Source organism: Mesoplodon mirus (genome assembly GCF_964341445.2).
Source record: "Mesoplodon mirus genome assembly, chromosome: 7".
In the NCBI taxonomy this organism is placed as follows: domain Eukaryota; kingdom Metazoa; phylum Chordata; class Mammalia; order Artiodactyla; family Ziphiidae; genus Mesoplodon; species Mesoplodon mirus.
Genome location: NC_138983.1, coordinates 36184032 through 36472389, shown reverse-complemented (window position 1 = coordinate 36472389; position 288358 = coordinate 36184032). Strand labels below are relative to the sequence as shown.

At 37.5% G+C, this 288358-nt stretch overlaps 3 protein-coding genes across 11 annotated transcripts; 1 reads left to right on the top strand and 2 right to left on the bottom strand.

The window, feature by feature from the left end:
- Positions 1-89699: 89699 nt before the first annotated feature.
- FAM76B (family with sequence similarity 76 member B) lies at positions 89700-109621 on the bottom strand. Of its 2 annotated transcripts, none has more exons than XM_082626286.1 (10): positions 109373-109621; positions 108479-108543; positions 107558-107612; positions 106339-106494; positions 104338-104537; positions 101122-101169; positions 100852-100932; positions 100074-100206; positions 97241-97342; positions 89700-92320 (listed from the first exon to the last, which is right to left on the bottom strand). In XM_082626286.1, the coding sequence occupies exons 1-10, from the start codon at positions 109457-109459 to the stop codon at positions 92231-92233; spliced, it is 1017 nt and encodes a 338-aa protein (XP_082482412.1). In that variant the 5' UTR covers positions 109460-109621; the 3' UTR covers positions 89700-92230. The 2 variants fall into 2 exon arrangements, with proteins under 2 accessions (XP_082482412.1, XP_082482411.1); XM_082626285.1 differs by having other exon boundaries at positions 100074-100209; positions 109373-109619.
- A 649-nt stretch (positions 109622-110270) lies between these two features.
- Positions 110271-158202, top strand: CEP57 (centrosomal protein 57). Its single transcript, XM_082627331.1, has 11 exons — positions 110271-110724; positions 125140-125296; positions 137774-137944; positions 138301-138422; positions 142282-142398; positions 143532-143609; positions 149343-149447; positions 149999-150076; positions 154415-154653; positions 155487-155631; positions 157348-158202. Exons 1-11 carry the CDS (start codon positions 110683-110685, stop codon positions 157579-157581), a joined length of 1488 nt encoding a protein of 495 aa, XP_082483457.1. The 5' UTR covers positions 110271-110682; the 3' UTR covers positions 157582-158202.
- A 13032-nt stretch (positions 158203-171234) lies between these two features.
- Positions 171235-283114, bottom strand: MTMR2 (myotubularin related protein 2). Of its 8 annotated transcripts, none has more exons than XM_082627325.1 (17): positions 282794-282882; positions 274292-274362; positions 260434-260506; positions 246219-246324; positions 223569-223644; positions 217406-217500; positions 217140-217250; positions 214399-214500; positions 213240-213323; positions 205224-205373; positions 204276-204464; positions 186743-186928; positions 183849-184055; positions 179464-179556; positions 175671-175784; positions 173367-173543; positions 171235-172648 (listed from the first exon to the last, which is right to left on the bottom strand). In XM_082627325.1, the coding sequence occupies exons 3-17, from the start codon at positions 260451-260453 to the stop codon at positions 172487-172489; spliced, it is 1872 nt and encodes a 623-aa protein (XP_082483451.1). In that variant the 5' UTR covers positions 260454-260506; positions 274292-274362; positions 282794-282882; the 3' UTR covers positions 171235-172486. The 8 variants fall into 8 exon arrangements, with proteins under 8 accessions (XP_082483451.1, XP_082483450.1, XP_082483456.1 ...); XM_082627324.1 differs by lacking the exon at positions 282794-282882 and adding an exon at positions 281574-281652; XM_082627330.1 differs by lacking the exons at positions 260434-260506; positions 274292-274362 and adding an exon at positions 281574-281650 and having other exon boundaries at positions 282794-282962.
- Positions 283115-288358: the final 5244 nt, after the last annotated feature.

Here is a 288358-nt window from a genome sequence, read left to right as displayed (position 1 = left end):
ACAATGGTAAATTTTATATTATGTGTAATTTGTCACAATTAAGAATTTTTAAAAATTTAAGCTAGCAGGTAAAAAAAGAGATTTGAAGCATGAAAAGGATTCAACTTGCTGTCGCTTTAAAGATGGAGGAGACCACATAATGAGGAATTCAGGTGGCCTCTAGAGGATGGACTCAGCCAGAAAATAGGAACCTCAGTCCTATGACCATAAGAAACTGAATTCTGCCAACAACTTGAAAGAACTTGAAAGTGGATTCTTCCCCAGATCCTCCTTATAAGAGCCAGCCCGACCAACACTTTGATTTCAGTCTTTGGAGACCCCAAAGAGAGAACTCTGTTGAGTCATGCCAGATTTCTCATATACAAATCTGGGAGATAGTGAATGACTGATTTAAGCTGCTAAAAAAAAATTACTTTCTTAACCTCAAGCCCCCCTTTCCATAAGCTCCTATCCCATCTCTTCTTTCCTTTACAGACATATGATTTGACATTCAATGTCTACTTCAGCTTTTCCATTGACTCTACTTTCCCCCAAAATACCAGTCACTTCCCTTAGTTCCCAGTTTCAATGAACATTTCAAAAGTTTTCTCTTACTTGACCTTTGTGGTGTTTGATGCTCCTGACTACTTTTTCTTTTATGAAACCATTTCCTCCCAGTTCTCTCCTGGTTTCCCTCTTATTGCTTCTTTCCAATCTCCTTTGTAGAATCTACGGTCTCTAATTAAATCTTATATTTATTGTTCCCTGGGGTTCTATTATTATGCTAGCTTTTCTACTGTATGTACTCTCCTTGAGAATATCACCTCTTACTTATGTATGTATCATTGACTCCACACATATTTTTTGGCTTGTACCTCTTGTTTAAACTTGAGATCTGTATATCCAACTGCTTATGGGACAGCTATCCTTTGAAACCCCAAAGGTCTTCAAATTCATTATGCCTAGTCATTCTTTCCTTACGAAATCTGTACCTTTTCTTACAGTTGCCATCTAGATAAATCTCACCCAAAGTAGAATAAAATAGGTGTTGCCTATACTTTTTTTCCTCTCTCATCAACACTTCCACAATCCAAGCACTTGCCCAATCCTAGTACAGTCAACCTCCTAAATATCTCTTGAATCTGCCCCAAACACACCTTTTTCTATACCTACTGTCATTTCTTAGTTTGTACTCTAACCACTTCATACTTGCTTATAGCAGTAGCTTCCTAACAGTTTTCCTATCCTAACTGGTCATGCTGTTTTCAGTTTGTCCCACTACAAGTCATTCTCCACCCCAGAGTGATCTTCTTAAAGTGCAATACTGATATTGTTTCCCTTGATTACACTCCTTTAACAGCTCTTCATTTTTTCATGATAAAGCTCAAATTCCTTTTCTTAGCATGCAACACCCTACAAGATCTGGCACCTGCTTATCTCAACTCCCCAACTAACTCATCCTCTTTCTGTGTACCTTTTGCTTGGGTCATACTAAATTACTACAAATTCAGTAATATGTCAAGCTGTTTCTCATATCCATTCCTTTTGGACATGTTGTTCCTTTTGTCCACAATTCTCCAACTCATTCTTCAAATCTTAGCTCACTTCCAACCCTCTTGAAAACCTATTCTAACGCCACACTTGCATTTAAGTGTCTTCCTTTTATCCATTAACATCACACCCTGTGTAAATCAGTAGCACTACCTTTTCCACAGCTCCTACTGAGAGTGGTCATCGGCCTTCTCTGGCTCCACCATAAGAAAGTACACTCCTTGAGGATGGAAGATGACCCTTACTGACATTGTATACCTAGTATCCACCACAGTGTCTGGCACCCATCAGTACCACAAGTATATTTTAATATATATATGTATACATGAATGAATTGTCCTTTATTCATTGCTTATTAAGAGCTGACCATATTTGAAAAATGATACCAATACAAAAATATTATTTTTGCCAGCTGGTAATAATAATAATAGCTAACATTTACTATGTGCAGGGTACTATGCCACTTTACCTTTGTGATTTCATTTGCTCCTAGAACATCTTTAAGAGATGTAAATACCATAGTCATCTTATATTTTAGGTGAGGAAACTGAGGCATAGGGAATTCAAGTAATTTGCTCAAAATATATGAAACCAGGATTCAAAACCAGACCTTTCTGACCCTACTACACTAAACTGCCAACCATATAATGAGCTGTATAAATGGCCTAGATTTTGAAATACTCTTTCCCATTGTCAGACAATGTACCAAATTCAAATTTTAGTTCAGAAAATTCAGTCACTGTATCTGTATATGGTGAATATATGAAAATGAAACCATAATAAAAAATGAAGTCAATATTTTTTCTACCTTTTTCCCCCCCAAAATTGATGTGCACACCTGGTCAAGTAAGCAAGTATCTATCCTCATAGCTATTCTAACACGTGTGTGTTCAAATAACTCACCATAAAGTAAGTTTCAGACTGACTATATGTATTTTGAAAAGTAGTCATTTCTTTTAATCACATTTGGACTTATAAAATTTTTTTAACTTTTTATTTTATGTTGGAGTATAGTTGATTAACAATGTTGTGATAGTTTCAGGGGTACAGCAACGTGATTCAGTTATACATATACATGTATCTATTCTTTTTCAAATTCTTTTCCCATTGAGGTTGTTATATAATATTGAGCAGAGTTCCCTGTGCTATACAGTAGTGGACTTCTTATAAAATTTTATAGCAGAATGTAACAAAACTCCTGATACATAGAAGGGGCAGGATGAATTTGTCAAATGCTCTACAGAGCCCCATCTGTTCCTCAGTGATGCAATGCAGGTGAAAGGAGGGGGTGTGGGAGGGATGCTGAAGATTGATTAGCATTTAAGACTGAGATAATGCAAACTTTGCAGCTTCACTTTCATTTATCTTGCTTAATAGACTTGTAAGACTTTATTTGGAAAAAAACTTTTTACTTTAAATAAAGTTTGAAAAACATTCAGTTTATGAAAGTAAATTTTCTGTGACTCTGTGTTAGCGAATTTTCCCAGGAAATTTTCCTTTTGGAGAATTTCCTTTTGGATGCTGTTTGCACATCTTCTACTTGAAACAAATATTCCTCCTTTCAGTCAACAGATTCCCCTCTATCTTTGTTGAAGACTATAAGCCTGAAATATAAAATAGACTTATTCAGTTGATTGTAATACAACAGTTTGAATTTAGGCACAAAAGTTACATTTGAATTGTACAAATAAGAGTCTCAGGTGTAATTCTCAGTTGCACTCCCTGGGTTCACATCCTAGATCTTCTGCTTTCTAATTACATGACCTTAGACAAATCACTGGACTTCCCTGCACACCCATCTCCTTATCTGTAAAATGAAGTTAATAATAGAAGCTACTTCATAGTGCTGTGGTAAGGAATAAATGAGTTAACATATGTAAAGCTCCTCAAAGAGCCTGGTATATAGTATGAGGTCAATAATTGAACATTGTTATACTATTCTTATTATTTGAACTTGAGTATCTCAGTCCTTGAATACCCCATCATTTCCCATAAGGGCCAGCACGAATCTTGGCCAGATCCATAAAAATAAGGGTACTATGCTTTTCTCTTCAAGGCAGCCTAAAACTACACAGCATCTATCTAGTTTTTTCCCCTATGAAGATCCATTGACAAGATTACAAATTCTCACCTGGCCAACCAATCAATATAGGACCCAATTGCTTAGGAACCCAGAAGCTTCCAGAATGATGCTCATTCATCTTCTCCACCATATGTGTGATACTCCCTGCTTGGGGGTATGAAATTGTAATACTTTATTTTCCTGTGAGATCCTCCCTGTCTTCCCCAGTGAACCAGGGATGACTTGGAGATGTTCCTAAGCCTTGCTTTTGTTTTATTTATATTAGAGTGCAAAGTTGAATAAGACATATCCCCATGGTAGACTTTTAGTGTCAAAGAAAAGACAGACCAGTGAACTTGTGATTACAGTACAATATAGGTGTTTGTGTAGCAGTAGATAATATTTCTGTAATATACTGATGGTTTCCTCTTTCACTCTTCCTTGCATGAGACTGTCCTCTACTAAATCAGATGCATAGTTACCTCTGGGAGGATTTTTTGTTATAACTAGAATGCAGAGAAAGGGCCACTGTTCAGCTTTTTGATTTGCAAGAGAGGATCTTGAAGTCCATGGCAAAATTGTAGTAATATAAGCCAGAAATTGCTGAAAAATAAAGGTATTTCTAAAGTTCAATAGCTTGCCTTTTTGTAACAGGAACAAAATTAGAAATGTTAAATATATAATTGTATTATAAGCTCTACATAAATATAAATTTAGGGTTATAACATAAGAGAAGTTACCATCCACCTAAGGAGTAGGAAGAGAAAAGAAAGAACGCCTGACTTGAGGGACAGAGGTCACAGGGAGATATAAAGGAGGTCAGAGGACAGAGAGGATGATCATGGGTCCCGGAGTCTATCCCTGGAACAGGGGCTACATATGCATGGAGACAGGAGGATTTTGTGTCAGTAGAGTTTGCCACAAAAACCCTAGACATGTTGAGGGAGAAATTAAGAGCATCCATGCTAGTGCTCTGTTTTCCCAGGCTGTCCAAGTTGGCCTTGGAGCAGCAAAGCAACAAAGAGTGGAGGAGGTGTTTGCAGAGATGGGCCTGGTATGGCACACCTGACTCTCCCTTGGTGCTTATAGGATGTGGAAGGAATCCAGAAGCTCCTGGATGCCTCATGGAATGTGAACCATGCATGCTGGCTGTAACCTTGCTAGAGGCAAAGATAGGCCAAGCAGGATATGAGATCGAGTCACTGGGAATCTGAAGCACCATGTGGTACCTGATCAGCAGGAGGTGATGGCTGAGCTCTTTGGGAGCAATCACCACTCATTGCCCATCTTGGAAGACAGACCCTGAGTTCAAACAGTCAGATGCTTGGTAGCAGCTTTAATGTGCGTGGAGGCTGCCTCCCAAATACCAGGTGAGATGAGCTTAATAGAGGATCAGAAGGAAGCAAAGAAGGACAACATAGAAATCATTCACCTCTTCCTGGACACATCAGTCCAAGCAAACATTCCCCTACTCAGATTCCAACTCCCTTGAGAAGGTGGTTAGAACATTTGCAGTGTCTGATTATCCAAAAGAGACAGAGTTACTTTGCAATGAGCAAATTTAAAGATTCTGACATTCCAGAAATGAGAACTCTTGAGCAAGATAAAGTCAGTTACCACAAAATTAAAAAGTGTACACTTTGGCCCATCTGAGTTGTGGGTCATCACTTCTGACCCCTCTGTACTATGATTGAGTATGCATCGTGCTATGGAAACCTAGGAGGTCAATGTTTTCAGACTGTGAAATTAAAAAACGATTCCCAGAAGAATAACATTTAAGGTGAATTTTGAAGGGCAAGCAGGAATTATCCAGCTATGAGGAGGCAGAAGTATATTTCAGGAAATGAAAAAAACATGAGTCAGGATACTTTGGTCAAACTAAGTACAGCATGTTCAAGGAAAGCAAAGTTGTCTGAGCTCAGGAGCAAAGGGAAATCAGGTTGAACAGGTAAACCGCCAGGCGGTTCTGTCAATGGTTGTGGAGGTTGTGACCTGCAAGGACCTTGGAGAGGTTGGGGTTGAAAAACAGCGTGTGCTCTACTCTCCAAGTTCACCGTGTACCCTACACAAGAGGGCATGCTCCCCGAGGATGTGACCACCCTTCATCCAGTGTCCACACAAAGGCTTGCTTCTCTCTGTAAGTCCTGTATCACCAGGCTTTCTGTGCCTCCAGGGGGCGCCTTCTCAATTTTGCACAAAGGCATCATGTAAATGAGCAGGGATCCTTTAAATGTGGTCAGATTATGGAAGACCATGCAAGCTACTTTAAAGAATTTGGATTTTAAGGAAGAACAGTGAGGAGCCTCTGAAGGTTTTTGGACAGCGGTGTGATATGACAAAAAATTTATTCCACAGCAGCTGCATGCAGGGTAGATTGGAGCCAAGAGACTCAGGAAGTTACTGTAGTTGTCCAGGCATGAAGCAAAAAGGGAGATTCGATGGTATCCATGGTAACAGAAAGGGAAAGATATGGAAATTACTTTGAAGGCAGGAACAACAGGACTTGATTACTGATTGGATATGAGTGTATGAGAGAGGCAGCAATAATAAATGACTCAGGGATTTTGAGCTAAGGGAGCTATGAGAATAAATCTGCAATGGAGATGCTAATCAGGAGGGCTGCTTTGAGAGGGAAGACAGAGAGTTTGGGTTAAGGTGTGTTCATGATGGAATGTGTAAGTGGAAATGCTCTCCATAGATTTAAAAGGGCGAGACTAGGGCATACTTCCTTTTCTTTTCCCCTTCTTCCTCTTTCCCTTCCCCTTCTTCTTCTTCTTTTTCATCATCTTCTCCTCCTCCTCCTCCTCCTCCTCCTTCTTCTTCTTCTTCCTCTTCCTCTTCCTCTTCCTCTTCCTCTTCCTCTTCTTCTTCTTCTTCTTCTTCTTCTTCTTCTTCCTGTTTTTGTTCAGTCTCCATGATTCTAAGTGTATCTGAGGCTCGTTTTTCCAAAGACTTTTGGGAATAAATTTACCACTTCCTTTACTTTTAGTAAACTGTGAAGAAGTTTGTCATCATTATCATCATCAACTTTGTCTTCAAGTTAACACAAAGTGTTATTCAACACCTATTGTGTTTGTCACTTTTGTAGACACAATTCACAATAACAGATTCCATGCCCTTGAGACATTTCCACTCTATGACAGCCAATATTGATAGGATCAATACATAGAGAACACACAGGGTAGAATAATAATCACTGAACAATACCTACGTAAGATTAAAAGTAGTATTGTATTTATGCTCCTCAGGAGGAAATAAGGGAAGAGGAAGGGCACTGAGTTAGATAAAACCAGGTGGGAAACTGGTGGGGAGGTAAAAAAGAAAACCGGGGCTTCCCTGGTGGCGCAGTGGTTGAGAGTCCGCCTGCCGATGCAGGGGACGTGGGTTCGTGCCCCGGTCCGGGAAGATCCCACATGCTGTGGAGCGGCTGGGCCCGTGAGCCATGGCCGCTGACCCTGCGCGTGCGGAGCCTGTGCTCCACAACGGGAGAGGCCACAGCAGTGAGAGGCCCTAGTACCGCAAGAAAAAAAAAAAAAAAACGGCTAGAATTTATTTTCTGGACAAGGCTAATATAAGTCATCATCTCCTCAGGGAATGAAGATGGATTTAGGATGCTGCTTTAGATGACACTTTAGATGATAATAATCATTATTTTCATTAATGCTTTGTACCCATTATTTCCTCCTCTCCATGGATTCCAGGGCTTGTGCAAGACCAGCTCTTCCACAGGAAGCTGGGTCTCAAACGCAACAAGTTTCCAGCCCAGCAGGTTGAACCACTTTAAGGATGATGAGAAAGACCACAGTATTTCATGAGGAAATTCAGCTATTTTCTAAAAATATCAGAATGTAAGAACCCAAAAACATTGTTGTTAAGGGCAGGTCTTTTGGCAAGCTCTCCTTCTCTGCCTTTTACAGACTGAGGCCCTTCTGCATGAAAGGTTCCGAGAGTTGGCTGCTCGTCTCTGGACCATTGGACCAGCACATCCCCTTCACTCAGACATCTCTGTTTGCCTCTGCTGCTATTCCTTGCCTGGAGCAGCTCCCTGCCATATTTTCTCCACTATCTTTGACAGGAGGATCAACTTTAAACAAAAAGAAAGAGAAAGAAATTACATGTTTTCTCCCTTGTTTTTCTATTTTATTAGTTTCCATTACAGTTTAACACTGTGGGTCAAAATCTGGGCTTGGAGACAGGTGACTCGGTTCATGTTTTTGGTCCACTGATGGGCAAGTTATTTAACCTTTGTGCCAGTGTTTCTTCTGCTGTTAAAGAGATTTAGCAAAGCCATGGATGGCTGTTGAGAAGATTAAGAAGCTCAGTCAAAATGGTACCTTACAGACATAGGCACCCTTCAAAATCAAAGTCTGTTGGTGCTGGTGGAGTCCACATTCCCACCTTTAGAGAACTCTGGATTAATTTAAGTTTCTCTGTAAGTTATAACCATCAAATATTCACCTTTAACTTACATAACATGTTTTCTTCAAGTTTCCCTTAGATTTTTCACTCTACCAAAGAGAGGGACTTTCTAAAAAAGTATCTTTATCTTTCGCAGCAAGTTCAATATATGAAAGCTTGATTTCTTTGCTACCCACACAGTTTCCTCTGGGGCCTTAGCCGGTAAGGCTAAGTCATCATTCTATGACTCACAGCTTTACTTTTCATAAATAGACGCTAAATACTGTCCCTGATTCTATTGGAAATGGCAGATAAAAATACTCAAGGAAAAAGCTTAATTAATGCAGTTAGATTTGAAGTACACAACAGACCCCCTCCCTCTCTTCTCTTTCCTCTCCTTCTCTTTCTCTTGTGTTTGTGCTCACCAGCCTGCTTGTCATAAACAGTGGTTTTCAATCTCTGTCAGATAATTCTACTCTCTTTATTTCTCATTCCTCAAAATTCATAACCCTTTTATTGGGATGGGGTGGGGGGAGTCTTTAGTCCTCCTCCTTCTTTCTCTCTTATCCTTCATTTGTCCCTTCTCCCCCTCACTGTGTTTTCTCCTCTCCTATTCATTTTCTTCTCCTTCCCCATGCCTAGGCCAAGCAGGTGTCAGCACTGGTCCCAGAAGAAGTTCCTTCCTCCTGCCAGAGACCTAGTTGATTTGTCATCTTTTTTGATTGCAAAGATCCCTGGGAAACCTCAAGTGTTCAGAGTCAGCGAAAATAAAAATACCCAGCATACTTCCAAGCCCAGTTTGACAGCAGAAACTGGAGACAGTGAGAACCACTACATTCTGGGTAAGATGGTGGCCTAAAGATAGCAGTGGAAAAGGGATGGAGAGCCCACAATGGGCATAGACACCACGTTTTTTCAAGACAGTTTCTGAACTGGACTCTCATTTTTCTGCACATCTCATGAGCAGAGGCACCGAATTCCTTTGTTTTGGAGTAGCTTTTCAAGGATGCTTGAATGAAAAGCAGCCATGGAAGATAAAGCATTTCCCTCCGGAGCAAAGGGCAGGCCTACTCATTGATCATTGTAATGGATTTGGGTTCCCCAGCTGAGGGTTGAGCTCCTGTCATGCAATCCACTGCATGTGCAGGTGTCACCTGGACCTCTTTGCATCACCCTTTGGGAGTTAGGACTCAAGGCATTGCCACAAGAAAATTCTGAGACCCTGTCTACTGCCATGTCTCTGAGTAATAAAGCCTTTTGTCTCTGACCCAGGAGTCTTGTGTCTTCTGCCAGTATCTATGAAACTGTAGCAGACTCATGTTTTAAATTACAGGTAGGGTAAAACCTCAACCCTTTATAGTTCTTAATAATCTTCAGACTTTATATGATATTTTAGGCTGTCGGTAAGAATAGAAAGCAGGTAAAAATTTAGATGTTAATTTTTTCTCTATCAATGTCTTGAAATAGTTAAATATACTTCCCCTCCCCCTTCGGCTCCCACCTCCATCTAGTCTAATGTACCTTCTTAACGTTGATAATGATGGGCTTTAATGGACCATTTATTCAGTAGAGTGGATTTCTAAAAGCCATTTCCAGATTACAGTTCGTGTGCCAGTATTACATTTGTTTTCATTAATAGAGAGAGGAGTCGAGCAGCAGATTAGAGTTGACTTTACAATCACTTAATCAACAAATGCATCCTGAGTACCTTCTTACTACTGTGTTGAGAGCTGCATAAAGCAGCCTCAGTTCTCAAAGCATGTTAACTTCCTTCACTCCTATAAAGAAACACTTCCCCATAAAAAGAATCCAAATGTTTAAGCCACTCATTCAACCAGGAGAAGCATTTTTATAAGAGGGCTTTTAAAAGTATTCTCCCTTGTCTATCCTGCTCCCAAACAGAAAAGCAATTAGAGGACTCAGGATCCATACCCTTCTGATGTTGAAGAACCTCTGACCTTCAAGGAACTCAGACTAAAGAGTCCAGATCTATTAAGCCAACATTTTTCTGGTACTACTGATTTATAGTAATCATAAAATCAAACATTGTTATCTGTCATTTCCAGTTAATTCAATCCATAATGATGATTATTTGTTGGGGGAAAGAAAGCAGTGAGTCATGGTAAGGCTTTAAAAGTTGGGAAAGGATCCATGTGAATACACACACACACACGCACACACACAATTTTCAACTTTCACATCAGCTTAAGTCGTAGCATTTTCTAAACACTGGTGCTCAAATTATAAATGCATGTTACAGTTCAACAAAAACTTAAAGTCTATCCATTGAGAACAGACATGTGATTGCCCAGGTAGAGGGGAGGTGGGGGAGGAATGAAGTGGGAGTCTGGGATTAGTAGCTACAAACTATTATATATGGGGAATGGATAAAGAAGAGGGTCCCACTGTACAGCACAGGGAACTATATTCAGTATCCTGTGATAAAACATAATTGAAAAGAATATGAAAATATGTATAATTGAATCATTTTGGTATACAGCAGAAATTAACACAACTATACTTCAATAAAATAAATTTTTAAAAAACTTAAAGTCTATTGCCTGTCCTCAATCCTTTTCAGTCTCTGTGATCCCCAATTCAGTCCAGAATTTAACCTCCAAACCGTACAGTACTGATCACTTAGGTTTCTGCCACTGTCTTGAGAGAGAGAACACAGGAAACCTGGGTGCAGCTTGGCTACTGAAAGCTCACCAGGTTCTACAATCAGGGCACCCAACAACCAGCCATTAAGGTAGTGAAATGTTTAAAAGGATAGGAGAGCCTTAGGACTTGCATTTTTTTTCTGTGGGAGTGAAGGAACCCCAAAGCTGTCCTCCTTCCTATGACCTGCCCCACCATTCACAGCTTGTTGCTTTTAGTAACATGGCCTGTTTTCTTTGTATTGGTTTCCCTGTGGAAGAAGGCTGCAGACATTCAGCAAAGTGTGCCACAGGCTGCACTGCTTGCTGTCTTGGCCTCAAGACAAGGATGAGGATGAGAACCTAAGTACCAAAAAAGATCCTTTCTAGGTTTTCATAACTGAATGGGCAAAAAAATGGTTAAAGACTTCCATATGTACCAAATTGATGGGGGAAGCAGCCTAAAGTTAATGACACTTTTATAATAGTCAAGACTTTTAGGTAGTAGCTGGCTTGGAAGCTGTTCTCTTTTCAATTAAAAGCCAGTTATTTCTACAACTACTCACACCTCCTTCACTAGATAAGAGGGCTGGAAAAAACAAAAAGTGAGGCATAGGAGAGAGTTAAGTCATATCCAGGTGACTAGCACAGTACGTTGTTGGGGAAAAAAAGGAAAATCTCAAGAAGTTCCAGCATTACACAGACCCAGGCAGTAGTACTTTGGAAGAGGAGTCATTAGATCTCAAGAAACACAGCAGATAGAAACTCAAAGTGTAGATTATGAGCAGTTGCAGACAGAGAGCCTCAGAATTCTATAGTAGTATAAGGGCTCTGATTCAAGAAATAATCACTCCAACACAGACGTATGAGGGATAAGGAATAACATGGCACATAGCAGATAACAAAATCACATCCTAGAATTAGATGAAAATGGGGAGGGGAGGTGAAGACCTATACATGGACTGGGCATAGACATTTCCCTTAGGCATTCCTGACCAAACCTTTTACCAGTTCTCTAATGAGTTAAGATGGGAAATCTTGTGATTGCTTGAATGTATAAGATTGGTAGTCTCATGTGTACATGTTGTGTATGTATATTTGCTTGTTAACTACTTAGTAAGTTGGACCTAGTATATTCTTGGGTATGGGTTTAATTATCCTTATTTAATTATAAGACCCAATGTGGAACTCCCCAGCAAATATCATGATGAATAATTACCTGGACTGGATATGCCCAATGGACAATCATAATCAGATTCTGGGATTAGTGTAAGCAAACATTAGCAACAACCCTTCCAAAACATTGCTCCAGCAGGATTATTCCTATCTGGATATGCCACACCACATACTGGCAAGGCACAAGGCTGCAGAAGAAGGGTCCCAAGTGATTTGGTTATGATATATAACTCTTCTCATAGAGGATCTGATTTGACAGAACTTAATGACCTGCCTACCCCCAAACCATCTCCTTCTTCAGCCTGACATGTGCCTGAAATTCTTCACTCCCTTTGTTAAAGCAAGCATGATGTTAACATGCAGTTGAGGGAAAGGGGTGATTGACATGCTTAGCTTCTACTCAGGCATTACTAAGGCCATTTCTTCAGATTAACTAGCAAGGGGTCTCGAATACAGTAAACATATTTTACAAATCTAAAACTGGGTCAAGTGGTTGCAAAAGTAAAAATGTAATTAAGAACTTTAAACATTTTTGAAATCACAGCAGTACTAGAAGAACTGAGCTATTAAGTTATCACAGGCATGAAACAGGGTCATTTTAATCTAGGGAGAGGACAGGGCAGTAGAGCCAGGTGGAATGGAAGAGTGTGGGACCATCAGTGTCAGAGAGCATCACAGCATACACAAGAGGAATGGGAAGACAGTAAAAGAATGAGAATTAGCTGGTTCTGAAAAACAAAATGTCACAAGGCTGCCCTGGGTGGTCCTAATGTTTTCACTTAGCCCTCAAGTTTTTTGCTGTAGTCTTCAGGAAAAGAAGTAAAAGAAAAGTGGACAAAGATAAGATATCCTACTTTCTTGAACATAAAGTATGGATAGAGTGAGGGCTCAATTCACTGTTTCCCAAGTCCCTACTCTATGCCAAGCCCTGATCCCAGCTCTCCTTCCACTGGGCCAAGGACTGGGCGGTAGAGTGCCTGTTCCCATAGCGACACGCCAGCAAAGACACCTCATGCCCCACTTATATTGAGCTTTCTATTCTAAATATTTCCAAGGTTTATCTCAAGCAGAAATAGACTTTTCTTCACGCTTCTGAGAAAGGGCTGTAATGATTGATTATTTCTTTATTGCCATAAAGCTTAACAATAATGTGCAAAAATTAAGCACAAGGAAAGAAACAAAATAGACCCTCAGTGGGCAAGCAAGTTGTTTTAGTTTAAAAGATCATCATCTACCCGACATCTGGGCAGAATACCAACAGCCCTTAATGCAGCTCTCAATTCCAGTTGCCAAAATGAGCTTTAATAATGTCTTTAAGAGATAAATTTCCCTGCCCCCCACACCTCAAAATATCATGAAAGAGCTAAATAGTTAAAACTAAAGTGATGAGGGATACACTAAGCAAGGAATGGTAATTCATTTACTGAGTAGGACAGCGACTCATTTCAGATTTAGGGGAGGGTAGAGCCTCAGTCAGACTTTGGCTAGTCAGTGTGGGCTCTTCCTGCCTTGGTTGGAGAGCACCACCTAGTGTATCTGCCCCACTACACTTCTCACAAAGTTTCTTGGTCAGCTCCACGCATCCCAAATGTCCAAGGCTTTGAAAACTCAGGGCCAACACTAATATTTATAAGCATCAATTGGACATACATGTCTTGGACTGTGGGATAAAGAAAGAGGAAGGTAAAGGCCAGCTCTAAAGCTTGGAAAAAGGAGGAGCTTTGGAAGGAGGATTTTAGATTTCTTCTTAGCACCCAGACACCTGGTCTTACCCACTCGACACGAGCCCACTTTCTCGGCCTTATCTGCCACCAGTCCTTTGATCCAAGTCTACACCAAACTGGACTCCTCACCATCTCTTATATTGTTTCTCATGATTTTGTTCATTCCGTTCCCATTGCCTCAGCCTCACCACTGAGTCAAAACCTCCATATCTTTCAATTATTAGTGAAGAATTTTTTTTTTATTTCATGCAAGCTTTCTTTCCAGCCTTCATGAGTCTTCATACCACACACAGTCAAGAACAATTATTTAACAATTAAACTGCATAGTGACATCTCTTGGAGGTTTTGTTATTTAATTTTTGCCCAGTTCTCTATGTATTCACGTGCTTTAGGGTAACATCTTGACAGGTTTTTAAGCTCCTGGAAGGCAGAGGTGTTGTGAGATATTAATTCATATCACACAGCACCCAGAACAGGGCCTTGGACATGACAGGCCCTTCCTTTTGATCTCATCACTTCTTCTTCAGAACATCTTTCATTGTGCTCTGAGTAATTCCTCACAGGAGCTTATCTCTGTGAGAGAGCTCTGAATTCAGTTGTTAACCATGTACGCTGTACTCTCTTATCTTCACAACACAGTAGGCAAAAGGATGGGGTAAGGATGGGCAAAAGTGGAAAGTACCAGGAAAGCTGAAGAGTGAATAATTTTTCTTTGCTTCTAAGGGATCCTCACAACCCAATAAGTCAAGGGGCTTAATGTTAATTACCCAGCCATGCTATGGAGATTCTTGAAATCCTTGTTTTCATTAATATTTAGAAACAGGTTAATGCATATAGCCTGCTATAAAGCATAGTAGCTAAGATCATAAATTTTAGAAAAAGACACTAAACTGAGTTCAATTTCTAACTCTATCCATTGTATCCTATGTAGCCTTGGACATATTTCCTAATACCATTGAACTTGCTCTCCCCATATGTAAAAGAAGATAACATTCACCTAATGGGATTTTTATGAGAATTAAATGAGCAATATGCATAAACCACTTATTGCAGTGTCTAATAGTAAGTGGTGGTGGTGGTGTTTATATTCACAAGGCCTAGCAAGAGCCTGGCCCACAGGAAGTACTCAACACACCATACACACACACACACATACACGTGTTAAAGTAAAATAGAGTAGAGAAGAGTAGATTCATTCTATTCCAGATGCTGTGAACAGATCTAGCCTGATCAAGCACTGGGTGGTACAAATCTGTAAAGATTCACTCTCAGCCCCATTATCAGCATCCAACACTTGTTCAAGCAGTTAATTACAGTCTTCTCTTTCTGCTCTCATCTTCTGTGAATCTCTGAACTCTTCTCCCAATTTCTACTTCTGGCCCCTTCTGTGCTGATGACCCAGTGGGACATCCCCCTGTAATATGACCCATGTGCTCTTAGACCCAGTTGAACAGCATAGTCTGGGTCCACATACCCTCTACTCAGTAAAGGTTGTTTCTGCTTCCATCCTTCCAGGGAATCCCTTCTGATCTCATCAAGGGAGGGAGATGTGCCACAATTATCCAAATGAATAACTAACAAAAGCAAAAATATCAGTCATCTACTTGAAAGATGAATACACTCTCAATTTTTTGATCATATTTTGACTGGTTGCAGGAAAATAACATATTCCACATTTTAACATTGTACATTAGCCTGTCCACTGTTAGAGACTAATGCTTACCATTGTTAATTTTTACAATAACCTATAAATATGTGTCCTGTAAATGTGATGTGCCAAAACCTCTTGCAGTAGGATGATTATTACACACAGGTGGAGGACCAAAAATGTGTGAACTTGACAAACTTTGTCCTTGGTTTGTTTTAGCACCATTTCCTGGCAAACTGTGAGATTCACTGTTTTTCCTGTTATTTTGCTTTTGGCTAGTTGTCAATGAGTATCCCTCAGGTGTAGCCCGACATTGCCTTAAGGTGTTTTAAGTGCAAAAATGTATAAGGCTTAAAAAACAATACCTCACAATGGTATTTACGCTTTTATATGGAACTCTTGAAGAGAGTCCCAAAAGAATGTCTCTCTCACTGTAAGATTTCAGATATCTTGACAAAGGTTGAAAATTACATCTGTTCCTGAAATTACATCATTTGTAGGCTCAGTCACTCCATCGTCCACTAATGTTAGAGCCCAGACAGAGCATACAGTAAGCAATAAAAAAGGTAGAGATGAATATGCAAAATATAAGGCTCTCTTCTTTCATTTGATTTCTGAGGTTAGAAGCAGTCATCGGCTCACAGCTGCTCCAAGAAGAGTTTTAGAACTATCACGCTCAGCTGTGAAAAATCCTCTCCTGGTTGGGCTCCTGACAGACAGCAGCTTTTCTATGAAAAGTAACAACTCCTTTCCCTCAGGTAAAACCTGAAATGGCTGTGCTCTCTGTGAAATCCAAAGATTTTGAAAGAATATCATCTTGATACTGAAACCACCAACATGGAGAGAAAGTAGAAATGCTCTTTTTAGCAGGCATTATGAGTCATAAAGACTGAAGATAATGCTGTAGAATTCAACCTACTTGACATTACTTCCAGAGAGCTTGGGACACCTAAATTCAATGAGCTCCATGGCCCCAACCCTCTAATGTATTGTCCCTATGTCCAGTTCAACATCACAAAACTCCCCACTTTATTTTGCTAATAAATTGAAAAAAAAATTAATGTCTGGAGGAAAGTGTGAAGAAAGCCCAAGGCAACCAGTAAAAAAACACAACAGAATATTAAGTATGGATGTAACTTGGCCAACATAGCAGAGTACCATAGAGGAAGGGAGGGGATTGTGTGCGATGCAGTGCATGGCTGGGATCGAGAACCTCAAGGGAGCCTAGAGAAAGAAAGGGCCCTGTGGGTAGGGGGATAGTGAAAGGAATTAAACCCCAATCCTGGAAGCATGTTAGGGAACATTTGAGCCGTGAGCATCAGAGTGAGCTTAGATGGAATGATTCCTCTTACATTAAGGCATCATAGGCAAGGTCAAAGACTCACACTAGATGAGAAATATACAGATGTGACAAAGCAGAGATTTCCAGCTTCATATAGTAACCTCTGAATTGATGGGCTTTTTTCCTAATTAAAACTTAATATAACTGTATGTTAAGAGTTTCTTGCCCCATATATTCCAATATATACTTCTGGGAGAAGGAAATATGTTAACCCAGAAGTATTCCATGAAACTTATTGCCTGGTAAATTTGTGCGAAGAAAAATTAATACAGGGTTACTAAACAAGAGGTCTGGAAGAGGTTCTATTCTAAAGTCAATAGACTAAAATCAAATCATTATGGTATAGAGCATGAAACAATGCAGAGAGTGTCAATCGAGGTGTGTGGTGGGGAAGTAGAATTATCTCTGGCATCTTTTCCAAACTACACACATCTACCCACACATAGATTCTGATGGGATCTGAAGGGAAAACTCTTACCTTCCCAGCCCATAGAGCAAAACTGCTATTGATGGACAGGAATCATCAGGTTTGTTGACTGAGAAAAGGTTGGGAGTCATCAGCAAAATGAGGAAACCACTGGTCTAGAGTCAGATGGAACAAGAATTGAATTTGGGTTCCCACACATACTAAATACTTGTTTGGGTACTTATTATTTAACTTCTCCCTGCATCTGTTTCCTTGTCTTCAAAAAGGGTGTTGGGGGATAGTAAGAGCTACCTTACCAGTTTAATGTAAACATTAAATAAGATAATATATGTGATAATGATATTAAATAAATATTAGTGGACTCTGAATTATATCATGCCATTCATAACTATCTATGATAGTTTATCAAATAAATATGTCAGATTCTACCCACTGTTTTCATTTTACCTTATTTTCATTTATATCAATTTTCCCCAGTTTGTACTAAAAGGATTTCCTGGATTGTATATTTTTAATCAGTTTGTGGGAAAGGAAGTTCTCAAAGGAAAGACTCTTTGCTCTATATCCGATGAAATCACTGGCATAGTATTTAGAAAGTTAAGAAAAAATAACTTGTTTACAATTATTTGATTCAACATGGAAATTTCCTTAAGTTTGGATATCTTTTTGTTGATATCATTGGCATAAATTCAAATTGCTGAATATGAAGATATGAATCTAGTGTTTATGGAACAAAGCTGTGAAATGCTATCAACTAACCTAAATTTTATTCTCATTGGTGTTATCAATTAATGTGAAGTTGGACAAATAATGTTCCCAGATTGCAAGTTAGTCTATCCAAAATCTAAGGAATGCCACCCACTTATTGAAATAAAGAAATAAATATGACATAATTCCATTGTAGAATACCACTACATAACTAGGCTTCTGTAAGTCTACACACTTAAGGATAAAGTCTTATTTACCTGTTTCTATTTACATATCACTAATATTTATGTATTACTAATATGTATCTCAGTCAACATTGGTGTATATACTGGTAACTCCATAAGATTTGCAGTTTGGTGGATCAGATGAGAAGATTATGCTAAGGCTGACATGCTCCTTTCTCCACCTAATGGTTTATCCACTTAACTGAAGGATACTAAACTCGTTGGGAATCTGTAAGTGTTCTTGGTGAAACTGACAAAATAATTCATTTTCTTAGAATTTTGTGATGTAGTTAATATTCATGTTGGAACCTTCAGCATTCCAGAAAAGAGTCAAGTGTAGAAAGGAACTTCAAAAAGAGTATTTAAGAAGTTATGAAGAGGAATTTTCCCCTTCCTCCCCATCACAAACCTCTAACCTCAATCCACCTAAAATTCTGAGAAATCAATAAAGTTAAATGAATATGTGTGAGTTTATTATTGTCTCTCTAAAAAGAATTGGGCCCAGGCTTTACAAGCTGCATTTCTGTAGCTTCCGTGCTGTCATAAACTGCAATTTCATTTAGCTGAAGTTGAGAATATTGGGCAAAGTCAAGGTGAACGTCTAGCAAACAGATTTGGAAACACTCCAGGGAGAAAGCTGAAGCCATTTGTCACCGGAACAACAAATAAAGTGGATTGTTCTACAGTTCGCTCCTTCACCTACTTCCCCCACCTCCACTTTCACTTTGGTAGCCAGTATTAAATACTGGTTCTACACTGTTCATGAAATAATACCAAAGGGAACAGAAACTCAACATTCACCTCCTTTCATCCGAAATCTAATCAAGAAAATATGACAAAGTTTCTAACACTTCCCCTAAAAGATGTTTTAAAATGTAGCTAAATAAGATATATGAGAGTTTCTAAAAATCAGATTAGCAATAAAAAAAATCATTCTTAGGCTCAGAAATTTTGCCTAAACAGCTTCCTTCTCTGGAGTTCTGATAAAGCAGAATAAACGCTTGTCATAAATATTCAATTGCAAAGGGTCATTTATAAAGCAACCATTTTACAAATGAAGAAACTAAGAGTCAGGAAGTGCAAATGATTTGTCCTGTCATGGACCTAATTAATAGAAGAGCTAGGTGTTTCCTACACTTACTATCTTACTTTTCTGTTCATTATTTATGCAGAATTCCTGAGTATCTATTATATCTACAACTGCTGTATAAGTGCTGTGCAGGATACAAACCCAAACAAGTCATGCTTCCTACTTCCAAATATATTATAATTAAATACTTGACACAGAGCAAAATGGTAACCACTATTTATCAAATATTCATCATGTGAGAGAAACTAGGTCAACCTCAGGGTCACAGATATTTCTTTCTTTATTTCTTTCTTTCTTTCTTTCTTTCTTTCTTTCTTTCTTTCTTCTTTCTTTCTTACTTTCTTTCTTTCTCTCTTTCTTTTTTTCTTTCTTTCTTTTCATTATCTTCTTGATCTGAGTATTATTTTCTTCAGTTTACAGCCGGGAAAACCAGGATACAAAATGGTCATGTAATTGTCTCAAATCACACAATTCATCTGAAGTAGAGGTCATATTTAAGCTAAGATCTGCCTGATTCCAAGACCTTAGCTCTTAACTACATCATAAGCTATGCTACCACTGAAACTTAACACTTATCCTCAGAGGCAATAGGAGATACTTGAGCTAAATGTAAAAGGCATTTTTTTAAACATCTTTATTGGAGTATAATTGCTTTACAATGGTGTGTTAGCTTCTGCTGTATAACAAAATGAATCAACTATACATATACATATATCCCCATATCTCCTCCCTCTTGTGTCTCCCTCCCACCCTCCCTATCCCACCCCTCTAGGTGGACCCAAAGCACCGAGCTGATCTCAAAAGGCATTTTTTAAAACAAGTTTATTTAATCTGGAATAATATACCAAAGGAAACTACAGAATTTCATCCTCTCTAAGTGACGTGAAAATGAGACGTTTCATTTAAAAGTGGGCCTATGTGATTGCCTAATAGGAGATGAAACCAAATGACATCTCAGGCTTTCTTCCATCCTCTGACTCTAAAGGAAAACAATGACAATCAGAAAACAAAAACATCTACAAACAATAATGTCTTTCTCCTGCATTTTCCCTTGTGTTCACATGAGCTGAAAAGTGATAAATATATTGCAAATAAAGTAGTTGTGCAGTGCTCCTGGGAAAAGAAGCATGGACTATGAAGCTTTAAGATGTTTTCAAGGAGATTTTGCATAGCCTGTCATAGTAAAGCCTGGTACTGAAGTTTGGGCAAAAGTGTGTGTCTGTGTGCCGTGATGAAGCCTATGTGTGGAGGAGGCAAATGTTGCAGATGGCTGAAAAAGATGCTAATGCTGGAAGGCCAGTGTGATGTCTGGCATCCTGAAAGAGAGATAGATGTTTCCTCAAAAGAAGAATTTTAGAACAAGTGGCTTGGGGTCCTATTCAGGCTTGGTTCTTTAGTTCTGTCTCAGGGTCATATACACATTGGAACAACTATGCTCCTCCCTCTGTATCCCAAGAAAAAGCAGAACACCAGGAGAGAGACAGCTAGTTAATCACAAGGACTTGGATAATAGTACCTTTCATTTGAAATGCTTTTTTTAGTTTTCAAGATATTTTCATGTTCTCTAACACTTGCTTTATAAACTTTGCCTTTGTTCACATACTGTGACCCCCTGCAGTGCTCCCATAACACTCTGTACCTTCTTCTTCACAAAAACCAGCCCTCTAGTATTCACTTTTTAATACAATTTCTCTTCTCTGCTAAGCTATATGCTCATTTTATGGCAAGGGGCATGACTGCCTATTAACCATAAAATCCCAAGGACCTAACACAATGCCAGACACATAGTAGGCGCTCAAAAACGTTTTTTGTCGGCACTCCTGAGAATATCTAAAGATATTCTCAGATATTCCAGAGAGGCAGAAGCTGGATTGGCTCTTTCATTAGGCTGCTTGGGCAAGATCATTCATTCATTCGTTTATACAACAAATATTTTCGAGTTCATTCTATGTGTCAGGCACTGTGCTGAGTGACTGGGTTTCTACAATGAAAAGAAGAAAAGAGACAAAAACTTTGTCCCCATGGAACTCGCATGTCAACATAACTACATTTGAGGAAAAAATTTAAAAATCCAGCTATTTGACTACAAAATCCTTTAGTTTTCAGATTGCATATATGGCAAAGGATCTCACAAATTTTCTGTCTTGATCAGGTGGGGATATATCTCCATAAAACCAGTAGAGTTTTAACTTGAGAAACATAACTTAAATGTGTAGAAATCTATTGTAATGGACATATCAAAGCCAGTCACGACCACCCTTCCATATGTAACATTAGAAGTGGCTTTAGCACGAATACACATGTCCTATTGTTTCCTGCCACCTATCAGGGTTCTAAGTAAAGGGCTCTAGGTTCTGATGGGAATAGAAACTTGTGGAGTGTGGGAATATTTGTCCAGAAAAGGAAGTTGAAACTAACATGTACCAAGCTGTTTGCAGGGGTTAAGTTATGATCGACATTTCACATACTGCATTATCTCATTTAATCTGGACAATAAACAAACAATAAATTAAATCATATGGGCTCCTTTTTATTTCCTATCAAATGAGGAAATAGGGTCAAAAGTGGAGCTGTGACTTTACGTATCAATAGAGAGATTATAGATTTTGCAATGGCCAGAGCTCCTAAATCACTTATTAACTTCCCAACTAACAGATTTATAGACTTGCCTAAAGAGTGAATAAATCAATGGTCTCACCAGATACTAAGAAAATGTGTTGTTCATGACTCTGTGCCAAAAAAGAAATTGGAAATCATCAGACCAGAGAGAATGGCCATCTACTCTCTATTCAGCCAGGCAAGATTTTGTAGAAAAGATGGAAACTGGCTACAGTTGATGCTATTTAAAGAAATCCTGACTTTTAAAATTCTCCACTCCCTTTCTTTTTCTTTTTTTTTTTTTGTCCACTCCCTTTCTTAATGACATTTTTTTTCCTGTCCTTAAGGTCACAGGCTTTTCTCCAGCTGAAAACACAGCTGTCTCACAGAAACACTGCATAAGAAAATTAATAACAATAAAACCCAGAGGAATCAGAGAAGTAGTGATAAGGCTGCTTGATGCTTTTCCTTTATTCAACTGGGAACTTCATTTGGGCCTCACTTGCTGAGTGCTAAGAGGCCAGGGGAGAATTCTGGGCACATGGAGAGAGAAAGGAGAGGGGGGAGGACCAAAGAGACGAGGGAGCAGAGGGAGTTTTACAGAGGAGAAAATTCTCCAGCTGGGACTGGTCCAAGGAAAAATCGAAGGTCAGCAGAGGAGCTTTAACACAATCCTCTCTCTCTCTCTCTCTCTCTCTCTCTCTCTCTCTCTCTCTCTGTTCTCTGCCCTGTTCTGATCGCCTTCCGTTCCCATTCCCTTCCCAGCTGCTCTGCTTTCCATCCCCTCAACCACCTGAAACAACAAATGCTCCAAATCAGGAGTTAGCTTTGTGTGTGCAGCGGAGCCTCATATTGTCTAAATTTAACTTCTATTCTGGCTTTAGAACCTAGACTTGCAACTAATTATTTTTAATCTTCAACCACAACAAACCTATTAGCATGTATTAAGGTTATAGTGGCTCAATAGTAAAAACCAAAATGGAATATACCCTGCAGTCAAGCTTTAGGCTTGACACTTATCTCCTATTCTCCTCCAGAGAGTTAATAGGTACTTCAGAGGCAGAATGTTGTGAAGGGTCAGATATCAGAATATGTGTATTCTTTTTATTCCATCCTTAGTCTAGATCAATGGTAAGTGAATTTCAATATGCATAAAAATTACTGAAAATCAAAATACCTCAAAACCATTTATACCATACGTCATAGATTAGTTCACGGCTTTTCAAGCAAAATTTTGTCTCTAGTTTGGACTTTTGAACATGCTCAGCTGCAAAAGTCACTTCCACTGTATGTACTTTTTTCTGGGGAGAAGGTCTATAGAGCTTGAAATACTCTCTATGGAATCCAAAACCACCTAAGGTGAGAATCACTGCTCTTCCCATATCAACTCTCACCTGTCTCACATCCTATTCCCTCAGGAATATCCTGTTCCCTTACTAAATTACTATGGCTTAACTGATAAGTTAAATCGAGTTAAATTTTTCATGGTTCCTGCACCTACATAGCACCTGTACTTTACAAAAGACTCTAGCACCCAAACCCAGGGAATTAGATGATTTGGGAAAATTCCAAGAACTCTGGCAGAATCAGAAAGGGAAATGCTTGAGCAAAGGAGTCAAAAAGCGTTTTTAGAGCCTCTGAAACCACACCTTATAGGTAAGCACTTCCTCCTCCTTCCGGAACTTTCTTCTTGGCACTCTCTACCAACCCTACTTCACCTCTCACACCACTGCTGGTGTGTGGCAGTATCAATGTGACCCTAAATTGCCTGGGTCTGAAGATCTCTAGGGAGATAAAAGAGAAAAGGAAGCTAAAGAGAAAGGACCTGGGAATCTTGAAGCAGAGTGAGGTTTTTAGAGGCGAGACTCTTGAGGCTCCTACTACTTCAATCCTCCATCTGTTGAAAGAGAATAGAATAAAATCAGAAAATCTTGTGGCCAAGCTTCTGAGATCCATCTCATGTCTTCAGGTCAGACAAGTACATAGAAATTACAGATCCCAAAGTGATTCAACACAGTTGGCATACTTTGCCTCTAAGAAGTGTCACCCTTAAGAGGAGGCTGGCACACAGGGCCACCCCCCCCAGCCAGTTCTGGGTAGAGAGAAATGACACTGGGAACCCCCTTTCCAACTGCCACACCAGGAAATTACTAATGTCCACTTGGTCACTCTAAAGAATCCACAAATTCTCTGCCTTTGGGGAGCATTTCAGGTCATCCCTACTTGAGCAGCAGCTCTCTTTCCCTCCACAAAGCAAAAATCCATACCTTGGTCATCACAACAGCACAGATCAGAACATGCATGTGCAGAGCAATATGGAAAGCTGAATCCAGTATCTTGCAGAGCTTTGATTGTAGCTAAGCAACTACATGAAAAAGATGCCTAGAGATAATAAACGCCTTTGCACTCCAAACACTGCATCTGAACTTGGGGCAATTGCAAATAGAAATACAGAAAATTCTGTGCAATTAGATGTAAAACCCATGACGAAAGTAATCTATCTGCACATAGAGTCTGGGATATGAGTATGAGGCACAGCAGAATATCAAGGTAGGCCCTGGATAATGAACTAAGACAGAAATGTTTTCCTTGGTCATGTCTGGCAGAGGGTTTCACCAGTTCCTTGGGAGGAAGGAACCAGAATTACTGCCAGAACAGGATTTTTAGTTTGTGATATATTATTATTTTGCTCATATTAACTGTATAGTAAAGTTCATAATTTTCATTTCATAATATAGACTCAATAACCATGCATTAATTCTTTTATTTTCTTAATAAAATTTAAGATAAAGAATTTCTTCAAATATTGTTATGTCAATATTTCTGGACTGGAATTAAACTTCACTGAATTTTGCATTCAAGATTCTCATATCCAGGGCTTCCCTGGTGGCGCAGTGGTTGAGAGTCCGTCTGCCGATGCAGGGGACACGGGTTCGTGCCCTGGTCCGGGAAGATCCCACATGCCACGGAGTGGCTGGGCCCGTGAGCCATGGCCGCTGAGCCTGCACGTCCAGAGCCTGTGCTCCGCAACGGGAGAGGCCACAACTGTGAGAGGCCTGCGTACAGCAAATAAAAAAATTAATTAATTAATTTTTAAAAAAGGGAATGGGACTAGAAAAACTGAGTATTTATCCAACTTCTCATAGCTAGAAGGCAGACAAATAAAGTATCCTTGTCTCTAGTCTGCTCTGATGGCACTGTGTTCTTCACCTCAGTGCGCCTCCTGTCCAGTAAAACAATGGGAAGTATATTTAAAAAAAAAAAAAAAGATTCTCATATCCACACAAAAATTCTAGGTAAGCAGCATATGTTCTTATTCCATCTTTTTGTTTTACAAACAGCAAATATAAGGGATGGCAGTATATATTTCCCCTTCCAGTGTCGCATAGGTTTGCTCTAATCCTTGTAGGTTTTTAAAAAGATGCAGTCTCAGAGTCAGGAAGTAGAATTGTTCTTAGCTCAAAGCTAAAATGATTAGATATTCAATGACTTTCCACCTCAGCCTCAGAAAATGGCTCCATATCATCTGAGCTCCCATAATGTCTGGTACCAGGGATCTGCTCATGCTCACAGGTCCTTTGTCTGTTTCTGAAGTCTCATAATTTCCTTATAAACATCTCTTGCCATTGTGACTTCTCCAAATTCTACCCAACAAACCTAGATCTGTTATTGTAAAAGAGCAATGGTGTCTTTTGGGGGTTTTTTTGTTTTATTTTGTTTGTTTTTTGAAAATGGTCCCACTAATGACCTTGTTGTGATTTCTGTTCTACCAAATGCCACTGAGACTTTGCAAAGTAACTGGTCCTCAATTTGCTGAGTTGTAAAACAAGGGTTTGGTCCAGAAGATAATCTGTAAATTGTACATGTACAGGAAACATGAGTGAATGGTACCCTTTCCTGTGAAAAATCCATCAATTTAACAGCAAAGAGATACAACTACACATCTATTCAAATGGCTAAAATCCAACATACTGACAATATTAAGTGCAGACAAGTACATGAAGCAATAGGAACTCTCATTCATTGTTGGTGAGAATGCAAAATGGTACATCCACTTTGGAAGACAGTTGTTTATAAAACTAATAGTCTTACCAGCAGTTGTGCTCGCAGGTGTTTACCCAACTGAATTGAAAATATATGTTCACACAAAAACCTGCACACAAATGTTTATAGCAGCTCTATTCATAACTGCCAAAAACTGGAAGCAAGCAAAATACCCTTCAATAGACCAATGGGTAAACAAACCTTGCTACATTCACACAATGAAATATCATTTAGTGGTTAAAAAAATTACTGTGTACTTCCAATTATGTGACATTCTAGAAAAGGCAAAAATCTGGAGATGGTAAACAGATCAGTGGTTGCCAGATGTTCAGGTGGGAGGTGAGTAGGTAGGGTTGAATAGGTGAAGTGCAGGAGACTTTTAGGGTGATGAAACTATTCTGTATGATACTGTAATAGTGGATACATGACACTACACATTTGTCAAGGCCCACAGAACATTGCAACACAAAGTGAAATCTTAATGTATGCAAATATTTAAAAAATCATTTTGGAGGTCAGAGGATCTCAGGATTGAATTCAGAATGTGACAAAGGAATACAAATATATTACAGATGTATGAAACAATCACAATGAATGGGGTAGGGAATTAGGGTGTTGACCCAAATAACTTTGGAAATCAGTGGAGTCTGTCAGTCTAAAGGCAAAAGGGACTCTGCATGTTCTCTAGTTGATAAAGTTGTTTCCCATGAATTATGGGTTAACAATTCTAAAACCACTAATGGATATTGGAATTGAACCAGTAAGTAAATGGATAGCAGATGGTAGAAACCAGGTTTCTCACTATTGGAATGGGAGGTTACAGATAAGCAATGGGAAGAGTCTAGAATGATCCATGCAGTAACGAGTTAAAGTTGGAGGCATCAGTATAAACTAATGTTTAGCTTAATATAGATACAGATGGTTGCATATAGAAGTGTTTATAGATATGTGTATAAATACTGGTAAAAATACACACATATATCTCCTTGCTTTGTCATCTGAAAGGACTTAGAAGCAATGGCACACTGGTAACAATGAGCATATCTAGTGCCAAGATCTTGGTTTCTAATACCATTCTCCAATAAAAGGAACTAGAACTCCTTGGAGAAATAGTTGATTCTAGGACTTGGACATAAAATATACAAAATGAGCTTGGAGCATCTTGTAGTGCCAGAAAATAAGAAAGTGCTCAAAACAAAACAAAACCCTGCACTGATAGGGGGTAGCCTACTGAAGAGTTCCCAATGGTAAAATTTGAAATAATTATAGAAAACAAAATGATGTAGCATTGGATTCTAACCCAAAGCATGAAGTTCCATGAGTTCACTCTGATGTAAATGATTGAATAAATAAATAAATGGAGAAGAAGAAACAAATTCCCTGTGCAGAAGAGTTCCAAATAATTTATGTAGATACTCCACCTTAAATAAGATGGAGCATAATCCCCACTACTTAAGTGTGGGCTGCACACAGTGACTTTCTTCCAAAGAGTACAATGGAAGGGGAGGAAAAAAGAGTAACTTTAGAGTGGAGAAATCTGACAAACACTACCTCAAGCCAGGTGATCAACAGTGATTAGTTATATTGATAGTATGTACTCTTGATATGATGTAGTGAGAATGACACTCTACCTCTGTGGTCATCCTCCCCAAAACACATTATCCAGTCTAATCATGAGAAAAAAAATAAGACAAATCCCAACTGAGGGACATTCAACAAAATATATGGCTAGTGCTCCACAAAACTGTCAGGTCCTCAAAACAAGGATGCCTGAGAAATTTTCACAACCAAAAAGAGACATGACTACTAAGTGTAATGTTGTATCCTAGATGGGATTCTGGAAATGAAAAATGACATTAGATAAAAAACTAAAGAATTCACAGGATATCTGAATAAATTATGGAGTTTAGTTAATAATAAGGTACCAATATTGGTTCACTGATTGTGACAAATATTCCACACTAATGTAAGACATTAATAATAGGGGAAACTGAATGTGGAGTATTTGGGAAGGCTGTACCACCTTCACAATAATTCTGTACATCTGAAACTGTTCTAAAAAGAAAGTTTATTTTTAAAATTATCCATAATTGGATAATTTTAAATTTATCCAAATGTTGCTATGTTCCTGCATTGTACTGGGCTGCACTGCCTATAAAGCTGTGAGCAAAACAAACCTGCTCCACACCCTCAGGAACTTATGGTTTAATTTGAGGCAATGACATTCAGCAAATACTCAAATAGAGAGAGAGAGCGAGACTATGCTGTGAAGATTTTGTAAAGTCTAATGACTATAGTTCTGTAAAGATGTCCTGAGACTGATCCCAAAGGGGGAAGCATCATACTCTGGCCCCACAGCCACAGGCTGACTTTGAGCCCAGCCACCAAGCTCTTTCAGTTGATGACAAAGAAGACTCTATGGAAGGTGGGGGTAGGCAGGATATGAATGGATCCATTAGAATCAGAAGACCTGGAATCAAATTCCTCATCCTGTCCCTTACCAGTCATTTCAATTCCCTGAGCTACAATTTCTTCACCAACAAAATTTAGATAATAATACCTACATTTCAGAGTTGGTATGAAGATTAAATGTGATTGTAAATGCAGCCAGGCACACTTAATGTCTACTTTCAGGGGCTCAGCTAAAACCTCACACAAGTCTGCTCCCTTAGTCCAGACCATGTTCTGTCCCAACTTGCTATCTTCCCTTCTCTCACAAACCACAGGCTTGCAAGGAGTGGTTTCCCCTTTCTCCCAAATATGCCTCTTTCTCCTTGAGAACTCTTGTTCCTCCACACCTGACTACCTTATCTATAAAAGCCTGCTGTGCAATGACACTATAACTCAACAGAGCTGCCCAAAATGGAAAAAAAATTATTTTTCTAGTTGCTTTGCTTTCACACAAGGAAACAATTTATCTTGCAGAGAGCGAAAGGAAGCTTCATCCAATTTATTTCTAGAAGCAGGGAATATGTTACAGAGAAAGAGAAAAAACTAGAAATACAATTGCACTTAAAGTCTAGGAGAAGTTATCTCATTAATTTATATGCCACTAATTCAGAATTTTTGATAATTAAAAGAATCCATGTGTTTCTATTGAATAAAAATAAAGGCTAGCAGCTACAGGGCAATATGTTTAGTAGTATATTCTATTTAAATTAATTGACTTGATAGAAACAAACCCATGTTAAATTATATTAATGGTATAGGAGCACACTTTTTTAGTAATTTTTTTATGTATTAGATAATTTAGTCACAATCATTATGGATATGTGATGTTGCATTTTGTTAGTAATTCCAAGGATGCTGAAACTGAACCTCAAGAAACATACAATAGCTGTGTGTAAAATAATGCTGAAAAGGGTGTTGTTAGGGAGTGAAAGAAGAAAGCAATAGATGGAACTTCAAATAAGAGGATATTCTTGGGTGAACAATCATCAGAAGTCCCAAATCCATTGCCTGGCTAATATTCATTTTTAATCTAATTCAGGGGATGATGTCCAGCACCTACTGAGGAAGTGGGTACATTTATATCTTCATTAGCCCTGAAGCAAACACAGGATTAAACTTTATCCCTGCCTCCCTTTTCCCCATCCTAAAATCTGACTGAGTTAGCAACTGTTTAGGTAGGTTCATTATAATACATCTAGAGAAGAAGATACCACCTATATCAAACACTAAAAAGACTACAAAAAGCTTCTGACAGAAATACATATTTTTATCTCCATCTAATGAATTCATAAATATACATTGAGTACTGCCAAAAATATTTATTTTTTCAAATACATCATCATTATTTCTCTACAAATTTTAGCTTGAATTTTATTTGAAATATTTTTCTTTTAGTACTTCCAAAAGTATTATGAAAAACATTCAAATAGGAAAAGTTGTACACATCTACAAAATAACTGAGAAACCACTCTCAATGTCTTTTGTTTACTATTTCTATTATTAATACACTACACTTTGCCTTTTCACAACAATGTCCTTTTCATAACATCTGTCATCTGTCTGTTTTAAAGATGATGAAATAATTTCAGGGATACTAAATGCCTGAATTAAAGTCATATAGCAAGTAAATGATGGACCCAGGACCAAATTACAGGTCTCCCAGCTTATAGCCAAGACTTTACAATACCTTCATAAGTTTATACAATTTTCAATACTGCTGCACTGAGAGTTTTTTATCAAAAGAACATTTTCCAATTTAACTGTTTGCAAAACATAAATATATTAATGAGGTTGAGAACGTTAAACTTTGTAATATCAGAGGAAAATGAAATTACCCAACAATCTGTTCTGTTCATGGATACTGACAACAAATCACATCAGAAAAATGAGTGAAGCCCTCAACATTAATTAATCTGAGAGAGCCTCACCTTGTAGGATATAACTAGTAATGGAGAGTTTGGGGATAATCTTGGGAATTCTGAAGAACTGGAAGGATTCAAAACAGAAAAAGTAACCATGTTCAGAGACAAACAGACCACACCTTCCTTCCACACTTGTTTCAGTTGAGATTCTTTTTGTTGAAAGTAAGAGACATTAACTTAATCCTGCTTAACCAAAACATGGACATTTTTTTTCTTTAAACATGGACGTTTTTATTACAAGGACATGGTGCTGCATCAGAATCCAAGATCATGTGTCTGGGGCTCATGATTCCCAAGGCTCTATTTTTAAGCATTCTTTGCATGGAGGGAAGAGACTGGAGTATAGAAAATCAAGTCTAGAGAGGACCCAGTGGGTAGAAACATCTGAGCAGACTTGTTTCTGTGTGTACATAGATGTTCTCGGATTCCCACACTTAAGAGACTCAGGCACAGGTGGGGACTAGTAAGTTACTGCAGTTTAATAAATGAGGGCAAAGGAGCAAACACATTCTGGACATTATGTTAATGTAGCTTTATTTCTACCCACAGAGGAGAAGCCTGAGGACATGAGTTACACACATACCAGGAGTGTGACACAGAAGAGGGAGAGAGGGATTCTCCACAGACCAGTGGAGAAAACAACATGAGATTTCTGCACCGAAGCTCTCCCCATCAGTGGCTTTGGCACAATGAAATAGCTTCAGTACTGAAAAAAGTGGGGGGCAGGAGGTAGGAGGGAGCCAAGGCAAGAACCCTTGGCAGTGGCATCTGCTCTTTGGCCCTTGGATATTGGCAGCAGACCCTACCCTAGGCAGCAAAACTGTGGCTGGAAAAAAGTAAAATGATTGGGCTTGAGCCTGTCTGCTATGGTGAAACACTCTCTAAGGATGACTCAGAAGTAATCAGTAACAGTTTCAAAGGAGTCGAGTGAATGAGGCAGAGCCAAAGAAATAATATACTTGTACTGTTATCATGATCCTCTTATTTTTACCTCTTACTTAGTGTGGCTTGGGAAACATGGTGTATAATACGTCACTAGAAATATGTGACTCTATCACTCTATATCTATAGAAATCTCTCATTATTACCTTGGAACCATACTACTTCAAGGGACTTGATGGTAGAAAAGTTGTTTTGTACATTTGTCTGCCCTTGCCTGAACACTATCTGACACACTGTAGGGACTTAATAAACCACTGCTGTTTATGACAATCCTGATGCCTCAAATATATGGGCTAATTTCAGTGTCACTTCTATTCTCTGAAAAGGATTCTACCCATGATATTAGCCAAGATGTCAGGAAATAAAACATATGGAATATGGCAACAAAGTTTTTTTTAAAACCCAGAACGTATCTACTACATTCATTTTAAAGGACATGTCTCATAATGTGTAATACTTACATTCCTGAAAACCCTTTGCAGTGAATTGCATATGAAAGCAAATGGTGTAGATAGCCTCATCCACCAGGGGGAAGACAGCAGAATAACTAAGAACCACAATCCTGCAGCCTGTGGAACAAAAACCACATTCACAGAAAAATAGACAAGATGAAAAGGCAGAGTGCTATGTACCAGATGAAGTAATAAGATAAAACCCTACAAAAACAACTAAATGACGTGGAGATAGGAAACCTTCCAGAGAAATAATTCAGAATAATGATAGTGAAGATGATCCAGGACCTCGGAAAAAGAATGGAAGCAAAGATCGAGAAGATACAAGAAATTTTTAAGAAAGACCAAGAAGAATAAAAGAACAAACACCTAGAATAATTAAAGAACAAAAAAACAGAGATGAACAATACAATAACTGAAATGAAAAATACACTAGAAGGATTCAATAGCAGAATAACTGAGGCAGAAGAATGGATAAGTGACCTGGAAGACAGAATGGTGGAATTCACAGCCATGGAACAGAATAAAGAAAAAAGAATGAAAAGAAATGAAGACAGCCTAAGAGACCTCTGGGACAACATTAAATGCAAAAACATTCACATACAGGGGTCCCAGAAGGAGAAGAGAGAGAGAAGAACCCTAGAAAATATCTGAAGAGATTATAGTTGAAAACTTCCCTAACATGGGAAAGGAAATAGCCAATCAATCCCAGGAAACGCAGAGAGTCCCATACAGGATAAACCCAAGGAGGAACACGCCAAGACACATAGTAATCAAACTGGCAAAACTTAAAGACAAAGAAAAATTTTTGAAAGCAGCAAGGGGAAAATGACAAATAACATACAAGGGAACTCACATAAGGTTAACAGCTGATTTTTCAGCAGAAACTCTACAAGCCAGAAGGTAGTGGCATGATATAGTTAAAGTGATGAAAGGGAAGAACCTACAACCAAGATTACTCTACCCATCAAGGATCTCATTCAGATTCGACAGAGAAATCAAAAACTTTACAGACAAGCAAAAGCTAAGAGAATTCAGCACCACCAAACCAGCTCTACAACAAATGCTAAAGGAACTTCTCTAAGTAGGAAACACAAGAGAAGAAAATGACCTACAAAAACAAAACCATAACAATTAAGAAAATGGTAATAGGAACATACATATCGATAATTACCTTAAATGTGAATGGATTAAATGCTCCAACCAAAACACACAGGCTTGCTGAATGGATACAAAAACAAGACCCATATATATGCTGTCTACAAGAGACCCACTTCAGATCTAGGGACACATACAGACTGAAAGTGAGGGGATAGAAAAAGATATTCCATGTAAATGGAAATCGAAAGAAAGCTAGAGTAGCAATTCTCATATCAGAAAAAATAAACTTTAAAATAAAGACTATTACAAGAGACAAGGAAGGATGTTACATAATGATCAAGGGATCAATCCAAGAAGAAGATATAACAATTATAAATATATATGCACCCAACATAGGAGCACCTCAATACATAAGGCAACTGCTAACAGCTATAAAAGAGGAAATCACAGTAACACAGTAATAGTGGGGGATTTTAACACCTCACTTACACCAATGGACAGATCATCCAAGCAGAAAATTAGTAAGGAAACTCAAGCTTTAAATGACACAATAGACCAGATAGATTTAATTGATATTTATAGGACATTCCATCCAAAAACAGCAGATTACACTTTCTTCTCAAGTGCACATGGAACATTCTCCAGGATAGATCACATCTTGGGTCACAAATCAAGCCTCAGTAAATTTACAAAAATTGAAATCATATCAAGCATCTTTTCTAACAACAATGCTATGAGATTAGAAATCAATTACAGGGAAAAAAATGTAAAAAACACAAACACATGCAGGCTAAACAATACATTACTAAATAACAAAGAGATCACTGAAGAAATCAAAGAGGAAATGAAAAAATACGTAGAGACAAATTAAAACGAAAACACAACGATCCAAAACCTATGGGATGCAGCAAAAGCAGTTATAAGAGGGAAGTTTATAGCAATACAAGCCCACCACAAGAAACAAGAAAAATCTCAAATAAACAAACTAACCTTACACCTAAAGGAACTAGAGAAAGAAGAACAAACAAAACCCAAGGTTAGTAGAAGGAAAGAAGTCAAAAAGATCAGAGCAGAAATAAATGAAATAAAAACAAAGAAAACAATAGCAAAGATCAATAAAACTAATATCTGGTTCTTTGAAAAGATAAACAAAATTGATAACCCACTAGCCAGACTCATCAAGAAAAAGAGGAAGACTCAAATCAATAAAAATAATATGAAAAAGGAGAAGTTACAACAGACACTGCAGAAATACAAGGCATCCTAAGAGACTACAACAAGCAACTCTATGCTAATAAAATGGACAACCTGGAAAAAATTGACAAATTATTAGAAAGGTGTAACATTCAAAAAATGAACCAGGAAGAAATAGAAAATATGAGCAGACTAACCACAAGTAATGAAATTGAAACTGTGGTTAAAAATCTTCCAACAAACAAAACTCCAGGACCAGATGGGTACACAGGTGAATTTTATCAAACATTTAGAGAAGAGCTAACACCCATCCTTCTCAAACTCTTCCAAAAAATTGCAGAGGAAGGAACGTTCCCAAACTCATTCTATGAGGCCACCATCACCCTGATACCAAAACCAGACAAAGATACGACAAAAAAAGAAAATTACAGACCAATATCACTAATGATATAGATGCAAAAATCCTAAACAAAATACTAGCAAACAGAATCCAACAACACATTAAAAGGATCATACACCATGATCAAGTGGGATTTATCCCAGGGACACAAGGATTCTTCAGTATACGCAAATCAATGAATGTGATACACCATATTAACAAATTGAAGAATAAAAACCATATGATCAACTCAATAGATGCAGAAAAAGCTTGTGACAAAATTCAACACCTAGTTATGACAAAAACTCTAAAGAAGGTGAGGATAGAGGGAACCTACCTCAACATAATAAAGGCCATATATGACAAACCCACAGCCAACATCATTCTCAATGGTGAAAAACTGAAAGCACTTCCTCTAAGATCAGGAACAAGACAAGGATGTCCACTCTCACCACTGTTATTCAACATAGTTTTGGAAGTCCTAGCCACAGCAATCAGAGAACAAAAAGAAATAAAAGAAATACAAATTGGAAAAGAAGAAGTAAAACTGTCACTGTTTGCAGAGGACATGATACTATACTTAGACAATCCTAAGGATGCCATCAGAAAACTACTAGAGCTAATGAATGAATTTAGTAAAGTTTCAGGATACAAAATTAATGCACAGAAGTCTCTTGCATTCCTATACACTAAGGATGAAAAATCTGAAAGAGAAATTAAGGAAACACTCCCATTTACCACTGCAACAAAAAGAATAAAATACCTAGGAATAAACCTACCTAGGGAGATAAAAGACCTGTATGCAGAAAACTATAAGACACTGATGAAAGAAGTTAAAGATGATATAAACAGATGGAGAGACATACCATGTTCTTGGATTGGAAGAATCAATATTGTGAAAATGACTGTACTACTCAAAGCAATCTACAGATTCAATGCAATCCCTATCAAATAACCAATGACATTTTCTGCAGAACTAGAACAAAAAAGTCTTAAAATTTGTGTAAAGACAAAAAAGACCCTGAATAGCCAAAGCAATCTTGAGGGAAAAAAACGGAGCTGGAGGAATCAGACTCCTTGACTTCAGACTCTATTACAAAGCTACAGTAGTCAAGACAGTATGGTACTGGCACAAAAACAGAAATATAGATCAGTGGAACAGAATAGAAAGGCCAGAGATAAACCCATGTACCTATGGTCAACTTATCTATGACAAAGAAGGCAATATATACAATGAAGAAAAGACAGCCTCTTCAGTAAGTGGTGCTGGGAAAAGTGGACAGCTACATGTAAAAGAATGAAATTAGAACACTCCCTAACACCATGCACAAAAATAAACTCAAAATGGATTAGAGATCCAAATGTAAGACTGGACACTCTAAAACCCTTAGAGGAAAACATAGGAAGAGCACTCTTTGACATAAATCACAGAAAGATCCTTTTTGATCCACCTCCTAGAGTAATGGAAATAAAAACAAAAATAAACAAATGGGACCTAATGAAACTTAAAAGCACTTGAAAAACAAAGGAAACCATAAACAAGATGAAAAGATAACCCTCAGAATGGGAGAAAATATTTACAAATGGATCAACAAACAAATGATTCATCTCCAAAATATATAAACAGATCGTGCAGCTCAATATTAAAAAAACAAACTACCCAATCAAAAAAAATGAGACCTAACTAGACATTTCTCCAAAGGAGACATAAAGGTGGCCAAGAAGGACATAAAAAGCTGCCCAACATTACTAATTATTAGAGAAATGCAAATCAAAACTACAATGAGGTATCACCTCACACCAGTTAGAATGGGCATCATCAGAAAATCTACAAACAACAAATGTTGGAGAGGGTGTGTAGAAAAGGGAACCTTGTTGCACTGTTGGCGGGAACGTAAATTGATATAGCCACTATGGAGAAGGTATGGCGGTTCCTTAAAAAACTAAAAATAGGGCTTTCCTGGTGGCGCAGTGGCCTGCCGATGCAGGAGACACAGGTTCGTGCCTCGGTCCGGGAGGATCCCACATGCCGCGGAGCGGCTAGGCCCGTGGGCCATGGCCACTGAGCCTGCGTTTCCGGAGCCTGTCCTCCACAATGAGAGCGGCCACAACAGTGAGAGGCCCGCATACCACACACACAAAAAAAAACTAAAATTAGAATTACCATATGACCCAGCAATCCCACTACTGGGCATATACCCCAGAAAACCATAATTCAAAAAGACACATGCACTCAGATGTTCATTGCAGCACTATTTACAATAGCCAGGTCATGGAAGTAACCTAAATGCCCATCAACAGATGAATGGATAAAGAAGATGCGGTATATATATATACAATGCAATATTACTCAGTTATAAAAAGGAACAAAACTGTGTCATTTGTAGAGATGTGGATGGATCTATAGACTGTCATACAGAGTGAAGTAAGTAGGAAAGAGAAAAACAGATATCGTATATTAATGGATATATGTGGAACCTAGAAAAATGGTAGAGATGAACCGGTTTGCAGGGCAGAAATAGAGACACAGATGTAGAGAACAAACATATGGACACCAAGGGGAAAACATGGTGGGGGGATGTTATGAATTGGGAGATTGGGATTGACATGTATACACTAATATGTATAAAATGGATAACTAATATGAACCTGCTATATAAAAAAATAACTTAAATTAAATTTAAAAATGCAGTGGTTTGTTATCAATCATAAATTTTTCTGGTTATTAGGAATCAATGTTTGAAACAGTTTATATCATAATATGATAGTTTTACTGTGTAGTAGTTTTTTGGGTTTTTTTTCTTTCTTTTTTTTTTTTTTTTTTTTGTGGTACTCAGGTCTCTCACTGTTGTGGCCTCTCCCGTTGCGGAGCACAGGCTCCAGACGTGCAGGCTCAGTGGCCATGGCTCATGGGCCTAGCTGCTCTGTGGCATGTGGTATCTTCCGGGACCGGGACACGAACCCGCGTCCCCTGCATTGGCAGGTGGACTCTTAACCACTGTGCCACCAGGGAAGCCCTGTGTAGTAGTTTTATTTTAGGAAATTGGTTGAGGGTTTTTGGTAAAGTATATTGCACTATAATTTTTTCCCTTTTAAAGAACTGGAAATATTGCAGTTATTTCCAATATTGCAGTTAAATATTCTTGGTTAGGTCTTTTGCACAGAATATGTGATTTTCAGGTATGGATTAATGATGTTAAATAGAAGGTGACTGTATCTCTTCAATGTCATACTCCTATACATATCCAAATGTAACAATTTTGGGAAATTCAGTTCTTTTGTATTCATTGTCTGAATAACGTGTCAATGTAACATATTCTGATAATTGTTTCTTTTAAAATATACTTAAGATCTGGTACCCTTTGTTTCCAACCTTTTTTTTCTTTTAGTTTTGTAATTTATCCTTATAAATGAATTGCTTTTTGAAATAAAGAAAAAAAATCTAGTTATTAAAAAAAAAGCAAATGGTATTTTAAACACTGATCATTGAAAAAAAATCTAGAGTGAATTCATTTGTAAAGGAAATAATCACCTCACATTCATTTCTTTTGTAGATTTGTCTTGCCTCCATAGTAGTATTGCAGAAAGGGGATGGCACAGCAGAGTGAAAGGAGCATGAGATTAAAATCAAATAGGCCAAAAATCAATCTTTATCTGCCATTAACTAGTTGCATGACCATAAACAAGTTTCTAAGATGTGTTGAGCCTCAATTTTCTCATCTGTAAGTAAAGCTATTATTAATCTCACAACTTACTGTGAGGAACCATGTAAGGAACTTGTTCATAGTAGATGATCATATAGTTATATGTGGCATGTTTTATATCTCTCTCTCTCTCTCCATATATATATATATATATATATATATATATATATATACACACACACACACACACATATACATGTATATACATATATAAAAATCTATACATATATAATACATATCTATACATATATAATATATATAATACCCATATTTTTGTTTCCAAAGAAAATAGCATTTCTAGAATTTTTAAAGTATATTTACAGTAATAAAAGTTTAAAAACTATGCAAGACAGGCAAGCCATCACAACTCCCCAATATTCTGCATAATTAAATTTATAATTTTTAACCATTTCTAATTTTACTGAAATTAGCATCTTAGCCTACTTTTTATTATTACTTAGATAAAATTGAAATTTTCACCTCAGTTCCTACTAAATGAAAAAATTAATGATTGAGATGCACTTTTCCTTCATTGGACCTCTCCATCTCTATGAACATCTCAATCAAGTGATCAGTCCATACCTGAGAAGGACACAAGACTGTACTGAGCATATCAGATCAGATATTAATTAAGCACCTTTTTTCCCACTGAAATGATACACCTAGCTTCCCCAAAATCTTATTTTTGGTAATTTTATCTATCCTCTAAATTTTAGGAAAAAGTTTGCTCAAAATAGCAATGAATCCAAGAGTAAATTTCAGATGGCTTTTCTTCTTTTATAACATAGTCACCCAGATGTCATGTTTTATATGTTTTATAATACAGTCACTCAGATACCATGACCATTAGTTGCTGCTCGTTTCAATATTTGTATATTTGCAGTTGCAAAATGGGTTTCAAATATGCTCAAAAACCAATGTGTTTCAATTGCAAGGCTTTTCCCAAGAGGAAAATTAGAATAAATTTTATATGGTAAAATCACTGATTTGCATTCTATGACCTTAGCTGATTTCTACATTAATGTGGTAGAATTACAGGAATCATTTCTGGAACACATCTGTCATTAACTTTGCTAGAAGATAGCTGTTTGTGGGCTTAAAGAGGCCAAAACATGAGTTGTAAGAGTATGTTCCTCTATGTTGGGAACACTTTGTGTCAAACAAATCTGTCAGTGTGTTTACCTCCACAAAGGACATTAGTTCTTATTTTTAGATTCTTATTAAACCCAGAAAAGCAAGTGCCTGCGTAAACTGAAATTTCATTGATACGCTTGCTATGCATATGGATAGAAATTACATTGCTCCTTATTATTGGTAATGTTCGCCTTAAAAGCAGAATCTTAAGAGTATTTTAGTAACTGGATTGAAAAACTCTTTAGTTTCATTCTTACTTGAGTGGTCAAATCCTGTTATCACAAACGTAGTTTCAAAGAAAAAAAATCACTGTTAGCAAAATATTGGTTTCACACTAGTCAATGTGCTACCACTGACCTCAGGTGCTTCAAATCAAAGGATAGAATTTGAGATTTGGAAATGACCTTGGAGATTATCATATTTTCCAACCTACTTCTTTTATAGGTGAGTGAATTAAAACCCATCACTCTCTCTCTTGTAGATCTCATAGCATCAGACACTGACATGCCCCAGTTTTGTGAGTAGTCAGTCTCTCACAGGTTGTGAACATTAAAAGGTGTTTTCCCCAATAAGTGGCACTAGCTATGTTCTCACCCTGTAACTGAGCAGGACCCCATGGGAACTTCCCATAACAGACACCCCCCCCCCAGTGTTCTCCACCTGCCTCTTGGCTGTAGAAAAACTTTACCCTCCTAGGCCTTCCCCGAGTTCCAAAGAGTAAATTTAATCAGAGAAGAGAGAAAATGCAAAAAGAAAGGAAAACAGTCAAGCAAGACAAGATAATAATAGTTTAGCCATTAAAAAAGCCAAGGATATTTAGTTCTTCCTTGAAGGCTATAGATAATATTATGAGCCATATCCTTCAAGCTGTTTTGCAGACACTGAAAACCCCACCAGGTGAAAGAAGTTAACTGTATGCTGCCCACAAGTACATGGACCCCAGAAGGTTGATGATGTTGATTCCCGATTAGCTCACCACCAACCGATCAGAAGACTATCCACGAGATGATCACACACCCCACACACCCCTTCCCTCACCCTGTCTTTAAAAACCTTACCCTGAAAGCCTTCAGGGAGTTCAGGCCTTTTAAGCACTAGCTACCTGGACTCCTTGCTTTGCACCCTGAAATAAATGCTGCACTTTACTTCCCCACAAGCCGGTGTCAGTAGATTAACTTTACTGCATGAAGGCAAGTGGACCCAAATTTGGTTTGGCCATAGCCCCACACCATTTTCCAGGCTGGGGAGCAGGCTCCCTTCAGGTATCTCATTCTGGTTACATAACTTTGTAGCCATTTTCAGTTATTAAAACCGTCACATTTTGGATCTTTAAAATCAAATGCTGCTCATTTGACTTTAATCTCAAATTTGATTCTAGGTCCTCTTTCTCTCTGCCCTGCACAGACTAAACTCATGACTCTAGAAACTTGGAGGAGAATGAGGAGCACATTAGTTGACTTCTCCCCTTTTCACCCCTCGTCTTCCTGCTTCCTGTCCTCCTCCGAAACTGAGGTAGGGAGGAGGGAAAGGGACAAGAGACCAAGCCTCCTATTCTGATCCTGCTCATCAAGAGGTTTCCATCTTCTTCCTGTTGGTGGATTCTCCTTTTCTGCCTTACATGGGCAGGGCAGAAATCCATTCAGTATGGCTAACATTCAAATACCCTTGGACTTCCCCTTTTATTTATTCACACTTGTTTCATTGGTGATCTCACCCAGTCTGGTAGATTTTAAGAACTTCTATAAACTAAAAACTCCCAACATCCAACTGCCTGATCCTCATCTCTACTTGGATGCTCAGTAGGCATCTCGAACTGAACATGCCCACAAAGCCTGCTCCACCTGCCATCTCCCCATCTCAGTGCACAGCAACTCCATCTTTCTAGTTGCACAAGCCAAAATTTGGAGTCACTTTTTTTTTTCTTTTTTTTTTTTTTTTGCGGTATGCGGGCCTCTCACTGTTGTGGCCTCCCCCGTTGCGGAGCACAGGCTCCGGATGCTCAGGCCCAGCGGCCATGGCTCACGGGCCCAGCCGCTCCGCGGCATATGGGATCCTCCCAGACCGGGGCACGAACCCGTATCCCCTGCATCGGCAGGCGGACTCTCAACCACTGCGCCACCAGGGAGGCCCCCAGAGTCACTTTTATTCCTTTCTTCTTCTCTTACGCCACATTCAATCTTTCCACAAATTCCATCATCTCTCCTTCAAAATTATACCCAGAATCCAAACTCCTCTTACCACCTTCCATGCTGCCATCCTCATCCCAGTCATCACTGGCTCTCACCCAGATTATTGCAATTGACTTTTAATGTATCTGCCTTGCTTTCCACAGTCTTTCTCAACAGCAACCAGAGCAATCTTGTTAAAACGTATATCAGATCATATCACATATGTGGAATATTAAATATGACACAAATGAACATATCTATGAAACAGAAACAGACTCACAGACATAGAGAAGAGACTTGTGGTTGCCAAGGGGGGCTGGTGGAAGGATTGGGAGTTTGGGATTAGCAGATGCAAACTAGTATATATAGGATGGATAAACAACAAGGTCCTACTGTATAGCACAGGGAACTATATTCAATATCCTGTGATAAACCATAATGGAAAAGAATATGAAAAAGAATATATATATGTATATATAAATATATATTTATATATATACATATGTATAAATCTGTGACTCAAAATGATCTGAGTCACTTTGCAGTACAGCAGAAATTAACACAGCATTGTAAATCAACTACACTTAAATAAAAAAAAAATTTTTAAGTATATCAAATCATTTCACACCTCTGCTCAAAATCCTGCAAAGAGTCCCTATTTCATCCAGAATAAAAGCCAGAGGCTTTACGACAGCCTACCCTGCCTTCCATGATTCACTTCATCCCCTATTATGCCTTTGGACTCATATTCAGCCACATTCCTCCTTGCTCACTGCACACCTGCTTGTCTTCAACAAACACTCCAGGCACATAATTTTTTCTTAATTGAATGTATGAATGAATAGAGAAGATGTGGTATCTGGAAAAGATGAAAACTCTAATTTGAAAAGATACATGCACCCCAATGTTCATTGCTGCACTATTTACAATAGCCAAGACATGGAAACAACCCAAGTGCCCATCAGCAGATGAATGGATAAAGATGTGGTATACATATACAATGGAATATTACTCAGCCATAAAAAAAATAAGATATTGCCATTTGCAGCAGCATGGATGGGCTTAGAGAATAGCATACTAACTGAAGTAAGTCAGACAAAGACAAATATTATATTGTATCACTTATATGTGGAATCTAAAAAATAGTATAAATGAATCTATATACAAAACAGAAACAGACTCACAGACATAGGAAACAAACTTGTGGCTGCAAAAGGGAAAGGAAGGAAGGAACGGAGGGATAAATTAGGAGTATGGGATTAATAGATATAAATTTCTATACATAAAATAGATAAGCAACAAGCATTTACTGTATAGCACAGGGAACTATATTCAAATATCTTATAATAACTATAATGGAAAATAATCTGAAATATATATACACATATATATATTTATACATTTATATGTGTATATATATATATATATATATATATCACTGAATCACTTTGTTGTATCCCTGAAACTAACACAATATGATAAATCAACTATACTTCAGTTAAAAGAAAAAAAGATGCGGTATATATATATATGCAATGGAATACTACTCAACCCTATATAAGAATGCAACCTTGACATTTGTGATAACATGGATGGACCTTGAGGGTATTATGCTAACTGAAATAAGTCATACAGAGAAAGACAAATACCATATGATTTTACTCATATGTGGAATCTTAAAAATGTAATAATAAAAAGTTAAAACGAATGAACAAATAAAATAAAACAAAAACAAACTCATAGATACCAAGAAAAGATACATGGTTACCAGAGGGGAAGGAGGATGGGGGTGAGCAAGATAAGTAAAAAGGATCGATCTTATGGTGATGGATGGTAACTAGATTTTGGTGGTAGTGTACACAGATGCCAAATTATATTGTTGTACACCTGAAACTTATATAATGTTCTCTATCAATTTTACCTCCATAAAAATAATAACATAGAAGCATGCTTCTGAACTGCAAATTGTAAATGCTGAATTTTTTAAATGACTTTTTTGTTATATTTATTGACTGTTTTCTTTTGAAGGCAGGGTGGGGCGGTGTTGTCTGTTTTATTTATTAATGTATCACCACTGCCTAGAATAGTGCCTAACACTTAAGTAGACACTTATAACTAATTGTTAAATGGAAGCAAGGAAAGAAGGAAGATGTCAGAAGCAAGAGGACAATGTCTAAGGTGTCTCTCAAAATACCAAGTCATCTCTATTCTATGTGACTCCCCAGGTTCCCCAAGCTGCTGATGCAGCGCCCCATTGTCCCCAGGGAATTTCGGTCATGGGACTCTGTCCCATCTGCCCTCTTCAGGGACTTCCCAATCTTTCTCTTCAGCACATGCCAGGTGTTCACTTATGCAAAAAGCCTCTACATCTTGAGATGGAGTTGCTAAAATGTTTTACTCATCAGGCGTTAACCTGCTTGGCTTCCCCCTTGCTGTGTCTTGATGTATCTATGCATTCTCCGTCCTCGCCCCCCACCCCCCAGCATACCTCACCTAATTGTGAGGGGAGTCTCCGACTTCTTTCCCTTCTTCCATAAGCAGCACCCAAGCTCAGCACCACCCCCTCCTCCATTTCCTCCAACCCAGAAGGCACTCATACACTCCACGCCCAGAATGTCTTCAGCTGAAGAGACTCCTGGCTTGTATTTCTCTTCAGAGCACTCATACATACAAGTAGCTATTATCTGCTACATTACCTGGTGGGAAATTCTAGAAAGCTACATTTGTTTTGCCCTCTCAGTATCAGTCCTCACAAATAGAACATCAGGACTAGGATTACTCTTCATTTATTACATCTTCTTCATTTGAGAAAATAAAAAATGAAATGATGGGCATGTATGGGGATGGGGGTTATGGGAACTCACTGTACTTTCTGCTCAACTTCACTGTGAACCTAAAACTTCTCAAAAAATTAAGCTTATTAATTAAAAATAAAAGTATAGCTCTGCCTTACAAATAACAGTGGATTTATGTAAAAATCACTGCCCATTCATCTTCCTGTTAGTTCAGTAAAGTTAATGTGAACTCATTCAGACTTTAAGCAAATTCCCTCAATGTTTATTAATATTATTATTCATTATTTTTATTTAATGTTTATTATTTATTAATATTACAATATAACAAAGTTGTTTGTCTCAGTAATCTTAAAGTGATTATCAATGCCTATTTTGGTCAGGGTGCAACCAGAAAAACACAATTCACTTAAAGTATTTACAACAGAAGATACATAATGTTGAAAGTTGGTTCCACAGATAATGAAAAAACCGAGAAGCCCAGTGAAATGGCGAGAGGGAATCTAGATATTAGCAACATCAGGGAACCACTACTATCCCTAGGCTGGAAAGACAAAGGGAGGAAGCAAAGTTACCAGAACCCAGGTGCCAGGGTCACTCAGCAGAGGCTGGCTTCATGGCAAGCCTGGCAGACAGGAGCTAGTGCCAAGGACAATATATAGCCCTGCCTGAGACACCCACCAGAAAGAGACGAAGAGAAATACCCTTGTTACCGAATGCAAGTTCGTGTGCCTGACGCACAGTGTGGCCAAACAAACCGAAACATGAGTTTGGAGCAGAGAAAAGTTTATTGCAAGTCCATGCAGGGAAATGGCTAGCTCATGCCCGAAAGACCCCAAACTCCTTTTAAAGCACTTTTAAAGGCAAGATGAGGGAGGGGCAAAGTTGGTTGCTGCAAACTTCTTGGTGTCAGAATCCTTTGTTCTTGCAGCTGTCCACGTACATCAGGTCATGATGTTCCTGTAAACCTCCAACAAGACAAATGTTATTCCCTGTTCCACAAATTTTATCTCTATATAAATGGACTCTTAAAGGGCAGAGCCTTGAGAATAGGTTATCTTGAATATTTCAGGCTATAGGCCACATTCTTTTACAAACGGGTACAGAACCAGCATGACTGAGCACAGGCAACAGAGCACAAAGGTAAAAGTAAAATGAACAGATCTAATGTGAAGTTAGATTTGTTCTTCCCTATTACACCCCGACATCTCCATTTTTCTCACCCTCCCATTTCCTGCAGGGCTTCCCATCTACCACACTGAGCCAGAAGCCAGGTGACACATGAACCTGGGAAACAGCCTAGAGGGATCAGTCCACTCAAGCAGGGGCAGGGCAAAGATTAGATCTGAGGGCAACCATCAGCACTGCACCAAAGCTAGAATAAATACATACAGCAGGGCTTCCCTGGTGGCGCAGTGGTTGAGGGTCCGCCTGTCGATGCAGGGGACGAGGGTTCGTGCTCCGGTCCGGGAGGATCCCACATGCCGCGGAGCGGCTGGGCCCGTGAGCTGTGGCCGCTGAGCCTGCGCGTCCAGAGCCTGTGCCCCGCAACGGGAGAGGCCACAGCAGTGAGAGGCCCGCGTACCGCAAAAATAAATAAATAAATACATACATACATACATATAGCATAATTTGAAAAATGTTCAATAATTTCTATCGGAGTAGATGCTAGTTAAGAACATTTCAAAATGCATGTTTTAACATAAGAGTAAATGGTTTATGCTCCCTTAGTTTCAAAAAAAAAAAAAAAAAAAAAAGAAAGAAAGAAAGGAAGGAAGGAAGGAAAGAAAGAAAAACTACCTAATGGTAAAACATTATTAGAATAGGGACTTCCCTGGTGGCGCAATGGTTAAGAATCCTCCTGCCAATGCAGGAGACACTGGTTGGGGACACGGGTTCGAGCTCTGGTCTGGGCTCCACATGCCGTGGAGAAACTAAGCCCATGTGCCACAACTACTGTGTCTGCGCCGTAGACCCCACTCGCCACAACTAGTGAAAGCCCGCATGCAGCAACAAATACCCAATGCAGCCAAAAATAAATAAATAAATGTTTTTTTAAAAGCATTATTAGAATAGATAAATACTCAAGCAAAGCTTGAAAATGGGTTCCTGTTGGATTCCAGCACACAATAATCCTATTCTCTTGGTCTTTATGGCATAAGAGAAGGTTAGAAGTTTCCATGTTATTTCTGGCTACTCCAGTTTCAGCATAGAAAAAAAAAAAAAAAGTAGTGGTTCAGATCTTATCTTGATATTAACCTCAAAGGTTTGTATTTTTAGAGAAGTGAAACTAGTAAATAATATTTGAAGATTTAAGTTCCTTTTTCTTCTTCTTGGCGTTGTAAAGTTATTTCAATGATTAAAAAAATATTTGTCTGAAAAAAGATTGTGCCATAAAGTTCAAGGGTCCATAAGCTATAATTTGCCAGGCAGAATGTTATGAGAAGACTAACAATCAGGCCATTATTGCATGAAGACTATGATAACTTAGTTATGTAGAGAATGCCCAGGGATTTGAGTTCCAACACATGGGTCTGAGTGTCACCTGGAGTACCTTCCTAGCTGTGTATTTTTAGACAAAGAACTTGACAACTCTGAGCCTTGGGTCATTGCAAATAATAGTACACTCATGGCGCCACTTAGGGTCATGGTGATGATTTAAAGAAATAAAGTTGCTGACCATTATTGCACAAATGTTGGCTACTGTTGTTTTCCTTTTTATTTCAGGGACCCACGAATAAGCCTTCCTTTTACCGCATGAAAAAACATGGAACACAAACATTATGTAGTCAGAAGCAACCTAAAATAGCCACTATATAATTAACCTAGTCTCCAGAAGAGAAAACAATTACAGGATTAGAGAAGGAAAAACACAGACAATTTTCTATGCCTTCTCCACTGCAGCAGCTAAATGAAGACCTTCAAGCTCACTGATGGCCCCCATCTATTTTACTGAATCTTTACAACCCTAAATAGTCCAGATGTGCAGGGCTCGCCTGGGTCTGGTAAGCCATGAAACAAGTTAACCAATGATTTCCCACAAAACGGTGGACTAAGTAATCAGAAGAAGAAATGAAGATCACCCGGACATCTTTGTCTTAAAATAACTGACACGTAGTAGGAAAAATTTTCTTTTGTAAGTCCAAGTATCTTGCAGCAATTTTCTTATTTAAATACCTCCTGGGAAGCAGTTTGTCTAACCAAATCACCAAATTGGTTTCCACTTCATTGCTTTGTCTTCCTCTCTAGTTCAGACCCTGAGAATGATCTATTATCACCCACTCACTCTTCTTTTCAAACGATCTTTTTTTTTTCATAAAAGTACTTTTTCTTTTTTTTTCATAAAATTACCTCCAGTTTAATCCCTTGGAGAAATTTGGCAAAGAATTCATCATACAACAAATAGTTAAAGACCTACAGTTGCCATGCACTCATCTAGGCTCTTGGGATACATTAAGGAATAAACAAAGGTCCATGCCCTTGTAGAGCTTATATTCTAGTACGGTAGACAGACAATAAGAAATATAATAAAGAAGTAAGCTGTACAATGTGTTAGGTGATAACACATTAGGTGATAAGTGTTATGAAGGGTAGAGCAAAGTCAGCAGGATCAAAACTGCTGAGCTGGGTTTGGGGAGAGGGGCAGAAAGTTATCTCCTGTCCTCTCAACCGTTAGCATTTAAAGAGTGAGGATTCCATAAAGACACACAGCCTTTCTTCTGGAACAGCGTTTCATACTGGCAAGTAATAGCTTTGTTCCCTTTCAGTTCAAGCAAGTAATGGAAATTTCACATAGTTGTTTTCACTCTTTTAATTGCCACATCTGATTTTTATGGAATGACATATTAGGATACCCTATTTTCTACATCCATTATATTTCATTAGGGCTAATTTAGCTTCTCCATCTCCAAGTCCTCAACTTTCCATCTTCCCTTCACAAATAGAATAATTACCAGTTCACATCTTTTGAGGTCAGAATAGTCCAATCAGTCAGTGTTTTACCAATTCAATTCTAAGCCTTTCCTGGGACCTCATTTGAACTTCCATGGGTACAAGCCCATCTTAATAAAAGACATACTTTTATTATGCGGCAAAATTGTGGAGCAAGTGGAAACTGAAAGGGAGACCCTCCACAACTCATTTCTGAGGCTCTTCACCCATTTATTACTGTACTTCCCTTCTCCCCCTCCCTTCCAAAGTATAGTGCTCTGATGGCAGCCCCACCCTGCACTACAAATCTCACCCACCACGCACCCAAGTTTACCCCCTTTGTGGCACTTCCCTGAGGACTTTCCACTTAACCTGTACACCAGTGGTTGGTAATAAGTTAATTCAGACTTACTTAATCCAAGTAAAGTAAAAATTGTTTTGAAGTGGGGAGGGGTTTTTGGCCTCATCTTATTCAGCCTTGTATCTCCAGGGCTCAATGCATGTTAGTACTCAATGTATGTTTGATGAATGAATGAATGAATGATTAACACCAATACATGAAAATGTAATCCTGTCAGAGGGAAGGAACAATGTGAATTTTGTTTAAGTGGTTGAAATCAGGACCACATCTCTCCTATAATCTTCTGCTTTATCCCCTACTCATACATACTTTTATTTCATAATGCTTCACTTGCTTGTTTGTCTGCCTGTCTCTTCCACTTTACTCTGAGCTCCTTGAGAGATTCTACGTGTTTAGCTGTTTTATCTCCTGTCAGCAACATCCAGGATGGAAGAACACTTCTTTCCCCACTACTGGTTTCCAGCCAGAGAGGAGCAGGAATGTCTGTCTTCCTTCTCAGAAGAGAAAAATACAAAGGGATCTTCTAATGTCTCTCCCAGCCCTCCCTCACTCCTGTCCAGGCTGCTCACTTCATCAGGAAATGGAGGGGAAGAAATCACACTTGCTCGACTCAGCCCCATCTATCTCCCCTTTTGGGTTGACCTGCCCTCAGAACATCCATATTCTCTGTCATGGCCATGGAGTAACATATGGGGTAGGCTGGAGAGTGAGGGGGTGGTACTGTTCTTCCAGGCCTGGGTGAGTAAGCTGGCTTAATCCAGGAGTTAAGTCTTAGGTGGCCAACTGGGGATGCCATTTCTAAACCATGGTCTCTATAGCCTTACCAACAAAGACAGTTTTATATCTCTGTTAAATTCCCGCAGCTATGCCTGAATCCTCTGAATACCACAGCTGACACTGGGCCTGGCTCATCATATGCACTCAAAAATCAGAGAGTTTAATGAAATAATATTGTCGGGGTCTTTGTGATGCTTGTCTAGAAATGTGAAGGATGAGCTAGGTAAGCACAAGGCAACTCCAATGCTCAGGAAAATGGAGAGTCAGCTCTGATTCCAAAGTCCAGGACTCATTCATTTATTTGGTACTTAGAGGAATAGGAGCAGGCTAGGGTGAGGTAAAAAATGTCTAACCTTGGGCTTCCCTGGTGGTGCAGTGGTTGAGAGTCTGCCTGCCGATGCAGGGAACACGGGTTCGTGCCCCGGTCCGGGAAGATCCCACATGCCGCGGAGCGGCTGGGCCTGTGAGCCATGGCCGCTGAGCCTGTGCGTTCAGAGCCTGTGCTGCGCAACGGCTTGGCTCTGTGTTTCCTTATTATTATATCATTAATGTCTTGAGTCTGAGCTGGGGCAGGTCCCAGCAATACCTGGTGTCTTTACCCTGGGAATGCCCTTCTAAAAGTGTGTTCTGTGGGATTCTGCTTGAGCAAGATACTCTTTGGAAAAATAAAAAAGGAAGAAAATAGAGTATTGTGGTCAAGACTGTGGGTTCTGCTGCCAAACGCTTGGGTTCAAATCGCAACAAAACCACTCGCTCATAGTGTCCTAGGCAGTTATTGAAGCATTCCAGGCCTCAGGACCATCATTCCAAAAACTAAGGACATGTCATACAATAGTTATATGGATTAAATGAGGTAACCTATGAAAAGCATTTAATGTGGTAAACAGTACAGAGGTGTTCAGTAAATGCTGGCTTCCTTGCATACATTTGATAAATTTATTACCTCCCTCTGTTAGAGATTCACAATTGGCAGAAGTACACTCAGGGCTCTGAAATGCCCTGCAATATGCCTTGACTTCCTAAGTGTATTTCACCATGAACTCTTTTTGTGTGGCTTTAAATTTTTTTCTTAACATCCATGCAAAAACTTTATGCAACACTGCCATAGGATGTGAATATAGCTAAGGGCCACAAACACCCCTAGTGGCCATCAAGCCCTAAAAAAATTCAGACATATACCCCCATTTGGCTGCTGAGGCATCTCTGAGGTCAAACAGCGTGCAGCTTCCCTCACCATCTGCCTTTTCATGACCAGTGCTATGCACAGGCCTTAGTTAATTGAACATGCAAAGTGCCGCCCGCAGGCAAGGATCTCAGTGTCTATTTTGACTCATCATCCCACGAAATCAGAGATGAAAGCAACATCTAATGGCTGAGGATACATAAATAGCCATTTCCATTCACTTTCAATTACCCTGCAGAGGAATCTGGTCACAGATGAGCTCAGTAAATTCACAATATGTTAGCCTCAATAGCCATGCTGAGCAAAATCACCCAATTTGTTAGAACATTAATCCTCTAAAAGCGTGCCAACCCTAATCGTTTTATGGCTTCAGATTGCTTAATGGTAAAGCTGAGACGACCCCCCAGGGACACCCAGGTGTGACCTTCAGTTAGTCAAGTGCAGACAGTCTCCTGATAATGCGGATGCAAGTCTTGCGGCCTCCATACCTGCTTTACACTAGGGTGGCAGGTGTTCCAAACTGTCATTTGCACTGTATGTCTTTCACCAACTCATCTTGGAGGAACACCCAGTCCTTTGAAAGCAAGGATTACATATTATTTATTTCTGAATCGCCAGTGGTGGGCATAGTATCAGGCACATAGAGGTCACACGAAATACATTTGTTAAATGAAAACTCAAATAAGTGACAGTCATTTACCCTTAGAAAAGAGGAGGGGAAAGAAAAAAAGAAGAAAGGGAAGGGAGGGGAAGGAAAGGAAGGGGAAGGAAAGGAAAGGGGAGGGGAGGGGATGGGAGGAGAGGAGAGGAAAAGAAAGGAAAGGAAAGAAAAGGAAAGGAAAGGAAGGGAAGGAAGGGGAAGGAATTAGGAAGGAAGAAACGAAGGAAGGAGTGAGGGAAGAGAGAATGGCTTTTTTTTTTTACACTTCTCTGTCTGAAGGCAGAGGTGAAGGCTCTCTTTGCTTGATTCTACCTGTGAATCTGAAATTCTGTACTGATAACTTCAGAGTAAAACTGGTAGAATAATGTAACAACTAAAAGTGGGCTACACCATACTATGTGGGTTAAATTTTTTGGATGTCTCTTAGTAGCTGTGTGACTTTGGGGGAGTTATTTAGCCTCTCTTTGTCTTAGTTTCTAAACTCTCAGATAGGGATGATAACATGAGGAGTAAATATAGTTTATATAATATCTATATCTACCTATCTGCCTATCTATATTGTAGAATGTCTGGTACGTGGTAAACACTATGTAAGCCTGAAGGACTAGGAATAGAGCAGTAATGAGTTTATGGACCCTTGTTCCCATGTCAAGTGCTCTCTCTTAACACGCTGTTCCCTTTTCTGCATCTCTCAGAATTCACTTCTCACAAGGTGGAGTCAGCATCAGGGGCCAAGAACCTAGCAAGGAACAGCATGTATATATTTGTCTGGCCTTGCCCTTTAGTCAGATGTCTCTAGTAGAAGTGACATCTAATCAAGGACACTATCTACCACATGGTAGACTTGTGCCCTTTGGCCTTCCCTTTTCTCTATCCTGGGGGTCTCTCATTCACACCTTCTACCCCCAGAGACCATAATAAATTCTAGCCATGAAAAACTCCCAGTCTCACCAGAAAAACTGTATTCACATCCTAGCTTGGATATTGAGTCAGTGTTACATGAATTCATACAACCAGTAGGATGACTGTTGCTGGCTGACCAGCGGTCATCTCAGGGACCCATGCTTCATAGTCACCTTCCTTTTTCTCAATGAAAAGTGCTTTTTTAAAAATCAACTTAATTGAGGTATAAATTATATGTAATAAAATGTGCCCATTTTTTTTTTTTTTCTTTTTTTTCTGTACGCGGGCCTCTCACTGCTGTGGCCTCTCCCGTTGCGGAGCACAGGCTCCGGACACACAGGCTCCGCGGCCATGGCTCGCGGGCCCAGCCGCTCCGCGGCATGTGGGATCTTCCGGGATCGGGGCACGAACCCGTGTCCCCCGCATCGGCAGGCGGACTCTCAACCACTGCGCCACCAGGGAAGCCCAATGTGCCCATTTTAAGTGTTCAGTTTAATGAGATTTGATAAATATATACACCTGTGTAACTACTACCATCATCGATACATTTCTCTCCCCCTCCCCAAATTTCCCTTGTACCACTTGGTAGTCAACTATCCCCACACCAATCCCCAAGCAACCACTCACTTACCACTACTGATGAGTTTTGCCTTTGCTAGAATTTCATATAAATTCACTTTTGTGTATTCTTTTATTCAACATGTTTTTGAGAGTTATTCATGTTGTTACATATTTCAGTAGCTTGCTTCTTTTTATTGCTAAGTAGTATTCCAGTGTATGGATATATTATAATTTGTTTTATTCACCTGTTGATGGATATTTGAATTATGTGCAGTTTTTGACTGTTACAAATAAAGCTTTTATGAACATTCATGTACAATTTTTGGTGTGGCATACACTTTTATTTCTCTTGTGTAGATCCCTAGGTGTGATTGCCTGATTGCTAGTCCTATGGTAGTTGTATGTTTAACTTTATAAGAATCTGCCAGATTGTTTTCCAAAGTGTTTTACCATTTTATGTTCCCATAAGTAGTTTACAAGTGTTACAGTTACTCCACATTCTTGTCAATTCTTGATATTATCAACCTTTTTAATTTTTAGTAATTCTAGTAGATATGCGATTATATCTTATTGAGTTTTAATTTTCATTCCCTAATGATTAGTGATGTTTGGCATCGTGCTTACTGGCCATTTGTATATCTTCTTTGGTAGAGTATCTGTTCAACTCTTTTACCCATTTTCTACTTGGATTTCTTTTGTCTTCTTATTACTGAAATCTAAGAGTTCTTTATATGTTCAGGATATAAGTGTTTTGCCAGATATATATTTTGAAATACTTTTTCCTATGTTTACTTTTTCATTTTCTTAATGGTGTCTTATGAATATCAGAAAATTTTAACTATGGTAAAGTTAAAATTTTCAATTTTTTTCTTCACATTTCATGCTTTTTGTGTTCCTAAGAAATCTTTATGCCAACACAAGTTCGCAAAGATTTTCTTATATTTTTCCTTTAACAATTTAATAGTTTTGGCATTTACATTTAGGTCTATGAATCATTTCAGGGTACTACATGAGAATGATGTGAAGTAAAGTACAATGTTCATTTCTTTCTAAGTGGACACCCAGTTGTTCCAGCATCATTTGTGAAAAAGATTTGCTGCAAAGTGAATTCAGTACACACACACACACACACACACACTATCTTCTGTTCTGTTGATCAGTGTGTCTATCCTTACATCAGTACCATGTTATCTTGATTATCGTCATTTTTGTTAATCTTGAAAGCAGGTAGTGTAAGTTCTCCACTCTTGTTCTTCAAAATTGTTTTGACCTTCTAAGTCCTTTGTACTTACATATAAATTGTAGAATCAACTAGATAATTTCTCCCCCCTCCCCCACAAAAAAAAAAGTCATGCTATGATTGAGGTAAAATTCTATGCAAGGAGAATTGATATCTTAACAATAAGGAGTCTTCCAATTCATAAACATGTTATATCTTACCATTTATTTAGGTGTTCCTTCATTTCTCTCAGCAAGGTTTTATAGTTTTCAACTCTCATAGTGTACAGTCTTAATATCTCTTGTTAAATTTATCCTTCATTATTTTATGTACTTTATTCTGTTCTAAATGGAATCACTTTTTTGTTGAACGCTCCAGTGGTTCATTGCTAGTATATAAAAATGCAATTGTTTTTTGTGTGCTAACTTTTATCTTATGACTTGCTAAATCCACTTGTTAATTGTAGTAGCTTTCTTGTAGATTCTTTAGGGCTTTTATAAATATAAGATCATGACATATGTGAATAAAGGCAGCTTTACTTCTTCCATTCTAATTTATATGCTTTTTTTTTTTTTGGTCTGGCTTTATTGCACAGAGTAGGACCATATACAAGGACAAATTCAGTGTTGAATTGATAAAAACAGACCTCCTTTTTATGCTCCCAATTTTACATTGAGTCTTTCACCATTAAGTATGATGTTAGCTGTGATTTTGTTGTTGTTGTTTTTTATAGATATTCTTTATCAGATTGGAAAGTTTCCTTCTATTCCTAATTTGCTGAGATATTTTACCATGAATATGTGTTGAATTTTGTCCAGTGCTTTTTCTGCATCTAATGATGCTTATATTGTTTTTCTTCTTTATTCTGTTGACATGGTGATTGATATTGATTCTTTTAATATAAACCAACTTTGCATTCCTCAGATAAATGTTATTTGTTAATTTTGTATTATTTCTTTCATGTATTGCTGGATTCCATTTGCTGATAATTTGTAGAGTAATTTTTTTTCAGTATTCATGAGGGACATGGGTCAACAGTTTTCTTGTAATGTCTTAGTCTGGTTTTGTTTCAGGGTAAGGCTGGCCTCATGAAACAAGTTTGGATGTATTTCTTCTTCCTCTGTTTTTCAAAAAAGTTTGTGTAGGATTTGTTATTTCTTCCATAAATGTCTGATGGAATTCACCAATGAAGCAATCTAGCAAATCTAGCAAATCTGTAGGGTTTTTTTTTTGTAGGAAATCTTTTCATTTTGAATGCAATACCTTCTATAGATATAGGACTATATAGATATTCTATTTTTACCTATGTCGGTTTTGATAATTTGTGCTTTTCAAGAAATGTTTATTTCATCTTAGTTGTCAATTTTGTGACATAAATTTGTTCATAATATTTCCTTATTTTCCTTTTAATGCTGCAGGATCTATAGTGATAAATCTTTTTATTCTTGATATTTGTAAGTTGTAGCTTTTTTTTTCCCTGATCAGTCTGGCTAAAGGCTTATTTATTTTATTGATTTCTTTCAAAGCATCACCTTTTGGTTTTATTTATTTTCTCAGTTAGCCCACATTCTATATAATTACTTTTGCTCTTGTCTTTATTATTCCCTTCCTTCTGCTTATTTTGGGTTTCATTTCCTCCATAGTGTACAATATGCATCTTCTTAAAGTGGAAGCCTAGATTATAATGCCTTTCTTTATCCTGATAATATTCCTTGCTCTGAGTCTACTTTATCTACTATTAATACAGCCATTCTTTCTTCTGATTAGTTTCTCCTTGGTTTTTTTTCCTTCTTTTACTTTTTTTTTTTTTTTTTTTTTTTCTTTTTGCGGTACACGGGCCTCTCACTGTTGTGGCCTCTCCCGTTGCGGAGCACAGGCTCCGAACGCGCAGGCTCAGCGGCCATGGCTCACGGGCCCAGCCGCTCTGCGGCATGTGGGATCTTCCCAGACCGGGGCACGAACCCGTGTCCCCTGCATCGGCAGGCGGACTCGCAACCACTGCGCCACCAGGGAAGCCCCCTTCTTTTACTTTTAACCTAGGTTTTGATATTTAAAAATAGGCTTCTTACAGGTATCATAGAGTTGAGTATTGCTTTTGTTAATCCAATTTCACAATCTTGGTCTTTTATTTAGGGCCTTTAGTCCATTTACATTTCATGAATTATTGATATAGTTGAGTTTAAATCCATAATCTTGCCATGTGCTGTTTATGTTTGTCTGAATAAATCTTTCTCTCATTTATTTCTGAAGCATATTTTTGCTTAATATAGAATTTTAGGTTAACAGGGTGTTTTTTGTTTGGTTTTTTTTTTTTTTTTACTTTTTTCAGTACTTTAAATCTGTTTTTCCATTATGTATTGGCTTGTACTGTTTCTGACAGGAAATCTGACATCATTGTTATCTTTGTTCTCTTTTATATAATATGATATTCTCATATCCTCTGGTTGTTTTTTTTAAATATTTATTTATTTGGCTGCATCAGGTCAGTTGCAGCACGCGGGATCTTTGTTGCGGCATGCGGGATTTTTCGTTGTGGCACACAGGCTCTAGAGCTCGTGGGCTCAGTAGTTGCAGCACGCGGGCTTAGTTGCCCTGCAGCATGTGGGATCTTAGTTCCCCAACCAGGGACTGAACCCATGTCCCCTGCATTGGAAGGTGGATTCTTAACCACTGGGCCACCTGGGAAGTCCCCCTTTGGCTGTTTTAAGATCTTCTCTTTATCAATGATATTCAGCAATTTGATTAAGATATGCCTTGATGGGTTTTTTTGTTTGTTTATGTGATTGTTCATTTTGGTTGGAGTTTGTTGAATTTCTTGAGTGTAAAATTTTATGGTTTCTATCAAATTTGGAAATTTTCTACTTTTTCTACCCCTTTCTTCTTGGATTCCAATTATATGTATATAGAGTACTTGAAATTCTTGCAAAGATCACTGAGGCACCATTCATTTATTTTAGTCTTTTTTCTTTCTCTGCTTCCATTTGGATAGTTTCTATTCCTACATCTTCAACTTAACTGATCTGTTCTTCTACACCATCTAATCTTCTGTTATGTCCATCCTGTAACATGTTTATGTTAGATATTGATTTTTTTTCCCTAGAAGTTCCATTTGCTTTTTTTGAAATATAGTTCTCTCCTCACTGACTTCATGTTTCTCTTTAAATCCTTGAGCATATTTGTCATAGCAATTTTAAAGCTGTTATATGTTAATTCCATCTTCTTTGTCATTTCTAGGTTTACTGATTTACTTTTTCCTGGTTATGGGTCACATTTTCCGGCTTCTTTACACAGCTAGTAATTTTTATTGGATCCTGGGAATTGTGATTGTTATACTTTGAATGCCTAGATTTTGTTGTTTTCCATTAAAGTGTGTTTAAGTTTGTTTTGACAGGCAATTAAATTATTTGTGATCAGCTTGATCTTTTTGAGGTTTGTTTTCAAGTTTTTAGGAATGTCTAGAGTAGCCTTTACTCTAGGCTTAGTCTAGATCTAGTACTAAAGTGTGAACCTTCTGGGGTCCCCATTTATCATTCATTGAGGTCTCACTATTTTGGCTAGTTGGAACTCAAATATCTTCAGTCAAGTAAGATCTCTGGAAATTGCTTATTTTACACCTCCCTAATTATTCCTTGGTTGGCTTTGAGGAGTTTTCATCCTCTGCTTGCATAGCTTACAATTCATCAACAGACTCAAGTGGACCTCTGTGCAGGTTTCTGGTGCTCTTTCTCTGCATGGTTCCCTATTGTCCAATTCCCTGACCTACAAACTGCGTCTTCCTCAGCCTTCTCAACCACTGGTTTCTGTGTCCTCAATGCAGTAGGACCACTGCATTCTGCTTAGGCTCTCACTCTACAAGTGGGGTCATTGAAAGAATGACCCCACACTGCCTTTTTTATCATCTCTTAAGGGTCAGAGTCCTGCACTGCCAGTTGTCCAAAGTCTGAAGGCAGTTATTTAGTGTATTTTTGTCTAATTTTCTAGTGTTTTTGGTGGGAGAGCAAGCCCAATCTCTTACATCATCATATCTGGAAGTGGAAGTCAAATGCTGTGTTTTGATTGCTGTTATACTTTAGGCAAAAATGGTTTTCTGATTTAAGTAAAGTTCATGTTAATCTACAAAAGACTTAACCTTCCCCATCAAAGATCACAGTAATCCCTTTTCATCATCGACAAAATTTGAGGAAGAGAAAAGAACAAATGGTCAAAGAAATCCTAAAATGGTTATGTTGTCAGGATTTCCATTTAAAAAGGGTATGTACCCGTGCTTCCGGGTAAGATGGCGGAAGAGTAAGACGCGGAGATCACCTTCCTCCCCACGGATACGCCAGAAATACAGCTACACATGGAACAACTCCTACAGAACACCTACTGAACGCTGGCAGAAGATCCCAGACCTCCCAAAAGGCAAGAAACTCCCCACATACCTGGGTAGGGCAAAGCGGAGAGATCCCCACACAGAGGATCGGGGCCGAGCGGCACTCACCAGCCCGAGAGGCTTGTCTGCTCGCCCGCCGGGGCGCGCAGCGCTGGAAGCTGAGGCTCGGGCTTCGGTCAGAGCGCAGGGAGAGGACTGGGGCTGGCGGCGAGAACTCAGCCTGAAGGGGGCTAATGTGCCACAACTAGCCGGGAGGGAGTCCGGGAAAACTCTGGAGCCGCCGAAGAGGCAAGAGACTTTTTCTTCCCTCTTGGTTTCCTGGTGAGCGAGGAGAGGGGATTAAGAGCGCTGCTTAAAGGGGCTCCACAGACAGGCGCGAGTCACGACTGAAAGCGCGGAGCCCAGTGACGGGCGTGGGACGCTGGGGCTGCTGCTGCCGCCGCCAAGAAGCCTGTGTGCGAGCGCAGGTCACTGTCCAAACCGCCCTTCCGGGAGCCTGTGCAGCCCGCCACTACCGGGGTCCCGGGATCCAGGAGCGGCTTCCCTGGGAGAACGCACGGCGCGCCTCGGGCTGGTGCAACGTCACGCCAGCCTCTGCCGCTGCAGGCTCGCCCCACACTCCGTGCCCCTCCCTCCCGCCCGGCCTGAGTGAGCCAGAGTCCCCGAAGAGGCTGCTCCTTTAACCCTGTCCTATCTGAGCAAAGAACAGACGCCCTCCGGCGACCTACACGCAGAGGCGGGGCCAAATCCAAAGCTGAGACCCAGGAGCTGTGAGAACAAAGAAGAGAAAGGGAAACCTCTCCCAGCAGCCTCAGAAGCAGTGGATTAAAGCTCCACAATCAACTTGATGTACCCTGCATCTGTGGAATACATGAATAGACAACACATCATCCCAAATTGAGGAGCCCGGAGTCAGTGCTGTGCCTCTGAGGTGGGAGAGCCAACTTCAGGACACTGGTCCACAAGAGACCTCCCAGCTCCACATAATATCAAACAGCGAAAATCTTCCAGAGATCTCCATCTCAACACCAGCACCCAGCTTCACTCAACGACCAGCAAGCTACAGTGCTGGACACCCTAAGCCAAACAACTAGCAAGACAGGAACAACGCCACCCATTAGCAGAGAGGTGGCCTAAAATTATAAAAAGTCCGCAGACACCCCAAAACACACCACCAGACGTGGACCTGCCCACCAGAAAGACAAGATCCAGCCTCATCCACCAGAACACAGGCACTAGTCCCCTCCACCAGGAGGCCTACACAACCCACTAAACCAACCTTAGCCACTGGGGACAGACACCAAAAACAACGGGAACTATGAACCTGCAGCCTGCAAAAAGGAGACCCCAAACACAGTAACATAAGCAAAATGAGAAGACAGAAAAACACACAGCAGGAGAAGGAGCAAGATAAAAACCCACCAGATCTAACAAATGAAGAGGTAATAGGCAGTCTACCTGAAAAAGAATTCAGAATAATGATGGTAAAGATGATCCAAGATTCTATTTCCCAGATCCAAAATCTTGGAAATAGAATAGACAAAATGCAAGAAACAGTTAACAAGGACCTAGAAGAACTAAAGATGAATCAAGCATCGATTAAAAACACAATACATAAAATAAAAAATACTCTAGATGGGATCAATAGCAGAATAACTGAGGCAGAAGAACGGATAAGTGAGGTGGAAGATAAAATAGTGGAAATAACTGCTGCAGAGCAAAATAAAGAAAAAAGAATGAAAAGAACAGAGGACAGTCTCAGAGACCTCGAGAACAACATTAAACGCACCAACATTCGAATTATAGGGGTTCCAGAAGAAGAAGAGAAAAAAAGGGACTGAGAAAATATTTGAAGAGATTATAGTTGAAAACTTCCCTAATATGGGAAAGGAAATAGTTAATCAAGTCCAGGAGGCACAGAGTCCCATACAGGATAAATCCAAGGAGAAATACGCCAAGACACATATTAATCAAACTGTCAAAAATTAAACACAAAGAAATCATATTAAAAGCAGCAAGGGAAAAACAACAAATAACACACAAGGGAATCCCCATAAGGTTAACAGCTGATCTTTCAGCAGAAACTCTGCAAGCCAGAAGGAACTGGCAGGACATGATTAAAGTGATGAAGGAGAGAAACCTGCAACCAAGATTACTCTACCCAGCAAGGATCTCATTCAGATTTGATGGAGAAATTAAAACGTTTACAGACAAGCAAAAGCTGAAAGAGTTCAGCACCACCAAACCAGCTTTACAACAAATGCTAAAGGAACTTCTCTAGGCAAGAAACACAACAGAAGTAAAAGACCTACAATAACGAACCCAAAACAATTAAGAAAATGGGAATAGGAACATACATATCGATAATTACCTTAAATGTAAATGGACTAAATGCTCCCACCAACAGATACAGATTGGCTGAATGGATACAAAAACAAGACCCATATATATGCTGTCTACAAGAGACCCACTTCAGACCTAGAGACACATACAGACTGAAAGTAAGGGGATGGAAAAAGATATTCCATGCAAATGGAAACCAAAAGAAAGCTGGAGTAGCAATTCTCATATCAGACAAAATAGACTTTAAAATAAAGACTACTAGAAGAGACAAAGAAGGACACTACATAATGATCAAGGGATCGATCCAAGAAGAAGATATAACAATTGTAAATATTTATGCACCCAACATAGGAGCACCTCAATACATAAGGCAAATACTAACAGCCATAAAAGGAGAAATCGACAGTAACACACTCATAGTAGGGGACTTTAACACCCCACTTTCACCAATGGACAGATCATCCAAAATGAAAATAAATAAGGAAACACAAGCTTTAAATGATACATTAAACAAGATGGACTTAATTGATATTTATAGGACATTCCATCCAAAAACAACAGAATACACATTTTTCTCAAGTGCTCATGGAACATTCTCCAGGATAGGTCATATCTTGGGTCACAAATCAAGCCTTGGTAAATTTAAGAAAATTGAAATTGTATCAAGTATCTTTTCTGACCACAATGCTATGAGACTAGATATCAATTACAGGAAAAGAGCTGTAAAAAATACAAACACATGGAGGCTAAACAATACACTACGTAATAACGAAGTGATCACTGATGAAATCGAAGAGGAAATTAAAAAATACCTAGAAACAAATGACAATGGAGACACGACGACCCAAAACCTATGGGATGCAGCAAAAGCAGTTCTAAGAGGGAAGTTTATAGCAATACAATCCCACCTTAAGAAACAGGAAACATCTCGAATAAACAACCTAACCTTGCACCTAAAGCAATTAGAGAAAGAAGAACAAAAACATCCCAAAGTTAGCAGAAGGAAAGAAATCATAAAAATCAGATCAGAAATAAATGAAAAAGAAATGAAGGAAACGATAGCAAAGATCAATAAAACTAAACGCTGGTTCTTTGAGAAGATAAACAAAATTGATAAACCATTAGCCAGACTCATCAAGAAAAAAAGGGAGAAGACTCAAATCAATAGAATTAGAAATGAAAAAGGAGAAGTAACAACTGACACTGCAGAAATACAAAAGATCATGAGAGATTACTATAAGCAACTCTATGCCAATAAAATGGACAACCTGGAAGAAATGGACAAATTCTCAGAAATGCACAACCTGCCAAGACTGAATCAGGAAGAAATAGAAAATATGAACAGACCAATCACAAGCACTGAAATTGAAACTGTGATAAAACGTCTTCCAACAAACAAAAGCCCAGGACCAGATGGCTTCACAGGCAAAGTCTATCAAGCATTTAGAGAAGAGCTAACACCTATCCTTCTGAAACTCTTCCAAAATATAGCAGAGGGAGGAACACTCCCAAACTCATTCTACGAGGCCACCATCACCTTGATACCAAAACCAGACAAGGATTTCACAAAGAAAGAAAACTACAGGCCAATATCACTGATGAACATAGATGCAAAAATCCTCAACAAAATACTAGCAAACAGAATCCAACAGCACATTAAAAGGATCACACACCATGATCAAGTGGGGTTTATTCCAGGAATGCAAGGATTCTTCAATATACGCAAATCAGTCAACGTGATACACCATATTAACAAATTGAAGGAGAAAAACCATATGATCATCTCAATAGATGCAGAGAAAGCTTTCGACAAAGTTCAACACCCATTTATGATAAAAACCCTGCAGAAAGTAGGCATAGAGGGAACTTTCCTCAACATAATAAAGGCCATATATGACAAACCCACAGCCAGCATCGTCCTCAATGGTGAAAAACTGAAAGCATTTCCACTAAGATCAGGAACAAGACAAGGTTGCCCACTCTCACCACTCTTATTCAACCTAGTTTTGGAAGTTTTAGCCACAGCAATCAGAGAAGAAAAGGAAATAAAAGGAATCCAAATTGGAAAAGAAGAAGTAAAGCTGTCACTGTTTGCAGATGACATGATACTATACATAGAGAATCCTAAAGATGCTACCAGAAAACTACTAGAGTTAATCAATGAATTTGGTCAAGTTGCAGGATACAAAATTAATGCACAGAAATCTCTGGCATTCCTATATACTAATGATGAAAAATCTGAAAGTGAAATCAAGGAAACACTCCCATTTACCATTGCAACAAAAAGAATAAAATATCTAGGAATAAACCTACCTAAGGAGACAAAAGACCTGTATGCAGAAAATTATAAGACACTGATGAAAGAAATTAAAGATGATACAAAGAGATGGAGAGATGTACCATGTTCTTGGATTGGAAGAATCAACATTGTGAAAATGACTCTACTACCCAAAGCAATCTACAGATTCAATGCAATCCCTATCAAACTACCACTGGCATTTTTCACAGAACTAGAACAAAAACTTTCACAATTTGTATGGAAACACAAAAGACCCCGAATAGCCAAAGCAATCTTCAGAACGAAAAATGGAGCTGGAGGAATCAGGCTCCCTGACTTCAGACTATACTACAAAGCTACAGTAATCAAGACAGTATGGTACTGGCACAAAAACAGAAAGATAGATCAATGGAACAGGATAGAAAGCCCAGAGATAAACCCACGGACATATGGTCACCTTATCTTTGATAAAGGAGGCAGGAATGTACAGTGGAGAAACGACAGTCTCTTCAATAAGTGGTGCTGGGAAAACTGGATAGGGACATGTAAAAGTATGAGATTAGATCACTCCCTAACACCATACACAAAAATAAGCTCAAAATGGATTAAAGACCTAAATGTAAGGCCAGACACTATCAAACTCTTAGAGGAAAACATAGGCAGAACACTATGACATAAATCACAGCAAGATCCTTTTGGACCCACCTCCTAGAGAAATGGAAATAAAGACAAAAATAAACACATGGGACCTAATGAAACTTAAAAGCTTTTGCACAGCAAAGGAAACCATAAACAAGACCAAAAGACAACCCTCAGAATGGGAGAAAATATTTGCAAATGAAGCAACTGACAAAGGATTAATCTCCAAAATTTATAAGCAGCTCAGGCAGCTCAATAACAAAAAAACAAACAACCCAATCCAAAAATGGGCAGAAGACCTAAACAGACATTTCTCCACAGAAGATATACAGACTGCCAACAAACACATGAAAGGATGCTCAACATCTTTACTCATTAGAGAAATGCAAATCAAAACTACAATGAGATATCATCTCACACCAGTCAGAATGGCCATCATCAAAAAATCTAGAAACAATAAATGCTGGAGAGGGTGTGGAGAAAAGGGAACACTCTTGCACTGCTGGTGGGAATGTGAATTGGTACAGCCGCTATGGAGAACGGTATGGAGGTTCCTTAAAAAACTACAAATAGAACTACCATATGACCCAGCAATCCCACTACTGGGCATATACCCTGAGAAAACCATAATTCAAAAAGAGACATGCACCAAAATGTTCATAGCAGCCCTATTTACAATAGCCCGGAGATGGAAACAACCTAAGCGTCCATCATCGGATGAATGGATAAAGAAGATGTGGCACATATATACATACAATGGAATATTACTCAGCCATAAAAAGAAGCGAAATTGAGCTATTTGTAATGAGGTGGATAGACCTAGAGTCTGTCATGCAGAGTGAAGTAAGTCAGAAAGAGAAAGACAAATACTGTGTGCTAACACATATATATGGAATTTAAGAAAAAAAAATGTCATGAAGAACATAGGGGTAAGACAGGAATAAAGACACAGACCTACTTGAGAATGGACTTGAGGATATGGGGAGGGGGAAGGGTAAGCTGTGACAAAGTGAAAGAGCAGCATGGACATATATACACTACCAAACGTAAGGTAGATAGCTAGTGGGAAGCAGCCGCATAGCACAGGGAGATCAGCTCGGTGCTTTGTGACCGCCTGGAGGGGTGGGATAGGGAGGGTGGGAGGGAGATGCAAAAGGGAGGGGATATGGAAACATATGTATATGTATAACTGATTAAATTTGTTATAAAGAAAAAAAAAAGGGTATGTACCCACTTCACTTAGCAACAAACCTCTGCCTCACCACTTTTCTTCATTTACATTCTTGGTTCTGGATGCCCCATGTAGTACACCATGCTCCTCACTTTTTTCAAAATGTCTCTCAACAGAATTTTCTGCCTAATTATCCATCTGCTCAGAGTCCAGCTCCCCATACAGGGATCATACATGTGGGCCACACTTCAGTGGTGGTGGGAGACTAACTCAGGGTTTATTGCCTTTGACCAAGGTAATATCTGTTATTATCAGCAGACCGCTTCTGGAGAAACAGTTCTGCCTTTGTTGTTTAACCCAAAAGAGTACATTTAATCAATCCAGGAAGAACAAAGACCTCTTGGCCAGTCATTGGAAGTGAACATTTTAATTAGATCAGGTATTTAAATGTCTCCAGGTGGGCAGTTAATAAAACAAGAGAACTTTCAATGACGTTTAACCAAAATATATTCCTCTCCTTCCAGTATGCAGAAGAGCAATCAAAGGAAGCATTCAAAATGATTCCTCCTTAATTGATCTCCAATGAATGATACAATTATACCCGGCAAGTATTTACAGGCCAGGTGTTTGTTGTTTTGTTTTTGCTCTTTAAAGTAATTTGTTAAATGGTCTTTTTATTTATTTATTAATTCAGAAACATTTACTTCACTCTTACTATGTGTCATGCTTTGTCCTAGCCATTCCCTAGTGGTGGCTGGAGATGGTGGCTCTTCCCAAGATTCTCAGAGTCTCCTCAAGATGTGTAACTGGATCATTATAATATAGTGAACTCATTTTATGGAGATATGCTCAGAGAGCTAGAGGAGCACAGAAAAAGGAGTAATTCTCCATGCCTGGGAAGAGCAACCCAGAGGGGGTATCATTTCAGTAGTAGATTATGGTCAATATATCTGAACCTTTCAGAATTGAGGCAGTTTTGAACTGGGTACATTGTAAGAAATGCAAGGGAAAGTACACAAAAGGAGACAAAACTGTATAGTAACCGCCCATGTACTAGTATCCATAATTATCAATAGATAGCCAATCTTGTTTCACCTATTCCCCCTTTTCTCACTGCACTATTAAAAACAAAATGACATTACCATTTTTAACATAGCAGCAATATCATTATTACACCCCCAAAATGACAGTAAATACTCAGTACCATCAGTGTACAAATTTCCCTGAGTAAGAGTCCAAAGTCCACCCTGAGCCTTTGGGTTGAGAGGGCTCCAGGAGTTTACTCCATACTGACCTGTCCAAACCCTCCTATTTGGAGTTCTCAGTTTCCTTCCCCTGCATCTCCTGAGCCCGAGCTGATCAGGCCAGCGTTGCTGCAGCAGTGTTAACCACCAGCAGGTGGATCGGGAAATTATCTTTCTTGCCATAGCATTTATCAACTATTGTTGAGCCTAATTTTCCTTTGTGCTTCTGCTTTATTCCCCTGATAAGTTTCTGACCATTTGACTACTGCACTCATGACTATCTGTGGTGGTTTTAAAATCTGGCTACAAATTCTTTGACACCCCTTCTACTGAGAAGTGATGTCTATGCCCCAGTTGAACTGGAATGAGTTTTTTGGTTTTTGTTTTTTGTTTTTGTGGTATGTGGGCCTCTCACCGTTGTGACCTCTCCCGTTGTGGATCACAGGCTCTGGACATGCAGGCTCAGCGGCCATGGCTCACGGGCCTAGCCGCTCCGCATCATGTGGGATCTTCCCGGACCGGGGCATGAACCTGTCTCCCCTGCATCAGCTGGCAGACTCTCAACCACTGCGCTACCAGGGAAGCCCTGGGATGAGTTTTAACTGCTTTGATCAACAGAGTATAGCAAAAGTGATACAGTGTGACTTACAAGGCTGAGTCATAAATGGCCAGGGAGCTCCTGTCTTTTTTGCTGCACCAGTTCACCATACTGTGAGGAAACACAACCCACATGGAGACATCACATGTGGGCCTTCCAGTTGAGAATCCCAACTGAACCCAGTCTTTTCACCACCCCACCAGACACTATACCTGTGGTTGAAGAAGTTTCTAGCTGATTTCAGTCCATTATTATTTGAGTCATTCTAAACGTCTGAATCTTCCCAACTGAGACTTGAGGTATTATAAAGCAGAGGCATGCCATCGCCACTTAAGTTTTATTAGAGACTGACCCATCTGAAATCCTTACCCACAGAATAATGGATTCAGCATAATAAAATGGCTAATGTTTTTGCCACTAAATTTCGTGGTAATTTGTTACATACAATATTAATAACCACCCTAGTTCCTGCGTGTCTGTTTCCTTGGAGCACTAAATCCCTCCAAACTTCTGCCTCAGTTCAATCCACTGAATTGCCATGATTTGGGAGACCAGCTAAAGAAATGGACTAAGAAATCTTACCATTTACTCTGCAGAATTTAATGTAATCCCCATTTCTAGTAAAGTGACTCACTCTGACCCCAGGCTGTATCTGTCATCGTTAAGTCCAGAGTGTGCTGGTTCCATTTTTCTGGAGAATAAATATCCAGATGCCTGGCTTTATGGTTGTGGGAGAAGGGTTTAAATACTCTGAATTTCAATCAGTCTTCCTACATTAAGCCCATCCTCAACCTGCCTCCAATCCTTCCGTCTTTCCTGGGTCTTGCAGAGTCAAGCTTCACTGTTGGCATCTTCTCCAGAGGCACTTACATTTCCGCTGTTTTCACTTGGCTAAGTTGGACTCCACCAGCATTCTCTCTTCTACAGTATTTGTTGGCATAACACATCTGCTGTGGTTTCCCACCCTCTTTTCTCTGTCCTTGTGTATTTGTATCTTGTTTTATTCATCCTCAGGCTTCTGATCTCCTAGAATCAGATCAGGGAAAGTGGCTGGAGGGCTGGCCATGTTTTCTGGATGTGGACTCTTACTCAGTCCCTGCTTTCTGGCCTGTCTCTCACCCTAGCCAAACACGATGCCCAATACTGCTGAGTTCTAAGCTCAAGCTTTCTTCTGTGTGTTGCAGACTCTCAAACAATCTTCTTATTCTCAGTCCTGTGCCTTGTCCCCAAATTCCACAGTACCTGACATCTCCAAGTTCTGAGCCTCGTATGGTCTCTGTGGAGTGGACAAGCTCACCACTTGTAAGTTTCCCCCTTTTCAGATGCTACTATGTCAGTCATCACTTCTCTGTCACTTTCTGTCTCTCAAAAATATATCATTCCCCCCTGAAGTACCATTTTCTTCCTGGGTCTATAGCTTTTAAATTTCTTTTGGTCTTAGAAGGAAGAGGATATAAACCTATGTGGCCAATATACTAAGTTTAATAAATTGAAAATTGTCAATATTTACTTAGAAAGTCACCAATGAATAATGAAGGTTTGCTCAGACAAAAATCAGAAATCATATAGTAGTTGCTATTTTATATCATACTCACTGTCTAATGCACTTCCTTCTTTTTATTGGGTTGCAGAATATTGAGAGACTTCTATTTCATAGAGAAAAGTAGTTGCAAACAATAATGTTTTTACCAGGGCCTCCCTGGTGGCGCAGTGGTTGAGAGTCCGCCTGCCGATGCAGGGGATACGGGTTCGTGCCCCGGTCTGGGAGGATCCCATATGCCGCGGAGCGGCTGGGCCCGTGAGCCATGGCCGCTGGGCCTGCGCATCCGGAGCCTGTGCTCCGCAACGGGAGAGGCCACAACAGTGAGAGGCCCGCATACCGCAAAAAGAAAAAAAAAAAAAAAAAAAAAAAAAAAAAAAAATAATGTTTTTACCAGATTGCCCAGAAGTCTTCTGATACTCAATATAACTGATCCAAAAGCTTGAAAGAGGAGCTGCAAGATATGTTTTATCTACAAACAATAAATGCTGGAGAAGGTGTGGAGAAAAGGGAACACTCCTACACCGTTGGTGGGAATATAAATTGGTATAGCCACCATGGAGAACAGTATGGAGGTTCCTTAAAAAACTAAAAGTAGAACTACCATATGACCCAGCAATCCCACTCCTGGGCATATACCCAGAGAAAACCATAATTTGAAAAGATACATGCACCCCAAGTTCATTGCAGAACTATTTACAATAGCCAGAACATGGAAACAACCTAAATGTCCATTGACAGAGGAATGGATAAAGAAGATGTGGTACATATATACAATGGAATATTACTCAGCCATAAAAAATAATAATGCCATTTGCAGCAACATGGATGGACCTAGAGATTGTCATACTGAGTGAAGTAAGTCAGACACAGAAAGACAAATATCATATAATATTGCTTATATGTGGAATCTTTAAAAAAAAAGGGTACAAATGAACTTATTTACAAAACAGAAGTAGAGTCACGGATGTAGAAAACAAACTTATGGTTACCAGGGGATAAGGGAAGGAGGGGTAAAGTAGGAGATCGGGATTGACATATACACACTACTATATATAAAATAGATAACTAATAAGAACCTGCTATATAGCACAGGGAACTCTACTCAATACTCTGTAATGACCTATATGGGAGAAGAATCTAAAAAAAAAAAAAGTGGATATATGTATAGTATAACTGATTCATTTTGCTATATACCTGAAACTAACACAACATTGTAAATTAACTACATTCCAATAAAATTTTTTTTAAAAAAGATATCTTTTTTTAAAGTTGATGCACTAACAATACCTCACATTTTTCACATTTTGTCATCGGTGAGTATTCAGTTTGGAGTGCGTTGGTGGGACAATTTTTTGAACAGCACGTAATTGGGAACATAATGAGATATCCAATAATGTCTTTAAAAATCTCAGAAAGATTTCTGTTCAAGGTTGTAAATGAAGCACACACCTCCCTCCCCTTGTTCTTGAAAACCAACTGGAGTGAAAATAAGCAAAGAAGAGGAGAAATTCCTATAAGAGCTGGAATTGCAAAGGGGGATATCAATGTAATCTACCAAAAGGCATTGGTAAATTTCCATAAGACAGAATCTAGGTGATGTGATTCCCATGGAGGAGCAAAAGTAGATGGCACTCCAGCTCTGAGCATGTCCCAATGTGGCTGAGGCAGAGGGCTGGTCAACTTTAGTAGTGATACACACCAGAGTCAGGAGTTGATAATTATCATAGCTGAGTTTCGTTGAGCACTTACTACATGCCAAACAATGTTTTTTGTTTTTGTTTTTGTTTTTGCGGTATGCGGGCCTCTCACTGTTGTGGCCTCTCCTGCTGCAGAGCACAGACTGGATGCGCAGGCTCAGTGGCCATGGCTCACGGGCCCAGCCGCTCCGCGGCATGTGGGATCTTCCCGGACCAGGGCACGAACCCGTGTCCCCTGCATCAGCAGGTGGACTCTCAACTACTGCGCCACCAGGAAAGCCCCAAACAATGTATTTTTAAGCACCTTACTAGGTATTGTCCCATTTAATCCTGGCAACAACCTTATTAAATCTGTACTATATCCAGATGAAGAAACTGCAGCACAGAAAAGTTAATATATGCCCAAGGGTCCTCAGCTAATAAGTGGTAAACTACATGTGGGACTCGGGCAGTTAACTCCAGAATCTTGTAACTGCTTTGCCAGACAGAGGCTGTTTCCAAACGGTTATATTCATTTTGTTTTGCATGTAGAATTCAAACTTTAAGGTTCACTTTTATTGATGATATTTCATCTGTATTTGCTTAAGCTAGAAAATACTGAGAGACTGCACTGTAATATTGAGCTTATTCAATTTATTAAAAGTCAGACAGAAAGCACCAAAAACTCACAAATGCTAAAGCTGTCATATAATTGGATCACAAATTACCCATTCACATATCTTTTAAAACCAGCTGTTTCTCCATGAAAATGCCATGCATCCAATGGAAGCATTTAAGTGTTGCCAAAGATTTAATTGAGCACAGCATACAGTAGCTCGTTATAATGTACTTTTCTATACAACTTTGTGAGGAGGCACATACAGCAAGCTGAATGCAAAAAAACACTGGGGTAGGATGACAAATCTCCTATAGAATGCATTTTTTAAAGTACAAGTACAAAAGCTGTCAGAAAAATTTTATTCCAAAGTTTGCACAAAAGCTAGTTAAACTAGGTATCACAAGTCAACACGTAATTTGTGGCGCATATAGTAGACTTTGCAGAGGTGTCCTAGGGTCAGCACACACAGGAAGAGGCTCCTGGCAACCGTATTTATACTGCATGATTCTGTTGCCTTGGCCATGGTTGATTGGCTCTACAGTTGATACCTGGGTCAAGTTAGCCAGCTGGATCCTCTCTCATAAGCATTTGGAATTGGTACTGCAAATTGAGTCAGTTTCTGCAGATACACAGATGCAGAGGGTGTGTAGTGGCGATATTTTTGGCTACAAGGCCTGAGGAGCACAGGAAGCATGTCTTGAGAGAAAAGAATGAAGAAACACACAGAGATGAGAAACAGCCCTCTTGACCTCTGGTACCTGGCTTAGGTTCCTTTGTGAGACCTGGCTGCCTTCCAAACCTTGGTCTAGGACAAAGTCCTGAGTCCTTCAAGTAAAATACTCCATTTTGGCTTGAGCTAGTTAGGGTTGGGTTATATTACTTTAAATCATAATCCTAACTTATAGGATTAAAATTTAGTATCATGGGGCTTCCCTGGTGGTGCAGTGGTTGAGAGTCCACCTGCCGATGCAGGGGACACAGGTTCGTGTGAGAGGCCCGCGTACCGCAAAAAAAAAAAAATTTAGTATCATGGGTTAAAATTTAGTATCAGCCCATGGGTATGCTTTTTACTTTTTATGGGTTTTTGAAGTATTCAAAATGTCTTAAATGAATTTTCCCTATGTTTGCAACTCCTGCTACTTCTGTGGCATGCACAGCATGGAAACCTCTCATCTAAAGCTGCTGAACAATCTGCAACCAGAATGAAGACTTTGGCCAGCTGGAAGTGCAAACATCACACCACTGGCAAGATGTAAAAACTAAGCTGCCTCTCGATCAGATTAGTAAGAAGTCTAGTCTTGCTGAAGATGCTTTCTTGTATCTGTTGGGTTATCTCTTGTTGCTTTGGGCCCAGTGGAAAACAAACAGGAGCCCTGGAGATTCAAAGGCCCTCCCTGCTGCCTGAGGCTGTAGCCTTTGCACTTATTGTTGCTGCTCTTCCTGCCTCTGCCGTGGGAAAGCAGTTATTTGTTTGCACTGGTCTCTCCTTACTTGTTCTTGTTGCCGGTGCAGCTCATTCTCTCTCCTCAGAGACAAGGCTCAGCTTGAAACAGAGTAGGACTCTATGGGGCCTTCCCAGGACAGACCCCACTCTGTGTCCTCCACCTGCCTTTTTTCTGTAGAAAAACTTTAGCCAAAGAATAAGTTTAATCAAAGAAGTGAGAAAGGGGGCTTCCCTGGTGGCGCAGTGGTTGAGAGTCCGCCTGCCGATGCAGGGGACACAGGTTCGTGCCCCGGTCCGGGAAGATCCCACATGCTGCGGAACGGCTGGGCCCGTGAGACATGGCCGCTGAGCCTGCGCGTTGGGGCCTGTGCTCCACAACGGGAGAGGCCACAACAGTGAGAGGCCCACACACTGTAAAAAAAAAAAAAAAGAAGTGAGAAAATGCAGAAGCAAAGGAAAGCAATCAAACAAGACAAAATAATAATAGTTTAGCCATTAAACAAAGCCAAGGACCGTTAGTTCCTTCTCAAGGGCTATAGATAATATTCTGAGCCATATCCTGTGAGCTGTTTTGCAGATACTGAAACCCCACCAGGTGGAAGAAGTTAACCACATGACGACCAGACTGTAGCCATGACATAAGCTGCCACAATTCCGAGAACTGGCCTCAAAGAAATGGGAACAAACTGACCCTGGAACTGAAGATTAACTGTACTTAAAACAATCAAGATGATGATGATCAAACAACCACATGACCAACTTCAAGATGACTGTCAGAGCTGACTGTGCTGTTTCTGCATGTAGCCCCCTCCCTCTCCCTAGACACCCCTGAGACTCCCCTTTAAAAGCTCTTGCCCACTGATTGTCAGTGGGGAATCAGCCTTTGGCTGCCGGCCTCCAAAATGAAGCAAACTTTCCTTTCCACCAAACTTGCCTCTCAAGTACTGGGTTTTGAGGGACTAGCAGCTGGACCCTACTTTCAGTAACAAACTGACACAGAGCACCAGAGAGGAGTCAAAGCCCTTCCCCCCTAGACCATGGTCCTGGCTTACCTCAGGTCATGACAATGGGAATATCCATTCCCTTCAGGGGAAATCCTTTCCTCATTACAAGGTGTCATGCGGTTTGTGGCCTCAACAAAATAATCTGGTACATAGTGCTTCTTCCTAAATCTGAGATTTTCCAGTCATATTCATGATCAACTTTTCTCAATGCTCCATTTATTGAGTTGGATCTGTTGGCTGGCTGGTTGGGATATTAAAAGTGCAAAAAGCACTTTCTTTGGTCTTTGATGGCCAGGAAAGTCAGGCAACTCACTAGCATAGCAAAATTAAAACAAAACAAAGCAAGCAAAAATAACAAAACAGAAAATACTAGGGAGAAAGAAAAGAGGGAGAAAATCGAAAGTCCGAAGAAGAGTCAGAAATTAGCAAATGCTGGCAACCAAAGAAACCAGATATCGGGCTTCCCTGGTGGCGCAGTGGTTAAAAATCCACCTGCCAATGCAGGGGACATGGGTTCAAGCCCTGGTCTGGGAAGATCCCACATGCCTAGGAGCAACTAAGCCCGTGCACCACAACTACTGAGCCTGCACTCTAGAGCCTGTGAGCCACAACTACTGAGCCCACATGGCACAACTACTGGAGCCCATGCGCCTAGAGCCCGTGCTCCACAACAAGAGAAACCACCGCAATGAGAAGCCCACGCACCACAACGAAGAGTTGCCCCTCCTCCCTGCAACTAGAGAAAGCCTGCACACAGCAGCAAAGACCAAATGTAGCCAAAAATAAATAAATAAATAAAATAAATTTCTTAAAAAAAGAAAGAAAGAAAACAGATATCTTTGGACCTTACTGAGAACTTGTGGTTTAGAGGGATGTTCAGTGAAAGGGCAGCTAACTTACTAACCTTGGCAGCTCCATAAGTAGAGCAGAGCAGAACTCAGGCAGTGCCAAATGTAAGGTACCCCAGTGGGTTCAGCTCAGTTCAGCTGCCAGGGGAGCATTTGCTACTTGATCATTAATAACAACAACATTTATGGCAGTTTATGGAATTTATAGGAATTTTCATAATCATGATCTTATTTGATCCTCATGGCTCTGGGAATTGACAAGTACAGCAGTATTATTGCAACACTTTAGAAGTGAGGAAACTAAAATGAAAAAAAGAAAAGGTTATTTTCTCAAGGTCTCCTGACTCCCCACCTCACGTTTCTTTCTATACATCACAACAGACTTTGATTCAATAATTAATTGAATAGAAACTCAGCTCTGGAAGTTATGCCATGGCAGAGATATCACTCCCCTTTATTCAGAAGAGACAAATAATTGAAAAGCAAGTGGCTATCAAGGACTTTTTCAAGTGAGCAAGTTCTAGTATCTTAACCTATTCAGTCCTACATTTGCCTTTATAAGGAACAATAAGAGCCCATTTACTGAACACTTAATGGGATCAGCATCTTAGATGCTTTATTTAAACTTGACAACAGCTATGTGATTGACCTTCATTTTAATGACAAAACTGAGTCTCAGAGAGGTTAAGTAACTCACCCAGTGTTGCACAGCCAGATAATGACAGAGCCTGAGTTTGAACCAGTATCTAACTCTAAAGCTTTGCTTGGTTCTTAACCACCACACCTTGTGGCCTGGGTAAGCAACACTGTGCTAAGTCTCTGGTGAGGTGTCTTTGAGTTAAGGAAAAGGTAAATCAACACCTAAGAATGCCACAAGTGTTATATATATATTAGCCAGTGGGCAGGAGAGGAGGGTACAGGGGAGGATCAAAATCTATTTTAAATTTTTTGACTTAAGTAAACTTTAGTGGTCAGGAGAAATTACTTTCCTGAATTACATTTTTCCTTGCAGCTCAGGACACATGAGTTGTTATTCCACTTTTACTTTGTATATCGTTGCCCAAGTTTATCTTTATTATTATTATTTTGATTGCACTATTATCTTTATTTACATAAAGGAGAAGGATTTTTTCTAAAAATAAAAAAATCTCTTGAGCAGTAGTTCATTTTTAAAAATACATACCCACCTAATTTTTTGTATATGAATAAATGAATAAATGTGATTCTCTTCATGCTACACTCTTACAGCACAATCCTATTCTTTGGGGCTTCCTCTTCTTTTGAACAATTCCACATTTCTTGTCACTTCTCCCTGTAGTTATGTTTTTAATGATATTTCTTTTTTGCCTTTTCATTATTTTTACTGATGTGATCAAGCTGCTTTCAGTCCAGTTTTTCTCCTGATATTTTGCAAGTTCTACCTCCCTTTCATTTCTTTAATGGCTGCCTTCCCTTTCCTGTGCTCACAATCACGCTCATGTTTTCCTACTTTATTTGAAGAAAAGCTGCCATCAGTTTCTCCCCTACCCCAGGAGTTCTATTATTTCATTTTCTCCTGATTCTAATAAGATTAAACTTTTAAAATATGCTCATTCTCCCTTCTCTTGCTGTTCTCTACTCCCTGCCTTGCTCACCACGAAACTTTGGGAATGGAATTGTTTAGTCCTTTTTCCTATCTCCTATTGTTAGACTTTGCTGAGATAGTTAAAATCATTGGTTTCTCTTTTTGAGAGTTCATATTTATCACTTCCTAATATTAAAACATGCCAGGCTAATATTATCTATTTAGATTAAAAGTAAATATATCTTGCAAGCTTCATTGCTCACCACTGTTTCCTCTCCTTGACATCTCCATACTGAATTTTTTTTTGTTCTTTTGTTTGGTGTCTTTTCTAGAATAGTTTCATCATATGGAGAACACAGATGATAGAGTCTCTGATTATTAGCACAACCACAGTTAAATTTCTTTCATCTTGACAGGAGAATGATCCTTGGTTAATATAGGATTCCTAGGTTGCAGGCTTTTATTTTTTTGTAAGTAGTTTGTGGGATGTTTGTTAGTTCTCTGTTGCTTCTAGTGTTACAACAGATGAGAAGTCTGATTCCTTGTCCTTTGCAGAAAACCTGTTTTTTTCCTGTCTGGAAGTCTGTAAGATTTTCTCTTTAGCCTTAGAATTCAGAAATTTTACCAAGACATGTCTTTAAAAAAAATAATCAATACTACTAGAAACTCATTGATTCTTTCCAATATGCAGACTCAAGTCTTTCATAGTTCTGGGAAGTTTTCTATTATAACTTAATAAATGTTCTACTCCTGTCTCTTGTAAGTTTTTTCTTCTAGAAGTCCTTTAAAATTATTACTATTTAGCATGTCAGAACTCCTAAATCTATCTTACCAAAAAGTGATCTTTTCTCATCATTTCTACTGTGCATTTTGGGTATATTTCTTGTCATTATTCTTCTAGGCCACTAATCCAATCTTAGCAAAAGTTTGTTTGGAAAAATCATCCTTTTAGGTGGAGGAAGTCTCTTTCCCCTCACATGCTGGCTGTTCTTCAAGTGTATTTTTATTGTTTTTCTGTTCAAATATTTGTCTCTCCCCATCTGCAGCTCTAGTTCATTGTGCTGTTATTTGTTCTAGCTGATCTTCCCCATCTAAATGCTGGGCCCTGTTCACTGGGAGCAAGTCCTTTGTTAGCTCCCAGGAGCTCAGTTGGGTTACTGGGGGCTCCTAAGCAGTGGCTGGCTCACTGAATCCTCTCAATCTTAGCTTTAAGATTATCATCCTGGAAGGAAGGGTCTGGGAAGGAAGAGTTAGGGAGTTTGGGATCAACATGTACACACTGCTATATTTAAAATGGATAACCAACAAGGACCTACTGTATAGCACAGGGAACTCTGCTCAATATTATGTAACCACCTAATTGGGAAAAAAAAGCTTGAAAAAGAATAGATACATGTATATGTATAACTGAGTCACTTTGCCAAAGCAACCTTGAGAAAGAAAAACAGAGCTGGAGGAATCAGGCTCTCTGACTTCAGACTATACTACAAAGCTACAGTAATCAAGACAGTATGGTACTGGCACAAAAACAGAAATATAGATCAATGGTACAGGGTAGAAAGCCCAGAGATAAACCCACGCATATATGGTCACCTAATTTATGACAAAGAAGGCAAGAACATACAATGGAGAAAAGATAGCCTCTTCAATAAGTGGTGCTGGGAAAACTGGACAACTACATGTAAAAGAATGAAATTAGAGCACTCCCTAACACCATATACAAAAATAAACTCAAAATGGATTAAAGACCTAAATGTAAGACTGGACACTGTAAAATTCTTAGAGGAAAACATAGGAAAACACTCTTTGACATAAATCACAGCAAGATCTTTTTTGACCCACCTCCTAGAGTAATGAAAATAAAAACAAAAATAAACAAATGGGACCTAATTAAACTTAAAAGCTTTTGCACAGCAAAGGAAACCATAAACAAGACAAAAAGACAACCCTCAGAATGGGAAAAAATATTTGCAACTGAAGCAATGGACAAAGGATTAATTCTCAAAATATACAAATAGCCCATGGAGCTCAATATCAAGAAAACAAACAACCCAATTAAAAAATGGGGGGAGGGGCTTCCCTGGTGGCGCAAGTGGTTGAGAGTACGCCTGCCGATGCAGGGGACACGGGTTCGTGCCCCGGTCTGGGAGGATCCCACATGCCGCGGAGTGGCTGGGCCCATGGGCCATGGCCGCTGGGCCTGCGCGTCCGGAGCCTGTGCTCCACGACAGGAGAGGCCGCAGCAGTGAGAGGCCTGCGTACTGCAAAAAAAAAAAAAAAAAAAAAATTGGGGGGAATACGGAGGGTGGAAGGGAGGGAGATGCAAGAGGGAAGAGATATGGGGACATATGTGTATGTGTAACTGATTCACTTTGTTATAAAGCAGAACCTAACACACCATCGTAAAGCAATTACACTCCAATAAAGATGTTAAAAAAAAATGGGGGGAAGACCTAAATAGACATTTCTTCAAAGAAGACGTACAGATGGCCAAGAGTCACATGAAAAGAGGCTCAGCATCACTAATTATTAGAGAAATGCAAATCAAAACTACAATGAGGTATCACCTCACACCAGTCAGAATGCCCATCATCAAAAAATCTACAAACAATAAATGCTGAAGAGGGTGTGGAGAAAAGGGAACACTCTTGCACTGCTGGTGGGAATGTGAATTGGTACAGCCACTGTGGAGAACAGTATGGAGGTTCCTTAAAAAACTGCAAATAGAACTACCATATGACCCAGCAATCCCACTACTGGGCATATATCCTGAGAAAACCATAATTCAAACGGACACATGTACCCCAGTGTTCACTGCAGCACTATTTACAATAGCCAGGACATGGAAACAACCTAAATGTCCAATGACAGATGAATGGATAAAGAAGATGTGGTACATATATACAATGGAATATTACTCAGCCATAAAAAGGAGCAAAATTGGGTCATTTGTAGAGATGTGGATGGACCTAGAGTCTGTCATACAGAGTGAAGTAAGCCAGAAAGAGAAAAACAAATATCGTATATTAACACACATATGTGGAATCTAGAAAAATGGTATAGATGAACCTATTTGCAGGGCAGGAATAGAGACATAGACATAGAGAACAGACATGTGGACACACGGTGGGAAAGGGAGGGTGGGAAGAATTGGGAGGTTAGGATTGACATATATACACTACCATGTGTCAAATAGATAGCTAGGGGGAATATGCTGTGAAGCACAGGAAGCTCAGATCAGCGCTCTGCGATCTAGATGGGTAGGATTGGGGGCGCGGGGTGGGAGGGAGGTCCCAGAGGGAGGGGATAGAGGTATATATATAGCTGATTCACTTCACTGTACAGCAGAAACTAACACAACATTGTAAAGCAATTATACTCCAATAAAAAAAATTTTGAAAAAGAATAGATACATATATATGTATAACTGAGTCACTTTGCTGTACACCTGAAACTAACACAACATTGTTAAATAACTATACTCCAATATAAAAAGTTTAAAAAAGAAAAAAATTCTCATCCCCGAGGTGTGGGGTGGGGGAGGGGAAATAAAAGGAGAAGTTTGAGATGAAGAAAGATTTAAGAGACATAATCAGTGCAACATATGGACCTTATATAGATCTTAATTTTAACCCTATACAGATCCTATTTTGATCTATGAAGAAAATTTGAACACTGATCATTATCTCATTATCAAATGAGATAATAGAATTAAATGTTAGGTTTTTAGAAAGAATCTTTTTCATGTAGAGATACATATAAAAATATTTATGGGTGCGATTATATGATGATTAGGATTTGCTTGAAGAGAATCAGGGGAGAGTGGGACAGCTCCTTTTCCTTTCTATCTAGTCTTGGACTTTTCCTCTCCATGTGGCCTTTCCATGTGGTCTCTTTAGCAGCAGATCTGGCCTTCTTGGATGAATGACCCCGAAAGCACAAAATTAGAAGTTGCCAGACCTTCGTAAAGGCTGAGGCCCAGAACTGGCACAACATCACTTCCTTTGCATTATGTTGGTTAAAGGGAGGCATAGGGTCATCCCAGAATCATTGGAGGAGGGGGCTACACCACGGTGTGAATACTGGAAGGTGTGATTCATGGGGCTAAATTAATTCATCTACCACACCTATGTATTAATTAAACCTTTAAAATTATAACGTTGAGGCGTCTTCTCCTCTCCAGCTGAAGACTGCTGTGGACCAGCCATTTCAGTGGGGAGAGCCTTTCTATCCCATTTAGCATTTGTCCTCTTCCGCCAGCCTGCCAACATCTCTGACCCAGCCAGCATCAAAGCAGGGACATGCAAGAACAGTAAACAGAGTGGGAGTTTTTACTTTAATTATGTTTTTCTAAGGTGGCTTCGCTCTTTGAATTTGGCACATGTTTACAACTGATTTCTTCTCTTGCGACGGGATGGTGGCTGGGGCAGAGTTGGTGTTTCATGAGTTCTTTTGAGATCTCCCTCCAGGCCGCGGGGAACTTTGTATTGTACTTTCCACAGGAAAGATACTTTCCTGTGGCTCACTGAGCCCTTAAAGCTCAGGTTTGTCTTCTGACTCTTCAATGAAGACCCTTTGCTGGGATCCCCTCTTTACCCATCTCCTATTCACCCAAAGCAGTCCTCTTGGACAAAACTCGGACCACCTCCAAGTTGACTAGATCACATTTCCCACAGCTGGAAGCACTACTCACATACCCTTGACTCAGTAATCTCTGAGAATGGAAACCAGTCTGGATGCAGGAACATGTCCTTAGTTGGCACCATCAGAGAAGCTAGCTAAGTCAGCCGTCATTCCCAGATTTTAGATTTTCCAGGGAGAAGCCCATTTTATCACCCCAGTGTCAGGGAACATATCAAGCTCTTCAAGTAAATTCACTGAAGATCCTCTCTTTTCATGGGGTTCACACCCCAAACCTACCTCCTTGGGTGGAGAGAAGGGCTTACAGATCTGCTCTCTCCAAATGAATCTTCTCCTAGGTACTGCTCTCAACCATTTAGACCCTCAGTGTTGGAGGGGCTTAAGAATTGTGTCCTGCATAGAAAACAGACTTGTGGTTGCCAAGGGAGCAGGGAGTGGGGAAGGGATGGATTGGGAGTTTGGGATTAGCAGATGCAGACTATTATATATAGAATGGATCAACAACAAGGTCCTGATGTATAAGACAGGGAACTATATTCAATATCCTGTGATAAACCATAATGGAAAAGAATATGAAAAATAATGTGTATATATATATATATATATATATATATATATATGCATAACTGGATCACTTTGCTGTACAGCAGAAATTAACACAACATTGTAAATCAACTATACTTCAATTAAAAAACAAAAAAAGAATTGTGTTCTGGGTTTTCAGTTATCTCCTTTTCCCAAGTTCCCAAAGATGGCTCATCTCACTTTGGTTATCTACTATCTATTGTATCTTGGCATCTCAATCATGACTTTTAATCTCATATCCTCATACAAATGATCTCTATGTGTAAGCTGAATTCATAGCCCGATTCCTAATTCAAATGTTTGTTTTGCACTTCCATTCAAATGTTCCCAAAAGGTTTTCTTCCTTCAGTAGTACCTTGAGACGAGTGGATTGAGAAGTTATTTAGAGAACATGGAGAATGCGTAGTGCTTTATATTTCAAAAATAAGTTATATCACAACATCCTCAAATTTCTTTACCCAAAGGAGAGACTAAATACTGACAAGTTCCCTTTTCTTCTTCTACTCTGTACAGCTACACAGATATTCATAGTCTAGGAACCAGGCCACTTCACTGACATAGATGATCAGGAATCCAGGGCCCATCTTGGTAACCATAGGAGCAGGCAGCCAATGACATCAGAAGCCTACGTCGTGGCTTCTGTTTGCTTAGTGCTGCTATGTTGAAGGAAATCACAAGGTGAGGCAAGAAAAACATTATATGAAAAGCCTTTCATTCCTTTTGAGAGGTACTTGGGAATGATTTCTAAAAGAAGTATCTGAATCCCTGCAGCCATTTTTAAACCTTCGGCTTGCATTAATAAAATTTACAGTAGAAAAGAACTTGACAATTTGAAAATGATGTAAAGTAATAAGAATGCAGATTCAAATATATCTATTTTTTATCTTATATAAAATATATAAATACATTCTTTTAAAACCAATTGTTAGTTTTGGCTTTTAGTTTGACTATAAAGGTACCCAGCTGTAGGATGGTTATGCCATAACCCCAGACTAAGTCAGACTTGTATAAAGTCATTTTAACATAAACAAAAGTTGGATGCAGCAGTTATGCTGGCCTATGGTGTTTGTTGATTTCTACCTGAACTCCACTTTTCCTAATGCTCCACTTTCCTTCCAGCTACACGCTAGGCTTCTCAGATTACCTCCTCATGCCTGTTCTACCCCATTATTATTGCCAGGTCCACTCATTCATTTTCAGGGAATCTCTAAAACTGTACTTGGAAATAACTTGCCACATGCCAAGTTTATTATTCAGAATGGTAATGCATGTAATATATTTGGCCTAGGGCCTCAAAAAAAAATTAGTGATTTTATCCCACTAAGAAAATTCACAAGCCCTATCCTGGTTAGAAGTAGCTAGCAGTTTGGTTGGTTGTTATATGGACAAGGGAGAAACGATTTTTCTAGCTGCACTGACAATTAAGACTATTAAAAAGAGGGGTTTTCAACAGAAGCTGAATGACCCAGTCCATACGAGTTCCTGATACCCTGGCAAACCTGTCCCATTACTAAGGAATAAGGGAGGCCTAATAACCCTCTCAAACAAAAATCCATGTCACATGAAATGTGCAAAGATGAGCAAAACGCTACAAAGAAATGTCATTTAGGAGCTGTTCAATACATTCATAGCTTTACTCAAAGCATATCATTCCAGCCCCGCGGGTACGCCCAGTCTCAGGCCACCGTAGACGGCTACACAAGCTGTGTGTCATACAACCCAGGACTCCAGCGTTACTTTTGACATAGACCAGTTCAACAGTACAGTGGCCATGTCAACCCTCTCTGGGAGACATAACTTAGTTGAGGATGGAGGGCCTCTGACTTAGGACTTCTGATTCCCTGACCCATTATGTCACCCCTAAGTGTCTTGGGTGCAGGAGCTCCCTCACAGGTAGGAGGAGGAAGGCCTAAACAAATGTCCCTAGTGCATCAGCAGGATTGGCTTAAGAGAAAGACATGTGCACAAAACGTCAAGACAGAAATCTTTAAAGCAACTCTTTTTAAAATAGCACTTCTGAACTCAAAAACAATTTGTGCCAAGACAAACTTTTTTTCTCCGGTTGTGGAGCACAGGCCCCGGACGCGCAGGCTCAGCGGCCATGGCTCACGGGCCCAACCGCTCCACGGCATGTGGGATCTTCCCGGACCGGGGCACGAACCCGTGTCCCCTGCATCAGCAGGCAGATTCTCAACCACTGCGCCACCAGGGAAGCCCAAGACAAACATTTTAAACCTCATCTTTTGTGAGCTAATCGGTTGAGTGAATTGAAAAGGTGTATTTTGGAATTGTGCAAAACCAGTTCTTCTGCAATTTGCTTCTGCAAATGGGTTATCCCACTTGTAACAATATGTATCCTATATATGACAAAACTTTGTCACAAAGAGTAGCTGTGAGAATGCTTGCTCCTACCAGGGTGACTTCACCATAGCTGCACAGCCAACGAAGCTTGTGTAGTATTATTTAGCAGTAAAGCCCACCCCCTGGTGGACATGAGTAGAAATTTAAAATCAGTAAAACCTTTCAAATATACTTCATTCCTCTTTAACGTTTAAATCATAGAATTGAAAATGAAAAGGGGATAGCTGCTTCACTGGTGGGCCATAAAAGCTGTAATATGGTAGAAAGATTTGTGTGTGTGTGTGTGTGTGTGTGTTTTAATATACATTTATTTATTTTATTTATTTATTTTTGGCTGTGTTGAGTCTTCGTTGCTGCGCACAGGCTTTCTCTAGTTGTGGCGAGCGGGGGCTACTCCTCATTGCGGTGCACGGGCAATCGCGGTGGCTTGTCTTGTTGCGGAGCACAAGCTCTAGGTGCATGGGCTCAGTAGTTGTGGTACAGGGGCTTAGTTGCTCCACGGCATGTGGGATCTTCCCAGACCAGGGCTTGAACCTGTGTCCCCTGCGTTGGCAGGCGGATTCTTAACCACTGCGTCACCAGGGAAGCCCTGGTAGAAAGATTTATGTTAAAGTCAAGGCTTTTGAGGCCATAGTGAGGGTTGAGATGTAAAGCCATTTTAGGGTTTGGAGTGGGGCAGGGTCTCTCAATCTTGGCACTATTGACATTTTGGGCTTGACAGTGTTTTGTTGTGTAGGGCTGTACTGTGCATTGTAAGATGGTTAGCATCATCCCTCATCTCTAACAGGCTGATGTTTGTAGCGCTGTACCACACACGCACACACAATGCCAAATATCCCTGGCAGCGCTATAAATAACTCACAGTTGAGAACCACTGGAGTAGAGGGATGACATGATATGATATCATTTAATAAAATCACTCTCTGTTTCTCTGTTGAGAATAGCCAGCAGGCAACAGAGAGACCAGTTAGGAGTGGAGATGGTGAAAAGTAGTCAAATCCTGGATATATTTTGAAGTTAGAGCTGACAGAAATTTTGGAAGGACAAATATGGGGTGAGAGGGAAAAAGAGTCAATGCTGCCACCAAAGATTTTGGCCTGAACAACTAGAATTGAGTTGCCGTTAACTAAGATGGGAAAACAGCATGAGGAGCTGGCTCTGGAGTTGTTTGGACTTGAGGGTCTAGATCAGGAACACACAATTGTGGATGTTAGGTTTGAGAGTCATTTTAGACACTCAAATGGAGATGATAGACTGTCTGGAAATTAGGAGAGAGGTCCAGACTGCTGCCATAAGTTTGGGAGTCATTAGCTTACAGATAATATTATAGATAATATTTAATGAGCTTAAGAAATGAAAAAAATATGTATATATATTATATATTTATTAAAAAGTAGATATATAGACAGATACAAGGACTGGGCCCTGAGCAACTCTAACCATTCAATGTAAGGGTATACGAAAGAACCAGCAAAAGAAACAGAAGCAGCAAGAAAAGTTAAACAGGCAAGTGTAATGCTCTGGAAGTCATGTGTCTTTGCATGTATTTTTTTTTTTTTTTTTTGGCTGCGTTGTGTCTTTGTTGCTGCATGTGGGCTTTCTCTGGTTGTGGCGAGTAGTGGCTACTGTTCATTGCGGTGTGCGGGCTTCTCACTGTGGTGGCTTCTCTTGTTGCAGAGCACAGGCTCTAGGTTCACGGGCTTCAGTAGTTGAGGCTCATGGGCTCTAGAGTGCAGGCTCAGTAGTTGTGGTGCATGGACTTCGTTGCTTTGCAGCATGTGGGATCTTCCCGGAGCAGGGATCAAACCCATGTCCCCTGCATTGGCAGGCAGATTCTTAACCACTGCACCACCAGGGAATTCCTAGGGTTTTTTTTCTTTAAAAAAATGGTTTTATCTTAGTAACTCCCTTCTTAATGTTATCATTCGTGAATATCTTTAATTCATTATACTTTCTGAAATAACTTAATTACCTGGCTGTTTCTTCTAGATTGTGAGCTCCTGAGAATGAAGATCTATCTTTGCATCTTTGTAGCAACTGGCACAGTGACTGGCACGTAGTACATAATAGATGCTTATAGTTTAATAGGAAATTCACTCCTCTGAAATGAAATCACCTGTACAATAAGGTGACAGTCATTGAGATTCACAATTAATTCAAAATCAGCAATAACTCAGACATAATTAAAATAACTAAGATATTTAGATTATGTGGCATCATCAAGGACTCAGCCACCAACATCTGCTGTACTGAATCCTACAATGAAAGGGACCCCATCCTTGCCTTGACTTCTACCAAAGTGTCTCAGCTTTTATTTGTTTTACATATTGGTGCTCCTGATAAGATTTTATTTGATAAAAGAAAATCAGTTCCATGGTTAAAAACTATGAAGACATTAATCAACACTAATAGTCTGTTGTCATCAGACTCATCAAAAGACATGCTTGAAAACTGAAAAGGCACAGTTAGCCTTCATGTTATCTTTAAAAATATTTAGTTGAGGGCTTCCCTGGTGGCGCAGTGGTTGAGAGTCCGCCTGCTGATGCAGGGGACACAGGTTCATGCCCCGGTCCGGGAAGATCCCACATGCCGCGGAGCGGCTGGGCCCGTGAGCCATGGCTGCTGAGCCTGTGCGTCTGCAGCCTGTGCTCCACAACGGGAGAGGCCACAACAGTGAGAGGCCCGTGTACTGCAAAAAAAAAAAAAAAAAAAAAAAATTTAGTTGATTAAGTAAACAATTGCCTAGTCATATTGTATGTCTACAGTGTGTCAGAGATTATGTAAAGTGCTTTGTATATTAATACTTTATCTTATTTAACTGTCAATAACAACCCTATAAATTGTGACACAGATGAGGAAACTGAGACTCGGGGATATTAATAAATATACCCCCAAAACTTCCAGTTAATAAATGGCAGAGCTGGCTTTGAAACTAGATTTGACTCCAAAAATAGTGGTCTTAAATACTAGGCTCTACTGCCTTACATGTATGGCTATGAAAGAAAGGCTATGAAATTACTACAAAAGGTTTTTTATAATGTAGGAGTTGCTTTTGTTATGGAGGTGAGGGGAGAAGGGAAGGATGAAAACAGGAATAAAAATTACATTGTAACATGATTATAGCCCTTACTTCACAGATAATGTTAGAAGAAAATGTGTGAAACAGAAACACGAATGTCCCCAAGTGGTAGAACTGTGGGTGGGTTTTTTTTCCCCTTATTTCTACTCTTTATTGGTATTATCCTTAATTTTTTCAAAGAAGGTATATTGTTTAAGGTGAGCCATAATTCAGCGGGGTTGGTGGTGGTATTTTTTATTATGAAAAAAAACCTTAACTTACACTAAAGTTGAACTGAAGAGTATAATAAACTGCCATATACCAATTCTGGAACTCATTTCCGATAATTAACAACTACAGTCAATCCTGTTTTGTTTATATTCCCATCCACATCCCTCCCTATATTATTCTGAGTCAAAAACCAAACATCATGTCATTTCACTGTATTTGAGTAGGTGTCTTAAACATAGCTGCAATAAAGCCATTATCACACCTAAAAGTAATTCCTTGCTATTATTAAATAACCAGTCAATATTCAAATTTCCAGTTGTGTCATAAATGCTAAAATAATTTTTTTTCAATTTTTGTTTTTTTTGATTCAAGATCCAAATCAGGTCCACATATTGTGATTGGTTGATATCTTCTAAGTACTTCTCACCTTGTATGTTTCCCTCCAACTCCCCTCCATCACTTTTTTCTCCTTGCAAATTATTGAAGAAACAATTGTGCCAACTGCATCCCTTCAGTGTCATTCAACATAATATGCTGTTCTCTTTCCTGTAAATTGGTAGATACTTGATCAGATTTAGGTATGATTCTTTTTGGCAAAACTCTATGGGTCATAGTGTGCTCCTCCCTCAGAAAGCATGTGATGCTAAGTGTGAGTCTCTTTGTTTACTTTTAGCAGCTAAACAATAGCATGGCCAATGCTTATTATCTCCATTAATTCATTGGAAGTTGCAAAGTGATGATACTGTAATTCCATCATTCCTTTTTCACTCATTAAATGGAACTTCATTTTTTAAGAACAAGTAGCCTTCATTTACTACTTGCCTATCCAGAGGTACAGTGTGTATGGGAACTGCAGGAAATATTGAATTCTTTTCTGTTTATTTACCAGTTTTCAAAATATTGAGTCAGCTTGCTAGTATCCTCCAATGGTGATCAATTAGTGCTTTGGTTTTTGTATGGTCTGTTTATTTAGTATCATTTTGAACTCATGTATTTAAATATATTCAGTGTTTCCACCCACTACAGATATTATTTTCTATATTGATGTTCAAATTGTGCTATCTGCCAACTGGCTCGTGAGTCTTTTGAGAGTGTACTAAATCATCCTTGATAGCTTCCTTGCTTTCTGACCTGACAAGATATGCAGGCTCATTTTATACTTTTTCCTACTGAATATATCTATTTCTTCTTAAAGTAACTTGAGTTTACACTGATAATTCTAATTAAAAACAGGGCTCTACAGATTTTCCTAAACTTATATCTCCTTTCTCTTTAGCCAAGAATCCTAGTCCTAAACAATGAATGGAATGATAGAATTAGAAAATCACATAATTATTCACTTGCCTTATTCACAATATTTTATTCCACACAATAATCTCAGAATGCTGACACTGTCACCAATATGATTGTCAACAGTATAAGATGATTTTTCAGTTCTTTTTTACTTTAGGACATATCCCACTAGGGATATTATTATTGCATTTTATAGCAATTAGCATAGTTATCTGTGTGGTTGTGGCACCAACTGGTTATATATTTAGGTACATTTGGTGTCTCTCTTTTTTTTTTTTTTTGATTATAACATTGTAAAAATATTTAAGTGACTCCAAAGTCAAATCAACAAAACATGTTATATTCCAAGAATTCTAGCTTCCAACATTATCCCTTCCAACATATTCCTCCTCCCACCCCCTTATTGGTAACCATTTTTTATAAATTACGGTTAAACCTTCAATTTTTAAAAAATATAGTCATATACTTGTGTGTATGTGTGCGGGTATAGAGCCCTACCCTTCTTAAATAGTAACAGGTTACAACACACTTTCCTCTAATTTGCTTCTCTCAATTAACAATGTATCCTAGAGAAGTAGCTGAGTTAGTTTTACAGCTACATAGTATCCATTACATGGACATATCAGTTTTTTAACCAATCCCTTGAAGCTATTTTTTTTAAATTTTTTTTTCTAAGTGTGTATTCGGGATAGAATTTTAGAAATTGGATTGCTAGGTCAAAGCACAACTGCATATGTAATTTTGCTGGTTACTAAAATTTACCTCCATAGGGACTGTTTTTGCAATGATCAATAGGAATATAGGAAAGTGCTTCCCCACAACTTTGTCAACAAAGTATGTTGTCAGATTTGGAATATTGCAAACCTACAGGTGAGAAATTGTAACTCCATATACTTTTGATTTTCATTTTTCTTATTATGGGTGAAGTTGAGCATCTTTTCACATGGTTAAGAACCATGTGCATTTTTCCTATGAGCTGTCTATTCATTTCTCTTGCCTAGTTTGCTATAGGGTTGTTGGTCTCTTTCTTCTCTATTTTGGAAACAAGTCAAATCATTTTAGTCAAGATAGTTTCCAACCCTCTAATCATATAACTTTTCAGACTGTGTGTTTCTTGAAAAGTGGTGACTAGCACTACATATTCCAAATGCAATCATATCACATTAAACATGAGAGAAAGAACACTGGGCTTGAATCATCTACCATCTCCTTGTCAATTAAAAAAACAAATTCTGTGCCTTATATGTCAAGGCATAACCTTGTTGCATCTAATTGACTTTTCTCACTATCCTCAACTTCTTAGCTATGTCTGATATGACTATACACATCCCTCCTTAAAAATTCATTTGTGTGGCAAACTGGCTAGGTACAAATCACTTAAACCAAGCTACCTTAAATTCTTTTTAGAAAATGTCAGGACACTAATAAAAGTCAATACTTAAGTCATTTGCCCGTTCTTGCTCCATTTCTTTGGCTATGAAATAAAGCAGTTGGTCTTCTTAAAGTGTCAAATTATCTGGTCTTACATCACTTCCTTTTCAAAAATCTACTGGAGACTACCCAAACTGCTTTTAAAATACATCTCCAAAAACTTTCCAAGTTTATTCTTCCCCAAATGTCTTCCACTCACTGTCTCTTAAACCTCATTCTTTTTTTTTTTTTTTTTAATTTGTATACTTCTTGGGCCAGAAGCATCAGCATTACCTGGGAGTTTTAAATGCAAATTTGGGGGCCCCATCCCAGAGCTATGGACTCAAGAAACTGGGGCTGAGGCCCAGCAACACGTGCTTAACAAGCCCCACACCCCAACTCCTGACGCACGCTCAAGTTTGAGAAAACAATGATATAGACTAACTTTTCCCACAATTCTGCGAATGCCCTTGCTAAAAGCTATTAGCTTCTATTGCATTTTAATTAAGTTCCAGGTATTTTTTCATGTATATTGTCTCCCCAGCTAGGCTAGAAATTAAAGTCATGTCTTCAACTCTTATCCTATCCAACAATCTAGCATGGTTCTAGTCATGTTCCAACGTTTGCAAAAACCTCAGCTACATATAGCTTGATTCACCTATTGTTGCTTTGAAATAGCACAATAAAAATTTATGTAATTTCTTTCCAGGAAAATAACTATTTCATGAGAGCAGTCTTAACAGATAGGAAAATTAAATTTGTTTGGCCTGAGTCAACTCCTTCAAATCCATCGTTTTAGAAAAATGTAGGTGAAACTTACTGTAGGCTCAATAATGGTCTCCCGAGATGTCCAAGTCCTAATCCCTGCAACATATAAATATATAAATACTATGTTACCTTACATGACAAAAGGGAGTATGCAGATGTAATTAAGGACCTGAGATAGGGAGAGTATCCTGATCATCCAGGTGTGCCCGACAATGTCCTTATAAGGGGGAACAGAGAGAGACACTATGACGAAAGAGAGATCATATGATGACAGACACAGAGACACTTGAAGATGCTGTACTTTCGGCTCTGAAGATGGAGGAGGGGGCAAAGAGCCACAGAATGCAAGGAACACAGCTCCAGAAGCTAGAAAAGGCAAGAAAACACTTACTTCCTTAGAGCCTCCAAAAGGAACCAGACCTGCCAACACCCTGACTTTAGCCCTGTGAAACTGATTTTGGACTTCTGGCCTCCAGAACTGTAAGAGAATTGATCTGTGCTATTTTAAGCCACTAAATTTGTGGTAAGTTGTTACAGCAGCAATAGGAAACCAATACAAAGCTTTTGACAAGTTTTTATTGTGAAATATTGGATTTAGAAAAAAAGTACAAAATGTCAACAGTCAGATGTGTACAGGTACAGTATTTCAATAGTCTATACATGTGAACAGCTTAACAGGTTCACTGCAGAATGCATATTTAGACCAATACAATCTAAAAAGGACTGCAATATTCACAGGCTATTAATACATAAATAACTGGAGCTAAAATGACCCTCACTGGTAAATGCTAATCGATAGCTGAAAACAGGCTAGAAAGCACAATACGGCACACCATAGTATCTCCTTACAGGTCCACATTGAGAGGATATCAGGTCATTATGTCAATACACTACAGATTCAGGACTGGGACTCAATTACTAGTTTATACAACTGCAAAATAATCAGGTTATAAAACCAGGTCATGGAATAAAGAGAGGGCATTTAATTAGGACTAAATACTGTGAAGCCCCTAAAAGGTTTTAGCCTTTACTCATTTCAATTTTTAATCTCTTACCTAAAAAACGGGGAAGGGGCATCTTTCTTTTGTAGCAGCTCCAACAAGGTTTAAGAACTATTACACAGTTTAAAACCATAATGACCACTGTGGATTGACAAACGGCTATGAAACCAGAATACAAACATTATAAATTTTAAAGAAAGGTAATGACAGTATTATGAATTTAGCAAATCCTGAAAACATTAAAATCTGTGTTAAGGAGGCATTACCTATCATTGTTGAGAATACTAAGTTTAGGAAGATTATTGCATGAAGATTTCGTAAAAATAAACTGGTTTAATTCTTCCAAGTCTGACTGATTCAATATTTTACTATCACTTGAAAATTACCCTAGGTTATATGTTTTCAAATTGGACAAAGAATTATTTGATATCTGTTTATAATGAATCACTAAAGGAATAATCTACTGAAACATGAATCATGTTAAAAACAATTATTACAATCATCCTGTGTTCTGCGGGAAGAGGATCTTTGATAGGACACTCATAATCAATGCTTCAAGACTGATAAATTTAATAACAGTTTACTTGAAACAAATTTACTTTGCCCATAAATTCCCAGGAGAAGGAGCCTTCTACTCTATACAGTATATCTAGCGACGCTTGATGCTTTAAAATTGAACTGAAACTCTGAACTGGCACTTACTAAGTAGGAGATCAATTCTATTACAGGCTGAAAACCACTGGATTAGAACACAATTAGTCAATAACTTCTCCTAACCTATCCCACCCTACCTTAACCTTTTATAGACAATTTTAAAGACTCTGATATAATTTTCTTATAAATAGTGCCTGAATCTTGCAGTAGATTCCAATTTATTTAAAGATAATCACAGATTGATTTAAAAGATACTTTTTTCCAGATTTGCTTTAAACTTACACATTAAGTATGGTGTACATAAATATTAACTTAGATAACCACATAGTATAGGGAAAGCAGATATATGGACCACTGCAGAAAAATTATTAATTTTTAAAAATTTTAATAAAAGAAAAATAAAACATGTAACACAAAATATGAACATGAAGCCGTATGACATAAAAATAAAATTATTCTATCAGAAGTGATTTAAAATTAAATCTTTTGGGAAGTATTTTGACATAATTCAATGAATTAAATGACCAACAGCTTCCCATATCACACAGAAACAAACCACAAAATCATCTAAAGTCTAGATGCATTAACAGTTCTTAATGCAACCTCAAACATTTTACTAGCAACTTTGATTTCCTTTTGAAATAGGCTTCTGTACATATGCATTTATATACAAACATTTATTAAACATGATTTTAAAACAAACTGTATGTACAAAAGATCAGCATTCCTATAAATAAAAACATTAGGTGGCAAAAAGGCACTTGTAAGTAAAAATCTACAGTAGTTTTTACAAAACACACACATTTACCTTGCATACTGTACAATAAACATTAATTCCTATGCCAATAATGAAAATACTAGTTTACTAACTAATGGTAACGATGTAACTTTAAAAAACATATTTACATATACTCTGAAGTCCATTTAATAAAAGCACCATGATTCTCTCCTAAAGTCATGTTCATGAAAAGTAAAAACACAATTACCAAAAAACCAGTGTTCACAATTTTTCTTGTTTAAAAGTTTTTGTATTTCTAAATTGAAAACTGTTTATATGAAATTAGCATAGTGTAAAACAAAAAACAAAACAAAAAGCCCTGCTGCTCTGACTTCTGAAAACCACACCTACTCTATTATTGCATGTTGTATTTTATAAAGAGCACTACTCATGCACTCCCTTACAACTGTTTAATACTATTGCTGGCAAAAAAGTTCCTGGATATCAAATAATTAAAAAGTTGCTTCAAACCAGCTGAAGTTTTATTTGAATGTTATACAACTTAAAAAATGCTGTATATCCTTTACAAAAGTGAATAGGAAACATGCCAATCCATTTGGTGTGCAAAAATATTTTTCCACTACACAGAATTTAAGGGCTTCACAGAATTTTTTTCAAATTTTACATTTTCAGCAGAAACACTAATGAATAAACCACTTCTCAAGGGGATGTTAATATGCTTCCACTTTTGTCAAACTTTTTACCCTTTGACAATGCTGCAACCTGTTTGAGTAGTTCTCTGTTTTTGGCCTGTGGAAGACAAAAACATTTATGAGTAAAAATGTTTCAAACATTAAGTTATGCTGAAGAATACTATTTCAAATATTTTACTGAAACACTAACAGAATAAATGAAAAAGTTGATATATTTAGGTTCATCTCTTTAATGTTGGATATGTAGAAGGAAAATCCTAGATTCGTTTATCAGCCCCCTTTGTAATGGCAATATTAAAGTAATTGTTGTCCAAAAATATAATTGGTTACACAAAAGGCAACTTAAAGTGAATCCCTTTAAAAGAGGGTCAAAATTTTAAATAGGGGAAAAATATTTTTGTTTTATCTGAAAAACATGAAACAAAAACTATGAATATAAGTACTGTTGTATAATTAGTAAGATCAAATAACAAGTGATAATTTGAGAGGGCTATTTTCAGACAAACTCTGCAAAGTCTTTCATTTTGATGTTTACCTATTTATAGAGCAAGCATAAGAGGCCCTTTTTGCAAAAATATTCAGACTTTTAATCACTTTCCCAAAGGGACTACTACTCTCTTAACTTAATGATATTCAAAAGAAAACTTTTTGAAGCACCCATCACAACCACCCTTTGTGGGTTTTTTTTTGTTGTTGTTCCTTTAATTGGCATACAGTTATTTGGTATTGGCTTTGATATAATTTGAGCAGTTACACATCATCACTGTTTTCATTTTCATGAGAGGCTGAAATTTCTTTTCAAAGATTCAAGATTTCACTTTGCCATCAATCCGAAGTGAATTTGCAAGTCATTCAAATGTTCCATCCACCACTGGCAAACACACTGTCCTCAAGCCAATGTGCTGTGACAGTCACTAGTGTTTAGTGAGGAGGAAGGTATAAATGGGGGCCTTCAGTGAATATTTTCAAATTTTGACTACATCCATCTTCCTGTGTAATCTCTTAACTGTGGCAATGTAGATAATAAAGGACCCTCCATATATACAAATATGTTAATGCACAAATGCTTTTGGAGTTTTTGAGCCGAAACAGGGAGAATGGTGACAACAGTCTGCAATCTGAGCACTGACAAAATTTCAGAAGATATCCCCTGGTTTATGTTTGAAAACCATTTTCCTTCACAGGTCTCAAGATTTTTTATTATCTACACTTTTTTAACCTCAGTGCTTTATCTTCTACTCTAATTTTAGCCTTTGTATGGCACTCTGCCTCTTCAGTATACCATCTTAAAGCAGTTTCATAGAATATAAACTTTTCCCAGGCTTTGTACGTCCACTCCCCAACCCTTCACCAATCAAATTCTCCCTAATTAATACCCATGACCTCCAAAATGCAAATATCCTAGCTATCTTACATTTGCAAGTCAAATCATTTTTTAATGATCGACTGTATGATTAATAGCATTTCTCTATTCCATGATTATTAAATAATTAAGGGCTTCAATTTCAAATTTGGAAAATCATCAAGAATTTAAAAGGATTTTTATTTTCCCTTTAAAAAGAAATAGTTTGAGAAACTCAGATGACAAATCAGTGAGAATGCCTGGCAGTTAGTGGAAGTCAAGTGCACGCAACCATTATCAATTGGTGTATTACTCAGCTGACCAGTCCTAGTAAACATGGTAGTTATAAGTTGTTTTCTTTTCATTGTTTGCTACATATTATTCAATATATAACTGACTCACTGGTTAAAAAAAGGAATCTTAAGAAACAGAAATTTTAAAATACAAATTAATGAAGGGCATAAAAAAAGGAAAATGTCTGCAAACTTGCCTCAAAGAGATCTCTGTCAGATTTGTAAGTTATACAAAAGTGTTTACACTGACATAGCAAAGCATTAAAGAGTTAATTTTCAAACTATCTTTTCTCATTCATCAAGAAAAAAACAAAAAATCGATGAGTTTATAATTTTCATATTCTAAGTATGAAATACAAGAACTCAAACCTTAGGTATTGAAAGTTGTTTTTCCTTTTAATTCTTTAGCAGCTAATTTTCAATCTGCATGTATATATTCAGTCTCCTAATCACGTCACTAGTAAATTTATTTGCTGATAAATTATGTAAGAAAAAAGCCTTTAAGAAAAATAGACAGTAAGTCAGCTGTTAAATGGGGATAAGTCCAAACCTGTCTTATTCTTATTTCGGTACATTTAAAATATATTTTATAGGGGCTTCCCTGGTGGCGCAGTGGTTGAGAGTCCGCCTGCCGATGCAGGGGACACGGGTTCATGCCCCGGTCCAGGAAGATCCCACATGCCGCGGAGCGGCTGGGCCCGTGAGCCATGGCCACTGAGCCTGCGCGTCTGGAGCCTGTGCTCCACAACGGGAGAGGCCACAACAGTGAGAGGCCCGTGCACCGCAAAAAAAAAAAAAAAAAAAAACTATCTATATATTTTATAGTAATATTTAATATATATGCATTAAAATTTTTTATACTAATATTACTTCTTTATTATGCATCATGCAAAAATCAATTATTTAAGAACTCTTAAGCAAGTTAAGCTAAAAATGTTTAGAAATGTGGCCTCAAGAAAAGAATACATGGATTACGAATCACAGATCCTGCTTTGAATCCTGGCTCTGCCACTTATCTGCTATGTAACTTGGGAGTCTATTTTCTCATATGTAAAACAGCAACTTCACCATCTACCTCAACAACAGTTGAAAGAACTAATCAAATATACAAAACACTTAGCCTAACACAGTGGCTGGTATATGGTAGGCACTCAAATGTTAATTCCGTTTCCCCTTTTATCAACTTACCTCCTCAATGAAAGTATATTTTTTATTTGGCTTTCTTGATATTTTAGACAATTTGGTTTTTGTTTGGTTGGTTGGGATTTGTTGTGGGGTTTTTGTTTTTTGGGTTTTTTTTTTTTTGGTATTTTGGACAATTTTTTTCTTGTGATGCTCAGTGCTTATTTTTCAAGTTTGGTAGTTTCAAATGTTTTGAGAGTTATTAGAACAAGATAAATTTTCTGCTTCAGCATTCAGTTTCTTATGACAAAAAGAAAAACAGTTCACTATGTTTATTCACTTAGGTGGAGCACCTTACTAGTACATACATGGTTGCTAAAAGGGAGTGGGGTTAAAACAGGATACGTAACTGTGACAGAATGTCACCAGTAATATACAAATGATTAAGGGAAGTGGTCTGACAATAAGGATGAAGTAGAAAACCTGAGTAACCTGAGGTGGGAGTCAGTGCAGAACAGCAGAAAAGTATAGTTATATCTGAGTCAGAAGATATAGGTTTCTATGTCACTTCTGACTCTGTGACCACAGTTTCATCTGGACACCACATAACTTAAAGTTACTGTAGGGAGTAAATAAGACAGCCTATGTAAAATTATGCTGAAAATGTACACTTCTATATAATTATTAGTTATTATTAAATTATACGAAACTTCAGCTACCAACCAAGAAGAGGTAGGCTTAAGATACCCATCAGGCTAAGATGTCAAAGCGAGGTTCCCTTGTGCTTACAACTACAAAATGAAACAACGAATTGCTCTTTTGAACAGTGAGAAGTACTAAGTTTTATCGTATTTAAGTACTGCTCACAGGTTTTCTCGCATGTCATTCTGGATTTATTCATGTCTTGGCTAAATCACATTAAACCAGAGATCACCATGCAGAAGATTTTGTTTCCAGTAATCATTCAGCACTAATGACTGAATGAGTAAAATAACATAAAACTACTGCTTGCTGGTGGATGAGAAACAATAATGTATAAGAAGCCTAATATATAAAATGGGCAATCTCTTGGAACAGAGGGCAGATGGGCATTTCCATAAATCATCACTCATTCAACAAATTATTTGAATTCCTACTATGTGTCAGGTTCTACGAAAGTTTCTCTTCAGAATTCTCTGTAATAGTAAGATCAGCATTACGACTAGGCAATCTCTACCTTGAATTTCAACAGGTTCCTAAATCCACTTTACAATCTTACTCAATTTAAGCTATTTTCAAAGTATGAAGAACACAAAACCAAAAGATAGGAAATAGCAAATATCCCTTGGTATTACAATGTTAAAAAAAAAAAGCAGGGCAATATTAATTCCTTCCTTCCCAAGCTACACTCTCCCATCAAGAGCCTAAAGTCTGTGTGCTTCCATCTTGTATGCTTTTAAGACTTAATTCTACAAATGTCAGAATGGATAAATCGATAATACATATGATTAACTTAGTGTAGTCTGATTTCTAAATTTATGAAACCTAGGTGAAAAAAGGCTTAAATAAGGGAATAACCTAAATCTCTGTTTGATGCTCTCCATCTCTGCATTCCAGACCTCAGAAACCACCCTCCTTGTCACTGTGGTGACTCTCAGCATCACCATTCAGTTGTTTTGTATATGGACACCCTACTGAGTATCCTCTGCAGTACTCCGAGGATGGCCTACATCCTTAGAGGCTCCCTGCTGTGGATACAGCAGAACCCTATTTGGCACTTTAAAAATCACAGTACAGAGGTTAAAGTGCACTCTTTGGCCTTGCATCTCTGCATGCAGCATGAATTTCCTCCACTCGAGGTCCCGTAAATTGGTTTTGTAGCCCCACCTCTCCTCCCGTTATCTGGGAGGAAACAGGAAGAATAACTACACAATGTACTGAGGACCTTACTTTCACCTTAGTTTCATGAATCTGATTTTTAATTTTTGCTTTTCACCTGAGGATCAACTGAACATACTTCAGTGATATCCTCCTCTGAGAACCCCATTTGAACTTTAGGCAAAAGGTTTCAGAACTAATCTACTGAATCCCCTTATCAAGTGATTTCAGGCAATAACTTTTAATGGGAGCAGGATTAAAAGGTATTTTAAGTCAAAATCAAAGCTGAAAATACTCTAGATATGCATAAAGTAGGGATACTAATACCAGTCTAAGAGAAAGAATACTATTAACCAAGTTTACCCCTCCTTGCCTAACAGTTTACATAAATAATCTCATTTACCTGGAGTTGTTCCACAGTTTCTTTGTGAGCTTTTTCCATACTGTTCATCTTTGTTCTCAAGTTTGACTCTTGGTACTGAAAGTCTGCCTTAAGTTCAGTTAACTGAAAGATTAAAGAAAAAAATATATATAGATATATATGTATATACATGTATATATATATGCATATGCACAAACACATCATTGTTAAATATTTTTCACAATAAACTCACAATTCATTATAAAAGTAGAGAATGTTAACAGCAGTTTACTGAGTTTTGTAACTTATCTCGAATTTCTGTTTTGTGAAATGATGAATTCTATCTAATTTACTACTTTAACACTAATACAATTTTAATGTCAAGATAATATTGAAACATCAGTATAACTTTTGAGAAGTTGTCTTTTTTGTTTCTTTTTAAATGTGGTTTCAATGGACGCAGTTTGGCAACTGGTATGCCAACAGAAAAGCTTAATGGTTAATACCTTGGAAAATGCTTCAGTTAAAACATACTTCACATTATATATAAACAAAGTAAACAGTAAAACTGGTTTCAGGTTAAAATAATCTTTCAATGAAAAAAGAAAAAAGTTTCACACTGGGCAAGTACATAAAGGAACAGTCTTATCAACCAAAAGCTATATTGCTTTTATTTTTAAATTTATGTGCAGAATTCCATATCCAATACCACTTAAGATTTGAGGTAAAAATGGAGAACAAAGCACAGAAATACAACTAACATGGAATAAGAAAGGAAAGGGGGTTATTTTAAAATTTGGGCTAAATTAGACAACGTAAGAAAAAAGATGGTGATTTGAGGAAGGAAAGACAGCTATATGACAATTTTTTTCATAAATATAAATGACATACATAAAGATACAAAATCTCATGACTTCATACTAAAAAATAAGTTGGTATTATATAATTTCAACATAAGAACCAGGCAGAAGAAAGCTTCTGGTTAATTTTAATTGGTTTTCATTACGTAAGCTTTAAAGGTTTGCAGGTTCTTTTCTGTAATTACCCGGTAGCCAGTAAACAAGGAAGTACACCAGAAAGAGAGAAAGGAAGTCACAGTGCCCTATATTCTGATTTTCTGAATAAAAAGCTCTCACTTTTTGTCCAATTCAAAGAATAATTGAATCCTGCTTTCTACATTACAAAGGAATTCCTGTTCTGAAATGTCAGTTCACATCAGATAAGCTATGATATTTTCATCACTACACTGTGAGTTGCCTCCAGATTATGAATTTCTGGAAGATAAGAATCATGTCTTATTTCACCTTTTTATCCTCATGATCTAGTACATGGCTGGCTCTAGAAGTCACTGAATAAAGTGAAATAAATTCTAGAAAATAATGTGGTTGTCTTACATTTACATTATTTAAAAAAGCTGTAAGTATGTAGCTATTTTAGGCTTATAGTTATTTTCCTCATAGTACTGCTAATTTCCATCCCCATTAGTGTTTAAGAAAAAAGGAACACTAACAAAACAAGAAAACTTTTCACTAACTGCACTAACAGAATAGTGATACTTGAAAAAAAAGCCAAAATTCCACAATTCATTACTATGCAGTTTTGGAATCACTGCTATTTTATAGTAAACTTCCCATTTTATTCAACTTTTATCTAGGTTAGTACAGATAGACCTGTCTTTGTGTAACAGAAATGTTTCTAATATTTTGTGTGTAAAACAAACTTCCATTAAAGCTAAGTTAAAATATTCCGTTGTTAAGCTAAAAGAACCATTAAAAAATAAAATACTCCTAACTATCCTATTTTTGTCTTATGTCAATCCTAAATTTCATACATCGAATTTGCTTAAGGTAAGGTACAAATGTATTAAAATAAATTTAAATCCATTAACCATCAAGGTGTGGGAAAATGTTAACATAAAAGTTACATTTTTTACATGAAAGCCAGAAGTAAAAGCCAACTCAGACTCAAGCACTACTATGGAATCTCAGAGATAGCTACATACTACATATTCATAAACACATCTTGTTCATAATTTTAAAAGAATGTTTTTAATGTTTTCCTATTGGAATGATATGTTTGAAATAGGTCAAGCCAGACAGTCTAGGATCATAAGACAAGTACAGAAGTAGGTTCTACCCTCAAAGAAGACCAAACCCCAGTAATAGCAGCTATGAGCACTTATACAAGCCAGAAGCTGTAAGTAAACACTTTACATTCTCATTTAATCACAACCATCTTCCCATGAGATGGTGTTAATACTCTCATTTTTAAAATGAGAAAACTGAGGCCCAAACAGGTAAAATTCTGCTCAAGTGCACACAGAAAGTATTAGAACTTTTCACTAAACAGACAACATATTCGATATTCCTCTTTATCTAACTGATAAAGTCCCAATAAGTACACTTACTTCCTATCTTAGATACCTATTGTTAATCATTACCACATAGGAAATTCCCACAGCATTAATTTTCTCCACTTATTTGATCTTGATTGAAATAAATATATAATTGGTATATTAGACTATATTCAGTTACTTTCTTATACCAAAAGAATTGACATAATATTCCATTTACATCTCATTTTCAAATTAAGACATTAGATCTAATTTTAGATTACAGGCTTACTGAAAACTAATGTTCAGAACTTATTAGAATTCTAATCAGCTCTCAATTGATTCTTAGAACTAAAATTCTGAAGTACCACTTTTACATATCGTAATTAGATGGCCTACGTTCCAATTTGGGCTTCTGTGTCTTATAAGAATCATGTACCACAAACATGACCAAGTTATTGAAGAAAGTCTAACAAAATTTGCAATTATCAAGCAAGAGTCAAGATGAAAACCTTACCAGGCTTCAGTGAACCATGTACTTACCTTTTTATCTTTTTCTAAAATGGTCTGGTCTCTCTGTTGTAAGAGACGTTTAAGTGACATCACTTCTTCTTTCAGTTGACTTATAAGGACAAAATTGTCTGTTCCCCCACTATCTGCTGACTGATTTATAGAGCTACTAAAAAGAAAAAAGTAAAACACAGTTAAATAAAGTAGAAGGAAAATTAGCAGGTGTTCAAATTGCATAAATTAGACAATTCCACAAACATCCTTAAGGCTAATGCAAAAAAATATGTACCTGACAGAAATGGATGCAACTGGCAAATTACCTTACTAATGGCACACATTACATACACCTGCAGAAATATAATTCAGTATTAGCTTTTAGGGGGTCAATACTTCTAGTGTAAAGCAATAGGCAGCCAATTTGTACAGTAACATCAGCAAACTTTTGGCTAATGAACTAAAACAAAGTCACTCTCAAAATACTTTAAATCTAAAAACATTTTCCAAGCAGGTCAATTTCAAATATCACAATTAGTTTTGTGTTTCACTGAAGAATAATTAAGATAATGTTCTCTATTGAGATTTTTTTTCAAAACCCAAATTTATGCCCCAAATAGAACATCGTTCAGTGCCACTTTCTTATTGCTAAAATTAAGTTAAAAATTTTAACTGATTATGTTCACTCTTCTCGGTGACTCAAAGAAGTCAATGTAGAAGATACATGTTCTATTCTTTTACCTAGTAATAATTGGCAATCAGCCATAACTGTTCAACTAAGTTGAATTTTCACAGCACTAAAGGAATTCATTTTTACCTATCTCCATTAGATGGCTTAGATTCCAATTTGGGCTTTTTCTTTGGAGTTTCATTCTGAATTGCTGCAGAGGATTTATGGCTGAAACCAAACATTAATAAAAATAATTAGAGTAAAAAGGGCAGAGGCATCAAATGAAAAGTTATTCTTCTTCCCCTAAAGTTTTACTGAACATCAGTTTTTTTAAAGCCTAAGTAACAAAGTTAAAGGAATATCACATCTTAAAAAATACATGTCAAAATACTTCAGAAAATATGTTAACATATTTACCTCTGTTTCCACAGTCCCTGCTCTTGTTCTGGACTCAGATTGCTGATTCTGAAAAATACACAGATGATATCTAATAACATTTATTTAACCCATCAACATTTTAACAGCATTCTTCCCAGTGGAATCAAATGATATATGTTTATATTCTTTTGTTCTGAGAAAGGCATATTCAACTAAGTTTTCAGACTAAGCTAATATATATTGAATAAATCACATTCCAATAAGATAAATTCTAATCAAATGACTACTAGCCATCTTAAGTTGTTTAAGAAAGGTAAGATGATGGGGACTGGAGTTTCTTTTTAATCAGGACTTTCAATAATTCAATTTAATATCATATTAAGGGTTAGGGTATATGAGCATGAAAACCACCACAACAGGGTTCTATAATGACAAAGTCTGAAAATCATCTTAGGCTACCCTTACTATTTCATACAGATGTTTTATCTTAAAGTTAAAGCCTTCCTAATAATCCTACGTAGAGATTCCTTTGGAGTAACTCAAGTTGCTCACAATAGTGTGTCAAGTTGAACCAGGAAATATCTGAATTTTTCTTTCTTTCCCAGTTTTCCTAAGACTCTTTTCCAGAGTCTCGTCTTTCATTAGGCTGTACTCTGGAGCAGTCATGCTGAAAATACTGGGAAATCTCATAGTAACTACTGATTTTACTTTTACTTATAATTACTACTACAGTACTACTTCTTTTCCACTATGCCGCAATACTAGTAACCACTTTATAACTCACTATGAATTGTCCATACTTTTTTTCTGTACTTTCACATCGGCCAATCCTTCATTAACCTCTAGCTTATTCATTCAACACGTGCAGAGCATCTCCTATGTACTGCACACCACGTAAACTGCTGACCCTTGAACAACATGGGGGTTTGGGGGTGCTGATCCTCTGTGCAGTTGAAAATCTGCACTTAACTTTACAGTCAGCCCTCCATATAGGAGATTCTGCATCCACAGACTCAATCAACCACAGATCATGTAGAACTGTAGTAAATATTTAGTAAAAAATAAAAAAAAATCTGAGTATATAAGTGGATCTATGCAGTTCAAACCCGTTGTTGTTCAAGGGTCCACTGTATATACAATATAAGAGATGTTAAAAAGACCTGGGCTGTGTGACCTTTTGCAAGTTCTTAAAATCCCTGAGCCTCAGTTACCTCATCTGTCAAATGGATATAAAACATACCTTATAGGGAAAATGAAGATTAAATGAGTTACCTACATAAAGACACTTAGTACAGTGTTAGCATACACAAAATAGAAATATGTACATATGTTTGTGTGTGTATATAAAATTTACTATTCTTTTAGCTGTAGAAGCTTTTTAACCATGTTCTTAAGAATCAGCTATAAATAACAAGCTGGGGAAACAGCAGCTGTAATTCTCTCAACCTGAGTTATTCTCTACTTGTAGCAATGAACAGCAACCCTACTGAGGAATTCAGTTGCCATTTTGTTTCTTTTACAAATTTCATTAAAAGCATTAGCAAGGTATATAATCACACATGAATTAATAGAACTATCCAGACTGCAAAATGAGAAAAATCACATTAATAATGACTTAACAGAAACAGAATCTCAGCTTTCTGAGGTGGGCTATTTCTTGCAACCATATTAACCTGAGTTTCTTCCTTCCCCCATCACTATATATCACAATATGGAAGCTCTTCATAATCATCCTTATCCAATGAACTTAAGATAGGGCTCCACAAACTGGTTGCCTACTCATCAAATACAAAAGAGTATTTGCATATCTTAAATAATCAAAAGGAAAATAAAAAGTCAATCCATTCTCTTTCCCTTTACTTCTGAAACCTTAATTTCAAAAGATTAAGTTACTGTCACAAAATTTGATGTTTATAAACATAATCTGAGTGTGTCCTTTCACATCATGCTAAAACAAATTTATCTGTAAAGGGCAAGGGAAAGGGACATTTCAGCTGAGTCTTAGGTCTGACAGTTATCATCATGGTAGTTATTTCCTCATATTTTTTCCTAAAGCAAGAAGCAAAAACAAGGAAGGTTTACATTCCTTTGTTCCTTGGGATACACTGATATAGAGGCCACAAGATTTCTTCAAAGTAGCCAGATTAGAAGTCATTATGGAGTCTACCACTGTTACATCCAGAAAGCACTACAACACAGTGAGACAAATGGAAAAATTGCCAGAGAAGCAAACAATCTCAGTGCCTCAATATCAATATCTCAGTGCCCCATAATCTAATATGTGCTTGCCTATAATTCAGAATCAAGTGTTGTTAGTTAGACAGAACTACATTACATTCCACAAATACCTTCATGTGTTCCTAACTGTGGCAGGCATCAGTTTTCTGTAAATGAAACTGTTTTAACTGTCTAGAACTTTAAAAAGCCTCAGAGAAATTTGTGAAAAAAAAATAAATTCTCCTGAAAATCAGTGTGTATCATGTCCCCTTCTTCTCCGTTTTAATTTTTTTATTTTGCATTTTAATATTCTTGATTTGTCCATGAAGACTAAAGCTACACTTTAAAAAAACTTTACACACATAAAAGGTTAAGATACTACTACTGTGTAACTTTTCTCCCTAAGGCAATTTAAAAATCAAGTAGTTGTTAATATTTGAAGAGTTCCTGTCTGTTTTTTAAAAAAGCAAAGTACCATTAGTAAAAAAGATTACTTCTCACACTTTGTGAACCTTCAAGGTTTAGAATGCTTCCATCATGGTCACAAATGACAGTGTTACAATCTGTTCTCCAAAAATACAAAATACATTTCCTAGTCACTGGTTTAAATTTGTTTTAACTAAAAAAAGTTAATAGTAACTGAGGTAAATAAAATTTTTACAAGTAAAATCCTAACAATTCTTTGAACAAAAGAAGAATATTGAGGCTTCTGATAACATGAATCAATGAAGCATCAATTAACCCTGATGTACTTGTATTTTGACTTCATTATATGATCATAACTTTATATTGTAATTCTCTAAAAGTCCTATCTTTATATTTATGGTAAACAACTAAATACACTCATTATGTGTAATTCTGTACACTGAAAAAAGTGGGGAACAGCCCTAGAGGCTGTCATGGTAACGCACAAGAAGCTTACCATGTACAATGGAAACTAGACAAGCACATAGCTAGCATTTACAAAAAGTTAAACACCAAAATCTGGCATTAAAATGCCAGTGAGGACTTTGGAAAACACAATTTCAAAGTACTTACTTGTGATGGCTACTGCTGTGACGATGGTGATGGTGATGATGGTGGTGATGATGTTTTGAATGATGCTGGTCTTTCTCAGTAAGAGATGAAGAAGATGAATTTGAGTGTGACGATCCCAGGCTCTTCCTTTGTTCTTTTGTCTTCTGTAAAACTCTCTTGTACGATAAAGTACAGAGCCAGCATAATAACTTCCCATCAACCTTTTAAAAGAAAATACTTATATTAGATTAAATGTACGTGTAACTGGCTGTAAGTGAAACCTGGTAAGATAAACTGCTCAACTGCTGGTGTGCATGTGCGTGCTCTCTCTCTCTCACACGTACTCACACCACACACACACACACACACACACCCCACACACACATACACACTGTTGCAAAATGGAAGTAAAAGTAGACTTTTCTGAAACTTGGGGAAATGCTTATTTAGAGGATCATAAAATTAGAAAGGATGATATATGGACTTCCATTAGTTTTGAGGCATTTTTAAATTTGGAGAGGAAAACTTATTTTCTTATTACTAGAAAATAAGCATAACGTGATGATATACTTCAAAGAAACCTTATCTAAGCACTATCATAAATTCTTAAATTACTGTGTAACTACTAAAATGATAAAGTATTTCCCATGAAAGCAAAACTGTTAATTTATAGAAAAAATGAGACTGAATGACATAGAATCGACTCTCATTTGCAGATTTGTATTGGCAAATTCACCACCTATTAGCAAAAATTTATCTGTCACCCCTAAATCAATTTGTAGCACTTCTGTGATCATTCACCCACATGCACAGAACAGCAAAAAAATTTGTGTAGCTAGACCGCAAATGTTCCCAGATGAGGTTAACAAGGTGACGCTTTACTGCCTTTCTTCAGCTCTCATATTGTAAACAAGTATCCTTTTCACAATCTACCTACTATCACGTTTTTCACATTTGTGCTTTTTATTGGTGATTTCACTGTTAAAATGGTCCCCAAAGGTAGTGCTAAAGTGATGTACAGTGTTCCTAAGCATAAGGCGGCTGTGATGTACTTTATGTGGAAAATACCCGTTAGATAAGATTCATTCAGGCATAGTTATAGTGCTGTTTGCTATGAGTTCAATTTAATCAATCAACAATATATATTAAGGTGTCTTTAAACAGAAACATACACAAAACACAACAAGATTAGGTACCGATCTACTATCTACAGGATAGTACCTATCCTGTACTGTCCGTAGGAGCAACACTTCTATTCACTAACTCAGTGTTTGCAGCAACTTTATAGAACACAACTCTCACAGATAATGGGAGGCCAGTGTCTGCGTGTCAACAGGGAGGAAAAGAGACTTCTTTCCAAAATTAAGACTAAAATTAAGTTCCTGTCCTCTATTTGTTCAAATGAGAAGTGCTGGAGGAACATGTCTTACAACTAGGGTACATATATTGCTGTGGAGGAACATGGCAGAGCCCCTCAAAGAGACAGTCATCCTCCAAATCAACTGAAACTGATAGTCATCAGGAGGCCTGTGTGAATGCTCAGCAGAGAAATGTCACACACATATAGATACCTTTTAAGTCACTGTAGGTAGAGAAAAACAAACAATGGTATAAAATATGAGCCCCAAGTCAAAAGGCACATGACTAACTTTGAATCATGTGTTAAACTGCCATCAGGTATATTTTCACACCAGCAACTTCAAGTAACCAGCAAAAAGGTAAGTAGCTGAAAAGATTTAAAAGCAGTTAGTAATTCTCCCACACAAAATACTGGATAACCAAATAGTACAGAATAGCTATCACTATAGAATGTTTTTTAAAGTATAGTAATCTCAACTGATCAACATGAACCTACATATCATGCCAGCAAAAAGAAAATGCACTGTTCCTGCACTTTCATCTAACCACCTGCTTTCAGGGACCCAAAGAATACATCAAGCTTCAGTAATATATTAAGTATAATAACTTCCAACTTGTTTGTGTTTAATTTCCAGAAGATGTCATAAAATAAATTAAACATACCTTTCTTCTTCCTTCCTCCTTCCGATCAAAAGCACATTGTTGTTTGCACTGTTCACAAGTCTGAGGTGGTCCATATTTTTTTTCTGAATTTGTGCAACGCTGACACTTGGTACCAATAAATGCTGCAATTATGTTACAGTATTGACAAGGCTTAGGCTGAAAAACAGATATATATTTTCTTTAATTGAGACATTTTAAAATACTAAAATTTTGCTGCATAAAATATACCCAGTGAACAGGACATATTTTAGGAATTAATTAAGGAAACTAATAGGCAAAAAGTTTTCTGTGAAGTATGTTGCCCTATCATAGTCAAAGACATTTATTATGTTTCTATTCATTTGCTAACATTTATTTCTAGACTCATTAAACTTTTCGTTAAACAGTTAAATAAGATCGTGAGAAATGTACTTATGACCTGCATAGTATGTTATATAATACAAAAGCTACATGTAAAGACGTTTCAATAAATGAAAACAAAGGTACACACTGACAGAAGTTTCATGTATCCAGTATTTGGGGGAGTGAACTTCTACTAACTTAATATCCTGTTAGCTTAATTACTATATCATTTATTCAAAATACATTTAACAACTTTTTATCATATGTATAGGTACAGCTGATGCAAGAAATAGGTGAGTTTTCAACTAAAAAAAACTGGCACAAGCATATTCCACATAACTATAACAAACATACCTTGATTCTCTTTGATATTCAAAAGACAACTGAAGATTTTAGAATCCCTTAAGGCCAGAAATTTGACTAATCATGACTGTAATATACCAATAATAACTGTAATATACATATAAGAAAAGAACTTATACTAGGATAACTTCTTGACTTTTGTGACTAAATGCCTGAACTGTGCCACTATACAAAAATTGTCAGAGGTTCTGAGGAAGAGGTAAAGTACAGTTATGCAAAGTTTATTAAGTAGGTTCTCTACAACCAGGAGTTTGTTTGCTATATTTGACTCTTTAAAGAATAAAATCATAACTTCCCCACTGAAATTCAATATACATAAACATGCACATAATATGACTGTTTTAAAATTTTATCTTCCCATAAGACTCTCTATAGAAAGTTTCTTTCCTGAAATATTTTGGTACTTGAAATATTTAAGAACATAGCAATACATATTTTTTAAAAGGTCCATCTTTGTGAAAACATTAATTGACCAGCAGCAATAAAATGAGATGAAAATATAAGATATACTTACGGTGCCAAATTGCTTCACATTTTGAGCACACTTCTTACAAATCGTGTTAGTTTTGCTGAAAAGGAAATTGTATATAGATGATGAAACTTATGCAGCACGATGCTGAACTAAAGCAGTCAAAGCGTTCTATGAGTAGAAGTGTACCATGTGCTTTAGTAGTACTTAAAACTTACTCTAACACAGAGTAAGAATTTTTTAAAAATGCAAATGTAAGGATCTTTTTAGGGCTGTGTATTATGCAAATATGCTCCCCTTAATTAAGATAAATGTTTTCATACATTTTTATTGTGTACTTTAAACGGAAACAAATCAAAAAATCCTATTGTTTTCTATCTAGTTCCAAAATCCTCACACTTGCCACTATTTATGCACAGCACCAGTGCCTATCTAACCTTCTACTGGGTGCTCTCCACTATTATGATGCTCACACCTACTTGTGAAGAAATTATTTGTTCTCTTAAGCTCTTGTGCATGCACTGAGGCTCTAACAGGAATCACTCCATTAAGAAATATGTGCTGTTCTTCCACTGGTAACAAGTTACTAGATCTCACCCTTGGAAGGTAGCTGTTAACACTATAGACCTTTCCTCAGGTCCATGTCAGCACTAACGTTCTGCCATTTTTTAATAGTTTAACAGTAACAGTTTATATTTGCGCTTTTCGTTAGCAAGGCTGTACATCTTCCATGCAATAATTTATTTTTTATCTCCTCAGGTATAAAGTCTAGCTGTAAAATACCCATTAATTTTTGGTCAGCATTCTCTCTCCTACCATGCAGAAAGGGCTTACAACTTAAAGCTTAGAAACTAAACCATTTTATTTAAAAAAAAATTGTAACATAAATATGGGATTACAACCCTCAAGTATTCCTTAAAGACAATACTTTGTCTTTAACAATCAAAAACTGTTCAATATACAAACCTCTCTTGTTGAAATTCTGATCTGCAGTAAGTACATTTTACAATGGGATGCGCAATCCGACATTCCTGTAATAAGACAATATGTTAGTCATTATCTATCTCAAGGCCCCCAAAATTTCACGTTTCTGGTGGAAAATTATTACCCAACCTAGTCAAATGCCTAAAACATCAATAAAATCTGTCCCCCAACGTAGAAAATTGAGTGATTTATCAAATAAGTAGCCAATTACAGCATAATTCCTTAGGGAAGGCTTAGGTGTCTTTGTCTTTATTAGATGGGGGGGTACGCAACAGATAAATTATAAAAAGCTGTCAGGGCCGATTCCAAGGATTGGTTAAATGTGAAACTACTTATTATTTTGCACCGTTGCTCACAGACAGCATCCCGGCTTTAATGGGATGGGAGGAGCTCCAAATCATAGAGCATTCTGTTCCCAAGCCAGACGCTTCGCTTTCCTGGACAGGGAAGAAGGATGCCACCAGCTTTGCGGCTTCAGGTTCCTAGCAAGAAAGTGCAAACACCGTCCTCTGCCTCCCGGTGGAAGGAGAGGACAGACTAGACAGAAAACCGAGATGAAAACATCTCCATCCCGGGGTCTCTGCGGCATAGACAGGTGGCTGCCTCACGCAGCCCCACCCCTGAGACCCCTCAACGTTGCTGGGGCCCGGCCCCATCCTGGGTCGCCTGGAAGAGGGCAGGGTTCCGTCCTCCTCTCAGGGGCTTTCCCAGCTGATGCCCAGGTCCTCGGATAACGGGGTCTCTGAGTGAGGAGGCGAGGGCTCCAAACCCCCAAGGCGCCGGCGAAGAGAGAGGGGCTGCAGTGCAGCGGGCACCCAGCTCCCTCGGGCTATGGCCGAGGAATCCCCGCCCGCCCACCACCCAGCGCCCACGGACCTTGCAAAGCTGCTGGCCCTGGGAGAGCTCTTCGAAGGGATAGCGCTGGGTGCACTTGGTGCAGGCGTACAGGGCCGAGGCCGCCATCCTGCTCCTCAGTCTCCTCCTCCACCGCCGCCCGCTCCGAGGCGGGGCCCTACCGGGAACTCGGGCACCACCACCGTCGCCGCCGCCACCGCCGCCGCCGCCGCCGCCGCCCGGGCCGCGGGCTCCTCCTCCTCCCCCTCCCCCGCGCCCACCAGAGCCTTGACGCGAGAGCCTAAGGTACTGCAGACGCAGCCGTCTCCCTCCGCCTCCACTTCCGCCCCAGCCCACCCAGTGACGCTGTCCCAGCAGCTCCCGCTTAGGCCCCGAGAGCGGCGGAGGGAGACGAAGCGGATAGTTCGCTGCGCTTTAGTTGCGCGGCGACGGATCCGCTTCCTCCTCGGCCTCCCTTCCCCACCCCTGATTGGCTGGGGCGGCTACTGCGTCATCGGTCGCTCCGCCCAACTCCTAACCCCCGCTACGCTGGGAGCTCCCACAAAGCGAGGAAGTCGCTGGCCAATAAAGGCCCGACGCTCTCAGAGCGCGAAAGCCGCTTTAAACTCACCCCGCCCAAACGTCCCGATCGCGGCTTTTCCTAGCAACCAGTCCCAGGTTTGGGTGGGAGCTTCCGAATCCAATTGGGCAGTTGTTTGCGGAGGTTTACTCTCTGCTCCTACTGTTTTTTTTCCCTTGACTTCTATTGGACCAAATCTTTAAGCTCCCTCTCCTTCTATTTGTTATTGGCTGAAAAATAAGTACCTCACGTGGAGAGGCGTCCCCGAGTCAAACACACGCTGTCTCCGGCGGTTTACGCAAGGGAAGTCATGGAGTATTTTGAGCTTCGCATTCTCTTTTATTTTATTACAGTCATCCCATTCAACCGCCAATGGAGACAACACAACCCCTCGCCCATGCTTCCCCTTCGAGAATGCCCGCCCCTGTGCAGAACCCCTTCAGGAGTCGCCCGGTAGCCAGCCAGCCCAGTCCCCGCGGCCCTCTACCTTGTGATGAGGGAAGAGGCGGATTTTGCTACCACCGGAAGTCGTCTGGTTTTTTTGATTGGCTAGCCAGGACGTCCGTTAGGACGTGTTGCGCTTTTGGTGTGCACTCCAAGTGTGGGCGGCCCTGTGGGGGTGTGTGGTAGGGGTTTCCAGACCCGGGACGAACACACCACCCCCTTCCATCAGGGGTTCGGCTTAGGGTCGCCCCTGGCGGGCGGCTCTCGGAATCTTGAAGAACAGCACGCGAACCCGGACCCTTCCGAGGCTGCAGAGGTCGGCAGGAAGATGGCGGCAGCGTCGTCTGAGGCTTCGGCTTCTCAGTTATCGGTAAGAAGCGGTTGACGTTCGAATAGGCCCCGGGTCAGTCCTGGCGCCCCTTTGCTTTTTCTCACTCTTCAGAGCGCTCTCGGCCCAGAGTCTCACTCCATCTTGGGGAGCGGCGGGGGGCGCCTAGATCGCCCCTTGCTACCTCGGCTCCCACTGCTCCTATGTCAAGGTTGCACCCTTCCATTGAGACAGGCTGGGCCCGTTACTCCCCCCCCCCCCGCCTCTTTCATCTTTCGGCCTAGCCGCCCAGGTTGCCGAACGTTGCCTGGACTCGCAGGGATGACTACTACACCTTGGCCTGCGAGAACAGGGCTCCTGGGTCTCGTGGGTGTAACGGCCCCTCTTGGAAACTCTCCGAGACCAGGTGGGCGCTCTAATCGGCTTAATGGGCAGCTGTTGAATTGTACGCAGTCTCGAGTGCTTCTGCTGATTCCTTTGCCTGCAGTGCCTCCCTCTCCTATCCTCCCAGTAACTTCGACCTGTGCTCATCCTACCTCGAGCGCGCGTGCTTCCCACCTCCCTCTATATTACGGTGACCTCAATGTGTAGTGAATGTCCTTTTAGAAAGGCGACAAGGGGAGCCAATCTTAAATATTGTATTGGCCTCTACAAGAGCCACCAGCCTATTCAGTCACTGGTATTTTGTGGAATTGGAGCGGGACCTGCCGCATTGGGAATAGATGGGCAGTAAATGTGAATGTGAAGCAGCTCAAGTTGGAGCCATTAGCTCTTCATCTAGCAAAGTGTCTGGCGTACTTTTAGGCTCTAGGATCACACGGATGAATAGGGGAGAACCCCTGCTCTGAAGGAGCAAAGCACTGAAGAGAAACTACACGTAATTAGATTATTACACAGTACAGTTTGATAAATGCCACCCTGCTAGAATAACCTAGGCGAGAGTGATTAGCAGTGCTTGGGTAGAGAAGGTGGAGCTAGCTGGGTGGTGAAGGAATCGGAAATGCTTGTCCCAGGAACAGAAAAGGAAGGAGAAAAACTCACCGCAGGCATTTTGGACTATGTGCCAAGACGAGGTGTTTTCAGAAAACTTGTAAAAAATTTGAATTGAGCAGAGGTAGTGTGGAGGTAGAGTTCGGTTAGATGAATTGTAAAAATAGGTTAAAATATGAAAAAAGAGAGATAGTGAGAGGAGAATATCAGGGTAAGGTTGTCAGAGAAGTTAACGGGGAAGAGGTTAGGGGGACAGTAAAAGCAGTGCCACCTTGGTGAAAACACACTTTCCTCAGTTTCAGGTTTTGGTGACTGTTGTTAAAATTTGTGTTAATGAGGCCAGAAGTGATCTTCAGGGTTTCAGCACAGTGGGGGTAGCAAATTTGTAGAGAGGTCAGGGAAGATTAAGAGGAAGGAAGGAAACAATTGGAGTTATCCAGGAATTAGATCAGTGAAAGGGAAGATAAAAACGATCTATTAGACTGTTAAGAAATGTCATTAAGTAGATGGATGAGATAATATAGGAGTTGTGATTAATTAAATTTAATCGGGAGAAAAAATAATTAAACATAATTGGGAAAGGAGGGCTTTTCACCACTCTCAAAACAGCACTTGGAGACTGAGCAAGGAAAACTCCCATAAATGTTGATTTGAGCTGAACTCTGCCAAGGCTACCTAGCTGAGAGTGGTTACTGGGGTGTGGTCAACCCTTAGTCTTTAAGATACCCTGGACAGAAATCCTATAGAGTGTTTAATAGGAAAGCATATATATATATATTTTTATATGCTAAGCTCATCTTTAAGTGGATTCGAAATACTCAGAGCACACTAAGAATACCTAGGACCCTTTACAAATCAAAATATAACTTTCTTAACTTTATCTGCTAAATCAAAATGTCTAATTTGGAAGTCACTATGTCTCAAAACAAAAATGACTAAATTTAACTTATCAGTGTATGAGAAATGGCCCTGCTTAGATACTTTAACTGTCCTGTCAGAAATAAGGCTGGCATTTCCAACAGAATTTAAAAAGCACTCCAGCTTAACAGATAGCTGATCATAAAATAAGGCAACGAAAGAAGACCTTTTAAAACTACAACATGAACTCAGAAGGATACTCATAATGAGATTTCAGGGTTGTGAACATTAACTATTTCTATTGTATTTAACATTGATAAACCCAGCATAGGTATAGTAAATGGAAATGCTTTTAGGAGGCAGGGATTTTTATCAGGTAGATTCACAAATAACAGTCTTTGGGAAGCAGGTGCAATGTAAATCTCAAATGTGAACAACATGGAAGTAGGTGATACTTTTGAATTGTTCTTGTAAGCATTCTTTCTCTGCAACAACAGCAAGAAGAGTAGCAACTAGCAGCTAACATTTATTGAAAGATTGCTGTGTATTAACCCACTAGTGGAGAGCCTCAGGAAAATAAGTATGATCAGGCATAATGATAATGAAAGTACAGGCAGCCTAGTGTTGAAACAGAATATCTTTCCTCTTTTTGTTTTAAATTTTCCCCCGGTAACCATGATCAACACTCTTAGGTCACTTTGGACTTAATTAAATAAGCTAATCTCCTAATTAGTCTCCCTGGCTTTTTTGCCAGGCCCATTGACAAACCTGCTCTGTATTTCTCTTAAAAGTGATTTATGAGTGTATCTTAGATTTCATAACATTAAATATATAAAGGATTTATTTTTGAGAATAATAAAATGAATACCTTCATGCCCCTTAGTGCATCTTTCTGCTTCTCTTTTACTCTCTTACACACACACACACACACATTTTGAGATTATAATAATATATATTAATAGTACAGTACTATCCGGCAGGCATTTTAAATACTTTTTATATATTAACTCATTTAATCCTCATAATAATCTTATGAGGTTGGCATTAGTATTTCCATTTTTGAATTAGCAAAATGAGGGACAAAGAGGTTAAGTCAAGGTTACACAACTAGTAAATAGCAGAGCCTCTTTTATATTTCTGTATAGTATAGTATCTTGATGGGCTTTGGGGTTTTTAGGGTTTGTTCATTTGTTTGCCAGCTATTGTAAACAGTCCTGTTGTGATCATCTCTATATGTTTCACATGTGCAAATTTTTCTCTAGCGTGGCAGTTCTCAGAGAGTGGTCTGAAGACCTTTGGGGGTCTACAGTGTCCTTCCTTATCCAGCCACTTTGTGGGAGACCAGATTCTTCATGTACATCAACCAAAACAGAGAGAATGCAGAAGCAAATAAAATCCAGCAGGCTTCTTTAAGCCAAGAGTTAAAGAGATTTTCAAAAAATGTAAAACAGTGCCGCTCTTTTCACTAAATTTTTTGGATGATATAGTTATTTTTCATTCAAAAATTATATTTATGATAACATCATGGGTTTAATATTTTTAAATTAGTAAATATCTTTAAATTTTCTCTGTTTTAATTTTTCATGTGATAAATATCAATTGCTATAACCCACATAAGCAGAAGCTTTTTGGGGTCTTCAGTAATTTTTAAGAGTGTAAGGGCGTCCTGAGACCAAAAAGTTTGAGGAGCAGCGATTTTTGAAACGCAGGTTTGGGCTGTGGGTTACAACTCAGTAATGGGTTGTAGTGTATGTTTAGAAACTTAGGACTGACTTTTTTTTTTTTTTGAGGAGAGAGAGGAAATAGTTCAGTGAAATGCTGGGTCATAGAGTGTGTGTGCATCTTTGGCTTTATTTGGTAATGCTGAATTGTTTCCCAAAGTGATTGTACCAGTTTACATTCCCATCAACAGTCTCCTTTAATCTATATCCTCTTTAACCGGTGGTGTTGTGTCAATTTTTTTTTTTTTTTTTTTTTTTTTGCTGAGAGATGAGTGTGAAGTGGTGTCCTGTTCTTATTCTTATTTGTGTTCTCTGATCATTGATGAAGATACACTTTTTTTTTCATAATTTTACTAGTCTTTTGTGGGTTTTGTTCTGGTTCTGTGAAATGCCTCTTAGTACCTTTTGCCTGTTTTCAATTGGTTTTTTTTGTTGTTTTTTTTTTTACTGATTTATAGTCATTCTTTATGTATTCTGGATGTTAATCAACTATTAGGAGTCTTCTAATGCTCTTTGGCTTGTCTTTTTATGATATGTTTTGATTAGCAAGAGTTCTTTATTTTAATGTAAAATTTATTCTTTCTTTAATGATTATTGCTTTTTGGCTAAATTCTTCATTATAGCCAAGGCCTTAATGATATTCTTCTATATTTTTCTCTACAGATTTTAAAGTTGGGGCCTATTGTCTTTTATTTGCTTGAAATTAATTTGTGTGCTTATGAGGTAGGGATGTTTTATTTATGATATGCATTTCAGCATTACTTGTTTAAACTCATCCTTTCCCCAGTGGTTTACAATTCCAGCTGTCAGTATATTAATTTCCATATGTGTATGGACGTGTTACTGGGCTCTTTGTTCCACTGTTGTATTTTTCTATACTCATTGTCTTAATGATTTCCTTTTTTTTTTTTTTTTTTTTTTGTCTGAGAGGCCAACTATCTTCCTTGTTCCTCAGAAGAAATGGTAGCTATTCTTGGTCCTCTGCTGTTCTTCAGTAGAAATTCTAGAGTCTGGTATTGGAATTTTGATTGAAATTGAATTGAATTTCTAGTTCATTTTGGGAATAACTGATGTCTTTAGGATATTGAGCTGTCTATCTGAACATGTTATTCCAGTTTTTTGGAGTAACATTTATTTGAACATTTTTCAGTAAAGTTTTATAGTTTCAGGTCTTGTATATTTATTAAATTTATTTCTAGTTACTTTATTTTTTATATGTTTTCATAAGTTGCATTTTCTAACTAGTATATAGAATTATTATTGATTATTGCATATTAATTTTACTCAGCAACTTTCCTAAACTCCAGTTCTAATAATTGAGGGTTCTTGGTATTTTCTGTTGAGACAGTCATAATCAGTGAAGTTTGGATTCTTCCTTTACAGTTTTAACATCTGTTATTTCTTTTCATTATCTTAATATGCAGGCTAGGAAATAACAGCACAACATTGACTAGAAGTTGTCTTGTAGATAATCTTTGCCTTGTTCCTGAATTTAAAAGGGATGCTTTGAATTTTGCACCATTAAATATGTTACCATTTTTTTGGTAAATTTTCTCATTACCATAAGAAAAAAGTTATTTAATAATGGCTAGATATTAAATTTTATCGACTACTCTTGCATTTGTTGCTCATATGGATTTTCACTTTAATGGGATGGATTGCATCAAAAGATGTTCTATCAACACCCATTTATGATAAAAAAACCCTGCAGAAAGTAGGCATAGAGGGAACTTTCCTCAACATAATAAAGGCCATATATGACAAACCCACAGCCAACATTGTCCTCAATGGTGAAAAACTGAAACCATTTCCACTAAGATCAGGGATAAGACAAGGCTGCCCACTCTCACCACTCTTATTCAACATAGTTTTGGAAGTTTTAGCCACAGCAATCAGAGAAGAAAAGGAAATAAAAGGAATCCAAATTGGAAAAGAAGAAGTAAAGCTGTCACTGTTTGCAGATGACATGATACTATACATAGAGAATCCTAAAGATGCTACCGAAAAACTACTAGAGCTAATCAATGAATTTGGTAAAGTAGCAGGATACAAAATTAGTGTACAGAAATCTCTGGCATTCCTGTACACTAAGGATGAAAAATCTGAAAATGAAATCAAGAAAACACTCCCATTTACCATTGCAACAAAAAGAATAAAATATCTAGGAATAAACCTACCTAAGGAGACAAAAGACCTGTATGCAGAAAATTATGACACTGATGAAAAGAAATTACAGATGATACAAATAGATGGAGAGATATACCATGCTCCTGGATTGGAAGAATCAATATTGTGAAAATGACTCTACTACCCAAAGCAATCTACAGATTCAATGCAATCCCTATCAAACTACCACGGGCATTTTTCACAGAACTAGAACAAAAAATTTCAAAATTTGTTTGGAGAAACAAAAGACCCCGAATAGCCAAAGCAATCTTGAGAACGAAAAACGGAGCTGGAGGAATCAGGCTCCCTGACTTCAGACTATACTACAAAGCTACAGTAATTAAGACAGTGTGGTACTGGCATAAAAACAGAAAGATAGATCAGTGGAACAGGATAGAAAGCCCAGAGATAAACCCACGCACATATGGCCAACTTATCTTTGATAAAGGAGGCAGGAATGTACAGTGGAGAAAGGACAGCCTCTTCAATAAGTGGTGCTGGGAAAACTGGACAGGGACATGTAAAAGTATGAGATTAGATCATTCCCTAACACCATACACAAAAATAAGCTCAAAATGGATTAAAGACTTAAATGTAAGGCCAGAAACTATCAAACTCTTAGAGGAAAACATAGGTAGAACACTCTATGACATAAATCACAGCAAGATCCTTTTGGACCCACCTCCTAGAGAAATGGAAATAAAAACAACGATAAACAAATGGGACCTAATGAAACTTCAAAGCTTTTGCACAGCAAAGGAAACCATAAACAAGACTAAAAGACAACCCTCAGAATGGGAGAAAATATTTGCAAATGAAGCAACTGACAAAGGATTAATCTCCAAAATTTATAAACAGCTCATGCAGCTCAATAGCAAAAAAACAAACAACCCAATCCAAAAATGGGCAGAAGACTTAAATAGGCATTTCTCCAAAGAAGATATACAGACTGCCAACAAACACATGAAAGAATGCTCAATATCATTAATCATTAGAGAAATGCAAATCAAAACTACAATGAGATATCATCTCACACCAGTCAGAATGGCCATCATCAAGAAATCTAGAAACAATAAATGCTGGAGAGGGTGTGGAGAAAAGGGAACACTCTTGCACTGCTGGTGGGAATGTGAATTGGTACAGCCACTATGGAGAACAGTATGGAGGTTCCTTAAAAAACTACAAATAGAACTACCATATGACCCAGCAATCCCACTACTAGGCATATACCCTGAGAAAACCATAATTCCAAAAGAGACATGTACCAAAATGTTCATTGCAGCTCTATTCACAATAGCCCGGAGCTGGAAACAACCTAAGTGTCCATCATCGGATGAATGGATAAAGAAGATGTGGCACATATATACAATGGAATATTACTCAGCCATAAAAAGAAACGAAACTGAGCTATTTGTAATGAGGTGGATAGACCTAGAGTCTGTCATACAGAGTGAAGTAAGTCAGAAAGAGAAAGACAAATACCGTATGCTAACACATATATACGGAATTTAAGAAAAAAATGTCATGAAGAACCTAGGGGTAAAACGGGAATAAAGACACAGACCTACTTGAGAATGGACTTGAGGATATGGGGAGGGGGAAGGGTAAGCTGTGACAAAGCGAAAGAGAGGCATGGACACATATACACTACCAAACGTAAGGTAGATAGATAGTGGGAAGCAGCCGCAGAGCACAGGGAGATCAGCTCGGTGCTTTGTGACCGCCTGGAGGGGTGGGATGGGGAGGGTGGGAGGGAGGGAGATGCATGAGGGAAGGGATGTGGGAACAGATGTATATGTATGACTGATTCACTTTGTTATAAAGCAGAAACTAAAAAAAAAAAAAAAAAAAAAAAGATGTTCTAATGTTCACACAGTTTTAGATTCCTGGAATAACCCCGCCTTGATCATACTGCTTTATCTTTTCTATGTATTTTTATATGGTCTGCTAAATGGTATTTAAATTTTTATGTACCTGATTTTTATTTCTTCCAGCTGTGTTGCACATTACATTTGAAAAGAAGGCAAGTAATAGAACATTTTTTATCATCCTTCACACTTAACACAGTGTCATACACAGAGATGTTAAATAAATATTTGAGGGGACTTCCCTGGTAGTAGTGGTAAAGAATCTGCCTTCCAATGCAGGGGACACGGGTTTGATCCCTGGTCAGGGAACTAAGATCCCACATGCTGTGGGGCAGCTGAAGCCACGCGCCACAACTACTGAGCTCACGTGCCTCAAGGAGAGAGCCTGCGTGCCGCAAACTGCGGAGTCCACACACCCTTGAGCCCGTGCGCCAAACTAGAAAGAGAAAAAGAGAAAACCCGCACGCCACAGGTAGAGAGAAGCCCAGGCACCACAACAAAGAGCTAGCATGTCTCAATCAATCAGTCGTCTTTTTAAAATATAAATAAATAAATAAATAATGAATATTTGAGTTATAAGTGTTCCTAAGTAGGATGTTTGACCTAACAGCTAAAGCTACCAGGAAAGAAAGTGGTCAGGTTAAACATTTTGCCTTTAATCCTGAAAGTTTTTCCTAGAATCATCATTTTAGTCGGAAAAATATTTGGAAAGAGGACTGGATTAGGAGCTGGACTTGGGCTCCTTAGTAGCTGTGAAACCTGAAGCAAATGGTTTATGTTTTCTTAGCCTCTTTTTTCACCTACAAAATGGGGACAGTAATATTGGCTGTGCTTGCTTCATAGGGTTCTTGTGATAATTAAAGGAGAATATGAGTGTGCTTAGAGAAAACAGTGTGCTAACAAATCTAAGATACCATGTTCATTGTTCTGAAAATAAATCCAAGTATATTTTCCTGAACTGTAAAGTGGAGATATTTTCTTACTTGCTTACTTGTCAGGAATGTTGTGAAGATCAACCCAGATAATGAAAGTGTAGGTTGTAAAGTGCAAGGTGAGTTTGAGGTTTATGGGTTGTTTTTAGTATTAATATGAGAGAAGATAGCATAAACAGTATGCTTAAAGGATCCTTTGCCCTTCCATAGTTCTCAGGTACCATGATTGGATGCATATGGCGTTGAAGACAGAAAATAATTCTCTTGAAATCTTCCATAATTCCAGATGACTTGTTATTTTTAGAAAGGGCTGTTTGCAAGGTTAGCTCTTCATTGGCATCTGTGAACTTGAGTGGTAAACAGTTTCCTACACAGATCTAGAACTTTAACCTAAATCAGGAAAGAGTGGCTTATTGTGCTTAAACTGTTTATGCACACAATGTTGAACACCTGTTTTCCTTCTGGGAGTCAGGAATATAACCAGCCTCAAATAAAAACCTTGGCCACTGAGTCTAAAGAGCTTCCTTAGTAGGCGCCACTTGACACAGCTGTCTCTATTAGTCGCTCAAGGAATTAAGCACATCCTGTATGACTCTACCTGGAGAGGAATTTTCAAAGCTTGTGCCTGATCTCTTGTAGCTTCTCCCTTTTCTGATTTTGCTTTTGTATCCTTTTGTTGTAAGAAATCATAGCTGTAAGTATAACTCTGTATTGAGTTTTGTCAGTTCTTCAAGCAAATCATTGAACCCAGGGCTGGTCTTGGGGACCCCTGACTCTAATGGTGACAATATTTGGAACCTTCCCAAAATTCAAGTTCCAAAATACCAGCCAAGAACTATCCTTGCAGGCAGACCTCGAGTCTGCTATGTTAACTCTTTCTACACAGCCTCCCTATGACATTTGTGCTATTATTTGGTACAAAAGAAACCAAAAGCTTTTGTCTTCTAAGAGATTATAGTAACTTAGAAGACAAAAGCTTTTCAGTTTTATAAGCATTATGCAGTTTTCCTGTTTTGTAAAATATTTATATAATTAATTCGTTCAACAGGTTTATTAAACATATTTATTGAGTGTCTTTTTGGAACTTAAACCCTTAATGGGGTGACTATATTTTTCCAACATGCAATTTTTCTATCCCAACTGGGTCTCCTACAATTCAGTTCTGACACTGCCTGGAGATAGTGCAAACACCACAGGTTAAGACACTAGGTCCCACAAGACTGCCCCCATTTCAGTTGACACCTGAAAGTCCCAGATGTCCCCAAGGAACCTGTACTTCTGCACAGCCAACTGTAGATTAAGGAGTTCTGACTCTTCCCCCTGTCACGTTCAGTACTTTGCTACAGTGACTCACAGAACTCAGGAAAACACTACACTTACAATTAAAACCTTTTTTAAACTTTTTCTTATAAAGAATACAACTCCAGAACCACCAAATGGAAGAAACACACAGGGTAAGATGTAAAGGGACTTCCATGACCAATCTGGACACTCCTGGGACCTCATTGAACAAAGAGTTTTTTAGGCAGGTTTCATTATGTGGGTAGGATTGACTAAATCATTATTCTAACCCTCTAATCGCCTGGTAGGTTTTTCTGGCTATCTGCCCTCATCCTAAAGCTATCCACGGCCCCCACTATTACCATAACAAAGACATTCCTATCACTTAAAAATTTTGAGAGTTTTTAAATCTCTTTCAGGGACAAAAACTAAATGTATTTTTGATTTTTCTACAGGGCATAGAGATGATAAATATATCAGGTAGAAATAGTGTTTCTTAAAAGGGTAAGGAGATAGAGTGACAAAAGGTGCTACTTTAGATAGCTTAGTCAGGGAAAACCTCACTGACAAACTTTTGAGTAGATAACTGAGTAGTGGGAGGAAGGGAGCTTTCCAGGCAGAGTAAATGTAGCAGATGAAAACAGTGTACTGTGCATTTTAGAAATCCAAAAGTTGGTCAGTATGGCTGGAAAATATGGGGGTGGGGTGGGATGGGATAGGTGGTGAGACTGGTAAGGGATGAGGTCAGGGTTAGCCTGGGGTCAGTTAATGTGGGGTCTTGGTAAGAATTTTGGATTTTATTCTGGGATGGAAAGCCATTGGAAGGTTCTGATTAGGGGCATTACTTGAATTATTTTCTTAAAGAATCATAATGCCTACTATTTGGAGAACAGACTAGGGGGACCTCGACAAAAGTGGTTAGGAGGCTATTATGGTAGTCCAGACAAAAAGATCACAGTGGTGTCAAGCAGGGAATTAGTAGTGGAATTGATGAGAAGTTGAAGACTTTCTGTATATATGGTAAAGACAGAGAGACCCAGCCAGATATACTGAAAGATTGGATGTGAGATGTGTATGAGAAATGACTCGTGCAAGGGTTTCGGCCTGAGCAGCTGGGTAGGTGGTGGTGCCAATTATTGTGGTATGCTTTGAGGAGTTGGTTTGGGAAATAGACTCAAGAATTTGGTTATAAACATGTTAAGTTTGGGGTCCTCATATTGACATCCAAGTGGAGACAGCGAGTAAGAAGGTTGATTTGAATATAGAGTTTCAAGAGGGAGAGCTATATATAACATATTTAAACTTGAAAGTTATCAGCAGATAGAGGCTTTTTGAAAGCCCTGAGAGATGATGAGATCGTCAAAGGTATCCATGTAGATGAAGACAAGAGGAGGAAGGACTAAGCTTTAGGGAACCTCCAGCATTTAGAAAGAGGAAGGAGAAAGAGCCCAGGAGATTCTGAGGGAGACGCCTGGGTGTTAGAAGGAAAATCCGATTGTGGTGTTCCATCCACTGAAGGAAGTATTGGGATGAAGTGATCTGCTGTATCACATGCTTCTGGGAGGTCACTGAGTTCAGCACTGTAAAAAGTCACTGGTGAACTTAAAGAGCTGTTTCTCTGAATTGGTGAGGATTGAAGTCTGGAGGGGATTAAAAGGGAAGGTGATTAAGAAGTAGCAGCAGTTTCAAACAAGTATTTTGAGGGACTTTGTTATAAAAGCTGAGAAATGAGACAGGAGCTGGAGAGGAGTCCTAAAGTTCAGAAGTCTGTCTTTCCTTCCTTCCTCCCCTCCCTCCACTTTCTCTGTTCCCTGCTGTCTCTTCCTTCCCTTCCTTTCCTCCTTCCTTTCTCTCCTTTCTCCCTTCCTCCCTCCCTCTTTCTCTCCCTTTCTTTCCTTCCCTCCCTTCCTTTCCTTCCAAATGGCAGTGTGCAAGTTCTAGTAGGGAGGGAGAAATAGATGGCATCTGGAGGGATACCATGTCCTTTAGAAAGGACAACCAAGACTTTGAGCAGGTAAGGGGTTATACAAAGCTCATTCCCTGTGTTATGTGTGTGAGAACAGATGCAAGTAGGTTTGTGGGTTCTCTTTTGAAGCTAGTTAATTTTTCAGTTAATCACATAGAATGTGATTGCCCTGATTCTACTGGAGGTCAGGTTGGTGTGACAACTCACTGTTTTCTTATTATCTTTAGTTGTTTACCTAGTACTTTATCATCTTAACCATTTTTAAATGTACAGTTCAGTAGTATTAAACATATTCACATTGCTGTGAAACAGATCTCCAGAACTTTTTTATCTTGCAAAACAGAAACTGTATCTATTAAACAACTCCCCTTTGCATCCTCTCCCCAGCCCCTGGTAACCACCATATTTCTACTTTGTTTCTATGAATTTAACTACTTTACCTCATGTAAGTGGAATCATAAAATATTTGTCTTTTTGTGGCAGGCTTATTTCACTAAGCATAATATCCTCAAAGTTCATCCATTATGTAGCACGTGATGGGATTTCCCTCCTTTTTAAGGCTGAATAATATTGTATGTAGTTACCACATTTTATCTTCTACAATTTTTAATAGACACTATGTGTACGTAATTGAGTTATCAGTTTCTTATTTCTTGGTTTAATTTTATTTCAAAATAGTTCTTGTAAATAATTTTTATAAAGCCATTTTTTTTCCTTCCTTTTGCTTTGGGTTGATTTATGTATTCTTCCTATTCTTTGCTTCAGACTTCTGGCAGCAAATGAGGACATTGATCCAAAACATTCATAGTTAACAATGACTTTCATTGCTTAAACCCTGACATTCAAAATGAGGTGACTGACTTAGAAAATGGAATATATTTAGAATTACTATTCAAAAAAAAGTCTCATTATAACTTGCATTTTTATATTAAGACTTTTCTTAATTTGTCAACTGACCCAAACAGTACTTTGATGATGTATATGTAACAAATTTTGTTGAAAGACAAATATTGAACTGTTCATTTTACAAGAGCTAGCAGGCAATGAATTTAGCAAAGATGGTTTGTTCTTATTTCTTGATTGGGTGTTTTGTTTTTGTTTTCTTTTGGGTTTTGGTAAATTATGCATAATCCTTTTGTTAATATCTGTGCAATGTTTGGTAATACTAATACAATTCATTTCGAAAATCATAGGTGAATTTGCTCATGGCTTATGTTCATAGATATGTTAAATGCTCCCTAACCATTGTTCTTTTAATGGTAGTTGTTAAATGATAGGATTCTAGTAGGTTGTATGGAGACATGAGGTACTCTGTGAAGAACAGTATTTAAAGTTAAGCTATGTGATTGATTATGCATGGTGTTTTGCAAGAGCTTTGGCAGTATTATATATTTTAAGAATTGAAAAACACCCTATTTTCTAGCCACCTCCAAAACTTGATGTCATTTTGCCCAAAAGTTGAAAAAATGCCAACTATTAGTCCTTGTTGCATGTGAACACACGTTTCACAGTAGAGTAGCATGGATTTAAGTACTGCTTTTGAGACTTACCGCCTACCATTTCCAAGCTCTTTGCCCTCTCTTTTAGTTTTCACAGCCATAGTGTATGTTTTGTATTTGCTTTCTTAAATCAACTGGAAAATTGCATGGTTTTTAACATGGAAATATGGCCTTCAGTTTTTGATAAGATTTAGATACAATATGGTTTTTGATGGCCTTTTATTCCAGGAGGCGGTTTACTGTATTGTAAATATTCATTGTTCCTTTTTACTTTTCTGGACACAGGTTATTCTGGTACTTTATAGTTACAGTTCCCCAAAGGTAAGAGTTGAGAACCTAGTTTACTGTGGCTATTTGAATAAGAAAAATGGATGTCTGAGAGTTTTGAGCAGCTAGCAGTCATATCTTCCACCTGACCTTTTCCCACTCTAGGTCTTTCTACCAAAAGGAAGTCACCTACAAAAAGCAAAACAGTTAGCATCCCCTGCACTGAAAATTATCATGTGGAATGTAATTCCAAGTTGAACAGTATGACAAATGCAGAATGGTGTATGTGTGGAAATAAAGTTTTATATTTATGTGTTTGATAAGCTTTAATGTTTTCTAATAGCTTCTCCCTTTTCTCCCCCTAACTAAATGTAAAATTTTTGAGACAAGGAATATGCCTTATTTTCTTTCTATATACCCCAGAGTTTTGGACATTTGATAGATACTCAGGAATTGTGTAGTTGATTGGGGAAAGATTAATTTAGTCATTTTCTAGCGGTTTCTGATACTGTAAAAAGGTAATATTAACTTTTCTGAATATATCTTACAGTACATATTTTTAAAATAAACTATATTAATAAATTAAACTAATTAATTTATTTTATAATAAACTAATTAATTAAACTATACTCACAATATTAATTGTGAGTACCATATTTAAGTATCTCTGCAGCATTTGTATTCAAGTTGTGTGAACATTATTTCCTTTTTATAGTATTTGGCATATGGCTACATTTAGACATATGAAATGCTTTAAAAGTTTTATTATTTTCAAGTAATGATTGAATTCTGTTGTGTTTGGTCAATGGGCTTTAGTTTTTGCCTCCATCAGTGGAACATATGTATATATACACATACTATTTGTGGTTTAAAATTTTGAAAGGTAATTTCTGTATTTTTATTTTTCAGAACATCTTAGCAGAACCATCAAAGTCTAATGGAAGTATGGTTCACGATTCCTCATCTCCATATGTAATATATCCACCTGATAAGCCTTTCCTTAATTGTGATCTGCGACATTCCCCAAACAAGCCTACATTTGCCTATCCAGAAAGCAACAGCAGAGGTAATAGAGCCTAACAAAATGGAGGTTTCTTTTGTGTGTTTAATCACTGCTTAAAAACTCTTAATTGTGTCTTCCATTTATTGTAAAATTAGAGGAGGAGAGTATACTTCCCCCTTCCTGTTTTTAACCTCCTCAAAATATAATGCCTTTCTTTTGTTCCTTGATTATTAGACATCATCATCCACCTGATCATCAAGACTATGTTACTTTGAGTCATCTAGGACTGCTCTGTCATTTCCAGCATCACTCAGGAACCAAGACTTGTGTTTTGCTTCTGAAATATCCCCAAAACTTACAGGTTTTCTCAGTCTCTTCATTCTCATTGGTTTGGTTCAGGCTCTCATCATCTATTGCATAGATAATTGTAATACACTTTTAACCAATTTCCCTGCCCTTGGTCTCCCTCTCATCCCCAGTTAACAATATTGCTGCCATTTGCTGTTACTCATCATCTCTCCCACTGTAAAGAAAAGTTTCAGCACCTCTCCATGGCTTAAATAATGAAGTCTTAGATTTTTTATAACTTAGACTCTACCTGCTTTACCAGCTTCATCCCTAGCCACTCTTCCATTCTTCCTTACCCACACATCCTTTGCTTTGGCTGCTTTGAAATATAGTTGTTCCTGAAACTTGCCATCTGTATTAGTTTTCTTGCTTCCTTAACAAATTACTCAAACTTAGTCTTAAATAACCAAAATGTATTATCTGAGAGTTTCTGTAGGACTAGCAGGGTACTCTATTTAGGCTCCTGAAATCACAGTGTTGACTGGATTGTGTTCCTTACTGGAGAGTCTAGGGAAGAACCTGTTGCTAGCTCATTCAGATTCTTGGCCAAATTCAGTTCCTTGTGGTTGTAGAACTGAGGTTCCATTGTCTTGCCGACCTTCAGTCAGCACCAGTCTTTGCTCCTAGAATCTGTCTGCATTCTCGTGCTTTTCTTATGGTCCCCTACAGGAATGGTGGGTCATGAACAAAAAAGGAAGTCAAGTTTCTCTGACTTCTCCCACTCCTTTCTAATTACAGCCAGAGAAAATTGTTAGCTTGTAAGGGTTCATGTATTTTAGTTAGATTGAGCCCAGTCGAATAATCAGATATAATTTCCCTATCTGTAAGGTCCATAGCTTTAATTACATCTCCCAAAATGCTTTTTACCGTATAACTGGTATTCAGGGATTCTAGGATTAGGACATAGGCATCTTTGAGTGTCTGTTTTGCCTACCACACCAGCCATGGTGAAAATTATACTCTTTTCTCTAAAGCCTGGATTGTATATTATTTCTTCATAGAAGTCTTCTTCTCTACCAGCTTCCTCAACACATACCTCTCTCTGCTGTCTTCAGATGTCTCTCCTGAACTCTCTTGGTCCTTTGGTCCTACCTCATAGCCTTTACTTTTTTGTCTGGGGTGAGGGGCAGTAGTTTCTGTGTCTATCCATCCTATACTGAAAGTAGGTATCATTGGATTGATACCAGAAACGCTGTAAAAGTATAATGGATCAAAATGATGGGACATTGCTACGCAGTTCATAACACCGTGTTCTGAAGGAATAAAAGAAGCTTATTTACTGTCTTCCACATTATTTTTTCTCATTTACTTTTTTCTTCCTCTCCTTGTTTCTGCCCTTTCTCTCTCATTTTCCTGAAAGCCACTAATTACTCACAGGCAGAATTTAGCTTTATCGCTAACACACTAGGTTAAACACTTGCTAACCTTTGCTCTGTGAATAAGTCTGCCCCATTTAATTTTTCTTATTCATGGATTCTTTAGTAATTTGCTTTTCTCTGAACTTTAAAAAAAAAGTTTCTTTAGATCGACGTAAAGATCAACGTAAAGATCAAAACTAGATGAAATATCGTGATAAGATTAGTATCTAATTCTTAGACCTTATGTTCCTGCTAGAACTCTTGCATGTTTTTGTGTGTGCTTATTTTTTTAAAAGAAATTATTACTAAAATTTAACTGATTTTTGCTCCACTGTGGGCTTCAGTTATTTGCGTTTTGCTTTTTTAACCTGTGTTGTTTGAAAGTTATACAACTTTTGTTATTTTTCTAAATTGCCAGTCTTTAGCTGCTGTATTCTGATGAGTAGCACTTTATCTATTGTTTTAACCGTTAAACTAATTAGTATTTTCTTTATCATCATCTTTGAGATACAGTATCTTATGAATAAGATGTTTCTAGTTAGTAAATTGAGTATTATACTTAGATATTGTTAGCAACCTAGTATTTTATTATACAACCAGTACACAGTTTACAAACCAGTGTTATTCTGAGATTGATTTTTAAGTTATTTGCAGTGCATTTCCCAATTGAAACAAAAGGGTTCCTAAACTAATTTACAAACAGCTGTTTAACCCATATGTGGCTAAAATATAACACTTCTTTTATCTAGAAAATCATTAGTAAATATAATTGCCACACTACTGATTAAACACAACTTTAAAAAAAATGAAAGGAATGAAATGCAGTAACGTTTCAGACATAGCAAATATATTTCATTTCATCCTCTCAGGAAAACTGTATAAGATAGGTATATTCAAAATTAACTGATGAAGAAACATCTCAAAGATGATTACTTTAACATATGCAGTATCAAAACCATTTGCTCTTCCCACTTTTTCCCTGATTTGTTCAGTGAACCCTCAAATATTTACTGAATGAATGAAGGCTTATTTTGAATAGATACTTGCTATGATAAACTTTTTCTTTTATACTTAGTAAATGTTTCTTTCTCACTAATACTTTAGGGGGAAAAACTTGTTATTTTTTAGTTTAGTTATGGTTTAACATTTTCATTGATAAATTACCATTTCACTTCACTATCTGAAAATCACTTTGAAAATATAATTTGACTAATGCCATGGAAAGAGATAAACTGTGCTTCTTGTAATTCTCATATTAATTTTGAACTTTAATTAGAAAAGAAATGAACAAGAAATTCGAAATTATTACATCAAAAAATGTACTAATGTTTTTAGAGGGTCCTTTAAAAAAATGGTAACATCATTCCAAAGATTTTCAGTATAACCCATAGCTCATGTCACTTGTTCAGTACATTTCAAATGATAGTAACGTGAAGAATGGCTTGGATGTTTGAAGCAAGGTAAGTAGCTACAGGATTGTTCTACTAGGCCAGTGCTGTCCAACCTTTCACATACCGTAGTACATATGGACAATAAAATGGTAATGTATATACAGCACATTGAGATAAACTGGTGGGGTTGGTGGCAGCTAATCTGAGGTCTTTTACTGTCCCAAGCTACTCTTGATCCCCCTAAGAGCTGAGAGAAAAAACATCTTGGCGTATCTATTACAAATTTGTGTTGGAACACTCAGTGTTATTGGGACCAGTGTTATAGTCAAGTTATAGCTATTGTGTTAGGTACTGATAACAATTTACTGCCCGTCTGTTCTTCGAGAGCATTGGTTCTCAATTTTTTTTGGTCCAGGAAACCCATTACATTTGTACATAAGTATTTCAATGAAGAATATTTTTCCAAATTTAAAAAACATACTATAAAGAGTGGCATTGTTTTATTTTACACTGTGTAAATCTCTTATTTCTGGCTTAATAGAAGACAGCTTAACTCTCATATCTACTTTTGCATTTCACTTGTGTTGATAAATTGTTCTGATTGAAGTATGTGGGAAAGAAAATCTGGCCTTACACAGATATGCAGTTGGAAAATGAGTAAATTTTAATAGCCTTTCCAACAATTTGTGGCTATTCTTCTTTGACACTACATCACAACTTGGCAAATACAGTTTCTTAAAATGTAGCTGCAGTGTGGATTATGGAAACATTACTGAGTTTTTCATACTTTGGGACCTCAGGACCACCTACATGGTTGCATATTAACTAGAAGGATTTAAGATTCAGAAGCAGTGGTAATTACACCTGTGGTTTATTACAGTGGAATCTGGAGAAATCCAGATTCAGGCTTCCAAAGTTTTTTCTTGTGATCACATAACTTCTTCCTCCAGCAATAAACTGCATAACTAGGCTCAGAGACAAGGGCTTTTATTTGGAATTGGTCACACAGACACTTTGTGCCAGCTCAGCCAGTCAAGATATTCACCATAAAACATATTGTTTACACAATCTAGGCAGACTTCTGTAGCAGGATTCAGTGCCCTAGTCATACAAAACAGCCTTATCGGTTAGTAACATAGAGAACATTCCCAAAGCCAATTCCCAGAAGTTAGTCAAGGTTCAAGCCTGTAAACCTTTTTTTTTTTTTTTTTTGAGTGCTATTCCACTGAAATTCATTGGTTTGTTTTGAACTTTGAATGGCTCTTTTACCCATGCATGACTTGTTAATTGTATTGACTTATACACACTTGTAAAATTTGGCATTTCTTTATACAATATCAAAAAGATTACATTTGTTAATATCACTTGATCTTAATAGAAGAAAATCTTTATATTGGGAAACTATAAAGCTCACAGAACAGATAACTTTTTTTTTTTTAGAATTTTAACTTTCACTTGAATTGGCAGCAATTACTGTCAGCTCTTTGAAGGCCCATGTCATTTGAGAAATTCAGAACAAGCTCATTAGGAAAATGACTAAATACCTTAAGTCTGAATAGTCGTAGTCTAACAAAAGTTCTTTCAAATAAAAAGGGTGTTCCTTTGAAGGAAATGGTTTTTGTTCAGTTCACAAGTCAAACATTTGTGCATCAAGACCATTGTCCTTTGTTACGTACTTTACAGATGTGTCCTTCCCATTTTGTCACACAGTATTAAGTAGATGTGTACTCAAGGCTTGAGATTTAATGATTTTTACTGCTTCATCGAGGACAACAAACAAGTGGCTTTGTTTTTTCTTACTGGGAGTGTGTGGCTGTGACGAATACAATGCCAAAATTTATTGTTTAGTGCCAGTGCTTTGATTTGTGCTAAAATTAGTAGTTCTACCCAACACTGCTCTTGCATCATCTTTACAAATGTCAACACAGTGAAAAGAGTAAATAAAATCTTAGTAGTGTAATAAAAATAGTGTTGATCTCACAGACCCTGGTGATGAGCCCCACTTCCCCATGGGGCCATGCCCCATGCTTTGAGAACCAACATAGTAAAGACTCTGAGTACATACAGAGTCATGTTTTGTTTATGTAAATATTTTTCACCAGGTGTGGGAAGAATAGATAGTAGCTTCTCTTTCCAGAAACTAGACAATAGCTCCTTGAAAGCAAGGACTGTCTTAATTATTTTTATGTTCTCTTCTTCATCTTGCAGAGTGCCTTACACATCATATATGCTCTATAAATGTTGAACTGAAATTTAGGTCAGAAATTAGTCTAAACTGAAGCAATGCCAGTTGGGATAGAGAACAGGAGACAGATTACGGAGAGATTTATGCATATTTTGGTGGGCGGTGAAGAAGTCCAAGATTTCTATTGTGGAGAATGGTAGTGTGATTAGGACAAATTACAGGAAAGCTAGAACATTTCAAGGAAAGATAATGAATATAATTTTGGCTATATCAAATTTGAGATGCCTATGAGGTAGGTGGAGATGAAATAGTAAGCAAATGAAAATAAAAGTGAAGTGTAAAAGAGAACTCTGCACTAATGAACTCAGTCATGAACAGGGATACGGTAGTAAATGAAGCTATATGTGTGTGGAGGGGTTTCTCTGGAAAGAAAGTAGAGGGGGAAAGGGTTTTGGAAAATAGCACCGTTTAGATAGTAAGCTAAAATTAGTAGGAATAGTCAGAAGGGTAGAGAACTAGGAAGACAGAAAAATACTAGGGAAATTGAAGATGTGTACTAGTGATTTGGGTCCCCCCGTGTCCCCCCCCTTAATCTGCAGCAAATTTGTGCTGATAAATTAGTGATAGTAATATTCCAGATAACAGATAGACCCCACTTTGTTGTTAATGAGATGATACTGAGGTCTGCTAGGCTTAATGTACCCCAAATTCTGAATGAATGACAAGCTGGATTGAGAAGAGAAGAGGAGAAAGTCTTTCATTCTTTTCGTGCTCTAGATGTTACTAGAAAGTTTCCACACTTTGCACATTAAAATCACCTGAGGATCTTCTTGGACTCCTGCCTTTCATTCCAGATATTCTGTGGTGGTTTTTGCTTGTTTGTTTGGGGGTTTTTGTTTTTTTTTGTTTTTGTATGGGGTATGTTCTGGGCATTAGGATTTTTTAAAGCTCACCAAGTAGTACAGAAAACGCAGTGAAGGTGGGGAATCACTGATTGTCTTAGGGAAAGAATGAATTATAAATTACTAAGATGAGGTTTAATTTTATTAGGTAAAGAGTTAGAAAGAGATTGCTGCTATGTCTTCTAATTGATACTTTAAATTAATCATCATGGAGACTTTCCTAGATATGTTTATTGAAATATCTACATACCAACTATGTGCCACACATAGTATTTAGCATTGGCATTTGAGTTATGAATAATAGGTTGTCTCTTCCCTCTACGTAGTTCACATTTCAGAGATGATTAAAGTTTAAGGAAAACTCGGTATCTATCTTTGACGCTAAGTTTTCCAGAGGCAATATGCACTCTCCTACTCAACTATAACCAAAATGTATTTAATTTTGAAATGTATGTTCAGGGATACTGTGGGTAAGGAGGATAAAAGTTTTTAATCTAGTGTTTTCTGTGGAAGGTCTGTTTGTGAAAATAAAACATATGTACAGTATTATTTTAGTATGTCACTTTTTTTTCCCATCGTTCAGTGTTTAAATTTGCTTCTTGTTTAGAAATATATTTCCCACTGTATACCTTCCCAATATATGAAGTTAAAAATCTCTCATTGTTGGGGCTTCCCTGGTGGCGCAGTGGTTGAGGGTCCGCCTGCCAATGCGGGGGACGCGGGTTCGTGCCCCGGTTCGGGAGGATCCCACGTGCCGCGGAGCGGCTGGGCCCGTGACCGCTGGGCCTGCGCGTCCGGAGCCTGTGCTCCGCAACGGGAGAGACCACAATAGTGAGAGGCCCGCGTACCGCAAAAAAAAAAAAAAAAAAAAAACTCTCATTGTTCATTTCTACATAGCATATTTTTCACTCAAGGGAATTTCTAGGTAATGTGGTTATTTGAACATAAATGCAGTGGTGCATGACCTCATAGATGTGAGGGCAGTAGAAGGGAGAAAAAAGCAAGAGCTCACTCACTTTTCTAAGGAAAAACAAAAAACTTAAGATCCATCATTTCATCACCTAGAATGTTTTTTAACTCAATAAAGCAGGCATGTTTGTATGAAAGCTAAATATAAAGCTGAAAAACTATGCCAAATGTAACTCTTAAAGTGAAGATAGAATGTACATGAACTTCCTTTCATACAAAATCTCATTTTTGACATAGAAAATGTATTCAGGGATGTGTGTGCATATGTACTTACGTGTTTATATATTTTTCAATATATATTAGCCATTTGGTAGAATAAAGTCATTTTGTATCTTTATGGTACTGGATTTATTTAATAAAAACTTAGAAAACAAAGAGCAGTTAATAAAAACTTGGCTATAAGTGATAGACATTCCCAGTCTGAACTAGCTTTGGCAAAGAATCTTTTTGGTTTACAAACATGCAAGGGAGGATTGAACAACCAAGAACAGAAAGGCAGATATACGGGTGGACTTCAAGACCATTAGAGGGGCTTTCCTGGTGGCGCAGTGGTTGAGAGTCCGCCTGCCGATGCAGGACACACGGGTTCGTGCCCCGGTCCGGGAAGATCCCACATGCTGCGGAGCGGCTGGGCCCGTGAGCCATGGCCGCTGAGTCTGCGCGTCCGGAGCCTGTGCTCCGCAACGGGAGAGGCCACAACAGTAAAAGGCCCGCGTACCGCAAAAAAAAAAAAAGAAAGAACATGAGAAACCAGGGACTCAAACATGACCAACACTTTCTCCCCATCTATTTTTTAAATTATTCTAGCTAGCTTCATTCTCTCTAGCCACAGAACAGCTTTTCCACATATCAGGAAACATGGCTACTAAAAGCTTGAGTTTTAAGTTGAACTAATTCTGGCTTCAGCTTTTGGGGCCAGAGTCCAAAAATCCCAAGAAGAAAGCCATTGTCTGGGCTTCAGTTGGGTATCCCTGTGAGTCAGTCAGTCAGCTGTGGCCATATTTGTGAGAGGGTACTAAAGGAACACATCAGTTGTATTTATAGCCATGTTGAGGTAAGAGGAAATTACCAGGAAAAGACATGTATAAGCCAGACAAACAGTTCCCGAGATGTATGCTATATACTTCATACAGTAAAATATAATAATAAAGAAAAATCAAGGAAACAAAATTAGAAATCATACAGTGAAAAAAAAGGGTGACATTTATCAGATGTGATGACATTGATTATGTTAAAAAGAAAAAAAAGAAAAACTCACGAGTCAGTATATGCTTTTTAAGCCAAACAAAATGACACAGATTAAAAGTAAAAAGCTGGCAAAGACATGTTAGGAACATAACAAATAAAAAGGATGATGGCAATATTACTGTCAGAATAATTGTCATAGACAAATAGCAGTTTCATATGATAATAAATTACAAATAAAACCCAGCTTTAAATTAAGAAAGGGAAATACCTAGGTGCCAGAAGTAAAATGAATTTAAGGCCAAAAGCCTCAGGGACACAATGAGGAGTCTTGGTATTAGATATAGGCCTTAGGTATTGGGGTACAGTAGGGGAGAAGTTGGGATTTTAAATCTAGGTAGCACCTGGAGACAGAAGCTTTAGGCCCAGGTGAAGTGGCTTCTGGAATAATGCTTCCTTTGCAAATCTAATTAGAGAAAAGGAACTGGAATCGCTCAGCCCCCTGGCTTGGGAAAGAGGCCATGGTAGAAAAGTCACCTGAGGTAAATCAGCCTAGGCCTGTTCTGTGTGCCCTGTGAGGAGAATACTTGAAGACTTGAATAAATGGAGCTATGCAATGTTCCTCAGTGGAAACTCTTAATATTGTGAATAGCACTTAAAGAATGATGTGTGAGAGCTGCATTTTTTCTTTTAATAGAAGGCTTCACTCATAAAGAATGGCCTCACCATGTCAACTAATAACAGATTATAGAGCTATAAATATAGGAAGTGTGGTTTGAGCCGGTTCAGAACTAGACGTTAGTGGAACGGAAAGTTCCTGGACAGGTATGTATAAGGATGGAATTCTAGAAAGGTATCTATAGATTGACATGGAGAAATACTCATATTTGAATAATGTGATATCAACTAGCAAAGGGATAATTTCACTAACTTATAAAAGCATAGAAAAATCCAAAAGGATTTCAACAAAATGTTTATAATTATTATACTGAGATGATAGGATTGTGGGTATCTTGGTTTTCCTTTTCATTTCTGTTTTTTTCCCCTAAATCCTGCTTAATGTGCATTTATTCAGATTTTTTGCAAAAGAAAACGGTTAAACGTTACATACTTAAACTTACGGATTGTAGTACTTGGAAAGAAATTTATATAATCTTAAATACTTTCATTATCGAGCAAGAAAAGAATGAAAATAATTGTAGTTAACACTGCTGTATGATATATAGGAAAGTTGTCAAGACAGTAGATCCTAAGAGTTCTCATCACAAGGAGAAATTTTTTTCTTTTTATTGTATGAATATGAGATATAGAAGTTAACTAAACCTACTGTTTTAATTTCACAATACGTATAAATCAACCCATCATGCTGGACACCTTAAACTTATACATTGATGTATGTCAAGTATTTGTCAGTGAAACTGGAAAAAAAAACCTAAGCATTAATTCAAGTTTGTTAAAGAACCAGTAGAGCTAAGAAAAGTGAGAGAAAGAAGTAATGTTTGGCTTTTGTTTTGTTTTGTTTTGAAATAAAAATGCTGAAGATTCCAAGGAACTTCTGAGAAAGATTCTAAAGAAATGCTAAGATTTTAAGGAAAGAACATAAATCAATTATTTACAAAGTTAGAAATAAGGAGAATATGATAGATGACTATAGGACTATTAAGTTCAGTTCTCTATTAATAAATTTGGGTGTCTTAATAAAATATTTTTAAACATAGATATGAGGGGGGGGGGGTTGACTAGAAAAAAATGTTTAAAACTGTCAAAGTCTCGGTAGGTTCTAGCCCCGAGTAGTTTTAGGGAATAAGTATTGAGAAATGTTTAAATAATCTCCATGATATATTAGCCATTTCAGAAAGCAGTGAAGGAAAGCATATACTTTTGGGGTCTTTTTGTTAATCCAGCATATCCCTGCAATATCATAGTGGCTGATGTATCAAACTACAATAGAGTGTTCCAGCCAATTACAGTAATAACTGTAAATGCAAAGATAAAATACTAGCAAAATCATTTACTGTTAGGTACAGTTTAATGAAGGAATGCAAGAAATGTTTGCTATTACAAAGTTCAGTAAATACTCAGTGGTTCAAAACAGGCAAAAAACTCAAATGGCATGTATTTTCTCTTTTTCTGTTACATTTTTTATCTGATTATTCCAGGTATATCAAAGAATTATTGTTCCTTTAAATACTAGTCTTATGTCTGGGCTCTTTTCCTATTCTCATAGTCTTCTCAGTTGATTTTTCAGGTTTCTGAGTGTGTGTAATCATGTTTCATATCTGTGTTCTTTCTAATTGGATTGTAGTCTCATTGCATACCAGCAAGGATAAGCTGGCTATATTATAAAATGTATCATTCTCCTATTTGGGGCCTGTCACATCCTAGGCACTGAAAAACTAGGTGAATTAATGAATTGTGTTAATACATGGGAATGCGTGCCTTGTTTTGAGTGAGAAAGCTCGATTTTTAAAAGATGGTAGTTCTTCCTACTTTACATATAGTTTACATGAAATTTTATTTAAATCATTGTTTAAGCGAAATGATTCTGAATATTTAATTGGTAAGAATAATTTTGAAATGTTTTAAAGATTTATATACTGTGGGAGACTGGCAGAATTGAAGTTTATATTATAAAGTTTTAGTAATGAAAATACTGGCATAATATTAATGAAACCAGAGTAAAAGAAAGTCCTGAAACTGTGTTGGGTATGTGTAAGTAATAATTATATCTGTATGTATAGATATATGTGTGAACTTGGTATATGATAAAGTTGCCATTTAAAGTTCTTTCTTCAATACAAAAATGTTTGTATGACTTTTATTTGACTTAAAGAATTAAATGTAAAAGTGTATGAAACTAATAAAGGAAAATACAAAGTTTATCTAATCTTGAGGTTACAGAAGAACCTCTTAACAAAGAACTTGATGGGAAAGATTGTTAGATATAGCTATGAAAAATCAAAACATCTTTGTATCAAAACTAGAATTAAAGACAATAAAATGGAACGGGGAGACTAATGAAAAATGGGCATAGAAATTCATAAAAGATGGCCAACAATATATAACAAAATACTTAAACTTTTATTAGAAATGCAAAATAAACTAACCAGAGTAGCATGGGTTTCTTAATCAGAATGGTAGAGATATTGTAATTAGTGATGGTCTGTATTGGCAAAGACATGTACTTCTGATGAAAGTATAAATTGATAAAACCCTTTTTGAAGGTACTTTGCTCAAGAGTCTTTAAAATATGAATATTCTGGGACTTCCCTGGTGGTCCAGTGGTTAAGACTCTGCTCTCTCAATGCAGGGGGCCCAGGTTCAATCCCTGGTCAGGGATCCCGCATGCCGCAACTAAGAGCCCACATGCCACAAGTAAAGATCCTACATGCCGCAACGAAGATCCCGTGTGCCACAGCTAAGACCGGCTATGGCCAAATAAATAAATATGTTTAAAATATAAATAAATAGATAAATAAATAAATAAAATATGAATGTTCTTTGATCCAGTAACTTAGTTTTTCAATTACTAATTGGTCACAAGAAAATAATCTTTTAAGTCTATCTGATTATATGAGGGAATGCTCACAGTTCCATAATGCTAAGTGAAAACACTTAGATCAGTTTTGACCTCAATTTATGTTATACATATAGGAAAAGATTTAAAGAAATGACCAAAATTGATAGTCATTATCTCTTAGGATTATCAGTTCTTCTCTTTGTTGTATTTTCCTGTGCTTTCTACAGTGAATATGTATTATTTTATAATCAAAAGCTTTTTGAGGGGCAGAGTGCTTAGGTTTTTTTTGGAGATCAAAAAGAAATAGTCCTTTATGTACTTGACTATTTTTAGCTCTATAATTGGATTCTGCATGTGATCCTATTAGTAAAACAGAAAAGATTTATAGTTAATAAGTGCCTTGGGACAGTTTATGAATTTTGTATGATTAGCTAAATATTTTTACCATTTTATAAAATCTTTGAAATGTTTTTACCATGGCATTATGCTTTTTACTTGAGTACCTAGCACATTTCAGAGACTCAAAAGATGTCTTTAAATGGAGTTTTTTAAACAATTACCATGTGATGATAATTCCCAAAGAGTGATCCTCCATCAATTTTATTTTTTATTTAGATGAGTTTATTCTTTTTCAGTGAACTTTTTCCATAAGTATTATAGTATCCATGTTTGTATTTGGCAGCTATATTTTCTGCTCTGAAGAATCTTCAAGATAAAATTCGACGTTTAGAACTTGAAAGGATTCAGGCAGAAGAAACCTTGTCTAAAGAAAGAGTTGAATATAAGAAAGTACTGGATGAACAGATACAAGAAAGGGAGAATTCAAAGAATGAGGAATCAAAGCACAATCAAGGTTTGTTTAATTATGAAAGAAATGAAACACTATGAAAATAAGTATTATAAATCTCTAAAAGAAATTCCACATTAGTGTTTTCTAGTGCTTGGTGTCTTCGAGCACTACAAAATTACATTTATATTTGGGAGCATTTTGTGGAACAAGTGCTGATGTCCTGTATTATATTTACTGTCTGAATTCAAGGCAGATTAGACTAACATGCAGAAAGAGAATGACTTAGGTCATCTGAAAAGGCTTCTAGAGCTACTGGAAAATGTTTATTATATATACTGTAGATTCATGTTAAGCAGCTTCTTAAAACTAAAACTTCTGCGAGTGAGCTAATTTCTGCTTTTCTTATGTATTCTTTTTAGAGCTGACATCTCAGCTGTTAGCTGCAGAAAATAAATGTAATCTTTTAGGAAAACAATTGGAATACATGCGTAACATGATAAAGCATGCAGAAGTGGAGAGGACATCTGTATTAGGGAAACAGGTATGTTACTTCATAGAGTCACTCAAGAAAAGTTATAGAGAAAATTAAGTTGATATAAAGACCTTTTATCTCAGTGAGGACTAATGGTGCTGTTAGAAATAATCAATTCTCTGTCCATCTTAAAAGGTAATAGTACCAGTAGTTCATTTTGAAAAACTGCTAGTGGAAGCTTTGAGAAAAATGTGGTTTGTTTTTTCAGCAAAGCTAAAAAGAGGAGTTTCCTTTTTGGATGACCCTCACGCACACTGCCATATCCTCTACACACAGCTTTGACAGCTTCTGCTTTGGAACAGTACAACAGCACAGGACTGAAATTACTTGGGATCAGTTATAACTGGTGTCTGAAGATTTGATTGGTCTTCATTGTTATTGCTGTATTTGGTAGAGTTTTACTTAAATTGGAAAAATACTATACATTTAATTGTGTTTTCAAGTCATGTTAACTCCTTTGTACATTATCAAAAGTATAAATAAGCATATTTTTACCTCTCTGCCTCTTGAATTTTGTTTAAAGACTCAACTCAGCACATTTCAAGGTTCTTTATACTTTGAAAAACTTTTTTACAGTTGTTATTTTAACAAAAATATTTTGCTCTGTTACACCAGAGGTATTTTAATTTAAGTAACCTATGCATTTACGAGAGGACATCTGCAACATCAGTCTCGAATATATTTTTTTAAAACATACCTCCTTTTCCTATTATGAATATAGAATTTGAATTCATCATGAATACCACAGTTTCTGGGCATCTTAACTTTATTATGCAAAAGTTGAATGTTTCTATGCTTAATATTTTGCTGGGTACTCTGCAGTGTGAAAGAAGTTAAATGCTTTCCACCTCAGTCAGCTTTCAGTCATAGTTGGAGATATCAAAGAAATATTTGATTGCACAGCAATATTTAAGAGGATGTTTCAGAAATTTTCATTTGTATTATAGGTCTCTTTACTATGCCATTGAATTTATTTGTGACCATATTTTTTTTTGTTTCCAGTTGGGTCCTCTTCAGTCCACCTATTTTTGTTGTTATTTTAATGTACCATTACTTTGCTTTTTATTCCTTCATTTTATTTCTTTGAACACTATAAAAATTCCCAGTCTTTTTAAAATCATTCTTTTTCTTATGAGAACTGTATACCTATATATATTTTTTTATGATGAACTCTTATTCTTTGGAGTTGTTTATCTTGGGAATTTCATACTTCTAAGTTGTGTAGGCAGCCTTATGAAATGGTTGTGGATTTGCCTTTGCTGGGGCTTGATGGGTTTCCCTGGTTCTGGTCTGCATTTATGATAGTTTGTTGGCTTTGGGCTCTTGCATCGTGCAGATGGTACGTTGCCTGAGATTTATGTCACGTTCCTTGTGTATCTTATACACCAAGGCTATAGGCCTGCCTCATGTAATATTTGGCTTCAGTATTACTTGCTTTTGATTTATCTTTTTTGCATCTGAAGACTTCCCTTTCTTCAAACTTGCTATGCAATTATTATTATTTCTATGTTTTCTCTGACACTTTTGTGTGATGGATGGGGTTGGGAAAGGGATGGTGAGTTAAATCTGCCACATGATTGGAAATGGCAAAACATTATGTACAGTAATACGCAGTTCTCTTCATTGGCATATTTCTGTTCTCGGGTTAGAAAGCATCTATAAGACAACAGTGAGATGTCTTGACTAATATTGATATAGCTGTTAGACATATATATATATATATATATATATATACATATATATATATATGTCTTTGAATTAAGCCCTGTTTTCATCAGTAAAGTTTGATTAGCCCATTTTATAAGAGTGGTTCCAATACTGGAAGTGAAGTGTGATTTGTGCCAATATTTAACTTAATGTATTATTTCAAGGGCAGTAACTATCCACTAAGGTGGGTAGGAGGAAATTAGTAGTTCACACAAATTCCTGAGAAATTTATTGGTTTGTATTACTTTGTCATATTCAAATTTCTATTAGTGTGATACTTATTGCTATAGACTTGTATATGAAGGTACACTGTTTACAAGTTCACGTGCTTAATGTTTTGCTTTTTACCAGTAGACCTTAGTTCAGCAGACTTCCACTTCTTATCCTAGTTTAATGGTTTATCCTGTGGCTGTCAGTCCTTAAATCTGATAGGTGGCAGTCTTTTCAAATCCTTGACCCTAAGCCTGGAAAAAAAAAAATGATGGATGTTTTGCATAGAATTCAGAGGAAGTGTAAATGTTACATACCAAAACCATGATTATTGCCTTAATTAAGAGATTAACTATGTAAGAGAACCAGACTAATTACAACTATTTGTGTGTAGCCTATATGTCTAATAAATACCTTCATTCAGAGCGTATTAACAAGTCTTAGTTAGAGAACCAAATGTTATAATAGTATATAGTAAGAACAACATTTCACTTGTATTTGTTAATTTTCCTCTGGTTTCATCTTAATATTGTTTTCCTGGAATTCCTCTGTAGTACCTAAGTAGTTGTATGAAAAGCCAGACAACATCCCTAGTACTTATTTTACTTGTAACTGGAAGTTTGTACTTTTTAATTTTTATTTTATATTGGAATGTGGTTGATTGACAATGTTGTGTTAGTTTCAGGTGTACAGCAGAGTGATTCAGTTATACATATACATGTGTCTATTCTTTTTCAAATTATTTTCCCATTTAGGTTATTGTAGAATATTCAGCAGAGTTTCATATGCTATACATAGGTCCTTGTTGGTGATCAATTTTAAATATAGAAGTGTGTACATGTCAATCCCAAACTCCCAATTAATCCGTCCCCCCCGACCTTTCCCCTTTGGTGACCATAAGTTTGTTTTCTAAGTCTGTGAGTCTGAAGAAACTTAGTATTTTTTTGATTTTTTAAAGGACTGATTTGTAAAAGTCAGTTTTACAATTGTCTAGGTCATAGCCTACCTTTTCTCAAGTAAAGGTGGTTAGAATCATTTTAGGTTAGTGGGGTTTTTGCCTGGTTACGTTTCAAGGTTTTATATGGTGAAGGAATCTCAGATTCCTTTTAATTTTTTCAGGGAATTTAGATTACTTTTCTTTTTTTGTTTGTTTGTTTTTGGGTGGTTTTTTTTGCGTTACGCAGGCCTCTTACTATTGTGGCCTCTCCCGTTGGCAGAGCACAGGCTCCGGACGCGCAGTCTTAGTGGCCATGGCTAACGGGCCCAGCCGCTCCGCGGCATGTGGGATCTTCCCGGACCGGGGCACGAACCCGCGTCCCCTGCATCGGCAGGCGGACTCTCAACCACTGCGCCACCAGGGAAGCCCTAGATTACTTTTGATTAAGACCTGTAGATCAGATACTTAGGATAGAAGCATCATGACTGAAAAACTATTCATAGGAACACCTTTCTAAAAGTATTATTTTCACTTGTCCAACAAGTGTTTATAGCCACTGTACTAGGCACGTGGAGACCACAAAAATCAGAGACTACTGTGATTGTGGGGTTTTTTGTTTGTTTGTTTTTTTGCGGTACGCAGGCCTCTCATTGTTGTGGCCTCTCCCATTGCGGAGCACAGGCTCCGGACGCACAGGCTCAGCGGCCATGGCTCACGGGCCTAGCTGCTCCACGGCATGTGGGATCTTCCTGGACCGGGGCACAAACCCATGTTCCCTGCATCGGCAGGCGGACTCTCAACCACCGCGCCACCAGGGAAACCCTGTGATTGTGTTTTATAGTCTTGTAGTATAATAACATATATGTAAGTATAAAATAGTGCACTAAGAATATAAGAACTTTGAATAATAAAAAAAAAGAAAAGCCAGACAAGTAGCATACAACATAGTACCCTCAGTGTTAGTTTTTCAGTTTTTTGTCAAATTATTATGCTGTATTTAATATTGTTTCCCAGGTTTCCCTAGAAAGAGAACGACAACATGATCAAACGCATGTTCAAAACCAACTTGAAAAATTGGATCTTCTTGAACAGGAGTATAACAAGCTTATCACAATGCAGGCCCTTGCAGAAGTCAGTGAAAATCTTTTTTACTCATCAATGCATAATATTGGTTCTTATGTAAAATTGGTTATTTTATAATATACTGGATATTTTATAGGAAAAAAAGTGACCTTGTAGCAAAGAAACATAGGAATTTTTTTAAAGGAAGAAATGTAAATTTGGAGAGAAAGTTCACATTTTACCATCTTAGTGTACATAAGGAAGGAGTTCTTTTTGAAAATGTTGAAAGATGAAGTGTTTTTGAGTATCCTTAAGGCTTGTATCACTTGGTTTTTGTTCTCTGAACTAATTTTAGTTTTTTGTTTGTTTTTTTAAATTTTTTATTTATTTTTGGCTGCATGGGGTCTTTGTTGCTGTGCGTGGGCTTTCTCTAGTTGTGGTGAGTGGGGGCTACTCTTCGTTGTGGTGCACGGGCTTCTCATTGCAGTGTCTTCTCTTATTGCAGAGCATGTGCGCTAGGCACGTGGGCTTCAATAGCTGCAGCACACAGACTCAGTAGTTGCAGCACATGGGCCCTAGAGCACACGGGCTTCAGTAGTTGTGGCACGTGGGCTCAGTAATTGTGGCTCGCAGGCTCTAGAGCTCAGGCTCAGCAGTTGTGACGCATGGGCCTAGTTCCTCTGCAGCATGTGGGGTCTTCCCAGACCGGGGATCAAACCTGTGTCCCCTGCCTTGGCAGGTGTATTCCCAACCACTGCGCTGCCAGGGAAGTCCTAATTTTAGTCTCAGTTGATTCATTTGGGAAGTATTTAATACCACTGAGACTATAAAGTTTCAGATTCAGCTTCATGTAGCCCAGGGGTCCCCAGCTGATTAGGAACCGGGCCACACAGCAGGTGAGTGGTGGGTGAGTGAGCAAAGCTTCATCTGCCGCTCTGCATCGCTCACATTACTGCCTGAACCATCCCCCCCCCCACCTCATCCATAGAAAAATTGTCTTCCATGAGAAACTGGTCCCTGGTGCCTAAAAGGTGGGGGACCGCTGATGTAGCCTGTGTGACTTCGTACAGAGGCTGTGTTCTTTGGCTGTGAATTTTACCCATAATTCTGTGGAATTGCAAAGGAGAGTCATGGATAAAAATTTTACAAATAGACACTGAAACTCTTTTCACTATTATCACTTTTAATATTTTTATCACTAGAAAAAAGTGCGAAAGTTAGAAGCAAAACTCCATCTAGAAGAACAGGAAAGGAAACGTATGCAAGCTAAGGCAGCCCAGGTAAGTTGAAATGTGAGCAGGTAGGCTCCACATTTCATGCTACTCTTTATATATAAATAGATGTAGATGTGCGCTGCTTTGATTATTTATAATTTGGATTGGTCCAGTATATAAATTTGCAGACTTAGCTTAATACGGAAAACTATAAACATATTTTTACAGACAGAAAGTAAAAGCTGAGCAATTCTTTAGGGTTTTTTAAATTGTGGGCTTTCGATCAGCTTTATTTTTTTTAAAATCAATAGACTAAAAAATATCAGCGACTGTATACATAATATAATACGTAATCATCTAAAACTTTCCACATTAGTCACTATTGGAAATGTTTGAAAGCCTCATTCAGTATCCTGCTTGTAGGTGCTTCCCTTTTTTGGTGGCCTCGAGACACGAGGACAGTAGCTTAGGTAGTGGGCTGCCCAACAGGTGGTAACCCATACTAATTTACAAAAGCCACCATATAAGGAAAATGAGCTCTGCTCATTCCTAGCCTTGAATTTTTATCCCATGCAGGGGCCACCAGGTGGAATAGGTGAGGCAGTGTGAATTCACAGAATCATTGAGTTTATATATACCAACTAGAACTGCATTTCTAGAAGATATAGCAACATTTCTATATCCACCAAATCGTACAGGCTAAATAAAATACTTCTGTTTATAACTGAAGACTCTCCCCATGTGAGCTTATTAATTCAAATACCTCTCATTTATTGCCCCTCCCCTTCCAAAGTCTTCAAGTTTTATAACATTTACATGTATCTTTTCTCATAATATTAACACAAGAAGCAGGTCCTGATTCCAAAACAATTAGGAGAGGAGGCTCTGCAGTTCAGGTTGTGGCCAGATGCCAGCGGTGTCCTGGGCTCACTTCATAAATGTGCTCGCAGGACTATAAACATCTATTATCTCATCTTTGTTATCTTGTCTGTTTTTCCAGTGCTTCCCAGAAGTCATTGACTTACCATATTCTCTTCCTATTGAACCCGATATATTTTCTTTCTCAAATATTTACCTTCTGATCAATTTGCATGTATTTTTTACCTCTCTGTGCTTTCTGAGTTATATAGTCATTGTGGCTTTATTTTTGACCACCAACAAATTTTGAAATTACTTGATTTCTCTCCCCATTCCACTTTTTAGGGTAGGTAGGCCACTTTACTGTGCCTCTGTTTCCTGACTCATAACATGCAAACTTTAAAGTTATGCTTTATATACATTGTGGTGGTGAGTTCTATTATACATGAAATACAGAATTAACAAGTTCATTATTTTATGAATTTAAAAAATTATTTTGTGGTAGTTTTGTTTTGTATTTAGCAGGCAAAAAGTTGGGACCAAATCAGTTATTACTGATAATAAATATATCAGTAAAGGTTTTGAGTTCTGATAGTGAACACTGTTGTGGTAGAATAGGGGCCAGGGTTGATACGTGGTTCCAAGTCTAACCATAATTTGTGTAGTCCTGGGCGAGATATGTAACCGTTCAGAGCTTGGAATTTTACCACTGATACTGGTCTTTATTTTACATCTTCTTAATGTTGGAGACATCGAACAAGAGAAAATATAATGAAAGCACTTAAAAATGTTAAAAACTCTGCCACACAAATATATGACAGCTACTGGGAAGAACTTAGGAAGTTAAAATAGTTCACTTTTTTTTTCTTTTGTATACTTTTCAAACTCATTGGCTTCATAGGTCTTCCAGAGTAGTAATTTCATGTTCATGGAATTATGTCCATTCACTTTACTATGTATAAAGCATCGTTAGATGTGTGGGAATGTAGACACTCCTGAGAGAGGAATCCCTGTGTTCCTTGTCACTGAATAAATTCTATCCCCAAAGAATGCAGTCATTGTGGGAAGCATTAGTAATGATCTCAGGATTTCTTTTAACTAATCCATTGGTTCTGAGTGTTTGAGCTCCATCATAATTTCCTGAAGAACAGGACCAGATGGCTTCACAGGCGAATTCTATCAAACATTTAGAGAAGAGCTAACACCTATCCTCAAACTCTTCCAAAATATAGCAGAGGGAGGAACACTCCCAAACTCATTCTACGAGGCCACCATCACCTTGATACCAAAACCAGGCAAGGATGTCACAAAGAAAGAAAACTACAGGCCAATATCACTGATGAACATAGATGCAAAAATCCTCAACAAAATACTAGCAAACAGAATCCAACAGCACATTAAAAGGATCATACACCATAATCAAGTGGGGTTTATTCCAGGAATGCAAGGATTCTTCAATATACGCAAATCAATCAATGTGATACACCATATTAACAAGTTGAAGGAGAAAAACCATATGATCATCTCAATAGATGCAGAGAAAGCTTTCGACAAAATTCAACACCCATTTATGATAAAAACCCTGCAGAAAGTAGGCATAGAGGGAACTTTCCTCAACATAATAAAGGCCATATATGACAAACCCACAGCCAACATTGCCCTCAATGGTGAAAAACTGAAAGCATTTCCACTAAGATCAGGAACAAGACAAGGCTGCCCACTCTCACCACTCTTATTCAACTTAGTTTTGGAAGTTTTAGCCACAGCAATCAGAGAAGAAAAGGAAATAAAAGGAATCCAAATTGGAAAAGAAGAAGTAAAGCTGTCACTGTTTGCAGATGACGTGATACTATACATAGAGAATCCGATAGATGCTACCAGAAAACTACTAGAGCTAATCAATGAATTTGGTAAAGTAGCAGGATACAAAATTAATGTACAGAAATCTCTGGCATTCCTGTACACTAAGGATGAAAAATCTGAAAATGAAATCAAGAAAACACTCCCATTTACCATTGCAACAAAAAGAATAAAATATCTAGGAATAAACCTACCTAAGGAGACAAAAGACCTGTATGCAGAAAATTATAAGACACTGATGAAAGAAATTAAAGATGATACAAATAGATGGAGAGATATACCATGCTCCTGGATTGGAAGAATCAATATTGTGAAAATGACTCTACTACCCAAAGCAATCTACAGATTCAATGCAATCCCTATCAAACTACCACTGGCATTTTTCACAGAACTAGAACAAAAAATTTCAGAATTTGTTTGGAAAAACAAAAGACCCCGAATACCCAAAGCAATCTTGAGAACGAAAAACAGAGCTGGAGGAATCAGGCTCCCTGACTTCAGACTATACTTCAAAGCTACAGTTATTAAGACAGTGTGGTACTGGCACAAAAACAGAAAGATAGATCAGTGGATCAGGATAGAAAGCCCAGAGATAAACCCACGCACATATGGTCAACTTGTCTTTGATAAAGGAGGCAGGAATGTACAGTGGAGAAAGGACAGCCTCTTCAATAAGTGGTGCTGGGAAAACTGGACAGGGACATGTAAAAGTATGAGATTAGATCATTCCCTAACACCATACACAAAAATAAGCTCAAAATGGATTAAAGACCTAAATGTAAGGCCAGACACTATCAAACTCTTAGAGGAAAATATAGGCAAAACACTCTATGACATAAATCACAGCAAGATCCTTTTGGACCCACCTCCTTGAGAAATGGAAATAAAAACAAAGATAAACAAATGGGACCTAATGAAACTTCAAAGCTTTTGCACAGCAAAGGAAACCATAAGACCAAAAGACAACCCTCAGAATGGGAGAAAATATTTGCAAATGAAGCAACTGACAAAGGATTAATCTTCAAAATTTATAAGCAGCTCATGCAGCTCAATAGCAAAAAAACAACCCAATCCAAAAATGGGCAGAAGACTTAAATAGGCATTTCTCCAAAGAAGATATACAGACTGCCAACAAACACATGAAAGAATGCTCAACATCATTAATCATTAGAGAAATGCAAATCAAAACTACAATGAGATATCATCTCACACCAGTCAGAATGGCCATCATCAAGAAATCTAGAAACAATAAATGCTGGGGAGGGTGTGGAGAAAAGGGAACACTCTTGCACTGCTGGTGGGAATGTGAATTGGTACAGCCGCTATGGAGAACAGTATGGAGGTTCCTTAAAAAACTACAAATAGAACTACCATATGACCCAGCAATCCCACTACTAGGCATATACCCTGAGAAAACCATAATTCCAAAAGAGACATGTACCAAAATGTTCATTGCAGCTCTATTCACAATAGCCCGGAGCTGGAAACAACCTAAGTGTCCATCATCGGATGAATGGATAAAGAAGATGTGGCACATATATACAATGGAATATTACTCAGCCATAAAAAGAAACGAAATTGAGCTATTTGTAATGAGGTGGATGGACCTAGAGTCTGTCATACAGAGTGAAGTAAGTCAGAAAGAGAAAGACAAATACCGTATGCTAACACATATATATGGAATTTAAGGGAAAAAAATGTCATGAAGAACCTAGGGGTAAAACAGGAATAAAGACACAGACCTACTTGAGAATGGACTTGAGGATATTGGGAGGAGGAAGGGTAAGCTGTGACAAAGCGAAGGAGAGGCATGGACATATATACAGTACCAAACGTAAGGTAGATAGATAGTGGGAAGCAGCCGCATAGCACAGGGAGATCAGCTCCGTGCTTTGTGACCGCCTGGAGGGGTGGGATAGGGAGGGTGGGAGGGAGGGAGACGCAAGAGGGAAGGGATGTGGGAACAGATGTATATGTATGACTGATTCACTTTGTTACAAAGCAGAAACTAATAAAAAAAAAAAACTTTTAAAATATAAATTTCCCCAGCCTGTAATGTTTAAAATCATGACATCTGGAGAGGCACCTGACAATCTGAATTTTCTCATAAACTCCAATTTTGATACATAGGCAGGTTTGAAAACCAGTATTCTAGACAAATACACACACAGACACACACTCACACACACACATCTGTGAATATGTATGTAATTATATATATGTATATATATATATATATATATTTTTTTTTTGGGCAGTACGCGGGCCTCTCACTGCCGTGGCCTCTCCCGTTGCGGAGCACAGGCTCTGGACGCACAGGCTCAGCAGCCATGGCTCACGGGCCCAGCTGCTCCGCGGCATGTGGGATCTTCACAGACCGGGGCATGAACCCGTGTCCCCTGCATTGGCAGGTGGACTCTCAACCACTGCGCCACCAGGGGAGCCCTGTAATTATATTTTTTAAGGAAAGTTGAAAACAGCAGTCCTTGTTTGAAATCCTTAGCAATTGTTTGTGGAATTTCTACCATATTAAATTAATGTAGTTACTAAGCTTCTAGAGAAAAGGGGTTGATAACATTCTCTGATATACCTCCCAGTTCTTTTGGACATAGATTTCCAGTTCCTTCTTCTTACATTGTTAAGTGTATGAGTTTTTAAAAGAGGAAGAAATTGTACTTTGTTCTCCAGCTGCTTTGTGTCCAGCGCTGTTGTATATGCCGTGCGTGAAAAGAAGAAAATGTTGAAACATTGGTTTGGAGTTGGAAATACTGCCTTTAACTCATTAGACATAATTTAAGGACCAACCTCAAATAAGGAGCTAAAAGTTTCCAGGCTAAGTGAAAGGACAAACTATAGGACAGCACTTTAAGTAAATTGAGAGAGTGGTATTGATTTAAAATATTGGATAAATGTTGACGGATTGATTCCAGATATAGCTACACAGCTATGATGGGTTTTTCATTCTATACTATACAATACTACTGTAGGTTTTTTTAACAGGCCTTTACATGGCAGATCTCACATTTGAATCATAGCTTTTATTTCTACAGTATTAACTTTAGGCTCTCATATTTTTCCTAGTTGCAGACTGCTCTAGAAACAAATAGACTTATCTTTGAAGATAAGGCAACTTCATGTGTTCCCAATGCAAAAAGAATTAAAAAGAAGTCAAAACCACCAGAAAAGGTATGAAAAAAGAACCATTAAGTCATAGTGCTGGTTATTACTTGGCATAGTTTATGTGAAAACACTGATAAACCATGTGGTACTTCAACCTTGGATGAGTGAATCTCTTTCATTTTCAGTTTCTTCATTGGGAAAATGGGGATAAGTAATATCTACTTCTAAATTTTCACCCTGACAGTGAGATAATATATATGAAAGTGTTAGAACTACATAGCACTGCACAAATATTAGTTACTATTCAGTATCACATTATCTTTTGCACTTAAAAGTTTGTGTATATATATATGCAAGCGTGCCCGTGCACACACACACACACAGTTTCTCTACTGAGACTGTAACTGATGTTTTGTCAGGAACTATTTTTTCTTTCCTAGCCTTTCCTAGGCTAGGATATGTGTTGACAAGTATTATTAGGAGCTCCAGACCATAATGCCAATAGAGATAAAACAAGCAGCAGCCCAGCAGTAAGCTGAAGTTTCAGGTTAGTCCTATATAGCCAGCTTTTATCATCATGTGAGTAAAATTGCTCTTCTTTTTTCTTTTCCATGCAGAAAGGTTCTAGGAACTGTTTTGCTGCACAACCACATTATAGATTATGCTTGGGTGATATGCCATTTGTAGCTGGAAAGGTGAGTTGGTCGAACTGTGGCTTTTTTTGTACAACTTAGATCTTTGAATTAAATCCACTCATCTGCCTGTATACCTATAAACGGCAGAAATTTTTTTCTGCTTTTTTACCAATTGGATCATAGTGATTTGAGAATGAGATGAAGGAAAGTTTTATGGGACTGGGGGAGCAGGGAGGAGACTGGGGGGACACTTTAAAGCAGGTAGAGTCTATGCAGAAGGGAAGTTATGAGCAAAAGCAGAGACTCTGGTTTGCAGAAGGTGTGGTTGCAGATAGGAAATAGTATATTTGTAGCACTGGATTTTTAGTATCAGCCCTGTTGATTTGTATTTTATAGATATTTAAATGAAAAGAAGTCACATCCTCTGTGTCCTCACATGCTTATTACTTATAGGATTCATTCTCCAAGAAGCAGTCATACATAGACTTGAATCTTAAGTTCCTTTAGTGCTTAAAAATGTGGAGATGATAATTTTATCAAATATCAGCAAGTACTGGGTGATTTCTAAGAAGTGCTTAACATTGTGTTAGTTTATACCACTTTTTCATTAATGTTTGTGTTGCTGGTTGTTTCATGTATAGATGCCTTGAGTATCCAACTAGATTGTGAATTTGAGAAGCTTGAGGAGTAAATTTTAATTTTAGGTATTTGTTTATTTTAACCCCATAGTAAATCCTCAGTGAAAGCTTAGGGAATGAACTATTTCCTAGCTTTTCCACTTGCCCTTTGTAGATGTGTGCGGCCAGATCACTTTTAAAAAGTTTTGTCGTTGGCTGTCCTTTACCCTAAATTTAACCTCTTCTTAGATTGCAGACCATCTTTTGACCTACCAAGGTCAAAAGGTTCATCTCTGAACCTTTGTTCCTAACCAAGGTTCTTCTACTTTGCCATAGAATCTTTGAGTTGGGCTGGGAAGTTTCTCAAAGGATGACCAGCTGCATCAGAATCATTGACTATGCATCTGAAAAAGCAGATTACGAAGCCCCACCACAGTTCTACTAAATCAGAATTTTCTGGGTGTGGGACCTAGAAAGTATAGTCAGTTGTTCCCGAGTCTCAATCTAATGTTCATTTAGATTTGGGACCCACTTAGTACAGTTCCCTGTCCAATGTTTTCATTATGTAAACATCCAGAATAATGGTCATGTACTCTGTCCAAATACATCTACTGATGAGACCTCATTATACCCTCAAACAGCCCTTCACAGTTCTAGACAGCTTTATTTGAAAGTTCCTAAGTGAGATGAAATCTGTCACTATAAATTCTACTCATTGGTATTTTTTTTTTCTGCTCTCAGGGATCCATATAGACCAAATGAACCCTTAACTATAGGAAAATTTTAAAACTTTAGAAGATAGCTGTATCTTTTTTTAGTCTTATATTGATAATAGATTAAGGGTTCTTTTTGTTTTAATTAACTATTTTTTGGCTGTGTCGTGTCTGAGTTGCAGCATGTGGTATCTTTGTTGAGGCATGCAGGATCTTTTGTTGCGGCGCAAAGACTCTTCATTGCAGTGTGCGGGCTTCTCTCTAGTTGTGGTGTGCCGGTTTTCTCTTCTCTAGTTGCAGCACGCAGGCTCCAGAGCATGTGGGCTCTGTAGTTTGCGGCCCGTGGGTTCTCTAGTTGAGGTGCCTGGGCTCAGTAGTTGTGACGCACAGGCTTAGTTGCCCCACAGCATGTGGGATCTTTGTTCCCAGACCAGGGATTGAACCCATGTCCCCTGCATTGGAAGGCGGATTCTTTACCACTGGACCACCAGGGAAGTCCCAGATAGCTGTATCTTTATTCTCATCTCCTTATTCTAGGTTATAAATAATTCTTTTTCTTCAGCTATTCATCATAAGATATGCTTTATGAGTTTCTTAACCACCTCCTCACTCTCTTCCTGAATCGAATATAGTCCTCTAAATGTGGTGTGACTAGCACAGGATAGAGAGTCTTGGTCATGTTCTGGATAGTCTGTTAACTCAGGCTAGCATCACATTAATGTTATGGGGAAGCCACAGCATCCCTTTCACTCATTAATTCTAGAGTCATCTGCAGTAATAGGTCTTCTACTTAGTCTTAGCATCAGCCTCTCTAGGTCCTATACTTGTGGAGTTGATTTTTTTTATACAGAATTTTTAATCAAATGCAGTACTATAGGAATTGATTCACCTATCCCACATTAGATTAGAATCTAGTTCAGTCTTCCATTATGTATGTGTTATCCCCAAATTTAATTTGCCTATCTTTGGTAATTCTCACTGAAGTCATTAATACTTGAACAGGACAGGTTCAAAGATAGGGCTTTTCAACCTGAGGTCTTCTTTTCAAGTTGTAATTTGTACTTTTTGTGAAATATTCAAACAGCTAAGAATGCTGTCATCTGAGCGTTTCCCAAACTTATCTGTTGTGGAGGACCAGTTTTTATTTTTATTTATACATTGTCATAAACCAGTACATTTGTAAAGTGAAATAAAGGTGAATTACTAGAAAAAATGAAATTTAAAAGACAAAATAAACGTTACAATTTTTCTAATTACGAGATTCGAGACATAAAATTTCCTTAATAGTCAGAAAAATAACAGGAAAAAGAACTTCAAGATTCTTTTAGCTCTTCTAGTTCCTTTGCCTTTCCATGTGACTTTTAGAAAAAACGTCTCTACCAAAGAAAAGGTCTTGCTGGAATTTTGATAGGAACTGTATTAATTTGGGAGGATTGACATCCTTCTTGAGTCTTTTAGCCCATGAGAATGGTACATCTCTTACTTATTTAAGATCTTTGATTTGTTTCATCAGGATTTTCATCGTATTAGTCCCATTCCTGTTTTATCAGATTTATATACAACTTTTTTTGAGCAATTGTAAATTGTGTTGTTTTAATTTCAGCTTCTACATGATCATTGTTAGTACATTTGAGTTTTTATGTTAATCTTACATTCTGTGACCTTGCTGAATTCACTTATTAGTCCTAGGAATTATTTCTTGGATTTACGTAAGCTTTTCTATGTGAAGAATCATGTCATTTGTAAATGAGGATAGTTTATTTCTTCCTTTTTACTTTGTGTGCCTTTTATTTCCTTTCTTGCCTTACTGCACTGGCTAGGATTTCCTGCATCATGTTGTAAGTAAGAGTGATGAGAGTGGATACCCTTGCCTTTTTGCTGATCTTCAGGGGAAAGGATTCAGTCTTTCACCAATAAGTATGATATTAGCTGTAGATTCTTTGTTTGTGCTCTTTGTCAACTTGAGGAAATTTCTGTCTGTTCCTGCTTTGCTGAAAGTTTATACCCTTAATGGGTGTTGGATTTTTTCAAATGCTTTTCTTCATCAAATGATATGGTTATATGATTTTTCTTCTTTACCTTTTTTATATGCTGGATTACATAGATTCATTTTCAAACATTGAACTAGCCTTGCATTCCTGGAACACACTGATTGAGTTTGGCATGCTACCTAGGAATCTGCATTTTAAACTTGCTTATGGAGCCAAGTTGGCCCAACCATCTGTTTATAAATTGAAATTGCACATTGAGACTTGTTCAGTGTTCAAAATAAAAACAAAAATTTTGAGAGGGCTACCAGGTTTTTCCCGTTGCTTATGTGACAAGCATGAACTTAATGCTTCCTACTAGAGGACAGAGAAATGAATACGGTAATAGTCCCTATCACCTGGAAGTGCTTACACTACTTAATAGGTGGAAAAGACATGCAAACACAGTTACAATATATTGTGATAAATCCTGTGATCGAGATAAATGCCACAGGTGATCTGAGAATGGACCAATTAATTACCTGGATGTTTTAAGAAGGTCTACAAATCATGTATTTGAACTGGGTTTTTCAAAATGGTATAAAAATTGGCACACAAAAGAAATGGCATGTGCAAATACAGTTCATTCAAATAGTGGAGAGCAGGTAGGAGATAGTGGGACATGAGGCCAAGGTGTAGAAGTTGCAGCTTAGTGTTATAGGGCCTTGATTTCTGTGCTGAGGAGTTTGGACATTAGAGTCAGCAAGCTTAACATTAAAGGGTGTCAAATAGAAGAACGTGATCAGAATAATATTTTCGGAGGATAACTGATAGAACTATGGAGTTAGAGGCTGAAGAGACTGGGAGCAGGGGACAGTTGGGATGTTCATCCATAGCTCATAGAGATGGGTGTGTAAGCCAAGTGGATAACACTAGGGTGGAGAGTAAGGGGAGACTGGAGATGCACTGTACACCAGGAGGCTTGTATCACAGGCTTTTCTGTGGAGGTGGAGAGGGTCTTTTTACCCAGGCTTATGGGGGAAAGAGAAAACATTTTTCTAGAGGATGTGGCTTCAGTTACTTCTCTTCATTTTTCTTCAGTCCACCAGCCCTAGTCATGCTGTGGTAGCCAATGTTCAACATGTCTTACATCTACTGAAGCAACACAGTAAAGTCTTGTGCAATGATCGAGTAGTCAGCAGTGTTCCTTTGGCAAAGCAAGTGTCTTCACGAAGTGGGAAAAGCAAGAAGTCAGCAACGCCTCCCCGCTCTAGCAGCATTAATGAAGAGCTGGCAGAAGTCTTAGAGACTTTACAACATGAATTTGGGCAAATGAGCTTGTGAGTTTCAGTTTTTTCGTTTTTTAGTTATATTTAGTTCTAAAACCTCATTTAACTTCTTGGTGACTTTATTAATTCTGTCTTTCATGTTTCAATATTTTAAGAAATATTTGTTGAACACAGTCCTTGCACCAACCACTGAACAAGTTACTAGGACTTTAACCAATACAACTGTTCTGGGTGAAATTTCTCCTTTTTCTATAATTGTTAAATGTTTTGGAGACCAAGGTTTACATTTAAGTTTTATTTCCTTGTTTGGGAGCTTGATCTACATTAACTTTGGCGAAACGTAACTGATAAGTTAGGAAGTGAGTGTTTGAAGAACAAGATCCTTCTCTAGACTTTCCTTTTCTACATATGTACTGCTCTTGTGGGGGAGGTAGAGATATAAGTAATTAGCTCTTTGAAATTAAGAACTTTTCTTGCATTTGCATCCAGTACCTTTTTTAAACTTTTACACTATCACTAATAATATGGAAAATTTTGCTCTGTTTTAAAAAATTGAGTCTTTTTTTTTTTTAGGTTTGTTTTTGGGTTTTTTTTGTGGACCATTTTTAAAGTCTTTATTGAATTTGTTACAGAATTGCTTCTGTTTTTTTTATGTTTTGGTTTTTTGGCCTTGAGGCATTTGGGATCTTAGCTCCCCGACCAGGGATCGAACCTGCACCCCTACACTGGAAGGCGAAGTCTTAACCACTGGACCACCAGGGAAGTCCCAAAATTGAGTCATTTTTTAATGCACAGAGCAGTGGTCCCATGGTGAGTGAGATGTAGTGGACTTAACCAGCTAACACAGAAAACTTAACCAAGCTCTCCTTCTGTTTTTTATACAGTGATCACCAGCAGCTTGTGAAACTTATCCAAGAATCACGAACCACTGAACTGAAAGACAACCTAGAGTGCGAACTGGAGGCATTAGTGGGCAGGATGGAGGCAAAGGCCAATCAAATAACTCAAGTTCGAAAATATCAAGCCCAAGTAACTCTGTTTTCCTTAACTCATTTCTAATGATTAAAAAACAAGAGTAAAACAGAACAAAACAACCCCTTTTCTTCAAATATGTTAATTGATGCCCTTGTAAGTGTATCATAGATAGAAAGCTACAGGAAGTATTTTTCACTGTAGACACTTATTAATTCATTGCATTAGTTATTAAGAATTGGTGTTAAGCAGGCTAAGAAAGAAGACACTGTCTTGAAGTCTCTGAGTAGATTTTATAATCTAAAATACATCTTACAAGTACTGAATATATTTAATATTCTTATATGAACAAGCTTTACCTCTGTGATGAGTTTAAATGATTCAATGTTTACCCAGGTCTTTTTAAAAACACCTAGAAATTCTTAATTTCTAAAGGAATAAATCAGATGTAAATATGTGAAAAAGATCTTTAGTTACATTTATGTTACTAATTATATTAATAAAACAACCATGTATTTAAGTACCTACTAAGTGCAATGGGAAGTCACACTCCAGGGTTTCCATCCAGAGAGAAATGTAATGATTGGTGTATTTAAGAGATGACTGTGACTGCCGGGAGGGGGTAGAGACAGGAGAGAGGCTGTGAGACCAACTATGCCATTTAAGCTTATCTTGATCAGAGGTTACCGGTGACTGCAGTTGGAGGAAGTAGACAGATTTGAGGTGAGTCTTGGAAATAGAATTATCAGGGCTGCTTGCTGCTGGATATCATGTGGAGGGAGAGGACGGTGGGTACAGCTGACTGAAACGGAGAAGACTGGTAGCAGAACAGGTTGGCAGACATTTATTAATTGGTTGCTGTGTAATAGGCACAATGCTGAGTGCTCTATGTCATCTTATTTAATTTTCATGGAAGGCTTATGAAGTGAGTATATATTGCATTTTACAAATGAGGAAACTGGAGCCAAGGTCCTGGGAGGTGGGCATACCCTAAAATGAAATTATTTAACTTGCCCAAGGATACTGGCTCACTGGTAAATGGCAGAGGTATGATGGCAGACTGGGGTCTTTGCAACTCCAAAACCTAGCTTTTTAAGTATTTTTTCCCAAAGTTCACATACTAAAAATAAAAGAATAAATGCAAGCAAATGATTCCTATAGGAGTAATGATCTAATTTGTTTCCTGTACATTAGATTTAACTTTATTCTAATGGAAAACCAGTGTGCCAGCAGCAATTTATTTCAGCCAGCAGCTAAAGTAAAAATAAAGCTCCCTATTTGAAATAAATTATTCTAAAAGGTGAAATAATAAAATTAAAAATCCTTTTCATAGTATTAATACATTACCATTACATCCCTTCATCCAACTGCAACGTGCTTCTTTGTCTGTGCAGACTAGTTTCTAGGATGCCTTTCTCAGTGTATTAGAATCCTGTCTTCCATTTCCCATGTCAGATTTTTTTGCCGCCTCCTTGAGACCTTCCCCTGAACTCCCTTGCTTCTCACTCACCCTGTGCTGTACTTTGGCAACTCTTAACTTCTGATACAGCACCAGAATTGATGTGTTGACTCTTGTTTACAGGTGTTTATGTCACTATATATTTTAAACACTGTTAAATGACTAGTACAATAGATTTTTGAAGCCTTTAAAAATATAAATCCAGAATATATTATATGCGTTTTAGTTAGTATGAGAGTTAGAAATACCAGTTTTCAGAAAAATATGTTTTCATTAATTTCTCGTTTTTTCCCTGCCTTGGCTTTTTGGTATAGCTGGAGAAACAGAAGTTGGGGAAGCAGAAGAGGGAATTAAGAACCACCAAAAAGACTCTTGATGAGGAAGGAAACAGCAGCAGCCGTTCTTCTGCAACCACAGGGACCACAAATAAGAAGGGCTTTGCCAAACCGAGACCTGGAGAAAAAAGCAGGAAAAATCTTCAGTTATTGAAGGACCTGCAAACCATACAGAATTCATTACAGAACAATAGTTTGTGTTGGGTTTACTGACTGGTACCAGGTCATAAATGTTATTCACATAATCCGTACCTCATCAATCAGATGTTGACAGTTTACTTTCCAGGTCTCATACTCTTACGTTGGAATTAATTAATAGCAGGTATTAAGGGGCCCAAGTTTCATTACACAGGCTTATTGTGTTACGTATCACAACTAAACGTTAAACCATCTAAATGGAAACCAGGGGAATTTTAAAGGCCAAGAAGCCACACATACTCTGTTTCTTTGTTTGAGATGAATTTGCTGTACTGAGATATTGCACTTTGTAAAGAAATTACCAATTTTCTACTTGTGGGTATGATTTTTTTACATAGTTCTGTATATCTAAGTAAGATGAGGTTTAAGTTATGAAAGTATGAGGCTGTCCCATAGGCAGTGTTTGAAAAGTCTCATTTTTAAATCTTCCCCTGGTGTGAATCGCCCACTTCTCCTTTTCAATGCAACCATTAAGTGTACTTTGCTTCAACTATTGATGGGGGTTTTCTATATTTAAATATTTATACATATTTAAGAGGATTGTTTTCTTTTGCTCTTTGACACTTCAAACATTGATCAGTGTTAAATACACCGTTATCGATGTTAATCCACCATTAAAATTTTTATTTTATTTTATTTTATTAGTCTCTGCTTTACAACAAAGTGAATCAGTCATACATATACATCTGTTCCCACATCCCCTCCCTCGTGTGTCTCCCTCCCTCCCACCCTCCCCATCCCACCCCTCCAGGCGGCCACAAAGCACGGAGTCGATCCCCCCGTGCCACGTGGCCACCCCCCACCATCAATCCACCCCACGCCCGGCAGTGTATACACGTCCATGCCTCTCCCCCGCCCCGTCACAGCCCACCCCCCCCATATCCCCAAGCCCACCCCCAGTAGGTCTGTGTCTCTATTCCTGTTTTACCCCTAGGTTCTTCATGACATTTTTTTTTCTTAAATTCCATATATATGTGTTAGCATACGGTATTTGTCTTTCTCTTTCTGACTTACTTCACTCTGTATGACAGACTCTAGGTCTATCCACCTCATTACAAATAGCTCAGTTTCGTTTCTTTTTATGGCTGAGTAATATTCCATTGTATATATGTGCCACATCTTCTTTATCCATTCATCCGATGATGGACACTTAGGTTGTTTCCAGCTCCGGGCTATTGTGAATAGAGCTGCAATGAACATTTTGGTACATGTCTCTTTTGGAATTATGGTTTTCTCAGGGTATATGCCTAGTAGTGGGATTGCTGGGTCATATGGTAGTTCTATTTGTAGTTTTTTAAGGAACCTCCATACTGTTCTCCATAGCGGCTGTACCAATTCACATTCCCACCAGCAGTGCAAGAGTGTTCCCTTTTCTCCACACCCTCTCCAGCATTTATTGTTTCTAGATTTCTTGATGATGGCCATTCTGACTGGTGTGAGATGATATCTCATTGTAGTTTTGATTTGCATTTCTCTAATGATTAATGATGTTGAGCATTCTTTCATGTGTTTGTTGGCAGTCTGTATATCTTCTTTGGAGAAATGCCTATTTAAGTCTTCTGCCCATTTTTGGATTGGGTTGTTTGTTTTTTTGCTATTGAGCTGCATGAGCTGCTTATAAATTTTGGAGATTGATCCTTTGTCAGTTGCTTCATTTGCAAATATTTTCTCCCATTCTGAGGGTTGTCTTTTGGTCTTGTTTATGGTTTCCTTTGCTGTGCAAAAGCTTTTAAGTTTCATTAGGTCCCATTTGTTTATCTTTGTTTTTATTTCCATTTCTCTAGGAGGTGGGTCCAAAAGGACCTTGCTGTGATTTATGTCATAGAGTGTTTTGCCTATATTTTCCTCTAAGAGTTTGATAGTGTCTGGCCTTACATTTAGGTCTTTAATCCATTTTGAGCTTATTTTTGTGTATGGTGTTAGGGAATGATCTAATCTCATACTTTTACATGTCCCTGTCCAGTTTTCCCAGCACCACTTATTGAAGAGGCTGTCCTTTCTCCACTGTACATTCCTGCCTCCTTTATCAAAGACAAGTTGACCATATGTGCGTGGGTTTGTCTCTGGGCTTTCTATCCTGTTCCATTGATCTATCTTTCTGTTTTTGTGCCAGTACCACACTGTCTTGATTACTGTAGCTTTGTAGTATAGTCTGAAGTCAGGGAGCCTGATTCCTCCAGCTCCATTTTTCGTTCTTAAGATTGCTTTGGCTATTCGGGGTCTTTTGTTTTTCCAAACAAATTTTGAAACTTTTTGTTCTAGTTCTGTGAAAAATGCCAGTGGTAGTTTGATAGGGATTGCATTGAATCTGTAGATTGCTTTGGGTAGTAGAGTCATTTTCACAATATTGATTCTTCCAATCCAGGAGCATGGTATATCTCTCCATCTATTTGTATCATCTTTAATTTCTTTTCATCAGTGTCTTATAATTTTCTGCATACAGGTCTTTTGTCTCCTTAGGTAGGTTTATTCCTAGATATTTTATTCTTTTTGTTGCAATGGTAAATGGGAGTGTTTTCTTGATTTCACTTTCAGATTTTTCATCCTTAGTGTACAGGAATGCCAGAGATTTCTGTGCATTAATTTTGTATCCTGCTACTTTACCAAATTCATTGATTAGCTCTAGTAGTTTTTCGGTAGCATCTTTAGGATTCTCTATGTATAGTATCATGTCATCTGCAAACAGTGACAGCTTTACTTCTTTTCCGATTTGGATTCCTTTTATTTCCTTTTCTTCTCTGATTGCTGTGGCTAAAACTTCCAAAACTAAGTTGAATAAGAGTGAGAGTGGGCAGCCTTGTCTTGTTCCTGATCTTAGTGGAAATGGTTTCAGTTTTTCACCATTGAGGACAATGCTGGCTGTGGGTTTGTCATATATGGCCTTTATTATGTTGAGGAAAGTTCCCTCTATGCCTACTTTCTGCAGGGTTTTTATCATAAATGGGTGTTGAATTTTGTCGAAAGCTTTCTCTGCATCTATTGAGATGATCATATGGTTTTTCTTCTTCAGTTTGTTAATATGGTGTATCACATTGATTGATTTGCGTATATTGAAGAATCCTTGCATTCCTGGAATAAACCCCACTTGATCATGGTGTATGATCCTTTTAATGTGCTGTTGGATTCTGTTTGCTAGTATTTTGTTGAGGATTTTTGCATCTATGTTCATCAGTGATATTTGCCTGTAGTTTTCTTTCTTTGTGACATCCTTGCCTGGTTTTGGTATCAAGGTGATGGTGGCCTCGTAGAATGAGTTTGGGGGTGCTCCTCCTCTGCTATATTTTGGAAGAGTTTGAGAAGGATAGGTGTTAGCTCTTCTCTAAATGTTTGATAGAATTCGCCTGTGAAGCCATCTGGTCCTGGGCTTTTGTTTGTTGGAAGATTTTTAATCACAGTTTCAATTTCAGTGCTTGTGATTGGTCTATTCATATTTTCTATTTCTTCCTGATTCAGTCTTGGCAGGTTGTGCATTTCTGAGAATTTGTCCATTTCTTCCAGGTTGTCCATTTTATTGGCATAGAGTTTCTTGTAGTAATCTCTCATGATCTTTTGTATGTCTGCAGTGTCAGTTGTTACTTCTCCTTTTTCATTTCTAATTCTATTGATTTGAGTCTTCTCCCTTCTTTTCTTGATGAGTCTGGCTAATGGTTTATCAATTTTGTTTATCTTCTCAAAGAACCAGCTTTTAGTTTTATTGATCTTTGCGATCATTTCCTTCATTTCTTTTTCATTTATTTCTGATCTGATCTTTATGATTTCTTTCCTTCTGCTAACTTTGGGGGTTTTTTTTTGTTCTTTCTCTAATTGCTTTAGGTGCAGGGTCAGGTTGTTTACTCGAGATGTTTCCTGTTTCTTAAGGTGGGATTGTATTGCTATAAACTTCCCCCTTAGGACTGCTTTTGCTGCGTCCCATAGGTTTTGGGTCGTCATGTCTCCATTGTCATTTGTTTCTAGGTATTTTTTTATTTCCTCTTTGATTTCTTCAGTGATCACTTCGTTATTGAGTAGTGTATTGTTTAGCCTCCATGTGTTTGTATTTTTTACATATCTTTTCCTGTAATTGATGTCTAGTCTCATAGCATTGTGGTCGGAAAAGATACTTGATACAATTTCAATTTTCTTAAATTTACCAAGGCTTGATTTGTGACCCAAGATATGATCTGTCCTGGAGTATGTTCCATGAGCACTTGAGAAAAATGTGTATTCTGTTGTTTTTGGATGGAATGCCCTATAAATATCAATTAAGTCCATCTTGTTTAATGTATCATTTAAAGCTTGTGTTTCCTTATTTATTTTCATTTTGGATGATCTGTCCATTGGTGAAAGTGGGGCGTTAAAGTCCCCTACTATGAGTGTGTTACTGTCGATTTCCCCTTTTATGGCTGTTAGTATTTCCTTATGTATTGAGGTGCTCCTATGTTGGGTGCATAAATATTTACAATTGTTATATCTTCTTGGAGCGATCCCTTGATCATTATGTAGTGTCCGTCGTTGTCTCTTCTAATAGTCTTTATTTTAAAGTCTATTTTGTCTGATATAAGAATTGCTACTCCAGCTTTCTTTTGGTTTCCATTTGCATGGAACATCTTTTTCCATCCCCTTACTTTCAATCTGTATGTGTCTCTAGGTCTGAAGTGGGTCTCTTGTAGACAGCATATATATGGGTCTTATTTTTTTATCCATTCAGCCAATCTGTGTCTTTTGGTGAGAGCATTTAGTCCATTTACATTTAAGGTAATTATTGATATGTATGTTCCTATTCCCATTTCCTTAATTGTTTTGGGTTCGTTATTGTAGGTCTTTTCCTTCTGTTGTGTTTCTTGCCTAGAGAAGTTCCTTTAGCATTTGTTGTAAAGCTGGTTTGGTGGTGCTGAACTCTCTCAGCTTTTGCTTGTCTGTAAAGGTTTTAATTTCTCCATCAAATCTGAATGAGATCCTTGCTGGGTAGAGTAATCTTGGTTGCAGGTTTCTCTCCTTCATCACTTTAATCATGTCCTGCCACTCCCTTCTGGCTTGTAGAGTTTCTGCTGAGAGATCAGCTGTTAACCTGATGGGGATTCCCTTGTGTGTTATTTGTTGTTTTTCCCTTGCTGCTTTTAATATGATTTCTTTGTGTTTAATTTTTGACAGTTTGATTAATATGTGTCTTGGCGTATTTCTCCTTGGTTTTATTCTGTATGGGACTCTCTGTGCCTCCTGGACTTGATTAACTATTTCCTTTCCTATGTTAGGGAAGTTTTCAACTATAATCTCTTCAAATATTTTCTCAGTCCCTTTCTTTTTCTCTTCTTCTTCTGGAACCCCTATAATTCGAATGTTGGTGCGTTTAATGTTGTCCCAGAGGTCTCTGAGACTGTCCTCTGTTCTTTTCATTCTTTTTTGTTTATTTTGCTCTGCAGCAGTTATTTCCACTGTTTTATCTTCCACCTCACTTATCCGTTCTTCTGCCTCAGTTATTCTGCTATTGACCCCATCTAGAGTATTTTTCATTTCATTTATTGTGTTTTTAATCGATGCTTGATTCATCTTTAGTTCTTCTAGGTCCTTGTTAACTGTTTCTTGCATTTTGTCTATTCTATTTCAAAGATTTTGGATCTGGGAAATAGAATCTTGGATCATCTTTACCATCATTATTCTGAATTCTTTTTCAGGTAGACTGCCTATTACCTCTTCATTTGTTAGGTCTGGTGGGTTTTTATCTTGCTCCTTCACCTGCTGTGTGTTTTTTGTCTTCTCATTTTCCTTATCTTCCTGTGTTTGGGGTCTCCTTTTTGCAGGCTGCAGATTCGTAGTTCCCGTTGTTTTTGGTGTCTCTCCCCAGTGGCTAAGGTGGTTTCAGTAGGTTGTGTAGGCTTCCTGGTGGGGGGGACTAGTGCCTGTGTTCTGGTGGTTGAGGCTCGATCTTGTCTTTCTGGTGGACAGGTCCACGTCTGGTGGTGTGTTTTGGGGTGCCTGTGGCCTTATTATGTTTTTAGGCAGCCTCTCTGTTAATGGGTGGGGTTGTGTTCCTGCCTTGCTAGTTGCTTGGCATAGGGTGACCAGCACTCTAGTTTGCTGGTCGTTGACTGAAGCTGGGTGCTGGTGTTTAGATGGAGATCTCTGGGAGATTTTCGCCTCTTGATATTATGTGGAGCTGGGAGGTCTCTTGTGGACCCGTGTCCTGAAGTTGGCTCTCCCACTTCAGAGGCACAGCACTGACTCGGCTGCAGCACCAAGAGCCTTTCATCTACCCGGCTCAGGATAAAAGGGAGAAAAAGTAGAAAGAAAGAATTAGTAGAAGAAAGAAAGAAAGGAAGAAGGAAAGGAAGGAAGGAAGAAAGAATGGAGGGAGGGAGGGAGGAAAGAAAAAGTGAAGGGAAAAAGGGAGGGAGGGAGGAAGGAAAGAGAAAGGGGCGGAGGGAGGGAGGGAGGAAGGTAGGAAAAAGAAGAGAAAGTAAAATAGAATAAAGTATAAAATATAGTAGCATTATTAGAAATAAAAAAGTAATTATTGAAAAAAAAAACGGACAGATAGAACCCTGGAACCTATGGTGGAAGCAAAGCTATACAGAGAAAATCTCACACAGAAGCATACACATACACATTCACAAAAAGAGAACAGGGGAAAAATCTAAAATCTTGCTCTCAAAGTCCACCTCCTCAATTTGGGATAATTCGTTGTAAAAAGAGGAAAAGGGGAAGAAATCTTAAATCTTGTCCTCAAAGTCCACTTCCTTAATTTGGGATGATTCGCTGTCCATTCATGCACTCCACAGACGCAGGGCACATCAAGCGGAGCGTGGAGCTTTAATCCGCCGCCTCCGAGGCTGCACAGAGAGATTTCCTTGTCTCTGCTCTCACAGCTCCCGGGTCTCAGCCTTGGACCTGGCCCCGCCTCTGCGCGTAGGTCGCTGGAGGGCGTCCGTTCTTCGCTCAGACAGGATGGGTTTAAAGGAGCTGCTGATTCGGGGGCTCTGGCTCACTCAGGCTGAGGGGAGGGAGGGGCACGCAGTGTGGGGCGGGCCTGCAGCGGCAGAGGCTGGCGTGACGTTGCACCAGCCCGAGGCGCTCAGTGCGCTTTCCCGGGGAAGCCGTCCCTGGGTCCCGGGACCCTGGCAGTGGCGGGCTGCACAGGCTCCCCGGAAGGTGGGGTGGACAGTGACCTGCGCTCGCACACAGGCCTTGTGGCGGCGGCAGCAGCAACCCCAGCGTCCCACGCCCGTCTCCAGTGTCCGCGCTTTCAGCCGCGGTTCGCGCCCGTCTCTGGAGCTTCTTTAAGCAGCGCTCTTAATGCCCTCTCCTCGGGCACCAGGAAACAAAAGGGAAGAAAAAGTCTCTTGCCTCTTCGGCAGCTCCAGACTTTTTTCCCGGATTCCCTCCCAGTTAGCCGCGGAGCACCAACCCCTTCAGGCTCTCTTCCTGCCGCCAGCCCCAGTCCTCTCCCTGCGCTCCGACCGAAACCTGATACCCGAGCCTCAGCTCCCAGCCCCGCCCGCCCCGGCGGCCGAGCAGACAAGCCTCTCGGGCTGGTGTGTGCCTGAGGGCACCGATCCTCTGTGCGGGAATCTCTCCGCCTTGCCCTCTGCACCCCTGTTGCTGTGCTCTCCTCGGCTACTCCGAAGTTTTCCCCCTCTGCCACCCACAGTCTCCGCCCACGAAGGGGCTTCTAGTGTGTGGAAACCCTTCCTTCTTCACGGCTCCCTCCCACGGGTGCAGGTCCCGTCCCTATCCTTTTGTCTCTGTTTATTCTTTTTTCTTTTGCCCTACCCAGGTATGTGGGGAGTTTCTTGCCTTTTGGGGGGTCTGAGGTCTTCTGTCAGCGTTCAGTAGGTGTTCTGTAGGAGTTGCTCCACGTGTAGATGAATTTCTGATGTATCTGTGGGGAGGAAGGTGATGTCCGCGTCTTATTCTTCCACCATCTTCCCCATTAAAAATTTTTGAAGACCAAAGCATTCATTTTAAATCAGTTAACTGTGAAGATTACAAAAGCATGTTTAAAACTATAAACAAATTGTAAATGAAGTAAATGAGGTTTTAGAATGGAGAGAGAATGGGAGGTGTTGTAAAGCATATATGTTTATATTTTTAGATAATACCTGTTTGTAACCATGCTATTTATTTCAAGGCATTATGGTTTTTAATCTTAAAACTTAGAAGAACCCCTTGGCTATTTACTTTTATTGGTGTACAGTGTGAGTGCAATATTAACTGTACACATGCAATTGTCATTTAATGTAAATCTTTTATAAATTTGCCACTGAAATCAATAAAGCAGCTTTTTTAAGGAAACACTGAAATTTTCCTTAACAGCCTGTTAATAAAGGCTTTATTTTTTGCAGTCTCTCAAAAAAATACTTTGAAGTAGACATTAATGTATTATGAGAAACAGTAAGAACAGATGGTATTTAATACATAATTTACTTGCCTTTTTCATGCTTACATAGAAACTAGGCCCAACAAAACTGGATTATCTCATGGTATATGTTAAGATACTCTTAAGAGTACTAATGAACGTTAACTAGATACTAAAGCGATTCCTTTTTTGCCTCCCCTGGGATTGAAATGGAGTTCTAGGATTTTATCTAGACAACAGCATGAATTGTAGTGGCTGGCTGGGCACTAAGCTTGTTAGGCCTTTTACTGAATTCATTGTCTACAAAGTTTTTAATTAAGTGTCCTTAGATTTGGGGGTATTTGTGAATCTCCTAAAATTGTATGTACACTTCTGCTTACATGTACAGTTTTCTTCCTTAGTAATAAGGTATGCTTACAAGCGGGCTGTAGACACCTGAATTACACGTTTCGGCACAGTGTGGTGGTGGCATGTGTACCACAGAGGTGGTGGCACAGAGGGAGGTGAGGCATGGCAGAGAAGGGAGTGATGAACAGGGATCATTTCCTGGAGGAGGAAATGATGCCTAAACTCTACAGAACAGGAATAACTCCAAGCGAGAACAGTTCCAGGTCAACAAGGTAAAAACAAAAGCAAGGAGGCAGGAATCTGCCCTTTATATGGGAGAATTGGGACTAGTTGAGCAGTACTAGTACATAAAAATTGAGGTATGCCGATGAAAATGGAAGGGTAAGCAGACAAGTGACAGGAGGCTCAGGATCTTCGACTTAACCACACAGGCCTCTAAATTTTATATCCCTGATCATAAAGGAAAAAGGTACACCTATGCAACCAACATTCATAGATAAATATAAAGTTATAAAACACAGAACTCTCTACTCAGAAGTTTTGTGTAAATATATAAAAAGTGCTAAGACCAGCCTACCAGGCTTCCACACACCTCAACGGATTATCTCTTTTTTTTCTTTTAGATTTGTTAGAAACACCTTTATTACAAGTGTTTTTCTTCATTACATGCATTACAGAATGGGTATCATTTGCATGCACTGAAATAACACTGCTGAACACAACTTCAGCTAGCTTTGTTGGAAGTATCTTTATTATGTCTTCTTAAGTACTTAACTACATGCATTATGAAATGGGTGGGTATCACTTCCAGTCCCTGAAATGACACTGTGCTGAACACAGCCTGCAAGTAGCTGTGTTAGAAACATCTTTATTATAAGGTTTTTTTTTTTTTTTTTTTGCGGTACGCGGGCCTCTCACTGTTGTGGCCTCTCCTGTTGCGGAGCACAGGCTCCGGACGTGCAGGCTCAGCGGCCATGGCTTACGGGCCTAGCCGCTCCGCGGCATGTGGGATCTTCCCAGACCGGGGCACGAACCCGTGTCCCCTGCATCGGCAGGCGGACTCTCAACCACTGCGCCACCAGGCAGGCCCTATGAGTGTTTTTTTTAATTGAACAAATTTGACATGTAACATTGTATAACTTTCAAGGTGTACAATGTGTTACCTTGATACATTTAAATATTGTAATATGATTGCCACTGTAGTGATATTTATCACATATAATTATAATATTGTCTATATTCATTATATTATACATCATCTCTATGGCTTATTTACTGCTTGTTGCAAGTTTGTACCCTTAACGTCGATCTTATCCCTCTAAGCTCCATCTCCTGGTCACCACCATTTTACTGGTTTTTGAGTTTGACTATTTTAGATTCCACGTATGAGATCATGCAGTCTTTTTCTCTGACTTATATCAGTATAATGTGCTCAAGGTCCCGTCATATTGTTGCAAATGGCAGGATATCCTTTCTCGTGGCTGAATAATATTCTATTGTGTATATATACCACATCATTTGTATCCATTCATCTATTGATGGGCATTTAGGTTGTTTCCATGTCTTGGCTATTGTGAATAATGCTGCAGTAAACCTGGGAATGCATATATTCTCTTTGAGATTCTATTTTCATTTCCTTTGGGTATTTACCTGGAAGTATGTTAGCTGAATTTTGAAATTTTTGATGAGCCTCCATATTGTTTTCCATAGTAGTTGGACCAGTTTACATTCCCAACAGTGTACAGTTGACCCTTAACAACAGCATTTCTGCATTCACGATTCAACCAACCTCAGATTTTATTGAAAAAAAATCTAAGTGGACCTGCACAGTTCTAACTTGTGTTCACAAGTGTTAACTGTATAAGGGTTCCCTTTTCACCACAGCCTCACCAGCACCCGTTATGTCACTTCTTGGTGACAGCCATTCTAACAGGTATGAGGTGTCTTATTATGGTTTTTATTTGCATTTCCCTGGAGATTAGGCATGTTGAGCATCCTTTCATGTACCTGTTGGCCATTCTGATGTCTTTGGAAAACTGTCCACTTAGTTATGCCCATTTTTTAGCTGGATTGGGTTATTTTGTTATTAAGTTGTATGTATTGTTTATATATATTTTGGACATTAAGCCCTTATTTAATATATGGTGTGCAAAAATTTTTCTCCCATTCAGTAGGTTATCCTTTCATTTTTTGTCTCTTGCTGTGCAGAATTCTGAGTTTGATGTAGTCCCATTTGGTTTTGGTTTTTGTGCTTTTAGCATCATGTCCAAAAAATCATTGCTAAGACCAATATTAAGGAGCTTCACCCCTTCTAGAAGTTTTATGGTGTCAGATCTTATGTTTAAGTCTTTGATCCACTTCAAATTAATTTTTTTAATTCATGATTTCTGTTAATATATTCAAAGCAGGCCTTATTTATCAAAAATTGTCCCCTCATCTCCTCATTTACTATCAGATTAGCCTATTTTATTCACAGCACTTACCACTATTCAAGTTAATTTTTGTGAATGGTGTTAGGCATCCAATTTCATTGTTCTGCATGTGTTCTCTGGTTTCCCAGCACCATTTGTTGAAAAGACTATCCTTTCCCCATTGGGTGTTCTTGGCTCCCTCATCAAATATTAGGTGACCACTGGGATTTAATTCTGGGCTTTCTATTCTATTCCGTTGGTCAATGTGTCTATTTTTGTGCCAGTACCATAATGTTTTTATTACCGTGACTTTGTAATACAGTTTGAAATCTGAACGCATGATATCCACAGCTTAGTTCTTTTTTTCTCAGGATTATTTTGGCTGTTCAGGGCTTTTTTGTGGTTCCACAAAAATTTTTGGATTCTTTCTTCTGTGTCTGTAAAAGAATGCCTTTGGCACTTTGATGGGAACTGCACTGAATCTGTAGATAGCTTTGGGTAGTAAGGACACCTAGTGAAGTCCTCCATTGGATTCTTCCAATCCATGAACATAGGATGTCTTTCCATTTGTGTCTTCTTTGATTTCTTTCAGCAGTCTTGTAGTTTTCATTGTACAGATCTTTCACTTCCTTGGTTAAGCTTTTCCTCAGTAGTATGTTGTTTTTATGCTGTTTTGAGTGGGATAGTTTTATCAATATTTTGTTTTCAGACGCTTCATCATTAGTGTAAAGGAATGCAACTGACTTATGTGTGATGACTTTGTATCCTGAACTTTACTGAAATTGTTGATTAGTCCCAAGTGTTTTGGTTGACTCTGGGATTATCTATATATAAAACCAAATCATCACAAATAGAGACATTTTACTTCTTCCTTTCTGATTTGGATGCCTTTTTAAATTTTCTTGCCTAGTTGCTCTAGCTAGGAATTCCAATACTATAATGAACATGAGTGGTGAGAGTGGGCATCATTGTCTTGTTCCTGATCTTAGAGGAAAAACTTTCAATTGTTCTCCATTAACAGCTGTGGGTTTATGGTACACAGCCTTTATTATATTGAGGTATATTCTTTTTTTTTACCCAATCTAAGGTTTTTATTATGAAAGGATGTTGTATTTTGTCAGATCCTTTTTCTGCATTTATTGAAATGATCATGTAATTTTTCTTTCATTTTATTGATGTGATATATTATTACATTTATTGATTTGCATATGTTAAATCATCCTTGCATACAAGGGATCAGTCCCACTTTGCTCATGGTATATAATCCTATTTGTGTGTCCTTGAATTTGGTTTGCTAATATCTGGTTGAGAGTTTTTGTGTCTATATTCAGCAGGGATATTGGTCTGTAGTTTTCTTGTATCCTCATTTGGTTCTGGTATCAATGTAATGCTGGCCTTATAGATGACTTTGGAAGACTTTCCTCCTCCTTAATACTTTGGAAGTGTTTGGAGGAAGACTGTGTTCATTCTTCTTTATGTTTGGTAGAGTTCACCACTGAAGCCATCTGGTAGTATAGTTTTCTGTGTTGGGATTTTTTTTGATTACTGTTTCAGTTCCTTTACTCATTACTGGTCTGTCATGGAGATCTCTCCTCAGAAATCTGGGGTGTCGCTGAAAAGCAATGGGACCCTCCAACTGCAGCCCACAAGCTGAGTAGACTTATACTTACCCTTTTCACTTTCCACCTCCTCTGCTGGACAGGTTGCTGCTGCCGCCACAGCCAGTGTCACCACATCTCCCTTGGCTCCCTAGCCTCCTTTGAGGTTTCATTCACCCAATTTCAGATACACAGATGAATCTCTCTCAGGTGTCCTGGTATGCTGTGCAGAGGTACTTGTGTCCATTTATGGATGTCTGATTCGTTAGAAGTCAAAGGGAGAGAAAAGGAAGCACTGGTGCCACCATGATGCTGATGTCTTCAGTAAAGGATCATCTTAAAGGCACTCCACTTGGAGACTCCTGCAAAAGGTAAAAGGAAACCCCTGGAAAGTTTTAAAAGGAGAAGTGATAGATTTGCACTTAGATTGCTCTGAATGGAATTTAGATTCTGAATGGAATTAGATTGCTTTGAATGGAATTTAAAGTGAATATGAGGGTACTAAGACTAGAAGTTTTAAATTCTTGAACCTCTTCAGTCATCTACATTCTTTTATGTGGCATCAGACCAAGAAGGCTTAAGGGAGGGAAACAGTAGAATGCAGAGAGAGAATGGATTTATAAAATATTTGGAATAGAAAACTTAGCTTTAATACTGACAGACTGGTCACTTAAATACTGTTATAAATTTTCTTATAACAAATTTCAATGATCAAATCATTTTGGTACCAATTTTGCTAATATTGGATGTACTAATAACGGAAATTATACTTACTCATTGCAAAACCAAGAGCAGGGCAAAAGGTTCAGACTAATGAGTTAACAAGTGAAAAAACACTGATTTTGAATATTTGATTTATCTGATCAAACTGAACATTTCCCTTAGAGCAGCTGCTATGAAACAGTCCTTTCCTCAAAAAATTCCAAATAACATTTCTGCAAAAGAAACTTAAGGCAAACAACTTAGAACAAGGACAAAGTTTAAAAGTCAGTTGAAATTTCCTTTTAATTAAAGACCCAAGGGACAAGAAGCTCCTTTGTGTTACAGTACATAACATATGGCTCTTATACAGAGTAAAATAGACACCAGGGAGTCAAGTGTTTATACCAGCGCTAAATTCTTACTGTAGCAGCCAAAAAGTGAAGCAGGATTTCCTTTACTGGCATTGAGACTGTAATACATTTTTACATGCAATAAATTCTTTGGTAGACTTAATCATTCAGTGGAATCACAGAATTTTCAGAGAAAAGTAAAAGTAAAATATTTCATATAAAATTTGAGCACAGTACTTCTCACCATATGCTATTTATACAGACTTCAGAAAAAAAGTGAATCCTACTAAACTTTTAAATACTGCCTCAAAATTTGCCAGTTAACTTCTCTGTGCTCAAAAAAAAAAAATGTAACTAAAACAAAGTAGGGCAGATAATGAGTTTTTTAAATATGTTTCATGATGCTTCTAGTAATTGTGCAAATGGAAACTAATCTGAAAGATGTGGAATTCTTTGAAATCCTGGACGGCTACCACTTTCTCCTCTCCAGCCTCCTCCCAAGCACATCTGTAAGGCATCATTTTGGAACAGCTATCTAATACATCTTAAATTAAGTACATAAATAATGACAGCAATAATTTTCAACTATTACTACACCATAATATCCTCAAGACTTTTCCTTATTATATGAAGAACACGAGTTTCGAATGGTGAAAGTAAATCACTTACTACAAAAAGGAAAAACCCATGATGGGCAAAGGAGCATCAAATGATATTATGACACTGAGGCCCAGTATGTATAATGCCATGAAATGTCAGTATTGGTTTGGTTTGAAAACTGATGCTCCTCCTTCTGTGCAATGAGTGCTCTTCCATCAAGAAATATATTTCTGAAGTAGCTTGTGTTTTGATTTTACCACACACCAAAATTTCTGAGACAGCATTTTCCTTTTAAAATCAGAAACTTGTTCCCACTGTGGATCCAGGACTGAAGCATTTTAATATTCTTTGGGTGACTTATAAGATTAGTGTCATAATCATGTAATTACACGTGGGGTTATTTCATTTAAACCACCTGCACTGCTACAGTTCTAAACTCATCCTAGAGAGATTTAAAATAAATAAAGTGACTTAAGTTCTCTCACAGATGGGTTCTGTATTCAGAAACCTTCTCCTCATGAAGCTGCCATTGTAATCAGAGTTCATGGCAATGACCGATGGCCCCATCCAGTAGTCCTCTCACACAACAGTCTGTACAGGAGTGACACACTGTGCAGGAGAACCGGCTCTCTCCGAGGATGAGGTTGATCGGTTGGAAATTTCTCTCTGTAGTTCCTCTACTTTCTTCTGAAGCTCTGCTCGTTTAGCAAGAAGTTCTTTATATCTGTTGTGAATGGGCTCCTACAAGAGCAGCACACCCTAAAATTATTTAACTAGGCAATCCTAAACAAACCCAAAGTCAAGTCATTCCAGTATAGAGCTCCTTCCCTAAATGCTGCAATGTGTGTGTTTTCAGCTATGGGGACCACACCCACCTTTCTAGAACATTAGTGAAAATTAACTTCAGGGACTCCTCTGACACCACTGCTCTTTTCACTGGCTTCCCTAGTGCCCCCAAGTGTTTCCACAGAATACCCTGAAACTGGTACTTAGCCAAATACAACAAATAATTAAGTAACAATGTAATCTAAAAGCCAATACTCAAAGATTTCCTGTCATTTAGTTGCAGACTTTTTAGTCTTTTAAACAGTTCTAAGCAGTAAATATTCCATAACATTTTAAAAAAATCAACCAGAATTTTGTTAGGCTTTTAACTTTCCTAAAGCTATTTTCTCCAGCCTATTAAAACAAGAACTCTAGTCCAGCGCCCTCATTTTATAGAAGAGGGGAAAAAAGACAAAACAGAAGTGACTTGTCCAAGGCCAAACAAGCGAGTCATGATAAGAACCAAGTGTACTGATTATCCCTATGTAGTGCTTTTTCTACTATGCAGTTAAAACTGTTAACATGAAAAAGTGAAATATGCACAGATAATTTTTCTAGCTGCTTTAAAGGGGATGAATGTAATTCATACAACTGCATGGATAAAAACTCGCATTGTATATTGCAGGGCATATACCTGTGGCTTCATCCGCGGATTCCACCTTACGTAGTATCCCACCCAGAGCTCTAGGTGGCGCATGCTGGCTACTGGATAAAGGACATGATTGGAATAGCTCCCATAGAGAGGATTAGTGAAGTCCTCCAGCTGACTATTTATGTAAGACCACAATGACACAGTCCTTTTGGGAAGATTCTATAAGAAGGAAAAAGATTCTCCATTATATAAGCTAATTATACTTCAGATGGAATTTGTAAAGAGGTATATTGTGTTCATTTAAATTGTTTCAGAGGGAGAGAGAACTCAAGACACTGTGGTGACAGCCCCACTTAGATTAAAATTAGAGAGTATTGGAAAACTGTGCAGTTCTGCAAAAAGTTAAACAGAGTTACCATACCAGCAATTCCACTCTTAGGTATATACCCAAGAGAAGTGAAAACACATGCACACACAACCCAGTACACAAATGTTCAAAGTAGCATCAGTCATAGTAGCCAAAAAGTAGAAACTACCCAAAAGACCATCAACTGATAAATGGATAAAATGCAGTATATCAATACAATGGATTATTCAGTCATAAAAAGAAATGAAGTACTGATACACGCTACAAATTGAACCTTGAAAACATTATGCTAAGTGAAAGAAGCCAAACACAAAGGCCACACCCTGACTGATTTCATTTATATGAAATGTCCAGAAGAGGCAAATCAAGAGACAGTTTAGTGTTTGCCAGGGTCTGAGAGGAGAGAAGAATGGGGAGCAACTACTAATAGGTATGGGTTTCTTTTCAGTGTTCTGAAATTAATGGTGGTGATGGCTATACAACTCTAGAGATGCTAAAACCCACTAAATTATACACTTTAAAAGAGTGAATTTTATGGAATGCAAATTATGGCTCAGTTTTAAAAACATTTCTTTTTTTAAAGATATAGTGAATCCTATTTGAGGCTTTCAAAAAATGAAAGTATCTTTGGAAGTTATCTATTAATTACGTAACATGCAAGAAATTCTTTTTTTGTACCAATAATTGTTTCTTTTATTGCTGAGTAGTACTACATCATATAGAAATACCACAGGTGAAGGGCATTTAGGTTGCTTTCAGTTTTCAGCCACTGTAAATAAAGCTGGTATGAACATCTGTGGGAAGAAAATCAGAATTTTGTGGGAACAAAAGTTTCTATTTCTCTAGGATAAATACCCAGTAGTGTGATTACCAGGTCCTATGGTAAGTAAATGCATAGCTTTATATACAAATGTCAACTGTTTATGAGACATTCAGTAAATTCTTGATTGCCTACTATGCACGGAAATATTTACTGCATGCTACATACTGAAGATGTAACGGTGAATTAAAAAATTTAATATCGGTTGACAAGGAATTTCTAGTCTAGGAAGCACTTACTACATGGCAGTTATTATAGTGTTTTGTATGGCTTATTTTATGTAATCCTCACAACAGTAAGCAGTATTTACATACTTAAGTAAATAAGTACTATTATCCCTACTTTACAGAAGCCTAAATTAACTTGCCCAACTCCACACAGTAAGTCAAAGATCCAAGATTTGAACCCAGGCAGCCTGGCTCCAGAGCAAGCATTCTTTGCCACTAGGCTTTATAGAAAAGCATGAAGAAACTATTTTATAGCCACATTTTTTAGAATGAAAATTGAAGCAGAGGGAGACACTAATCAAGATAATTTAGAATTTCATACATAGGATAGATGTATTTTGAGGAAGACAACTTGAAATGTAATCCTTACAAGGTTTCTTCTAAATAATATCAACACTTAAAAGTGGTAACTCTGGGCTAGTGGGGTAACAAATTTTAACTTTCTACTTAATATCTTTTCAGTGTTCGAATGTTTTATGGTATTATTTTACAATTTTAAAAAAACCTAAAATGGTTCATACATATGCAGAATATATTTGGGGAAGTGAGCTGTCCATTCATTCAAATATTTTTTTTTTTGCTCATTATATTTTTCTGCACCTGTTTTGATGGATTTCCATCCTGCAGGGAGTAACAGGTACATGGGCACTCCTAAGACTCCACATACTTCAGTTCTCTTTAGGAGACACTGCTTCCTACCCATAAACTCAACTGATAGCTGGCTAGCATGTTCAGCCTTGTAACAGAGGTCCTTTAAAATAGATCAGGTTCAGATGTATGGAAAGAAGCATATTACAGCATATAAAATAAAATATAGCTAAAGGAATCATCCAAAAGAACAACTGTTCAGCTGAAATCCATCAGAGGATGCACTCTAGTAGAGAAAGCACATATTAGGGATACAGGGAGGAGGGTCAGGGCTCATGTTTTACCTCTTTTCCTCTCTGCTGTTCACTGTTACAGAGGAATGTTCCAAACAAACAGCTATATAGGTGGTCCAAAATGGTAATGAGAAAGTATTCATTGAATTCAAATGCTGTAGGAAACTGCAAAATCAAACACCACAAACACACAAAATTATTAAGAAATCTTCTCAAGCATATTCATCCCTGTATACTGGCAGATACTTTGTAATACTTCTTAAAATTAGGCTAAACAATATTCAAGACATATATTTCTAAGCCATTATGGTATTATCTGCTTGGTCTTCTGTTCAAAATTATTTTCTGAGATAATTTTTCCTAATATCTCCTTTTCTTGTACAGTAAGAGTCTGAATGGTCTGATCTTGATGTTTCTGCATCCGTTTGTATCAGTTAACCCTCAACTTGAGCCTAATAAATTCTGACTTGTCTTTCTCTGCCAAAAATGACCATAAGCAACATAGGAAAATGTTTCTTTAAATTTTCAACAACATAGTTTTGTTTTTAGGAATTACACAAAAAAAATCGACGTCTCCAGAAAATGTCAGCAATGCACAAAAGTAAATTCCAAGGCAGACATGCAGATCATTTAAAAGCCAACCTACTTATCTTTTCAAGGAACATGCACTCAAACCAGGATATCTTGTAATCCAGTACTTTGGCAGCCTCTTTCTAAAAAAAGAAAATTCACTGTCTCTTTAACCTAGGACAAGTGCTTGACTGGATGTCTTGCTATTACACAAACAACACAATTTTGGGGGAATGTATCAAGGACCAATTACAGATACTAGGAAGGAGGGTAAGGGATTTAGTATAATCCATCCTATCCATCTAATGTTTCAAGAATTATTTGAAAGCTTCTATGTAGGACTGTACCATTTATAGGACTGTGAAAAGGAATTCCATGAATATTTGGATCGTGGATTTGGGAAATAAATATTGGTGCCAAATTTTTCTTAGAATGATCCCTACCCCATAGTGGAGGAAAACAGTATGAACTGCATGCAAAAGGGACAGGGATGCAAACAACTTTGCCTTGAAGTTTCCTAAATTTATAAGCACAGTAACATGGCAAATTTATCTTCTCAAACAATTTATCTTCTCGAACAATTCATTCTTGAATAATAATTTTTGTGGCTGTGAAGCAAATGAAGCAGGTAATAAAGCACATGCCAACATAAAGCCAATCAATTGTAAGAAACTTTGTCAAATCCCATTCATTCATTTACAGAACAAATCCCATCTCCTGTACTGTTTTTCTTTTTTTAATTTTTTACTTATTTATTTTTAGCTGCATTGGGTCTTCGTTGCTCCGTGCGGGCTTTCTCTAGTTGCAGCGAGCTGGGGCTACTCTTCATTGCAGTGCATGGGCTTCTCATTGCAGTGGCTTCTCTTATCGCGGAGCATGGGCTCTAGGCGCACAGGCTTCAGTAGTGGCACGTGGGCTCAGCAGTTGTAGCTCACAGGCTGTAGAGCACAGGCTCAGTAGTTGTGGCACACAGGCTTAGCCCACAGCATGTGGCATCTTCCCAGTCCAGGGATTGAACCCGTGTCCCCTGCACTGGCAGGTGGACTCAACCACTGCACCACCAGGGAACTCGCACCATCTCCTGTACTGTTACACACTCTTAACAGCCTTATTTATTAGCCAACCATGAATGCACCCTGACTCATTACATAGCAAGCCGAAGGAGCTAAGCCTATGATTAGTCTTTCATCTTTGTGGCAAAACTATTATCTCAGTTATGAGAAGATGGCTTAATCAGTGAGCATTTCCTCACAACAAAACTAAAATAGCATTATTTTAGAGCATTATTTAAATAGAGTACTAACTGCTGCTATTGTTTTTAAAATTCTGAGCAGAGGAGGAATATTTTGTTTCCTTACATGTTTAAAATCTAAAGGGCCCTTTATCAACTGCTTCCTGATCCCAGGACTGAGGGGATGAGGATGAGGGCAGAAGGAGATATAGAATCTGGCTAATTACATTATTGGTCCCATTTTAACAAATTTGCTATTTAAATCTCTGCACATTCAATTATTCATAAAACTGATGATTGCCAATAAACATTATTACTATCTAACACATTCAATACTCAGGAAGAAAATATCATGCAGAAAAATATAAGAAGACATTTACAATAAAGACTCACAACTATAGTGGTATTTTAAGTTCTATCAATGAAACAAGATTAAACTGGTATTTCATTATTTAACTTAAGCTCAAAATTAGAGTTAAATTGCTTTTAGATATACAGCATATAAAAAGTTAACACAACTACTTAGAAAGAAATGCATTTGTCATGTACTCTTCTATGTGAACAATTGGTAAATGTGACTGATTTTGTTTTTCTAACAAATATACCAGAACTAATAGTTCACACACATTGCTCCTTTCAAGGTATGTTCCCCAGAAAGCAGTACACTTAACCATCAATGATGACTTCTGTAGTCCTTTGATATGGCATATTTGATTTTTACCAACATTGTCAAATATTACTTAAAGATTGATAATGGTCAAAAGTAGGTCCTATTGTTTTGGGTCAAATACCCCCCCCAAAAAAAGGATTGATAAGCATTTGTAATAGCTAATATATCGACCACTATCTCAAAGGCAGTTCCAAAGGAAAAATTCAAACCTACTCCAAGAAGCAGTAAACATTATTAAACTAATAAGCATGTTGTACCTCCCTTCCCCCTTGTATGCCAAGGGTCTAATTTGTAGAACAAAACTGAATTGTATACACATTTGTATCACGTGTTAAAATACCAGCCTTAACAAACAGTACTCATATTTATTACGACACTTCATTTAAGCCAGCAGGTTTCAAAACAATCCACCCAAATTGAAATGCTTATGGGAGAAAAATAAACTATTCGATATGTAATTAATGTGTTTCACTTGAGGATCACCATTTTTCTCTTAATGAAATAAAGAGTATTTTATTGAAACCAGAACACAATCCTAAAGCCAAGCAGAGCCAGCAACTGCCCTACTTTATACTCCTGTGGCAGTCTAATGAAAAACTAACCAGGCTCCCAGTTGTTTGAGGTCTCATAAAACTCTTGGATAAATAATTAACTGAAAAAAAAATTAACTAATACACCAATGAACTGTATCTAACTTTTGGCTTCTGAGATTGTTTTTCCTGAGTTAAACATTTTTAAGACACCAATTCCTTGCCTCATTAGTGAAGTGATCCCATAATAAATCAGGTGTTTTTCAATCTCCTCTGGTATCTTTCCAAAAGACTAAATCTATTTACAGTAATATTTCAAATCGTTTGCTAGAATGTTGATTAAGTCTAAAAAAACATAATCTCTCTCTCTCCATACCTAAAAACAAAAAGAACTGAATCTATTACATACATACCTTGCCATAATTTCCATCTAAATACATTTTTCCATCAAAAGTGCTTAAAACAGGATTTCATTTCGCTTGAGTTACCTAGCCTATTTCATTTCTTCACCTCCTTTAGCAATGTACAGATGAGTTTCTGGGTGAATATAAAGCCATTATTTAACACTACTTGTCCAAAACAAAAGAGGAAACCTCTCAGGGGTTATTATCAATGCCATGCATTGAAATGCTAATGGAATCAAACTGTCAAGTGTTTAATACTACCTCCAAATAATATCCTTTAACTTAATTCATAATGTAATAACAGGTAATAGTTCTAGTACCTAGAAAACTTACAAGAATTTCCATTTTACATGAAATGTAAGATAATCAGTGATCAAATCCAACTCTGACTGGATAGCTTACAAGAGAGATGTAAGAATGGATATCCCAGATAAATTACCTGTCTTGTCATTTGCCAGACACAGTCAATAAACTGAAGAAAAACAGGTGATCTGTCTGCATCTGCATGGTTCTTATCTCCATGGCCAAGTCTCTGAAGCAAAGAATGAAATATTACATGAGCTTTGTGGGATTTTTCAGCTTTTAATGAAAGTAATTTTATTTTCCAAGAAAAGTAATATTTGCTCAATATTTTTAAAAATTCAGAATATCTTTTTAAAAGAGCACTGCAAGGAAAATAAGAAATCACCATAATCCCACCAAGCAGAAATCTCTATTAACATTTCAATGTGCAACCTGCCAGGTTATTTCCTAACATGAGACACTTGTAACAGGAATTACAATTCAGTTTAGTAAATAAAACTCAGATCCTAAAAGGCTGATAATGGGACACAGGAGCAGCCAGACCTCAGAGCCCAGATTTTTCTTCTGGAGATTTTGCTCTGAATATTAACAGTTCCTTGTACACTAGCTTCAGGAAGCACCCTTCTCCTTTAACACCTTGGCCAGTGCATGAAGGGGACCTGTTGCATCTGAGCTCCAGACTGTCTTTCAAAAAGAATCACAGCACGAATCTTTGAAAACTTTTAAAAAATGCTTGACATCTCCCCTCAAGCATGCACTCACTTACTTTCTCAATTTTTTTCTTCTCCTCTGAGAACTTCTGCCCCCAATGACTGAGATAAACCTCTACTCTGTACCCAAAAACAGTGATTCTAGAAGTATGATCCACAGACTTCCGGCAGCAAGGCAGGTCTGTGAGTTCAAAACTATTTTTATAATATTACTAAGACACGTTTTGCCTTTTTCAATGTGTTGACATTTGTACTACTGGTGTAAAAGTGATGAAGGATGAAAACTTTTGGTACCTTAGGAGGAATCAAGAAGCAAGGCATTGAAATCAATCTATACTAGCAGTTATTATATTCTTCCCTGCCATTCCCTGCCAAACACGTGCAGTTAAAGAAGAAAAAAAAAAAAAAAGCCAATCTCTCTTAAGCCAGTTTCCTTGATGAAGCAGTAAAAATTATTAACTTTATTAAATCTCCCCATTTGAGTACAAATTTTTTAAGTATCCTATTAACAAAATGGGAAATACACATAATATGTTTCTGCTGCAGACTTAAGTAGGATGGTAGGAAACACGGCTTTTTCATGGAACATCATTTTGACTTGAAAGAACAATATATGAACTATGATTATTAAGACTTGAATATCTTGCAGACATTTTTTTGAAAATGTACAAAAGTGAATGCGTCACTTCAAGGAAAACAATGGACAGTATTTGTTACCAATGATACAATTCAAGTTTTTGAGTGAAAATTAGATTTGGGGGAAATTTTTATCTGCTACAATGAGTTTGATAAAACTTTTCTGATAAAATCAGTAGTGGTATTAACAAATGTGACTATATTATATAATGAAATGCATTAATACTGGAAGGGCTGTGTAAATCAGTAAGCCAGTATTTTCCAAATTACCAACACTTGATGTTACAAAATCATGCATGGGTAAGAGATCTATTTATTCTAAGTGCAAGACAGACCAAAGGAATTTAACAGAACAAACAACGAAAAATTCATTGAGTTAGTTTTGGATTCCACATTACAATTAACTGCTAAGAAACTACCATTTGTCGAATTTTGGCACAGTATGAAAGAAAAATATCCACAATTCCCTGAAAAAAATTAAAATACTCTCTATGTTTCAACCTACATATCTGTGTGTGGTCAGATTTTCCTCATTTCTTCAACCAACAGAACATATTGCAACAGATTGAATGCAGAAGGAGACATGAAATTCAGCTATCTTCTATTAAGCCAGACATTGGAGAAATTTGCAAAACATGTAGAATAATGCCACTCTTCTCATTAAACTTCTTTATTTGTTTTGGAAAATATAGTTATTTTTCTTTAAAATGTTATTTATGTTAATATATAATAGTACTATGGTTTGAATGTTTGTGTTCCCCCAAAATTCACATGTTGAAATCCTAATGCCCAGTGTGATGGTATTAGGAGCTAACTAGGTCATGAGGGTGGAATCCTCATGAATAGGATTAATGCTCTTATCAAAAGAGACCCCACAAAAAAAAAAAAAAAAAAAGAGACCCCACAGAGGCCCCAGCCCTCTTCCACCATTCAAGAACACAGCAAAATGTTGGCAGTCTGCAACCCGGAAAAGGACCTTTACCAGAAGGCCATGCTGGCACTCTGAACTTGGACTTCCAGCCGTCAAAACTGTGAGAAATATAGCCATCCAAATGGACTAAGAAAACAGATTTATTTCTTTAAATAATATTTAAATTTTTAAAATTTAATTTCTAATATGGTAAATACTGATAGATATAAACAAAGTTCTTTCGGGTCATCGATAATTGTTAAAAAAGGAAAGAGGTCCAGAAATCAAAAAGTTTGAGAATCATTACCCTGTATTAACCATGTGAGCATACCCTCTTGATCAGATGTCCTTTAACTGTCAAATTCTGCTTTCAGATAACAACTAAGGGGGAAAAAATGGAGTAGGTAACCAGAGTCAACAATTTAGGAATCCACTGCAACTTCAAGCGGTCTGAAATATTTATGATTTTGGCTACATTTATATGAACATGTACAGCTTTGGCTGACTAACACTTCATTCTTTTTTTTTTAATGGTCTTTTCATGGTAAGTACATTTTATAGAGAATTGAAAAACATGAGCTATTTGAATAGATACTCCGGATGACCAATGTTATTTAACAGTTCAAGTTCAAAAGAGCAGACTACCTTTAAATGTCCATTTCTTGCAAGTTTTTTTTATAAACACTGCTGGTAGCTACTGGATACTAACGGTTAACATTAGAGACAGCATCTGAGCAAACATATTTCAGAAAGTCTTTCAGCTAATCTAGGAAAATGCTGCCAAAAATCACACTCTCAGGGGCTTCAAGGCCTCTGAACAATCTTAACTCTCATCTCCAGATTTTCTAAACCTGCCCCTCCCTCGACTCTACTCCAGCCACACTCAGTCCCCCCCAGTGTGAGACATTTGCTCACACTGCTCCTCTTTCCTGGGAAAATATTCCTGCTCCGCACTCTCTAAATTCTATGATTACAGCTAACATATACCACGGATGGGCATACATGGGAACCAAGGCCTACAAGGTAACTGTTCCCAAGTTTGCTGATTCCAAATTTAGTGTTTAGCAGAAACACAGCTAAAAACCACTTGAATGTTTATTTAATTAAAAGCTACATGAATCTAAAGTATGTTGTAACAAAAAGCAAATACAAAAGCATAGTATCCTTTAAAAGGGACATAATAACCCCATTCCTCTATTTTAGGGACTACTACACTTTTGGGTACCACACTTGTAGAAAGCCATGAGCAAAGTCCAGAGGACAAAGGGGAGGGTGAGGGGATTAGGATGAGGAAAGAGTGAAGAAAATGGACATTTTGCCAGAACTGAAGATTATAACTGACCCAGGAAGACAGCTACTTTCAAATATTTGCAGGGCTATCTTATTTGGATTAGTAGTCATATTTGTTCTTCTTATCTCCAAAGGGGAATGTAAGAAAATGAGAAGTAAATTTTAATTCACTATGAAGAAAAAGTTTGTAGTAGGTAGACTTTCTTCAGTGAGACTGGACAGCCTCAGGAAGGGACTTGCTGCTTATTTCTGAAGGTGTTAATGAAGAAACCAAACAACCATTTCACGGGGACACCAGAGAAGACATTCAACAGTTAATGCCTGGACTCTGAGCCCTTCCAACTTTTAGATTTGATACGAACGACAACATCAAAATAAATTTTAAGTCATATAGAAGGCACAAAAATTTGTCATTTCCATAAAACTAACTGCAACACTTTCCATACATATGGTCATTAAGAAGTGTAATAGAAAAGCTATTTTATTCCCAACTCTAAATTAAATTATTTTTTCTGTTATTTCTTTTAGTCCCAGTCTAAATTGTTTTAGACCCTGATCCTCTGTGTGAGTAGTGCTACTTTGTAGGGCTACTTTAAATTAAGAATAATAGGCCAGTCTCACGTTTTTTTAAGTCTACAGGAAAAGCTAGAAGCGCCCTGTAGCTCCGTAACAGTCCATGCTGCTCTGAACTATCATTTGAAGGTGCAAGTCACAGAAGGGTATCTCCTATTCCCGATAGAGAGTATGGAAGAGATTGGGCCAGACGCCTGACAAACAGCTAACCCTGGCTCCAGACTGCAGAGCCACAGCAGGATAACCTAGTGCTTCCAAAACAAGCCCAAAGTTCTCTTGGGAAGTTTACCCATTCAAACAAAGGATCAGATTTAGACAAATATCTAGTGAGTAAAGGCATGATTTTCACACGCCTTACATGACATGCATATGTGATACACTGAGTCACGGTTCTTTACTCACAAGCTGAAATCGATGTCCAAAGCTTAGCCACTCTTTTTCCACAAGGACTTCAAATCCTCGGATGGTTCGGTAGTATCCATCCAACATGAGCATGGCCAGGGAGGTCAGCTGAGCTGTGCGATCCCAGCCATCACTGCAGTGGACTACCACAGACGTCTTTCCTGACTCTACTTTGTCAGCAATCCTAAGAGCCCCTGCAAGAATAAGCTGCAGACAGATTTTTTAAATTAATTTTTTTAAAAATTAAATGCTTCCTTCTTCAAAATTTACTAATAGAGTTTTGTTTAGAGATGACTGTCTCAATACCATGTGGAGAAAAAAACATCAGTCCCTTCCTAAAAAGAATTTTTGTGAATGGTAGAAGATACATAAATTTTGCTTTTAAAACAAAAAATCTCATAAATGCAGACTCCTATTAATCCACACAATGAAATATCCAAACAAAAGGTGCCTTTGAGTTCTAAACAAATAAAAAATATGAGTAAGAGGAAAGAAGGATTAAGTTCTAAAGAGATCTATTTCTGAGAATCTTCAAATATTCCAACATCATCCATTTAAATAAAAATAATACACCAACTTTAGTCTTACCTGTTATTTAAAACAATGATACTTAACCAAATTAGAATATGAAAGCAATAAAGTTGGATATTTTAAAATATTCTACAGCTTCTATAGCATTTATTCTACTGTTTTTATATACATCATATAGTATACAGCAAGCACAGTATAAAACTTCAGAGTAAGCTGCTTTTTTTGTATCAGTATGAATGGAAAATTCTGATCGGACCAATATATTACCATGTCAATTTAACTGGTATCTAAAATAATTTCAGGGTTTTTTTTAAATATGCAGAGACTCTGTAAAATAATTTACCTTTTCTGAAGCTGATCTTGAGTTAAAACTAGACAGAATTAGATGTAACCAAAAAAGAAACACAAAGTATGATATCCTTTAAAATGAACAATATAGCCATATTTTTCTCTGCAATGGCCAAATCATACTTAAAGAACAGCATGATTACACAAACATAGATAAGAATGAAAGAAAAGATATACTAGGCTTAGAGAATCTCATGATGACCTCCTTTTGATTATAACTGTAGGCATATTCTGGAAGTGAGGTACTCTGAGGCAATCTCAATCTTGACTATGCATCAGAGTCATTTGTGAGCATTAAAAAAAACAAAAACAAACACCTGGTCCCCATTCTCCACTAATCCTAACTCACTATTTTAAATAACTTCTACCTAAAATTCAAATGTATATCCAAACTTACACATCACTGACCCAAAGGATTAAAACAGCTGGGGAGTTAAGACTGACAAGAAAGAGTTATCCAAAGTGGTCATTTTCATTGATTGATTGATTCATTCATTCATTCAAAAGATAAACATTTACGGAGTCCCCTACCATGTGGCAGGCACAGCTCGAGGTGTTGGAAATAGAGCAGCAAACAGAACAAAGTGCTGGCTTAACGAAGTTTACATTCTACTTAGGTGAGGCCAGCCAGGTGCAAATAAAGAAAGAAATACAGTGTGTCAGAGGGCAGTAAGTGAAAAAGCACCATCTAGGTCTAGGGAGTGCTGGCAGAACTGCTATTTTATATGGAGTGGTTGGGAAAGGCATCTTTGAGAAAGTGATATTTGAGCAGAGATTTAAAGAAAGTAAGTGGGTAAGCCTTGCAGGTGTGAGGACTGGGGGAGGAGAAAGTGGTCCAGACACAACTGTACCTCTTAAACTTCTAAGGAAACGTATTTCGGTTATAGCCAGATTTTTGGAGAGAATGTTGTACCTGCTAAAAATTGACCTGGAACTTACAGAATGCTGCAATTTATGTTAGTTCTGAATCAAGTCTTATGGTTTTCTACTTATACATCATACAATGCAACAGATGGTCCCATGACCATTATCTTTAACAGAAGAGTGTGTATACACTTTGCTACATTCAAGCTTCTATGTTTCTAGAAGAGAAACAGTAATCAAAATAGTCTATAATTGTCATTAGGTCAATTTAGCTTTCAATTCTTAGTTTTAGAGGTTTTAATGTGAGTACAATCTGCTCCTTCTTAACATGAAAAATCTCATTTCCATTTATTTCATAATATGAATATATGTGGTCATATATATTATAGAAATCTATATTTTGGTAAGGTCTCTTACTGAAATTCAGATACTATCTGAAAATATTTGTAACTATATTAACTGAAATAACATTTGGTGCTTCAAACATTATATATATTAACATATTAGGCAAGCTAGGGTTCACATGGTAGTCTCCAAATCATTTAGCATTCAAATGGTATCCTTCATTTAACTACTTCACCTCATGTGACTGACCAGAATGGTTTTCACAAGCCATGCAACAATTATTTATTGAGTGCTTTATTCATATCATATAGTGCTGCCCTGGCTCCTGAGGGGACAAAGAAGAAATATGATTTAGCCTGTCCTACTCTCCATGAATTAGCAATATATGTTGGGTGACACATAAAAGTAATTAAATCAAGTGCATGGTAACACCTGATTAGCTGGAAAGCAAAAGTAAAGTGAAAAGTTCAGAGAAAATGAAAACGAATGCAATCTGGGAAGACTTCATGGAAGAAATGAAATATGAGCTGGGATCTGAAGTATGGGCAGAATTCAGATAGGATGGGAAAGAGAGGGAAAAAAAGAAGTACAACTGAACCAAATGCATAACACAGAAAACTAATTCATTCAGGCACCAAAACTTAAAAGTAGTTCTAATTATCAAAGCAGTTATCAATTTTTCGCTGTTTAAGAAGGTACTTTCATCTTGACTTCAATTGTAAGAAAAGAGCCGATATAGACAAAAGGGCAGAGAAAGTCCTTGTTTGATATTCTATGATAGTTTAAAGAAATAATAACATACCCACCTTAATATGCTCTAGCCAGTGAGTAGATTCCAAGTTAGACAACCAGTGGGTCTCCTCAATGTTGGGGTACACAATCTCCTTAAGTTTGCGTAAAGATTCTCTCATAACATGGATATTGTGGATATCTAGAAAAACTAGCTCTGCATTTTGATAGGCATCTTCACTTTCATAACCTCCGCCTTTTGCCTGGAAAAAAAAAGCAAACATCACAGGAAATCATAAATGAATTCACATTCATTGTATGTTGACATCCCCAAGAATACCACAAAATATCCAATAGAATCAAAGATGATAAACATTACTGATGGATAGGAAAACTCCACGGGAAAATGTGGCTGGCTCAAGGCAACTTAACACAACCATGCTCTATCATATGTTCTTCATAAAACAAGAATATACTCTCACCCTGACTTCCTTTTGTTGCTGTTATTAAAATATATGTGATAACATAAATGAAGGTAAAATTTCCCTATCCATATTTCAAGTCCTACTCAAACATAATTTCACAGAGAAGACTGAAGTCACCAGACTAGCAAGCTCCATGTGCAGGGACATCTGTCTAGTTTACCCCTGGCCCATGTTTCTTCACCTTCCTTCCTCTTCACCTCATTTTAATCTTAATATTTGCAAAGTGCTTTGCAATCATAGTGACTGGCTTCTATTATAACCACACAACTACTATTAAACAAAAAGACCAAACAAGTATAAAGGCACAGAGTACTATAGTATAATACTATCACTATTTTCAAAGATGTAAATCTACTAGTACAGAACAGAATGAGAAATATTTGGTGTTCACAATAAGCTATGGCTGGAGAACTAAATTTTTCTGGATTGAATCTTTCTCTATTTTAAGAATAAAATATTCTCCTACCTTATGTATAAAATATGCATCCTGTCTTATGTATAAAATCATGCTTCTTAGAGCACTAATGGAAAAAAAATTAGGAAGATACAGGAACAGCCACTGTAGTTATACAAAATTAAGAGATTACACCTTTGAAAACAACAAAACTCACCTCTTAACCAACAACAAATTACCAAAGGAAGTTCAAGTTTCCTTTCTGACACTGATAGTCTGGGAAATAGTTTGGAGTTAAGAATGGTACAGGTACAAAATTAACAGTGTTTCATTAGGTACCTGTTAACATGGATTACTTCTGGAGAGTGGGATAGGACAGGCAAGGGGTAAAGGGACGTTCAAATTTGTTGCAACAAATCCTAGAAACATGGCAGTAGTAGCAACTACACAGAACCTGTCACAAAAACACACAGAATGAAAATGCTCTGGAATCAGATAGTTATACAAATTTATGAATGTAATAAAAACACTGAAATACATACTTTAAAAGAGTGCATTTTATGGCATGTGAATTATATTTCAATATAACTGATATTTTTAAAAATAGAGCAACTAGATAGTAAAACCAAAAACACAAAAACATCATTCAAGACAGAACTGGAGGACAAAGCCTTCCATCAAACCCCCAAACCACCAACAATCACAAGATCTAGATGCTATCAGCGAATGTGTGAAGGAACAAATGGATATAAGATGGACTGGAGAACAAGAGATTCACAAGAGAGTCTTATAATGTATAGTGTTTGTTCTGCTTCCTTGTTTTAGCTTTCTTCCTCCAAAACTACAGGAAAGAACAACAGATCAATCTAAGAAGTACCACTGAAACCAGAAAGGGTTCTGTCCAGTCTAACAGCCGAGTTATTAGAGAAACTCAGAAATGAAATGACACTTGGGAACAAATTAGAAATAAAAGAAAAAAAAATCAGAAATAAAGACTAAATTAGAAGAAACTCTAGAGCAACTAAACACAATGGATATTAAATTAAAAGAAACAGACAGTGAAAAGCAAAATATAAAACCAAAACAGAAATAGAAAGCATAAAAAGGATTCAAGAGAAAGTGGCAAATGATGAAGACAGGCAAAGAAGAGCCAGCGCAGGAATAACAGGAGTCCAGAAGAAGCAAGCCATACATGGAAACGAAACAAATACTGAGAACTATGATTAAAGAAAAAATTCATGAAATTTTTAAATTGGAAATTACCAATTAAAATAGCATACATGCACACTTGATAATATAGACCCAGAACACAAAACATGAAGACATATTCTGGCAAAATAACTGGACTTCAAAGAAAAAGAAAAAACAAAATCTTTCACAAATCCAAGTAAAAAGAGTGACTTAGAAGGAAAGGAGATTTAGTTTATCATCAGACTTTGAAACTTTATGCCAAAAAAAAGCAACATATTTAAGACACTCAATAAAATCAAATGTAAGCCAAGAATTTTATGCCCAGCAAAACTAACTCGAATATAAAGGACATAAAGCTGCTATCAGCATACAAATACTCAGAATATAGTTCTTATGAGCGTTGCTGAAATATTTACAAGAGAACAACTCCAGACAAAAGAAAAAGACCAGAAAGACATCCATATAAGAATTGGTTATCAGCACAAAATATTTAGCTACTTGTAGAAGTCAGAGGTAAAAGGCAAAAAGTATGTGTACAAAAGGGACTATGTAAAGACTACACATGCTCTGATAACGTAAATATAATACAATTCATTTTAAAATGGGAGCAAATGGAAAAAAATTTAACTTTACAGTAAATGTACTGGTGATGATACTATTAATACTGTTATTCTCAGACCATGGTAGGATAAAGCAAATGAGTAAATATGTAGTATACTAATGTTATTATCCCCTCTGTCTCTGAGAATCGGGATTTCTGGTGTGGAAGGAAGGAGATACACATGTAATTTAGAAGAAGTTATGCAAAAACTCTAGCACTGAATTTAAATTGAAAGCACTAGTATGAACTCATGAGGTATAATACTTTATCTTTAAAAACATATAAATGTTTCCTAGCTCTATCCCCTGAAAAGACTTAGAAATTAGACCAACCCAGTAGCAAACAATTATCCTTAGCACCCAGATTATGGTTTGAAATACCATTTCCTACTAAGAGAAACCAGAACATCTTAGAGAAATGGCTATTGTAAGCCTGCGGCAGGAAATATACAAGATTTCCTGATGAGTCTGGTATACCTTGTCATACCAGATAGCAAAGATTACTATGGTTATGTCAAAACAACTCAGGAGGACCAATGCCAAGAAGGACAAACTCAAAGAGTCATTTGGCCGGGTAAGATGGCAGAAGAGTAAGACGCGGAGATCACCTTCCTCCCCACGGATACACCAGAAATACAGCTACACGTGGAACAACTCCTACAGAACACCTACTGAACGCTGGCAGAAGACCCCAGACCTCCCAAAAGGCAAGAAACTCCCCCACATACCTGGGTAGGGCAAAGCGGAGAGATTCCCGCACAGAGGATCGGTGCCGAGCGGCACTCACCAGCCCGAGAGGCTTGTCTGCTCGCCCACCGGGGCGGGCGGCGCTGGAAGCTGAGGCTCGGGCCTCGGTTAGAGCGCAGGGAGAGGACTGGGGCTGGTGGCGAGAACTCAGCCTGAAGGGGGCTAATGTGCCACAGCTACCCGGGAGGGAGTCCGGGAAAACTCTGGAGCTGCCGAAGAGGCAAGAGACTTTTTCTTCCCTCTTGGTTTCCTGGTGCGCGAGGAGAGGGGATTAAGAGCGCTGCTTAAAGGGGCTCCACAGACGGGCGCAAGTCACGACTGAAAGCGCGGAGCCCAGTGACGGGCGTGGGACGCTGGGGCTGCTGCTGTCGCCGCCAAGAAGCCTGTGTGCGAGCGCAGGTCACTGTCCACACCGCCCTTCTGGGAGCCTGTGCAGCCCGCCACTGCCGGGGTCCCGGGATCCAGGGGCGGCTTCCCTGGGAGAACGCACGGCGCGCCTCGGGCTGGTGCAAAGTCACGCCGACCTCTGCCGCTGCAGGCTCGCCCCGCACTCCGTGCCCCTCCCTCCCGCCCAGCCTGAGTGAGCCAGAGTCCCCGAAGAGGCTGCTCCTTTAACCCTGTCCTGTCTGAGCGAAGAACAGACGCCCTCCGGCGACCTACACGCAGAGGCGGGGCCAAATCCAAAGCTGAGACCCAGGAGCTGTGAGAACAAAGAAGAGAAAGGGAAACCTCTCCCAGCAGCCTCAGAAGCAGTGGATTAAAGCTCCACAATCAACTTGATGTACCCTGCATCTGTGGAATACATGAATAGACAACACATCATCCCAAATTGAGGAGCCCGGAGTCAGTGCTGTGCCTCTGAGGTGGGAGAGCCAACTTCAGGACACTGGTCCACAAGAGACCTCCCAGCTCCACATAATATCAAACAGCGAAAATCTTCCAGAGATCTCCATCTCAACACCAGCACCCAGCTTCACTCAACGACCAGCAAGCTACAGTGCTGGACACCCTAAGCCAAACAACTAGCAAGACAGGAACAACGCCACCCATTAGCAGAGAGGTGGCCTAAAATCATAAAAAGTCCGCAGACACCCCAAAACACACCACCAGACGTGGACCTGCCCACCAGAAAGACAAGATCCAGCCTCATCCACCAGAACACAGACACTAGTCCCCTCCACCAGGAAGCCTACACAACCCACTAAACCAACCTTAGCCACTGGGGACAGACACCAAAAACAACAGGAACTACGAATCTGCAGCCTGCAAAAAGGAGACCCCAAGCACAGTAACATAAGCAAAATGAGAAGACAGAAAAACACACAGCAGGAGAAGGAGCAAGATAAAAACCCACCAGACCTAACAAATGAAGAGGTAATAGGCAGTCTACCTGAAAAAGAATTCAGAATAATGATGGTAAAGATGATCCAAGATTCTATTTCCCAGATCCAAAATCTTGGAAATAGAATAGACAAAATGCAAGAAACAGTTAACAAGGACCTAGAAGAACTAAAGATGAATCAAGCATCAATTAAAAACACAATACATGAAATGAAAAATACTCTAGATGGGATCAATAGCAGAATAACTGAGGCAGAAGAACGGATAAGTGAGGTGGAAGATAAAATAGTGGAAATAACTGCTGCAGAGCAAAATAAAGAAAAAAGAATGAAAAGAACAGAGGACAGTCTCAGAGACCTCTGGGACAACATTAAACGCACCAACATTCGAATTATAGGGGTTCCAGAAGAAGAAGAGAAAAAGAAAGGGACTGAGAAAATATTTGAAGAGATTATAGTTGAAAACTTCCCTAATATGGGAAAGGAAATAGTTAATCAAGTCCAAGAGGCACAGAGAGTCCCATACAGAATAAATCCAAGGAGAAATATGCCAAGACACATATTAATCAAACTGTCAAAAATTAAACACAAAGAAATCATATTAAAAGCAGCAAGGCAAAAACAACAAATAACACACAAGGGAATCCCCATCAGGATAACAGCTGATCTCTCAGCAGAAACTCTACAAGCCAGAAGGGAGTGGCAGAACATAATTAAAGTGATGAAGGAGAAAAACCTGCAACCAAGATTATTCTACCCAGCAAGGATCTCATTCAGATTTGATGGAGAAATTAAAACGTTTACAGACAAGCAAAAGCTGAGAGAGTTCAGCACCACCAAACCAGCTTTACAACAAATGTTAAAGGAACTTCTCTAGGCAAGAAACACAACAGAAGGAAAAGACCTACAATAACGAACCCAAAACAATTAAGAAAATGGGAATAGGAACATACATATCGATAATTACCTTAAATGTAAATGGACTAAATGCTCCCACCAACAGATACAGATTGGCTGAATGGATACAAAAACAAGACCCATATATATTCTGTCTACAAGAGACCCACTTCAGACCTAGAGACACATACAGACTGAAAGTAAGGGGATGGAAAAAGATATTCCATGCAAATGGAGACCAAAAGAAAGCTGGAGTAGCAATTCTCATATCAGACAAAATAGACTTTAAAATAAAGACTACTAGAAGAGACAAAGAAGGACACTACATAATGATCAAGGGATCGATCCAAGAAAAAGATATAACAATTGTAAATATTTATGCACCCAACATAGGAGCACCTCAATACATAAGGCAAATACTAACAGCCATAAAAGGAGAAATCGACAGTAACACAATCATAGTAGGGGACTTTAACACCCCACTTTCACCAATGGACAGATCATCCAAAATGAAAATAAATAAGGAAACACAAGCTTTAAATGATACATTAAACAAGATGGACTTAATTGATATTTATAGGACATTCCATCCAAAAACAACAGAATACACATTTTTCTCAAGTGCTCATGGAACATTCTCCAGGATAGGTCATATCTTGGGTCACAAATCAAGCCTTGGTAAATTTAAGAAAATTGAAACTGTATCAAGTATCTTTTCCGACCACAATGCTATGAGACTAGATATCAATTACAGGAAAAGAGCTGTAAAAAATACAAACACATGGAGGCTAAACAATACACTACTTAATAACAAAGTGATCACTGAAGAAATCAGAGGAAATTAAAAAATACCTAGAAACAAATGACAATGGAGACACGACGACCCAAAACCTATGGGATGCAGCAAAAGCAGTTCTAAGAGGGAAGTTTATAGCAATACAATCCCACCTTAAGAAACAGGAAACATCTCGAATAAACAACCTAACCTTGCACCTAAAGCAATTAGAGAAAGAAGAACAAAAACATCCCAAAGTTAGCAGAAGGAAAGAAATCATAAAACTCAGATCAGAAATAAATGAAAAAGAAATGAAGGAAACGATAGCAAAGATCAATAAAACTAAAAGCTGGTTCTTTGAGAAGATAAACAAAATTGATAAACCATTAGCCAGACTCATCAAGAAAAAAAGGGAGAAGACTCAAATCAATAGAATTAGAAATGAAAAAGGAGAAGTAACAACTGACACTGCAGAAATACAAAAGATCATGAGAGATTACTACAAGCAACTCTATGCCAATAAAATGGACAACCTGGAAGAAATGGACAAATTCTTAGAAATGCACAACCTGCCAAGACTGAATTAGGAAGAAATAGAAAATATGAATAGACCAATCACAAGCACTGAAAGTGAAACTGTGATTAAAAATCTTCCAACAAACAAAAGCCCAGGACCAGATGGCTTCACAGGCGAATTCTATCAAACATTTAGAGAAGAGCTAACACCCATCCTTCTCAAACTCTTCCAAAATATAGCAGAGGGAGGAACACTCCCAAACTCATTCTACGAGGCTACCATCACCTTGATACCAAAACCAGACAAGGATGTCACAAAGAAAGAAAACTACAGGCCAATATCACTGATGAACATAGATGCAAAAATCCTCAACAAAATACTAGCAAACAGAATCCAACAGCACATTAAAAGGATCATACACCATGATCAAGTGGGGTTTATTCCAGGAATGCAAGGATTCTTCAATATACGCAAATCAATCAACATGATACACCATATTAACAAACTGAAGGAGAAAAACCATATGATCATCTCAATAGATGCAGAGAAAGCTTTCGACAAAATTCAACACCCATTTATGATAAAAACCCTGCAGAAAGTAGGCATAGAGGGAACTTTCCTCAACATAATAAAGGCCATATATGACAAACCCACAGCCAGCATCGTCCTCAATGGTGAAAAACTGAAACCATTTCCACTAAGATCAGGAACAAGACAAGGTTGCCCACTCTCACCACTCTTATTCAACCTAGTTTTGGAAGTTTTAGCCACAGCAATCAGAGAAGAAAAGGAAATAAAAGGAATCCAAATTGGAAAAGAAGAAGTAAAGCTGTCACTGTTTGCAGATGACATGATACTATACATAGAGAATCCTAAAGATGCTACCAGAAAACTACTAGAGCTAATCAATGAATTTGGTAAAGTTGCAGGATACAAAATTAATGCACAGAAATCTCTGGCATTCCTATATACTAATGATGAAAAATCTGAAAGTGAAATCAAGGAAACACTCCCATTTACCATTGCAACAAAAAGAATAAAATATCTAGGAATAAACCTACCTAAGGAGACAAAAGACCTGTATGCAGAAAATTATAAGACACTGATGAAAGAAATTAAAGATGACACAAAGAGATGGAGAGATGTACCATGTTCTTGGATTGGAAGAATCAACATTGTGAAAATGACTCTACTACCCAAAGCAATCTACAGATTCAATGCAATCCCTATCAAACTACCACTGGCATTTTTCACAGAACTAGAGCAAAAAATTTCACAATTTGTATGGAATGACAAAAGACCCCGAATAGCCAAAGCAATCTTGAGAACGAAAAACGGAGCTGGAGGAATCAGGCTCCCTGACTTCAGACTATACTACAAAGCTAGAGTAATCAAGACAGTATGGTACTGGCACAAAAACAGAAAGATAGATCAATGGAACAGGATAGAAAGCCCAGAGATAAACCCACAGACATATGGTCACCTTATCTTTGATAAAGGAGGCAGGAATGTACAGTGTAGAAAGGACAGTCTCTTCAATAAGTGGTGCTGGGAAAACTGGATAGGGACATGTAAAAGTATGAGATTAGATCACTCCCTAACACCATACACAAAAATAAGCTCAAAATGGATTAAAGACCTAAATGTAAGGCCAGACACTATCAAACTCTTAGAGGAAAACAGGCAGAACACTCTATGACATAAATCACAGCAAGATCCTTTTGGACCCACCTCCTAGAGAAATGGAAATAAAGACAAAAATAAACACATGGGACCTAATGAAACTTAAAAGCTTTTGCACAGCAAAGGAAACCATAAACAAGACCAAAAGACAACCCTCAGAATGGGAGAAAATATTTGCAAATGAAGCAACTGACAAAGGATTAATCTCCAAAATTTATAAGCAGCTCATGCAGCTCAATAACAAAAAAACAAACAACCCAATCCAAAAATGGGCAGAAGACCTAAATAGACATTTCTCCACAGAAGATATACAGACTGCCAACAAACACATGAAAGGATGCTCAACATCTTTACTCATTAGAGAAATGCAAATCAAAACTACAATGAGATATCATCTCACACCAGTCAGAATGGCCATCATCAAAAAATCTAGAAACAATAAATGCTGGAGAGGGTGTGGAAAAAAGGGAACACTCTTGCACTGCTGGTGGGAATGTGAATTGGTACAGCCGTTATGGAGAGCGGTATGGAGGTTCCTTAAAAAACTACAAATAGAACTACCATATGACCCAGCAATCCCACTACTGGGCATATACCCTGAGAAAACCATAATTCAAAAAGAGACATGTACCAAAATGTTCATAGCAGCCCTATTTACAATAGCCCGGAGATGGAAACAACCTAAGTGTCCATCATCGGATGAATGGGTAAAGAAGATGTGGTACATATATACAATGGAATATTACTCAGCCATAAAAAGAAATGAAATTGAGCTATTTGTAATGAGGTGGATGGACCTAGAGTCTGTCATACAGAGTGAAGTAAGTCAGAAAGAGAAAGACAAATACTCTATGCTGACACATATATATGGAATTTAAGAAAAAAAATGTCCTGAAGAACATAGGGGTAAGAAAGGAATAAAGACACAGACCTACTAGAGAATGGACTTGAGGATATGGGGAGGGGGAAGGGTAAGCTGTGACAAAGTGAAAGAGCAGCATGGACATATATCCACTACCAAACGTAAGGTAGATAGCTAGTGGGAAGCAGCCGCATAGCACAGGGAGATCAGCTCGGTGCTTTGTGACCGCCTGGAGGGGTGGGATAGGGAGGGTGGGAGGGAGACGCAAAAGGGAGGGGATATGGGAACATATGTATATGTATAACTGATTAAATTTGTTATAAAGCAAAAAAGAAAAAAAAAAAAAAAGAACTCAGGAGATAACTTGAAAAGTGTCCCTCAGACCAAAGGTGGGAATTTTTTTTTCAAAAATACCATCTGCAATGAATTAGAAATTGTTGACTACATATAAATACATGCATTCGTAATGACACTTAAAAAAATCAGTCACCCTCATGGGATGGTAGGGAGTAAATTCATTATTGGGAAAACTGATAAATAAGGAAAAAGAATCAAGCATTTATCCTGGCTTTCTTTTATGAACTGAACTGCTGGTTAACCAAAATTTAGATAAGAGAAAGTGTTTCTTTACAGAAAGAGTTCAACTAAGCTGAAAAGGAAATCATGAAATTAGAATATCACCATTTTGCAACCCCAGTGAATTAACACATCTTGGTACTGAGTATGAACAGCTGCTGATATCCCACAAAGAAGAATCAGCCACAAATTATGTGCCTCCTGATATATCCCCTATAGCCTTGCCAAAGGAGTTGAACCTGAATCTGAATAAAGCTCTGAATTCATGTGAAGGAAATTCAGAGAACAGAAGAAAGTTGAACCATACCATAATATAATCGGCAAAATCTGGACTGTGGAAAACCCTACAATAAAATATATTGGAGTGAAGGAGGGAGGGAAGGAGAAAGGAAGGGCAAGGGGAAGACTATAGATGAAGAGACTTAAAAGACATATCAAATACAATACTTGAAAAGGCAAGGCTAAGAGTCTAGAGATGTATACACTTCAGTAATAAAAGTATAAGGTAATGTAAGAAGACTACTATAAAAGTTAGGATAGTGGTTACTTTTAGCAGGGGTAGAAGGTAAATTTAATTGTGGTAGGGCACACATGGAAGACTCAGTGGCTAGTACAGTTTTAATTCTTGATACGGCTCATGGTGCAAAAGCAGTTGTCATATTCACACTGACAAAGCTATAAAAAATGTTCTTACTACGAAGGTAAAAAATACTTGTTGCAACAAGGATGTATACTTTTGCAAATTTTAAAAGGGAGATGGTGGGGAGATTGGGTGAAGGTAGTAAAAAAGGGCAAACTTCTAGTTAAAAGATAAGTAAGTAGTGGTGATGTAATGCACAACATGATAACTACAGTCAACAATACTATATTGCATATTTGAAAGTTGCTAAGAGAGTAGACTTTGAAAATACACAACGAAAAAAATCTAACTGCGTGAGGTGATGGATGTTAACTAAACTTAGGGGGGGTGATCATTTCACAAAGTATGCATATACCAAATCATTATGTTGTACAGCTTAAACTTACACACTTTTCTATGTCAATTATATCTCAATAAAACGGCAGGAAAAAATATATCAAACTGGTAAACTAACCTTCCCGAAGAATGCTCGCAATATGTAACAAAACTTTTTAAAATATACATACTTTCAACTACCATATAGTAATGGTATATCTACAAAACTATTTTATGGAAATAAAGATGCCAACAAAAGATACTTATTTTAGCTATATTTTAAATACTAAATACTTAAACACCTAATATTAGAAGAATGATTAAGTGCACGATGATATAGCTGTATGATGAGTACTATTAAAGTTATTTCAGGAATATTTCATGAAAAGAAATAATTCATATAGAGAGGAAAAACAATGAAAAATAACAGTACATAAATGCACAGAACAGTGGGAGAAAATATATCAAAGATTAGTGATTATAAGTGATTTTTATTTCTTTGCTTTCTCTATGCCTTCCTAGATTTTTGTTGTCTATTACATATGAGAAAAATGTCCCAACAGATAAAATATATCAGAGTCTTTTTTAAAAAGAGAGATTTCTGTAGTGAAATACGCATGGGAATGACTTAAAAAATAAGACGACACCAAGACACATATTAATCAAACTATCAAAAACTACAGACAAAGAAAAAATATTAAAAGCAGCAAGGGAAAAACAACAAATAACATGCAAGGGAATCCCCATAAGGTTAACGGCTGATCTTTTGCAGAAACTCTGCAAGCCAAAAGGAAGTGGCAGGACATATTTAAAGTGATGAAAGGGAAAAACCTACAACCAAGATTCTCTAACCAGCAAGAATCTCATTCAGATTCGATGGAGAAATTAAAACCTTTACAGACAAGCAAAACCTAACAGAATTGAGCACCACCAAACCAGCTTTACAACAAATGCTAAAGGAACTTCTCTATGCAGGAAACACAAGAGAAGGAAAAGACCTACAATAACAAACCCAAAACAATTAAGAAAATGGTAATAGGAATATACATATCGATAATTACCTTAAAAGTAAATGGATTAAATAGACTGAAAGTGAGGGGATGGAAAAAGATATTCCATGCAAATGGAAATCAAAAGAAAGCTGGAGTAGAAATACTCATACCAGAAAAAATAGACTTTAAAATAAAGACTATTACAAGAGACAAAGAAGGACACTACATAATGATCAAGGGATCAGACCAAGAAGAAGATATAACAATTGTAAATATTTATGCATCCAACACAGGAGCACCTCAATATGTAAGGCAAATGCTAACAGCCATAAAAGGGGAACTCGACAGTAACACAATCATAGTAGGGGACTTTAACACCTCACTTTCACCAGTGGACAGATCATCCAAAATGAAAATGAATAAGGAAACACAAGCTTTAAATGATACATTAAACAAGATGGACTTAATTGATATTTATAGGACATTCCATTCAAAAACAACAGAATACACTTTCTTCTCAAGTGCTCAGAGAACATTCTCCAGGATAGATCATATCTTGGGTCACAAGTCAAGCCTTGGTAAATTTAAGAAAACTGAAATTGTATCGGGTATCTTTTCTGACCACAACGCTATGAGACTAGATATCAATTACAGGAAAAAATCTGTAAAAAATACAAACACATGGAGGCTAAACGATACAATACTAAATAACCAAGAGATCACTGAAGAAATCAAAGAGGAAATCAAAAACTACCTAGAAACAAAGACAAAGAAAACACGACGACCCATAACCTTTGGGATGCAGCAAAAGCAGTTCCAAGAGGGAAGTTTATCGCAATACAATCCTACCTCAAGTAACAAGAAAAATCTCAAATAAACAACCTAACCTTACACCTAAAGCAATTAGAGAAAGAAGAACAAAAAACCCCCAAAGATAGCAGAAGGAAAGAAATCATAAAGATCAGATCAGAAATAAATGAAAAAGAAATGAAGGAAATGATAGCAAAGATTACTAAAACTAAAAGCTGTTTCTTTGAGAAGATAAAATTAATAAACCATTAGTTAGACTCATCAAGGAAAACAGGGAGAAGACTCAAGTCAACAGCATTAGAAATGAAAAAGGAGAAGTAATAACTAACACTGCAGAAATACAAAAGATCATGAGAGATTACTACAAGCAACTATATGCCAATAAAATGGACAACCTGGAAGAAACGGACACGTTCTTAGAAAAGCACAACCTTCCGAGACTGAACCAGGAAGAAACAGAAAATATAAGCAGACCAATCACAAGCACTGAAATTGAGACTGTGATTAAAAATCTTCCAACAAACAAAAGCCCAGGACCAGATGGCTTCACAGGCGAATTCTATCAAACATTTAAAGAAGAGCTAACACCTATCCTTCTCAAACTCTTTCAAAATATAGCAGAGGGAGGAACACTCCCAAACTCATTCTACAAGGCCACCAGCACCCTGATACCAAAACCAGACAAAGAGGTCACAAAGAAAGAAAACTAATGGCCAATATCACTGATGAACACAGATGCAAAAATCCTCAAAAAACTACTAGCAAACAGAATCCAACAGCACATTAAAAGGATCATACACCATAATCAAGTGGAGTTTATCCCAGGGATGCAAGGATTTTTCAATATACGCAAATCAATCAATGTGATACACCATATTAACAAACTGATGGAGAAAAACAATATGATCATCTCAGTAGATGCAGAAAAAGCTTTAGACAAAATTCAACACCCATTTACAATAAAAACCATACAGAAAGTAGGCATAGTGGGAACTTACCTCAACATAATAAAAGCCATATATGACAAACCCACAGCCAACATCGTTCTCAGTGGTGAAAAACTGAAACCATTTCCTCTAAGATCAGGAACAAAACAAGGTTGTCCACTCTCACCATTATTATTCAACATAGTTTTGGAAGTTTTAGCCACAGTAATCAGAGAAGAAAAAGAAATAAAAGGAATCCACATTGGAAAAGAAGAAGTAAAGCTGTCACTGCTTTCAGATGACATGAGAATACATAGAGAATCCTAAAGATGCTACCAGAAAACTACTAGAGCTAATCAATGAATTTGGTAAAGCAGCAGGATACAAAATTAATGCACAGAAATCTCTTGCATTCCTATACACTAATGATAAAAAATCTGTAAGAGAAATTAAGGAAACACTCCCATTTACCACTGCAACAAAAAGAATAAAATACCTAGGAATAAACCTACCTAAGGAGACAAAAGACCTGTATGCAGAAAACTATAAGACACTAAGTAAAGAAATTAAAGATGATACAAACAGATGGAGAGATATACCATGTTCTTGCACTGGAAGAATCAACATTGTGAAAATGACTCTACTACCCAAAGCAATCTACAGATTCAGTGCAATCCCTATGAAACTACCAATGGCATTCTTCACAGAACTAGAACAAAAAATTTCACAGTTTGTATGGAAATACAAAAGACCCAGAATAGCCAAAGCAATCTTCAGAAAGAAAAATGGAGCTGGAGGAATCAGGCTCCCGGACTTCAGACTATACTACAAAGCTACAGTAATCAAGACAGTATGGTACTGTCACAAAAACAGAAATACAGATCAATGGAATAGGAGAGAAAGTCCAGAGATAAACCCACACACATATGGTGACCATACTTTTGATAAAGGAGGCAAGAATATACGATGGAGAAAAGACAGCCTCTTCGATAAGTGGTGATGGGAAAACTGGAAATCTACATGTAAAAGAATGAAATTAGAACACTCCCTAACACCATACATAAAAGTAAACTCAAAATGTATTAAAGAACTAAATGTAAGGCCAGACAATATCAAACTCTTAGAGGAAAACATAGGCAGAACACTCTTTGACATAAATCACAGCAAGATCCTTTTTGAACCACCTCCTAGAGAAATGGAAATAAAAACAAAAATAAACAAATGGGACCTAATGAAACTTAAAAGCTTTTTGCACAGAAAAGGAAACCATAAATAAGATGAAAAGTCAACCCTCAAAATGGGAGAAAATACTTGCAAATGAAGCAACTGACAAAGGATTAATCTCCAAAATTTACAAGCAGCTCATGCAGCTCAATATCAAAAAAACAAACAACCCAATCCAAAAGTGAGCAGAAGACCTAAATAGACATTTCTCCAAAGAAGATATACAGATTGCCAACAATCACATGAAAGGATGCTCAACATCACTAATCATTTTAGAGAAATGCAAATCAAAACTACGATGAGGTATCACCTCACACCAGTCAGAATGGCCATCATCAAAAAATGTACAAACAATAAATGCTGGAGAGGATGTGGAGAAAAGGGAACCCTCTTGCACTGGTGGTGGGAATGTAAATAGATACAGCCAGTATGGAGAAAGTTTGGAGGTTCCTTATAAAGCTAAAAATAGAACTACCGTACCACCCAGCAATCCCACTACTGGGCATATATGCTGAGAAAACCGTAATTCAAAAAGAGTCATGTACCACAATGTTCACTGCAGTTCTATTTACAATAGACAGGACATGGAAGCAACCTAGGTGTCCATCAACAGATGAATGGATAAAGAAGATGTGGCACATATATACAATGGAATATTACTCAGCCATAAAAATAAATGAAATTGAACTATTTGTAGTGAGGTGGATGGACCTATAGTCTGTCATACAGAGTGAAGTAAGTCAGAAGGAGAAAAACAAATACCATATGCTAACACATATATATGGAATCTAAAAAAAAAAAAAAAAAAGGTTCTGAAGAACCTAGGGGCAGGACAGGAATAAAGACACAGACCTACTAGAAAATGGACTTGAGGACATGGGGAGGGGGAAGGGTAAGCTGGGACAAAGTGATAGAGTGGCATGGACAGATATACACTACCAAACGTAAAATAGATAGCTAGTGGGAAGCAGCCACATAGCACAGGGAGATCAGCTCAGTGCTTTGTGACCACCTAGAGGGGTGGGATAGGGAGGGTGGGAGGGAGGGAGATGCAAGAGGGAGGAGATATGGGGATATATGTATACGTATAGCTAATTCACTATGTTATAAAGCAGAAACTAACACACCATTATAAAGCAATTATACTCCAATAAAGAAGTTAAAAAAAAAAAAGAAGAGGAATGTAACATTTTGCTCTACCCCCTTTTCTGCCTTATATGCCTCTCTCCTTTTCTCATCCTAGATAACATCTTAAGTCTCATTCATGCTAATTCATGGTATAAGGTTTACGGAACGGAACAAGTAATTACTGGAAAAATACATGCCAGTCTCTGGGGTACCAGCTTCATATACACATTGCCTCATTTCTCCTTTAAGGGGAAATACTTACAGTTTAACAGAGAATGTCTGAAATTCACAATGTTCTCAAAACACTAAATAGGACAGAAATAATTAGGTACATGATCCATAATTTAATTTAAGGATGGTCACCCTAGCACTGTTTATAATAGCAAAAAAAAAAAAACCAGAAATAACCTAAATATCCAAAAACAATTGGTGTTAGTAATTATCATGTTACAGATATTTATTGACATAGAAAGAAACAGCACCAATTAAAAAAAGGAAGTTGCAATTATCCCATTCTATCTCAAACATATGTGTGCACGCATCTGCACATAGGCCTGAAAGTATAACCAAGATTTAATGGTGTTTCTCTCTTATTTAGTTATAGGACTTGGGGTGTTTTAGTTTTGGGGGTGCTTTTGGGGGTTTTTCTGCTTATATGTGAGGTAATTTTTTAAAGCTAAATTGTATCTCTTCTCTTTCCTTCTCCTATGGTAGATTTTGTCAACTGGACTAGAATTTCTATTTCCGCAACGCTAATATTTATTCTATAGCAGAAATCAGGACCACTGTTCTAGCTAACTGCAAGTTTTCAGTCTGAATAGCTTGTACAGGTGGAGAGCTGCCAGAAGAGGGCAGCACTGGTCACTGAGAACACTGCATGATTTCTACAACAGTGCTGTGCAGACTTCTTTTGTCAGTCACAAGCTCAGTTTATTGTCCAGTTTGCAGAAGGGAAAGAGAAACTAGTAATTGATGAATACCTATTTCTTACATAAGTAAGCAGGATTATGCACTATTTTTTATCAGGTGAGTTTTGCCCCTGAAACAACCCTGTTAGTTATTATGATTCTCATTTCACAAATAAGCAAATTAAAGTTACTAAAAAGATTAAATAACTGACTCCACATTATACTGGGATTGACATGTACACACTGCTATATTTAAAACAGATAACCAATAAGGACCTACTGTATAGCACAGGGAACTGTGATCAAAATTCTGTAATAACCTAAATGGGAAAAGAATTTGAAAAAGAATAGATACATTTATATGTATAAATGAGTCACTTTGCTGTATACCTGAAACTAATACAATATTGTTAATAAACTATACTCCAAATTTTTATAAAATAAAATTTTTTTTAAAAAGTTATACTATCAAGTAGAAGAGCCAGGATTAGAATCTACATTTTTATCATTGAAATGCCTGAAGTCTTTCTAGTGCACTGTGGCTCCCACCAAACTCATGAAACTGTAACTATAATCTTAAATACTGGAAGACGATCTCACCTTATTGGCAACAGCATTAACACTTGGCCGGGCGTCAAATATAAACATTTTATGAGATTGGGCATTGGAGTCCATAATGGCTTGAAGGTATTTTTCATCTTCTTTGCTTCGCTTCCCACTTACCCCTACCATGGGCTGGCTACATCGAGTGATTGTAGCTTGACTTTCAGGATGAATCCATGATAAAACCTTAATGGGGGGAAAACAATGGCAACACACCCTTTACATGCTTCTCTGTTTATAATCCTTCTGAAAATCATTACTCTATAAAACTCTGCTTTCTAATTGGATTCAAAGCCTAGCCATAAAAGGATATACGAGGCTGCTATGAAAAATCACCTTTCTTTCAAGCCAATTCTGGCATGTGGAAAACCTGGTCTAATTCGTTAATCAGATATTGATTTATGAAAGTCACTGATTATTGGAAGTGTTGTCTCTAGAAAAAAATAGATTAAAAGGGGGCTACGTAAACCCCACTTTTAAAGTCTGAGTACTATATCAGCAAAACTGTCCAACTATAAAGTCTTCAGAATCTGAATTTTTGTACCTAAAATTATTTGAGCTTTCTAGAACACAGTAATTCATCATAAATTTGTAAAGTTTTCTTCTTTCTAGGATTTAAAGGAAAAAAAGCATTTATCACCATGACCAAAGATGTATATAATAAGATAAAGAAATAGTGAATACAGAGCCAACTTTGTTTTTGAGTTAAGAACCATGCAATTCTGTGCAGCTCTCTAATATCTATCTCAAATTCTCCAGAAATGTCTTTAGTCTAAGTCTTTCCTCTGGTTTTAATCATACTAAATAACACATTCCCTAATATCCCCAGAGAAGACCTGCCACTGTAGCTATTTTTAATCCTGCAACCATTCTCCCATTTGCCATCCTCATCATTATGTGAAGTACAAAAGCAATGGGAAAGTTTCAGCACAGCTTCATACTTACTGGGATACGGCCCCGTGATCTGAAGGATGCCACTCTCTTTAATTCTTCATCAGGAATATTTGCCGGCACAACCAAGAGGGCAGGGTATGTATCACAAAGCTCATACCGTTCATTTATCTTTGATATTCTCCAGCTTTCATTTGGAATTCCCTACATGTGAAATAAAACATAAGACAAATTACTGCCTAACAAAAATATTTTAAAACATCAGAACAGAAGCCTCCTATTCAACTTCTCTTTTCTCCACTATCACTTAAGTTGTTGGAATAGTTATTGTCTGCCTGTGGTGACCAGGCTTTTAGGATGAGATATTCTAACACAGGGATCTGTGTTTATTTTGGCATTCAATTTTATGTTAATAGATTTATTAAATCATTAAATACTGACTGAGTGTTGGGTCTGTCCTAAGCACATCAAATGAAAAGCAAGGAAACAGTAAGACTGAAAATGTTCTTGTCTTTAAAAAGAACACAGGCTCATACAGTTTGACTGGTGAGTGATTCTGCTGCCATTCATCTATACAAAGAAATTTCTGAGGGCAGGCACCAAGTGTCCCAGAATGCTACGTACATGTTTATCACTTACATACCTAAAGTGAATTTTACAGTATTAATAAAATGTTGCTGATGTAAAACATATTAAAAAAAAACAAGGAAGTAATGGAAGGCAAAACCAAAAAAAGAGGCAAGAGAAACACTTAAAACAATTTTTTAAAAACACACCACTTATTAAACTCATTTGGTCCTTAAATATTTGCCATATTTATAGCTAGTGTACCACTTCACATATAGGATTACTTAATAAGACACTTTAAAATTTCCATCCTCCATTCCATAGAAAATAAAGCCATTACATTAAATGGCTGGAATTAAGAAAATACATATATTTTTAATTTTATTACTTCTGACAACTCATAATAAACCGAAAAAGACAAAACTGAAAGAAACCAAATTACAGGAAAAAAAAACTTTTATTGAGTACCTACTATGTGCAGGCACTATGCCAGCAGCCTTTCTCTCTATCCCTCCCTCCCTCCCTCCCCCACCCGCCCCCCAACATACACATACTACTGTATTCAGGTTTCATTACTGTCATTTTATAGATGAAGAAACTGTGGCACAAACTGTAACTTGACCAAAGGAAGCTGTAAAGAATTCCATGTACATTCTAAAACTACCCTTTTAATAAAAAAAAGTACATTGTGCCTCAAGAAAAATTTTACTATCCTGGTTCACAAAATTGTTATAAAAATCTTAAGTCAAAGGGCTGGAGGTACTCTCCTTTAAAAGGGTATTTCTAAAGCTGTTGCTGAACACCCAGGAGGATATTAAAATTAAGAAAGGAAAATTCCCTTCCAGTAATCATGTGATAAATATTATCAACAGAGTTTCCACCTATCCCTAGCCAAGGTCTGTCTCTTCATTAGTGTCTTAAATACTATTTACCCCATTTATTTAGCCTGGTCCCAACTTGCTTCCTATGATCTACATCTCTCCTTCCCTCCTGCTTTCCTCAACTTTCTAGATAACTGTTCAGATAAGATCCTTACTTATTTCCAGAAATAAAAAAAAGGTTTAAGTAAGAGATGTTTAAAATAAATGTTCATGCTATAATAAAAAATGTACAATGAAAAAAATGAATTCGTAAGTTTATAGAGGTGGTGCTCAACCAAGAAACTTGGATACCACCTCTAACTCTCGCTCACCCTCTACTTCCAACGAATGACTAATTTTTATGATTTTTTTCTTCCCAAAGTGCCTGAAACAAGTTTGCTCACTTCACTCAATCTTCACTGTCACTTCCCTAATTCAGGCCATTGTCACTTCTTTTCTGTCCCTCTGCAATCCGTTCTCCACATTGCCTCAAAATTCTTTTAAGATGCAAAAGCTATCGCATCATTCTTCTGCCTAAAAACTATCAATGGCTACCTATTCCTTTTCACATGAAGTATAGAACCCTTTATGGGACTTGGCAAAGACCTTCACACTCCTGCTTTCCCCAGACTGATCTCTGGCCACTCTAAACTCTAGTCTAGCCTATACCAAACACCTTCAGTTTCCAGAGGGCTTCATATTCTATCACCGGAGTACTTGCTCTATTATTCACAATATTCATCACTGTGTATTTTGATTGTTAGTTTACTTCTTTGAATCCTCCATTAAACATATGTTCTTTGGGAGTCAGGATTGTGTCTTTCTGTTTTAGCCACTAGTACACAGTAGGTGCTACATGAATTTGATGAATGAATGAATGAATATATGAATGAATAAAATCAATGAACCACAAGGAAGCTTCTACAAGAAGCAAAATTAGTTTCTGAAGTTTTCTTAGAAAATATGGAGTCAAAGCTGAGAGGGTCAGATCTCCTGAGATCCTAGTGTACCATCTTTAACCCAGGTAGGTAACTCCCATCTCTCTCTCACTGCCTTCCCATATCCTTGAAAGATCACTACCAGGGAGAACTGTTACCACTGAGATTGTGTCATATTCTTCAGAAAAATGGATGGGTGGGAGTAGAATCATTGACTTAAATTACCTTAATGGCTATTGTCCTCCTCATTCTTAGAGAAGCTGACACACCTATCTCCACTAAAGGAACTGCCTTCTAAGCAGAAAACTGGAGTTGGCTAGTCAGCATATACCTTCTTTGTAGACAGTGCTAAAGATATAAGGACAGCTGTTGATCTCTGGCATACATCTTTCTATTCTCCATGCAAATCACTGCCCTTCAGTTGATGTATCCATTTGTCAGAGTCAATTTACAACCAAATTAACTGGATTATAGCTTTCCCTAGTTACTTACATTCCAGTTCTGAGGATAAATTCTGTTCTCCTTTACTGTACTTGAGTGCTCTCCAAATTTGTTAAGCAAGGTATCTACCATATGATTATTTCTGCAGAAGACCATGCTCATTTTCTATATACTGATTTTTACTATTTTTAGCAACTTGATGATTTCTCTTGACCTTATCCACAAATTTCAGGGTCCTCTGTATAATCACTACATGTGTCAAGAGAAAATTAAAGAAATACTCTCTTATATAACAAATAAATTGTTACTAACAGTTTTGCCCATTTAAAAAATATATAATCTAATTTCTTTAGGCACTATAACGTATAGGTCTACAAATTTAATGTGGCTTTCCTTTTGTGTTTCAGCGGCAGCACACAAAAAGCCAACCAATCATGACTTCTGTTTTTAGAGCTTTACAATGTAATAAATGTAATAATAATCATTTGGATCGATTTCTATGGTTTATAATGTGCCTTTCTGTATATCACTAATCCTTCAAACAATCCTATAAGGCAGTTACTATCACCAAGTAAAAAATAAAGGCACTGTGACATGAGTGACTCATTCAACAGCACATATCTAAGTGTGACAGCTAAGCAAGTGCTCTAGGATTCAAAACTGAGTCTTCTAAATGATCTGGAATTAGATTGTGGTGATAGCTGCACAACCTTTAGTAGAAAATTTTATGGTATGTGAATTATATATCAATTTTAAAGAAAAAAAGAATAGAGAGGCTGTGTGTTTTGAGATGGTATAATCTCCAAAATATGTTAGATGAAAAAGAAGGGTACAGTGTGCACAGAATGCTATTATCTGCTTTAAAAAAAATACTGTATACACATTATACAAGCTGTGTAGCATAAAATCTCTGAAAGGATATACGGGTAATGAGTAACATTATTTCCTAAAGGGAGAGGAACTGGGATGGCTGGGGAACAATGTTGCCGTAAGGGAAACCTTCCTTTCAGTATAACCTTTTATACCTTTTGAATTATATACAGAGTGTATTACCGCATCCTTTTTTTTTTTTAATTTAAAAGAAGAAAAAAGGAATACTCTGATGCTTTATCTTTAGTCTCAACATTTATATTAAGAGATTACCCTGAAGAGCAAAGGAAAAACCATCAACAAAATGAAAAGGCACCCTATGAAATTGGAGAAAATATTTGCAAACCATATACCTGATATGGTGTTAATATCCAAAATATATAAAGAACTTAAAAACAACAACAAAAAATCTGATTAAAAATGAGCAAAGGATCTGAATAAACATTTTCCCAAAGACATACAAATGGCTAGCAAGCACATGAAAAGATGCTCAACATCACTCATCATCAGGGAAATGCAAATCAAAACTACAATGAGATATCACCTCACACCTGTTAAAATGGCTAATTACACAGCATTGTAAAGCAATTACACTCCAATAAAGATGTACTAAAAAATAAATAATTTTTAAAATAAATAAATAATAAAATAAAATGGCTAATCACCAAAAAAACAAGAAATCACAAGTGTTGGCGAGGATGGGCAGAAAAGGGAGCCCTTGTGCAGTGTTGGTGGGAAACAGTAAGGAGGTTCCTCAAAAAATTAAAAATATAACTACTATATGATCCAGCAATTCCACTTCTGAGTATTTATCCAAAGAAAATAAAAACACTAAGTCAAAAAGATATATGCTTCCATTCATTGTAGCATTATTTACAATATCCAAGATATGGACACAATGTAAGTGCTCACTGATGAATGAAGAAAATGTGGTATATAATATATATATATATGTGTGTGTGTGTATATCCATATCTATATATATATACATATATATATATATATAGAGAGAGAGAGAGAGAGCGCGAGAGATCTCTATATATAATGGAATTTTATTCAACCACAGAAAGAATGAAATCTTGCCACTTGTGACAACACGGATGGAACCTGAGCGCATAATGTTAAGTGAAATAAGACAGAAAAAAGCAAATATTGTATGACGATCTCACTTATATGTGGAATCTTAAAAAAAAAACAAGAAAACAAGCTCATAGATAAAGGGAACAAACTGATGGTTGGTTGTTGGAAGCTTGGAAGCAGGGGGTCAGGAGTGGGCGAAATGGTGAAGGGAGCCAAAAGGTACAAGCTTCCAATTATGAAGTAAATGTAAGTCACAGGGATACACTGTACAGATGGTAACTATAGTTAATACTGTATTGTATATTTGAAAGTTGGGAAGAGAATAAATCTTGAAAGATCTCATCACAAGAAAAAAAAATCCTGTAACTGCTTTTGGTGACACTGCCTAGATGTTAACTAGACTTACTGTGGTGATCATTTCACAATATATATAAATATCAAATCATTATGGTGTATACCTGAAACTAATATAATGTCATATGTCAATTATACCTCAATGAAAACAAGAAAAGAAACAAACAGAAGAGATTATCTTCATTTTCTTCAGTAATAAACTTAATTTTTTTAAAAAAAAGTCTTCTAACTACACCAAATACAGTGTCCTCTCCACTAGACTTTAACTTAGTTGACTCAGAGACAAAGTGTCCAACTCTGCAGTAAAAAGCCAACAAATTAATCTAGTAAGTCAAAGACCATAAAGCATCTGTATTATTCAGTGTAGAGTTCAATGCTGTATTCTGATTACAGCATTTCCTAATCCCATAATTCTCTTTCTGAATGCGTATAGCTGTTCATTCACTCTTTTTTTTCAATTGGAGTATAGCTAATTTACAATATTGTATTACTTTCAAACGTACAGCAAAGTGATTCAGTTATACATATTTTCTCTGATTTTTTTCCATTATAGGTTATTACAAGATATTGAATATAGGTTCCTGTACTATACAGTAAATCATTGTTGTTTATTTTACGTACAGTGGTGTGTATCTGTTAATCCCATACTCCTAACTTATCTCTCCCCCCACCTCTTTCCCCTTTGGTAAACATGAGTTTGTTTTCTATGTCAGTGAGTCTGTTTCTGTTTTGTAAACAAGTTAATTTGTATTACTTTTTTAGTTCCACATATAAGTGGTATTATATATTTGTCTTTCTCTGCCTGGCTTACTTCACTCACTATGATAATCTCTAGGTCCATTCACATTGCTGCAAATGGCAATATTTCATTCCTTTTTATGGCTGAGTAATATTCCTGTGTGTGTGTGTGTGTGTGTGTGTGTGTGTGAGTGTGTGTATACACACCACATCTTCTTGATCCATTCATCAGTTGATGAACACTTAGGTTGCTTCCATGCCTTTGCTACTGTAAATAGTGATGCTATGAAACATTAGGGTGCGTGTATCTCTTTGAATTAGAGTTTTCATCTTTTCCAGATCACATGGTAACTCTTAGCTTTTTAAGGAACCTCCAGACTATTTTCCATAGTGACTATACCAATTTACATTCCCACCAAAAGTGTAGGAAGGTTCTCTTTTCTCCACACCCTCTGAAGCATTTATTTGTAGACTTTTTGATGATGGCCATTCTGACCAGGGTGAGGTGATACTTCATTATAGTTTTGAATTGCATTTCTCTAATAATTGGCAATGTTGAGCCTCTTTTCATGTGATTGTTGGCCATCTCCATGTCTTTGGAGAAATGTCTATTTAGGTCTTCTGCCCATTTTTTGATCGGGTTGTTTGTTTTTTCGCACTCACTCTTCAACTTATTCTTTTTCATATTAATTTCTTTCTTTTCGCTGGACACAGTTATCTCATCTCCTTTCCAAAGTTCTATGTTGAATGCTACTACAACAGACAGCAATTTTTGCCCAGATTCCCAAAGAATATTCTTCATTTTTACAATCTACAGACATTTGTTAGTTTTTCTGATTGCTTTGCCACCTAATTCTGACACTGGATTTTTGGTTTAGCAAAAATTTTGCAATGTTATTCGTAGACTCTTGGTTTTTAAAAGCTGATCCATTTATTTTGTATTCTGCTTCATATTTTGCCAGCTGATGGTTTTATAACTGAATGGTTTTATAACTGGTGGTTTTATAACTAATTTTAAATTTTACTTGCCACATGCAATTGAGCAACAAAATCAGTTTCAAACCATCTGGATATCTTTAGTTCTCTAGTGATGGTTTTTTATTCTTCCTGGCTTTCTGAAACAAACCTAAAAAATAGAAGCTTTATAGTAATTAAAATGAAATGTTTAAAATCTAAATACAAAAGTCACAGCCTAATGTTTGTCGTATTTGAATTCTAGATGATTTGAATATCAAATCTAATAATTACCAAGAAACAATCAATGTGTTTGAAAAATTCTCAAGAATGCACAGTGAACATGTGGAAAGTTAAAAATAAAGACTATTTTTGGTAGAGTTTAAGTATTGCAGTATAGGAACTCTGGGAAGTGGTATACTGAGGAAGAACAGGGAGAATGATACACTCTAACACAGATTTCAAGACTGAATTCTGGGGCTTCCCTGGTGGCGCAGTGGTTGAGAGTCCGCCTGCCGATGCAGGGGACACGGGTTCGTGCCCCGGTCCAGGAAGATCCCACATGCCGCGGAGCGGCTGGGCCCGTGAGCCATGGCCGCTGAGCCTGCGCGTCCGGAGCCTGTGCTCCGCAACGGGAGAGACCACAACAGTGAGAGGCCCGCGTACCGCAAAAAAAAAAAAAAAAAAAAAAAAGACTGAATTCTGCTTTAATCTCCTACTGTGGTGCATCACATTATTAGGTTTTCTAATATTAAGCAAACTCACCTTAGTCATGATGTATTATCTCTTTTGTATACTATCAGATTTGATTTATTAACATTTTATGTAGAAGTGTGTCCCCTGAAAATGTAGAACTTTCAAATGTTTATGTGCAGCTAAATTATAAGCAATAGAATTATTAGGAAATGTTTTCAGAATTAAATTATAGATACTCACAAAGAAAAATCTGAGTGAATAATGCGAATGACATATAAAAACATTAAAACGTAAATATATTTACAATTTTATTTTTTTAATTATTAAACATTTTTTAAATAAACTGATTTACTTGTAAACTCTTAGATAAGATTCATGAAAGATCATTGGCATAGTCTGAAAAGCTGTTTAAAGAAACTGAAAGGCAATCAAAAAAATCAAGATTAGCCTTTATTAAAGAAACAACAACAAAAACCACAAAACTATATAAAGTTGTTCACTTCTATCCATGAACATTTTGTTGTAATGAAAAGAATACAGAATATTGAAATTCAAAAAAAAAAAGTACTTACCTGCCTTCTATACTCTAAAAGAGAGTCATATAGCTTCCACCCATTTTCAGGGAATACTTCTTTGTACTCAAAAGCAAAAAGAGGCTACGAAAAGTAAAGAGTTAATAGCTAAAAAAGACATTTAAGAAGGTAAAGAATCAGAAATGTAACCTTATCATGCCCCAAGTTTTCATTTACTTATCTGTAGGGATATTTTGTATTGGTATTCTTCTTTATATTGTTGTTTTAGCTTTTGTTTTATAATTTTGAAAACTTACTTTTTTTTATATTTTCAAGCACAGAAAAGCACAAAGGTCTGCCACCAAGATTTATCAAATGCTAACATATCACCATGTTTCCTTCAGATATCTTTGGTAGCTGTTTTAGGTTTACTTCTAAATAATGAAAGATATTACATAAAAAAGACATCTTCTGATATAATTAATTAGTTTGACATCACAGATATCTGCAGTTAAGCAGCTTTAAAGATTATGCTACATTTTCTAAAACATACTGAATAAACTTTTTATTTTAGGGCATGCTATCTGTACCAAAAAAGAAACTTTAATTTATCATTAATGTAGACAGAATAGCAGGAACAACTATGATGATAAAACACTCAAACTCGAGTCAGAAGACCAGGATTGATTCTAAATTCTACTTCTTACTAACTATTCCCCTGAGTCAATTGTTTACCCTGCTCCTGGTTTCAACTTTAAAATATGGATAAATAATATTTAGCACCATAGGGCTACTGTAGAAGTTAGATTATATAAAATAAATGAGGAAACCTAGTACTGTTAATAGCACACAGTAGGAACTCAGTTCTAAGTATTTATCCATCCTTCCCTCCTGAAATTGCTAGACTTAACTCTCAGCTCTCAATTAAAAAGATTTCACATCCTAATGAAAACCACATACAGCTTTTCATCATGGAAATACCCTGGATAGAAAGGTCATATAATGACAGAATATCAGTCTGCAGGAATGGACCTCAGAAATCAGGTAGTCCAGCTTCCTCATTTTATACTCTAAAAAGCTGGTCCTATAGATTAAACCTAAACTAGACATCTGGCAAGGTGGGATTGTAAACAGAGAGATTCTAAATAGCCTAGATAAGTTTCTTGACACTACACCAACAATTATAATATAGCTTTTTCAAAGATGAGAAACCTCTTACCAGGTTATTAGAGACAGGAAATGCATATTTCATTAGATTCTCAAATATAGATCTTCTTGTTCGCCCCTCAGGCTTATGAGCAAACCGTAAGTTCCGGATATCCTAGAAAAGAGTTATGATCCAAGTCACCTATCATTGTTCACTTTTTATTTAATGAACAAATAAGGCAACTATTTGAATGTGGGATACAAAAATAGACAACAGCTCCTGGAGGCAGGGAAATTACAATGCCTTATTGAGAGAAACAAAAATAAACACAAGACACTCTGATACAAGGCACAATTCAGAGGACAGAAAATTTCCCTCTGCTTATGAACTCAAAATAGGCCACTGAAGGAGCCAGCATCTGATGTAGGCACTGGAGATTAGAGATACTATATCTGAAGTCATGATATTACATAGCTGATACACACTATCAACATTATGTCCTGGGACTTCCCTGGTGGTCCAGTGGTAAAGAATCCACCTTCCAATGCAGGGGACGTGGGTTGATCCCTGGTCGGGGAACTAAGATTCCACATGCCACAGGGCAACTAAGCCCCCTCGCCACAACTACTGAGCTCACGTGCCTCAACTAGAGAGCCCGCTTGCCGCAAACTACAGAGCTCACGTGCTCGGGAACCCGCACGCCACAACTACAGAGCCCACATGCCACAACTAGAGAAGAGAAAACCTGCACACCACAACTACAGAGAAGCCCATGCACTGGAACAAAAGATCCGCGTGCCTCAACGAATATCCCACACGCCGCAACTAAGACCCAATGCAGCCAAAAATAAATTAAATAAATAAATCTTAAAAAAAAATATGTCCTTTCCCTGTGAAAGCCCAATGTCTGTTATGAATTTCCCTATTAAAAACCTGATTAGCTGTTGTTATATTTCATAAATGTATTCATTCCCATTATGCTTGGTGATCATTATAATCCCTTTCCAGGACTCATTTCCATTGGATCTTCAATTCATAAGGCTCCTGCTACTAGACTGATAGAACCAAACTCTGCCTAAAGGTCTTCCTCCAGTCCATGTCCCAAGTTCTTCAACTATCTACTAGCAAAAACTTTGAATAGTTTGACTGATACCATCCAGGCTCTAAAGTCAGATCTAAAGAGCAAAATTCCCTTCCCTTATTTGTTCTCAAGCAGTTTGCTATGCTCAGGCTGAATGTAGATATTCATGTTCCAATTTACTGAGACCTTAATAGCACTAAGAAAATAAACGGGATTAAGAATAATTTTAAGACTATTCATTTCTTTTTTTTTTTTTTTTTTTTTGCGGTACACGGGCCTCTCACTGTTGTGGCCTCTCCCGCTGCGGAGCACAGGCTCCAGACGCGCAGGCTCAGCGGCCATGGCTCACGGGCCCAGCCGCTCCGTGGCATGTGGAATCCTCCCGGACCGGGGCACGAACCCGTGTTCCCTGCATCGGCAGGCAGACTCTCAACCACTGCACCACCAGGGAAGCCCAAGACTATTCATTTTATTTAAGTGGTTTCAACTAGACAGAATTCAAAATAGCTTTTTTCCACTGCATTCTGTAAAACTGAGCACACAGAGACACTCCACTACAATGCACCTACAGAACATGAACAAGTAGAACATTTTATCATAAATCTGATTAAAAATTAGAATGCCAGCTCTACCATCTTCTAAAACAAATGTGTGAGAACCTAAGCTGATATTTTGTTTTTCATCAGTAAATACCTTTACAACTAATAGAGATATTCATAATCACTCTGTTTAACAGAGCTCTCCAAAAGCACCATAACAGGGGCCCTACAAATGTTTGGGTTTATTGATAATGGTCTTGTTCTATGGAAAAAGTTATGTTTAAAATGATCAAAATTTCAAAGTCACCCTCTTTCATGTCCTCTTATATTCTATGCTCTATTTACTCTTAGACCACAGAAGAGCAATCATGAGACAATGTGCCTGTCACACAGCTGACAGCTATTATACTCTTAGAGCCCTTCCAACTATAATGGAAAAGCACACAAATAATTACTAAGTCATTAGTTTTAATACTAGATTCATAAAGCTTCTAAGATTGGCATGAGAAAGGATCTTGAAAGTTACGCATATGCTGTTGCTTTTACTTTTTTGGCACTCGCAGAACAGCAAAAGAAAGGAAAAAGATGATCTAGAAGTGAGATGTACACAGCTGTTAATTAGGGTATATAGTAAAAACAATGACCTTAGAAGTGGCAATGGTATTAAATATTTATAACTGAATGTTAAGATTATAACAATCTAACTCTCATTCAAGTATCAATGCACTTAAGGAATACCAGTTAGATAAGAAAATGCAGAAGGTCTATAACATGAAGTTTTCCTCACCACTGTTTTAGAAGCGGAAAAATTATGAGAACTAGAAATAGGAAAGAGAGGTGATTGTATCATAATCAGTTCCTCCACTACAAAGTACTATGAGCCTTAACTGCTCAGAGTCTTATGTTTCTAATTTGTAAATTAAAGGTAATAATGTCCATCATGCCTACTTCAAGATTTTTATGAGGCTCAAAAATGAAATAATGAATGTGAGAGTACTTTGTGTTCAGTCCAAAAAATTCAAGTCTAATTCACGACCGATCACCTTTTTATTACTCCTAAATGTTGTTTTCTTCTACCAGAATGACGCTTCTAGCATGAAATCCATTTGATATTTTGGAAGTTTCTAAAATATCTATTCAATAGAAAGCTTTTCAAATAAACAAAAAAATTGCATACGTATTACAACATTTACCTTGCACACAGTTTCAAGTCCGTAAGAGTTTTCACCTCGACTAGAAGCACCACCAATTTTTTCTACTCTACTTATAACACCAAGAGAAGCATCTAAAACAAATGGGGGATCCTAAAAGAAGGAAAAAAAAATTAAAACTGAGCAACTGATACTGTACAATTATAGCTGAGAAAAATATTAACTAGAAATGCTTTAATTAACAATGACCAAAGATGAACAAACAACACACAGATGTACATATAAAAATCTAATCCAACAAGCCTTACCCGTTCCATGCTTTTGAAATATAACCTGTAATTCGTAACAGTCAGAGTTCCTCGTACAGCACCAGTGAATGGACATATATAAGTTACATCTTTGGCTGAAAAGGAAAAGAGCCCACAATTTACTATACATTGTGCACTATTAAAAACTGCGCTATCATCTTTTCACAAACAAAATTTAAAAGAATTCTGATTGCTAGTCTAAATTACGATCAAAAAAATCACAGAATCAGTGATTCAAAGAAACCTCAAATGCCAAATCCAAGCTTCTAACCACACACTAATCTTGGGAAGGAATGTAGAATAAATGGGAAGGACTGAAGAAGCGGAGGGACATCCATTACCCTGAGACAGACACAAGGAAACAAAGATGGCCACTCTCCCTGATGGACAGACTAGGTGTGGCAGTTGGAGTGGTGAGTGGAGGAGTAGTGGTAAAGGTGGGAACAACAGTAAATGTCTCAAGTCACAGTCACCAATCATCTAATCATAGTTCCTAGATCATCTCTCCAATCTGCTGGTCTTCTTCTGGCCACAGTCTAGTGTGTCACCATTCCTCTAACTATACAATACCTAAAACATAATAACAGAAACTCCTGACCTGATTATATTTATATGGAAAATACTGTACAGAAAATGAAACATATATGAAATAGATTCTTAGAAAAAATAACAATACGAGGGTATTATATTCCTGACCGAGCAACAGATGTCAAACTTTGTAGAGAAATAACCACAAGCATTGTTTAATTAAATGATAAATGAATCTATACAGTATTATCGCTTTTTAAAACGTGTTAATTAAGCAGGGTAACTCAGCTACCACCAGCTCAAAATAATATTTAATATGGTAGAGTTCATATGCCCAATACAAAGGTTTTTTGTATCTTAAAACATTCATAAATCCCTGCTATGTCATTATGGTAACAAAGCAGCAGGTAAAGGAACACCTTCATTGTTCCAAGAAACTAAGGCACAATTAGGAGCAAAAAATTTCTAAGAACGTTTCAAGGGGCTTCTGGGAAAACTTAGGAACATGAAATATGTTTAATAAGGTATTGCAACTTCCTGACTTTGCTTTCTATTCCTCACTTTGAAGGACTGACCGCTTTGTATGGAATTTGAAATGAGACTGATCTTCTAACAAACATTTCTAACCTTCAAAATAGCTCCCCTGGGAATGTTCAAGTATGAGCTAAATTATTTGAATCATTGTTTCCAATGCATTTCCAATGTTTCATTTAGAGGGAAGCTATTAAAATTAAATAAACCAATAATTATAGAAAGATACATAAACTTGCCTTGCAGACATTTTCTTGCCCTTATGAATTTTTATCTCAACTGGGAAAGCTTTATTCAATGTTACTAAAAACATTTCTTGTTTTCCAGAGCCAATTTTCTTCACTCACACAAGAAAATCAGTCTTATTATTCTATATTCTACTACAGGATATGTCTCTCTTAGTCCCAGCCCAAAGTTTTTGTTACACTTCCCCTTTATTCTAAAATCATGAAATAATACACATGAAAGTGCTTCCAAAATTAAAAGTACTCTACTAGATATCGGGTTGGCCAAAAAGTTCATTTGGTTAATGAATATATTATTCAATAAACTTCTTGATGAAAATTACTTACAACCGAACGAACTTTTTGGCCAATCCAATACAAGGGTTTATAGCTATGTTACTATTATCATCATTAGGCTTGGCTTTGCTCTGTCCCTTTTATCCTTTTTCCTCAGGCTGGTGGCAGCTAAGTCACTCTGAAGAGAGAATTTATGCCTAGCAGAGTTTGTACCAAGTAGAAGAGAGACTGTGATTAGGAATCTTAACCAGAGCGAATGACAATAGTAACAACCAGCACTGATAGCCTAGCACTTCAGAATTTATAAAGTACTTTTTACCTGAGTACCTCCCTTAACCTTCAAAACAAACTTTAAATATAAAACCTCTAATTACCTACAATTTTTAGATGAGAATACCAGGGCTCAGAGAAGCAAAACAAATTGTCTAATGTTTCATAACCAGTAACTGCTAAGATTAGGACTTGAATGCAATTCCTATGACTGCAAATTCAAATTTCCTTCCACCACATCATGCAAAGCTAAGCCACTCAAGTAGCACAGTCTGTCTCCTGTGTTAAAGGGTGAAATACTGCCGTCTGGGGCCACCTCTACTGCTGATGCGTGCAGGCCACAATACTCTGAGGCTGTTGCTGCTACTGTTAAAGCATTCTGTTGATGTTCCTAACACTACTCTTTTAAAAAATGTCTAAACTGCAGATTTACATTAAACCAACTAAGAATGTCTTTTCTATATGAAGTAATACACTCAAGGTTACCAGCCTTATCCTTTGTATTACATTGAATTTTTTGAAGAATAATCAAGTCTATACAGATGACTTTGAATCAGAATATTTTATTTAATATGTTAGGTATTCCTCTAAATTTCCCAATATTGATACTGCCTAGTGGTACCAAAAGAGCTTAGATTTACCAATCCTCTCAAATTTTCCCTGAGCTCACAAAGAATCAATAATAGTTTCCATGAGGCAGTTCAAAATGACTTTGAGAGTACATATCTATAAGGATGTAAAATATATACAAATAAATGTAATATATGAGAACATGCAATCTATGCAGAAAGAGAGGCACAAAAACATACTCTAAGTAATACGAAGAAGGAAAGTCCATTAAGCTATGGGATCGGAGAAGGTTCAAGGAACACAGCCACGTGAGTTGTGCCCCACTGGCTGGTATCCTTTTAATGGGTAGAGATGTTGATACAGCACTCAATGCAGAGAAGAACCTAAACTAAAATACAGAAGTAAGAAAGTAAAGTAACTATTTGGACAAGGTAAGTATACAGTCTGGATCTCTCTAATTTATATTATATCACATTCTCTTCATTCCTTCTCAGTTTCCCTCCCTGGTTCTTCTTCTACCATTTACCAAAGCTATGTTCTTGGCCCTCTTTTTACTCCATACATTCTCTGGGTTATTTTCCTCCTTTCATTTTCAACTAATATCCATATTCTGATGATTCCAAAATATTTACTTCCAGCCCTGCTCTCTCTCCCAAACTCCTACAAGTTTCTCATAGGTACCTGAAATTCAAAGTACATAAATATTATACCAAGGGCTCATGAAAATGAGAGAAAAAGATATCATTCAAGAAATTTTTAGAGATTACTCCTCTGGATCTGGTAACTGATTGAATGTCAGAGTTCAGAAAAAAAGAGCAGCCGAGGATGACTCCCAGATTTCTGCCTTGAGTGAATGGACAACCAATGCTAATATTAACCGATGGAAAGAATAAAAGAAAAGGAGTAAATTTAGAGATAAAGGTGATGACAGTTTTGGAGATGCTGAGCATAAGGGATATCTACAGAATATCCAAGGGCATGTGTCTAAGACACAGGCATTTGTTTTACACATATTAAGACAGAGGTTCACACTAGAAGTAACAAATTTTGGAGTCATCAGTAAATTCATGGTAGGTAAAGCTACTAATTTAGATATGATCAACTAAAAAGAGCAAATAGGAGAGAAAAGGGAAATGAGCCAACAATGAAGTCCTAACTGGAGTGTTGCTATCTAAAGGAGGAGAAGACAACAAAAGAGATTGAGTGGTAACTTGAAAATCTTTTACAAGGCCATTTATCATAGTGGAAATAGAATATGCTTTAGGCTTAGAAGAGGGAAAAAAAATTGTCTCAATGCTAGCTATAACTTTACTAGCTAGGTAGTCTCCCTATGCCTTAGTTTCTTCATCTACAAAATGGGATTAATATCTTCTTCAGAAGATCACTGTGAGAATGATTAAATGAGACAGTAAGCACTTAATAGTGATAACTACTGTTATTATATAATATCCAGTGGTAATAACATGTAACACCTAACTTAGTAGGTAGCTCAGCAGAACAAGCTTAGGATACCTGAGGTGAGTAGGGGGGAAAAAGGAATATGGAGGTATTCAATCAAGAGTTAAAAGAAAGAAGAGAGAAATGCTAAGTGTGAAGGAACTAAATGTACCTCAGGCAAAAACAACACATTTAGGGGATAGGTCCTCTTTGGCTTGCTTATTTTTACACAAGGAAATGACATGTGGCCAGGGGAAATTTGGCATTTATTAAGTGCTTTTAAAAATTATGATTGATAATCAAATGAAAGGTGGTGTTTACTTTGAATGAAAAACCATCTACTGCATTCTCCTATATATTACTTTATTTCTCAAAAGCTATGAGTATTTTCTTTTAATGACTGAATAATATCCCATTGCATATATATAAATATATAAACATACCACATTTTTTAATCATCTTACGTTATTTCTTTACAGAGTTCTTTTATGAACACAAGCATACAATTTTTTCTTTTCTTTTTTTTTTAATTGAAGTATAGTTTCTGTACAATATTATGTAAGCTACAGGTGCACATACGGCAATTCACAATTTTTAAAGGTTTTATTCCATTATAGTTGTTCTAAAATACTGGCTATATTCCCTGTGTTGTACAATATATCCTTGTAGCTTATTTTATAACTAATAGTTTGTACCTCTTAATCTCCTACCCCTATATTGCCCCTCCCCGCTTCCCTCACCCCACCTGTGACCACTAGTTTGTTCTCTGTATCTGTGAGTCTGCTTCTTTTTTGTTTTATTCAGTAGTCCGTTGTACTTTTTAGATTCTACATATAAGAGATATCATACAGTATTTGTCTTTCTTTGACTTATTTCACCTAGCATAGTGACCTCCAAGTCCATCCATGTTGCTGCAAATGGCAAAATTTCACCTTTTTATGGCTGAGTAATATTCCATTTTACACACACACACACACGCACACACACCACAGCTTCTTTATCCATTCATCTATTGACAAACACTTAGGTTGCTTCCATATCTTGGAAATTGTAAATAATGCTGCTATGAACACTGGGGTGCATGTATCTTTCTGAATCAGTGTTTGGGGTTTTTTTTTTTTTTTTTTTTTTGGATATATACCCAGGAGTGGAACTGCTGGGTCATATGGTAGTTCTAAATGTACCTCATCTTCTTTATCCATTCCTCTGTTGATGGACACCTAGAAAAGAATGAAATCTTGCCATCTGCAAGAACATGAATAGACCTGGAGGGTATTATTTTTAATGAAATAAGTCAGACAGAGAAAGACAAACACCATACCATTTACATATACATGGAATTAAAATAACAAAGGAACAAATATAACAAAACAGAAACAGACTCACAGATACAGAGAACAAACTAGTGGTTACTAGAGGGTAGAGGGGTGGGGAAAGGAGCAAAACAGGTAAAGGGGATTAAGAAGTATAAACTACCAATTGTGAAATAAATAATTTACAAGGATGTAATGTGCAGCACAGGGAATATAGTCAATATTTTATAACAACTTTGCATGTTGTGTAATCTATAAAAATATCAAATTACTATGTTGTACACCTGAAACTAATACTGTAAGTCAACTATACTTCAATAAATAAATAAACATCTTAAAAATTAAAAAAGCTATGGGTATTTTGTAGATCAGCACACAAATGAAACAAAATAAAAGCATGAGGACAAAAAAATAGCTTAGAAGTGTGTTTCCAGTTTCCAGTCCATACAATAAGTTAATGCTTAGTTATTTAGGCTGGACAAAGAAAGGCACCTACATGAAAACGGCTTGCTTTGCAATGGAGATGAAATATATTTATCCAAAATTGACATATTCAGAGTAGGAAAAAATAAAGCAGCAAAATGAGAGAATGTGCTTTAAGAAAAATTACTTGTACAAAGTGACAATTCAATTTTTTTATCTATGCAACCCACTATCTTACTGCAGTAATTCAAAATAATGAAATTTACTTTCACGAAATTCAGCAACAGTTTTTAAAATAAGTCACCTACTTTCAATGAAAGTAAAGCAAACCAGAAAAGCAGCAGAATATCATTCAACTTGCATGTTTCCCAGTAGTCCAAATCCAAACACAACCAACAGGTCTAGACTTAAGCTTACAGAACACACTGGATGCTGGGAAGGCTGGCAGTAATGAGTCCACCAAACAGGAGGTGTCTAGGCAGTGAGCCTGTTCTCTGTACATTGAGAGTACTGAATAGTCTGTACAGTCACAAAAGAGGAGGAAATTCAACAAAAAATACCATTACAGACCCATGTCTTTAATATTTTCTCCTGGAAGTAAGGGTGGTTCTTCCATTTCTGCTAATTTGTTAGACTCCCTCAGGACCTGGATTGGAAAGGGGAGGAGAGAGCAAGAAAAGAAACATTTTTTTTTATTCAAAGGCTAATTTTTTACTCAAATTTCAACTGTGTATGCTTGGTCTTATTTAAAGTTATAAACTATATTACATATACTGCTTTAAATCAAATTATAAAGACTATAATGCTGGCATGTGTAGCAGTGAAATTGCTGTTTTTCTACAAAACATGTACTGAGTGCCTACTTCGCATAAGGTACAACACAAAACACTACGTTTTCTCACTGACTCCTACAACAGCCCTATAAGAGTAGGTATTATCATCCTCATTTCCTAGATGAGGAAAAAGAGGCCAACATTAACTTGTTCAAGATCCTATAGCTAAAAAGTGTCAGAGCCTAGATGTGAATTATAGTTTTGGTGGACTAGGAAGCCCATTTTCTTTCCCTTAAGCCATGCTCAAATGCCTTAGTGCATTTAGACTTGGATGAAATCAAACTCTTATATAGATTTAATGTTTAGAGAACTTGGAAATGATGTTGATAAAGAATCTTACTGAAAAAGAGATATTTAATAAATTAAAATCAAGATCAACATTTATTGAGTAGTTACCTTATGAAGGATGTTATACTGGATTCCAAGAATGTAAAGGTACAGATCATGGTTCTAATGGATTTACAACCCAGAGACCACAAACATACACGCATGCACGCACACGTGTGCACGGGCGCGCAATTGTCATATGCTATATATCACAATTGTAATACACTAAATATCGCAATTGTCATATGCTAAATATCACAATTGCAATATGTTAAATATCACAATCGTCGTATGCTAGATACATCCCGCTAACTGCCAAAAGCCTCCCCTTTCACCTCTTTCACTGCTAAACAATAACCTTCACTGTCGCCAGTCCTTTACCTCCCATTAATGCCTCAACCTTCTGCAATATGGCTTTGCGACCTAACCCAACCCCTTCCAGGGAACCTGCTTTCTACCCAGTAACCTCCTCAGTATTAAAGACAATGGGTATTTCTCAGTCTTTATTTCTATCTCCTAGCTACATGTAATACTATCTGCACTTGCCTGCTTCTTGAAAGTACACTCTCCTGGCTAAACTCTTCCTTCTCTGGCCATTCTTTTCCAATGACCTTTATATGCCCTTTTCTCAACCCTCCCTATTTCTTCAAGGTTTGTCCATTTCTCACTTTACTCACTTCCTGTTGATTTCATACCTTATCTATGACATTACCTAACTTCAATCTACATTGTCAGCTGAGATTTTTCTTGGACTCTAGTTCCATACATCCAACTGCTTAATGTTCCTCTCCATCTAGATGTCTCACACTCTGAACGCAACAGATTTAAAATTGATCTGTGTTCCATACTTAGCAAGAGGCACTACCATCCATTTGGTTGTCCTAGCCTGTCTGGGGGGAGGGCGGAGCAGTGGTCTCTGTGAGCAGACTCAGGCCTTCTACTTCAACCTCAATTTGTTTCATTAGACTGAGAACCAATACTACTAGAAAAAAGATTCTCAATTTTTTTTAAAATAGCTTTTGACTTTTATTTCCTTCCATTCAAAAAGTAGACTTAAGAGTCCTCAAAAGAAGGTAAAAGGGAGAAAAAACAAGGTATTACCACTGCCTTAAAGGTCACCTTCTGCAGGCCGTCAAAACTGAGTTACATGTCTGCCATGCGTGAGCTCCTATCTGGCACTTACTACACTACTCTAATTGCCTGTCTGTCTTCTTCCATACTAGACCCCTAGAGAAAAGGTTACCATACCTTATACAATTTTGAATTCCCAATAAAAATATAACACAAGGCACATACATAATTTTCAATCGTCTTATAGTCACATTAGAAAAATAAAAAACAGTCAAAAATTGATTTTAATAACATATTTTATTTAATCTAGTAAGTAAAACCTATTGTCATTTCAACACGTAATAAATATTTTTAAGAATTAATGAGATATTTTATATTCTTTTATTCATACTAAGCCTTCAAAATCCAGAGTATGTTTTATACTTCTACCACATCTCAACCAGACCAGCCGCATTTCCAGTGTTCAATAGCCATCTATCTAGTGGTGCCCATATTGGCAGCACTAATCCAATGAATCTAATTCTTACTGATAGTCAAGTCATTCCCTAGTTTAAGTTAGGTGCTTAGGGAGGATTACACAAAAGGGTTAGACATTACTGCCACAGCCCAATGCTCACCTAAGGCCAATAAAGGAAGAACTACAAAGAACAAATTACTTCTGTTCAATAAATTTGCAATCTAAACAAATTCATACTTTTGAAAATCTTAAAATTTATTTCAGAAAGTCATCTTAGTGCAATACCTAAAGAACTAAAATATATACACACATACATACTTTTTTAATATTCCACATTCTAAAACTCAAAAAAGGTCATATTTTTGAATGGTATCTCATTGCCAGTTCCTGATATAGTCTTTTATGTAGTCATAAAAGAAACTTAAGAAAAAAGGAAGAGAGAGAAGTAGGGAATGAAGGAGAAAGGGCGGGCCCATGAAGATGCTGAAAAACAGGATAAAAACTTGTGCTATGCAAATATGTAGATTTCCTGGCTTCAAAACCTGACTGTGCTATATGTTAGCTAAGTACTCTTAGACAAGTGTTCAACTTCTTTATGCCTCATTTTTTCCACCTATAAAATGGTGATAATTACAGTATGCCACAAAAGGGCTGTTATAACTTAAATGAGTTAATACACTTAAAGCATTTACATCAGTGTTGACACAAAATATATACTTAATAAGTATTTTCTATTTATAGAAATAATAATAGTAAAATTAATAATAATAGTAAAAATTTAGACTAACAAGATTGCCAGAATCTGGTAAGGATTTCTACTAATTATGAAAACAATTAGATCAAAAGATATGAATAATAACTAACACACAGTATACTGAAAAAACCAAACAAGGCTACACATGTGAAAGATCACATAAAGGGAATCTGCTTTATCCTTTGTCTACTGTCTACCACTTGATTTGGAAATACAAAGATTATGTCACTTCCAAAGCTGGGCACTAGTTCTCTATTGCACAGGTATACCTTCTTATAGTTGCTATAGTGTTGTTCCCCATGGTTTCCTCTCTTTCTATATATCTATACTCAGAAGGAAGCTGCAAACCCCAGAAAATATGTGTGTTGTAGACAGGTGTGGAGAGAAAGGCAGTTCTGGCAGAGGCACAGGTGTATGACGAGGTACAATCTTCATAAGTAAAGCTTTGCAAAGTGAGAAAAGACACAGGGAAACGCATGCAAGTAGTGCATGTGAGAATCATAGGCTCTCTTATACCCTTGGACTAGAATGTCAGACAGCAAGACAATGAAGAGAAACAAGATGGACAGCTTTGTTTGGAAAATCTGCACCAGATGACAGACTTTCAATAATAGGCATACACTGGAGGTTATACATGAACAACTCACTTTAGAGCTCAAGATATAGAAAGGAACTCAAACAAGTACACAAAGCAGGGCCAAGGGCAATCCAGACCCTTTATTTACTGGCAAACACTGATTCTGAACCAAGCTATCCTTAATGAAACAGAAGAGAAAAAAAAATAGGGCCTAATAAAAAAGATTATTTGACAAGAAAAAGGTAGTATCAGCCTGAAGTTCAAAAAAAGAGCAGTTCTCTGAAAACATTCCTATAAGCATTAGTAGAAACAATGTATAAACTATATGGTATACCCCAAAGGAAACCAGCCTATCCCCTAGGAAACAGGAATAGAAAGGAGAGACTGAAACTAAGAGAAATGGGTAAAATAAGGAATTACTACAAAAAAATTTAAATGTAACAGCAGAAATAAAATCTGTGCTGGAGTTAATAAAGAACTGAATGGATTATTCAGAAGACAGCATTTATGTACAGGGCAAATGTGAAAAATCCTCTAATAATTTGTAGAAAAGAACAGACATAAAAATCATGAGAGAAGATGATAACCAATAAAAGAATTCTATTCCCTAAAGGAAAAAATTAAAACAGGATAGAAGCAACAATCCAATATGTAATTGAAGAACATGCTTTTGAAATGAGTAAAGATTTTCTAAGTTTGCTGATCAAAACAGTTTATCATGTTCCACATAAAAATCAGTGAACAGACATATATGTGTATCTCAGCAAAAATTTTTGAACTGTAATTAAAAGACAAACTGTGAAAATACAGACAAAAATGTTTAGAAAGAGAAAGAATTTACATATAAAAGCAAAATCAGGCTACTTTCAAATTTCTCTGTAAAACCATATTCTAGAAGACAATAAGAAAATGTTATCAGATTCTTGAGGGAAAATGTTCTGACCTCTCTAATGTGGAAGTCATTCTCAGATATGCCAAGTCAACAAAAATGTAACCCACGTGTCCTGCTTTTGAAAAAAGAAAAAAATTACCCAAGGCAGTAATTAAAGTGAAAAAGGGGAATGAAAATTAAAATTTATATATAAGAAATTTGTGGTACCCAGTGAAGACAAGTTTTTTATATCCTAACTGCCTTCCAGCCAAAAAAAAAAAAAACAAAAGAAAGCTCATTTGGTGGCAGTAGCCACCATACTAACCTCTCTAAGTCTTAGTTTCATCATTTATATTATTACGGTAATATTAATATCCACCTTACAGGTTTGTGAATATGAAATGAGATAGCTGCATCATAAAGGGATTTGCAAGATGCTATTAAAATATAAGAAATACTTATTATTCACTTAACAGAAGCATCAACATAAATTTGCACTGTCTCTTCTCACAATGGCTTATTCACATGGTGCTTTATTCCTCTGCTCTAAAATACACCGGGATTAATATTTGAGACAGCATGTCATAAAGGTAACCATATATCTCTCTAACTCTTGACCTACTAACTTCTAGACTTAGCTACAGAATAGCAAGCATCTTACTTTTCTAAAGAAAGCAGCAAGAGAAGTGATGCTAGCTCCATGGTAGCATAAGGCATCCCTCATTTTCACTGTCCTTTAGCATCTAAAATTTGGTATCTAGCCATGAACAAAAGTGTCCCCATGGGAGCTATGGAATCCAGCACCATATGCCAAGGGACCTAGAAGGAGTTTCCCCCACCACTGCATCGTGTAAAAAGCAGACAGAACTTGATACAGGCTGTGGAACCAGCAGGAGCCTGTGAACTGACTCCAACCCCTCTTAACTGAGGTACCTGGAAAACAATGACTTGAGCAAATACCCACAGATGAGAAAGGCTTTATGGAAGTTCAGGTTCCTAAAGAAGTTCCAGCACTCCAGTTGGAACAACAACAAAAAAATAATAAGTTTGGACCCATTAGAGTAAGAGGACCTTTGCCAGTATCACCCCTCCCCCCAAGGTGGCACAGCCTCGAGAAAAAGGTTTGGAATCCCTCTGGGGAAAAGGGAAAACAGTGAGTGAGCACACAGCTTTCCCAGCTGTGGGGACACGGCTAAAGAAACCCACCTCTCTCCCACAGCCTCAGAGTATTATTAAAGCAAGAGCTCCGTGAGAGGAGTTCAGGGAAGAGGCAGGTAAGAATACCAGAGGGCATTAAATGGATGTGGTTCTCTGCATTCTAGACTCCAGGAGGAAGGCCACCATGAGTCACTGGAAAAACTTCATCCAAAGATCCCCTAATCTGACCCACCAGAACTCCCAATTCCCCAAATGCCACAGCCAGACCCTCCCCACTCTGCAGCCAGCTCCTTGTTCACATTTCCAAGGGCAACAACAGTGAGAGTAAGCTCAGGTAGACAGGGAGTGTACACAGAAAACAAGCCAGGGTCTATGGGCAAGGGAGAAACCACAATCTTGAGCTGTAGCACCACCCTCTGGAAAATGAAAGAGAGGTTAACCAACAGCCAGCCTGGGTCACAGTAAGATTTAGAGAAGACATACAAGCTTAATAATTCTGCCACCAGAGGGAGCAAGAAGTGTGGAGCTGATGTACCCATACAAGGTCACAGAAAGCCCCAGAACACAAGTAGGATCAACAAAAAGTATCTCTCAGCTAGTAAAGATTGGAGGAAGCAACTTACTTCAAATGCCAAAACAGCAATGTAAAACGACAAGGAACATGAAGAATAAAGGAACTGTGACATTACCAAAAGATCATAATTATCCCCCAGTAACTGAAGGCAAAGACACAGAGATCTGTAATTTATCCAGTAAAGAATTCAAAATAGCCATTTGAGGAAACTCAATGACCTACAAGAAAATAAAGAGACAATTTAACAAAACCTGGAAAACAATACATGATCAAAACGAGAAATAAACAGAGATAGAAATCATTAAAAGAACCAAACATGAATTCTGGAGCTGAAGAATTCAATGAATGAAATGAAGAATGCAAAAGAAAGCATCAACAGCAGAACAGAACAGTCAGAAGATAGAATCCATGAGTTAGAGGATAGGAACTTTGAAATAACCCAGTCAGAGAAGAACAAAGAAGAAAGAATGAAAAAGAATAAAGAGGGCCTACATGATCTATGGAACACTATCAAAAGAATCAATAGCAGAATCATTGGAGTTCCAGAAGGAAAAGAGAAAAGAAAGGGGGAATAAAGCTTATTAAAAAGAAATAATGGCTGAAAACTTCCCAAACCTGGGGAGAACGTTGCACACCCAAGTTCATAAAGCTAATAGATCCCCCATTGTTTCAATTCAAAATTATTTTGTCCAAGACACATTATACTCAAACTGTCAAAAGTCAAAGACAAAGAGAAAATCCTAACAGCAGTTAGATAAAGATTGTAAACTACGAAGGAACCCCCAGTAGGCTATCAGCAGATTTCTGAGCAGAAACCTTTCAGGCCGGAGAGAGTGGAATGAATGATATATTCAAAGTGCTGAAAGGAAAAAATTGCCAGCTAAGAATACTCTAACCAACAAAGGTATCCTTCAGAAATGAAGACATTCCCAGATGAATAAAAGCTAGATCAGCCATATAAAATCATCACCACTAGATATACCTTACAAAAAATGCTGAAAGGAATTCTTCAAGCTGAAATGAAAAGACACTAATAGTAACATGAAAATATACAATTCACTGATAAAGGTAAATATACAGTGAGGTTCAGAAAATTCTAATTCTGTAATAGGATGGTGTGTTAACCACTTAACTTTAAACATTATATAGTTTAAAGGAAAAGAAATAACTAGAGCCAGTATAATTTCTTCATGAATACACAATATAAAAAGAGGTAAATTTTAACACTAAAAACATAGAAAGTTCAAAGCAATCCCTATCAAAATTCCACTGGCATTTTTCAACAGAAATACAAAAAAAAATCCTAAAATTTGTATGAAACCACAAAAGATCTTGAACAGCCAAAGAAAACTTGAGAAAGAACACAGCTGGAGGCATACTTCCTGATTTCAAACTACATTACAAAGCTATAGTAGTCAAACAGTGTGGTACTGGCATAAAAAATACACATAAATCAATGGAACAGAATAGAGAGCACAGAAATAAACCCACTCATCTATGGTCAATTAATTTACAACAAAATTTCCAAGAATATACAATGGGGAAAGGACAGTCTCTTTAACGAATAGTGCTGGGAAAACTGGACAGCCAAATGCAAAAGAGTGAAAATAGACTCCTGTCTTACACCATACACAAGAATCAACTCAAAAGGAATTAAAGACTTGAATGTAAGACCTGAAAGCATAAAATTCCTAGAAGAAAATATAAAGGATAAGCTCCTTGACATCAGTCTTGGCAATGATTTTTTGGATTTGACACCAAAAGCAAAGGCAAAAAAAGCAAAAATAAACAACTGGGACTATATCAAACTAAAAAGCTTCTGCACAACAAAGGAAACCATCAACAACAAAAAAAGACAATCTTCCAAATGGGAGAAAATATTTGCAAATCATATATCTGATAAGGGGTTAATATTGAATATATAGAGAATTGATACAACTCAATAGTGTGTTTGGAAATGTTTAGAATAAAATATGGGGGGAGTGGGGAGAGTAAGGATTTTAACCTTGACCAGTCATGTTAAGGAAAACCACTGCAGGTCTCTGATAGAGGTAAATGGCATGGTCATAAAGGTGCACAAAACTGTATATGATAAAGATGAAAGGATAGTAATCTAGGACAAAAATATCAAAATCCTGGATTAGTCTGTGGTAGGAGAAATAAAGATGCATATGAAATAGCTTGTTGGAAGAAGTGATCAAATTTTACCCTAGGTTTATAAAAAAATACAAGCAATTATTGAGTAATACAGGATGCTTTTCACTTGAAGAGAATTGCATTTCAGATATGTCAGTAATGAAAAAAGAAATGCAGATTAAACAAAGGAGTTAAGGTCAAAACAAGAGTCAACTCAAAAACACCAGGGTCCCACCTTCCTAAAATGAGAGTAGAGAAACTAAGACAGCAAAGCCAGACTGATTCATTAGGTTTGTCAGCAAACTATTTTCGAAGTGCTCAGTAACTTTCCATGTGACTCTAACCTACCTCCCTTTCTCTCCTTCTCTCTGATCAGGAAATTACTATAAAGAAAATTCAGAAACCTTGTCTATAATGATGATCTGGAAGTTGGCAGGTTTATGGGTCAGTTTTCACATGGAATGTCAGATGACAGAAAGATAGGAAAGAATTTTTCTGAAATCTGCAAAACACTAAATTATAATCACCTGAAAGGGAAAAATGAGTCTGTAGAAGTTATACACTATCTCTCACAGCTTCTTTATGTACTAGAACTGTGAAGAAAAGAATAATGAACTTACTCTTCATTGGATAATTCTATTAAAGAAAATTATTTTACATCAACTTCACTTTATTCTATTTTTATACTTCACTGACAAACCACAAAGTACGCAAATGAATCATACAAACCAAAATCTGAAGAGGCACAGACTGGCGTCTGGGATGGATCTTACTGGTTACATATTTGAAAGTATATCCAAATTCAAGCACAAGGAAGCCCGTTCTTTTTACAACACTACCAAGAACACTGGTTTTCAGCTGAAAGCACAATTAGTAAGATATGGATAATATTACATCATCATCAATGATTGAACAACAACAAAAAAAGGGTAAGTATCTACACAGGAACAGTCTGGAAAGCATCACTTCATGCTATGGGTTGAACTGTGCCCCTCAATAAACATAGGTTGAGGTATTAACTGACAGCACCTTGGAACATGACCTTATTTGGAAACAGGGTCAATGCAGATGTAATTAGTTAAATGAGGATATACTGGATAGGGTGGACCCCTAATCCAATATGACTGTTATCTATATAAGAAGACATCCCTAGAAGACACAGAGATACCGGAATAATGACATATGAAGATGGAGGCAGAGATTGGAGTGATGGATCTACAAGGCAAGGAACACCAAGGATCGTTGGTCCTCCCCAGCAGCAAGAAAAGAGGTATCAAACAGATTCTTCCTCTGAACCCTCAGAAGTAACCAACCCTCTCAACACCTTGATTTTAGATTATGAGAAAGAAAAATCACTGTTTTTCTATCCTCTACTATCAACACTTCTGACACCAGATGTGTGGTTTTTTCCACACCAAGTAATTCTCCAATTCTCAGCAGATACCAACTGGGTGCCCTATAACTCAGTTACTACACTATCACCCATAGTTAGTGCAGACTTCACACTGTAAGGGCTTAGTCCCACAAGACTGCCCCCTACTTCAAGCACTAATCTCAAGTCCCAGGTTGCCAACTGTACTTCTGACCAATCGTTCATAAATCAGGGGTTCCCACAACCCCTTCTTGGGTTCAATAATTTGCTAAAATGGTTCACAAAACTCAGGGAAATACCTTACCTACATTCGCCAGTTTATTATGAAGGACAGAACTCAGAAACAACCAGATGGAAGACCTACACAGGGCAAGGAATGGGATATGAGGCTGTGTGGAATTTCCATGCCCTGTCTGGGCATATTACTCTCCTAGAACCTCAAAGTGTTCACCAGTCTGGAAGCTCTCTAAACCCCTTCAGTAAGGGTATTTTTATGGAGGCTTCATTACTTAGACATGATTGATTAAATTACTGGCCATTAGTAATTAACTTAACCTCCAGCCCCTCTCCCCTCCCCAGAGATGGGAGGGGGCTGAAAGTTCCAAACCTAATCAAAAGTGGATTCTCATGACAACCAGGCCCCATCCTTAGGGGCTTTCCAAAAGTCATTCATTAATATAAACTCAGGTGTGATCCAAAGAGGTGTGTTATGAATAACAAAAGATGTTTTACTTTTATCACTCTGGAACCAGAGACAAAAACTAAATATTATATCAAAAGATGCTCCTATGGCTCTTATCACTTAGAAAATGACAAAAGTTTTAGGAGCTCTGACCAAGAATTAAGGATGAAGACCAATATATATATATATATATATTTCTTATTACATACTCCAGAACTGTGAGAGAATAGATTTTTATTGTTTTAAGCCACCCAGTTTGTATATTCTGTTACAGCAGCCCTAGGAATGAACACACCTAACATCAAGAAAAATTTTCAAGTTTAAAATCTTAAAATGCAAGGTGTTGATAACTGCCAAAACTTGGAAGCAACAGAAAAGTCCTTCAGTGAGTGAATGGATAAACAAACTGTGGTACATCAATACAAAGGGATATTATTTAGTGATAAGAAGAAATGAGCTATCAAGCCACAAAAAGATATGGAGGAATCTCAAAAGAATACTGCTAAGTGAAAGAAGCCAATCCGGCTATGTATTAGATAATTCCAACTATATGACATTCTGGAAAAGCAAAACTATGGAGACAGTAAAAAGATCAGTGGTAGTCAGGGGTTCAGAGAGAAGGGGGAGGGACAAATAGGTGGAGTAAAGAGTACTTTTAGGGTAGTTAAACTACTTTGTATGATACAGTAATGGTGGAAACATGTCATTATACATTTGTCAAAACCCACAGAATGTACTACACAAAGACTGAACCCTAATGTAAACTACAGATTTTAATTAATATTATTATGTGTTAATATTGGTTCATCAATTATAACAAATGCACCACACTAATATGTAAATAGGATGTAAATAGGAGAAACTGTGGAGGTTGAGGAGGGGAATAACATAGGGCTGCAACTTTTTTTAAAAAACACTTAGGACATTAAAATAACCACAAAAACAACTACCATTGGGACTTCCCTGGTGGCACAGTGGTTAAGAATCCATCTGCCATTGCAGGGGACACGGGTTCGAGCCCTGGTCCGGGAAGTTCCCACATACCGCAGAGCAACTAAGCCTGCACGCCACAACTACTGAGCCTGCGCTCTACAGCCCACGAGCCACAACTACTGAGCCCACGTGCCACAATTACTGAAGCCCGTGCACCTAGAGCCCGTGCTCCGCAACACGAGAAGCCACCACAATGAGAAGCCTGTGCACCGTAACTAGAGAAAGCCCGCGCACGGCAACGAAGACCCAACGCAGCCAAAAATAAATAAATAAATTTTAAAAATTAAAAAAAAAAAACTACCATCTATGACCAATATCATTTCATAAAAGAAAGGAGACTTTTAAAACCAAAAAGTTAGAATGATATAATCCTGTGATAAAGAACACTTCTTCCCAGTAAAGGATGGCTTATATTAATTTCTGCCAAAAACAAACAGAAGTAGATAGGTAGGTAGATAAAATATTATCTCATTACTTTCATTTTACCTCATACACAGAAGATATCATCATGACCTGACCTGGTTAATGCACTGCTTTTAGAAGATCATTATTCATTTACTGCTTATAATACCTTGAAAGAGAAGTAGTGTTTTTATTCCCATTTCTAAATGGGGTAACTGACCCTTAGAGAAGATAAGCAACTTTTCCAAGGTGACATATACCTCACAACAGCAGCTGAACTTGAACAGATGTATGACTGAACTAAGACTATGACCATGACATAATAGCATCCTACTGTAACTGTATAGCAAACAAGTGATATGATGGATCAGAGGCTGAGAAAGAGATCACAACCAGAGGTAAAGATATGGGAGTCATCCATAAAGTGACGACAGCTGAAGTTATGAGAAAGAAAGAGCATAAGGAAGACAGGAGTAGGGAGTTTGGGGGTGAGCAAGGGATGAAGGACATATTATGGTCACCTTGTTTAGCTGAGGAGAGAGGAACAGCAAGTACACAAAGGAGGGGCAGTCCGATAGAAAAGAAGTGAACCCATAAATTGTCACCAGGTTTGAAACCTGGAGTCATCATCTTTGACTCCTCTCTCCCCCAATCTGCAATACTCAGGCAGCTTAAACACATTACGTCCACATAAATATTTTTTCAAACCTGTCCTTTACTCTGCATTGTCATTACCCTAGTGCATGCCCTTTATCAATTTTTACTTGGAATTGTACAAACAGCCTCCAAACATTATCTCGTTTTCATTCTACCTGCTTCTAATTAATACCCCTGTTTATGTATCCACGGCTTCTTCTAGCCCTCCCCCAACAATTCCCAGCAAATGGAAACTTAAACACACTCTTCTGTCCTGAATTTTTTAACCTATCTTGAACATATTTTCATATCCACACATGAAAATCCATTTCTTCTTTCCAAATACTACATAGTATTCAACTGTAAACACATAATTTATTTAACCGTCCCCCTAAGCAAAAAACATTTCTATTGTTTCCAAACTTTTGTCATTACAAATTTGAGAATCAGCTTGTCAAGTCTTAACCATATTATTTACAGAATAAGCAAGAATTAAAATCTGAACAATATTGAACCTTTCTATCAAAAAACAAGGTAAGACTTTCCATTTATTTAAGTGTTCTTTTATATTACTCAGCAGAGTTTTAAAGTTTCTTCATATAGTTTCTTCCTATATCTTAAGTTTATTCCTGGATAGTTTATATTTTTAATTGTTATTATAAATAGGACCTTTCCCTTCCTGATATAATTTATAAGTATTTTTTTTTTTTTCTTTTTGCGGTATGCGGGCCTCTCACTGTTGTGGCCTCCCCCGTTGCGGAGCACAGGCTCCGGATGCGCAGGCCCAGCGGCCATGGCTCACGGGCCCAGCCGCTCCGCGGCATATGGGATCCTCCCAGACCGGGGCACGAACCCGTATCCCCTGCATCGGCAGGCGGACTCTCAACCACTGCGCCACCAGGGAGGCCCTATAAGTATTTTTATAATAGAAAGCTGTTGATCCTTTACATATCGATTTTGGCTTTTAGTATGCCTTGTAATGTTCTGCTGAAAGTTGGACATGATGCACCAGGTAAAAAGAGCTGAGATAAACAGGCCCCTAATGATGTCGTAGTGAGGTGAGGAGGTGGGAGGGGAAATGTTCTATAGTCCTATGACTGAATCCCATAGTCCTCTGTCTTTTAATGAGCTTGTGCCCCTGCAGTGTGATGTTTACAAGTGCTTCTTTGTCCCCCCACCCCTCCCACCCCCAGGTAGGACAGGTTGGCTAGAGGGTGCTGAAGTCTGTATGTATTTCTCTTCTTCCATGGGGAAGGTTAGAGGAGGCTGGAATTGGGTATTTCCCTTCCCCCAGGTCAGTTAGGCTCTCACAAAGCCCGTAGGCTGGGATAGTAAGATAGTTTCTTTTGAGGTGGGCCTTGTTAAGAAGAACAGAATGTTCTGGACATTTTCAAAATAGCTGCTTTTCCCCTCCCTCTGCCAGAAGCAAAAGAGATTTTTCTCAGTCTTCACTGTGAGAACCTGGTAGGGCTCCTATACGTAAAACTCACAAAACTATGAAGGCCCCCCTAAGACTGGGACCCCCTTGAGTATTTAACTCTCAGACTTGTCCACGCTGATCCGCCAGCAATTCGTCAATTACAGTTTAAGTTGTCCTGCCCCTTACTGGTTCCAGAGACAGTTTCTGCTGACTGGTTTCTGCTCTGCCTGTCTCTGTAATTTGGGAGACAGCCATTTGTCCTGTGATCTCAATTCTCTGATGGATCTAAGAAGAGTTAAATTTCAACTGTCTGGCTTTTTACTTGTTTGTTAGGACAGATGACTTCCAAGCTTCTTTTTGTAACCAGTCACCTGATTAGCCTTTTGCTTCTAATAATTTTCATTTGATTTTCTTAACTTCCAGGTAAAAAGAATGCTCCTTTTCAGTAATATGCCTCCCATGTACAGTCGTCCCTTGGTATCCACAAGGGATTGGTTCCAGGACCCCCACTGGATACCAAAATCTGAGGATTCTCAAGGCCCTTTTATAAAATGGCATAGTATTTGCATATAACTTACGCACATTCTCCCACATACTTTAAATCAATTCTAGACTACTGAAAAAAACTAATAAAATGTAAGTGCTATGTAAATAGTTGCTGGTGAGTGGCAAATTCAAGTTCTGTTTTTTGAAAATTCTGGAATTTTTTTCCCCAAGTATTTTCAATCCGCAGTTAGTTGAATCTGCTGATAAGGAACCTGTGGATTCAGGGGGCAGACTATATTTCTCTAATCTAACTGCATCAGACAGTACTTACAAAGAATGCTAAATAACACAGGCATGAACCTGTGGATTCAGGGGGCAGACTATATTTCTCTAATCTAACTGCATCAGACAGTACTTACAAAGAATGCTAAATAACACAGGCATGATAGTAGGTACCTTGTCTTGTTCTTTAATGGGACTACTTCTAATGTTTTAATATTAGGCACAATGCTTAATAAGTATTTACCTATTCCCTTCTAATTAAAAGTTCTAAAAACCTGAAACAGGTTAAATTTGGTCAAATACTCTTTATTAAATGCCTTTTCTGCATATATAAAGATAATTATGTGGAACCCTCTCTGTCTTGTAAAAGAAGTTATAGCAGCAGCACTTTTACTATGCTTAGCTTTGAAGTGTTAAACATTCTCTACTCCAGTATCAGGATCATGTTAATAAGTGTTCTACCTAATTAAATATACTTTAGGCACAAACACTTTTCCTTATCTCCTTACTATCAACTGAATATACTCACTATTATTCCTGTTGCATCATGACTATATTAAATATACTTTTATGTTTATCAGTTTTTCCATACATTCTAATTTTTTAATAATCTCTATATATGTTTCTATTATAAATATTTGGCTCTTTTTACTAAAACTCTTAACAGAGTTAATTCAGAGCTTTTTTTCTTTTAAGCCTTAAAGGGGCTAATAATATCTGCAATATAATCTGCAAATGACATCAAAATAATTACAAACCCAATAAACATGCTATAGACTATTCAACAGTATAGCATCTAAGACCCTACTTACTATAGCTTAGCCAACTGCTGACATCATGAACTTGTGGTGAGTAGAGTTGAAGAGCTTTTACTCTGATACCCAATCTTATAACTGTAAAAGTTCTACATAAAACTTTTAAGGAAGATTTTTTGTGTACCAAATACTAAGAGTAATGGTGACAGTAGGAGAGGCACTGGTGATTTTTATTTTCTTAATCCTATTTCTATTTCCCACAAATTAGTACACTGTATTACTTCTACAATAAAAAAAAACTCTCAAGGTTATTATAAAAGACACAAAATTTTACAAATATGAGTCAGGTAATTTTGGAGAGAAAAGTTTCAGTAAAATGGAAATCATGAGGGTGTGGCCTGAAGTCATTTCTCTATTAAGCATGGAAATGAGACAACTGTGAACATTTTCAAGTGTGATGAAGAAACTGAATTAGTGACTGTCTCTCTTCCAAATTATCCTCATGGAACTTCTTCAAAGTTTTTTCAACATTGTTCTCTCTCTGATTTTTATCTAAATATCTCCCATCAGAAAAAAAAAAGATCATAATGAGCTAGAAGGATCAGAGATGGGACTGAGTCTATGATAAACGGGCTAACCATGATTTGTTTCACTGAAGAGCAGAAGAAGTACATTCCAGATGTGTGAGTGAGTGATCATGAAAGCAAGTGAGAATGAGCACATATTGTGTAAGGGACCAGAAGAAGAATCCCTATCTATCGGGGTGGGATTACACTTGGGGACAGTTAGAGATACAGTGTGATAGTTGTGATGGGAGCAAACACACAGAACCCTGAACACAAGGTTTAGAAGTCTGCACTCACTACTGTAAGAAATGGGGATCCCCTTGAAGAATTTTTAAACAGGGTATCACATACGAAAGTGATGTCAGAGGAAGATTAGCCTTATGGTAGTGCATTAGCTGCATCAGACAAAGACAAGCCTATCAGACATAAGAACTAGAGGACTGTTAACAATGGAAAGTAAAGGGGAAATGAGCATTTTTCAAAAGATATGACATTCTGTTAAAAGAGAAAGTAACTTCGTATTTCTCATTCTCTTCAACTGATTAGTCAAAACACTTTTCCTGGGTACCTTCCACATTCCAAATATGGAGTTCTAAGGATACAAGACAGGACAACAGATATATCTGATCTGTATATATCTTACAGTATATTCTCTTTTTCTTTCCAGAACGTTTATTTTTCTTTAAATTCTTGTTTTTGTAAATGCCCTCCAAGTTTTTTAAATATGTTTAAATGTAGTAGTACTTTATTTACTTATAATGTAAACTGCTTTAGAATGTTCTGCCCTTTCTGCTCCCAAGGTATACCTTTGTCATAGTACCTATCATATAATCATGGATTTGCTTACCTCCTTTTCCACTGTACATATAGATTTTTCTTAAGTCTTCTGTATATACAATCATTTATAAATAATAAGAGTTTTGTTTCTTCCTTTCATTTCTTATATTATTTATCCTTTTCCTATTTTACTGGCTAGGACTTCTAGCATAATGTTGAATAAAAGTGGTGATAGAAATCATCATCATGTTTCTAAGTTTAAAGGAAATGCTTCTAACATCTTCCCATTAAGTATGAGGCTTATTGTGGAGTTTTGGTGGGTATCCTTTATTTCGCTAAGATGTTCTTTTCAATTCCTAGGCTCTCAAGAGTTGGTGGTGGTATTAATCATAATAAGTGCTAACTTCAATCAGTTTTTGCTCTGGCTATTGAAATAATTACATATAATAGACACTGTTCTCTGTTTACCTAACATCTGTGCTATGAACCTTAACTCATTCCAACTAGATTTGCATACTTACAGAATATGTCAATATTACATTCATGTACACACTCTAGATAAGAAATAATCCAATTATCTCTGACCTTTGGTTCATAAAGAAATATGAACAATATAACACAAATTTTGAAAGGATAATCACACTTGCTTGATTTAAGCCCATTAAATATTTCAAGGGCAGATGGTTAAGAACAAAACCCAAAATACTGTTAACTTTTATCTCATATTTATTTATATATACATGAACTATATAAATATATATATATATTCTGAGATCAAATAGGCCTTCTAAAATAGAGATAAGAAACACAGAATACAATTTCATTTTAATATTTGATTTTGAATTGAAGACAAACATCCGTATAAGTGTCATATCACAGGCATCAACAAAGGAAAGGGGATACCGCATAGCCTGACTTTTATCTTTTAATCACCACCATTTAAGGAACATACTTCGCTTAAAGCCCAATGCTATACTAATTACTATTTATACTATTAAATAGTATAAATACTATACTAATTAAAATTTATACTATTTATAAATAAATAGAGGTGTGCATTTGAATTTTAAAATCCTGTATTTCATGGGATTTTAGTCTTCAGTGAGCAAATAAATCAACCAAACACAAGTTCCCTAGGTTAATTCCACTGTCAAACTTTAAAAATATGTTCTTATTTAAGAAAGTCTGATTTTAAAAATTGCAAATTTTAAAATAATTAAAAATTCTATACAAAAGGATTTTAAGTTTTTTAAATGAAATTAAATAGGCTGCACTACCAAGTGAAGAACAAGTGAAGCAAAGAGAAAACACTAATGTTACTGAGGATTCAATTTATCAAGCCTAAGCTTGTGCTCAACTTTTTAGAAATATATCTACTGGATTAAACTTGTATATGACTTTTTCCACAACAAACAAGGCTCACAGGGTGAAAAAGTACCACAAATAGAATTCCACCTGAGTAAATACAAGTTCAAGATATCTAGAATAGTCCACTACCCTCACTGATTTCCCATTCTGCTTTACTGATGTAGGAGCAAAGAATCTTGCTTGACTAAGAAATTCATAACAGAAGCTTTTCACAGCTGTTACTCCACTACAACACTAACCTTTCAGGAAAGTGTCACTTCATGGTGCCTGCAGCAGAAAACCTATACAATTCGATTTAATATTTTTAATGAAACAGGATTAGCTTTTCAATGCATTATGTTCTTTACACTTCTATTTAAAAGTTGTTACTAACAGAGCTTCTAAAACATTGAGGCTCAGGGCAGAGATAAACAGTGAGGCTATGTGGAGAACTCAAAGCCTAGAGGTTAACCAACTTCAAATCATCTGTGAATGATGATGTTCAAACTACCATACCAAGCCCCTCATCTCATAAATAGAGCCAAACCATGGTCAAAGAACAACACAGCTGTCTGCAGTTAGTTGCACCTATAATTTACTGAACACTACCATTTTATAGCCACTAAAGGTATACATAATAAAAGCAAAATAGCATCAACTAACAAAATTGAGAAGGGGGAGAGATCAGATATTATTAGAAAAACCATCTTTTATGATTAATTAGAAAAGCAATTCTCACTTATTAAGGAATATTGAAAACCACTATTTCTACCTCAAAAATGTGTTAAAGTTATTCCTTTTAATTAAGAAAATCGCACTTCACATTTGAAAAAACTTAGCAACAAAATCATGGGAGAAGAGTCTCTCTGGATAATGTGCTGTACAGGAATATGACCAATCTGAGACCAAATATCAATAAAAGGGCAACACCTAGCTGTGTGCCTTTAAGCACATGATTTAATTCAGCTCTTCTGAATACCAGGTTGCTCTTTGTCAAACGGGGTAGTGAGATCTGTCTCACAGGATTGTTGTGAAAGTTAAATGAGGTAAGTCATGTATAAATATTTATCCAGGTAGCAAACTACATTTTTTTCAATTATTAGAAGTATGTTCTTCCTCCACCCTACACATACATTTGAAATCAGGCTGCATTTTTAAAATGATATTAAATGTTACTCATTCATTTCCCTTCCACAATGGAAAAAAAGACTGTGATTCAGGTAAAGATTATATCTAATAATCAAGGATATCTTTTAAAATGAGGAAACAGGAAAACAGTCAGCTTAAGCATATTAGTTTCCTTTTTTCTCTGTCCTTTCAGGCACTCTACCGTGGAAAGTACTGTTAACTTTTGGTTGCCCAAAACCATCTTCTCCTTAATTTAACATTTAACAATTATCTCTTCATTTGTCTATTAAAAATTATCTGAGGGCCCCACGAAGTTGTGAAAGATGCTGAACTGACAAGGCACTAATGGGGACAATTCCTGAAGTCATGGACCTGATGTATAAATTTAACAGATTCCCTTAGTATCCTAGTGCTAAGAGAGCCAATAATTCAGGACATTTTTGTGTCTAATGTAAAACCTGAAGGGACAACAGCATAAAGTAAGACTATTCCAGACAAACTTACATATATGATCACCAGACTCATTATCTCCAAATAGGATGTATGCAAATGATCTTTTGCTTCAGAAGGAGAATAAAAGTACTTTGTTACCTTTTTTTGGGAAGGGAGGGAGGGAGAGAGGAAGGAAGAAAGGGAGGGAGAACGTAGTGCCCAGATCTTGGTTTCTAATACCATTCTCCAATAAAAGAAATCTGGCTCCCTGAGAAATGGATGATGATTCTAGGACTGGGGCAGGAAGTATCAAGATGAGCTTGGAGTATCTTTCAGTGACAGAAAGTAAGGAAGAGCTAATAAACAAACAACAAACCAGAAAATCAACAACAGCAGCAAAACACCATAATGATGGCAGTATGTCAAAGGGACACAAGATCTGACCGAAAGAAATCCCAATCTGGAGCTGGAACAATTTGAGCAACAAAGTAGTACTGGACTGTAATATATAAAATAAATATCCATGAATCTATACTGATATAAATAAATGATTGCATAGATCAATAAATGAGGGAGAAGAGACAAATCTCTCATGCAAAAGAAATGAAAGGTGTTCCACTCTAACAAGGTAGAGTCTGGGCTCCTTAAGCATGGACTGTGCATAGTTACTTCCTTTCAAAGAGTACAGTATAAGGATAAGAAGGGGAAAAAAGAGTATTTTATAGTAAAGAACCTAACACTACCTCAACCAAGTGATTAATGTTTACAGCAACAGTGACAAATCATGTTGATAGTATGTACCTTTGATATATGATGAAAATGGCTCTTCACCTCTGTGGTCTTCTTCCCCAAAAGATATAATCACAGTCTAATAATGGGTAAAACATCAGATATTCTACAAAGTATCTGACCAGTGCTCTTCGAAACTAACAGGGTCATGAAAAACAAAGAAAGTCTGAAAACCTGTCACAGCCAAGAGGTGCCATGCCTAAGGAGACATGACTACTAAATGCAGTGTGGTATCCTGGATGGACCATGGAACAAAAAGAAGGACATTAGGTAAAAACTAAGGATATGTGAATAAAGCATTGATTTTAGTTAATAATGCATCAACATTGGTTCATTAATTTTGACAAACATACCATACTAATGTAAGATATTAATAATAGGGGAAACTGGATGTCAAGTATCTGGGAACTCTGTAGTATCTTTGCAATTTTTCTGTAAATCTAAACCTGTTCTAAATTTAAAATTTTATCTAATAAAAATAAGAAATCAATTATAATATTTAATCTGCAGATTAACATTATGACCCTTATTTTGTCCCAATGTAAGCCAGTCACTCTTATTATGGTATACATGACATCCTGAGGAAATAAAGGGGGTCTGCACACAGAGAAGCTGACAGTGGAGGCCTCCTTTCAGCATCCTACAATGTACTGCAATTCACACCCATGCCTAGTTAAGTAGTTTAACTAAGCTAACCCTCACAAGAATACACACATGGTTTAACATATTTTAGGCAAGAAACAGCAGGTAAAATATAATATTAATAATATAAGCACAGGCTAGAAATAAAAGCGACATTTCTCCCATTCCTAATATGAGTTCTTTATCAGTCAAAAGAAGTTAAAAACGATGATGTTTTTAAATAATAAAATCTGACCAGAAGTAGGCCAAAAAATTTCAAAATTATCAAGAGGCCTAGAGGCCTTTAATGTATTTTTATTAATGTAATGACTAAACCAAGCTTAGATACATATATCAAATACGTATTTTTATTTTTTATTTTATTTTTTTTATTTTTTTTTGCGGTACGCGGGCCTCTCACTGTTGTGGCCTCTCCCGTTGCTGAGCACAGGCTCCGGACGTGCAGGCTCAGCGGCCATGGCTCACGGGCCCAGACGCTCCGCGGCATGTGGGATCTTCCCGGACCAGGACACGAACCCGTGTCCCCTGCATCGGCAGGCGGACTCTCAACCACTGCGCCACCAGGGAAGCCCTCAAATATGTATTTTTAAATAGTAATAAATTAATGAAAGGCAACAGTGGACTTATATCCACTATTATTAATGATAAACCCTGCCCTAAATGTATGCTGTGCTTCAAGATAACAGCTAATGATATTATGAGGGCTTTTTAACCAGCAAAACATATATTCAGATTATAAAGATAAATGTTTATCATTTGTAGCAATGTTTAAAGTCCTGCTAAACCCAATTTAGTATTTTATGACATTTCACAAGAGATAATGGCAAATATGCAGAAGCCTTTACACACGCTTCTAACCTGTCTTCCTTACATTTGTTCGATTCTGGTTTTGAAAATGAAATACATGAAAAAGATAGATTCTCAATATAGTCTCAACAGCAAATGACTTCATTAATGAAAACAATGTTTTAGTTAAAATTGTGAAAGTATAACCACTGAGAAGGCAGTCACTTGATTAGAATAAAAAGATTTTGAGGTAAGGTTTAAAGGTTATCACTACATATGAAATTCATTTTCCCCATCATTCATAGACAAGCAGCAGTAGAAAAGCAGATGAATCCAAAAATGCACAAAGTGCTACAGGATATCATTGATATGGTGAATTTCATAGCAACAAGACCTTTAATAAATAGAGGAATACCTATGTACTATAATGAGGTATGTAGCAACTATAGCACAGTATTTAAGTGACTTAGCTCCAGAACTGGACTACATGAGCTGTAATACTGACAATTAAATTTATTAGCTATGAGACCCTGGACGGGTTATTTAATCTCTCTCTGAGTTACTGTCATCTGTAGAATGGTAGCAATAATAATTTCTACCTCACGGGATCGCTAAAAGTATTACAAGAGGTATTTCATTAGAGCACTTAGAACAATACTTGGCACATGTTAAGTACGCAAAAAATATTAGCTATTATTGGGAGTAAAGCATTATGGGAGTACTCATGAAAATCTTTTATATCACAAAATTCATTAATTATCTTAAAGATATCAAACCCAGAGATGAATTACACATTTTTCTTTTACAAATAAATAAGAATGGCCTGTTCTGGGATATTACATAAAGACTCAGGTCTTTGAGACTTCCATCAGTGTCTCCTTCTTAATTAGTTAAAGGTTATACTGATAGTGTGGCCACAAACAGCTAACAGAAAATACTCACTAGAACTTAGAAACAGTATACGTACCCTCAAATCAGGAGAAAAGTTCTCTGCAGAAGTTGATATGGAATCCGATGATACAACAGAAGCTGATTTTGTATGCACTGAATTCTCTGAATGAGAAGTGGAAGCACTACAAGATACAAAAGCACAGTGTGTTTGAAAAATGGGCGTGTTAAAAACCAATTTCAGAAATTTTATTAACTATAACTATTATTTCTTAAAACTTCCACTGCCAACCAGTCCTTCTTTGCCTATTCAATCTTATCTCCAAATACTGATAAATTGCAAGCTCTATTGGTAAGAATAGGGCTAAGTATTATTACCATCCACATTCCCTCTGGACAAGCTTCCCCAGTACTCATGAATACACTCCAGGTTAATTCTTCCTTTTTATCCAACCATCCATTTATTCATCCAATGATCAGGCTAATGTGCAAAACCATTACACCAGGCACTATGATTTGGAGATAAGTATGGCAAAACCCTCATGTTCATAAAGCTCACAAGCTTGTGAAAGAGACAGACAAGTAGATAATGGTGCATTGTGATAACTCTACCTACATACACACACACACGGGGTGGGGTGAGGGCAGAGAGAGAGAGAAAGAGAAAGAAGGACTATGATTACGAACTTGGAGAAAAGAAAAGAAAGCACCTAACTCTACCCAGGAAAGTTCAGGGAAGACATCACAGAGGAGGTGATATCTGAACTGAGTCTTGAACGATAGGAAACTGTCAGGCTGACAAACAAGTAAGGGAATTCCAAAAACAAACAAAAAACACTACAGCAGTATAGAATTATCAAAGAGCACAGAACACTTGAGAAACTACAAATAGTTCGACAGTGCTGGATGAGCAGAAGAGCAGAAGATAGAAAGATGAGCCTGTCTTTGTACCTTGTACCTTTCCACCAAACCAAATTCTATGTTTTTAACAAGCCTGTCTTAAATATCCACTTCTTCCTTTACAATAAGTAATCACACTCTGGAGTTACTTTTATTCTCTTAAATTCTTATAGAACTTTTGATACCTGATCACATACTGCCTTTTACTGTTTACTGATCTCAGGTATGTAAATTTAGTTTCACCAACTAAAATTTAAATACCCCAAGCGGGAGGACCGTGTCTTTATTTTCCTTAAAATCGACTTCAGTGCCTGTGTATACAGTTAACATGTATTATGTTTCTTAAATTCAAAAATACAGGACTTCCCTGGTGGTCCAGTGGTTAAGACTCCGCATTTCCACTGCAGGGGCCATGGGTTCAACCCCTGGTCAGGGAACTGAGATCCCACATGCCCTGCGGCCAAAAATACAGTGACAATATACCTATGCCACAAACTGAAATGATTTACATCATTTCCTTTTATCAGTAAAAAAAAAAAAAAATTTTAATTATTTAAGGAAGAAAAATCAATGGTAGAAAAATCTCAGACACTCTGAATTGAAACTTAAAGTTCTGACAAAAAAATATTTTTTTCTAAGGTTTCATTCCCAACATATTAAAAGTCTCCCTCACATGAAAAGTCAAAACTTCTTCATTAGATTCTGATGGAATAATCCACCTTGAGGTTGTGATAATATTTAAGAACCATATTTTTGTTTTAAAATTTGTCCATCATAAACCTGTGTATAATGATTACTAAACTATTTTTACAATGTGAAAATCATCTCCCCTCAAAAAACTGTCAGTTCATTTTTTATTGGTTTTTTCAGCTTTATTGAGGTTTGATTACTAAAAATTGTATATATTTTAGGTGTACATGTTTTGACATATGTATACATTGTGAAATGATCACCACAATTAAGCTAACTGAAACATCCATCACCTCACAGTTACCTTTCTCTGGTGAGAGAATTTGAGATCTACTGTCTTGGCAGTTTCAAGTATACAATGCCGTATTACTAACTATAGTCACCATGCTATACATTAAGTACCCAGAACTTAATTTATAACTGAAAATTTGTCCCTTTTGATCAGTATATGTACACTTTTTCCCTCTTCAGATAGGATTTGAAAACATTTTCTTTCACTCGGTAGGTCACTTTTTCATTTTGTTTATTTTTTCTTTTGTTATAGGGAAACTTTTTGTTTTTAATGTAGTCCCAATAGTTTATTTTTGCTTTTGTTGCCTGCACTATTGGTGTCAAATCCCAGAAACCATTCTCAAGACCAACACCAAAGAGCTTTTTCCCTATGTTTTCCTCCAGGAGTGTTACAGATTCAGGTCTTACTTTTAAATGTTTAATCCATTTTGTGTTGATTTTTGTGTGTGATGTAATACAAGAGTCCAATTTCATCCTTTTGCATGTGGATATCCATTTTCACCAACACCATTTATTGAAGAGTCTATCATTTCCCCACTGTGCATTCCTGGTGCCCTTTCAAAGGCAAGTTGAGTGTATACATGTGTGGTTCTAGTTCTGGGCCCTCTATTCTGTTCTAATGTCTATGCGTCTATTTTCTTATGCTGGTACCATATTGTTTTGATAACTATAGTTTTGTAATACAGTTTGAAGTTAGGAAGTATGATGCCTCCAGCTTTGTTCTTTGTGCTCAAGATTGCTTTAGCTATTTCAGGTTTTGTGTGGTTCCATACTGACTTTAGAATTGTTTTTCTATCTGTGAAAAATGCCATCAGAAATTTTATGTAGAATGCGTTCAATCTGTAGATCACTTTGGGCAGCAGTGACATTTTAACAAGATTAATTCTTCAAATCTATTAACATAGGATAACTTTCTATTGATTTGTGTCTTCCTCAATTTCTTCCATCATTTTATAGTTTCCTTCATACAGGTCTTTTACTGCCTTGGTTAATTTTACTCCTTAGGATTTTATTCTTGTTGATGTTATTGCAATGAATTTGTTTTCTTAATGTCTTTTTTGGAAAGTTCATTGCTAGCATATAGAAACAACTGATTTCTGCATGTTGATTTTGTATCCTGCGACTTAACCTGAATTTGCTTATTAGTTTTAACAGTTCTTTTGGTAGAGTTTTTAGTGTTCCATGTATAAGATCATGCTATCTACAGTATGTTTTTATATATTTATACAAAGTGAAAACCATCTCCCCCAAAATAAACGGTCACTTCACTTAAATGAATGAAAATGGCATTCCAGTGTGAACACTTCAAAATTGTTTTTTCAAATACAAACATCTCTTTATTTTATTAACTATTGCAAAGTATAATTGTGTAATTTTTTTGTATCCAAAAATCTATATTATACAAAGGAGCAGTCATAAGAATTCTATTATCTAGTTTTATAATGCAAGGAAAGATAAACTGGTAGCCTGAGAATGATTTCTTCCTTTTTTCCTGTACCAATTTCTGAGTAATTAAATTCCATGTGCATTAAAGTAACAAGTAAAATAGACAAACTTTAGGCACAGTACTCTAACAGATATTGATTGCTGCCTGCTCCATATATATACACACCCCTTTCTTTCCTGACTTTAGTGAGGACAGTTTGTGGCCAGCCCAAGATGATGTGCTTGTTTTTGGCTCCCTTGTGTCTAGGAAACAATGTGACACAATTTTGGCCAATGAGATTTAAGGGGCAGTTTATTAATTGTTATTGAAGCCTCTTATGTTCTTAATAAAGGGGAGCAGAAATAGAAAGGCGGTCCTTAACCTTTCCTACTTTCTCTTGCCTGTACCAAGAACATAAAGCTTGGATATACTGTGGCCATCCTGTAAACATGAGCAAATGCTGGCTTGCAAAGGACACAAAAGAGCATAAAGTCCTTTCCTGGTGAGCAGCTGAATCTACACCAACAACTAACTCCCTACTTTGGGAATTTTGGTTATGTAAAATAAATGAAGTTCAATTTTTAAAATCACTAATGGAGTTTTCTATTCTGTATAGCCAAACACAATTCTAAGTGTTACAGCAATCAACACCTCACAAAGTCTATTTTGAACAAGCTGAAATGCATGGTACTATTTTTTATGTATATGACCTTCTGGGAAAACAGAAAAAACATGTAAAGGCAATAAAACACAATTTGGAATTATGGGTAGTGTATACCTAAAAATAATAGTATCAATAGGAATATTATAGCATGTACCATAAAGACACCAAATAGTTCTTTAGAGCCAAAGTATGAAATAAACAAATTTAAGAGAAATAAAATAACAAACAAAACCAGGTCTTGCAACTAATACTTTGCAGTCTCAAAGAATCAGTCTTTCAAGCAAAAGTGTGGAAAACAGCCTTTAATTATTAACTTCTCTTTTCAGATACACATAAACGTGGGTAGATATTGTGATCTACACTGTTGCATTTGAATAAGCACTAAAAGGTTTTAAACTCCAGGCAGGCAACGAGGGGCTGGAGGGGACAAGGGTGGGAATACTTGTGATTACAGCAAACACAAATACACACACCACCACCACCACCACCACCAGAACTCCTGAAAGTTCTGGTATAAACATGAAGTGGCTACTCAGACTGAGGGTGGCCACAGAATACAGTTCTTTTTCAGCAGTTATTTTTCTCCTGTCATATGGGCTCTATGCATGCTTCTGATCACCAGGGCTACTACAATAATACAACCTAATTTCCACTGCTCTCTTCCATTTCCCCACTGCTCATCTTGAGGTCAAGCTCTCTATGTTGACCTTTTATGACCTGTTCCACAAACAAGCTCTGTATTTCCCTGAATTCATACCTTTGCTCATGCCATTCCAAAAAGAATGCCCATTTATCCCAATCTATTTATTAACATCCTACTTACACTTTAAGACCCGGTTAAAAGGCTAGCTTTTCCAAGAAATCTTCCCCAGGTCTTCCAGCTGGAACAAAACTCTCAGTCGACTACACTTCTGCCTATACTCTAAAATGGCACTCAACACCTTCCACATTAGACTAGAGCTCTTTGGTTACACAGCCTCCTCCTTTTAAAATTATAAACTGCTAGAGAATAAGAATCTTGTAATTGGCAAGGCATTTGAACTCAGAGCAAAGACTGCAGTCTGCTAATCTCATTAAGTAACCAATGACACTTTGATTTTCCTAGGCCCAGAAACTTCACTACATAAATTTCAATCCAAACATTCCTGTTATCCTTGTCATCCTGAACTTCAAAAATGCCAGACCTTCTGGTCCGACTATGTGTTTTCTCCATCCATCTTCCCTGCCCAAGTCTTCCTTCAGCTCCTGACTTTTCCTAACCTTTATACTAGACTGTTTACTCCATACTGAATAAATTTTCTTACATCTTCAACCAAATTCTCCCCTCCACCTCTCTGCTTCAACTGAGATCTCCTTCCAGGAATCCACTTCACTGCAGCCTTTTCTAGAGAAAACTTTCTTGTCCCACATCTTAAGAGCCCAAAGGTGAAGCCAGCATTTCCCCAGCTCCTTTCTCATGCTTCTACACTAGTATTACTTTTCCATCTTCATATATAAAAGCCTTCTTCCTCTGAGGTTCATGGGATTTGGGTATAAAACCTCTCTGTAACTATCATCCACTCACCTTTTAATTACTCCTCCTCACTCAGTAAGAACTTTCTAATCTGGCTCACTTTCTTCTCTAAAGCTTCTTTCTACTCCAAAAGTGCCTTCATCATGGGAATTTTAATGACCATAAGGGCAAACTAGCAACAACCTAGTCAAAATTCCTCACTTCCTACATCCCTTATCTATATCCCCACCTTAGCAATGTGCTTCTGTACTTTATCATTTCTGGAAACTACCCAGACTTTGTAATCTTAAACTTAAGGAAACCAATATCTGACCACAGATGCTATTCTTTCCAAATATCTCAGTTTCTTAACTTTCCCTTCATCTAATCTTCAACCTAGTGGTGACAACTCATCCTTCAACTCCTCCATTTGTCATTATCCTTCATGCTTTACTGCTCTCTCTATCCCCTTTCACTTCCTTCCCCATCCAACCTGGAATACACAGTAACATTTTATACTCTCTCTCGCCAAACACTCAGTATCCTTATATCCTTATCCACTGACCACCACTTCCCTAACTAATCCCTAAATTCAGATCAATATATTGAATAACTATCTACCTTCTCCTGTGCTAATGGAATAAATTTTCACATTGGGGCCATTTAAAACTCATGGTTAGAAAATATTAGCTAGGCCCTGGGCAGTGCTCAGCAACACTCCCACTTACCAAGTGATTCTTCTAAACCATCACTATCTTTTCCCCAAGCCAATCACATCCAATTAATCCAAAGTCCTGTAGAGTCTACCTCCCTATCTTTTTTTTTTTTTTTTTTTTTTTTTTTTTGCGGTATGCAGGCCTCTCACTATTGTGGCCTCTCCCGTTGCGGAGCACAGGCTCCGGACGTGCAGGCCCAGCGGCCAAGGCTCATGGGCCCAGCCGCTCTGCGGCACACAGGATCCTCCTGGACCGGGGCACGAACCCGCATCCCCTGCATCAGCAGGTGGACCCTCAACCACTGCGCCACCAGGGAAGCCCCCTATCATCTCTTGAATGCATCCTTTTTCCTATCCTAATTCTTACTGTCTTAGCTCGACACCTCTTCCCTCAATTACTCATCCAATATATCATCCCAAACTAATACCAAAGTGATCTTTCAAAAACAGATCTGATCCTATCATTCCTCTGCTTAAAACTTTTTTCTAAATTGAGATATAATAGACATATAACATTATATTAGTTTCAGGTGTACAGCATAATGATTCCATGTTTGTATATATTACGAAATAATCACAGTTAAGTCTTGTTAACATCCATCACCATGCATATTTACAATTTTTCTTCTAATGAGAACTTTCTTTAAAATAAATTTATTTATTTATTTATTGGCTGCATTGGGTCTCCATTGCTGTGTGCGGGCTTTCTCTAGTTGCAGTGAGTGGGGGCTACTCTTTGTTGCAGTGTGTGGCTTCTCATTGTAGTGGCTTCTCTTGTTGTGGAGCACAGGCTCTAGGCATGCGGGTTTCAGTAGCTGTGGCTCGTGGGCTCTAGAGCGCAGGCTCAGTAGTTGTGGCGCACGGGCTTAGTTGCTCCGCGGCATGTGGGATCTTCCCAGACCAGGGCTCGAACCCATGTCCCCTGCATCGGCAGGCGGATTCTTAATCACTGCGCCACCAGGGAAGTCTCTGATGAGAACTTTTAAGATCAACTCTCTTAGCAACTCTCAACTATACAATACAGTATTATTAACTATAGTCACCATGCTGTACATCACATCCCCATGACTTTATTTCATAACCAGAAGTACTCTGACCACCTTCACATTTCACCCATTCCCTCCTACACTAATCCCCTGCCTCTGGCAACCACCAATCTGTTCTATGTGAGTTCGGTTTTTGTTTTTCAGATTCCACATATAAGTGAGATCATACAGTATCTGTCTTTCTCTGACTTATTTCACTTAGCATAATGCTCTCAAGATCCACCCATGTTGTTGCAAATGACAAGATTTCCTTCTTTTTATGGTAAATAATATCCCGTTTTGTGTGTGTGTGTGTGTGTGTGTGTGTGTGTGTGTGTGTGTGTGTGTGTGTGTGTGTGTAGCACATTTTCTTTATCAATTCATCCATCAGTGGACCCTTAGGTTGCTTCCATATTTTGGTATTGTAAATAATGCTGCAATGAACATGAGGGTGCACATATCTTTTTGAGTTAGTGTTTTCGTTTTTCTCAGATAAATATCCAGAAGTCGAATTGCTGGATCATACAGTAGTTCTATTTTTAATTTTTTGAGGAACCTCCATCCTGTTTCCCATAGCGACTGTACCACTTTATATGCCGACCAACAGTCTACCAGGGTTCCCTTTTCTTCACATCCTCACCAACACGTGTGATGTTTTGTCTTTTTGATAAGAGCCATTCTAACAGGTGTGAGGTGATATCTCATTGTGGTTTTAACTTGCATTCCCTGCTTAAATCTTCAGTGATTACTCACTGCCTACAGAATCGAGCCCAAACTCCTTAGCACAACACTTGAAGTCTTTCATGATCTGGCCTTTGTTCTACATATCTAGCTGGAGCTCTTATTCATCTGAACCCATTGGGAACGGCTTGCAGATTCTCTAAGTTCTTTAGCTACTTCATGCATCTGCACCTTTGTTAATCCTGCTGTCTTTGCCTCTAATGTCCTTCGTACACTTCCATGCCCTCTTTGCCCCTATCCATCTTGTAAACATGACTACTTCTTCCTTCACTGTTCACGGTACATATTTCTATCATAATACCTGTAACACTGTATTGTATTTACTCATCTACGAGCTCCTCTTCTCAGACACTTTGTTATTGTTTACTATTCCAAGATCCTTTACCACAGATCATTTCCCTATCTTGCTCGCAATAAAATATGTAAAGCGTCTAAAAAAAATGTAGCACCACATGTAAGTATCGATATTAGCTGTAACTATTTATGACAAATGAGTGTTATTACACAGGAATTACGCCACCCCAAGTAAGATTAGCTGCATAAATTTAAAAAAGTATAATGGCAAGGTTGCTGTTTCACCTCTCATTAATACTACTTTCAGCTGTGACATATTACAAGTCAGAATACAAATGTCCCCTAGTGACTGTACCCACAGATTTACTGGGGGGGCAGAGGGGACAGCAAGAACTACAATTAAAGACCTGGTATTCACAAAATAAGGAATTATGTCTTTTGGACAACATGATGTTAGAAGTATTCGAAAAATGAATATTTTTCCCACTATAAGGGCATGTGTATTGGCACTGTGAATGCAATTTAAAAATGAAGTCTGTCGTTGACATGAACTGATGGTGCCCCCCCAAATTCTTACAATGAAGCTCACTATGAGCCCCAAAGTGTTTATAATTGGTGACAGGGCTTTTAGGAGATAATTAAAGTTAAATGAAGTCATAAGGGTTGGGTATAAGTTAAGATCGATAGGATTAGTGGCCTTATAAGAAGAGGAAGAGAGAAAGCCTGTCGTTGCCCCCATCCCTACCTGACTCTGCAAGCACACACCAGGAAAGGCCATGTAAGAAAACAGCAAGAAGACAGCCACCTGCAAGCCAGTCAAAGAGAGTCCTCACTGGGAACTGAATCGGCCAGCACCTTGATCCCAGACTTCCCAGCCTCTAAAACTGTGAGAAATAAATTTCTGTTGTTTAAGCCACAAGTCTATAGTATTGCTTTGTATGCAAGCCTGAGCTGACTAATACAGTCACAGAGAATAAAATTCATCAGAGGAGTTTTTCTTGGATATACTGATAGAAGTGAAAGATTTCCAATTTGAAATTGATAATATAAAATTAATTTTTTTCTTTACAAAAAAAGCTCAAAAGTTCTGAGAAGTACTAAAAAGGACATGGCAGTCCTACCAGAAGAGACTTAATTATGTCATCAAAAATAACCTTTCTCTGGGAAAAATATGAATAAAAATTAATGTTCATGTTGCCTATTATGTTTTCCACAGAACTACCTTTCCCAAAACTGTTCACCCCAACTTGATAGACACTCCAACTGTATGCAGTCATTTCCATCAAGAAACAGTTTATATTTTCATTTCTTCTTCCCTTCCTTTCTTTCACATTGAATGTGTTTTTTATTTCCCATTTCATGTCTCACTGTAGCTCAATACACTTTTGCTGAAAAAAGCTGGAATCAGCTCATAACTGGATTCATTCAGGGATGTCAGTCACATCACTTTCTAATATATAATATTCAAATCTACAAGAATAATGTTCTTCAAGCATCACTCCAACAATCCTGTAGCACCTGTATTCATTATGATGAAAGTGAGTATACTGGTACCCAATTGCCTCCAAATCAAATTAAATCTCGTAATAGCTTTCAGAGTGCCAAGGCTCTCCACCATACCTACTTCTAGCTCCAGTTTACATTTCACTCCAGCCAGACAAACCTGTTCCTTGCCCCTGGTCATGAGAATCAGACTCTTCTCTGTTTCCGCTCAGAATAGCTTCTAATTTAGTCTCCAAACTGTCTTCTCTTTTAACCAACTCTGGTTTTTAACCATCTGAAACTTATCTTGAAGGTGCATTTTCCACAATAAACCAGTCCTAAGTTATTCTTACTGATTCCTTTCAATAAGTCTAGTCATTCCAACACCTTTGCATTTGTATTCAGTTATGTTTACATTGATGCACTATGTTTATACTGATTCATTTTGTCTGTATGGATTCACTGTTTAATGCACATATACCTTTAAAAAATTTTTAACAATTACCAAACCCTGACTATGTACAAAATACTAGATTACAGAACAGCCTCTGCCCTTGAGATTTCAGCCCGATAAGAGACATTATACCACATAAGCATACCAATAATACCATGAGAGGTACCAACAAGGGCCAGGAGAAAAAACTCAAAGGAAATGGTAATAATTTGAGGATTAGAGAAAAGAAGAAATACATTAAGTTGAACCATTTGAAATTGCTGTTTTGTAGGTAAAATGGTCAAATATCAACTATTCCACATGGCTCGATGTGTTCAAATGAAGGAGAAAGAAATTCAGCTGGGTCTTTAAGGAAGGACTGCAAGGCACAGATCAAGGCTTTGCAAAACACAAGCACCCCCTCCCACCCCCCCAACACACACACACACACACACACACACACACACACACACACACACAGAAATTTTTTATAAGAGTTTTGGCAAGTATAGGGCGTATTTTGTGAATAATAAGTCACTGACTCAAACAAAATAGATAAAAGGCCTGGTACCAGAACACTGCGAATCCTAAATGCCAGGCTTAAAAACCTTGCTAGGAAAAGGCAAGGGGTTCACAATGAGAAACCACTCCACACCCTCTAGGGTGGCTAAATTCAAAAAGACAATAACAAGCGTAAGCAAAATTGTGGAGAAATTGGAACTCTCATACATTGCGGATGGGAATGTTAGATGGTATAGCCACTTTAGAAATCAGTCTTGCAGTTCCTTAAAAGGTGAAATGGAGTTACCAAATGACATAGCAATTCCACTCCTAAACATATATCCAGGACAAATGAAAACATGCCTACTTAAAAAACTATACAAATGTACACGGATATTCACAGTAGCATTATTCATAATAGCCAAAAAGTTAAAATGCACCATGCCACCCCCCTGCTTGAAATCCTTCCATGGCTCCCCACTGCTCTTACTTACCTTAGCCTCAAGTAGCTACATGATCTGCCCCCGCCTCCTTCTCCAGCCTCCTCTTGTACATCTCTCTCTCTCTCCTTGCTCTTCTGTCCAACCACAGTGGCCTTCTTTGAGATCCTTAAATAAGCTGGCACCTGTGCAGGGAGCCTAGTTCTGCAAAACTCCCTGACTAGTTCCTCTAAGACTACAAACTTTAAGAAGGAAGAACTGTCCATTTTGTTCGCCATTCTATTCCTAAGACCTAGCATGGTACCTGGTATAGAACAGGCACTCAAGAAATACTGCTCAAACTAATTAATGAGTGAAAAAACGAGAATGATCAAAAGATTGAATTATTCTAATCAAATTCATCAGAGGCCATGACTAGAACATAAGACAAGATGAAAAAGAAATGTGGCAAAGGGGGGCTGGAGGGGACAGAACAAAGCAGAGGAAGATAAACAGAAAGTTTCATTTTCCTTCTGGAGTTCCTGTGCATGTGTTACTTTATATACCATATATAGTATTCCATTTCCATTGAAAAATTTCTTAGGACATTGGAGCAAATATTTTGTTAAGGAGGTTATGTCTTAAGTGAATGACAAATAATCCTTAAACAACTGGTAGGAATTGTTTTTTGACTGTTATTTCTACTGGAATGATTAAAGAAAAGGTTGGCAATTAAGAAACAAGGATACTTAACAGCAGTGTCCATGGCCAAGTGACGTAATCCCCACTCCCCATTACAGTTTCATTATCTGTGAATAGTACCGATTAGACTATTTTAATGGTTAGCTTTTTGATGGTCAGATACCTCTTTGAAAAATCTCATGAAAGCTATTCCCTGAATTGTTGACAACGTCAGGGACTTTAAGGTTAAGAACTGTGGCCTAGATAATTCCTTTTAGTTCTAACATAGTCCAGAGCTTCAGAAATGAGTATTCTGCCTTTTGAAATATTCACACAATATCTAGATAAATACTGAAAAATTAAACTGATTGTCCAAAAGGTATATGTGTAAGTGTATATATACATATGTTTTTTCTAATTAGGTAATCACAGTCTTGAATATGAAGTTAAGACTCAAACTAAATAGAAATATTCCAATATTGTATTTCATACAACAGAGTCAAAAGGAAACTAAATCCAATAGCTATACTTATTTCAGGAACTCTGGGCTACCAATGTGTAAATTCAACACCCCTGATTATAGATAAATAGAAACGATACCCTATCAAGAAATATAAGCCACAATTTCTTTATATATTTTCATTGTTTTTATATTAAGTGATTTTATCAGAAGCTATATCTATCTTTTAAAATACACTTGAAAAATATTCTAATTTAGCTAAGTAATGATTCTTTTTTCCATTTTTTCTTTTTTTTTTTTTTTTAAACTAACTAGATGGGCCACAGAAGTCTCCCCCATAATGTCATTTCAAGTGCAATGGAAAGACCTTCACTGTCCGCCTCCCTGGCCCTACCATACATTATTAACAGCTTCCACCATTAGGGCTTCTGAGCTTAATGATTCTATTTCAAATGTCATACATTTCAAAACATACCTGTAATAATCAGGGGGAGATACCTCCTTAAAAATATACATATGGTTGGCTCAGTAACTCTTCTAAATAAATAATTTCATCAGAATGAATTGGAACACAAGAATATAAACTCAGTGACTCAGGAACATCACCCTTGCCAATGCCCAACATGGTTATGTTTCAAGGCTTCTTATTCTGTGATTCGCACACTTAATCTAACCTTGTGGCCTCAGTACACTGGAACTCGTCATTAGCTTCAGTGGCCTGACTCACTGGACTGCTTCTCCTCTGCCAAGGTGAAAAACGAAAACACATGACTTGGAGTAATCTTGGCACTTGTGTTTCTGACAGCACACTCATTTTTCTTTCAAACACCGCATGTGGTTTTCCTTCACAAGTCTCTTTCCAAATCTGCAGGCCATATTCCATTTCTTAAGAGTTTAGCTACCTTCTACATTACAGCAAATTGTCTATCCTCAATGGTTCCATTTTCTTAGTACCCACTCGTTCCCTAATTCCTTCCCATCTGGCTTCTGCCTCTATCAAGCCCCTAAAATGGCTCCTTCCTATAGTTACTAATAACCTGATTATTTTTTTAAAAAAAGGTCTTTCTCAGTTCTGATACTATAAATTCAGCTCTCTTCACTAGCATATTCTTTTGGTTATCCCATATCTCAGTTTAATTTCATCAATACTCTTGAGCATCTACTATATGCAAGACACTACTGTTCTAGGAACTACTAGAGATACAGAGATAACATAGGGTTGCTGCCCCTAGTGAGCTTTCACTCCAATGTACTTAATATAAGTACAGAAAAATCACAACACAATATAGAATATGAAAAATGAATGAAATAAAGAACTTAGGGGTTGGGAAATTGGAATGCTCATATACAGCTTTAACTTAGGGGCTTGAAAAAGGTTTTAAGAGGTAGCATTTGAAGTTAGACTACAGAAGAGGTTTAACACCTTCTCAACAATTTCACTAAGCAAAAGAACAATATGAAAAAAAGAAAAGAAAAAGAAAGTATTAGGAAATTCAGAGCATATTAAAGCTATTTTAAGAGGCAGACCACTTTGGTTGAAGTGTGGGATACTTGTAAGGCTCAATCAGAGATATGCCAGAAAAGGTAAGTTTTGATTAGCCTGTACAAGTTCTAAAAAATAAGTTGGTATCTAGATATTTAGTTCTGAAAGCAGTGAGAAGCCACTGAAAGTTTCTGTGCTTTCGGAAGATCATTTTAACAATAGGTCAAAGAATGGATGACAACAGCAGGAAAATCTGTTCGAAAACTATTAGGAGACCTCCTCAAGTCAGAGGTAAGAAGGGCCTCAACTAGCAGAAAAATGAAATAGGAGCGGATGCAAGGCACACTGGAGACAGAATCAATAGAACTTGGCAAATGACTTGACATGATGAGAACGGGAGAGAAAAGGGTCAAAATATGAACCCAAGTACTGCTGACTGAGAAACCAGTGTGCCAAATTAGAGAGCAAGAAAAGTAGGTAGTTTGGGGAGCTAATGAGTTTCATCTTGGAATTTTTAAGACTGAGGTGGCATCAAGGCATCCACAGAGAAACATACACACCCCATGCAGCAGTAGGCCAAAGGATTTTATATTTTACCTGGTCATGCATTTGTTCATCCATTCATTCAGGCAATTTTGATCTGCTGCTTACACTGTGTTGGATGAGTGCACTGTGAAGATACATGCAATACGGCAACATTAGATGTGCTCCCAAATTAAATCTTCATGGGAGAGGCTGACTCCTATTCAACTATCTATGAAACTGACTGTGATAAATGCTATAAGAGTGGTTTAAAAAATACTCTAGAGTAGAAGAGCAAAGGACTAAGTGCGACTGGGAAAGGTTGAGGCAGACCTGAAAAATGTGTCATTTTGTTATGGACAACGGCCCGTTAATAGGATTTGATGGTAGAGTGGAAAACTAAAAACATTCCACACAGAGAACAGCAGAAGTAACTAGATTACTTGGGGAAACCCATGTGACTGGGCTTTGTGGATCATGGCAGGGGTGGAGGCAAGAAAGGCTGAGCTATGTTCTATGAAGAAACCATAGAAATTGTGGTTCTATGAAGGATACCATAATAAGAGTTCAGATTCTATTCTGTAGACAATGGGAAGCCATCAAACATTTCTGAGCATAAGTGTTACATAATCAGCTCTATGTGCAGAGAGAGATTCTGCTGGCATGATGGAGCACCAACTGGGGGAAAACCTCTAGAGGAAGTCAGACTAGTTAACAGGCTATTGAACGAAATAATTAATAGACATTTGGAAGAGGCCACACAATGACAAAGACACGAAATACAGAAGAAAGAGCAAATTTGAATGGGTTATTGAAAATATGCAGTAGATTTTGATGTTGTTGAACTTGAAGCTCTTACAAAGTACCCAAGTGTTCATTAAGTGGAAGTACAAAACTTTTCCAGTTTTGAAATTCTTTGGAGAGGTTACAGTTAGTTGACAGCTAAATCCATAAAACTGAATCATGTAGCCCAGGGACAGGATGTATAAAGCAATAAGAGATTTGAGATTTAGTGAACAGAACTACAGTCATTTTCACAGAATACAGACTGGAGGGAGAAGTCTAAAAAAAATGGCCAGAGAGATGAAAGAATCAAGAGAAAAAGTTTAGTGAAAGCCAAAAAGAGTGTTTTAAATTGATAGTTCATAATACATAATACTACTACAAAGAGGTCAAGGAAAATAAGAGAAAAATCCAATGGAATTATTAATAAGATATGTAAAATCAATTACTGTCAACAAGATCTATATGTTTTAGAAACAATAATCTAATAAGAATGAAAAACTGAGGTAATAAGGCATATTGTCTCTCTCTCAGTAAACTTAACTGTGTCCAAACCCACTCTTTCCTCCTATCTTAGATTATAACACATCCCTTCTCAGGTTCAGGGCAAGTCCCTCCTCCTGTGTTCTTCATCCTGCCCCATCCGGTCATCTTCAGGAGAGGTGAGTGTGTGTGTGTGTGCATGCGTACACATGCATAGACTTTATACAACACTGAATATCCAGTAGAAACTCAACACTGATTTGCTGAATCTATGTCAGGTTCATTAATAACTCTACCCTCTACTGCTCTAATGATACTGCTTTCTGGATGTCATGTGACTTCAGAAGTTTCTCTAGTTCTTGCCCTCCTTAACTTCTCTGCAATATCTGACACTACTGGCACTGCCTCCCTCTTGGGATTCTTTTCCTCTCTAAATTTCTGCTGTCATTAAAATTTCCTGGCTTCCTCCAGGTTCTTTTCTTCCAGTTGCCCCCTAAATATAGATTCTCTTGAAAGTTCTGACCTTGGCTCTGTTCTCTGTCCTCAGTCTCTCTCTGAAACGTCATGGATTCCCACAGCTTCAGTTATCACCTCCATGCCAACGATTTGCAAACATCTTTAGTCTTCTCAGTCCCACATTTACAAATACTACTAGTACTATCTGGCCCCACTCTCTCTCTCTCCAGTCCTATTTCTCACTCTGATCCTGTCTGGCTACTGCCCACATCTCACAATGACACTAAGCTGCACAGTAACCACAGTTATACCAAATAATAGTTTTTAATTGTTCCTTTCAAATGCAAGTATAGGCACCAGTTAGCCAACTACTCTGATAGTTAGCCAGTTAATTAAAGAATATTACAACTTTCAAGGACCTCCAAGATTTTAGTGAAACTCCCCTCATTTACAGATAAAATACAGCCCAAAGAAGTGAATGATTTGAAATACAATATCAAATAAGTGGCAGAGCCAGATACATCAGGTCCCATTTTGACTAAATCACACTGCTTCTGATATGGAGTACAGAACCAAAAGGACAAATACCCTCAGGGTGTTTACTATCTAACTAGGGACATGAAACAAATGTGCGTGCACGCGCGCGCACGCACACACGCACACACGCACACACATATTTCTATCACGTAAGCTCACTGTATGAAGATGAAGTTCAGCTGAGACCACTCAAGGAATGCTCCCTAGAGAAGATAAAGCTGAACTGGATTTAGAAGTGGGTTAAGTGGCTTCCCTGGTGGTGCAGTGGTTGAGAGTCCGCCTGCCGACGCAGGGGACACAGGTTCGTGCCCGGTCCGGGAAGATCCCACATGCCACGGAGCGGCTGGGCCCATGAGCCATGGCCACTGAGCCTGCGCGTCCAGAGCCTGTGCTCCACAACAGGAGAGGCCCGCATACCGCAAAAAAAAAAAAAAAAAAGAAGTGGGTTAAGAATAAAACAACCAGAAAGCAGTTTCTTTGGGTTTCTTTCCCATAATTTTTTTTTAAGTTTTTGGACAATAAACACAAGGAACATATTCAATATGAGAAGACTGGATTGTTCATTAAATCTCCCATTTAGAATTCAGTATGAAAAGGATGTGATAATAAGAACAAAAATAAAAAAATATACATATATAATGAGGTAAAAAAAAAAGAATTCAGTATAAATCCAAGTGATATTGTAGAATCTTGAAAGTAAATGAAAGCTCCAATGACAACCTACTTTTTTTTTCTTTTGCAGTACACAGGCCTCTCACTGTTGTGGCCTCTCCCATTGCGGAGCACAGGCTCCGGATGCGCAGGCCCAGCGTCCATGGCTCACGGGCCCAGCCGCTCCGAGCCATGTGGGATCTTCCCGGACCGGGACACGAACCCATGTCCCCTGCATCGGCAGGCGGACTCTCAACCACTGCGCCACCAGGGAAGCCCGACAATCTACTGTTATCTCAGAATGTTACTGTTCCTTGACTCCTCATCTACTTTACTGTTTAAGACTGCTTCATCTCCTTTTACTCCACTACTCAGCAGCCATGTAGCTGTGGGCAGGATGCTCTACCTCACTAAGTCTCAGTTTCTTTATGTGTAAAATGGAAATGATAAACTCTACCTCATATAATTGATCATTTATTCAGCTCCTTGTGTTCCAAATAAGACCACCCATTCCCCCCAGCCCCCAGCCCCCATCAGTAGGAGTTATGAAAGAACATCAGAAATCCAAGTGCCCTGGAAGAGCAAGACTGTGTGCCTCCATCTCCCCAAAGCCTCCCCAACGTCACTGGCAAGTGAAGAGTAGATCCCAGAACTGTCAGTGATCTCTACAGGACCTCACCCTTCCCTCCCCCTCAATACTCAGTCTCCCTACATTCCATCATCCCATCTTAAAAACTGTAAGGACTAACTTCATTATACCCTTTATCTCTGTTTACAACAGTTCCCACATCAGGAAATCCTATTGGCTGAACCCTCAAAACATGTCTAGTATCCAATCACTTCTCTTTCCTCTTTGGCTACTACCATCATCTCCCTCCTGGATGATTCCAATTGCCTACAAACCAGTCTCCCTGCTTCTGCATCCTAGTCTTTTCTTAACACAACAGCCACAGTGATCCTTCTGAAACATCTGACATAGTCACTCCTTGGCAAAAAACCTTCCACTACCTTCCCATCTCACTCAAAACAAAAGCCAAAGTCTTTAATACGGCCCAAAAGGCTTTCACATCTGCCCCCACCCTTACCTCCCTGACCTCATCTTCTACTATTCCCCCCTCTGCTCCTTTGCACTATAATAACACAGGAGCCCTTGCTGTTCCTGAAACACACCAGGCAAGCTCCCACTTCAAGTCCTTCATATCTTCCATTACCTCTATCTGTAACTCTCTTCTCCTAAATATTCTGTTTCTTCCTTTACTTTCTTCAGCTTTTTTGCTCAGATGTTGCCTACTTAGTGAGACCTTCCCTGGCCATTCTATTTAAAATTGCAAACAACTCCAAACCCACCCACTCATTCTCTATTTAACCTCCCTGCTTTATTTTTCCCAAAACACTCATTGCTATCTGACATACTTTTTGTTTTACTTATTTATTTTCTGTTTCCTCCATTTAGTTAATACTTGCTGAGTACTCACTTACCACATGCCAGAAACAGTTCACATACTGATAAAGATTAAATAAAATGTGCATGCAAAGAGCTTAGTACATTACCCGACAGAAACACCTTAACAATGTAAAATACTATTTTTATCTAATGGAGGCTGGAATGGGATGCTGCCTACTGTCATCAGAGAACACCAGTTTAACAGAATGAGGTTAAACACAGGGTTGGAGAATTAAAACAAATGAAACTCTTAACAATTTTATCCTTAAAGAAGCAAGGAGCTAAATTATCCATAATCAGATAGTCTCTGCCAGAGAAAATGTAATACAATTTATTTAAAACATGACAAGAAAGCAAAAATAACTTCTGGAAAAGGAAATTTCATATTTCCCCTCTAGCAACCAGTTCCAATTATTAAATCATTGTTGGAAACATAAGATCCTTTCTGCTTTTAACACAAATGCTGTGTACATTTCATGACCAAAAAGGGATGTCTACCATTAAGCGTTTAATAGTGGATTATTATAAGTAACCATACTGCAAAGCACCTTCACAGTATGAAGCATGGGACACTTTGGAGGATGCTAACACACAAACTATTCTCTCATCCCAACTAGGACATGTAGTTTAAGCTACAAGAAGAGAAAGGAAAATTAGGTGTTGTAAATCATGGAAATCATTTAGCCTCTCAGGGCCTCAATTTCATACTGCAAAGTAGGGATAAAAATACTGATACTTGTTCTTATCTCACTGGATAGTTCTAAAATGATGTGAAAATGCTATCTAAGCATTAAGATTCTTTTATATATAAACACCACTACTAAGGGGGGCGGGGAGGGACCAGCATCCAACAACTGATAACGTACTAAAATATGGAAAATGAAGTTACTGTGAAAATGTTTAAGATATACATGGGGCTATCTAAGAAAGAAGACATCTTCTCAGGAAGACTTTCCACATTAACACCATTCCTCCTGGATGACTCCTTGGATATATACCCCCCTCATCACATTCACCTTTGAGTCACAGCTATTTCTTACAGTTCTTTGCTAATGTTTTCAAGCAAGCTTACATTTTCTAGTTAGGTAAAATGTACAAAATAAATGCCTATGTACCAAGAAAACTTCCCAAATAAAAATCAGAGCTCCTTCGAGATTAGCATTTAGGACATATCCATTATATTTAAAATGGTAAGCCAGACCTATTTACACTAAAATAATTTAAAGGAATAACTGATTTATAGGAAAAGACATTAAATAAATGTCTATTTATATTTGAGATGATCAAATCTATCATGACAAACAGTAAAAGACTTGTGAAAAAGTCACCAGATGTCCAAAAAAAAAGTCACATCATCTTATTTTTGACAAAAGCCAAATTGGATAGAATTTGGGCACACAAATGAAAAGATGACATAAGAGAGTCACAGGTTCATGGTCCAAATACTATTTTTTTAATGACCATTAGTTTCATAACAGTTTCACAGAGTGATTTCAAAGAGTCAAGATGAAAAGAATTGTGGTGTTACTATTCAAATTACATTATAACCATTCCATAGTATCTGATTTAATCAGGAAATGTCACCTGCCCTCAATGACAAAAAGGATTTTTCCAAATGTACGCTTAAATGAGAAATACAACTATGGTTCCAAACTAAGCGATCATTCTCCACTATCCATATTCCATTTAATTGACAGGCTACCAAAAGGGTCATTTCCTATACCCAATGCCTCTTTTCTTTGATGAGAGTGATCTCCAAAATGGAGCAGGAAGTGTTGAGTAAGTGAGAGCTTTGTGAATGATGACATTCAAGTCTTAAGGAAGACCTGAGGGGTGGAGCTGCTATACAAGATGGTCTCAAAGTTCAAATCTAAGGTTCTATGATTCAGAGCATAAAAATCCTAGAGATAAAATTCTAGGATTACAAATGAAGAGTTATGGTTCTAACTATTGGAAATATTTGCTAAACTGGATTTTACCATTTTTTTTTTTTTAGCTGTTGGGGGTAGGAGTTTATTAATTAATTTATTTATTTTTGCTGTGTTGGGTCTTCATTTCTGTGCGAGGGCTTTCTCTAGTTGTGGCAAGCGGGGGCCACTCTTCATCGCAGTGCGCGGGCCTCTCACTATCGCAGCCTCTCTTATTGTGGAGCACAGGCTCCAGATGCGCAGGCTCAGTAGTTGTGGCTCACGGGCCTAGTTGCTCTGCGGCATGTGGGATCCTCCCAGACCAGGGCTCGAACCCGTGTCCCCTGCATTAGCAGGCAGATTCTCAACCACTGCGCCACAAGGGAAGCCCGGATTTTACCATTTTCAATATCCCTTTCAGTTCTTGATAGTCATCATGCCCCCAACTCTCCCCTCTTATACACACACATGCATATATACATAGAAATAAACTACTGTCCCATATGAAAATGTGATTCAAAGACTTCTCCGTCAACATTATTTCTTATGTATACTGCATAAACTTTCCCTATAAAAAGGCTGTCACACAGCAGCAACATCGTGAAATTTTATTCATTTTCAATTAGTGTGGGCACTTTTCTGCCCAAACCTTTTATCAGAATTGTTATTAAGAAATAGTATCCAATTATAATCGTTCTGTTCCTATAAATCCTTTAATGGAGGTACAAAAAACCACTGACAAGGTTCAAATACCTAAGCCATAAATAAATACAACATTCCCTGGCCCTGGATAACCTGCAGGTTATTAATGAGGTTCAGAATAATGGAAAGGTAAGTGTACTTTGGAACAAAAACAATCATAATACCTCAAGGGTAGGCCAAACAATTTCTGCCCTCAAGAGCAGTAATGTCTGTACTTAGAAAAGTGTGCTATGTCCAAAAAAAAAGTATAAATAAAACACACATTTTAGAAATTAATAAAGTTGTTATAGAGAGAATATTTTCTCAAAAGCTACAAAACTGATAAAAATATAACCAGCACTGTAGAATACTCTTGTTACTAATACTAATTATTCTTTATACTTATTCATATGTAGATTGCTTTTCTCAGGAGGCTCAAAATACCTCAGAATAAAACTGCATTATATTCTAAATTCTGATCCATTGTATAATCCTTTGGAAGACCAGTTAACGATTATATGAACATGCAAACAATTTACATTCTCAGATGTGCTTATCCAAATTTGCAGAGCCATGGCCATTGTAAATGAGAAACCATTCTCAGTAGAACTCCCCTCTTTAACCCACTTCTTATTCTACCCTAGACTATATTATTCTCTTTATTCCTAATTTAAAGGAATCAAGTCAATAGTATTTAAATGTTAACTTCTGGCTCCACAAAATAACCAAATGAACATACACACATACCTATAAAAGAACAGAACTTAGCTTTATAGTGACTAAGAGAGGCATAATACAGGAAAGCACTAGTCATACTATTTTTCAATAGTCCTGCCACTATCTCAGCCAGAGTGATGCAGTTTTCTTTCCACCACAAGATCAAAACAGAAATCCCATCATCTGACTCTTAGTCTTTCCCACACATTTACTGGACTGTTGTTATTGCAACAGAATATCTTTTTCCCTTGCTACACTATTCCTAAGAGCAATGTTCCACCCTTCTGGTCTCAAAAGTTCTACCATTTCAAAGTGTAGCATTTAGGCGAACAGAGTTATACAAACTATTTATTGGTAGGAAGATAGAAATTACTCTTTATATGCTTTTCAAAATATATAGTATTAAATAAGGTACTCTCCACTTTTCAATTTTTTTGTTTGTTTCAGTTAGATTTTTTTTAAGTTATACTTATTCCTGAGAATTAATCAGGCTAAAAACTTGCTAATTATGACAATTATGTCTAAACAAATGAATTTTGGTACCTACCACAAAAGTATTTCTTGCCTCAATACTACTGAACTTACAAGCATCCCTGGTAATGCTGCAAAGGCAGAAAAATCTGTCTCCAGATAGCAGGGGTCACTTATCAATTCCAAATATTCCCATGCCTCAAAGTACCCCTCAGCTTCCTTCAAGGATGGAGACTAAGAATCTCTACCTCCACTAAAGGCCTCTTAGCCATCTTCCCTCTGGCTCTTCACACTCTTCCCCCTTCATTTGCGGGGCAGGAACTTCCTAAGTCTCCTATTTCATACCCTCCCCTCTCATAGACATTTACTGACATCACCAATGTATCATGTACTGGGGACAGTGTTGAAAACAGATTCATTTTCTTCAAGGTACTTATGGTCTAAGCAAGATGCTGGATATCTAAGTATCTCATAATAGTAAAATGTGGGACTGAAAGGATATAAAGGACACAATGGAAACACAGAAGAGAACACAAAGCACAGAGCACAGATGCAGAAGTGCTCAGTAGCTGAAAATATGAGCTGCAGGGTCACAGGGACTTGGTTTCCAGCTTAGCAAGTAATAATTCAAGCAAGTTACTTAATCTAACTTCTTTCTTTATAAAATAAGGTAATGATATCTTATTAAGACCATAGTAAGGACAAAAAACATGACCTGTAGAAAGCAATTCGTACTAAATACTTAACTGGTAGAACGCGTTCAACGAATAGCATCGTGGAAATACAAGAGTACCCTTGTCAGAAAGGAAAACAGTATGAAATCAGAAATAAGGGTTTCCTTTTAAAAAGGAACCCACTAATTAAATTAAAATGAAGCAAAGCCCTTGGCCCTAAAAGTATGTTTCACTCAGATGTACACTGTAAAATATCTTCATTTGACTAAGATAACTAAACGTATAAACTTTTAAACGTAAAAAAAAAAGTTTTAGTTAATGGACGAATCACTGAATACTAAGCACAAATATCAAGGGGAAAATTTTTTAATATATATAAATATGTACATATTATACACATACACTCACACACACACCCTCACACACGTGCATACATGCATCCTGTGTAACTTCTGATAGATTCAAGCAGAAGACTGGCCCAAAGCTTCAATCACAAAACCAATTCCATCACCAGTATTTTTCAATGTAACTGTTAGCAAAGCACTGACCCTCTTTGACTCTGCTGGTTTGCTGGACTGTAAATGGAATTAACATTAGTTTATTGTCAATTGCACCAACACTGGTGGTATTTCACAATAATGAACAGAAAAATAAAATTCAAGCACTAAAAGATGCCAAAAATATAGTTATACTCCTCTTAGTTCTCCTGATTTAACATTTCAAAATCCCATAAAAACATTTCTAGCAAAAGTGAAAAAGTGTGTCTGAAAATTAGGGATGCAGATAAACATACCAACATTTTACACTCTTAATTCAAAACAACCTAGAAACAAGTCACCTATCTTTCCATATATCCTAGTAAACAAATGCTTCCCAAGGATTTAATTTCTTTTATTTCCAGTCATTACTGACTATAATCATTACAATAAGATTTAAATCACTTGCCTTATTTAAACTGCTTCACTCCTACTGCCAATTCAATTTTTCTTCAGTATTCCATGGAAAGAAAAGGTTCTTTTCAAAAAAGTATTCTCCTGTAAGTAATGTCCTGAGCACATACATAGCATGTTTGCCCAAGAACATTAAAGAATGTATTCTATATTCTGACTGTGAACGAGCTTTTCTAGAAATGCAAACTTTGCTGTCAATACTTACACAATGGACTACAGTGCATAAGCACTGTTCATGCTCTATTAGTCATTCTTTTGGAAATTTTATTAAAAAAAAATAAAAGGCCTGCAGTGTGTATAAAGCACTTAGGATACAAAAGACGTATTGTCAGAATATTTGCAGGATCTCCAAAATAGAAAAACAACTCCCCCAAACAAATTAATTACAGCTTATAGTAATTATTTTTTTAAATGCTACACCAGAAACCTGAATTTCTTAACTTAACCAATCTATAGTATAAAAGAGATGACATAAGTGATCTTATCATCATGGCATCTGATTGACAGATGAGAGCCTACATTTTGTATTCTTCTGAGAACAAAGGGGATCTGAGCTCTGAGACAGCTGGTGCAGTGCATGTTGGCACTTAGTCTGGAAAATCCCTAGGTTCTGAGGTACACATGACCTTGGATACAGTTTAATTTGTATTATTTTATTTTCAGGTCTATCAACTACATTTCCCTAACTAAAAGTTAGGGCATATTACTTGGTAATGCAACAGAAAGTATGAAAAACCAGGTGTATAGAAATAGTTTACATACATGTTTTTCTTCTGCAGAGTATTATTTCTTCAAAGATCTTACCTGGAAATATAAATAAATACGTAAAAGCCAAAGTATTCTAGCCAAAATGAGTGTGTCCATGGGGAATGGGGTGAGAATTGGACAGGAGGAGGGACTTTCAGTCCCAGCACCAATCCCAACACCCTCAGCAACTCCTTAAAAGAGTTTCTCAGAACCCCTTCAAAAATCCTGATTCAAACTCTGATGAGAGCTGAAATTAAAACTCACATGGATTCATAAGTAGCCTAGAGAGGAAAAGTTAGCAATTTAGCTGAGAAAAATGTGGCACTAAACTGAAAGTTGAAAGAATAGAGCTCCAAGCGCACTACACTGAAATTGCATTTCCTTTTAGAAATGAACACTTCCATCCAAATTGAAGTATAAGGGCAGAAACACTAAAAAGAGGAGAGTTGACCTATTCTGTAAATGCTTGCTCAACAAACACTTTTACCTGGACAAACAATAGAAAACACACGGGGAATTCATGCTTTGATAAATGACCCTGCATGTAATTTTCTCATTCCATCATGCAAATCTGAATTCATTATTAAAACCATGAAGTCACATATCCATTCTTTAGGCTATCTAGACAGACATTTTGTTTTCCCAAGACAGAGAAAAACAAATTATTACTATTAATTGGTCACAACCCCATCAGCATAATGAGATATAACTTTTCTGCACAAACTTCAGTCATATAAGTGAAGCTGACATAGGTGTTTTATGTTATTTTGTCCTGCACTCACTAAAACATTTTGTAGGAAAATAAGAGCATTCAACATCTCTTCCTTTTCCTAGCCTGGAATGGTTAAATTAAAAATCTAATGTATTGGCATCATTCCGCGATTTATCCCGCCTTAATTTTGAATACTATTCTCTCTTTACCAGATTAAGCTGGTTGTTTTTTCTTGCTTGTTTTTGCCTTTTTTTCCTCTACCTGTATAAAAAGGTTGAGGAAAACATCTCTCTTTTAAAGTACTTTTAGAATAATAATAACGTTAGCATAGCCCTTTACAAATGTCAAAGAGCTCTCATACACATTTATCTTCCATACATATTACCAACTCTGGGGCTAGACTGCCTGGTACTAAATTCTGGTTCTACCACCCTGTTGTGACCTCAAGGAAGTTACTTAACCTCTCTGTGCCTCAGATTCCTCATCTAGAAAGTGGGGATAATGATAATGCTTATACCTCACGGGACTGTTATGAGAATTAAATGAATATATGTAAAATACTTAAAACAGTGCCTACTACATGGTACACACTACACAGGCATTAACTATTCTTTTAAATTATTGTCATCAACATAAATCATCATATTTAGGTCTCACAACGATTCTGTAAAAATAGGACAGCAAGTATCATTTTACCCTTTTTCCAGATAAGGGAATCAGGCTCAGAGAAATCAAGGGACTCATCCAGAGTCATAGTTAAGAAGTAGAATCCGAACTAAAAAACACAGGCCTAAGAAAGTATCAAGGAATACAATGAAGGAATTATACTGCGTGATAAGACTCCTTTTTAGAACCACCATATTTACAATTTTAAGTCTGTGGTTACAAAAAGAGCAAAAAAAAATATTTCATGGGAAGAAAATTTTAAATTACAAAAATACAGCTTATTAGAAATGAATATGTGATCTTAAAATGTCTTTTTAAAAATCTTACAGTTAAAACATGTCCCAAAATTTCCGGAAAATTGAATAATAGCATTTTATAGTTAAACTCAGTCGTTAATTTGAGAATTACAGAGTATTTCAAAGAAAACTGGATAACGACATTTACTAATGTAAGGTTACAATTCAGTAACTATCAATATACCATACACAATACAATATAAAATACACATACAACACTAAAATTAATTCAAATACATATAGTTCAGAAAATACTTTAGAATAATTTAGTACCTGAGAGATATTGTGAATATCAACTACAACAATGGAGTATCATAAATATAAATGACTTCAATTATTTAAGGTCTCTGGCTTGGTATACAAAGTATCAGCTTCTGTACAAAGCAAATAAAACCACGCCTGATAGTAGCTTATAGAATACAACGGAAAAAAACAAAGTTTTAACAGTAACCTGTTCATACTATTTATCAAGCACCTACTATTTGCAAAGCACTATGCTAGCTACCCATCATTCAAAAAGGAAATCATATCCTTCCTCTTCAGAAGCATAAAATTTAAAGACCAAGTAGGGATAGTGCCATGGGGGGAATAAAAGGTTTTTTCCTCTTCCTGGACTACCAGGGGTTCCCCCCAACCCCAGTGATTTCAAAATCAGAACCAGTCATATATCTCACTAAGGATGAAGAAACAAACAGTTGATGTTCTTCAGTTATTTTTTTAGTTACTTTTTTCAGGAACAGTGATGAACTGCCTATGATTTTATATATATACGCTGTCTGGCCTAATAAAACCCACAACGTGACTTGAAGTCTAGGAGTCAGCAGATCACTTCTGGCACTAAATATCTCCGTGACTTTGGAGAAAACACCACCAACCATTCCTGGCCTTCTAACACTTATGGTGCCTTTGGGTAAAGTTATTAAACTTCTCTAGGTCTGTTCCCTCAACTGCAAACTTATACAGCTGTACTAGAATCCAAAAAGTAACTGGATCGGTAGGGTTCTCACTTTAAGTAGAGACTCCTGGGCCCACTCACAGTGATTCAGAATGTCTGGCCTGGAACCCAGGAAGCTAAGTGTTCACCAAGCACCACAAGTGACTGAATGTGCAGGCGGGCCTCAGTCACACTTGAGAAATTAACTACATGATCTCTAATGCACCAACTGTATAAAAAGATGACATAACAAGGTGACATAACTTATTTCAGAAACAAGGTCTTAGGAATTCTGGATCTAGCTCAATATACAGGACATAATCTATGTTAAACAAATACAGAGAGTAAGAAAGGAAGGAAGGGAGCTGGTAAAGACAGAAGGGAAGGCAGGGAGGAGGCTAGCTAGCTTACTGGTCATAGTTCTGCCTAAGAAACATACAGAATGATAGTAAAATTAAAACTGTGCAAAACATACATCAGCAGCTAGAAAGCGAAGACCTCAGTCTCTACACACATACAATTTTAAATACAACATCAGCCCTTGTCAAAGTGCAAAGTACTAAGGAGAAAAAAGCAAAAAACAGTACATGGAAGCCAAAAGAATCCTAATGGAAAATTACTGATGACTAAAACTTAGTGACTCTTTTCCCTAGGTAGAAGAGAACAGAATTTTAAGAACTAGGACTTGGAATTGGGACTAAAGTTTGAAGTTACTGGTTAGTCACATGCATAAATTGCATTTGGGGTAATATATGAATTGCAGAAATATTGTTGGCAATATTCCCTTCTGTCCATTTTTTATTTCCATTTTCCCATGCACTTACATTATAATTTTTGAGATGTTTTATCTTCACTTCTGATGATCTTCAAATGTCAATGGCTCTTAACACATTAACTGTAAACAAACACAAAGGAACTTAGGGGAATTCAGATAAGGAACCCTACAGTAAAGTATTCTAAAGTATTCTGTGAAGCCTACAGGGGAGGGAGGGTTGGGAAGAGGCATCATGTTTACTTGCTTTTTTATTTATCTGATGTTCAAAATGTAAAACTATTTTTCTGAATGAAAACGATACTATCCTCTTAATCATCAGGCAAAGAAAAAAAAATCCTATTTTGTCAGAAGAAAAAACATTCAAAGCTAGAGAAAATTCTCTCCAAAGATGGACATTCTGAATTCACTAATGTATTGTGTACCTTATCCTTTTCCTGCTCAGCAGTACAGCTGGTCAAGGAAACTCATTTCCTCATCAAGACAACCCAACGACCTGCCCTGGGACTGCCCTTAACTACCAAGTTTTGCCCTGGAGCTGGGGCACCAGATCATTAGGTATGATGAGTTCATTACAGCACAGAGACTCTGAAGTTAAAAATGACTTGGGTTCAAATGTCAAACTGCTCTCCCTAATCTTCAGTTTTCTCATCTGTAAAATGGAAACAGTAATACTGTTTATTTTATACAGTTATGAGGATTATATGAGAAAATGCATATAAAGGATTTACCACTATGCCTAGCATATAGTAAGCATTCAATAAATGTTAAGTGCTATTATTTATATTATTATTATTGGAACTGTTGATATTAATACTATTAATTGCTTACTACAACAACTTTCTACCACTTGAAAAGCAAAGCTTATCTCAGATGTTCATATTTTTAGGTACTGCCTTTGGTTAAAATGGAAGAGTATCATCCAATACTAGTAACAGAGGATATTCATATCATATTAAAATTTTATTTTTGATCTTTGCTGCATTTCCTGGCTCAACTCAAGAAAATTAAGGCTCATATTCACTAGCCCATCATCAGCGAAAGTTATTACACCTTTTGCTAATACACAACCTCCTAACAAAGTCCTAGTTGAACAACTATTCACTTGCTGTTTTCAGTAATGGCAATTCTGTTAAGAAAGGAGATGGATATATTTGTAACTCATGCCTATTAAACCCTATGAGCACAATGAATAATGCTGTATCAGCCCAGAAGAGACTCCTCTACCCTCCTCTACCCCCTCTACTTATCCCCAAATGATTAAACTCCTTCTGTTTGACATTACATGCTTAAAATCTTAATATTTAATATTTAAAAACTTAATATTTAAGTTAGATGACACAAAAATGCATAAAACACTGAGTTCTCTGAATTTTCAATCAAACCTTTAGGTTGAAGATATAAAACTAAACACAAGATACTGGCAAAAGCATTCATAAATTAACATGACCCAAAATGGCCTGCTTTATTTCTCTTATGAAGACCAAAGCTTTTGAACTGAAATGAGAGAAAATACCTAAGTACGACCTGATGCAATATTCTAGGGGGAGATAAAACACATGGATACATGGCTTGGAAATGAACGCCAAACTGCAGAGGAGTAATCAGTGTAGGCCATCATCCTCACACCACCACTACTTTACCAGGCAACTCTTTGAGCTCTTCAAATGAAATAACATAGCTGATCATTCCTCATTTGATTTCTATTTGCCTTTCACTTAATGACCTGGCAATTAATAAGTCTATCCCCTTTATTTTATGGTCCTAGATTAAGATTATAAAAATCTGGCCCAAGATAATACAAACAAAAAAAAGTAAAAAGCTTAAAAACTCAAGAGTTTAGAGCATTCCAAGATACAGTTCTCTTTTTCGGTCTGCTACAATATATCATCTCTCTCTTTCCAAGCATTTTCTACTATGGTCATTGCAGGCAAATCTAAGAATGTCTCTGGCATAAATTAAGTGTTGTACACTCGAACTGAAAGTACACTCCCTGCTTTAAGATGATTTATTTGTATACGTGGAAGAAGCTGCTATCTCCAATACCCATTCTCTCCTATTCCTTAGAGATAGACCTCCAATTTCCAGCTCAGAATAAAGCCTCCCAGAAGAGACTACGTATTCGAGCCTCCGTTGTGGCTAGGTATGGCCATGGGACCATGATCTGACCAACTGGATATAAGCTTAAAGGTGGTATGTGACTTCAAAAAAAAGTATCCTTTACATAGAGGAACATGCCTTTCTTCTTCCCTTCCTCCTTCCTTTCGACTAACGAAGATCCAGTGGGTGAAGCATTGCAATAGCAATTTCAGTTTTTGAGGTAACACTCAAATGTAACATATACTAAGTTAGAAAGAGTCTGTGTCCTTGATACTTTATATCCACTATATCAGATCTGTATTAACTATCTCCGGGCTTTTACCGTGGGGGGAAAAACCCCACAAAATTATCTGTTTTAAGCCACTGTTAGTTTGGATTTTCTGTTATACTCTAAACCTAAATCCTAACTTTAAAAACATAATAAAGAAGAGTTTTCCAAGTAAGTGTATTTAGGTTTTTTGAAGTGTATAGGTTGAAACATTTTAAAAGTTAATTTTTATTATATTGAAAACATAGCATTTGCCCTTATTTAATCTAGACTAAGAAGTACTTAAAGAGGTCAAGAGTTAATCACATCCAGTAAAGAGTCTTTGAAAGAAGTAAAGTTCATCAGCAATTACTGCATGGGTACTATGTACTTGGCCAGGAGAAGAATTATGAGGCTTGTTCATTAGTGGACTATAGTGATGACAACATTGGTATATATAGAGAAACACATTAAGAGGGATAAGCACAATCAGTTCTGTGTAATAAAGCTACAAGAAAGGGAATTGAGGTTATTATTTTCATTAAGAGGGCATCTTCTCTAGTCCCTTTAATTTTAAGAACCTTGTATCTTTTCATTTTATATAGTTCCGTTTTTAACCTGACTTCCTGTGGAATGCAGGCTTATAAAATGACTCCCTATCCATATCACCTCTCAATAGTTTTAATCCTATCCACTGATTTAACTAAATTATAGAGTAGACCAAGAGATGGCAAGTGTTTTACCTATTCAAAACTTCCTTCCTTTAAAAAGAGAAAATATTCTATACTAATCTAGAGAATTGTCAAGTCCTGAATCACATGCAACCTTTGTCCCTGATGAATTTGAATACAATAGCACTAACCGGCAGCTTTCCAAAATAAACTCACTGCTTACTGAACATCTGTATCTGGGTTATTTCCTTCCCTTGGGCATAATCCTTTATTGGTTCAGGTGATGGCCTCCTGGAATTCTTTATAATACTTTTTTAATATGTATGTTACCACTAATGCATCTCACCAAGGATCTATTTTTAAGAAAAGCCTAAAACATATATTCTTGATTTGGTGTTCTTTCTTGTGGCTACGAAAGAAAAGAGTTCAGGAAATTTCCAAAAAGCGAGACATAATAAATCCACAAGAGATGACTTTTACCTCTCACTACTTCAGTCAATATTTTTACAAAAGTGCTCTAACTAATAGGCTTATAGTAGTTCTAACACAGACCTTAACCTAGTCCATTTCAACTAATATTGATGGAGTTACTAGGCAACAATCAGGAAAAGACCCAAGACAATGGTTCTCAAACTTCAGCATGCATCAGGATCACCTGGAGGTCTTGCTAAAATACAAACTGTGGAATCCACTCCCAAAGTTTTTGATTCAGTTAGACCTGAGGTAGGCCCAGGAAATCTGTATTTTAACAAATTCCCAAGGGATGCTGATGCTACTGTCCTGGAATTACTGACCTATATTAATAGAAGACTACTGATGATAGCATAAGGAAGAAAGAATAAAACATACACAGGACCCAGTCTCAGCTTTAGTATTAACTTGTATACTTTTGATTGGTAAGTAATTTAAATGTTCTTCCAGAAAAATATATACAATTACTGATTAGTTCACAAGAATACTGGATCTTATCTAACAGAACTTTAAGGTTCTTTTAGGGTCCTGTTATAATGAAACCCAAAATAAGTAATTTTTAGGCTATCAAAATGTTCAATGTCTGATGCAAGGTGTTAATAATAAGGCCAAGGTTGGAGATTCAACCTATTAGCTTCACTTTGTTCTGTAGCTACAGTTTCTACCACCAATCAGGCCAGCTGCCTCAGAAGACATGCCAAGAGTCAAAAGGAGTATCGGTAAGAATGTGTGACTGGATACAAATCCATCACCACTACTGAAAAAACAACCTAAAAGGATATTTCCTACTTACATCACCTCTAAGTAACCTTGGGGCTGAAACTAGAAATGAGACCTTATGACAAAATATTTTAGAAATCTTAAAAACTCTCCTACCTCCTCAGGCTATAAGTACCATCAAAACTCATGGAAACAGAAATCCAGGATCTACTGTTTTCGAATGATGATAATTTTAAGGAAGACATGCAATTCAAAAATCTAATTAGTTGGAGCTACTTTTTTGATTACATTATGTGCACCTCCCCTCTGATTTTTTTTAATCTAAGTTAAACGTAAATACAGAGTGCTCATAAATACAGACTAGAAATCAACTGATAACCCAAAATCATCTGAGACAAACAAGTGGTGCCCAGAGTAATTAGAAAATAAGGATATATATATATAGGATGAAAGAAATAGACATTAAATAAAATGACTGAAAAAATAAATTAGAGAGAAAGAGACCAAAGTAATCAATCCAGTAGGCTAAGGAAACAATGTTGTGAAGACATACAGGAGTGGGCACAGAAAAGATAATGCAGACAATAAAATAGCTCAGGGTGTCAAGAGGCTTCATGCAAGGGTACCTTCCCAGCTTGAACCTGAAGTTGTGACTTTACAGGCCAAATCCACATAAGAAAACCCTTTTTAATTCTTTGAATAGAAACAGCAAATAAGACAAGTGGTGAACATTCAGTCAACATTTCTTTATTCAATCATTCACTGGGCACATATTCAGCACTAGATATATTAGCATGTGATTATGCACTGTAAAAAGTAATCAAAGAAACTCACTTAAGCAGTACATTTCGTAACAGTGTACCAAATGGAAAACCAGACTAAGAAGGCAGAATAGTACCAATATAGTATCAAATTCTGCTGTGTAATTTCTACAATTCTAAGGCTCAGGCCTACCCTAGCTACCATATCCAGCCTACAGTATTGTTTTATCAATATCCTACACAAGAATCAGAGCAAAACCAACAAGAAGAAAATTATGGAATACAGCCAGATAAACAGTGTGAAGTGAATTTTTTCACAACTCTCTCTCTCTGTGGGGCAGAACATGTGTGATGAATGGACAATAGCAGGATATACAAGAGGTGCTGAACAGCTCACTGAAGTAGACAATACCAAGCAGGACTCACCAAAGAAAACTACTTTTTTTTAAGGATGCAAGATGACGTAATTCCTAATCATATACAGCTGATTAGGAAACTGCTATGTGAATATCATATTAAGAATGAAACTGTTCTTCTGTGACCAAAGGTATCAGGCCTATGATGACCTAGAAGGCAAAGCTAGAGCAACAGCAATTCTGAGCTGACTACAGATTTATAGATACATAGACAGTAGATATATAGATATCAAAATTCAATATATGCTTAGTGTGAACTACAGATCCCACAAGAGCCAGTCACCCAACTTAAATGGAGTGTGTCATTTTCCAAAAAACAATGGGTAACCACATAGGTTACAGTACTATTTTTCAGATTTATATTCTTCCTACTTCCCAGAAGTGTAAAACATTTTACAAATTAACACATTTAAACATAATATTTAAACTGAATTCATCTAACAGAAGTACTTGAAGAAATTAAAGATGAGTATATTACCAACTTCAGTTATAAATCTGACTTAAGTCTTTTGCCAAATTGAAGATGCATTAATGGTTTCCATTTTCAAACAAATAGGAAATATAATTTTTTGCATAACAATTTTCCTTGGAACTAAACTCAGCAGAAATTTGTTAATCAAATGTGTAAAAGACAATCTGTAACACACTGAACAGTATTATTAACTATTATTCTACAGGAGATATCAAAACAATTTCACAACGCAATTTCCTAATTGAAAATTTGAAAATGAAAATTTCCTAATTGTATAAAACAAAAGCATAACTACAATTTAAGGGTGAGATTTCTGCAAAAGGCTGAGATAATACAGTTCAAACACCAATATTTTGCTTTATTATAGGCTAACAAAAGTAATAAACTTAATCTGGGTAGCCACTTAACATTGCTTTTATAACCACAGTTGTCCACCCCCATCCCCTGTGTACTAGAATCATCTGTGACTGTTACCCTAAATTAAGTTTAAAATTAGGCTTTCTAACAAGTGTCTACAATGCAGCTTTCTATAATGTTGATTAAAGAGAATGCCACAAACAGGTGTAATGATTCATGAAATAAAAGATATGAAAGAATTTAGCAGGGTGGACTGTATACAGTAGACAATCAATAAATGTTATTTATCCACCTTCTAGAGAAGAGGAATGAAAGCTGACATTTTCCTGTGAAAGTAGAGTCATACTTATATTTTTGTCTGGAGGGGATGAAGCTAACATACTCTAGTCAAAATTCAAGGAGTTCTTAATTTTCTCAAATTCATATGTAACATAATGTTTCATTAAGAAGTTAAAAATATATATATATATAAACTTTAAAGTTGCTGGGCTTTTTTTTTTTTAGAAAATAATTGTGCTTAAGTGGCACAGGTAGGTACATTAGTTTGTAATACTAACAGACATTTATTTAGTGTAATTGCAAAAATTCATAACAAAGGTTATTATCATCAAGTATTATCATTAAGATAAAGAATTTTAGAGCTCCAAAGGACCTTACAGGTTTTCTAGATCAACCCCCTTATTTCAAAAGATGAAAAAACTGCAGAACGGAAAGGTTAAATGATACAGGCCAAATCACTAGCTGAGCCTAGGACTTTAAAAGAGCCTGAGCCTCCTGACTTTCAGTACTTTCTTTCTAACAACACTATGCTGCCTCCTGTGGTCCCAAATCCTCTCCCTTGGATGAGATTACTAGTTGCCTCATTTTTGTTCTTTACAATCTATCCTGAGCCATAGTTGTCATTCGTAATTCTCCCATAAAACTGTAATTTTCCAACCTGTTTTCTGAATGATTTTACAGCTGAGTGTAAATCCCCAGCTTTCTAAATTTCCAAGTAATAAACATAAACCTAAAAAATACGTGAAACAAATGTACACTGTATATAATCAAACACAAAGAAAAATTCTTCTCTCCTGTTTAACTCAATATACAAATTAAAAAAAAACATTTATTAAGCACCTCTGACAGGCAGGGTCTCTGTTTAATGCTGGTGATATGAAGATGAATACGATCCTTGTCCTCAAGTAGCTTATAGCCTAGTAGAGAAGACAATTAAACCAACAATTACACTGTGCTTGTTAAGGACTCTGAACAAAGCGTGGGCAGGTTGCTATGAACGCATTTAAGAGAATCTAATTTAGAACGGTGGGATCAGCTAATGATTTCCCAATGAGGTCCCGAACAGCAACAGGAAAAAAAATGGCAGTATCACCCATATCTAGCAGAATCCAAAATGAATTAAAAGAGACAGAGCAACTTCAATTTATTCACAGGAAAAAATGAAAATAGCGTGTTTTCACAGCGGTTTAGTATCTAGTAACTCTCTAATAACAACTAGACTATTTTTCAATGGAAAAGAACCTGATTTCATTGTGGCCATATAACAAATACAGGTCTTCCAATTATTTCTTAATAAAATTTTAAATCATTATTTTAAAACCAAAGGAAAAAACTGCGTCTGAAACACGTGTAGTTAACATTCACAACAGCTCTCTGCAAAGCTGCATAGTAAAGTCCTCCTCAAAATCCCATCTGGTACAAGAGAAATAACCTGGAGAACCGGTAGCCGAAGAAGGAAGAAAACTACCACTCATTAGTTACTCGGGAACAATGACTTTCATCTGGAAGATTCAGACCTGAGAAGCACAGTGGTGGGTATTTTTACTTACATTTTAAAGCAAAGTTGGGCGGGGGGGAGATCAGAATGTAAGGAAAATAGTAAAAGAGATAAGTGAAACGAAGGGAAAGAGAGGAAAGAGTCGGCAAGAAACCAAAAAGCAAAGACTTAAAGACGGATGGAAAAAACACTGGAGGATGATTTTGGAAAGAGTGGTCAAGAGAGAAAGGCAGGGAGGAAATGGGGGGAGGGCTATCCAAAAAATGAATTAAGAAGTAATGAAAGATTAGAGAATGTAATGAACCGGGGCTTCCCCAACCGCGGATAAAACGACCTCGGAATACAAAAGGTAGAGGAGCCGAAAAAGAAGCAGTGAGTTTTAACCTCCTCTCTCCCAGCCTCTAACCCCCAGAGAGGGATAAAGACGTTCCCAGTCCTAAGGAAGGAATTCCGGGGCAGTCTTCTGGAAACTGAGGCGGCGAGCTGGGGAACCATCCAGCGAGGCCCCGGCCCCTCTTCATCCCCCTCGGACGCTGGGCGAGGCCCTGGGCGTCCCGGTTACCTGGACAGGGAATCCACGCTGGGTGGCCGTGCTACTGCCGGCTGGGAGCCAAGACTCTCGCAACTCGAGCTCTTCTCCATGGCGCGGCGGAGGCAGCGGGAGAGAAAGCCTGCAGCGACCTCCGCGGCTGCCGGGCTGGAGAAACGGAGGGCGGAGTGCGACGGGCCGGGACCGCGGTCAGGCCCGCGCCAGCCCAGGAGGGAGACCGGAAGCGGCCATGTTCCCCCAGCTTGCACCGCGCGCGGGGGCTGCCGGGGAGCCGGAGGACCCCGCGGCGCCCTCAGACGCCCGCCCCCCACGCGCCACGCACGCTGTGACCCCCCGCGCCCCAACGCGCCGCGCCAGCTGTGTCCGCCGTGCCTCCGCTGGTCGATGGGAAAGAGAGGGGGCGGCACCGGAGGGGAGGGGATTCCGTAAGGCAGAAGGGACCAGGAGTCTGCGGAAGGAGGGAACATTTTAAAAATAAGAGAGAGGAAACAGGGAATATTACGAACGAGGGTCTCAAGAGAAGAAAGAGACAAGGACCTTAAGGACGGGGAAGATTGTGACAGGAATGTGGAGGTCAGGGAAAGTGGGAGGACAGAGTAATAAAGGAACGTGGGCAAACAGTAGGATGAGGGGGCAGAGGGACTTGGGGGATGAGGAAGGGAGGAAGAGAACATAGGGACGCGTAAAGGATACGGATATGAGAGATGAGATGGCAAAATGTTCACCGGATTAGGGGCTGAAAATAATGATTAAATAGTTGTTCATTAAATCATAATTAAAGGCTGCTTTAGAGTTAGTCATGTATTCAAATCCTGCCTCTGCCAGTTATTTGCAGTGTAATTCAAAGCATGGAACATCAGCTTCCTTATCTTTAAAATAGGAATAATAATAGCTTCAGAGATTAAATGAGTTAATACATGTTAAATGCTTAAAATAATGCTTGATACATAGAAAATACTCAAATGTAAGTAGGATTACTACTGTCTCCGTAGGGGTTGTTAGGATGGAATGGACTAATGTATATCAACAGTTTCTAATACAACTTCAAAAATGGTGGCTGTAGGAGGGGAAGATATAGGAAGCAGGGCTGAGAAGTAGGGAAGTGATTGGTATGGGAAGGGTAATAGGGAAAGTATAAAACAGGTAGGGAAAAAGTTAATGTTCATCATTCTATTTCCGTTGCACCCCTGGCCCAGCATTGTAGAAAGGGCGCTAGAACAGAAGCTGAAACTTTCAGTCCTACTATGAGTTGGATTAAAGTCTCTGTGGTCTGGAAGTGTCTGAAGGGGAAAATCACTTTTGGCATTACTCCATTGTCCACACAAAAACAGTATGAAAGAGGAAATGGGTAAGGAACTGTTAATTGTGTGAAAAGATTAGACACATATACTATTGGATGCAGTGGTGTTGGACAGAGGGCAAACTTTTAGTAATCTTTCCCTGTCCTCTCAAATTCCCAAGCAGGGCAGGAAGGGAGGGTAGGGGGATAGAACTGTGATAAGAGAACCAGAACTGGGTGAAGGAGAAATGCTTCTGCTGGTAATTTTCTGTTACAGAGGACAAAGGAATGCCATAGGAAGGATACCATAAAAGAATGTTTCTGATAGAGACTGAATCCCAATCACCTCGTGTATGTGGTATAAAAATATGCAAAGATTATTTCTGTAAAAAAATTAGACAATGAGTCGTTTTAAAAAAAAACACTTCCTTTCTAGGATAAATAGAATTATGTTGATTTAAACTATATTTAATTTATACTGACAACTGATGTTTTTAAGAAAATCTTAAAGTATAGGGCCAGTGAAATTGAAATATTAACTTGCAAGTACATTCCCCAGAGGAACAACTAGCCTAGTTGTGTTCAGTATAAACTATAGTACCTATTACAATGAATGAATGTGTGTTTAAGCAGAAAGATGTGGCCTTTCTGTTCCATTTTCCAGCTTGGCAGGGACAGGATGGTAACTGATGGTTTTTATGTCTACAATTTTTTTTTTTTTTTTTTGCGGTACGCGGGCCTTTCACTGTTGTGGCCTCTCTCGTTGTGGAGCACAGGCTCCGGACACGCAGGCTCAGCGGCCATGGGCCCACGGGCCCAGCCGCTCCGCGGCATGTGGGATCTTCCTGGACCGGGGCACGAACCCATGTCCCCTGCATCGGCAGCGGACTCTCAACCACTGCACCACCAGGGAAGCCCATTTCTATCACTTTTAAAGAGAACTGTACTCCTCTGATAGGCAGAGAGAATAGGTAGTCAGGAACACTTGACAAGAATAAACATCTACAGTGATTCATTAAAAAATCTTGCCGGGCGCGGTGGCGCACGCCTGTAGTCCCAGCTACCCGGGAGACTGAGGCAGGAGGATCGCTTGAGCCCAGGAGTTCTGGGCTGTAGTGCGCTATGCCGATCGGGTGTCCGCACTAAGTTCGGCATCAATATGGTGACCTCCCGGGAGCGGGGGACCACCAGGTTGCCTAAGGAGGGGGTGAACCGCCCCAGGTCGGAAACGGAGCAGGTCAAAACTCCCGTGCTGATCAGTAGTGGGATCACGCCTGTGAATAGCCACTGCACTCCAGCCTGGGCAACATAGCGAGACCCCGTCTCCAAAAAAAAAAAAAAAAAAAAAAAATCTTATTGCTTCTCCATCCCTACCTGCCTTCTAAAATGCTGGCTCACTGTCATCTGATACCTTGACATAGATTTTCCAAGCTAAGTTTAGTAGAAACTGATGAATCCTTGAACGGGAGGCCCATGTACTTTCTACTACCCAGTTCATTTTTAGCACTGTGTTAATAGAGCACTTGAAACCATCTGCCTGATGATGTAATAATTTGTATATGAGTCTATTTGATGATTAATAAAGCACAGTAATGTTAAGTGTATAGACTTTGGAACCAGAAAAATCTGAATTGGAATCCTGATTCTGTCACTTACTTGCTCTGTGATTTTGATTAAGATGCTTCACCAAGACTCAGTTTTCTCATTTCTAATATGGCATTAAAAATACCCATATAATGGGTTTTTCTCTACATAGAGTTCGTTGCATAGTATCCTTTCCACAGATAAAAACTATAAACTCTAGACGAAATACAAAAAAAAAAAAAAAGAAAAGAAAGAAACCCTGAGGGGTCAAGAGAGTGAACAGAAGCAGGCAAAGTCAAAATGTGGAGTTAGTCACCAACACAGAGTGAGTTTCCCATTTTCTGGTGGCTTTGACCTATGGACAGATCAAAATTGTGGTGCAATTAAGAGTAACAAAAACTATCATAGAAAGCCCACTATCTTTCTGGCCTGAAAAGCCCAGGGCAGCTAGAGAATGAGGCAAGAATTCCAAAACAGAGAACCAGATAGGGGAACTCTAAACTCTGTATAAAAACTCAGACATATGCAATTTCACTCCTGGGTGTATAGCTGAAAGAAACAAAAACACTAATTTGAAGATACATACACCCAATGTTCATAGCAACATTATTTACAATTACCAAGATATGGCAGCAACCTAAGGATCCATCAACAGATAAACAGATAAAGAAGATGTGGTATACACACACACACACACACACACACACACACAAAATGTAATACTATTCAGCCATAAAAAAAGGATGAGATTTTGCCATTTGCAGCAACATGGATGTCTTGCAGGGCATTATGCTAAGTGAAATAAGTCAGATGGAGAAAGACAAATACTGTATGATATCACGTATATGTGGAATCTAAAAAATACAACAAACTAGTGAGTAAAACAACAAAAGAAGCAGACTCAGATATAGAGAACAAATTCGTGGTTGGTTATCAGTGGGGAGAGGGAAGGGAGAGGGGCAATAGGGGTAGGGGAAAAAGGGGGTTATTATGAGATTATATGAAATCATCTGCGTGAAACTTTTGAAAATTGTAAAGCACTATAGAATTTTAAAAATCATTCAATAAAAACAAAAATTTTTTTAAAACCCTATTTTGATTTGAATAACATAAAGACAGAATGCAAGCAGCTCAGATAAAAAAACCTACTACTCTTCCAGTTAAAAGAACTGAAGCAAGGTTTGAGTTGTTACCCACTACAAGCAAAACAAAATCTTCAGTTTGTTTCAAACCAAGTTAATTTCTTGCTAAACAAAAGCATCGGTACTTTGCGGAGAAATAAAACAGAATCCAGAGACTCTAAAACAATGTTCATAAATGCCAAACACACAATTCAGAATTACTTGAAATTAAAAGTACCAAGAAAGTGAGACCTAGTGTCAAAGGAAAAAGTAAAGAGAAGCTAAATTCCAGATGACAAAAATGTTGGGATTATTAGACAATGACTTTAAAGCAGCTAATATTGAACTATGTTCAATGAAATAAAAGACAATACACGTAATCAATGAAAAGATAGTAAAACTCAGCCGAGGAATCAAATATAAAAGATTCAAATGGAAATTTTAAGAAAAATACAGTCCCTGAAATAAAAAGATTCACTGGCTGGGCCTAACAGCAGAATGGACTTAACAGAGAAAAATGCCAGAAATTAATAAATCAATAGAAATTATCCAATATGAAAAAGCATGAGGAAAAAAATATTAACAGAGCCCAAGGGACATGTAGGACAATATCAAAAGGTCTAATATACAAATAATTGGAGCCCAGAAGAAGTAGAAAAAATTAGGCAGAGAAAACTATTTAAAGAAACTAGCCAAAAAAAACTTACCAAAATTTGACCAACAACATAAATTTACAGATTCAAGATGCTCAGAAAACATAAAACAGGATAAATTCAAAGAAAACTATGCCTAGACACATCATAATTAAACTGCTGAAAACCAAAAAAAATCTTAAAAGTATCTACAGAAAAACGACACATTACATATAGGGAACCACAATTCTAAGGGTCACAGGTTTCCCAGCAAATATTATGAGTGATAGAAAACAGCAGAGCAAAATCTTTAGAGTGTTTAAAGAAATAAAAAGGTAAAACTACATATATATATATATATATATATATATATATATATATATCTCACAGAAACATCTTTCAAGGATGATGGTGCAATGAAGACATTTTTAGATGAAGGACATTAAGAGAATGTGTTGCCAGCAGACACACACCACAAGATACACTAAAGGAAATTCTTCAGGCTAAAGAGAAATGATACCAATGGAAACTTGGGCATTCAGGATGAAGATTAATAATGGGAACTATCTGGATAAATATAAAAGACTGTTTTCCCTTTTAATTTCTTTAAAATACATAATACTTTTTTTTTTTTTTTTTTGCGGTACGCGGGCCTCTCCCGTTGCGGAGCACAGGCTCCGGACGCGCAGGCTCAGCGGCCATGGCTCACGGGCCCAGCCGCTCCGCGGCATGTGGGATCTTCCCGGACCGGGGCACGAACCTGTGTCCCCTGCATCGGCAGGCGGACTCTCAACCACTGCGCCACCAGGGAAGCCCTAAAATACATAATACTTTTTAAAGCAAAACTTACAGCATTTTCTGGTGGAGTTTGTAATGCATGTAGATGTAATATATATGAAAATCAGAGCATAAAGGCTGTCAAGGGTTCATTGTAAATAGAACTATGTAATTACAAAGTTTC

Excerpts from the sequence above, each read along its gene's own strand:
- FAM76B (XM_082626285.1), bottom strand. The coding sequence starts at position 109,459 with ATGGCGGCCTCGGCCCTGTACGCCTGCACCAAGTGCACCCAGCGCTAT. Across the intron at positions 101,170-104,337 it reads CACAGCAGTAGCCATCACAA|AATCAGCAATCTGAGTCCAG; the intron begins GTAAGTACTTTG and ends TGTATTTTTCAG. Across the intron at positions 97,343-100,073 it reads TTTTAGAAAAAGATAAAAAG|TTAACTGAACTTAAGGCAGA; the intron begins GTAAGTACATGG and ends TTAATCTTTCAG.
- CEP57 (XM_082627331.1), top strand. The coding sequence starts at position 110,683 with ATGGCGGCAGCGTCGTCTGAGGCTTCGGCTTCTCAGTTATCG. Across the intron at positions 149,448-149,998 it reads AGTCAAAACCACCAGAAAAG|AAAGGTTCTAGGAACTGTTT; the intron begins GTATGAAAAAAG and ends TTTTCCATGCAG. Across the intron at positions 155,632-157,347 it reads TTCGAAAATATCAAGCCCAA|CTGGAGAAACAGAAGTTGGG; the intron begins GTAACTCTGTTT and ends TTTTTGGTATAG.
- MTMR2 (XM_082627323.1), bottom strand. The coding sequence starts at position 282,873 with ATGGAGAAGAGCTCGAGTTGCGAGAGTCTTGGCTCCCAGCCGGCAGTA. Across the intron at positions 205,374-213,239 it reads TTTTAGAGTATAGAAGGCAG|GGAATTCCAAATGAAAGCTG; the intron begins GTAAGTACTTTT and ends TTTCACATGTAG. Across the intron at positions 186,929-204,275 it reads TTAATGCTGTTGCCAATAAG|GCAAAAGGCGGAGGTTATGA; the intron begins GTGAGATCGTCT and ends TTTTTTTTCCAG.